The following is a 212,664-nucleotide window of genomic DNA, read 5'->3' on the forward strand; positions in this document are numbered from 1 at the left end:
AGGCCGGAATGCCTGGGTCCCCCGGGAGCCGGCAGGCATGAGAGAAGGGCGAGAGAATTCACTTTTGTCAAACGCCGACCGCGTACCACCAGGCACTCTCCAGGCTCTCACCCACCCAGAGGTGTGGGCATTACTGTCAGTAATAATAATAATGATCATTTATTGAGTGCCTGATGTATGCCAGGAGCTGTGCTAAGCGCTTTACCTGCATGATCTCATTTAATCCTTACAACTACCCCCTTGGAATTAGTGCTGTTAAGATCTTCATCTTCCAGATGAGGTAAACCGAAGCTTAGAAAGAGGATGTCTAACTGCTGGAAGTCATAGAGCTGGCAAGCGGCAGACCAAGGACTCGGATCCTGCCAAATCTGACGCTAGAACTTGCGCTTTTAACCACCAGGCTACACCCAGACGTTGGTTAATGCTTCCCAAATTATAGATGGGAAAACAGAGGCTCAGGAGAGAGGTAGGCACCTTCCCAAGGTCACAAAGTGAAGGCTCCTCTGAACCCTGAGGTGGTGCCCACTTCTGGAGCTAGCATGTTGCTGGTGAGCCGTGCACCACTGGTCTCTGACCTGTGTCCCAATTTTACAGGTGTACACTGAGACTTCAGGAAGGGTGAGCAGCTAGGCTTGAGAAGGGGGAGGGGAGGCTGGACTACACAGGACTCAAGTCCCAGACAGCCTGCCAACCTGTCTCCACTGCTCAACAGCTGTGGGGGCTTGAACCTGTTGCTGGCCTTTTTTTTTGACATTTTGACATTATTTCTGCGTCCGTCAAATGGAGAGGATGGCCCCTCTGCCCCCACCTTCACCACCCCTCCCCCCACAGCCTATTGCCAATGGGATCCTGTCAAACTTTGTCCAGACTGCACCCCTCCTCATCTCAGAACCTTTCATGGCTCCTTGTCAGAGTAAAAACCAAAGTCCTCATTGTGACCCACAAGACCCTGCATGATGTGGTCCCAGGGGGCCCCTGTGTGAGATCAACTCTCCTTCATTCAGCTCCAGTGATACAGGCTTTCCGGCTGTTCCTCAACTCCTCAAACACTCCCGAGGCATGGTTCTGCCTCAGGGCCTTTGCACTGGCTGTTTCTTCCCACAGATTTTGCATGGCTGCCCCACCTCACATCATCAGGTCAGATCCAATGTCACCTCCTCCAGAAAAGTGTAAGTGATAGTTGCTCAGTCGTGTCTGACTCTTTGCAACCCCATGGACTGTAGCCCACCAGGTTCCTCTGCCTATGGGATTCTCCAGGCAAGAATACTGGAGTGGGTTGCCATTCCTTTTGCCAAGGGATCTTCCCGACCCAGGGATGGAACACGTGGCTCCTGCATTGCAGGAGAATTCTTTACCATCTGAGTCACCAGGGAAGCACACACCTCCTCCAGAAGGCCTTTCCCAACCATCCTATAGAAAACATTTCACTTTCTTCCTTTGACTTCCTTGGCTTTTTTCCCCCATAGCACTAGAAGAGGTGTTTTTTGTTTGTTTGTTTACCTTTTTATCTTCTGTCTCTCCACTAGAACGTGAGTCCCACGAGGGCGAGGATCTTTCTTTTGCTCCGAGCTGGATTCTCAGGGTCTGGCACACAGGAGGCACTCCGTAAGTGTTTGTTGAACCAACAGTAACAAGTCTTTGTGTGAATTAAATGAGTTAATATATGCAAAGAGCTGTCCTAGTATGGGGGAAAGATTAAATACGCAAATTATGATTGCTATCACTATTTATTGCTCTACAAACAGTCTTCTGATAGCATGCAGGAGAGAAACAAGAGAGAAAGAAAAAGTCTAGAACAAGGGAAAGAAGCCAGAGAAAGGGGAAAGTTGACAGTTAAGAGATGGGGAGTGAGGAGACAGAAGGAAAGAGCTGGAGCTGGGCTGAGGGCAGACACGGGTGGGAGCATCCATCTCCCAACACCTACACTCAGCGATAGCAAAGGTGAGTCCTTATAGGCAAGAAGCTTTGAGATTGCCACAGTCGCTGCCCATTTCTTTGCAGGTGGGCAAACGGTTCCAAGGAGGGGAGGACCTTTGCAAGGACATCCTCAGTGATTATACGGTTCACGTGTACGAAGGCTGAGTGCTGGGAGCATGGTCGTCATCATGTTGATGCCTCCTCGTGCCAGTCCTGTAAGCTGGCACTGTCATTATTCCCACTTTCAGGCCTGCAACGTGCCCATGGTCTCCTGGCTGCCTTTGAAGGCAGATCTGGGCTCAGACTGCAGTGGGTCTGTGCTCTTAGCCAAGACTCCCAGAGACAGAGGAGAGCACCTGTTACCCTAGCCAGCGTGTCCACCGTGGAGTCCTCTTGCTATGAGGCTAACGGGAGCTGCTGTTGATTGAGTGCCAGCTGTGCGCGGGACACTGTGGCCTTTGTCTGTATCTAACTCATTGGATTCTCTCAACAATCCTAGGAGACTGATACTTTTATTATCTGCGTTTGATTGATAGAAAACTGAGACGCAAATAGGTGATAATCCCATGTGCCCCAGAGAAGAGTGTGGACTGGGACACAACAGAAATTCAAGTGGGAATGAAACCTCTGGCGAGTACATTCTAACCATTTTCTACCTGGTAACTGGTGATGTCATCATTCCCACCCAGGGTCTAAACTGAAGATGTCGTTCTTTCTGCTCAATCTATAGGATAATTGATAACATCACTAAATGATAATAGGATGCCTGTTGCTAAGCACTTTTAATAGTTGCTGATATTTACTGAGTGCCTACTCTGCGCCGGGTGGGCTTCCCTGGTGGCTCAGCGGTAAAGAATCTGCCTTCAGTGTAGGAGATGTGGGTTCGATCCAGGGCTTGGGAAGATCTCCTGGAGAAGGAAATGGCAACCCACTCCAGTATTCTTGCCTGGGAAATCCCATGGACAGAGGAGCCCATGGAGAGAGGAGCCTGGTGGGCTATATATAGTTCATGGGTTCATGAAAGTATGGGACACGACTTAGCGACTAAACAACAACAATTGTGTGCCAGGCACAGTTCCAGGTTCTTTGTATGTATTAATCCCATGATCCTCCCAATAACTCTAAGTGGTAGGTATTAGTCATACCCATTTTACAGTAAGGACACTGAGGGAAACCTACCCAAGACTACATAGTTAGAAAGCATGAGAGCCTCTGGATTTGAACCCAAGCAATCTGGCCCCAGTGTCTAGGGTGTAGATACCTATGTGAAATCACCAGAATGTACACCAGGTCAGAAGGAGGCACCCTGCTCCCTCAGAGCCCTCCAACTGGCCTCCATCCAAGTCTGCCAGAGAGGGTCCTCAGCATAAAACTTCAAACTCATTCCCTTGACAGTCAAGTCATCCCCACCATGGATGGTGGGTGGATGCATCCCAGCGTGCATCCATCTCTTCACCCCCAGCACTGGGATTGTCTCCATTAAACTGTGAGTTCCCAGCTCTCAGGGACTGGCTCTGATTGCTCTGTGGATCCTGAGGGTACAGGACAAACTGCAGTAAAGGAGAAACTTGGAAAGTGAGGACAGATAGAATACTGTGATCGATGTGTGTAAGAAGAAAAGGAAATTGGAGTGTGGGAGCTTTCTCAGTTCCCAGAGATATTCTGCCAGCTGGCACAGTCCCATTATTCTTAACTCATAACTGCCTCATTATGCAGAATCTGAGTAATGGTCATCGGAAGCATGGGAAAAAAAAAAACAAAACAGCTGGGACCTAAGTCATGTACAAAAACAAAATGTTGGAGTTGACAGGAGAGGAGACAGGAAAGTCAGGGAGGGGGGGCTTCTCTATGGAAGAGGGTTTGGGGGATTTTTTTAAGTGAGAAAAAAATGGGGGGAGCAGTTTCCACACCTGGCAGGGGTAAAGGAGCCCCGAGTCTTAACGAAGAAAAATAAAAGGACGAAGAGTATGCTGAGTTTCTCTGTGGGTCCTGACTATATTCCTGCCTGAGCAGTTCCTCCGTGGCAGAGATGTGAATGGTTCCAGTATTTTATTTTTGGTCCCTGGGCTGTTGTTTTCCCACATGTGACTGGAACTGGCTCTGAGACAAGAGCAAGCTGGCAGCCTCGTGTGGGTCACAGATGAGAGACCGGCTCAGTTATGTGACAACAAATATTTACTGAGTGCCTACTATGTGCCAGGCCTTGTTCCTGACCAGGGGTCAGCACAGTTTTTCTGTAAAAGGCAAAACAGTAAATATTTTCAGGTTTGAGAGCCAGATGGTCTCTGCTGTAACTATTCTATTTAGCAGGAAAGCAGCCATAGATAATATGTAAACAAATGGGTGTGGGTTTGTTTCAATAAAACTTTATTTATACAAACAGAAAATCCGAGGATTTAGCCTGTGGGCCATAGTTTGCAGACCCTTGTACCAGAAGCCAAGGAGACAGAAGGGACAAAGATGTAGTTCCAGCCCTTAGAGAGCTCACATCGATCTACTCCTACATGGCAGGCAGAGGGAACCAGTTCACACCTAAGTTAGATCTTGTCCCTCCTCTGCTCAGCGTCCACCCCTGGCTCCAGTCTCAAAGTTAAAGCAAGGTCCTACCCCATCTGGCCCCCCTTGTCCCCTCTCTACTCACAGCTTCCTCCCTCTTCCCCTTGATTACTTTGCTCCAGCCACGCTGGCCTCCTCAATGAATCGCCAACACACCAAGCTCAGCCCTGCCTTAGGACTTCTGTACACATCATTCTCTCTGTCCTGGAATGCAATTCCCTTAGAAAACCACTTGGCTCCCTCATCTCCTTTCAGTCTTTGCTCAGAGACCCACTTCCTCCACGACGACTTATCTGAGCAACCTCTCCTCTGAATCACTAATACCTCTCACTGGTTCTGTGTTTTCTTTGACCACAGCACTCATGGGTGCAGGCTAAGTCGCTTCAGTCATGTCCGACTCTTTGTCACCCCATCAGGCTTCTTTGTCCATGGGATTCTCCAGGCAAGAATAGTGGAGTGGGTTGCCATGCCCTCTTCCAGGGGATCTTCCCGATCCAGGGATCAAACCGTTGTCTCTTACATCTCCTGCATTGGCAGGCAGGTTCTTTACCACTAGTGCCGCCTGGGAAGTCCACAGCACTCAGCATTCTCCAACTTGCCAGTAATTTACTTAGTACACTTATTACCTATTGTCCAATGCCTCCCATTATAACATCAGCTCTGCACAGGTGAGGATTTTTGTCTGTCTTCCCAGTGCCTACAACAGAGCCTGGCACTCAGTCAATCCTCAACAAATACTTGCCGAATGAATGAATGTGTTCTGGTGGTGGACACAGACACCAAACAAACAGACATATAATTAGAGAGCACAGTGACAAGTTGGGGTAAGTGCTACAAAGAAAAAGTACAAAGTGGAGGGTCAAAGAGGGAAGGTCTTGGGGGGTTCTTCAGAAAGAGAGTCAGGGAAGGCTCCCTGAGGAGGTGACATTTGGAGTGAAAAGATCATATGACTTTGGATCTCTGAGATGAGTGAGTCATTCAGTCAAGTCCGACTCTTTGTGATCCCATGGGCTATACAGTCCGTAGAATTCTCCAGGCCAGAATACTGGAATGGGTAGCCTTTCCCTTCTCCAGGGGATCTTCCCAACCCAGGGATCGAACCCAGATCTCCCACATTGCAGGCGGATTCTTTACCAGCTGAGCCACCAGGGAAGCCCAAGAATACAGGACTGGGTAGCCTATCCCTTCTCCAGCAGATCTTCCTGACCCAGAAATCAAACCAGGGTCTGCTGCGTTGACTTTGGATACTGATGAATAAATACATGAATGAGTGGATGTGTAACTGCTGGAATAAGTGGATGAATGCGGGCATAGATGACTGAACAGATGGATGGATGGATGGATGGATGAAGAGTATACACAATGAATAAGTGGATAGATGGTTGAAATAATCACTTACTGCATAAATGGAGGAAAAGCTGGACAAATGGAGGCAAGGATGGATGGACGGATGGATAAATGATCTTTCATGCCTCCATACCTTTGCACATGCTGTGCCTCCTACTCGTTACGCCCCTCTATCTCTTCACCCAGGAAACTCCAGATCAACTTCTCAAGGCCCGCTCTGTGCTCAGAGTGTGTTGAGGGCTTCCTGGTCTCACTCCACCCTATGCCCCACAGGAGTTTGCTCGCTCTCCTGTTGATGCTCTGATCACACTGGACTGGAATAATCTGTCTGTGAATAGCTTACAGACAGGCATCCTCCACCTCATTTCCCTAACCAGATGTACCCCCCAGTAATATCTGATGTGTATTCTCCACAAAAAGTTTACTATGTAATATTATGAGGTTCCTGACCCATTGAAACTGTAAAATAATAAATATGTGTTGTTTTGAGTCACTAATTTTTTTTTTCCATTATGCAGCAACAGGCTTGGGTAGTAGGCTCAGAGAGGTAAAGCAACTTGTCCCAGATTACACAGCCAGAAAGTGACAGAGCTGGAAATTGAACCCAGGCAGTCTGACTCCAGAGTCTACGCATTTAGCCATTCTGCCATGCTCCTTTTAAGCCTTGAACTTGCTGGAACATTCTTGGCACCTCCACCTTTACAAATGTCCACAGCATTGTCCTGCTGGGCACTGTATCTGCCTAGAATACTTCTTTTCCCATCACTGTCAGATCACTGTCAGTTCGTGCTCCTACTCTGGGCTCCCATAGCCCTGCCCCTCCTCTAACATACTCTGACCTCCCTGGGTCCTGCCTGTTTGAGCCCGGCATTTCCTTGCCCACCAGACGGAGGTCTCTGAAAGATGAGAAGAGGGTCTAACTTAGCACCTTGTCCCTGTATTCGTTGACACGGGGCCAGGTTCACTGGAGTCTGCAGGAAACCATGACTTCTTGGTGATCAGTTTGGCTCTTCGCCTGGTCTTTATCATCTTTGGAAGAGGGTGCTAATTATAGCTGCCCTTTATTGGGAGCTCGTGTGTGCCAACACCAGTTTAAATATTTTATACACAGGAACTCACTCAAATCATACATCAGCTCTAGGAGGCAGGTGCTGTCACAGTCCCCTCTCACAGATGAAGAAATCTGTGGCTGGGAGATGTCACCCCAGCTTGCACAGCTAGGAAGTGACAGGGCAGGACTCCAATCTGGGAACCCGCTCAGCCAGCCGATGTCCTGTCCCTGAGTGAACCCCCAGAGGGGCCATCATGGTTACCTTGGGGTCTGCAGTCCCCAGCCTTCACTCGAGGAACTAACTCAAAAAGTGGGTTCCTGCACCCTACCCTAGAGGTGCTGGTTAAGTAGACCTGAGTGGGCCCCAGGCACCTGCATTTCTATAAGTTCCCAGGTGATCTCGTGGCACGTGGTTCTTGGTCATACCTGGGTCAAAGAGCCTGGCATCATCCTTGATTCCTATTTGCTCCTTACCTCCAACATCCAACCCACATATTGTCAACTTGACTTTCAAAAAGTCTCCAGGATCTGATCCCATGTTGCCCCAACCCCACTGTGACCACTCAGGTCACATCCACCATGATCTCCTGCTTGGACCATGGCAGTCACCTTCTCTCTGGTCCCCCTGCTTCTGCTCGTTGCCTCTCTCAGCCCATTACCCTCAGTCAGCTCACATCCCTCTGCTCAAAGTCTTCCTATGGTTCCCATCTCACTCAGAATAAAAGCAAAGTCCTCACTGGGGCCCCAAGCCCTTCTGGATCTGACCTGCTGTCTCACCCCCCACCCTTTCCCCATCACCCACTCCATCCGTACCACCCTGCCCACCATTCCTTGAACACACTCGTGCTCCCACCTCAGGGCCTTTGCATGGGTTGCTCCCTCTGCCTGGAAAGCTCTCTCCCAGATAGCACCATGACTCTCTCCCTTTGTTCACTCAGGTCTTTGCTCAAACGTCACCTCGGCAATGAGGCCTTCTCTGACCAATCTCTACCATCGCAACCGGCCCCCAGGCACCCCGACCCCAGTCGCTTGTTCTCCTGTCTGTTTTCCTGTAGCGCTTTGAACTGTCCAGCATATTATGTCATTTACTTATTTACCGTGCTTGGTATTTCCTGTCTGTCTCTCCTTGATCACAGAATATTCAGCCATATAGAGGATGGGGGCTGTGCTTTATTCAAAACTCTCTCCCAGCAAATAGAACAGTTCCTTGTACCTACTCAGTGCTCCATAAATATCTATGGCATGAATGAAATAAATCCTTTAAGAAATTCTGCTTGGCCTTCCCTGGCAGTACAGTGGATAAGAATCCATCTGCAAGTGCGGGAGACACAGGTTCAATCCCTGGTCCAGGAAGATTCTGTATGTCTCCAGGCAGCTAAGCCCATGCACTGCAATAACTGAGCCAGCGCTCTAGAGCCCGAGACTGCAACTACTGAGCTGAGGTGCTGCAGCTCCCGAAGCCTGCATGCCCTAGAGCCTGTGCCCCTCAACAAGAGAAGCCTGAGCACTGTGACAAAGAATAGCCCCTGCCCACCACAACTAGAGATAACCAGTGCCCAGCAACCAAGACCCTGGCAACCAAAACCAAAATAAATAAATAAAAAAGAAATTCTGTTCAAGCTGGTGGGATGATGGGGAACTTTTAGTTCCTGGTTATTTTTACAGGCTGCTGCTATTTTGCAAAACGACGACCATTACCTTATAATCCGGGGGGAGGAAAGGTCACCAAGCTACTTTTAAAGCATTTCTTCCCTTTCAAATTCAAATTTTTCATTACACAAGGTGGAAAAAATTCAAATAAGAGGGTAATATTTCCTTTGACCAGCACCTTCCTTCTCACTTCCCCTTTTGTACATACCCATGATAATATCTTGGTGAGGAATCTTCTAAAAACATGTGCTATTTATTTACATCGGGGGTCTACAGCCTGTGTCTGTAAATAAAGTTTTATTGGCACACATTGGTTTATGTATCATCTATGACTACTTTCACACTACAAGGGCAGAGCTGAATTATGATAGAGATGGTGTGATGTTCAAAGCCGAAAATATTTACTCTTTGAGACTTTACAGAAAAATTTTGCCAACCTCTAATGAATACATAGAAACAAGTATTTAAGGAAATATTCCCACTAATTTCTTATGTTCAGGCAATTGAATTATACTTGATATATTGAACTGTGACTTATTTTTCTAGCTTATAATATGTCTTGGGAGACCTGATGCTCCTACATTTCACCTTAATCTTTTTTGCACCTGCATAGTATTCCACACAGAGAAGGCAATGGCACCCCACTCCAGTACTCTTGCCTGGAAAATCCCATGGATGGAGGAGCCTGGTGGGCCACAGTCCATGGGGTCGCTAAGAGTCAGACAAGACTCAGCGACTTCACTTTCACTTTTCACTTTCCTACATTGGAGAAGGCAATGGCAACCCCACTCCAGTGTTCTTGCCTGGAGAATCCCAGGGACGGGGGAGCCTGGTGGGCTGCCGTCTATGGGGTCGCACAGAGTCGGACACGACTGAAGCAATTTAGCAGCAGCAGCAGTATTCCACAGTCACAGTCTAATTCCTTTGACTTCTCTCCAACTGGTGGAGCTTTCAGTGACTTTCCAGGTTTCATCCTTACAAAAGAAAACCCAGCGAACGCCATTCTTCCTCCTTCCTTATGAACATGTAGAGATACTGCTGGGTCAAAGAGTATAATGCAGTTAAGATTTTCATAGAAGTTGTCAAACTGACATCCACAAAAATACTAGTTTCCTTTTTAGGAAAGAAAATGAAAAAGAAACCAATCCGGTCAAGTATTTATTCCCCGGCTGTTCTGTGGGAGTATCTCCCTGTAGGGGAGGTGTTCCCCTATAGTTTCCTGACCCCTGGACACGCTGTGGACTTTCCCAGTCCTGTGCACTGGCTGCTCCCTTGCCCACCCTTCTCTGCCCAGCTTGAAATGCTTCTAGGACCTCCAGATCCACCTTAGATGACTGGACAGAATTTTGTGACATCAGCTAGGTGCTTATCCTCTGTGTAGCAACCCTGTTTCTAAGTAGGTACCCACAGGAAAGCATGCACAGTGACATAAGAGGATATATCCAAAGATGCCCAAGGCAGCGAGGTGGGTGGGAGTCAGGACAGACAGGACAGTGGGTGGCTGTCAGAACAGATAGCCACGGCGTCTGTTCCTTTGGGAATGGGCAGGTAAAAGGGAGTGGATTGCCTCACGGTGTTCAAGAAGCAATAAATCAGAGTTACATATGGAAAGAGGGAGAGATCCTAAGAACATATCGAGTGGAAAGAGTGAGACCCAAAACCGGGTCTATAGCACCATTTAAAAGATATAATTTCTCTTCCATATCAATTTAGAAGATAGAGTTATACCAAGTCAGGCTGCCCAGTGTGCAAGCGCTTATACCTAAAGGATGCATGGATGTTAAATCTGTTGGCTTTGTTAAAAGGATACTGAGGAGGAGACAGGAGTGAGCCAAAGAATTAGAGAGAAAAAGAAAAAATGAAAGCAAAATAGGGTCTAGAGAAATGAGAGAGAGACCAGGACTGAAATTATGATGCAATTCTCTGCATTTAACTCCATCCTCCATCTCAGGAGGTCATCTCTTCTCGGGGTTGGGGTCTCCCCAAACCCTCCACTCCTCTGCCCCTTGGTTCCCACCTCTTACCCCCATTAGAACCCAGGTTCACTAGACTGAGACTCTGTCCATGTCTCCCCAGCCAAAGTAGGGGCATTTGGAAGTGGGGAACCAATTTTGTGCCTCAGTTTTCCTCATCTGTAGAAGGGGGATAATGGTAATGGTCACTATCTTATAGAGTTGTTGGGAGGTTAAATTAACTGATTCCTGTCCTGTGCTTGGCACAGTGAATTTGGCACATTTCAAACATCAAGGTTGGGGGCTGTTATCATATTATTAGTATCAATATTTGGATTGAGATTGGCCTCAGGACATTGGGAAAGGCCTCTCCCTTAAGGAAGTCTTCCATGATTTCTAGCAGGGAGCTCTGCCAGTGCCTGGGGTCCTTTCAGTATAGCCTCTTCCCCAGGTAGGGGCACTCACCTGTCGCTCTCCCCCACTGGGCAGAGAACTCCTCAAGGGCGGGGACCAGGGTTGGCTCCCCTTGGGTTCCTCAGAGCCCGACATAGTGGCCGGTGTCCCTCCGGCCTCCAGGACTGTCTTCCCACCTGAATGAAGTGCAGGCTGGGAGGGCAGATAAGGCAGGTGTATCATTAACGAATATACAGCAGGCTGTACATGATAATAGCCTGGTGACAAGGTAGAAACCATATATGGCAAGAGTCCCTATCTGGTTTCTACCTGCCTCCTCTCCTCCCCACTCCCCTGGATCATCCCTGCGTTCCATCCTCCTGGGCGCACCTGGCCTGAGACCCAGCTCTGAGCCCCAGCCTGAGCCCATGCAAGGACCTCTCCTTGGAACGCCCTTCCTTTCCCTTCTTTCATTCTCACTGTGACAGGTGATTCAGACAATGCCCACAATTCACCCATGTGAACTCACCTTTCCACTCCAGATGATCCTTGCCTTTGTCATGAATCCCTTCAGCATCTGATAAAGCCTACAGACTCTTTCTCAGAATAGTCACGTTGGGTTCATGGAGGTATAATTTGTAGACGAACAGATAATCACATCATCAATATGAGCTTTCCTGGTGGCTTAGACAGTAAAGAATCTGCCTACAGTGCAGGCTTCCCTCATAGCTCTCAGTCGGTAAAGAATCCACCTGTGATGCAGGAGACCCCAGTTTGATTCCCGGTTGGGAAGATCCCCTGGAGAAGGGATAGGCTACCCATTCCAGTATTCTTGGGCTTCCCTTGTGACTCAGCTTGTAAAGAATCCGCCTGCAATATGGGAGACCTGGGTTGGATCCCTGGGTTGGGAAGATCCCCTGGAGGAGGGAAAGGTTACCCACTCCTATAGTCCATGGGGCTGCAAAGAGTCAGACACGACTGAACGACTTTCACTTCCACTTTTCACAATGCCAGAGGCCCCAGGTTCGATTCCTGGGTGGGGAAGATCCCCCGGAGAAGGAAATGGCAACCCACTCTGGTATTCTTGCCTGGAGAATCTCATGGACGGGGAGCTTGGTGGGCTACAGTTCATGGTCGCAAAGAGCTGGACATGACTGAGCACACAGCACACACACAGCATCAGTATGTGCACAAGTTTCTGAGGTAGAATTCATTCTTTCTAGTGTGCAGTCCTGTGGGTTTGGACAAAGGCTGACAGCTGTGCAGCCACCACCAAGATCAGGATACAGGGCAGATCCATCACTCCCGCAGTCCCCTTGTCCGGATCTACAAGCAGTGCCGCACTCAGTCGACTATATAGCCTCAAGATTTCTTTGTGTTAGTACATTCATGTCTTTCTCATTAAAAAAAAAAAAAAAAGGCAGCACAGAATTCCATAGCATAAACGCACCACAGTTTATTTTAGACAATCCCCAGTTGATAGGGGTGGATGGTCATTTAGATTAATAGACCGCCTGAGACTGTTTCCAGTGTTTCACTATTATAAACAAGGAAGTGGGGAGAACGAGGAGGTCCTAATAGGTGCCTTTCTGTGAACAAGGACCAGTTGTTTCTCTCTGTTGTTGTTTAATCGCTAAGTGGTGTCCGACTATTTTGGGGTGGATTCTAATAAATGGTACTGCCGGATGGTAGGGCACATGCATTGTTCTCTATGCTTGTGAAACATATCAAGCATATGGAAACATTGGGGGAAAAGTATGCGATGAACACACAGTAACACTAATTAGATCCTATAGATGTTACCCTTTTACTGTATTTGCTTTATTACACTTCCTTCCTTCTTTCTCAGTGGTTCTGAACCAGGAACAAATTTGCCCCCAGGGAAGACATTTGGCCACCTCTGGAAGCATTTTTTGATTGTCACAACCTGTGTGTGTGGGAGAGACTCTCATTAGTATACTGAAACCCCCAGGACTGGCCCCTCATCGTCTGGCCCCAAATGCTAATGGCGCTGAAGTTGAGAAACATTGTCGTCTGTCCACTCACTTAAATAATCAGTCCAGTTCATCCTACACACTTCATCACACACATGATCAGCTGGAGTTTGCTGTTTCTTCAGTGGATCTTTCTATGAGCAAATTTCTTTATATACAGCAAAATGCCCAAGTCCTAAGAACACCATTCAATGCGTTTTGACAAACACACACCCAACTATAAAAATACAGAGAACGATGGCATGCCCCAGAAAGTCACCTCATGTTCCCTCCCAGTCAATCCCTGTCTCCACCCCACCCCAGGCAACTACTGTTCTGATTTTTATCACCTTAGATTAAGTTTTATCTGTTCTAGACCTTTTTATAAACAGAAACCTACAGTAGGTGTTATTTTGTATCTGCTTGCCTTCACTCCACATCAAGCTTTTGATATTCATCCATGATGTTGTATGAATGGGTAGTCTCTTCCTTTTTTAAAAAAATTATTTTTATTATTTATTTGGCATCATTGCATCATGTGGGAACTTTCTGTGTGGCACCAGAGCTTAGTTGCAATGCAGCGTGTGGGATCTCAGTTCCCTGACCAGGAATCGGACTCAGGTCCCCTGTATTGCAAGGCAGATCCCTAACCACTGGGCCACCAGGGAGGTCCCTGTAGTTGCTTCCTTTTTACCACTGTTTGGTAAAGCATAAGCTGGAATCAAGATTGCCGGGAGAAATATCAATAACCTCAGATATGCAGATGACACCACCCTTATGGCCGAAAGTGAAGAGGAACTAAAAAGCCTCTTGATGAAAGTGAAAGAGGAGAGTGAAAAGGTTGGGTTAAAGCTCAACATTCAGAAAACTAAGATCATGGCATCTGGTCCCATCACTTCATGGCAAATAGATGGGGAAACAGTGGAAACAGTGTCAGATTTTTATTTTGGGGGGGGCTCCAAAATCACTGCAGATGGTGGCTGCAGCCATGAAATTAAAAGACGCTTGCTCCTTGGAAGGAAAGTTATGACCAACCTAGACAGCATATTGAAAAGCGGAGACATTACTTGGCCAACAAAAGTCCATCTAGTCAAGGCTATGGTTTTTCCAGTGGTCATGTATGGATGTGAGAGTTGGACTGTGAAGAAAGCTGAGCACCAAAGAACTGACACTTTTGAACTGTGGTGTTGGAGAAGACTCTTGAGAGTCCCTTGGACTGCAAGGAGATCCAACCAGTCCATCCTAAAGGAGATCAGTCCTGGGTGTTCTTTGGAAGGAATGATGCTAAAGCTGAAACTCCAGTACTTTGGCCACCTCATGCGAAGAGTTGACTCATTGGAAAAGACTCTGATGCTGGGAGGGATTAGGGGCAGGAGGAAAAGGGGATGACAGAGGATGAGATGGCTGGATGGCATCACCGACTCGATGGACGTGAGTTTGAGTGAACTCCAGGAGATGGTGATGGACAGGGAGGCCTGGCGTGCTGTGATTCGTGGGGTTGCAGAGTTGGACATGACTGAGCGACTGCATTGAACTGAACTGAACTGAACTGTATGCATATACCCATTTGCTCATCCCTTCCCTTATGGATGGACACATATTTACAGTTTTGGGTTATTATGAATAAAGCTGCTGTCAATATTCTTCTACTGGTCTTTTCCATGGATACAAGTTTTTATTTCTCTAGAGTGGAATTTCTTGGTCACAGAGTAGATGTGAATTTAATGTCTAAGAAAATGCCACACCTTTTCCGGAGGTGACTGTACTAGCTTCCTATTGCTCCTATAAAAAAAATTGCCTATAAAAAAACCTGCATTGCAGGCAGTTTCTTTACCACTGAGGTACCAAGGAAGCCCATAGCCCTTGAGGAAGAACTAAAGACCCTTGACTATGCTTAATGACTACATTATTACTATTTAGTCTCCTTTGACTGTTTTCCTTTGCTTCTGCATTTCTTATTTCTCTCATTAAACTTATTCTTTGACTAAAGCTTTCCAGAGACAAAAGGCAGGCACAAGACATGGGGCTGGGGAGGTGAGTGAGGGGCAGTGGGCAGGGATCGTAGGGGTTCTGCTCCATGTCAAATCCAGAAGAATCTGCCCAACTCAAGATTCTGAATCTAACCATATCTGCCAAGTCTCTTTTGTCACACAAGGTAATAGTCACAGGTTCTGGGGATTAGGACATGGACATCTTTAGGGGATATTACTCTGCCTACCATTTACCTTCCTTCCAGCAATAAATGGGTGTTCATGCCGCTCCACCTCTTCATCCACATTTATCACTGTCAGTCATGTTAATATTAACCATCATGGTTGCCACTAGTCACATAATTCTAAGTTGAAATGAATTAAAGTTAAATAAGATTGAATATCTGGTTCCATAGTCCTGCTAGCCATATTTCAAATGCTCAATAGCTACTGTGTTGGCAGCACAGACGTGCAACAGTTCCCTTTCCAGAAAGTTCTAGAAGTATCTACCAGGGAAATCAACCTGTCTCTTGCAGAACTGACTGCCTTTCTTAAGATTACACAAATGTGTTATTATGCCAGACAACTGCCTTCCCACTAGGGTGAGAAGAGGAAGAAATAAAGAAGAGGTGAGAATGAGAAAAAAATCCAACCATAATAATAATTGTCTGGCACTTTATAAGCATTCATTACATTAAAAAAAATACACACTCAATTACCATCTAATGAGTATTTACTGAGTGCCAGGTATTTTCTTGACTAAGTTATCTGATGTGTGTTTATTCCCAGAGACATAAAGGAAAAGAGAGAAAGACACTTTTGTTGTTGTTCAGTCACTGAGTCGTGTCCTACTCTTTGCAACCCCATGGGCTGCAGCACTGCGAGGCTTCCCTGTCCTTCACTAGCTTCCTAAGTCTGCTCAAACTCATGTCCACTGAGCCGGTGATGTTATCCAACCATCTCCTCCTCTGCTACGCCCTCTCTCCTTCTGCCTTCAATCTTGCCCAGCCTCAGGTTCTGTTCCAATGAGTCTGCTCTTGCCATTGGGTGGCCAAAGTATTGGAACTTCAGCTTCAGCAACAGTCTTTCCAATGAATATTCAGGGTTGATTTCCTTTAGGATTGACTGGTTTCATCTCCTTGCTGTCCAAGGGAGTCTCAAGAGTCTTCTCTTCGAGAAGCATCAGTTCTTCAATGCTCAGCCCTCTTTATGATCCAGCTGTCACATCTGTACATGACTACTGGAAAAACCATGAAAGTGAAAAGTGAAAGTTGCTCAGTCTTATCCAACTATTTGCGGTCCCATGGACTGTATAGCTCGACCCCATGAATTCTCCAGGCCAGAATCCTGGAATGGGTAGCCATTCCCTTCTCCAGGGGATCTTCCCAACCCAGGGATCAAACCCAGGTCTCCCACATTGCAGCGGACCCAGGTCTCCCACATTGCAGGTGGATTCTTTACTAGCTGAGCCACCAGGGAAGCCCAAGAATACTAGAGTGGGTAGCCTATTCCTTCTCCAGGGGATCTTCCCATCCCAGGAATCAAACCCAGGTCTCCTGCATCACAGGCAGATTCTTTACCAGCTGAGCTACTAGGGAAGCCCACAGCTACTAGGTAAACCATAGCTTCACATGGAAAAACCATAGCTTCCATGTGGAAAAACCATGGCTTTGACTATACCAGCCTTTAAACAAGCCCTTTCTTTTCCAAATAGCAGAGGAATTAACTCTTTAAATTCCACATTACTTGGGGCCAGTCATCCTGGAAGAAATTCTCTCATGGGTGTGCCTTGCACTTACCCTAAAACAGGGCTCATTATCTTCCCTGCCAAACCTCCTCTAATACCTCTACTTTCTCTCCTGGTAAATGGCCTCTCCACACATCCAGTCATCTAGGTTGGCTAACAGGGACACCATCATCACTGCCTCTCATTGCCTACCCCCCACAACTGGACCATCTTGTCCCTGTCTGTGCCCAAGCCCATCTCTCCATCCCCAGGGCCACAGCCTCAATTCATACCCTTACCTTATCCTCCTTCCAGGCCTCCAGGTTTCCCCTGTGGCCTGTCCCCCATATGGTTCCAGGTCTTTCTACGCCCAGAATTCATCCCTTGCTCAGTCCTCCCAGGGCTCCCAGTGCTTCTAGAACAATATGTCAGCCCTTCAATTTTCATCTCTGCACAAGCACTGCCCCCTTTCCCAGAATTCCTTCCCCTTCTGTCTTTGGTGAACTCCTATTCATCCTTCAACACCCAACTCAAATATCCTCTCTGCCTGTGACTGAGAAGGAGGTTAAGTGTCCTAGGGATGCAGGGTTAAGATGCCTGGGTTAAGTGTCCTAGAGATAAAGCAGCCTATAATACAGCCTGGAACAGTCTCATCAAACTAACCTGCTCTTTCTCCTCTGTGTACGCCCAGGGGGTTCCTGCCTCCTTACCTTTACGGAGTCTATTCCCTCAACTTGAATGCCCAACCTCTCTCTTCCACTTATCTGGATTTTGCCCATCTTGGTAGTTTACTAGGACTGTCATAACCAAGTTCTGCAAAAATGGGTGCCTTAAACAACAGATGTATCATCCCACAGTTTTGGAATGTAGAAGTTCAGAATCAAGGTGTAGCTTCGGTTGGTTCCTCGTGAGGGCTGTGAGAATCTTCCCAGGATCCTCGGAGATCAGGACTCCAACATCTTTGGAGGGTTGGGGACATAATTCAACTTGTCAAAGCTCAGCTCAAACCCAGATTCCTCCTTAAATGTTCCCTCATTGCCCAACCCACACTAATCTATTTCCTAAGACTTCAGAGCCTTGTCCTCCAAAACCACTTCCTTTTTTCTTTTTAAATATTTATCTATTTGGCTCTTCTGGGTCTTAGTTTTGGTAAGTAAGGTCTTAGCTGCAGCATGTGGGATCTAGTTCCCTGACCGGGGATGGAACCTGGGTGCCCTGCATCGGGAGCCCAGAGTCTCAGCCCCTGGACCTACAGGGAAGTCCTCCGACCCATTTTGTATAGATTTGTCCAGTTGTTTTTGTCTGTATTCTGTAACTGTCCCCTTAGGATGGGAGATCACCGAGGGCAGTTTCAATGCCAAGACCAGACTCTCTGTCCACACAGGGCACTGACGTATTAATACAAAGAAAGTGCTTGTACATTTTCAGGAATAATAAATTAATTCAACACACATATATTGAGGACCTATTAATGACAAGCTCTGCGTTAGTCCCTGGTGCTGTAGCAGTGGACAAGAAAGACACACTATCCTTAATTTCATGGGTTTTGCATCCCAGTGGGATGAGAATAAACAAGGTAAATAAGCCAGAAGGTGATACACACTATATCTGTTTCCTAGAGTGGCCATTAAAAAAGTACCACAGGGGACTTCCCTGGCGGTCCAGTGGTTAAGCCTCTGCACTCCCAGTGCAGGGGATATGGGTTTGATCCCTGGCCAGGGAACTAAGATGCCCCACGCTGAGTGGGGCAGCTAGATGGCTAAGAACAAAAGAAATTTTCTGTCTCAAGGTTCTAAAGGCTAGAAGCCTGAGATCAAAGTGTCTGCAAGGACGTGTTCCCTCTAAAACCTGTAGGAAAGAATTCTTCCTTGCCTCTTCCTAGCCGCTGGTGGCTGTCAGCAATCTTTAGCTTTCCTCAACTTGCAGCCGCCCCCTCCAATCTCCACTTCTGTTGTTACATGGCATTCTCCCTGTGCTGTATCTTCACAAGGTGTTCTTTTTATAAGGGCACCAATCACATTGGATTAGGGGTCCACCCTGCTCCGGTATGGGCTCATTTTAACTAATTATATGGGCAATGACTCTATTTCCAAATAAGGTCATGTTCTGAGCTATTGGAGGCTAAGATTTCAACATATCCTTTTGGAATATGTTGATGTTAGCCCCTCACACACACTAAGATAAATCACAAACAGAGAAGGGGGACAGGAAGTGGTGGGGTGAGGGGCTGCTCCCTCAGATAGAGCGGCCTGGGAAGGTCTCTCAGCCACTCAAGTCACAGCCTGAAGGAGAGGAGTTGACAGCATTCTCCTATGAGAAACATATAAATTTCATCACCTGGTGTTTATGACATTCCCCTTGGTATCTTGAATGTGTTTAATTTGTTGGTTGTTTTTTTTTTTTTCCCCTGCTCATTTCCTGGTTTGAAACCAGTGAGATTAAGAGGCAGTAGACTCACTGGGGGTGTGGTTCCTGTAAGAATCTGAGAATGTTTCCACCATGTCGAATTCACTCCCATCAGTTGTGAGAAGCCCCAACAGCTGTGAGGCTGCAAAATCCTCAGATCCTGATTCCAGCGAGAGGTCAGGGGGCCAGCTGCTGTAGTCCAGCCAACCCCCCTACCAGCTTTATTTAGACTAACAAGCACACAAAAGAAGGGCTCACACCATAGGTGCACAGCTCAATGAATTATCACAAAGCCAGTGCATCCTTGGACAGGGAGGCCTGGCGTGCTGCGATTCATGGGGTCGCAAAGAGTCGGACACGACTGAGCGACTGAACTGAACTGAACTGAACCAGTGTATCCAGGAAGCCAGATTAAAAAAGCAGGACACCCCCTCCCAAAGCCCTCCTTGTCTTCCTTCCCCCAAGGCTCACCTTTGTCCTCCCTTCTAAAGCCATAGACTAGTTCTTCCTGTTCTTCTTTTTATTCTTTTGCTCTCTTTTCTTTCAGTTCTTGTTCTTGAATTTCATATAAATGCAATAGGACAGCCTGTTCTTTCACTTAACATAATGTATCCAAGTTCTGAGGGTTGGACCACAAAGCAGGTTGAGTGCCAAAGAATTGAGGCTTTCAAATTGTGGTGCTGGAGAAGACTCTGGACAGCAAAGGGATCAATCTAGTAAATCCTAAAGGAAATCAACCCTGAATATTCATCGGAAGGACTGATGCTGAAGCTGAAGCTCCAGTACTTTGTCCACCTGCTGCAAAGAGCCAATTCATTGGAAAAGATTCTGATTCTGGAAAAGATTGAAGGCAGGAAGAGACGGGGACGATAGAGGATGAGATGGCTGGATGGCATCATCGACTCAACGGACATGAGTCTGAGCAAGCTCTGGGAGATAGTGAAGGACAGGGAAGCCTTCGTGCTGTACTCCATGGGGTTGAAAAGAGTAAGACACGGCTGAGTGACGGAACAACAATGACAATAATCCAGGTTCTATATTGTGGATTTTTTTGTATGTCTGTATTTATTCATTTGGCAGCATTGGCACTGGCGATCTTCCTCACATCAGGTGGGATCTTTCACTGTGGTGCACGGATCTCTAGCTGTGGAATGGGGGCTCAGGGATAGCCATCTCTCCCATTTAGTTGCTCTGTGGCATGTGGGATCCTAGTTTGCTGACCAGAGATCAAATTCGTGTCCCCTGCATTCCAGGGCTTATCTTAACCACTGGACCACCAGGGAAGTCACTGTTGCGGATTGCTCATTCTCATTGTTGTATGGTGGGTGTTGGCAAACTAACTACAGCTTGGAGGCCAGACCCAGTCTGTTGCCTGTTTGTTTAAATAAAGTTTTATTGGAACACAGCCACACCCATTCATCTACTATTGTCCATAGCCACTCACATGGCACAGTGGCTGAGGCAGAGATGGAAAGCTGAAAATATTTACTATCTGGTCCTTAACAGAAAAAGCTTGTCAGCCCCCACTGGATGACATTCCATTGTAGGAAGACAACACTGTTTATTCATCCAACTGTGAATGGATATTTGTGTAGTTTCCAGTGGGGGGGGGGTATTACAATCGGGCTCCTAAGAAACATTCTAGCAGGGGTTGTCAAACTTTTTCTAATCTTTTTCTAATTAGATCAGTGATTCTCTGCGGGGAGCAATTGTGTCACTCAGGGGAAGCATGACAATGTCTGGAGAGCATTTGATTGTTGCTAAGGTCTGAATGTTTATGTCCCTTAGAGATTCATCTGTTGGAATCCTCATATCAAGGTGATGGTATCAGGAGGTGGGACCTTAGAGCGGTGATTAAGTCATGAAGATGGAGCCCTCACTACTGGGATTAGTCTCCTTATAAAAGGGGCCTCAAGGGACTTCTCTGGTGGTCCAGTGGCTAAGAAGTTGAACTCCAAATGCAGGGGGCATGCCACAACAAAGACTGACCATCTCGCCTGCCGCAACGAAGACCTGGTGCAGCCAAATAAATAAAAAGAAATATTTTTAAAAGTAAAACTTAAAAAAAGGGGGGCCCACCCCTACAAGCACGTTTAGATACAATGAGAAGCCTGTGACCCTCACTCAACCAGGCTGGTACCCTGGTCCTCAACTTTCAGCCTCCAGAATTGTGAGAATAAGCGTCTATTGCTTATAAGCTACCTGTCTATGGCATTTTGTTAAAGACAGACTAAGACAGTGGTCATGACTGGGGAGGAGGGGTAGGTGGAGCCCAGGGATGGAACTCAACATCCTACAGTACATAGGAAGTCAGCCCCAAATGTCAGGAGTGTCGGGGTTGAGAAACCCCTGGGCAATTCACGGAGCAGCAGGTCAGCAGCATAGCTAATCTGAGAAGCTTGTTAGAAATGTAGAATCAGGGACTTCCCTGGGAGTCCAGTGGCTAGGACTCTGCGTTCCCAATCCAAGGGGCTCAGATTCAATCCCAGGTCCCAGAACTAGATCCCACATTCTACAAAAAAAGATGGAAGTTCCTGGGTGCCACTAAGACCCAGCACAACCAAAAACAAATTTTAAATTTAAAAAGTAAAGTTTTTTTTTTTTAAGGAGCCTTTTAGAAATGTAGAACTTCAGGCTCCACCCCAAACCTTGATCAAAATCTGCATTCAGGGGAAAAAAAAGTAATTTAGAATCTGCACTTGAACACCTCCACCCCCAGAGGAGTTAACACATTGCCAGGCTACATAAAGAAGCTGCCAGGGCTTGTATGCATAACAGTCAACACGAAAGCAACAGTTACCAACCCAGCCTGACGAGGGGACAAGTATGAAGTCAAAAACCAGGAGATGCTTTACTATTAGATGTGGGATTTTTTTTTCCCCCAAAGGGCAGTCAACTCTTGCTAATGTTCCCAGGACGGTGCAAAATCTCTCAGTACACGTACCAGCCACACCCCTGGAACAGTTGGTATAAACCCAAACTGAAAAAGAGGTAATTCAAGTTTATAGGCAAAACAGAGTTATGTTCCAGGCTCAGGTCATTATAAACAGGTTTTACATTTACCCAATTCTCTTCCCCTTGCCTGCCAGTACCCAAGAGGCTGATGTTCCTTGATTAAGACCATACAGGCAGGATTCTAACCCTCTATTCTTAACTTCAAAAGACAAGCACACTTCCTGCTTACTCCATTCCTGTATTTACTCAATATTTTACACATTCATTCATCACTCATCCTATATATCCCTCCAGACTCATCTATCGCCTCCTCAATGGGCTCCCTGCTTCCATCCACAGCCTATTCCCTCCCTGGAAGCCAGAAGGATCCTGTTAAAACTTCAAACACCCTGCTCAAAATTCTCCCAGAATGGACTGAATGCTTGTGTCCCTCCCAAATGCATCTGTTGGGACTTCCCTGGTGGTCCAGTGACTTAGACTCCCTGCTCCCAAGGCAGGGGGCCCAGGTTCAATCCCTGATCAGGGAACGAGGTCCAAGCTGCTACAACTCAGACCTGCCACAGTTAAATAAATAAATAAAGATATTTTTAAAGCTTCTGTTGAAGCCTTAACCCACAGTGTGACAATATTAGGAGGTGGGGTCTTTGGAGGTAATTGGGTTTAGCTAAGGTCATGAGGCTGAAGCCCCCAGGATGGGATTGTTATCCCCATAAGAACAGGAAGAGAAACCAGAGCTCAAGTTCTCTCTGCTGTAGGACAGAGGGAGAAACTGTCATCTGCATGCCGGGAAAACAGCTCCTACTGGGGAAAGTATCTGCTGACACCTTGATCTTGGACTTTGCAGCCTCCAGACTGTGAGAAATAAATTCCTGTTGTGTGAGCCACCCAGCCTGTGGTATTTTTTTATGGCAGCCTGAGCCAGCCAAAACACCGCCCCTGGCTCCTACCTCACTCAGAGGAAAGGCAAAGTGCTCACCATAAGGTCTATAAGGCATGCGTGACCCACCCCATCTCCCCTCTCACCCTGTTTCGGATCTTCCACTCTTTCCTGCACACACTCAGCTGTTGTCACACTGATTTCTTAGCTGTTCATTGAAAACCCCAAGCATGTTCCCACCCCAGGGCCTTTGCACATGCTGTGCCCGCTGCCCAGAAAGCCGTCCCCTGGAATACCCTCCTGCCTCACTTCCTCATTTCCATCTAGATGTCTCCTTCATCACTGAGGCCTCCTCTGGCAAAATGATGGAAATTATCAGCAGCCCCCTTTGGTCTCATTCTCTTTTCCACTTTATTTATTTCTCCTTGGTGCATAAGACCATCTAACAGTTTACATGTTTTTGTTTGGCTGGTTGGTTTTATTTTGACTGCACTGGGTGTTCATTGAAGGACACGGGCTTCTCTAGCTGTAGTGCATCGGCTCAGGTGCCCCACAGTATGTATCTGGGATCTTAATTCCCCAACCAGGGAAAGAAATTGCATCCCTTGCACTGGAAGGCAGATTTTTTTTTTTTCTTTTCAAGAGGTAAAATCCCAGTGTATTATGCCAAGAAAATAAGACCAACAAGAATAGATACAAATGAAATGACAGGTAATGGCAAAAATAAAATGGAAATTGAGAATATAGTGAATTGTGCTTTAAGCGTACAGATAAATGATAGTGAAGGCTTAAATATGATACCAAATTTATACTTTAAAAAAGATTTTTAATTATTGCCTGTAACTCCCAAATCAGTGTTGCTAGTCCTCAGCCCTCCCCTAACCACCGCACTTAGGTCCAACTAGCTGGTAGACATTTCAATCTACATGTCCCAAATATACCTCAAAGTCCTCTCCTCCCCACTGCCAAGTCCACTTCCCTTCTAATTCTCTTGATGACATCATCATGTTCTCTGTCATTCAAGTCAGAAACCTGACAATCCCAAGTCCTAATGTTTTCTCATTTCCAGTGTTCAAACTATCACAAAATTCAGAATATTCTAGTTGTTCAAATGGAGAAGGCAATGGCACCCCACTCCAGTACTCTTGCCTGGAAAATCCCATGGATGGAGGAGCCTGGTAGGCTGCAGTCCATGGGGTCGCTAAGAGTCGGACACGACCGATCGACTTCACTTTCACTTTTCACTTTCATGCATTGGAGAAGGAAATGGCAACCCACTCCAGTGTTCTTGCCTGGAGAATCTCAGGGACAGGGGAGCCTGGTGGGCTGCGGTCTATGGGGTCGCACAGAGTCGGACACGACTGAAGCGACTTAGCAGCAGCAGCAGCAGTTGTTCAAAATTTCTCTCTTTATTCCTGAATCTGGAAGGCAGATTCTTAAAGTTACACATTTAAAGTGTTCATTTGCTTTATGGTCTGTCTCTCCCTTCGGAACATAAGCTCCAGGGGTTTGAGTCTGTGTTGGTCACTGTTATAGCCTCAGTGTCTAGAACAGTGCCTGCGTGTGTTGTCTCTGTGAATCAATGTATGAAAGAATGAATTCAACCAATATTTCTGCTGTGCTCCTAGGACAGGGGTGTAGGCTGGGTTCTGGAGACCCACAGAGCTCAGATAAGGCTCGTGATTAGAGAGTTCAAGGTCTGGGCGTGGGGAGGGCTGGACCCCTAAAGGGAAAGAGAAACTGATATCATAATGCAGTCTGATAAAACCTGAGGGAAATGAGTTTGGCGGTTGGAGGGGCATAGAAAACCTTTTAAAATAAAGTTACCTCTTCTTCAATGCTAAAACAGATTTCAACTATGACCCATGGGCCAGCTGTCTGTTATGTTAAATAAAGTTTTACTGGAACACAGTCTCGTCTATTCTTTGATGCATTATCTGTGCTTCTGCCCAATAACAACAGTATTGAGTCATTGCAACAAAGACCATATAGCCAGCAAAGCAAAAAATGTTTACTAACTGACCCTTTACAGAAAAAATTTGCCAACTTCTGCCTTAAAAACTCACATTTAATATGTATATGCGTGGTTCCCTTCTCACGATTTGTTAGTAATCTTCACCTCAGTCTTTATGACGGATATCCCATTTTATAGACAAGGAAATGGGGGTTCAGACAGGTGAGGTGATTTTCCCAAGCTCACACAGCAGATGAGGAAAGGGCAGAGCACAGAGTCCACTTGATTTTGCACCTTGGTTTTCCCCTTAATAACATATCTTGAAGAAGTTTCCATCTGCAATTGTGGGCATCTATAAACTTTGTTTATTTTACAGTCTCCTCCTGAGGTTTTCCTGGCAGTCCCCTCCTGATGAACGTTTAGGGCATTTCCCCTCTAATCTGCTAGGATGCATAGGGCTATGGTGAATATTCACATGCTTAGTTCTTCAAGCTCATGCGTGAGTGTTATCTGAAGGCTGAATTCAAAGATTGGAGTCCCTGGTCAAAGGACACATGCCAGGTTGTGTCTTGGGCGTGGAGTTGAGTCCACTGGGCAAAGTGGGGAAGGAAAGAATGGGGCAGACATTCTGCGCAGAGGGACCTGCCCAGACAAGGGTCTGGAAGTGTGAGTCTAGCTATTCTTGAGCGCTTGAATCTACACAGTAAAGGGCAGGAGATGCCGGGTGTCTCCAATGAAGGGCTGGGCTCCATCCTGGGGGCACTGGGGAGCCATGGGAGGGCAGAGAGCAAAGGCGGGACTGGATTAACTCTGCGGCCCTGGAACGGGCTAGATGGTGAGACTGGGGCAGGGAGGCCAGGGAGGGGGCTAGGGGAGAGGACAGAGGCTGAGTCTTGCCAATCAGAATTTCTGAATGGATCAATGGGACACCTCTCCTGCTGCTTCCAGCTCATGTTTATGGGGGTGGCACTTGCATCCAGGAGTCACGTACAGCTGTGAGAGTTGGACCATAAAGAAGGCTGAGTGCCGAAGAAATGATGCTTTCAAACTGTGGTGCTGGAGGAGACTTTTGAGAGTCCCTTGAGCATCAGGGAGATCAAACCAATCAATCCTAAAGGAAATCAACCCTGTACATTCATTGGAAGGACTGGTGCTGAAGCTGAAGCTCCAATACTTTGGCCACCTAATTCAAAGAGCTGACACATTGGAAAAGACTCTGATGCTGGGAAAGATTGAGGGCAGGAGGAGAAGGGGACGACAGAGGAGGAGATGGTTGAGTGACATCACAGAATCAATTGTCATGAGTTTGAGCAAACTCTGGGAGATAGTGAAGGCTAGGGAAGCCTGACATGCTGCCATTCATGGGATTGCAGAGAATCAGACACAACTTAGTAACTGAAAAACAACAAATTGCATCTCAAGGGCAGAAGCCAGAGATGAGGCTAAATATCTTACGGTGCATGGGACGGCTCCCACAGAAGAATCATCCAGACTCAAAAGTCAGCAGGACCTCAGAAATTCTGATATTTATTAATAAACATAAGTTAACACTATAGAAGCCTCATAGCTCAGGGTGAGAGGTGGGGCCAGGGCCAGGTGATCTGAGTTCAATTTCTGATCCCATTACTTACTTGTTTGATTCTTGGGCAAGTCTAACCTGTAAACCCAAGTCTCTTTATCTGAAAACTGGGGGCAATGCCTTACCTCCTTCACCGGGATGCTGTGAGGGGTAAATGAGTCATCATGTCTGTAATCTTAGCCCAGGGCCAGGGGTAGAGTCACCAATGTTGGTTGTGGTCTTGATTGAGCCCCAGCTGTATACCAGGTGCCCTGAGGATATGTGGCAACTCCTTTCAGCTTCAAAGCAGCCCTGTGAGTGCCACAGTACAGATGGGAAATTAAGGCGGAGAGAGGCAAAGGCTCCTGCCCAAGGTCGTACACCGATTATGCGGCTCCCCGAACAGAGAGGAAAGGATGGGGCAGGAAGGAAGGAAGGAAAAGAAAAAGTAAACCGAGAGAAAGGAGAGCCATGGGAAGATGGAGATCCAGAGATGAAGGACAGAGACCCAGAGAGAGGGAAAGACAAAAAAGAGAGAAAAACAGAGTGAGGGGCCAAGCTTGAAGAAGAGGAGGGACCTGGGGAGGGTGTGGGCTGCCCTGGCCCCAGGAGCAGCCTCGGAGCCAAAGTCTGAACAGAAACAGGGTAGCCGCCCCGCAGCCCAGGACGGGTGACAGAGCTGAGAGGAAGCTGGCTGGAGGGTGTGACAGTATTTGGAGCCTGGAGTTTGTGGGTGTGAGGGTGCCCCACCCCATGGGTGTGAGAGTCACTGAACCGGGGGAGAAGTGCCCCAGGAGATGCCCCAGGTGACAGGCGCTAGCTCTGCCTCGGGGTAACACCCAGGCACAGGTCAGGGTGTGCGTGTGTGTGTGTGTGTGTGTGTACTATTAATTCAGCAAACGGCATTGTGCATTATTTATTTTTATTTTTTAACTGAAGCATAGTTGATTTACAAATAATAAATAAAGCTCCTCTGTCCATGGAATTCTCCAGGCATGAATACTAGAGTGGGTAACCATTCCCTTCTCCAGGGAATCTTCCTGACCCAGGAGTCAAACCTAGCTTTCCTGCATTGCAGGTGGATTCTTTACCATATGAGCCACCAGGTAAGCCCACTGTCTACTGTACTGCAAAGTAATTCAGTTTTGGACTATACAGTCCATGGAATTCTCCAGGCCAGAGTACTAGAGTGGGTAGCCGTTCCCTTCTCCAGGGGATCTTCCCAACCCAGGAATTGAACCCAGGTCTCCCGCATTGCCCAACGTTTCTCATGATGTACTCTGTATACAAGTTAAATAGGCAGGGTGACAATATACAGCCTTGATGTACTCCTTTTCCTATTTGGACCAGTCTACTGTGTGCTCCAAAATCACTGCAGATGGTGACTGCAGCCATGAAATTAAAAGACGCTTACTCCTTGGAAGGAAAGTTATGACCAACCTAGATAGCATATTCAAAAGCAGAGACGTTACTTTGCCAAGAAGGGTCCGTCTAGTCAAGGCTATGGTTTTTCCTGTGGTCATGTATGGATGTGAGAGTTGGACTGTGAAGAAGGCTGAGCACCGAAGAATTGATGCTTTTGAACTGTGGTGTTGGAGAAGACTCTTGAGAGTCCCTTGGACTGCTAGGAGATTCAACCAGTCCATTCTGAAGGAGATCAGTCCTGGGTGTTCTTTGGAAGGAATGATGCTAAAGCTGAAACTCCAGTACTTTGGCTACCTCATGCGAAGAGTTGACTCATTGGAAAAGACTCTGATGCTGGGAGGGTTTGGGGGCAGGAGGAGAAGGGACAACAGAGGATGAGATAGCTGGATGGCATCACTGACTCGATGGCTCCTCCTCCAAGGAATTCTCCCAACAAGAATACTAGAGTGGGTTGCCATGCCCTCCTCCAGGGAATCTTCCCCACCCATGGATCGAACCCAGGTCTCCTTCATTGCAGGCGATTCTTTACCATCTGAGCATTAGCAAAAACTCAATGTAAAAAGACCCCACATTTCTGCACCTGCCAATTAAAAAAATTGTGTTCTAACGGTTGAAAGGTCCAACCTTGTATTCTTGCTAATGAAGAAGTGGTAGGGAGCTTTGCTGGCAGCAGCAGCAGGGGGTTGACACCAGAGGCCCAAATGAACATCATTAGGCAAAGTGTAGGTCCACGTGGGGCTTGTGAGGAGGAGGGTCAGTAACAGTCCAAATACAGAGTTGGCAATGGGGCAACACAGAGATGTTAGCAAGGTTCATAGTTTAAAAATATTTTAAATATTTAAAAGACAATGTCAGTGAAAAAATTATAAAAATTAAAAATTTTCATTAAAAACCAAAAAAATATTTTCAAAAACCATAAAGCTGCAACACTTGTTTATTATACCTGGGTACCTGCTAAGTCGCTTCAGTCGCGTCAGACTCTTTGCCACCCATGTAGACTGTAGCTGGCCAGGCTCCTCTGTCCATGGGATTCTCCAGACAGGAATACTGGAGCTTGTTGCTATGCCTGCCTTCAGGGGATCTTCCCCACCAAGGGATCGAACCTGCTTCTCCTGCATTGGCAGGCGGGTTCTTTACCAGGAGGCCACCTGGGAAACCCCTTTTAACACCCAGTTACTGAAAAGGGAAGGAAAGCCCTGATTGGTTTAAAATGGGAAAAGGAATGCATTTTTACTAATCCACAAAAGAACACAGCGGGTTTATCCAGTGAGTCTCTTGTTGATAGACATTGGGCTGGTTTGGGGATCCTTACAGAGAATGGGGGCTGGGGGCATCCCTGCCTCCTTGGCGGCCGCGTGCACCCATTTCTCACCGGCACACGCCGAGGAGGGGACGCGCAGACTGCCAGCCCTCCCGGATCCTGCCAAACTGTCTTCCAAAGGGCTTGTCCCAATTTCTCCTCCCACGGCAGTGGGAACAGGCCACTGTTTTCTGCCACCGCACGGTGTGGACTGGGGCGTGGGGGCGGGGCACGGGCTACAGACGGTGGGAAAACAGCTCCCTGCCCCACCCCCACCCCGGGCGCTGGCACGGCCATCTCTCATTCCTCCTCCCCTCCCCACCCCCGGCCTCCCCGGCTCAAAGCCAGATCCTTTCCCTGGCATTCTTTCCCGCCTGCCTCGCGCCAACGCCAAACCGGGCCACTGGTGTTGCCCAGGGGAGCGGCTCATGGCCGGGACCGCGTCCTTGGCTGCCGGTCCCCAACCTGCTTCTGTCTCTATTTACTCGACCCAGCGCAAGTGGCTTGACCCTGCTAATCCTGAGTTTCCACCACTATCCCATGGAGATTTTTTTTAAAAGTGGCACGACCGTTAAACGTACTAAATCATGCCTTCATTCAGGCAATACACCGTTTCATGTCAATTACTTTACAAGGTTCAGAGAGCACAGTAAATCCTCTGAAAATAATGGAGCAGCGGGCACCGCTTTTTACGATCACAATGGGTGCGTGGAGCATAACGTCTTTTCTTTATCATACAGTGTTCCAGAGCCTGGATGCTGGAACCCGACTGCCTGGGTTCAAATCCCAGCCCTCCCACTCTTTTTATTATTAGCTGTGCCTCCTTAGAAGAGTTTACTTAGCCTCTCCACTCCGAAGTTTCCCTGCTTGTCAATGGAGGTCAAACTGTACCTGCCTGATCCAGTCGGTGTTGAGATTAAATGTAAAGCACTTAGGACTGTGCCTGATGCTTAGCAAGGACTCAGTAACCGTAAGGTGTTGTTCTGTGACCGAGTGATTGTCATGAGGATGACTTGAATTAAACACATGCTCAAGGGGAAATCAGATTTTGGTGGCAACTAGCAGGCTTCCCTAGTGGCTCAGTAGTAAAGAATCCACCTGCCAATGCAGGAGACACTGGTTTGATCCCTAGTTCAGGAAAATCCCCTGGAGAAGGACGTGGCAACCCACTCCAGTATTCTTGCCTGGAAAATCCCACAGACAGAGGAGCCTGGAGGGCTACAGTCCATGGGGTTGCAAAAGAGTCGGACACGACTTAGCGACTAAACAACCAGCAGTTTCGACCCCCATTTCCCTTGTGCCCCTGAGCCTATAGAAGTTTACGGCAACTTCTGATGTCCAGACACACACCCATTTCACCATATGGCTGCCAGAGGTGGTTTTAGAACATACTCACACATTCTTTGACCCTCCTCCCTTCAAAAGGTGGAGACTAATTCCCCTTCCTTTGAATGTGAGCCAGACTCACTGGCTTGCTTCTAACAGATAGAATATGCTAGAAGCCATGGTGTGTGCCTTCAGAGACGAGGTCACGAAAGACATGGCTGCTTCCTCCTGGCTTTTTTTTGGAATGTTCACTCTGGGGAAAGCCAGCTGCTATACATTGTGGACCCTTGACAAGCCTGTGGAGAGACCCACACAGCAAGGACACAACACTTTCTGCCAAGAGCCAGTGCCAGCTTGCCAGTGAGCCATTCTGGAAGCAGACTCTCCAGCCCCAGTCGGGCCTTCGGATGACTGCAGCCCAGGCTGAACGTCACAAGACCCAGTGACAGAACTATCCACCTCCTAACACCTGACCCATAGAAACTGTGAGATAACAAGCATTTATTGTTGTTTTCAGGCAGTGTGTTTGGGGGGTACTTTTTTTAAATTGGAAGATAATTGTTTTACAATGTCGTGTTGGTTCTATAAGCACACAAGTGTCCCTTTCCTCTTGAACCTCCCTTCCACCCCTCACCCCATCCCAGCCCTCCAGGTTGTCACAGAGCACTAGGCTGAGCTCCCGGTGACATGTAGCAACTTCCCATTGGCTATTTTGTACATGGTAACGTATGTTTCCGTGCCGGAGCCAGCCGGCAAAGTCGATCAGGTCCCGAGAACGTGCACGGCGGGGCTAAGAAAGAAACTAAAGCAAGAGACTACAAAGATGGGGTCGAGAGATTCAGACACGTCACCACGAAGGGACGCAGTCTGACACCAACTTTATTCAACATCTCATATTTATACAGAAAATCGTGAGAGAGACAAAACAGTTGACATTTTTTCTTGGTTAGCCTATACATCTTACAAACAGTCACAAGAAATCTTGAGAACATGGGAATGGCTCCCTGTTATTATTTCTTACACCAGATAACATTTCTCTGTGCGTGAGAAGTTTGCACAGAACTCCAGGTGCCTGCAGTAAATAAGCGCCTAATCTCTGGGGTGGCGGGACAGAGAGCTATGTTTGCAAGCAAACCCTCAAGGACTGAGGCAGCTCCCAGAGCTGTGTCCTTCGGACAAAGGACCCCGTTCTCACGGGCAGCTCCCCGCATTTCCGTGCTACTCTCTCAGTTCGTCCCATCCTCTCCTTCTGGGGGGTACTTTGTTACACAGCGGTAGGTGACTATTACACTACCCCACCATAATGGCATGAGAGAACTTTTCTGACAGGCTTGTCTTCTCTCTAAGCCAGCCCTCGACTTTCAGGGTAAGTTTTCTCAGCTCTCAGGTCCCTAAGTTTAAAGAAGGTTTCAAGCCGATCATTCAAGCTGCTCACACATATCCCAACCCTCAATCCTTCTGGACCCCTGAAAGATCATTCTTCCTCACTCTGGTAAAGTGTGATGTGGCCTTGTGACTCATTTGGCCAACAAGCAGGTGTCATTTGACAGTGAAAGCATTTAAGAACTGTGGGTTCTCTTCTTTTTTCCCCTCTGCCAGAGTTCTGACCAGCCAACCAAAATGGCATCACAAAAAAATAAGTTTGTGGTTTTAAGCCACTGAGATATTCAGCCTATTTGTTACGGAAGCATAATCCAGCCCACTCTAACTAATACAAGCATCTTACATGCCCCTTCACCCCTGCCATACTCAGAAGTCTCCATGCTCACATGCAAATCTTGTTTTCTCTCTCTCACAACTCTCTCCCCTGCCCCAGCTCAAAAGGCCTCCCTTTCCTTTCCATTTCTAATAACTTCAGGTGTATAAGATTAAGTAAATAATCTTCAGTTCCTAAAACGTATAAAAACTACTAGCTGTTAGATAGCACTTGCGATGTACTATTGTAAACTCTCTATATTGTTGTAGCTCAGTTGCTAAGTTGTGTCCGATTCTTTGGACCCCATGAACTGTAGCCTGCCAGGCTCCTCTGTCCTCCACTATCTCCCCGAGTTTGCTCAAATTCATGTCCATTGAGTCAGTGAAGCTCTCTAACCATCTCGTCCTCTGTCACCTCCTTCTCCTTTTGCCTTCAATCTTTCCCAACATCAGGGTCTTTTTCAATGAGTCTGCTCTTCACATCAGGTGGTCAGAGTATTGGAGCTTCAGTTTCCTCATCAGTCCTTCCAATGAATATTCAGGGTTGATTTCCTTTAGGATGGACTGGTTTGATCTCCTTGCAGTCCAAGGGACTCTCAAGAGTCTTCTCCAGCACAATTCAAAGGCATCAATTCTTCGACATTCAGCTTTCTCATATTTTATGTTTTTCATTCTTGGGAGAACCCTATAACTTCAGGACTCTTGTTATCCCATTTTATGGATGAGGCAGTTGAGGCACAGAGAGAATTACCTAATTTCATGGAGGGCTCCCAATGATTAAGTGGCAGAGCTTAATTTTAACTAATTAATTAAAACGGGCAGTCTGACCCCAGAAGGACCCTTAACTGCCTGGTTCACACAAAAGCCAGTGTTTTATTTATTTCTTATTCATTTACTCCAGTTTGTCCTCACCACCTGCTCTCTTTTCCTTCCCAGCCAGAGTCACTATTTCATCATGTTTATTGCGGTTCTTTTCTTTGCAGGTGTTCTTACGCATTGTGTATTTTTGCTTAGGACACATGCATTTTACATTTATATAAACAGCACTGGGTTGTTAACTATTTTTCACTCAGATGTATTCCTGGTGTGTGAGCACAGCCTAGTCGGTTGCTTCCCACCCACAGAACCCTCCGTTCTGGACACCCGTAGACACCTCCTCCTCCCCAGTGATGAACACCAACTTGCCTTTGACCACCCCCCCCCCCGACCACTAGAAACACCGCTGGGTTGAACATCTTTTTCCCTGATGGACGAGTGTGAGAACTACTTCAGCCTCTTCTCTAAAACCAGTGGGATTGCCAGACTGTGACACCTGCAGATAATCAATTTAACCAAGTTCTACCAAATGGCGCTTTAGCGTGGCTACATCATCAGAGAAACCAAACCGGTTCTGCTCCCTGATTCTTCCTGCCTCCCACCTGGACCTGAGGCTTTGGGGCTTAGAAGCAGAGGAATTTGCAGTTGTTTCCCCACCTTTGTTTTCCGTCCCCTTCTGATAACTCCTTTTCTTAGGGCAAATAGCCCCTTGCTTCCCTGCCTGCCTGAGGCATGGTAATAGGGAAAAAGGAAAGGACGGGGAAGAGCATATCTCGATTCATGTCTCAAAGTTTGATCTGCACAGCATTAGCTGTAATTTTAAGTGGCTAATTCTGGGAAAGGTAGGTGAGGGCGGCAGGAAGCCAAGAGTTGAGATTTCTCAGGTGGAAAAGAGAATTTCACTGGGGTGAGAGCACCCCCTTGTGGTCCAATCTCCCCATTACACCTTGAGTCATTATCTTTCTTCCCATTCAGTTCAGTTCAGTCACTCAGTCGTGTCCGACTCTTTGCGACCCCATGGACCGCAGGACCTGTCCATCACCAACTCCCAGAGTTTACTCAGTCTCGTGTCCATTGAGTCGGTGATGCCATCCAACCATCTCATTCTCTGTCATCCCCTTCTCCTCCTGCCTTCAGTCTTTCCCAACATCAAGGTCTTTTCAAATGAGTCAGCTCTTCGCATCAGGTGGCCAAACTATTGGAGTTTCAGCTTCAAATCAGTCCTTCCAATGAACACCCAGGACTGATTTCCTTTAGGATGGACTGGTTGGATCTCCTTGCAGTCCAAGGGACTCTCAAGAGTCTTCTCCAACACCACAGTTCAAAAACATCAATTCTTCGGCGCTCAGTTTTCTTTATAGTCCAACTCTCACACCCATGCATGACCACTGGAAAAACCATAGCTTTGACTAGATGGACCTTTATTGGCAAAATAATGTCTCTGCTTTTTATATGCTGTCTAGGTTGGTCATAACTTTCCTTCCAAGGAGCAAGCGTCTTTTAATTTCATGACTACACCATCTGCAGTGATTTTGGAGCCCAAAAAATTAGTCTGTCACTGTTTCCACTGTTTCCCCATCTATTTGCCATGAAGTGATGGGACCAGATGCCACGATCTTAGTTTTCTAAATGTTGGAGCTTTAAGCCAACTTTTTCACTCTCCTCTTTCACTTTCATCAAGAGCCTCTTTAGTTCTTCACTTTCTGCCATAAGGGTGGTGTCATCAGCATATCTTGATTCCAGCTTGTGCTTCATCCAGCCCAGCATTTCTCATGATGTACTCTGCATATAAGTTAAATAAGCAGGGTGACGATATATAGCCTTGATGTACTCCTTTTTCTATTTGGAACCAGTCTATTGTTCCATGTCCAGTTCTAACTGTTGCTTCCTGACCTGCATACAGATTTCTCAAGAGGCAGGTCAGGTGGTCTGGTATTCCCATCTCTTTCAGAATTTTCCACAGTTTATTGTGATCCACACAGTCAAATGCTTTGGCATAGTCAATAAAGCAGAAATAGATGTTTTTCTGGAACTCTCTTGCTTTTTCGATGATCCAGCAGATGTTGGCAATTTGATCTCTGGTTCCTCTGCCTTTTCTAAATCCAGCTTGAACATCTGGAAGTTCATGGTTCACATACTGCTGAAGCCTGGCTTGGAGAATTCTTCCCATTAACCCCAGATAATTCAGTTAGAATCAGAATCACATCTAATTCAATTCAAATGATACCTATTGGCACCATCTATGTGCTAGACCAGCGATGTCTAATTCAAACATAATTCAAGCCCCACATGTGATTTCAAACTTTCTGCTGGCCAAAATAAAAGGTAAAAAGAAACAGGTGACACTAATTATAGTGTTTTCTTTAGTTCAATAGATCCAAAATATTATCACTTCAACTTGCAACCAATATAAAAATTATTGAACTAGTTTACCTATTATTGTACTGAGCCTTTAAAGTGTTCTCAGGACAGCCCAGGTTAATGTGGACACTAGTTTTTTCATTAAAAACACTTGAGCTCTATTCAGACTTCATTACATTTACAGTTGAAGAGGTAGATTCCCATACTGAAATATTTTTCCAAAAACATTTAAAAGGTTTAGATAACTGAATTAAGGTTCCATTTTTTTTAAATCTAAGTTTGAATAGATTACAGGTTCCCTCCTAGGGGTTGGGGACATGCTGGTAAAGAAGATACACATGGTTCTTGGCCTCAAGGGGCTCATCAGATGATATAAAAGAAAGACAAAAAATAATGATAATTAATGTTATGGCAGAAACTAACAGGATAATGAGTTAGAGTTAATGGCAAACCACCATGACTCTTCAGCTAAAAATAGTTTTTACATCTCTAAAGGTTAGTCATGTATGGATGTGAGAGTTGGACTATAAAGAAAGCTGAGCACAGAATTGATGCTTTTGAACTGTGGTGTTGGAGAAGACTCTTGAGAGTCCCTCAGACTGCAAGGAGATCCAACCAGTCCATTCTAAAGGAAATCAGTCCTGAATATTAATTGGAAGGATTGATGTTGAAGCTGAAACTCCAATACTTTGGCCACCTGATGCGAAAAGTTGACTCATTGGAAAAAGACCCTGATGCTGGGAAAGATTGAGGGCAGGAGGAGAAGGGGATGACAGAGGATGAGATGGTTGGATGGCATCACCGACTCAATGGACAAGAGTGTGAGTAAACTCTGGGAGTTCGTGATGGACAGGGAGGTCTGGTGTGCTGCGGTCCATGGGGTCACAAAGAGTTGGACACGACTGAGCAACTGAACTGAACTGAAAGGTTTAAAAAGTCTGAATAATATTTTGTGACATGTGAAAACCATGCAATTTGAATTTCAGTGTCTATAAATAAAGTTTTATTGGCACACACCTTTTCATTTCCATATTGTCTGTGGCTGCTTTCCTATTACAGTAGCAAGAGAACTATGGATCACAAATCCTAAAATATTTACAACCTGGCCCTTTCAGGGTGTAGGCTGATCCCGAAAATAGAGGAGAACAGAAGGAGACATGCTTTACAGGCAGGAGTAATGTGGGAGGACTTCTCAGAGGAGGTGAAGCAGCAAAGCGTCACGAGGCATTTAGGAAAGTCCGAATATGGTTAAACCAATCAAACCAATGTTAAATATCCTGAGTGTGAATTTACTCTAGGTATTCTAGGTACCTTGTATAAGCAGATTTATGCAGTATGTGTCTTTTGTGACCGGCTTTATTCCACTTAGCATAGTGACCACCAAGGTTTATCTGTGCGGTCACATATATCAGAATTTCCTTCCTTTTTGACTGAATAATATCCCGTTGCATGTGTATACCGCATTTTGTTTACCCATTTGTTAGTTGATGGGTTGCTTCCACATTTCAGTTTTTGTGAATAATGGTGCTATGAAGATGGGTGTACAAAGATCTTTTTCAGTCTCTTTTCAATTCTTTTGGATAAATACCCAGAAGTCGAATTTCTGGGTCATATAGTAATTTTATTTTTAATTATTTGAGAAACATCCATACTGTTTTCCGTTGCAGTGGTGCCATTTTACATTCCCAATGACAGTCCACAAGGCTTCCATTTCTCCACATCTTTACCAAGACTTGTCATTTTCTGTTTTTTAGATGGTAGCCATCTTAATTGGTGTGAGGTGGTAGCTCATTGTGTTTTTTTATTTTATTTTTAAATTATTTCTTTTATTTATTTATGCTTGGCTGTGCTAGGTCTTTGCTGCCATACTCGGGCTTTCTTTAGTTCTGGAGAGTGGGGGCTACTCTGTAGTTGTGGTACCTGGGCTTCTCATTCTGGCGGCTTCTCTTGTTGCAGATCAGAGGCTCTAGAAGTACACGGGCTTCAGTAGTTGCAACACGTGGGCTCAGCAGTTGCAGTTCACAGGCTCCAGAACACAGGATCAGTGGTTGTGGTGCCCAAGCTTAGCTGCTCCTTGGCACGCGGGATCTTCCTGGACCAGGGACCGAACCCGCGTCCCCTGCATTGGCAGGAGGATTCTTATCCACTGCACCACCAGGAAGGTCCTCTCACTGTGGTTTTGATTTGCATTCTCCTAATGCTCAGTGACGTTGAGCATCTTTTCAAGTGCTTATTTGCCATTCTTATATCTTCTTTGGAGAAATATCTATTCAAATCCTTTGTCCATTTTTAATTGAAACTAACACTTAATCTCTACATGTTATATTTTCTTGAACAGATCTCTAGTCTTTCCTATTCTATTGTTTTCCTCTATTTCTTTGCATTGATCACTGAGGAAGGCTTTCTTATCTCTCCTTGCTGTTCTTTGGGACTCCGCATTCAGATGGGTATATCTTTCCTTTTCTCCTTTGCTTTTAGCGCCTCTTCTTTTCTCAGCTATTTGTAAGGCCTCCTCAGACAACCATTTTGCCTTTTTGCATTTCTTTTTCTTGGGGATGATCTTGGTCACTGCCTCCTGTACAATGTCATGAACACTATAATGTTAGTAGTTCTTCAGGCACTCTATCATATGTAATCCCTTGAATCTATTTGTCACTTCCACTGTATAATTGTAAGGGGTTTGATTTAGGTCATACCTGAATGGTCTAGTGGTTTTCCCTACTTTCTTCAATTTAAGTCAGAATTTTGCAATAAGGAGTTCATGATCTAAGCCACAGTCAGCTCCCAGTCTTGTTTTTGCTGACTGTATACAGCTTCTCTATCTTCAGCTGCAAAGAATACAATCCCTCTGATTTCAGTATTTACCATCTGGTAATGTCCATGTGTAGAGTTGTCTCTTGTGTTGTTGGAAGATGGTGTTTACTATGACCCTCTTAAAGTTTGCAAAACTGTTAGCCTTTGCCCTACTTCATTTTGGAGAGAGAGACATAACAGTGGATGTGAGTGTTAATAAGGTATATTCGAGTATTTATTGTGCTGCTCCTACAAATTTTCTCTAGGTTTGAAGATTAAAAAAAAAAAAAACCCGGGCAAAAACAAAGTACATTTTCCTCTTCTGTGGCCTCACTGAATTTGTTAAATATTTATCAAGCACCTAGGGCGTGCCAGACATTAGACAAGAGCAGTGAACACAACCCTGACCTCGGGGCACTAGCATACCAGGAGCTCATCATATATCACAGGGTTTCTTTGCTTCTCAGCACTTAATGCTGTGTCAGGATCTTACTTACTAATCTGTTTACTAGGTTTTACATTTCTTTTTCCAGCCGCACCTCCTTCCACCTCTGCTAGAAGAAACCCCGTGAACAGGAACTGTGACCATCTCCTTCAGTGTGTCTCCAGCGCCCAGTACATAGTGGGCTTTCCACTGACATTTCTTTAACGGTAAACTATGTGAGTAGAGACTATCTCTGTCTCCGAGCTCCTTCAGGAGCCTAGAACTGGGCCGGGCACATAGTAGGTGTTCAATAAATATCTGTTGAATTAAAGAATGTAAGTGCTGAAGAGAACAAGGAGCTCCTGCTTTTCTCAGCTCTAATCCTAATTTCTGGAGGAGCACCTGGCATATAGTAGGTGCTCAGTACACATAAGCTGAAAGAATGAATGTTAGATCCAAGAGCACAGGACAGACTTCTGGGTTTTGAAGACTGTCTCCTTAGCTCCCAGCTCCACGCCTGGCACACAGTAGGTGCTCAGCCAACCCGCCCCAGCGCGCACTCCCCCGGGCCTCCCTGACTGCTCCTCTGCCTGAGGGGCGGGGCCGACCGGGGTGCCCTCTGTGACGTCACAAAGGCCCCGCCATGCCTCTAGCCTGGGCCCTTCTGCTGCTCTTGGGCCTGAGCGCCCGCCGAGACTGGGGCTGCCTGCAGTGTGACAACTCGGTGCGGGAGGCCCTGAAGCAGCTGCGCCTCGCCCTCATCCCCAGCCGGTTCCAACAAGGGCAGCTGCAGGCCCGCGCTCAGGTCGTGCTGCGGGGCATGGAAGGGCCTTTCTTCCGGGACTACGCGCTAAACGCCTTTGTGGGCAGAGTGGGTGCGTGCTGGGGCGGGGAGAGGGCCCTGGACCTTGGAGAAAGGGACCAGTGGGCGAGCCCGAGGCTGGGCGGGGAGGCCACGCCCTCGAGAGGGGGGACGGGGCGGTCCCGAAGGGAGATGGAGTCGGTGATCCCTTGGCTTTCCCAGGGACCCACGGGAATTTCCTCCCCTCTCGTCCCCAGGGATAGACCGTCTGGACCTAGTGGCGTCCTTTGTCAAGAATCAAACAAGCAACTTAATGGCTAATTCTCTGAGAGGTAGGAGTTAAGAGGGGAAACCTTTTCCCAGCTCCCTTGCCCCTCCTCCCTTTCCACCGGTCCACTAGGCCTTCTCTTCATATAAAAATAAAAGCAATCGCATGTATAGCCTTTACTGTTCTAGAAAAGCGTTCTAGAAAAGCCTAGGACAGTTCATCAAGGTAGGCGTTGTTGTGACCTGCCCTTTACGGAGGGGAAGACTGAGACTCAGAGGGGTTAGGCAACATGCCAGCCCCATTGTTTTTTTCTTTTTGGCAAATAAAGTTTTATTGAAACACAGCCACACCCATTTATGTAGGTATTGTTTATGTTGCTCCTGCTCACCAAGGCAGAGCTGAGTAGGGACAATGACCATATGGCCCTTAACGCTGAAAATATTGACTGTCTGGACGGACCTTCACAAAAAAGCTTATAGCCGCAGGTTTCAACTCAGGCTGTAGGCTGGAATCCCCTAGGAAACTTTTAAAACAGTCTAGGAGCCCAGGCCAATTAAATCAGAATATAGGGGATGGGGCTTGAACATCAGTCATTTTTAAAGCTCTCACCTTTAAAAAAAAATGATTTTTATATTTCAAAGAACTTCTAATAGAAAAGTTTTATGAATAATACAATAAGCACCTATACACCGTTCTTTTTAAATATTTTTAATTTGGCTGTGCCAGGTCTTAGTTGCAGCATGTGGAATCTAGTTCCCCAACCCAAGGATCAAAGCAGGGCCCCCTGCTTTGGGAGCAGGAAGTCTTAGCCACTGGAAAGTGAAAGTAAAGTCACTCATTCGTGTCCAACTCTTTGCGACCCCATGGACTGGAGCCTATCAGGCTCCTTCTCCATGGGATTTTCCAGGCAAGAGTACTGGAATGGGTTGCCATTTCCTTCTCCAGAGGATCTTCCTGACCCAGGGATCAAACCTGGGTCTCCCACATTGTAGGCAGACACTTTACTGTCTGAGCCACCAGGAAAGTCACCATTCTTAACATTTCACTACATGGTAGCCTATTGCCACATTTGGTCTGTGTGTGTGTGTGTGTGTAACCATTTCAGAGTTAGTGACACTTTAAATTCTTCAGCAGGCAATCTTCTAAAAACAAAGACATTCTCTTGCACAATGAATGTAACTTGGAATTTATATTACAGTGTATACAGATTTATATTACAATTCCATACTATTATCTAGTAAGTAATCTTCATTCAAATGTTCCCAATTGTCTGAATCATGCCATTCATCGCTAGTTTTCTTTCAACTCTGGATCTGTTCTGATTCAGCTATCTTTTATAACAATGACATTTTTGAAGAGCCTGGGTCAATGATTCTACCAAGTAATATTACTGGAGGTCGGCTCCATAGGCATGGAGCACCCAAGTGGCTGATCTTAGTTATTCTGTCTCCAGCTCCCCCAGAGATCGACCTGCTACCTTGTGGCCCACAGCCACCACCAAGAATCACATCGTTAGCACAGACTACATGGTGTGGCCCAAGGCTCCCAAGTAAAGAAAGATACACTTGACAGGCAGGATATTCCAAAGGACTTAGAGGTTACCTCCCAGGAGGCAGGGAGTCAGATGAGAGCCAAAGCTTTTGTGGAATGTGCACATTTGGACAACTCAGGCCGTCTGAGTTAACCCTTTACTAGACAATATGTCAAATGGGGCCAAATGACATGGAGAAAAGAATAAAGCAGGGACCGGGGATAGGGCGTGCTGGGAATAGGGGCGCAGCTTGCAGGTGAAAACAGGGTAGCCAGGGGACTTCCCTGGTGGTCCAGTGGTTAAGACTCCGCACTTCCACTGCAGGGGGCATGGGTTCAGTCCCTGGTCTGGGAATTAAGATCCCACATGCAGCGTGGTGCAGCCAAAAATAAAAAAATAAATACATAAAAGGATTTTTTTTAAAAAATAAGGCAGCCAAGAAGGATGTCACTGAAAGATTAGCATGTGAGAAAAGATGTAGAGGAGAAGGGGAAGCAACCATGAAGGGGTAGAAGTCTAGGGTAGAAGGCTGAAGGCAGAAAGAATAACTACGGTAATACCTGAGATGGGTCAATGATTGGCATATTCACAGAACCTCGAGGAGGCCAGGGAGGCTGGAGTGGAGAGAAGAGAGAGCAAGGGAGAACTGTAGAAGATGAGATTCTAGAGGTAACGGGGTGGGCATGCATAGATTGGTACCCATTAATTAGTAGGGACTTATAATGGTAAGGACTTTTGACTTCTACTCTGGGTCACATAGGAGGATTCTGAGCAGAAGCGTGATGCTAGTGAACTGCCTGAGCTTTTAATGGGGTCCCTCTGTCTGCAGAGAACAGATTTAGCAGGGCAATGGGGAAGGCTGGGGGACCAGTGGGAAGGTTGTAGCAATCAATGGCCCAGACAAGAGACGATGATGGCTGGCACCAGGATGGCAGCGGTGGAGGGGGTAAGAAATGTTGGATTTCTGGACCTCTCTTGAATATTCACAGACAAGATTTGCTCACATGCATGTTGACAAATTGCATATGAAATGTAAGAAAAAAAGAGTCAAAGCACCAAGGATTTTGGCTTGGGTAACTAGAAACATGATGGCTCCCTCAATGAAGATGGAAAAGACATCGTCTTCATAGATGGAGTTGCAAGTGGGTTTGGAGGAGGATGTCAAGATTCAGTCTTAGATTCATTGAGTTTAAGATGCCTGTTAGACATTGAAGGTGGAGATCCTGAATGGGTAGTTGGAGATATGCCCCTGGATATCAGTGAGTGGTCTAGGTTAGTGACACCAGCTCAGGAGGCCTCAGTGTATTTAGAACAGTGCTGTCCAATGGAGATATGTGAGGCACAAATAGTCACACGGGTAATTTAAAAATTTCTGGTAGCCACATCTTTTAAAAAGGTAAACAGAAGCAGGTAAAATAAACTTTAATAGATTTTATTTAACCTAATACCTAAAATATTATCATTTGAACATGAGAGCAACACAAAAATTATTGAGACGTCATAGTTATTTTTTTCATACCCTGTCTTTGAAATCCAGCATACGTTTTATACTAACATCATCTCTCAATTCAGACTAGCCCATTTCAAGTGCTCAATCCTCATGTGTGTCTAGTGACTGCCATATTGGACAGTGTGTGTCCAGGTAATATACAAAACTATTCAGCTGGATGAAATCGTGAAGGTGTGAGTGTAGACAGAATAGAAGAAAAGAGGAGAGCAGGTCAGGGAAAAGGAGAGGAGAGGTGCTCGAGTCCACCCTTCTATTACTTACCAGATGAGGAAACTGAGGCCAAGGCAGGATGGTTTAGCCTGGGTCCCCGCAGTGGATCAGAAGGTAGACGTAGGTTCTCCAGGCCATAGATTTGCCCAGCGGATCCAGAGGAATAGACAGTCTTGCTTAGAAAAGGAGTTTCCTCATCCCTCCTCTCTTCTTTCAAATGTTTGTTTCGGCTGCATCTCAACTGGGGATAATCCTGCCCTCGGCAGTGAAAGTTCAGAGTCCTAACCAATGGACCAGCAGGGAATTCCCATCACCTGTTCTCTTTGAAGCTGCAGGTGAGGCGGCTTGCTGAGTGCCTCCCATCATATAAGGATCTGCTTCTTTCCTCAGATGAGCCTCTGCTGGATGAGCTGGTGACTCTTAGGGAGAGGGTAATCAAGGAACTCAAGAAAGTGTTAAGATCATATGAATTAAAAGGTGTGGCATCTCTCTCCACTAAGCCCCCTTCTCCCCTTCCTCATCATCACTTGATTCCCTTCTCCCACCTTGTCTTCCAGACTCCTCTCTTTACCTCCCCTATGACTCAGCCTTCTCTGCCTCTCCCCCAAATTCCCTTCTCTCCTTTTCCAATCTCACTCCTTCCTCCCTCTCCCAGTCCTTTCCCATTAAATTCTTAAATTGCTGGCCCAATCTAAGTCACCTCTGTTCTTTTCTCTTGCAGCCTGTGATCCCAAAATTTGCCGTAAGTCCTGGGTTTATTGTCTGTTCTTCCCTTTGCTACCCTCCTACCCTTTGGGGCTTCCCTGGTGGCTCAGCTGGTAAAGAATCCACCTGCAATGTGGGAGACCTGGGTTCAATCCCTGGGTTGGGAAGATCCCCTGAAGAAGGGAAAGGCTACCCACTCCAGTATTCTGGCCTGGAGAATTCCATGGACTGTATAGTTCATTGGGTTACAAAGAGTTGGACACGACTGAGCAACTTTCACTTCACTTTACCCCCTTTTGACCTTGTCCCCCCCAAATCAAGCCCTGCTATCATACCTACTCCATCTGGTATTTCCTCCACCCCAAAGCTATGGCACGAAGGGGTATCTAACTTTTGAGGGCTTATGAAAGTCATTGCAACCTGCAAAAAAGGATTTGTGGGGGAGATTTTAGGCTAGGATAGGCTATGTTGTAGTGAAAAATAAACCCCCACATCTCAGTGGTTTAACGGAAAAAGGGTTTATTTCTCTTTTGCCAAAATTCCATTGAAAGTTGAACAGATATTCCAAGTAGCTCAAGGATCCAGGCTGCACCTATATCATGGATACTAAGCTAGCTCCAGAAGGGAGAGTAAATAGAGAATCCCACAGGGCCTTTTATAACTAGGTCTGGGAGTGACATACATCCCTCTGCCCACCTTCCATTGGCCAGAACTCAGTCACATGGGTGCAACCTACTGCAAAGGAGCTTGGGAAATGTAGTCTTCCTGTGTGTCAGGAAGCAGGGAAGACAGATGAGTGAGCGGGCAGCCAATCTATGCCTCTGGGGGCAGCAGAATGAGAACAGAGAAGAAAGCACATTCTTTTGATAGGCATTTAATTTAAAATTAATTTAACATAATCACATGTCTACCAACTGAATGTTAAGTCAACTACACAACTAATTCCACCCTTCAGTGCTGCTGCTAAGTCACTTCAGTCCTGTCCGACTCTGTGCAACCCCAGAGATGGCAGCCCACCAGGCTCCCCCATCCCTGGGAGTCTCCAGGCAAGAACACTGTAGTGGGTTGCCATTTCCTTCTCCAATGCATAAAAGTGAAAGTGAAGTCGCTCAGTCGTGTCTGACTCTTAGCAACCCCATGGACTGCAGCCCACCAGGCTCCTTCGTTCGTGGGATTTTCCAGGCAAGAGTACTGGAGTAATTATGTACAAATTATTTTTAATGTGACTCATCAGTGCATTGAGCAAAATGGGACCTCCAAATTCAGGAAGGCCAAGGGACTCCCTGTCTTCTTTCCCCTTCTGCCTTCCTACCCTTTGCCAGTCCTCTGGTATCTCCCCTCATCCCACTTCTCCCTTTCCTCTTGCTCAGGCTTGCTGAAAGAAGAAGTCCTGGATTGTTTACATTGTCAGATGATCAGTCCCAAATGCATCAGAGAAAAGTACTGTTTCAGTAAGCTCCTGGAGTAGGGGAAGGCATGGGACAGGTGCATGAGAGGTGAAGTCAGCCACATCCCAGTAATACAGCTTTTTAAAAAGATGTGTATTTATTTATTTGGCTGTACCAGGTCTTAGTTGCTGCATGTGGGATCTAATTCTCTGATCAGGGATGGAACACACCGCCCCCTGTATTGGGAGTGCAGGCAGAGTCTTAGCCACCCAACCATGAGAGAACTCCTGAATATGGCTTTTGAAGTCTCCCACATACAACCTTGAACCCTTCCCTTGCCATTTGATTACTGTATGGCCCAGAAGTTGCTTCCATATTCTGAAATTCACTTTCCTCCTACTAATTGGAAGACCCCTCTGTAACTTTACAATGCTTCTAAGGCCAAAATGGCAGGTACTAGAAAAGCATTTTATTTATAGCCAGTGCCATACTTGGGGAGTATGGCAGGACGTGCTGAATTCACTCATTCAGAGGCTTTAAAAATATGTATCTTTATAGTACAAAGCGTAATACAGTGAACTGCTATAAATCCATCAAGGTTGAATAGTTATGTTCAACCTTTTCACATGCTGTTCCCACTCTCTCACTACTCCTCTTTCTCCCTTACTTCAATAAAGTCTCAGAATTCCCCTCCTCAGAGAGAACTCCCCGATCACAAACTAAAGGATCACTTCCCTGGGAGTTGTGGGTTTCCCTGGTGGCTCAGATGGTAAAGAATCTGCCTGCAATGCAGGAGACCTGGTTTAATCCCTGGGTCAAGAAGATCCCCTGAAGAAGGGAATGGCAGCCCACTCCAGTATTCTTGCCTGGAGAATTCCATGGACAGAGGAGCCTGACAGACTACAGTCCATGGGGTTGCAAAGAGTCAGAACTGAGGGACTAACATTTTCACCAAGTCCTCTCCGCCACCTCCACCTCCCATCCAATGAGATGCATTTGGTGCTGTGCTATGTTGACTGCTCCATGAGAGCAAGGATTTTGCCAAAGGAATTTCCAGCAGTATCCCAAAAGCCTAGAAAGGTGCCTGGGACACAGAATATGTGGAATGGATAAATGAAAAAGTCAGACCCAGGAAAGGGCAGGGACTAAGCAGGGAGAAGGGAGAGAGAGGCCCGACCCTAGCCAGGTTGCGGAGTGAGCAGGTGGGTGTGGGTGCATGCCCAAGAAAGGGTGATGACTTGGAGGTCGGGCTGTTTCCCCTCCCTCTCGACCGCCCACCCCTCCACCCCAGTCGACGGGCAGCCCCGCATGGACCTGCAGTATCATAAGAAAAATGAATTCCAATGGAGTCCTGGCCTGACTGGCAGCATCATTTCCGTGTGTCTTGCTGTCTTGGCCTTCGGTATCATCGTGGCTTCGTGAGTCATCCCTGCCCTCTCCTGAGGTCGCCAAATGCCCCCACTGGGCCCCTCAAGGAATGGCACTGCCCTGGATCAGTCACTGTGTCATTTGGGAATCTCCTCCGCAGTCACTTTATGCCTCTGTCTCTGTTTCCCTGTCTCTCTGCACCTCTCACTATCTCTTTTTTCTTTCTTTCATATCTCTCTGTCCATTTCTTTCTCTCCTCTCTGGGCCCAGGAGAGAGCTGGTGGGTGTGGCCCCATGCTCTCCCCCACCCCTGGGCCCCATTTTGTCTTTTCTGGGTCCTCAATCCAGAGCCTCCTGTCTTTTTCCCTTCTTTCTGTTTTCACATTTCATACCCTCTCTCCCAGTCCCAACTTTTTTCTCCTCCCTCCTCATGTAACTGATTGGCTGAGAACCCTGGAAATCTGCCCAGAGACTCATGATGTCACTGGCTGAGCCAAATAAAGCCAATGATTGGAGGGAAAGTTTTGGGTGGTCAGTAGACCTGGTGGGGTCTGAAGTTCTTTTTCTAACCGGTGGGCTTTGTCTCTCTGACCAGGGCTATTACATACAGGCGAAACCGAAAACTCCTGCTTCAGTAGGGCGCTGGTTTTGAGGTTTGTAAGGGGAAAGGAAAAGAAGTTTATTAAAGTCTGTGACAAATTCCTCAATGTCTCCATCAGTATCTGGAGGGCTCTGCCTCAGCTGGTGTAGCTCTGCACACCTGACTGAGTGCATCTCAAGGTTGGGACCATGTCTCACTCATCTGTTGATTCCAATTACCCTAATTCAAAGTGGAAGTTATTTAGATTTTCAAGAGTGATCGATAACCTACGATGAGGACTTGAAGGGGGCAACCATTCCTACTTTGGGGGGAAAAAATGCATCCAAAAGGAGAAGTACTGTGGTGTGACCATAAAGGTCAAAAGCTTGCCACCTGTTGCCAAGATACCAGTTTTAATACCTGCACAGTAGAGCTCACTTTGACTGGGGCGGTTTTGAAGAGAGATAACAGAGGAGGTGACCTTTGAAACAGAACCATCTCCAATTGAGAGGGTTTTAGAGTTGTTTCCAGCCTCTCCAAGCATAGGCATACTTCTCAGGAGGCCGCAGATGCTGGTTCCCTTGGCTACATTGCTCCTGACGCGCTCGCCATCTCCTTCACCTGCACCGCTGGCCTGTGCTTTGGGGGTACTGCAGCCCCTTCGGAGATGCTCACTTCTTAAGCTGGTGGGCAGACCAGTGCCTACCCCGGGAAAGGTTTTAGCTTGGGGGGATGAGGAGAGCCTCAGCTGGTGGCTTCAAAATGCTTTTTGTTTGGGTAGTAGTGTTGTTTTGGTTTTTAGAAATATCTTCACACTACAGGTCCAGCCACTGCCTAAGTTCCTGGGAATTTCATGGAGCAATGCACAATAGATGGGTACTTAAATTGTTCATAAATTATAGCGTGATAAAAAAATTATAGTGTGATGAGAGCTCCAGGAGAGCTCAGTCTGGGATGGGAGAGACAGTTACCTAATAATTACATTACAGCAATTATTATACTATCAAGTTAGTGGGAACCCAAGGGTGGGAGTTGCCAATTCTGGCTAGGCCAAATGGTAACGAAATGGAGCAGGACTCCATGGTCCTTCCCCTCATGTCCTCAGCCAGCCTTTCCCCACCCCAGCCCTGTGGAAAAACTTCAACCAAAGAATAAACATCATCAGAAAAATGAGAAAATGCAGAAGAAGGAAAAAAACAATCCAACAAGACTAAATAAGAGTTTAGTATTTAAGCATGGTTAAGGAACTTTAGTTCCTTCTCAGGGGTTATAGCTAATATTCTGAGCCACATCCAATGAGTTGTCTTGTAGATATTTAAATACCACCCCCATCACATGGCAGAAGTTATCTACATGATGGCCAGACTGTAGCTGTGACATAAACTGCCACAATTCTGAGAATTGGGCTCAAGGAAATAGTAACAAATCAATTTTGGAACTGAAGGTTAATTGTACTTAAAATAATCAAGATGACACTAGTCAGATGACCGATGACCAACTTCAAGATGACTGTCAGAGCTGACTGTTCTGTTTCTGCATGTAGCCCCCTCTCTCAGCCTATAAAAGCTTTGTTCACTGGTTGTGTGTTGGGGGGTGACCACTATCTCCCCAATTTCAGTTCAGTTCAGTTCAGTCTCTCAGTCACGTCCGACTCTTTGCAACCCCATGAACCGCAGCACTGTAGGCCTCCCTGTCCATCACCAACTCCCAGAGTTTATCCAAACTGATGTCCATTGAGTCAGTGATGCCATCCAACCATCTCATCCTCTGTCGTCACCTTCTCATCCTGCCCTCAATCTTTCCCAGCATCAGGGTCTTTTCCAGTGAGTCAGCTCTTCACATCAGGTGGCCAAAGTATTGGAGTTTCAGCTTCAGCATCAGTCCTTCCAATGAACACCCAGGACTGATCTCCTTTAGGATGGACTGGTTGGATCTCCTTGCAGTCCAAGGGACTCTCAAGAGCCTTCTCCAACACCACAGTTCAAAAGCATCAATTCTTCAGTGCTCAGCTTTCTTTATAGTCCAACTCTCACATCCATACATGACTACTGGAAAAATCATAGCCTTGACTAGACGGACCTTTGTTGGCAAAGTAATGTCTCTACTTTTCAATATGCTATCTAGGTTGGTCATAAATTTCTTTTCAAGGAGTAAGCATCTTTTAATTTGATGGCTGCAATCACCATCTGCAGTGATTTTGGAGCCCCAAAAGATAAAGTCAGCCACTGTTTCCACTGTCTCCCCATCTATTTGCCATGAAGAGCAATATTGCATAGGAATCTGGAATGTTAGGTCCATGAATCAAGGCAAATTGGAAGTGGTCAAACAGGAGATGACAGGAGTGAACATCGACATTCTAGGAATCAGTGAACTAAGATGGACTGGAATGGGTGAATTTAACTCAGATGGCCATTATATCTACTACTGTGGGCAGGAATCCCTTAGAAGGAATGGAGTAGCCATCATAGTCAACAAAAGTATCCGAAATGCGGTGCTTGGATGCAATCTCAACAACAGAATGATCTCTGTTCATTTCCAAGCCAAACCATTAAATATCACGGTTATCCAAGTCTATGCTCTGACCAGTAACGCTGAAGAAGCTGAACAGTTCTATGAAGACCTACAAGACCTTTTAGAACTAACACTCAAAAAAGATGTCCTTTTCATTATAGGGGACTGGAATGCAAAAGTAGGAAGTCAAGAAACATCTGGAGTAACAGGCAAATTTTATCTTGGAGTACAGAATGAAGCAGGGCAAAGGCTAATAGATTTTGCCAAGAGAATTCACTGGTCATAGCAAATACCCTCTTCCAACAACACAGAAGATTCTACACGTGGACATCACCAGATGACCAACACCAAAATCAGATTGATTATATTCTTTGCAGCCAAAGATGGAGAAGCTCTATACCGTCAGCAAAAACAAGACCAGGAGCTGACTGTGGCTCAGATCATGAACTCCTTATTGTCAAATTCAGACTTAAATTGAAGAAAGTGGGGGAAACCACTAGACCATTCATGTATGACCTAAATCAAATCCCTTATGATTATACAGTGGAAGTGAGAAATAGATTTAAGGGACTAGATCTGATAGAGTGCCTGATGAACTATGGATGGAAGTTAGTGACATTGTACAGGAGGCAGGGATCAAGACCATCCCCAAGAAAAAGAAATGCAAAAAAAGCAAAATGGCTGTTTGAGGAGGCCTTACAAATAGCTTTGAAAAAAAGAGAAGCGAAAAGCAAAGGAGGAAAGGAAAGATATACCCCCATTTGAATGCAGAGTTCCCCCCAAGTTGCCAGCATCCAAAATAAAGCACATTTTCGTCTCCACCAGCCTAGTCTCTTTATTGGCCTTTGAGAAGCAAGCAGTGTGATCCCACTTTCACTTATAGAAATAGAGGAAAGTTTCCTACAGGAGGTTGTAAGAGCTTTTCCTGCAAGAAAAGTAGGAATTTTCCAAAAGTAGAAGAGAAAGGATATTGTGGGCAGAGGGAACAGAAAATACAAAGATCAAGAGATGGGAACTATTAATAACTTGACATAGATGGTGTTTTCCATCTACATCACATATTCTACTGGCATTACTTATATCAACCTATTCAAACCTCACAACCCAACGCAGAGGATATTTTTTAATCTCCCATCTGCAGTGATACTGAATCAAACAGGAAGGCAGTTGCCCAGGAAAATTGAACAATTAAGTAACAGGCTCGATTCATTCACCAGCAGTGTTAGTTGGTGTCTTGAAGACTTTTGCTTTAGTAGGAGATATTTCAGTTAGATGGGTTAACTTGCCTATGACGTCGCCTTCTGTGGAGGACAGTGAAAGACTCTGGCTATAATAGGAACACTCATTGTGCCAGCAGAGCCATGCATTTCCCAAATGCCATGATTTCACGAGCTGCAAAGCAGCTATTTACACCTGTTCTCTCTCCCGACGTTCTATTTCTGGACTCCATTTCCCAGCATTCCCGCGCTCTCAGAGACCCGAGGCCTGGAGGAGCGTGAGCCGCAATGGTTTCTGGGAAATGTGGTCCAGTTTGCGAAACCGAGTTTAAAGTACCGGGACTTGTGGTACCGCGCAGGCGCTCTCCGGGGCTCGAAGGAGGGCGGGAAGGCCCGGCCGCCGTGCACCACCCAGGGGCGCCCAGGTGAGTTCCGACCTGGCGGATCCGAGAGGTAGCAGCTGGGTGTGGGCTGGCCCAAGCAGGCAGGCTAGCACGTAGGGGGCGGGCCAGAGTCCGCTTGGGTGGGAAGGGAAGGGCGCTGTAGGCAACGCCCCGCCCCCTCCTGCCGCTCGCGAGGCGGCCCCAGAGCCGACAGCCTTCCACTCAGCGCGCAGCAATTGGGCGCCTGCTGTTTTCGAGCAGTCTATCCGAGTGCGGAAATGTTGCGATTTCTTAAAAAGGACAATGTACCAGTTCTTCACTTGGCAGGTGAAGAAAGAAGCCAAGGAGATTCCGTGGCTTCTCCCAGAACCCAGTGCTGATGAGTGGTCAACCTGGGCTCACGCCCAGGGATGTCTAGCCCCAAAGCCCTAGCCTACTCTGCACGGTCACGCCCTCGGTGCCTGTCCTGATACTGAGCGTCTGTTGCCCTCTCTTTGGGTCTCATCTTCCCTCTCTAATCTCCCACCATCACCCTAATCCCCATTCTGTCCCCCTCTCTCCCTAGGTCTCTGCTTTTTTATCTCTGAGTCTGACCCCTTCTCTCTGTCTCTGTGTGCCCCCGGCCCCCATAAGTCTCTGTGTTTTTTCTAAAAACAAAGTTTCAGTTTACTCCAAAACCATTGCATCACGATCACACGAGGAGTGAACATCCATACAATACTATTGATTAGCTACTCTGCAAGCTTTCCTTAGATTTTGATAATTGTCCTAATGTCCTAAACGGCAAAAGAAAAATCCCATATCATGCACTGCATTCGTGCTCCTGTTTAGTCTCCGTTAACCTGTAACAGTTCAGTCTTTTTTTGACCTTCATTCATCTCGGCAATCCTGAATATATAACAGACTGTGTGCTTCTCCTATGGTCCCTCAGTTTAGACATGTTGAAGTTCCCTCGTGATTAGATTTAGGTCACATGCTTTTGGCAGGAATACCTTAGGAATGATGCTGTGTCCTTAACAGACCAGCAGCCTGTGATGTCAGCTTGGCCATCATCAGTCACATTGGTCTTGATCATTTGGCTAATGTGGTGTCTGCCAAGTTTCTCCGCTTAAAAATTATCTTCATTTTATAATTACAGTAGATCCCCTTCCCCTTGGAGGATACATTCCAAGATCCCCAATGGATGGCTGAAATCTCGGAAAGTACTGAACCCTCTATATGCCATTGTTAACTAAAGAATAAAACAACCAGTTATTTTACCAGCAAAATGGGCTTATTCAGGAATAACAGAGAATTGTAATTCTGGAAAAGAAGGTTAGAGCAAAAGCCATGGGAAGTCCAACAAATGAGAGAGGAACTTTATTTTATAAAGAAAAAACAAAACAAGGAATTCGGGAAGAGTTGTTTCTAACAAAAGTCCATTGGAGAAAAGTGAGAGTTCCAGGCGATTATGGTTTCTCATTGGCCTAGTTGCTGCGGTAATTTCTTGAAGGAGGAGATGCAGTGTACATCTTTTCCAGTTTTATGCATGTCAGTCGCTAAGTCATGTCCAATTCTTTGCAACTGTAGCCTGTCAGTCTCCTCTGTCCTTGGAATTCTCCAGGCAAGAAAACTGGAGTGGGTAGCCATTCCCTTCTCCAGGGGATCTTCCTGACCCAGAGAATGAACCTGCGTCTCCTGCATTACCGGCAGATTCTTTACCATCTGAACCTCCAGGGAAGCCCCACTTTAAATGAGGTTCCCCTTTATTAATTTTCACACCATGTTTTCTTCTAAGCATTTGTACCTATGATAAAGTTTTATTGATAAATTAGGCACAGTAAGAAATTAAAAATAATAAAATAGTATAACAATACACTGTAATAAAAATTTTATGAATGTCATCTCTCAAAAAATATCATTGTACAAATTTAATGCCTCTTGCATCTTAACTAAGCACTTAGGCACTGTGACTAACTTTGCAGGTTGAATTTTTTTTTTTTTTTGGCTGTGCCACGCGACTTGCAAGATAATCCCTGACTAGGGATTGAACCCAGGGCCATGGCAGTGAATTGTCCTAACTACTGGATGCCAAAGAAGTCCTGAATTTCTTTTTCTTTCTTCACAATTTCACGGTTAGAAGATTAATTCTTACTGTAGGTCTTAGCAACCGCAGCATGATTTTTTCTTCTTTCCTTATTAAGTTGAAAACTTTCACCTTTTCACTTCAAGCTTCTTTTTGGCGTATTCAAGTGGCCAGCATCAGCATGACTACTCTTCAGCTTTGGGGCCATTATTAAGGAAAATAAGGGCTACTTGAACACAGGCAGTGTGATACTTCAAGAGTCAATCAAGACAACTAAGTGGCTATCACACGGGATGGAGCTTCCCAGGTGGCTCAGTGGTAAAGAATCCACCTGCTAGCACAGGAGACATGGGTTCGATCCCTGGGTTAGAAAGATCTCCTGGAGTAGGAAGTAGCAACCCATTCCAATACTTTTGCTTGGAGAATCCCATGGCTGGTGGGCTACAGTCCATGCAGTCGCAAAAGAGTTAAGACATGACTGAGTGACTGAACATCTGACAGGATGCAGTGGACAAGGAGATGATTCACACCAGGTGGGACAAAGCAGGACTGCACAATACTCAGAATGGTGTGTGATTTAAGACTGATGAATTGTTTCTTTATGGAATATTCCACTCTGTTTTTGGACCACACTTGACCTCAGGTAACTGAAATCACAGAAAGCGAAATTGTGGATAAGGGGAAACTCTGCAGTAATGAGTGACTTGTGAGGAGAGAGTTAAGACTGTGTAAGACCTTCATGAAAATTCCACCCACTGGTTTCAGCCCTCAGGTGCATGCGTTCCCGTGGAGCCAAGTGTGTACGTGTGGCTGTTCGCCACCTGTGAGGCTCTGAGTCTGTTTCTGGACTGTGTTAGTTTCCCATTTCTGCTGTAACAAATTACCAGAAACTTACTGGCTTAAAACAACAGAGCTGTAGTGTTCTCCTACAGTTCTGGAGCCCAGAAGTCTGAACTCGGTTTCAGTGGGCTTCTATCAAGATGTCAGCAGAGCCATGCCTCCTCCCGCCCGAGTCTCCAGGAGAGAATCCATCTCCTTGCCTTTTCCAGCTTCCAGGGGCTGCCTGCATCCCTCGGCTAGTGGCCCCTTCCTCCAGCTTCAAAGCATGGTGCCTTGTCTCTCTGACTCCACTCCTCTTTACATCTGTCCCACCGCCTTCTGCTCCGTGTCAGATCGACCTCTGCCTCCCTCCTATAGGAACCCTTGTGATCATGCTTAGGGTCCAACCAGATAATCCAGGATGGCCTTCCCTTCTCAAGATGCGTGACTTACTCACATCAAAAGTTCATCCTGGGGGACTTTCCTGACGGTCCGGTGGTTGAGACTTCATCTTCCAATGTGGGAGATGTGGGTTTGATCAACCTGGTCAGGCAGCTAAGATCCCACATGTCTCGTAGCCAAAAGACCAAAACATGAAACAGAAACAGTATTATGGCAAATTCCATAAAGACTTTTTAAAATGGTCCACATAAAAAAAACATCTTTAAAATCTTATTTAAAAAAAAAGAAGAAGTTCATCTTAGGTCTTCTCTGGTGGTCTAGTGGCTAAGACTCTGATCTTCCAACGCAGGGGGCCCAAGTTTGATCCCTGGTTGGGGAACTAGATCTCACATACTGCAACTAAGGGTCCACATGCCGCAACTGAGACCCAGTGCAGCCAAATAAATAAATATTTTTTAAAAGTTCATCCTGGAGATATGTTTGGAGACCATTATTCAACCCACCACCTGGTCTATTGCTCACACCTATTTTCCCCACAGGCAGAAAGTCCCTCCAGGGCAGAATCACAGCTTACTCATCTCTCTGCCCTTAAAACCCTAAGTGGATCCTGTTACTCACATGGGGCACAGAGCATGTTTGATCAATGAATGAAGGGGACCACAGTCTGAGCACCAGCTTCTCTGTCTCTCTTTCTTTTTTCTTTTGGCCGTGCCACGCAACATATGGGATCCTAGTTCCCTGATTAGGGATAAGATCCATACCCCATGCAGTGGAAGTGTCAAGTCCTAACAACTGAACCACCAAGAAAGTCCCTGAACACCAACTTCTCTATGTAGAGGATTCTTTAACTTGGTTTCAGTAGCTGCAGTCTTTCTTTAAATGACATCTTAAGCAGGAGTCCAGGATCCTGAAGCAGGATTTTGGGACAGGTAAAAGGAGCTCTGCAAAATGTGGTCCATCCATACAATGGAATATTACTCAGCCATTAAAAGGAATGAGGAGGGACTTCCCAGGCAGTCTAGTGGTTAGGACTTCACCTTCTGATGCAGGAGGCGGGGGTTCAATCCAGGGGTCTGGGAGCTGAGATCCCACATGCCTCGGGGCCAAAAACCAAGTATAAAACAGAAGCGATACTGTAATAAATTCAATAAAGACTTTAAAAATGGTCCAAATGCAAAAAATTTTTTAAAGGGAAACCATCACAATATTGTAATTAGCCTCCAATTAAAAATGAAATAGGAATGAGGCACTGATTGTGTGCTGTAACATGGATGAGGCTTGAACACACTGTGCTGAGTGAAAGAAGCCAGACACAAAAGGTCATATGTGGATGGCTCCATTTATGTGACATGTCCAGAATAGGCAAATGCATTGAGACAGAAAGATGAGCGATTATGGGGGGTGGGGGAGGCTGGCACGGGAGAAGAGAGAGTCAAGGGCGACTGGTTAATAGCACAAGGTTTCCCTGCAGGGCGATGATGAACGTGTCCTGGAACTAGATAGCGCTGACGGTGGCACACCATTGTGACTGCATTGTGACTGCCACCAAGTTGTATATATTCAAATGGTTAAAATGGTATATTTTCTATGTGTTTTACTACAATTTAAAAATTATAAGACACTTCTATGTATAAGCTAGATAACCAACAAGGACCTACAGTAGAGCACAAAGAAGTCTACTCAATATTCTGGGAAAACCTGTAAGAGAAAATAACCTAAAAAAAAAAAGAATGGACATATATGTGTGTGTAACTGAATCACTTTGCTGTACACCTGAAACGGACACAGCACTGCAAATCAACTCTACTCCAATATTAAAAAAATTTTAAAAGATAAATAAAAATTGTAAGACAAAAAGGAGGGGTTGTTGGGATTTCCCTGGTGGTCCAGAGGTTAAGAATCCGCCTTGCAGTGGAGGGGACACGGGTTTGATCCCTGGTCTGGGAACTAAGATCTCACATGCCGTGGAGGAACTAAGCCCGCACGCCACAACTACTGAGCTGTTGGGCCACAACTAAAGAGTCCGTGTGCCACAGTGAAAGATCTCACAAGATGCCACTAAGACCCAACACAGCGAATCTGTAAAAAAGAATTAGCTCTGAGAGCAGACTTCTGGATTTGATTCTCCCTCCAACACTTGATCTTTCTGTGACCTTGAGCAATGACCTTGGCCTCTTGGGCTCAGATTTCCTCACCTGGGGATAACTGTAGCTACTTCTCTGAGAGCTGTTGTTTGGGTGCAGTGGGCTGAACCCCTTGATTGTGAATGGTGATGGTTACAGAATGGAGGCCTCAGGCAGCCTGTCCTGAGCCTCTGCTTTGGCTCTCAGGAGAGCAGGGGCCCCTCTATCACGAGGCGTCTTTGACAAAGTGTCTGTCCAAGCCAGAACTGACACCCTCTCTGTTCTGTCTTCCTCTAGTAGCTTTGTGGACTCAGGCCTGGTCCTTCCTTTTGGAGATGCATTCCTGGGACCCTGCAATGGCCATCAGGACCCTGACGAGCAAGGGCCAAGTGAGTCTGGGCTCCCTCTTCCCGGAGATAACTTTGTGGGCCCTAGAGGGCCTCCCCGCCTGTGTGTGTGCCCTCAAGACCTGCCTCTCTCAGTACTGGGAGAGATACAATGATGGGATTTCTCTGAAACTGGGAGGTGCGGGGTGGGTCACAGGATGCTCTGAACTGGGTAGGGTGTTAGATGAGGTCTAAAAATCAGTCATCTAACGCTCAGCAGTCTTTTGGTTACCAGGTGAAGTGGGTAGTGATGGCTTTGCTTCACCCCTGAGCCTTATTATTGGAGTCAGGAGTGAGGGTTGGGATCCGAGTAGGAGTCTAGGATGGAGTGTGACTTAGGAATAGCTCTGGCACACAATGACTTGGTAGTTTTTTAAGTGTTTCTCAGGGTTGTCATGTACAGGTGTGCAGGTTACGCACTACACAAGGGCACCTCCTCTCAATGGTATGATTTGCATATCCTCCCTCATACATCGGTATATTTAGTATAGCAATTTACACGCAGATGGCAGTCAACTGTCATATGCTAGAAATAATTGGTGTAGTGTAACAGCTTTCCACCAGATGGCGGTAAAGACGGGGGGGGGGGGGTGGAAACCGTGTTCTATACGGTTGGCCAAAAAGTTCGTTCGGGTTTTTGCCACCCTAATCTGCCGAGTCAGAATTTCAGGCCAGAGAGCAAGTGGTAGGCTCTTGACCCATGACTTGTCCCACCCCAGGATTCTAGAAAGACATGCCCCTCTGTGATGTAATATTGGCCCTGGCAGGAATCAGTGACCTTCAAAGACGTGGCCGTGGACTTCACCCTGGAGGAGTGGGGCCGCCTGGGGCCTGGCCAGAGGGAGCTGTATCGGGACGTGATGCTGGAGAACTACCAGAACCTTCTCTCTTTGGGTGAGGCTCTGCCTCCTGCCGTCCTCTCATGGCCTCTATGCCCACCCACTGCTTAACTGTGGGCATTCCTTCACTGGGGTCCTCTCTGCTCCTCTCCCGGGCCCTTGCTGGGTGGCCCATTCATCTGTCTCTCCAATGGCTTCTCCCAGAATCCCAGCATACCCAGGCCCCGAGTCTTCTGCCTGTCCCACCGACCCTTCAGCCAGTGCCCCTGCCTTCTGCTTCTTTTTAAAAAAATTTTATTGTAATATAGTTGATTTACAATGTTAATTTCTGCTATGCACCAAAGTGACTCAGTTATACATATATATATATCCTTTTTCACATTCTTTTCCATTTTGGTTTGTCACAGGATGTTGAATAGAGTTCCCTGTGCTATACAATAGGACCTTGTTGTTTATCCATTCTATATGTAATAGTTTGCATCTGCTAATCCCAAACTCCCATTCCTTCCCTCCCGCCCCCCCTCAACCCTTGGCAACCACAAATCTGTTCTCTATGTCTATGAGTCTGTTTGTTTCATAGAATGAAACATCTGTTTCATTTGCCCTGTACCCGCATTACCCCAATCTCTGCCTCTATCTTCACCTGGCCTTTTTCCCTCCCAATGTGTCTGTGTGTCTCTATTCTTATAAGGACCGCAGTCACTAGAATTAGGGTCCACCCTAATCCATTAGGACCTCATCTTAATTAGTTACATCTGCAAAGCCCCTTGTTCCAAATCAGGTCACGTGCTGAGGTCCCTGGGGACTCACTTCCCCCCACTGCAGGAAGCGAGGAATTGTTTGTTTAGTTGCGAAGTCATGTTCAACTCTTTGTGACTCCATGGACTATAGCCCACCAGGCTCCTCTGTCCATGGGATTATCCAGGCAAGAATACTGGAGTGGTGTGCCATTTCCTTCTCCAGGAATGTCCCTACTCAGGAATCAAACCAGCATCTCCTGCATTGGCAGGAAGATTCTTTACAACTGAGCCACCTGGGAAACCCAAAGACAGCAGGTCTGAAAAAAAAAAAAAATCAGATGAGATGAATTTTAGTTATCTGTTTTGTGGCACCCAATCTAGCCAAAGTATGATCATGTGGGCATATGCTGACATCATAATACCCAATTAATTATTAATGAGATCATTTTCTTTTTTCTCCATGTCAAGTCTTCAGAATGTGGTGTGTATTTTGCATTCAACTTGAACACAGAGCTGGAAGCTTAAACAGTGACGTTGGGGCTCAGGCTCTCTCTGGAATGGAGTAGGCACTCAGTAATCAAGTTTTGTGTTGGCCATTAGATCATCCAATCATTAGGCATCCAACACATGCATCTCCTCTGTAGACCTAGGGCCTGGAGCCCAGCCCTGAGGCCTCCCTGTAACCATAGCCTCCATGGCCAAGTCTTGTGTCTTTTCCAGGGGCAGGGTTTCCTGGGGCCAAACCCGATGTGATCTCCCACCTGGAGCGAGGGGAAGAGCCCAGGATGGAGAGGAGAGAAACCCAGCAAGTTACCTGTCCAGGTGGGTAAGTGTGTCTAGCAGGTGTGAGACATCTTCCCACCCCATCTGTTGTGATCAGTGATGGTTATTCAAGAGTGAGGGAATGTAATATACAGGCTGTCACTTCGGGCCGTGGATTTGAATCCAAACTCCACTACTTCCTGGCTCTGTGACCTTCAGGCAAGTCATTTAGCCCTTGTGTACCTCAGTTTCCTCATCTGCAAAATGGGATCAATGATAGTACCTGGAATTGGGAAGAATAAGTGAGTTAACATGTAGAGGGCAGCCTGGTGCTTCTCACCCAGGAAACCCCATGCTCAGACTAGGCTCCAGTGGTTATCATTGTGGTACCCAGAAGTGGTGCCTGGCCTGACATGTTAGGAGACAGGAAGAAGCCAGATTTCTGCCCCTACTAGCCCACAACCTCATCAGAGGAGGGGACAGGAGCATCTCTGTTTCCATCACTGTCCGTCCTGTTGTGGGACCAGGACTTGCCCCCTCCCTCCCCTTCAATCATCACATCAGGCTCCAGTCCTGTCCCTCCTGCCCCTTCTCTTTGCCCAGTTCTGCTCCCCCTCTCCCACAGCACTGGCTCAAGGCCTCAGCGACCCTTACCTGGACCCTCACCCCAGCCTCCTCCCTGGCCTCCCAGCTTCTGGTCTTACACCCTATGGTTCATCTCACAAACAGCCCCAGAGCCCATCCCTCCCCTGCCCACAGCCCTCCTGTGACTCCCCAGTGCCCTGAGTCAGAGTCCTAGCCCAAACCTGGTACTCGAGGCCCTACATGGTCCAGCCTGTTCTGTCTCTGGCCTCATCTCTCATCACCATCCACCTGTGGTGATACCCTACACCCTACCTCACTCACCAAAGCCCCTGTCCCTCCCTGAACTTGAACATGTGTTCCCACTTTGGGTCTTTTCATATGTTGTTCCCTCTGCCTGGAACACCCTTCCCTGCTTTGTCTGCCTGGCAAACCCCTTTCATGTTCCTCAAGGATACAGGTCTCCTCTTCCAGGAGGCCTTCCCTGACTTCCAGGCTGAGTGACCTGCCCCTTCTTGGTGCTTTCACGGCTGCTTGCTTGAGCTACTATTACTGCACTGGTTCATGCGGCAGTGAGACTGTGGGCCCTAGAGCCAGACTCTCTGAGTTCGAACTGAGCTCTGCCACTGGCAGGCCATGTGACTGTGGGCAAGTGACTTAAGCTCTGGGTGCTTATATGTAAAGTGGGACACTAATAGTACCCACTTCACTGAGTTTCTTATGAGGACTAAGAGAACTCTGGACTCTTTTGAGACTCAAGTGGGTTTCCATGGATGAGATCATCTCCCATATGTCTTTGAAGTTCACATCAGTAGAGAAAAGCACATTCACGTGACTCTTGCAGAGAGGATGACTCAGAAGCCCACATGTGATCTCTCTAGCCTTTGCATGCTAAGTCACTTCAGTTATGTCCGACTCTTTGCAACCCCATGGACTCTAGCCTACCTGGCTCCTGTAGGAGAATCCATGGGATTCTCCAGGAAAGAATACTGGCATGGATTGCCGTGCCCTCCTCCAGGGGATCTTCCCGGCCCAGGGGTCAAACCCATGTCTCTAAGGTCTCCTGCATTAGCAGGCAGGTTCTTTACCACTAGCGCCACCTGGGAAGCCCTTTACCCATACACATATTTGTTATATACTTTGCTGTAGAAACTAACTGGGCGTTCAACTTGTTGAGTCATGTAAATCCTTCCAGAAAAATCACCAAATGAGTGGATGGTGGTGGGATCACCTCCAGAGATATAACAACTAAATGCAGTGTGGGATTTTGAAAATAATCATGATGTCATTGGATTAGGCATTGGTTTCTTAGATATGACATCAAAGGAACAAGCGGCGAAAGAAAAAATAAATCAGATGACATCAAAATTTAAATTTTTTTGCTTCAAAGACACTGCAAAGAAAAGGCAACCCACAGAACACAAGACAAATTTTGTAAATTATATGTCTGGCAAGCAGCTGATAATTCATACAACTCAATAATAAAAAGACAATCTTGTTAAAAATAGGATGGCTTCCTTGGTGGTCCAGTGGCTAAGACACCACACTCCCAGTGCATGGGCTAGCTTCCCTCCTTGATCAGGAAACTAGATCTCACGTGCCACAACTAAGAGTTTGCATGCTGCAGTTAAAGATCCTGAGCACTGCAGCTAAGACCCGGTGCAGCCAAATAAATAAATACAAGGAAAAAAGTGGGCCAAGGATCTCAATAGCCATTTTCTTCAAAGACACACAAATGTTCAACAAACTCGTGAAAAGATGCTCTAACATTAGCCTATGTGTGTGCAAGCTAAGTTGCTTCAGCCCACGTCTGACTCTTTGCAACTCTACGGACTGTAGCCCAGCAGTCTCCTCTGTCCATGGGATTCTCCAGGCAAGGGTACTGGAGTGGGTTGCTGTGCCCTCCTCCAGGGAATCTTCCCAACCCAGGGATCAAACCTGTGTCTCTTACATCTCTTGCATTGGCAGGTGTGTTCTTTACCACTAGCACCACCTGGGAAGCCCAACATTAGCATATACCTGCTACACAACCAGCCATGGTGAGGTCCACAAACCAGGCGCCAGGTGGACATCATGAATCCTCCACGTACAGTAAACAGTGCTGACAGCCTAGCACATCTTGACCCACGGTTTCAAGCACACAGAAAAAGATAATTAATCTGTAGCTATGTAAACATCCCAGGAGTTCAGTGCTCAGAGCTTAGCCAAGTGTCATTGCCATGGTTACAGAGATAGATAAAAACTGAGTACAGTGGACCTTCTGTGTTAACTCTTTACAGCGATGGTATGAAAATGCTCCTACCATCCTCATTTGCCAGCACTGAATAGTTTTTAATATTTTCCAATCTAAAAAGTATCAAATGGCATCTGAGTAACTTGACTTTTTTGGAGAAGGCAATGGCAACCCACTCCAGTACTCTTGCCTGGAAAATGCCATGGACGGACAAGCCTGGTAGGCTGTAGTCCATGGGGTCGCTAAGAGTCGGACACAACTGAGCGACTTCACTTTCACTTTTCACTTTCATGCATTGGAGAAGGAAATGGCAACCCACTCCAGTGTTCTTGCCTGGAGAATCCCAGGGACGGCGGAGCCTGGTGGGCTGCTGTCTATGGGGTCGCACAGAGTCAGACACGACTAAAGTGACTTACCAGCAGCAGCAGCAGCAGCAACTTGACTTTTTAGACTACCACTAATGTTGAGCATCTTTTTACAATATATCAGCCACTTGTTTTTCTGTAGAATGTCTGTTCACATTCCTGCTTCACTATTTCATTAGACTATTTCTCTTTTTCTTATTGATTTGTGAAAACGTGTTAAATATTATGGCTAAGAAACGACTATGCACATAAACTGCTTTGCCACTCAATTTTTTGTGTGTTTAGAGTATACTGAGTCCATCCTTCTGTGTCACAACATGAGTCTACCTCATGCCTTTTGAACTAGCAATATGAACTTGGAAGTCTTTTTGAGATTACAATGCCATATCTAAATAATCAGCTTCTTTTGTCCTGGGACAGATGAAGTTGATATTTTCCATTTCTTTCAGACTTGGAGACAAGCTCTGCAACTAATCAGGAGATGCTTCTAAAAAAGAATATTTCTGAAGAGGTGGCTTCCCCAGTGGCAAAGATGGAGGGAATTTTAAGGGCAGTGCTTGGAGACGCCAAGCTGGGGGAGTCCTGGACGCGTGGCTGTCAGCTGGAAGACCAGGGCAAGCAGGAGAGGTGTTTGAGATGGTTGTTCGCTACTCCCAAGGAAGATACCCATGGGGAGAGGGGCCTTGGCTGCAATGAGCTTAGAAGCTTCAAGAGGACCTCAGCCTTCATCAGGAAGCAAAGAGTGCCTGGGGGAGACAGGCCTCAGAAGTGGACTGGGTCAAGAAAGAGCCTCAAATGCCAAAGGACCCTTGTAGAGAAGAAACCATTTAACTGCATGGAATGTGGGAAAGCCTTCGTCTACCATTCTGACTGCATTCTACACCAGAGAATTCACACTGGAGAGAAGCCCTACAAGTGTAATGATTGCGGAAAGGCATTCAGCAACAGCTTGTATTTCATCCAGCACCACATGATCCACACAGGAGAGAAGCCCTACGCCTGCAACGAGTGCGGCAAGACCTTTACCCAGAGCTCATCACTCACCGAGCACCAGAGGATCCACACTGGAGAAAAACCCTACAAATGCAAGGAGTGCGGGAAAGCCTTCACCCAGAGTTCCTCCCTCATCAAGCACCAGCGATGCCACACTGGGGAGAAGCCCTATAAATGCCACCAGTGTGGGAAGTTCTACTCCCAGGTGTCCCACCTCACCCGCCACCAGAAAATCCACACAGGAGAGAAGCCCTACAAGTGCAACGAGTGTGGCAAGGCTTTCTGTCACACCTCCTCCCTGACTCAGCACCAGACAATCCACACTGGAGAGAAACCCTACAAGTGTAACGAGTGCGGGAAGACTTTCAGCCACAACTCATCTCTGACGCAGCACCAGCGAGTTCACACTGGAGAGAAACCTTATGAGTGCCCTGAGTGTGGCAAAGCCTTCAGCCACAGTTCATCGCTGATTCAGCATCAGAGAACTCATACTGGTGAGAAGCCCTATGAGTGTCACGATTGCGGGAAGGCTTACACCCAGATCTCCCACCTCATGAGGCACCAGAGTATTCACATAGGGGAGAAACCCTATATATGTAATGAGTGTGGAAAGGCTTTTGGTCACACCTCCTCCTTTACTCAACACCAGACAGTTCACACTGGTGAAAAGCCCTACAAGTGTAACGAATGCGGGAAAACCTTCAGCCAGAACTCCTCGCTTACACGCCACCAGCGAATTCACACTGGGGAGAAGCCCTATGAGTGTAAAGTTTGCAGGAAGGCATACACCCAGATCTCCCATCTCATTCAGCACCAGAGGATTCACACTGGAGAGAAACCTTATGAGTGCTGTGAGTGTGGGAAAGCCTTTAGCCGGAGCACCCATCTTATCGAGCATCAGAAGATCCACATGGGCGAGAAACCCTATAAGTGTAAGGAGTGTGAGAAAACGTTCAGTCACAGCTCATCCCTCACTCAACACCAGAGGATTCACACTGGTGAGAAGCCCTATGCCTATAAGGAATGCGGGAAAGCCTTCAACCAGAGCATCCACCTTATTCAACACCAGAGGATTCACACTGGGGAGAAGCCCTACAAGTGTAAGAACTGTGGGAAAACGTATACCCAGATCTCACACCTCATTTAACACCAGAAAGTTCACAGGGGTGGCAAGCACTCTGCATGTAACAAATGTGGAGAGGATTTCAACTGGGGATCACACCTGGCAGAACACCAGAGACTTCATGCTATGCATGGCGTCTATGTCTGAGGTGATTTTGAAAAAGCCATTTCTTGGAGCATGCAGCTCGCTGATCAGAGAACTCATGCTGACTAGAGAGCCTGCGAGTGAAACAGATTGGTGATTCTGCTGTTGGATTCCATTCAGCCTTCATCAGCAGTTCTAACTTCCTCCCAGAGAGGAGCCCTAACACTATGTATTGAGAGAGTTGGTTCCTTTATTTTCCTAGAAGGAGGATGGCACCATTTATCACCAGCTGGGACAGCTTCTGATCATTTAAAGGGCTTCACCCTAAAACCCTGGCTTCCCCTCTATTTCTCAGCCTTTCAGTGTCTCCAGGTGGTGGTAGATATGGGGTGGTCTAAATGAGATGCATCTTCATCTGGGATCTTTAATGTCTCTCAGTTTTCTGCTGTTTCTCCCTTTCTGTTCTTATGAAGTATATGAAAACTGAAAATGTTAGTCATTCATGTCCAAGTCATCAGTCATGTCAAGAGTCAAGAGTCATGTCCAACTCTTTGCAACTTCTTGGACTATAGGCCACCAGGCTCCTCTGATGGAATTTTCCAGGCAATACTGGAGTGGGTTCCTGGGTTGGGAAGATCCCTTGGAGGAGGGCATAGCAGCCCACTCCAGTATTCTTGCTGGGAAAATCCCATGGACAGAGGAGTCTGCTGGGCTTCAGTCCATGGAGTGGCAAAGAGATACAACTGAAGTGATGAGCATGGTATGGCACGCCTAAAATATTTATTGGTATAATCACAAATATGTGATTTTATAAACAACTTTTTAACTTGATATAATGTGAATATTTTCCCATGACAATGCAAAAAAATATATATACATATTGTACAAAATTAATATATATACATGTGTATATATCTGTCATCATTTGCCATTTTTAACAGCTGCATAATATTTCATACTAGAGTTTCTTGAATTTATTCAACCAACCGCTGTTAATGGATATTTGTTTTATTTACTTTTTTTTTTAATCACTGGACATACATTATTTAACACTTGTGCAAATTATCCCCATAAGATGAATTCCTAGAAGTAAGCTCATGGGATCACAGAATGTCCATATTTAAAATTTTGATAGTTATTGCTAAATAATCCTCAGAAAAGGATGAACCAATTTACATGACTCCTGAAAGTGTATGTGAGTGCATACTTCTTTGTTCCTCCATGTTGTTCATAAATACTCAATATTAGTCTCATTATTTTTAACATTTCTAATCTAATAAATAAAACATCCTACTGATAGGGAAATTAATGATCTTTTTATACATTTATTGATATTTTGTCTTCTTCAAATTGCTTGTGTATTTTGCCCATTTTTAATTAGGCTGCATTTTTTTAATCAATTTATAGGAACAAGTCTATGTATTACACATATTAATTCTTTGGTATTTTGTTTGTTATTTCTCTTAGAGTTGCTTATAGTATATTTGGCTATATAGAGTTTTAAAATTTCTATGTATTCAATTCTATTTTCTTTTCTATTTCTTGGATAAACTGTCATGCTAAGAAAGACCTTCCTCAGGCCCAAGATTATGAAAAAAGTTCTCCTGTATTTTATTCTAGTACTTTTATGATTTTTAACAATTAAATTTGTATCCCTTCTGCATTTAGTATGTCTTATGGTATAAAGTTTCAATTTCTAGAAATCACTGGCACTGATTCCTTGGCTGGTGGCCCCTTCATCCTTAAAGTCAGCAGCGTGGCATCTTTAAATAACTCATCAGAATATACTCCACAACATATGGAACTTTCTCAGCACTTTCGGTCCACTCCCTTCTCAAAGACTCACCCCTCCTTTACTAACATACTGGTGCAGAATAATTGCATTTTAGGTCTAAGAGAACCTGATTTTGAATCTTGCCTTTGCCATTGTCTTGCTGACTGATCCAGTTTCTTTGTACTTAAAATGAGATAGTAAGCTATATTACGAATATGTCTGGGTTTCAGGTAACAGAAAACTCAAAACTACCCAAACAAGAATGACAGTTTAGGGCTTCCCTGGTGATTCAGTGGTTTAAAAAACAGAAATCTGCCCCTCAGTGTAGGAGAAACGAGTTTGATCCCTAGTCTGGGAAGATTCTACATGCCACAGAGCAACTAAGTCCATGTGCAGCAACTATTGAGCCTGTGCTCTAGGGCCTGGGAGTTGCAACTGCTGAAGCCCATGTGCCTTAGATCCTGTGCTCTACAACCAGAGCAGCCACTACAGTAAACCTGCACACTGCAAACAGATAGTAATGCATGCAACAACGAAGACCCAGCACAACCAGAAATGAAGCTGACCTACATATAGGTTTCTAAAGAGGCAGGTCAGGTGGTCTGGTATTCCCATCTCTTTCAGATTTTTCCACAGTTTATTGTGATCCACACAGTCAATAATACAAAACTGAAGCTTGTGTTACTTTTTATCTCACTCTTCATCGCAAGGGGGCTTCCCTGGAGGCTCAGACAGTAAAGAATCCTCCTGCAATTCAGGAGACCTGAATTTGACCCCTAGGTGGGGAAGATCCCCTGGAAAAGGGAATGGCTACCCTCTCCAGTATTCTTGCCTGGAGAATTCTATGGACAGAGGAGCCTGGTGGGCTACAGTCCATGGGGTTGCAGAGTTGGACACCACTGAGTGACTAACAAAAAAGTCTGAAATGCAGTACTTGGATGCAATCTCAAAAACAACAGAATGATCTCTGTTCATTTCCAAGGCAAACCATTCAATATCATGGTAATCCAAGTCTATGCCCCAACCAGTAATGCTGAAGAAGCTGAAGTTGAGCGGTTCTATGAAGACCTACAAGACCTTCTAGCACTAACATCCAAAAAGGATGTCCTTTTCATTACTGGGGACTGGAATGCAAAAGTAGGAAGTCAAGAAACACCTGGAGTAACAGGCAAATTTGGTCTTGGAGTACAGAATGAAGCAGGGCAAAGGCTAATAGAGTTTTGCCAACAGAATGCACTATGGCTCAGATCATGAACTCCTTATTGCCAAATTCAGACTTAAATTGAAGAAAGTAGGGAAAACCACTAGACCATTCAAGTATGACCTAAATCAAATCCATAATGATTATACAGTGGAAGTGAGAAATAGATTTAAGGGACTAGATCTGATAGAGTGCCTGATGAACTATGGATGGAGGTTTGTGACATTGTACAGGAGGCAGGGAGCAAGACCATCCCCAAGAAAAAGAAATGCAAAAAAGCAAAATGGCTGTTTGAGGAGGCCTTACAAATAGCTGTGAAAAGAAGAGAAGCAAAGAGCAAAGGAGAAAAGGAAAGATATACCCATCTGAATGCAGAGTTCCAAAGAATAGCAAAGAGAGATAAGAAAGCCTTCCTCAGTGATCAGTGCAAAGAAATAGAGGAAAACAATAGGATGGGAAAGACTAGAGATCTCTTCAAGAAAATTAGAAATACCAAGGGAACATTTCATGCAAAGATGGGCTCAATAAAGGGCAAAAATGGTATGGACCTAACAGAAGCAGAAGATATTAAGAAGAGATAGCAAGAATACACAGAACAACTGTATAAAAAAGACCTTCATGACCCAGATAATCATGATGGTGTGCTCACACACCTAGAGCCAGACATCCTGGAATATGAAGTCAAGTGGGCCTTAGGAAGCACCACTATGAACAAAGCTAGTGGGAGCAATGGAATTCCAGCTGAGCTATTTCAAATCCTAAAAGATGATGCTGTGAAAGTGCTGCACTCAATATGCCAGCAAATTTGGAAAACTCAGCAGTGGCCACAGGACTGGAAAAGGTCAGTTTTCATTCCAATCCTAAAGAAAGGCAATGTTAAAGAGTGCTCAAACTACAGTACAATTGTACTCATCTCATACATTAGCAAAGTAATGCTCAAAATTCTCCAAGCCAGGCTTCAACAGTACGTGAACTGTGAACTTCCAGATGTTCAAGCTGGATTTAGAAAAGGCAGAGGAACCAGAGATCAAATTGCCGACATCCATTGGATCATAGAAAAAGCAAGGGAGTTCCAGAAAAACATCCATTTCTCCTTTATTGACTACGCCAAAGCCTTTGACTGTGTGGATCTCAATAAACTGTGGAAAATTCTTAAACAGATGGGAGTACCAGACCACCTGACCTGCCTCTTGAGAAATCTGTATGCAGGTTAGGAAGCAACAGTTAGAACTGGACATGGAACAACAGACTGGTTCCAAATTGGGAAAGGAGTACATCAAGGCTGTATATTGTCACCCTGCTTATTTAACTTATATATATGCAGAGTGCATAATGAGAAACGCTGGGCTGGAAGAAGCACAAGCTGGAATCAAGATTGCTGGGAGAAATATCAATAATCTCAGATATGCTGATGACACCACCGTTATGGCAGAAAATGAAGAACTTGAGGCTCTTGATGAAAGTGAAAGAGGAGAGTGAAAAAGTTGGCTTAAAGCTCAACATTCAGAAAACGAAGATCATGGCATCTGGTCCCATCACTTCATGGGAAATAGATGGAGAAACAGTGAAAACAGTGACAGACTTTATTTGAGGGGGCTCCAAAATCCCTGTAGATGGTGATTGCAGCCCTGAAATTAAAAGATGCTTACTCCTTGGGAGAAAAGTTATGCCCAACCTAGACAGCATATTAAAAAGCAGAGACATTACTTTACCCTAAAGGTCCATCTAGTCAAGGCTATTGTTTTTCCAATAGTCATGTATGGATATGAGAGTTGGACTTCAAAGAAAGCTGAGCACCAAAGAATTGATGCTTTTGAACTGTGGTGTTGGAGAAGACTCTTGAGAGTCCCTTGGACTGCAGAGATCTAACCAGTCCATCCTAAAGGAAATCAGTCCTGAATATTCATTGGAAGGACAGATGTTGAAACTGAAACTCCAATATTTTGGCCACCTGATGCGAAGAGCTGACTCATTGGGAAAGACCCTGATGCTGGGAAAGATTGAAGGCAGGAGAAGGGGACGACAGAGGATGAGATGGTTGGATGGCATCACTGACTCAGTGGACATGAGTTTGCGTAACTTGAGTAACTCATGTTACTCCGGGAGTTGCTGATGGACAGAGAAGCCTGGCGTGCTGCAGTCCATGGGGTCGCAAGGAGTCGGACCCGACTGAGTGACTGAACTGAACTGAGTGACGAACACTTTCACTTTGTCATACCAGGTGTAAATAATCTCTCAGGAATGGAATGGCCCAAGCCTTGTGATGCTATTTTCCTGGTGAGTTTATCAGTTCTTTTCTGTTTCTCTGTAACAGCTGATATTTACCAAACAAGGATGTCTTCTGACTCAGCAGGGATTTGCTTTTATACAGCTTCTGATACAAAGGGAACAATTCGTTTCTATCTTGTTGGGACTTTCTTTACCAACAGAGAGGTAAGTCTACCCATAAGTTTAAAAACCAAGCAATTAAATGCTATAAGCCCCCCCCCCCCCAAAAAAAGGAAATCTTCATGTAATAATCGCTTTTTTTTTTTTTTTAACTGTACCACGCGGCTTTTGAGATCTTAGTTCCTCAACCTGGATTGAACCCTGGGACCAGGGCAGTGTTAGTGCCATGTCCTAACCACTCAACCACCAGGGAATTGACTTTTTTTCCCCTTAGTTATAGCCATCCTAGTGGGTAGCATCTCATTGTGGTTTGGATGTGCATCTTGCTAATGATGTTCAACATCTTTCATGTGCTTCTTGGCCATTTGTGCATCTTCCTTGAGGAAATCTATATTCAGATCCTTTGCCCATTACTAAGTGGGCATTTTGTAAAATTGCCTTTTTCCCCAGCTCCTTGAAACCACTGTTTCTATTAATAGGTATGATTTTCCCAGACCAGTAACTTCTCAGTGTTAGGTATCCACATGCCACCTCCTTGGTTTATGCAGAATGGCTAACTTCCATCCTCCTAAGATGCCACTGCCTGTCTGAAGATTCTACTAATTTCAGTCTTTGTCCTTAAAAACTTTCAACCACAACTGTGATTGAATGATCAGTATCACTTGCCATGAATGGAAATTTGCACATTTTCAATGGACAGCAATGCCCACCCAAAGGGCAGAGTTTGGAGTCCTGGAGTGAGGCGGTGTTAAAGGTACTTTCAGCCACTTAAGGTGGATAGAGCAGATACAGCCCCACCCCTGCCAACCCACAGTGAACATGAAGCACTAGTGAGGGGAATGAACAGTTGCTGTGATCTGACACACAGTGATCAGATCTGGCAACTGGACTGCCATAGCATAATCTAGTTTATCCATTGGCAGGATGCAAGGCTTTAGCTGAATGTTCCCCAACCTCAGTGATAACACTGCCATCAAATTTTTTAGCTGCAGATGTGTGCCATACATTTTCCTTCAGATCAGCTTAAAAAAAAAAAAAAACTTAAAATTGATTTATTTTTCAAGAGGACTTACTACCTTTCCAGGAGTGGGAAACTGGTATCTCTCATCAGTAGAGGATAAAGGGGGAGAAGGAAAGTAAAATAAGTACCAGGAGAGCAAAATAATGTTAAATTCTAGCAACAACTCTTGCCTGAGCCCAACTGTATCTTTGTAACCAGAAAATAAACAACATGCAGTCCACACTTCCTCCTTGATTAGGCAGAACTAATGAGGATGGAAAATTGCTGGTTGATGATGTGCTGACGAACAACTGAAAATGAGTGGCTCCCTAGTTGTCCTTGACCCTCCCGGGCTTTGGAAAAACAGAATTAACCATCTCATCATGGGATGGTTTTCACCATCAGGAGCCCTCCCCTCCCAGAACTGTGAGCACTCGACAGTTAGTGACTGTACATGCCCAGCCCCTGGCTGGGTGTGTGGCACTGAGCTGAGAAAAGCAATCAACCCTTAGAAATTAAAAAACTTTTAATCAGAGAACAAACACTCAAACATGAGGGTAGGCGTTTCTACCCTGGTCCACAGAACACAGATCATTAGTTACACAGATACCACAAACACACACACACACACACACAAATGGCTGCCAACTTTCCACAGGGCCTCTGACTTCTACCTTTGGTGTCAAAACTCTTGCTTGAATACACTTAGCAATTTGAGTTCCCACCCCTACCCCACCCCTTGGGTATATATCAGGCCCCTTGCTCAGATACAAATAAGGCAGAAGTTGGACGTTTTCAGCCATTTGAAAACCAGTACACTCCCCACTGTGGTGTGGTCAGCTGGTAAGTTCCCATTTTCAACAAACCAACTGGTGCAACTCAAGGTGCAAGGTTTTAAATATCCCAGGGGCCCAGAGCATAGACTCTTGAACATTTTTTAGCACCAAATAAATTTATATTTAAAAAAAAGAAACAAAAATATGAAAGTATTAAAAGTGCCAGAGTCCAGTATCTTTGTAAGATTGTTTGTGCTTCAGGAAACAGGTGACTGGATCATGTAGCAAGTGGAACACAAAAGCTCAGAGCTGAGGAGGTGCCATCAAAAGAGCTGGTCAAGTGGTTCCCTGAAGTGAGACTCAGTTGTAGAACAGGCCTGGCCATGGTGAGCAGTGAATGCAAGGGCTCTAACTCCAAGGAATCACCTGGCAACGAATAGCACTCCTCTATGAAATGAGGCCATTCATTTCCCCGATTCCAGAAGCTTCAAGGCAAGGGCAGCACTTTAAAGTATTGGTGTTCCCCAACTTGGAGCCTATAGTAAAGTGCTTGTGAGTGGCCAGGTTGGACAAATGATGGAGGAGGAACATTCCAGAAGTCATTTCTGTGCATCACTATTTTTGCACCAAGCACATCTTCTGCATAGATCGTGTGAACCATGTGGAGACAATGATAATCCACTGCAGCTTTCATAACTGAATCCAGCTGTTTACAGCTTTAACTTTCATGATAAATTTGGTCTCGTCATTTAACCAACCATTTGAAATGGGAGACTATGGGAAGGGGTAGCATGTGGATGTGGGAGGGATCCTTTTGAGTGAGAGGTTTGGGAAACTAGGAGTGGAAAGTTCTTTCTGTGAGATGTTAGATGTTACAGATTCTTCTTGGCTTTTTGTGGGTTAGCTAAGAAAGTACTAGGACAGACCTGAGATGAAGGGAAGGAAAAGGCTAGACTTTTTTTTCGTTTCAATAAAGAACAAAGTGCTGATATTTTGCAAACAATTAAACCAAGGGTATACTGAAGGAAAACTTTGAAAATTAAAGCCATGAGTAATATTAGTAACAGTAACTGCAATTGAATACAAATAGAGGGTTACTGAATCATCTCTTTGTTTTAATGTAAAAGAGTGTATTTGTTATATCTGATGCGTATTTGTAGCTCACACTTGGTGAGTACTCACTATCTGATAGGTACTTGGTTCTAAGTGTTTTGCATCTATTTATGTTCACAGTAGTCTTTTGAGGTAGTAACTAGGATTGTGCCCATCTTACAGATGAGGATACTGAATCCCTGAGAGGTTCCATGACTCTCTGTAGATCACCTGGCAGATGGCAGAACTGGGATTGAAGTCAGTAAACAGGGTCCAGTCTATCTGACGTCCAAAGCTCCAGTTTTCATTGTTTTAATGAAACGTGTGTAAATTTTCTAATCAATCTTTATTACCAGAGATTAATTACTCACTGCAGGGAGGGGCTTACACTGGGATGGTTTCAACTCTGGGCCTCGGAGGAACATTCTCAGATGTCTGGGAGCCTGCTGCTACCCAGGGGTCATGGGGAGGATTGCTACCTGCTACTTTGGAGTGTGAATTCACTGCTGTCGGCTGAGACCTGAGCAGCAGCACAAGGCTTTCTGACAATGTTGACACTGATATGATTTCTCCTGGGTGTGAATTCTCTGGTGCTGACTGAGATGGGCCCTAAGGCGAAAGGCTCTCCCACACACACCACAAGCATAAGGCTTCTCCCCTGTGTGAGTTGTCTCATGCTGCATCAGATTTGTTTTCTGCGCAAAGGCTTTCCCACATTTAGCACACACATAAAGCTTCTCCCTGGTATGAACTCTCTGATGCTTAGAAAGGCATGAGCCCTGCTGGAAGGCTTCCCCGCACTCCTGACAAACGTAAGGCTTCTCTCCAGTATGAATCCTCTGGTGTTGGATGAGCGGAGTGCCCCGAATGAAAGCTTTCCCACCATTGCCACATTTATAAGACTTTTCACCTTTGTGAATTCTCTGATGCTTAGAGAAGCACGAGCTCTGGCTGAAGGTTTTCCCACATTCCTGACAAATATAAGGCTTTTCTCCGGTGTGAACTCTCTAGTGGTAAACGAGCTGAGCACGCAGGCTGAAGGTTCTCCCACAGTCACCACACATATAGGGCTTCTCATCTGTGTAAACTCCCTGGTGCTTAGAAAGGCATGAGCTCTCCTGGATAATTTCCCCACATTCATTTTGCTCAAAGGGCCTCTTTCCGGCCTGAGTTCCCTGATGCTGAATAAGGTGGTTACTGTGGGCCAAGACTTTGTCACACTTGTTAGGTATCAAGGGCTTCTTTGTAGCGTGGATTAACTGATGTTCTAAGAGACATGCACTTTGGCTGAAGATCCTTCCACATTCGTTACATTTAAAGGGGTGCTCGATCCCGTGGAGGGACTGATGTTTGATGAGGGAGGTCCTGTAGATAAAGGCCTTTCCACAGTCCCCACATCTGTATGATCTCAATCTAGAGTGGATCTTCTGGTGCCGGATGAGATGTGAACTTTGCCCAAAGGCTTTCCCACAGTGGTTACACTCAAAGGGCTTCACCCTGGCGTGAATCAACTTGTGCTGAGTCAGGTATTTTCTGCAGTGGAAGGTTTTCTCGCATTTGTTACACTTAAAGCGCTTCCCACAGATCCTTGGATGCTCTCTGTGCTCGGGTTTCTCATATAAGATCTCCTGGCTCTCACTGAGTCCTTTTTCTCTATTGTGAATGCTCTGGTGGCAAGTTAGGGTTGAGCAGCAAACAAGTTGCTCACCACACTCCTGACATTCGTTAGGGGGTTTCCACAGCATGGATTTTCTGGTGCTGAACAAGGTGTTCATTGTGGCTGAAGGTCTTCTTGCATTTGGCACAGCTGTAGAGCTTTTCTGTAGCGTGCATGGACAGGTGTCGAATCAGGTGGGAGGGCCGGCTGAAACTCTTGACACATTTGTGACATTTGTGGGGCCTGTAACCCATGTGAACCCTCTGGTGTTCACTAAGGTGACTGTTCCGGTAAAAGGCTTTCCCACATTCGTTGCATTTGTAATTCTTCTCTCCACTGTGAACCCTCTGGTGGATCTTTAGGGCCAGGCTATGGCTAAAGGTTTTCTCACACTCATCACACTTATAAGGCTTCTCTGCAGTGTGAACAGACTGCTGTTGGACAAGAAAGGAGCTCTGCTTGCAGGCCTTCCCACACTCCTGATCCTCAGGGATCATTTTTGCAGCATGAATTTTCTGATGTTGGAGGAGGTATCTGTTGGAGTTGAAGGTTGCCTTGCATTTGGCACATTCATAGCATTTCTGAGTATGGGTCTTCTGATGCACAGAGAGATGAAAGGTTTGGCTAAAACTCTGGCCACATTCTTTACAATTGTAGGTTTTACCTGGGGGTGGTTTACGACACTCAAAAGGCTGTGAGTTGTGATCTGCTGGACAGTCACCATCTTGACTCTCCCATGGTTCTTCTTCAGTGTGAACTTTCTGATGACACAGAAGGTGTGTATTCTCACTAAAAGTTTCCCCGAACTTGTTATACACATAGGATTTGTAGCCTGTGTGAGTCACTGGTTGCATGGAAAGGCAGGAACACTGGTTGACATCTTTCTCATACTCTTGAAGCACTGTGGGATGCTGCTCCCTGTTGTGAAGAATCCAGTGCTGGATCATATGGTAACTCTGGCTGAAGCTCTTCCCACACTCACTGCACTCATATGGTTTCTCCCCTCCCTGGATGGTATCCTGCTGGCTGTGGTCTGAGTAGCACCCAAAGTCATTCCCACATTCCTGAGACTTAGCTGGTGCCAGGCTCTTTTCAGGGAGATCAAGTGTCATGGAACCCGCTCCTGGGGAAAGGTGGGACTCAGGACTGAGGTCTATCTTGAGTTCATGGCTCTTGAATTTGTGGCTTTTGCATTCTGTAGGACTTTCCAGACTGATAATATCAGACCTCAGAAGACTTTCTGAATCTCCTAGCAAACTATCTAACCAGGTTTGGCCTATGGAGGCTTCTCCCAAATGGGAGTTCCAGAGATCATCCTTGGAAAAAGTCTCAGTAATCTCTTGGAAGAGTCCTTCTTCCAAGAAGTCCTGAGGCAGAGGAGAAGTCTCAGCTATGCCTGAAAGAGAGGGCAAGTGCAAATGTCTCCTGTTCCCTAGGAGTTAAAGACAGGAGCTGCAGGCTAAGAGTAAACAAGAAGGAGAACAGGTGATGCATCCTGATGTTGGCTGGGAAGAGAATGAAGGAGGCAGGGCCAGCATGGTGATCCAGTGGGTACTGGCATCACAGGAAAAAGAGCCCATTTCAAGAGGTATTAGGAGGGGGAGCTGGGAGACTTGCTTAGTGACCCAGTGGCTAAGACTCATGCTCCCAAGGCAGGGGACCCCAGTTCAATCCCTGACCAAGGAACTAGATTCCATGTGCTACAACGGAGACCTTGACATAACTAAGACCCAGCACAGCCTAATAGACATTTTTAAAAAAGGGGGGGTGGGCGTGGTGCTGGGCAGCCATGGAGGTTCCAGAGGGATACTTGCCATCATCAGCCCCATAAGCTAAGGCATACTTCCTAGAGAAGTGCACTCGGGGAAAAGAGGTATAAATGATGACAACATAATACCATGTCACCACAGGAGGACTTATTTGGATGTGGCTACACAAGCTTGGAGTCAGCCTGGATGTCAAGGTGGCAGAAAGGGAAACGCATGGTGCCTAGGTCCATGTGAAACACCTGTGTGCTCAACAGGAGGCTACAGAAGGTCCACGCTCACGAGAGGTGAACCAAAAAGAGTTGCCTGCTGACAGCTAGGGTGCAGGCTGAGACTGAGCCATGCAGCCCCCACACCATGGCCTCTGGTTCAGGGGCCCTTCTCCTTATGTGAACCGTCAGTCTAACAATGAGAAAAGCTGCTGGCACCCCAGAGAGGGCCCCTGACTCTCCCTTCAGGGATGTCTCAACCAGCACACCCGGGAATCCTGACTGCCTGACTGATCCCCCAGAGAAACTGTGGCCTGGGAGAGGGCAGAGTGAATGCTCTTAGCTGTGTTTAGGCCCAGGCTTGAGTCACTAACAGACAGGCCATCTGCTGGGCCAGAAGGAAGGATGGGCCTGCCTGAAGGCAGGTGAAATAGGCAGACCGGGAGGTCCACAGTGCTCAAGGGGCACAAGACAGAAAGGAGGAGAGACTAACTCAGAGAATGGAATGCTGAGCCCTGCTGAGTCTGGAAGGATGCAGAGGGGACAGAGGAAGGGCACCGAAACAGCCATGTGCTGAACACAGAGGTACACGGAGAAAAGGTATGCAGGGTGAGGCTCCCCAGCCTGAAGCCAGCGCATGGCAGAGTGAAGCCGAGAGGCAGGGGGTGGAGATGTGTCAGCAGACCTAGTGGGCGGGATGGAGGTCCTAAAGACAGAGGGCCTACAAAGGACCACACCCCGTGAGCTCCCTCCACCCTCCCCTGGGGGGGCCTGGCTGCCCACTCACCAGTGTCTGTTGATTCTGGGCTTTCTTTCACCAGGGCCTCCAGCTTTTCCCCACCATCTGGATGGAAGGTCAGGTTGGGTCCAGGGGGGTCTGTAAGGAGAGAAAGGCACTGTCACCAACCAGATGACATCAGGATGGGGGGCCATCGGGCTGCTGAGCAGGAACTTCCTGGGTGTCCTGATGATTATTCAGCACCTGATCCAGCTCTGCAGGGTTCCTGGCCCAGTGGAGGAGAGGGACCCGGTCACAATCCAGGGTGATCAGAGATGTGACCACTGGGGCTGGGGACACAAAGGATCTGTAACAGCTCTTGAGAGAGAAAAGAGAGTTGCCAGGGAGAGTCATGTACCTCCTCAGTCATCCGTGATTCACTCATTCTCCCATGGACTGGACATACCAGAGGCCTCCATAAGATGGGCCCCATGATGGGAGTGTGTAGGGGGTCCCAAAGACCAATCCTGCTTCCTACCCTCTGCAAACTTCCTCAAGGGCAGGAACAGAGTTGTAATCCCAGGGGATACCTGCTACAGTGGGGAGACAGCTACTGCTGACTTCAGAGATGAGAAGCCGTGAGCACAGCAAGTAGGTTTCATTTGGCTTTTAGCTGAAAGAGGACAAGGAAAGAGATTCTCCCCAACGGCCCCCAGAAGGAACCAACTATGCCCATGCCCAGATTTTAGCCCAGTCAGACCCATCTCCAGAACTGTCAGAGTCAGTGTATGTTGTTTTCAGCCACACTTGTGGCATCTGTAAAAGTAGCTACAGGAAAGGAATACACTGCTAATAAATACACACAGATGAGTGTCTGGAGGACTAGAGGAGAGCATTCTAAGTGCTGGCCTGGCACAAGACCTAGTTCTTAACACACTGACTCCCGCTGCTCCCTCTTCTATTCATTGAGCCCTCAAAGCCAGTACTGTCTGTTCCAGACACAGGGGCTCCACCAGGGAGCAGCTCAAGTTCCTGCTGCAGAAACTACGGCAGAGGGAGACAGACCATAAAATGAGCGGTGAGCAAGCCAGGCAGGGGAGAGGCAGTGAGTGCTCAAGGGGTTGCAGTTTGTCTTAAAGGAGTGAAGCCCCTGAAGTGTCAGCTGGAGGAATTCCTCTACCATGAGGAAGAGGAAAGTGCTGATGGAGCTAGAGGGCAAGCACAGGTTTCTCTTCCCAGGCAGTACTGACACGTGGGGTTGGATAGTCCCTGAAATTCTGGAGTGTGTGGCAGCACCCCTGGGCTCCACCCACTGGATTCTAGGAGTACACCCTCCACTCCTCCCAAGTGGTGACAACCAAAAAGGTCACCAGGCACTACTGATGTCGCAGAATCAGGCAACTAAGCACAGTGATCTGAGGCGCTCAGGAGCCAGGAGATCACCCCATGGGTGACAGAGAGCCATGGCTGATCCTGAGCAGGGCGGTGACTCCCCAGGGCAGGGGTGGCACTCACTCAGCAGGAAGAGGTTCCAGTAGTTGTCCAACGCCGTGTCCCAGAACAGGTCTCCCTGCCCCTGCCCCAGCTGCTCCCAGTTCTCCGAGGTGAAGTCCATGGCTATGTCCTTGAGGGTGGCAATTTCCTGGAATGCAGCGGGACTGGGGTCAGGGAGAGGCCAATGGCTCACCTCAGTAGCCTCATCCGCCACATGCGAGGCCTCTGGCAAAAATCATCTTGTGAGATGCTTCAGATGTGAGATCTCATATTTTCCAGGCAAGGACAAGGAGTCTAGAAAAGGCGACGTGCTATCCCCTCAAGGTCACAGAGGCAGGTCTGCCTCATCCTAACATCCACCTACCTACCTTGACTTTTGCTTTTTTCAGTGTTCAAGATTTTAAGTTTTTAAATTTTTTTTTTATTTTAAAAATTCAAGCATAGTTGATTTACAATGTGTTATTTTCTGCTGTACAGAAAAGTGATTCAGTTGTATATACATTCTTTTTCATATTCTTTTCCATTACAGTTTATCACAAGATATTGAATAGCTCCCCAAGTTATACAGTAGGACCTTGTTTACCCATTCTACAGTTTGCCTCTGCTCATCTCAAACTCCCAATCCATCCCTCCCCTACCCCCTCCCCTCTCTGCAACCACAAGTTGGTTCTCTACGTCTGTGGGTCTGTTTCTGTTTCATTTCCATTTTCATTCATTCATTCAACAAACACCTCAAGGCTTTCTGTGTGCCAGACTAGTAATGTCCCTAGGGACCCAGAGATGAGTCCCAATTAGTACCTGTCCCTGTGGAGTGCACAGTCTGATGGGACTGACAGATATGGGCAGAGACACCCCAACCTGGTGGATCTGTGTTACAGTGGAGGAGGCAGGGGTGACCTGGGAGACCAGAGCAGGGAGGAGCTAACGCTGCCCAGGAAAGGTGGGGAGAATAAACTGAGTCTTGAAGGCTATGGAAGATTTACCAGCTGGAGATAGTGGCTGCAGTATATTCTAGCAGAGGGAGGAGCCTGATCAAAGGCAGGAAGCTGGAAAGTATGGAGTAATATTTTCACACAAGGCCAAGAAGGGAGTAGTACAGCTTGTGTGAGGGAAATGGAAGAAGAGGAAAGAGGAGGGCAGGACCCAAGCCATGCAGGGATGGGCTGAGAAACCTGGATTTTATCCAGGGGGCAATAAGGATTTCTGGAAGGGTACTGGGCAATAAGGATTCCTGGAAGGGTACTGGGCAAGACAGTGATGGTGTGAGAGCTTTCCTTTGAGACTGATTGGGGGCGGGGGGCGGGCATCATAAGACAGTGAGCTGGAACAAGGCAGGCCAGATGTGCAGCCTCTGGGGATGACAGGTTGGGATGAGAGGGACACTTGACTCACCTCAGTTGTAGCTGATGGGGACCCAACAACCAGTTCCTCATTTAAGCTCCCCCTCCTTCCCCTCCACAATCCTGGCTGGCAGGGCGGCAGAAAGGACTAGGAAACTGGGAGAAAGTGTGCCTTCCTCCTAGAGCTGACTCTCTGGCCATGCTGGAGGAGCTCCCAAAACGTCCGGAAGTAGGAAGAGTGAGGACGTGCGTCTCCCTGCAGGAATCACACAATTCTATTTACTAAAAGCACCCAGCCCCATGCTGCAGAGCCTACACAGCCCCCCTTAGCACTTGTCAGGGTTAAGTACAGTCCGTAAATATCCATGTGGGAGATGTGGACGTTCAGATCTCTCACCTTGCTGGAACCTTCTGTCTTGCTCACCACTGTGGGCACAGTGCCTGACACACAGGAGGGACTTGTATCATCCCTAAGACTAGAGTTCAGGCAAGTCTCCAAGACTGTGCTATTTCTACAACAGCATGATTTCAACTTTTTTTTTAAACCATGACCCACAGTAACACAGATAATATATACTATGACTTCTCATTTGCATACATAACTGAACAAAAGCTTCGTGAAACAATACTTCATCTTACAAAGTAGGGTGGACTAGGATGTTTACCATTCTATTTACTTCACTTAAAAAAATATATATATATGGTCACTGCCCACTGGGTCATTCTCAACTCATAACAGGCAAAACACTGTACACTGGTGTGGCCTCTATGTACTTCCTTAAGTGGCATATATCTACGGGTGTTGAAAGCATTCCACGTCATGAAGCCACACCACAGGTCCAGAATTCTTAAGCTTCTGGGCCAAGTATGCTTTAATTCAGAAATTTTCAGATAATAAAAAGGTAATCCACCATATATGGCGTAGTTCATTAAAATCCCAGTACAGGGGGGAGGGGAGAGGAATAAGGGGAGCATTTCATAACTGAACACTTCAATATTCCAAGAGTGGAGGTAAAAATATCCACTCTAGCTAGGATAATTAAAAGTAATAAATCACAGCATTTCTAGTCAGGTTCAGGCATCAAATTCATGGAAAAAATATCTGGTTTTCAGAGCTTCTAGATTTTGTGACTGCAGATAATGGAATGTGATAGGCCTAAGAAGTGAAGTGAAGTGAAAGTTGCTCAGTCATGTCCAGCTCTTTTCAACCCCATGGACTGTCACCTGCCAGGCTCCTCTGTCCATGGGGATTCTCCAGGCAAGAATACTGGAGTGGGTTGCCATGCCCTTCTCCAGGGTATCTTTCCGACCCAGAGATCGAACCTGGGTCTCCTGCATCTCAAGCAGATTCTTTACCGCTGAGCCACCAGAGAAACCTCAGGCCTATAATAAGAGCTAATGTTTTATACAACAAGGATTTTCCTCACAAAGAGGTTAAGACTTGACTTGTGAGTGTAAGTCAATCTACAGATTTAAAAAAAATTTTTTAAGTATAGTTAATTTACAATGTTGTGTTAGTTTCTGGTATACAGCAGTGATTCAGTTATATGTATATATGTATATTCTTTTTCATATTTTTTCCATTATTATAGGATACTGAATATAGTTCCCTGTGCTATACAGTAGGATCTTCTTATCCATCTTATATATAGTAGTTTGCATCTGCTAATCCCAAACTCCCAATCCATCCCTCCCTCAGTCCCCCTCCCAATTGGCAACCACAGGTCTGTTCTATGTCTGATCCGCAGATGTTTTATCTGGCCTGAGTTGGCATAGAATGTTTGGTTTGTTTTTCTTTAAAAATTTTTATTTTGGGTTGCACTGGGTCCTCATCGCTGTGCAGGCTTTTTTCTAGTTATGGTAAGCAGGGTCTACTCTGTGCTGTGGTGTGCGGGCTTCTCATTGCAGTGGCTTCCCTTGTTATGGAGAACGGGCTCTAGGGCATGCAGGCCTCAGCAGGCCTCACAGACTCAGCCGCTTCATGGCATGTGAGCTCTTCCCAGACCAGGGATCGAACCCAGGTCGCCTACATTAGCAGGCAGATTCTTTACCAGTGAGACACAAGGAAAGGCCCGGCACAGAATGCTTTGACAGAAAATTCTTCTAAGTAATCCCAAACTCAAAAGCTGGGAGATTTCACCTAAAAATTCAATTTCCAGTTTCTGAAAAATCCTAGGATTTGGCCACATGGGGTCTGCATTCCCACAGAGCTAGTTTGTTGGAAGCCATTTCAAGCTCTCCACCCCTTAGATGGGATGATCCCTCTGAGAGGCCGCACAGTCCTCACCCAGACTCTTCTCTTCATTTCCTTATCGGCCTGGCCCTCAGACATCTGAAATTTGAGAACTCTATGGACAGTTTCCAAATCCCATTCTGTCCACATCTCATAAACTCTTAGACCTGGGAGGGAAGAAACTGGAGCCCTGAGGTGAAGCTCAAGGTCACCCACTCTGTCATAGTAACTTAAGGCAAATCATTACCAGACTGGAAAGTCTTAGGCCCTGGAGCCAGGGAGTCCTGCCTCTTCCTGGTGTGGGACCACGGCCACATCATTCACCCTTTTTGTGTGTCACTTTCTACATGTACAAAATAAAGCAGAAAAATAGCAACCCACAATCTCTTATCTACAATTCTAAAAACAAAAGGCTTAGAACCAGAACTTCATTCATAAATTGGTAGTCAAACTGAACCCAAATCGCCACAGGCTATGCATAGTCTTTATTCTCCTTCAGTGTGATTAACGCCTTTTCCAGCAGAAATATTCAATTTCCAAGAATTGCCCCAAATATCACTGGGGGTGTGGCCTAATTATGAAATACTGTTGTTTGGTTTGCGACTAGATGGACTGTAGCCCGCCAGGCTTCTCTGTCCATGGGGTTTCCCAGAAAAGAACCCTGGAGCGGGTTACCATTTCTTCCTCCTTCCCCACCCAGGGATTAAACTGGCATCTCTTGCATCCGCAGGCGGGTTCTTCACCACTGAGCCACCTGCGTGCCCCCGTGCTCAGTCGCGTCTGACTCTGCAACCCTAGGGACTGTAGCCTGCCAGGCTCCTCTGTCCATGAGATTCCCCAAGCAAGAATACCGCAGTGGCTTGCCATGCCCTCCTCCAGGGGATCTTCCCTACCCAGGGATAGAACTCGCGTCTCCTACGTCTCCTGAATTGGCAGGCAGATTCTTTACCGCTGAACCACTCACTGAGAAGCCTTGAGCCGCCTGGGAAGCCCCAGTTAAGAAATACGCACACTATTAACTTTCTAAAGTCTAGAAAATTCTGATGACGGGGTAGCTGCTGCGGAGATTACAAGAGAAAATGTGAGAACAGCACCTGGCACACAGATAGCGCTCAAATGAATGGTAAATATCTTGAATTCCTAAAGAACTCTCATTCATTCATCCCCCAAGATCCTGCCCAGCTCTGCCGAAGGCTTCAGGCAACTCACCACCTCCTTCAGTATCAGTTTTATCATCCAAATAAAATGAAATAGAATCGTTCCTCTCAGGGCGGCCGGTTAGCGTTGGAAAGCACTTTAGCAAGATGCGGTGGTGGTTTAGTCGCGTCCGATTCTTCGCGACCCCAAGAACTGAAGCCTGCCAGGGTTCTCTGTCCATGGGATTTTCCAGACAAGAATACTGGAGTGGGTTGCCATTCCCTTCTCCAGGGGATCTTCCCCATCCAGGGATCGAACCTGGGTCTCCTGCATTGTAAGCGGATTCTTTACCAACTGTGCTACCAGGGAAGCACGTTAGCAAGATCCTGATCCTTTACTCCGAACCAGCGTTCGAGGCTCCACCTAGATAACCACAGCCCAAAGCGACGCGCCCAGAGCCGAAATCGCCCCAGAAGCATTCCGTCATCCCTCGGGAAGGACCTTGCCCACAAGGCTCCAGAGTCTTCAGTGAGCCCAGCCCCGGTATATCCTCACCTCGAGACTGCAATCCACTGAATTAACAGACACGACGGGAGCCAGGCGGGAGGCGGAGACGCAACTGCTCTCACGCGCCTCCTCGTATCCACTTCCGGTGCCGGGCGAATATCTTCACGACTACTTCACCCAAGAGCCTCTGCGCCAGAGCCAGGACTGTTTCCCAGAGGGCTGTGCGAAGGCCTTCCCTTGTCTTCCCATCTCCACAGCCCCTTGTCTTTAGCCGGCCCGCTGAGCACGCTGGGAAATAGACTAGAAAAACAATCGGCCCCAGGTGGCATTTGGGTATTGTAGACAAGGTTTTGATAGGCAACCAAATCAGTCTTCTGCCTTTTCGAGAAGATTGAGAGGGTTTTCCATTTCTGAAGGAGACAGAGTGTCACCATGGAAACACATTTAGGAGGAAACAATTCCTGAGGGGACGCGCGATGGTAAGAGGAGGAGTTGAGGCGGGAGAAATGAGACTGTGACCTCTGATTGGCGGGAAAATGCCTCGGAATGCGCAATAGAACCAGAAAGCGTTCCACTAAAGGTGGAATAGGGTTGGGCGATGAGGGAATAATCCATCCCCCAGCCTTGAGTCAGCGGACTGGCCTGCCGCAAAGGTGCCTGGGAAATGGAGTTCCCAGGCAGTCACAGTCCACAGGCAGTCGGGAAGTCGGCATAGGCTGCGCGGGCGCAGTCCTCCCTCTGGCGAGAGGATGCGCGCGCAGCGCCTCCCGCCCTAGCGGAAGTTTCCGCAGGGCAACTGAGAAGGTGAGTCCCAGTTCCCCTGGAGGGTCAAGAGAGTCTGGCTGCAAATATCTGTCTGCCCACTCAGCTCGCCAAATCCAGAGGTGAGGGGAAGACGAGGCGGAGTAGGGGCCTAGCCACAGTTCGGTCGTGGTGCCTGTGACGTCAGCGCGACCCTTTGTGGGAGACTGAGCCCTCGGGAGCGGGGATCGCGGGTCAGGATGAGAGAATCTTCTGGCCTCCGAGATAACCTGTCAGCTGCAGCTGTCCGGTCTTGGTGGTGGGCGTGGATACAACGGAGACGGGCAAAGCTAATGGAGAGTGTGACGGAAGCCCCGCCTTGGTACTACGTCATCCGTGGTCCCTGCAAAGGGAGGGGCCGAGGCAAATCATTTCACTGTTACTCCTCCTGCCCGAAGGTGGAGTCTAGCCGTTAGCTCTTTTGCTGTGCTGCGTTTCAGGACCTGCCAGGAGGGATACAATACTTAACACACTCCATATGTTCAGTAAATATTGAACAAATCAATAAATAAAATGTATGAATGAATGATAAAGACTGACTTGAGTGTTGGAGCCTTGGTTTTGAGTCCTGAGCTAGCCAGATGACATTGAAATGGTGACTTCAGCCCTCGGATTCCTTTCTTCTATACATATTTATTGAGAGTTTACTATAGCTCTTTCCTTTTGTGACTTTTTAAAGTTTCTTACTTATTCGTTTATTAAGCTTGTGTTCCCCCACTAGAATGAGCTTTGTCAGGTCAGGAGCTGTTGGTTTCCTTTGCTGCTGTAGGAGTTCAGTGAAAAATTGAATAAATGAATGAACTTAGCATGTGTTGGTTGCATAGCCAATTCTCAATAAACATCAATCATTATTTTTTACTCCCACGTACAGCAAGCCTGAGTCAGCCTCTCCACGTTTATTCATTTACAGGACACAGTTAAGATGGAGTTTCCAGCCCAGTGAATCTGAGGGCCAGATCGTGACCCCATAAAGGTACCATCCCCTCGGACACATGCCCCTGAAAGCCTATTCCCCACCAGCAGCCTGTTCCTCTTCCATCTCTTGTGTGTTGCTTCTCTCAGACTTCATTCCCAGGAGGAAAGTTATCATGGGCATGGCAGTGGTTTCAAGGGCAAACACTAGAGTTTCATGAGTCTGCCCCAAGAGGAACTAGAGAGATCTGAGAGGCTCAGAGCTTAAGATATAGAAAGAGGAAAGGGAGGAATCGAAATATTAACAAATGAAAGATGATAACCAGTAACATAAAGGACTTTCCTGTTCTTTGCAGTTGATAGAAATGTATTCCACTTATGCCTCCAACCATTTTCAAATGTGAGCAGGCTCAGTAGTGTCTGACTCTTTGCAATCCCATGGACTTCAACCTGCCACGCTCCTCTGTCCATGGAATTTTCCAGGCAAGAATGCTGGAGCGGGTTACCGTTTCCTCCTCCAGGGATATTCCCAACTCTGGGAACAAACCCGCGTCTCATGTATCTCCTGCATTGGCAGGCAAATTCTTTACCACTAAGTCACCCAGGAAGCCACTCTGTCGAATAGAAACTGTTAAAAGCCCCATTTCACCATTGAGAAGACTGAGGCATAGAGAGGCTAAGTAACAGGCCCAGCAAAGAGCACATCTGGAATTCAAATCCAGGCAGCCTGGGACTAAAGCCTGGGACTGTAAGGACTCCTCTCCTTGCAATTGCAACAGAGACCAGCCTTTAAAGTGAATAAAGGAAAATGTTTTAATTGGATTGAGCCAGACACAGAAGGATAAGTACTCCATGATCCCACATATATGTGGAATCTAAAAAGAAATGTCAAACTCGTGGTAACAAAGTGGAATAGTGCTTGCCAGAAGCTGTGGGGGAAAAGGGATATTGATCAGAGGGTACAGACTTCCTATTGTAAGATGATTAAGTTCTGGAGACCTAATGTATAACATGGAAACTATAGTAAATAATAATGTGCATCAGCTGCTGCTAAGTTGCTTCAGTCGTGTCTGACTCTGTACGACCCCATAGATGGCAGCCCACCAGGCTCCCCCGTCCCTGGGATTCTCCAGGCAAGAACACTGGAGTGGGCTGCCATTTCCTTCTCCAATGCATGAAAGTGAAAAGTGAAAGTGAAGTTGCTCAGTTGTGTCCGACTCTTAGCGACCCCATGGATTGCAGCCTACCACGCTCCTCTGTCCATGGGATTTTCCAAGCAAGAGTACTGGAGTGGGGTGCCATTGCCTTCTCATATATATATATATAGGCTTCTCTGATAGCTCAGCGGGTAAAAATTTGCCTGTCAGTGCAGAAGACCCAAGAGACACAGGTTCAGTCCCTGGGGTGGGTTCAATCCCTGGGTCGGGAAGATCCCCTGGAGGAGGAGATGGCAGCCCACTCCAGTATTCTTGCCTGGGAAATCCCATGGGGAGAGGAGCCTGGTGGGCTGCAGTCTATGGACTCACAAAGAGTTGGACACAACTGAGCACACACACAGGCATATACTTATACACACAAGTTTTACACTTTAAATATAGACAGTTATTTGTCAAAGATAAATAAAAGTAAAAAGAAAAAAACCTTTGTCTTGCAAGGTTAAATGAAGTCATGAGCAAAAGTTTATTTTAACTTTGATTTTGATATCCCAGCTAATAACCCGGACTGTACACTAAGAACAAATAAAATAATTTTGCTTTTTTTCCTTTTGCTGTTTAAAATATATTCATTGAAAATGCCTGTTGTACTGTTATCCCTGTTGAGTTTCTCTACTTGTCTTATGAACTAGTTTCATCCTGCTCTCATGACCTGAGTTGTGTCCCACAAAAATTCGTTCACGGAAACCCTCAACCTGAGTATTTCAGAATGTGTCCATATTTGTAAATAGGGCCTTTAAAGAGGCAATTAAAATGAGGTCTTTAGGGTCGGCCTGCTATGGCCTAAATGTTTGTGTCCTCCCAAAGTTCATATGTTGAAATGCCCAATGTGATGGTTTTAGGAAGTGGGGCCTTTGGGAGGTAGTTAGGCCATGAAGGTGGAAAGTGAAAGTGAAGTCGCTCAGTCGTGTCCGACTCTTTGCGACCCCATGGACTGTAGCCTACCACGCTCCTCTGTCCATGGGATTTTCCAGGCAAGAGTACTGGAGTGGGGTGCCATTTCCTTCTCCAGAGGATCTTCCCACCCCAGGGATTGAACCTGGGTCTCTCACATTGTAGGCAGACGCTTTACCATCTGAGCCACCAGGGAAGTCCTGGAGAAGGTGGAGCTCTCATAAATGGAATTACTGCCCTTATAAGAGACCCAGAGAGCTTCCCAGCCCCTTCCTCCATATAAGGACACAGGGTGAAGTTGTCAGTCTGTAGCCCAGAAGAGGGCCTTTATCAGGACCTAACCACAGTGGCACCTTGATGTTGGGCTTCCCAGTCTCTAGAACTGTAAGAAGTAAGTTTCTATTGTTTGTAAGCCACCAGGCTATGGGCTTTTTTGTTTTGTTTAGTTTCGTTGGCAGTGTTGGGTCTTAGTTGAGGCATGCAGATTCTCTAGTGTGACTCATAGGCTCACTAGTTGCAGTGCTCAAGCTTGGTTGCTCCATGGCATGTGGGATCTTAGTTCCCCAACCAGGGATCAAACCCACATCCCCTTCATTGCAAGGCAGATTCTTAACCACTGGACCACCAGGGAAGTCCCATGTCTGCAATATTTATTATATTTATTACGATTATTATATTATTATAATATTGATCATAGCCATTTAAACAGACTAAGGTAGGCCCTAATCCAATATGATCAGTATCCTTATAAGAGGAGGAGATTAGAACACAGACAGAGGGACAAGCACGTGAGGACACAGTGAGAAGGTGGCCGTCAGCACGCCAAGGAGAGGTCTCCGAAGAGACCAAACGCTCATACCTCGATGTCAGGCTTCTGGCCTCCAAATTTGTGAGAAAATACATTCCTGTTGTTTAAACCATCTAGTCTGTGGGAGTGAGTTGTGGCTGCCCAAGCTAGTGAATATACGCTGTGTCCTCATTTGTCACAAGCGCTGTATGTGATTTTGGCTTTGATTTTTGTTTAAAGTATTAGGAAATACTCCAGAAATACACAAGGCTTAGAGTGTATCATAGTGACCATCCATTATCTGACTAAGTTAGTCAGGATACGGTGGACTATGCTGCAGTAACAAATAAACCCTGAAATCCTGGTGGTTTGTAGAAGAAAAGTTTATTTGCCAATCACAGGCTTGCAGTGTGGACCGGGCAGCTGCCCTTCATCTCGTACCTCTGCTGCCTCAGGGCCATCCCTGCAGAGGAAGGCTGGCAGAGGAGGTACTGGGGCCCCTAACTACCTTGGCCGGAAAATGACTTCTGCTCACACCGCATTGGCCAGAACTAGTCATGTGGCCCTAATCTCACTGTAAGGAACCCTGGGAATTGCAGGGGGAGTATGTGGCTCTCTGGTGAGCACTAACCATCTCTCCCATCCCCATCACGTGGTTCAAGAGGTGAGCGTCACAATTACAGTTGAAGACCCTCCATGCTTCCATGATTGGAGCAGTTCTCCTGCCCAATTTTATTGACCTCAGGGCGTTCTTGTACCTTTTGTGAGCTCTGTATTTTCACTCTGCATTTGTTCTACTTTGCACCTGCCCTGGGCCCTTGGGGAGAGACTGGACGCAGAGGGCAGGAACTCATTTTAGAAGTGGCCATTTTGTGGGAATTCCCTGGTGGTCCAGTTGTTATGATGCTGTGCTTCCACTGCAGGGAGCACAGGTTCGAGCCCCGGTCAGGGAACTAAGATCCAGCATGCCACAGGGTGTGGCCAGGAAAAAAAAAAAGGCTACTTTCTGAGAGGGTATTCCAGGTATGATAACTTTTCTTCCTTCTGCATTCTTGTCACCATGAGGAACTCAGGTGACTACTCGACAGCAATAGATTAAGTTTTTCAGCTTCCTGTCCCCCCCACCATTCTGTTTTGTAGCATGATCTGTCCAGACTGTGGCAAAGGTATTGAAGCAACATTCAAATTCTGCCCCTACTGCGGAAAACCTTTGCCTGCAGAGAAGCATGAGGGGTCCCAGTCCTTTGTCAAACCGTTTACATCATCCTCCCAAGGTAAGAACCGGGCCTTCGTGCTTCTCCCTGGAGGAGGGGTGATGTGTGTGTGCGCGTGCATCTAGGAAGAGGCCACAGACGCCTTTGCAGCTGGCCAGACCCCGTGTGGATACTAAAGCCCAGAGCTCAGGCTCACTCTCTCTACTCAGTCTCTCTCTACTCAGGTATCTTTAGCAGACTCACGACTCTAAACTAGACATTGACTCATTTCTGTCTCCAGCTTGACTCCTCCCCTGAAATCTATATCCATATAAATCAGACTGCCCGCTTGACATCTATTGGATGTCCCATACATGTCTCCACGTGCCCAGAACCAACCTTTTGATAGGCCTGCCGCCCCGTCTGCCCCTTCCAGAGATTTCTCCATCAAGGTAACAGCAACTCAGTTTGTCCAATTTCTCAGACCTTAGAGTCATCCTCCAGTTCTCTTTCTATCCCACCCCACAGCTGCAGCCCTCCAGCAGATCTCATCAGCTCTCCCTTTAAAAATCACGGCCGAATCAGACCACTTCCTCCCACCACCCTGGTCCATCTCACCCACACCAGTATTGTCGTAGAAGCTTTTTTCTCCCTGCTGTCCCTGCTTCTCCATCACCTGCGGTTCTCTTCAAGTGGCAGTCCAAAGGATCCTATTAAAACAAAGTCAGGGGACTTTCCTGCTGCTCCATTTCTTTCTCCAGAGGCTCTTCCTAACCCAGGGACCCAACCTGCATCTCCTGCACTTCAGACAGTCTTCTGTATCACAGGCAGATTCTTTACCGACTGAGCCACCAAGGAAGCCCTAAATATATTGTTTTACTCATTTATATTACTGTGCAGCTTTGAGCTCTGGAAGGAGAGGAGTTTATCCTGGTTTGTAAGCTCCGTTGATTGTGGTTTGTAACCCTGTTGTTTGCACAGCACCCAGGACCATGCCTGGCACAGATTTGGGTGCAGAGAAATCTTATTGATAATGAAGGAACAAAAACTAGTTAGAATTGATGAGGCAGAATTTTAAAGAACCAAATAAAATCTATGATAATAAAAATAAATATTGGGACTTCCTGGTGGTCCAGTGGCTAAGACTCTGTGTTCCCAGCACAGGGGGCCTAGATTCACTCCCTGATCAGGGAACTAGATCCCTTCTTGCAACTAAGACCCAGCACAACCAAATAAATAACATTATGGCAATCAGAAACTCATAGTATGGTTTAGGCTGTGGACTAGACACAGCTTAAGGGAGAATAGTGAATTGGAAGATAGATCTGAAGAGATTATGTAAAGGAGACCACACAGTGCTCTAGGATGTAAAAGGGGTTCCGACCCATGAAGAGAATAACTAAGAGGGAGAGTTTGCTTAGATTATTCAGGTGATGGAAGTAGAAGTTGGCTGTGAGGGTCAAAGGGAAAAGAGTGGTTGAATTTGATCTCAGGGTTTCTGGTCTAATGGTTCCTGGAAAGGACCTTTGTAACTGCAGTCTGCATTCGGGCTGCCTCTCTAGGCTCAAGGAGAAAGACGAACACCAGTTCTGAAACATCTTCCAAGAAAGTGAAATGGTGCAGCTATGCTGCCTCCCCCTCCTTACCCCTCCCCTCAGAAGGCAAGAGTTCTGGATCTGAAGACACCTTGAGTACCAGTGGGAAACCCAAAGGTGAGAGTTTCACTCAACCTGGCCTGACTCTCGGTGAGGGGAGAGGAGGGGCATCTGCCAGTGGGGCATCATGCCTCTGCTCAGGCCTGCATCCCCCTTGCTGGACCCTCCTCCCAGCATCCTCCCCCGCCGCCCTGCCTACAGGCTGCCCTTGCAGTCCATCTCTCCATGGCCGGAGCTGACCTCTCCCCTCCCTGCTCACAGCTCCCTGCCATCCCCACGGCTGCCTTTGCTTTATTCTGACCATCCTCCTGCAGGGCACCTGAGCAGATCCCCAACTCCCCGTAGCAGCCCTCAGACGACCAGACAGAGCCCTCAGACCCTGAAGCGAAGCCGGATGACCGCCTCACTGGAGGCTTTGCCAGTGGGGACGGTGCTGACAGACAAGAGTGGGCAGCACTGGAAGCTGAGATGCCTGCAGACCAGGGATGACCAGGGCATTCTCTATGAAGGTACACTGTGTGCACAGGCGGGCAGGTGCTGGGCTGGGTGGGCCGTCTTGGAGCCCAGGCAGAGGGGAGAGAACCCCTTTCTGAGAACAGAGATGAAAGTGTATCCCAGCAGCAGACCTGCCTCAAGGCAGCTTTCTCGTAGATTTGGGACTGCAGACGTAGTCACCTACAGCGTAGGTGCCTGCAGCTACCCGGCAGGTAGAGTAGGTAGGAGCAGGAGGGGGGGAGTCAGGCGACTGGGAGTGGTGGGGACTATGGCCAACCACAGAGCTTGTGCCTTGTGTAGAGGCTGCTCCTGTCCTCACACGGGAGTGCAAGCCCAGTGTGGCCGGGAGATAAGGACACTGATGACTGTTCTGTCCGCCCTGCAGAGATAGGATGGATGCATGCATGCTAAGTCGCTTCAGTTGTGTCTGACTCTTTGCAACCCTATGGAATGTAGCCCACCGACCTCCTCTGTCCATGGGCTTCTCCAGGCAAGAATACTGGAGTGGGTTGCCATGCCCTCCTCCAAGGGGTCTTTCTGACCCAGGGATTGAACTTGCGTCTCTTATGTCTCCTGCCCTGACAGGCGGATTCTTTACCACTAGCACCACCTGAGAAGCCCATCTCTGCCACCAGAGATAGGATGGACCCTGCCCCTGAACGTTGGTCGGAATCAGTGAATGAGAATATGAAGGGTTTATTGCTTGCATTATGATATGAGGTCGGGGGCAGGGAACAGCTCTACAAGAACAAGGACAAGCACCCAGCACAGGTTTTTATTGTGGTTAAGAGGTAAGGTGGGGGTGAGGAGTCTACATGAGCCAGAGCTTCGTGTGGTTTGAATTTCCACCATTAGCAAAAGAGGGAGCTCCAGGCTTTATCAGCAGAAGGGGAAGAAGCAGGGCCGAGCTTAAAAACTGTCAGTAGGTAAACAAACCCCCATGGACGGAGGAGCCTGGTGCGCTGCAGTCCATTGGAGAAGGAAATGGCAACCGACTCCAGTGTTCTTGCCTGGAGAATCCCAGGGGGAGCCTGGTGGGCTGCCGTCTATGGGGTCACACAGGGTCAGACACGATTGAAGCGACTTAGCAGCAGCAGCAGCATGTAAACAAAAAAATGCAGTCCGACACCTTGTTTCAATGAAGAAAAAAATAACTGCGCTGGAAATATTAGTCTTAATCAACCTGACATTTACCATGTACATACTCCAGACCCAGACCCTGTCTAAGTAAGAACTTTATGTGGTTTTGTGAGATTTTTTTTTTGCCTTTTAAAAAAATTGAGATAAAATTCATATAACATAAAATTCACCATTTTAAAGTCTACAATTTAGTGGGTTTTAGCAGATTCATGATGGTGTGCAACCATCACCGCCATCTAGTTCCAGAATGTTTCTGTCACCCCAAAAGGAAACCCTGTACCTCTAACAGTCACTCTCATCCCCTGGCAGCCACTAATCTACTTTATGTCTCTATGGATTTGCCTGTTCTGGACAATTCGGGCAAATGAAGTGATACACTGGGTGGCCTTTTGTGTCTGACTTCTCCTCAGCACGATGTTTTCAAGGTCCATCCCACACTGTCGCCTTTGTCAGAACTGCCTTTTGTTTTATGGCTGAATAAGATGTATCTGTGTCACATCTGGTTCTATTTATCGGTTGGTTTTAAGTGTGTCCACTTTGGGCCGTGATGAATAATGCTGCTGTGAACATGTGTGTGTATAGGTTTTCACATGGACATATGTTTGCTTCACATTAATCAGTTTAATTCTCACAACAGCTTCATGATGTCAGTATGGTCATCATCCCTGTTTTCTCGATGAGGAAAATGAAATCCAGAGGTGTTGATGACTAGCCCTGGCTCCAGAGAGCTTCCAAGTTGTCAGGAAAAGCCAGAAATTTGGATTTGGAGAGGAAACCTTGGACTTGGAAGTGCCAGGCAGACACTCGTGCAGGCAGTTCTGAGCCTCAGGTTGGTTGTCCTGCCATAGAGCCTGGGCGTTGGAGACAGACCCGGATAGAGCCGTGACTCGGCTCTGGTGCACCCAGTGAGCCTGGGCAAGCAGCTGTCCCTCAGCGTCCCCGGTGGAAAAGTGAGAGTGTCCTGCTCGCCTCCTGGGGCTGTTGACCCCAAAGCACTAGAAGGGACAGAGGCAGTGAGCTTGGAAAACTGTAAAGGGATCTTGTCAGGCAGAGGCAGAGTTAGGCGTGGAGGGACAGAAGGCACGGGCGAGAGAGAGGGGAGCGTGAAGGGACACTCGGGAGCTTGCACTCCCTGCCGGACACTGTTCTGGGCCACTTATTGCTCCTAGCCATGCTAGGGGGAGACACTCATGTTACCTCATCCTACCACTGGAGCACAGAGAGGGGAAGCCACTCACCCAAGGTCACATGGCCTCAAAGTGGCAGAACTGGGACTTGAACCTAGGTGTTCTGGCTTCATAAGCATTACACCACAAGACGGGGAGGGAGGGAGGGAAGAGGAGGGAATCTGAATGAGAAGGAGTGAGAAGAGGATAGAGGGAGTGTTACCAAAATCTTGACCCCCCTCTGTCCATCGATGCTGGATAAAAAAAATTACAGAGACAGGGTTTGAAGGAAATAGAAGAATTAGCTTTATCACAGCAGGCAAGCACTTCAAGAACTGCGCTCCCCTCTCTGGTGAATAGGGAGAGGTTTTATATCCCAGTGAAGATCTTACCTTTTTGTTTTTCTTTCTTTGCAAAATTTCAAAACGACTGCAGCTAACATCAGGCAGCTCAGCAGCCGGGCGTGGTGTCCCTGAAGTTATCAGCCCATGACCTTCTTTCTGAAATGCAGGCTGCTACAGAAAGTGTAGGAGGAGAGGGACGCTGGGTGCAGAGCGCGATCTGTGTGGGGTCAGGGTAATGAACCTCATGAAGGACAAGCCCAGCCACAGGTGTCTGTTAGTGGTGCCGCTCAACAGTAACCAAGATTGGCAGACCCGGCTGGAGGGAGAAAGATGGGGAGAGCCCCAGGGGGTGGGGAGGGAAGAGGGAGAAAGGCACACAAGGCAGGAGGCGTCTGAAGGCGGAAGCCACCCATGGCCTCACCCCAGCACCCGCAGTGGAAGGTCAGGCTCTGGGCCGCGTGTCTTCACCTTCGTGGCTCGGGTTGTTTGATGAAAAGAGCAAACCCCTTCCCAGCCTGCCAGTGTCATCATTTTCTGCAGATACCCACCTGGTGCCAGGCCCAGGTGCTGGCGTGGGCACAGTGGGGCGGGGGGCTGCGTGTGGATGTGCTTCAGGGCGGTGTTACCCCAGGATGGTGCCCCTGGCTTCAGCCAGTCTGCACCAGTCGGGAGGACGTAGTTGAAAACTGACAGTAAAACAACAGCAGCAACCAGAATGGTGATTTGTATTACAGCAGCCTCCACTCCCGGCCTCCTCTGGGTGCCCCCTGCTAAGTCCTTTATGTCTGTTAACTCACCAACTCGTCTTACTCCCGTCTTACTCCCGTAACAGCCCTGTGAGATGGCACTCTCTCTTTGTCAAACACTGAATTGTAACATCACCCTCCCTGGTCTCCCTGGCACAATTTGGGAGGACCAGTCTAGAGGCTTCTACATCCGTTTCTGCAGCTGCTCACTTCGGTGTGTGTGGAGAGCTGCTCCCTAGAAGCAGCTAGGATTCAAGTTCAGGCCCACCCTCCGGCTCTGTGCCTATACACGCCTTGTAGTCCCTTCCTGTGGCCGCTATCACAAATCACCACAATCTTAATGGCTGAAGACAGCACACATTTATTCTCTTCTGGTTGTGGAGGTCCCAAGTCTGAAATCGGTCTCACGGGGCTAAAGTTAAGACATGGGCAGAGGGACTTCCCGGTGGTCCAGGGGTTAAGACTCCAGGCTTCCATTGTCCGGGGCAGAGGTTCAGTCTCTGGTTGGGGAACTAAGATCCTGCATGCCTTGCGGCGTGGCCAAAAAAATAAAAAGATGTGGGCAGGGCTGGTCCTGCCAGAGGCTCCAGGGGAGAATCCGTTTCCTTGCCTGTTCAGCTCCTGGAGGCTGCCTGCGTTCCTCGGCTTGTGGCCCCTTCATCCTCAAAGCGCAACATCACCCCAGCCTCTGCTTCTGCCATCACATCGCCCTCTCCTCCTCTGTGGTCAGATCTCCCCTTGCCTCCCTCTAAGGACCCTTGTGATTACCCTGTGTGTGTGCGTGCTAAGTTGCTTCCGTCGTGTCCGACTCTGAGACTCCATGGACTATAGCCCGCCAGGCTCTTCTGTCCATGGGATTCTCCAGGCAAGGATACTGGAGTGGGTTGCCATCTCCTCCTCCAGGGGATCTTCCCGACCCAGGGATTGGACCCACATCTCCTGCATTGGCCAGCGGGGTCTTTACCCACTAGTGCCACCTGGAAAGCCCTTGATTACACCGGGGCCCCCCTGGATCCTCCGGGACAGCCCCACAGCACAAGGCCCTTAATTTACTCACACCTGCAAAGTGTGTGGTTCTAGAACCTCCACTTGCAGCCCCTTAACACACCCGTGTGTTTTTCCCAGCAGCATGCCTGAGCCTCTCCCTGGTCCTCAGTTTCAGCTGCTTTGGGGGGAATTGTTGCCTGTCTTTTCCATGGGTTCCCCCTGGGGTCCCTTAGAGCTCGTTTTAAGTATGCCGTTTACCCTCTTATAAATTAGGCCAGGGTTTCTAAGCCTCAGCACCCTTGGCGTTCACTGTGGGGACTGTCCTGTGCACAATAGGGTGTCTAGCAGCATCCTCGGCCTTTACCCACCAGCTGCCAGGAGCAGTAGTCCCCTGTCCTCCTCATGACAACTGGAACTGTCCCCAGACATTGACAGATGCCCACTGTGGGGGCAGAACCGCCCACCGTTGAGAACCACTGAGTCAGGCTGTCCCAGAGTACCTTCCAAAGACGGAGAGACCGTCGGCTAGTAATCCTCAGGTGGAATCACTGTTCTTTAAAAAAAAAAAACACGCACATTTGTTTATTTACTTGGGCTTCCCTGGTGGCTCAGTCAGTAAAGAATCTGCCTGCAATGCAGGAGACATGGGTTTAATCCCTGGGTCGGGCAGATCCCCTGGAGAAGGGAATGGCTGCCCACTCCAGTATTCTTGCCTGGTGAACTCCATGGACAAAGGAGCCTGGCAGGCTACAGTCCATGGGGTCGCAAAGAGTCGGACACGACTGAGCGACTTTCACTCACTCACTCACTTGGCTGCGTCAGGTCTTAGTCTTGCACATGGGCTTAGTTGCCCCACGGCATGTGGAATCCCGGTTCCCCACCCAGGTATCGAACCCGCGTCCCCTGCATTGGAAGGCGGATTCCCAACCCGGCTCACCTGCAAAATGGAGAGCTTTAATATTGACCTCACAGGGTTGTCGTTGGAGAGTTAAATGAGTAGAATAATGCAGACAGCAAGCAGCATATGAGTGCTGCCTGTTGTCATTCTGGTTTTTTTTTTGTTTTTGTTTTGGTGGGGTGGGATTGGGGGTTTTGGCCACACTGAGAGGCTTTCAAGATCTTAGTTCCACAACCAGGGATTGAATCCAGGCCCTCACAGTGGAAATACCGAGTCCTAGCCACTGGACCACCAGGGAATTCTCAGTTATTGTGGTTATGATGTATGCCAGCATGGCATTCTTGCTCCAAGTTCAAGGTCACCTGTCTCTTGGCGATCGGAGGCTCTCACCTGCCTGCCTGCCACACTCTTGTCTGCCTTTGGCACATGTAGGGACCTTCCATACATCCATCAGGGGTCTCCCAGGTCACAGCATCTGGAGCTCCAGGGGTTTACATCCAGGCTCTCCAGGGGCCTCGGCCACGTCCACTGCCCTTCCTGGGTCTCTGCTCGCTCCTGTCTGTAATGGGAGTTTCCCAGCTGGCTCTCCAGCTGTCGGCGGGAGGGATGGTTAGAAGAGTGGAGGAGAAAAGCCCTTTGTAATCTGCAGAGCAGCGCAGGGAAAATGTATTTAAATTGCCAGCTCTCCTACCTGCTTCCAAGTGTTGGGCACGTAGGATAACGCTTTCATCGAATGGTTGATTGAGTGGTACTTACCCTCAGACCTCGAGGTGACTCTGTGAGACAGATCCTGCTATTACGCCTACGAGGTGCCCCGGCCATTTCCTGGTTGCCCCTCGAAGATTCTCCCAGCCCCCTCCTCACAGGTGAGGAGGACCCCCTTTCCCCCGAGATCCAGCACCTTCCTAAGTTTCCCTCCTAAAGGCCAAGCTCAGGTCACCTTCGGCCTTGACTCAGTAAGCCCTGGTTCCCGCCCTGCTCCAGCCGGAGCTTCTTGTGGGCAAGCGTGGCTTCTCAGTCACTTTACCACCTCCCTGCCCTTTATTTCAGTGTCTTAGACGACCGCAGCCTGGGTGGTTAGGAAGGGTGGGGAAGACGAGAAAAAAGGATGATGCAGAGGGCCCCTGGGACCCTGGGCGATAGTTCAGTTCACAAACTCCAGAATGAACTGTGTCTCGGCCAAGGCCGCTCTGCCACTTACCAGCTGTGGGCCCTCAGCTGATGATATTAAAAGCTGCCACATATTGAGTGCTCCCGGCATGCCCAGACTGGTGCCGGGCTCTGAAGCTGGGAAGAGGGTCATTGAGTGGCTCATATGAAGGGTGAAGCTGGGACTTCCTTGGTGGTCCAGCGGCTAAGACTCCCAAGGCAGGGGGCCCGGGTTCCATCCCTGGTCAGAGAACTAGATCCCACGTGCTGCAGCTAAGAGCTGGCATAGCCAAATAAATAAACATTAAAAAAAAAAAAAGTGACACTGAGGGATTCCCTGGCGGCCCAGTGGTTAGGACTCTGCACTCACTGCTGAGGGCCCAGGTTCAGTCCCTGGTCGGGGAACTAAGATCTCACAAGCCATGCAGCACAGCCAGGAAGAAAGGAAGCTGGCTGCGATTCCTGCTCAGTGGCACCACTGTTGTTCCTGCCCTCTGAACCGTTGCATCCACTCTCCGGGGTGAGCTTCATTGCTCCTGCTTTACTGACGTGGAGCAGAGAGGCCCAGGGGGTGAGCCTGGGTGACACCAAGTCACACAGAGCTGACGGAGGGCCTGGGCTTGGCCCAGATCTGCCTGGCACAGAGCCTCCCGTGTCACGTGGCCTCTCTAAGCTTCAGCTGTCTGGTCTCATCCGTGAAGTGGGAACACGGAACAGTTCTCAGAGCTTTCTGAGATACTCTTCCCAGGTTGTAATCCTCAAATTTGGCTTGGATAAAATTTTTCTGTTTCTTTTTTTAAAAAAAAGAATGAGAACGTCCCCAGTGGTCCACTGGTTAAAACTGCGCTTCCAATGGATGGGACGTGGGTTCTATCCCTGGCACTAAGATCGCACATGCCGCAGAGCAGCTGAGCCTGCATACTGAAACTAAGACCCAGTGCAGCCTATATATATATATTTAATATAGCTAATGACAATCACCATAATTTTATGGTAGTAGATTCTTGTTTGATCCCTGGGCCAGAAAGATCCCCTGGAGGAGGAAATGGCAACCCGCTCCAGTATCCTTGCCTAAAAAACCCCATGGACAGAGGAGCCTGGCGGGCCACAGTCCATGGGGTCGCAGAAGAGTTGGAGGCGACTGAGCGACTGAGCACACAGACCTTCCCTGGGCTGTCACGAGCCGTAAAGGAAACAATGTGTGCAAAGTGCACACCTGGCACAGGACAGAAGCCTTGCAGGGTCTGTAATTAAGCACAAAGGGCCGAGCTCGAAGAATGTTTACGAGGAAGTGCCCCAGGGGAGATCGACACCTAAAGATGGGAAGGGAAGGAAGTGGGGACGAAGCGGGAGAAACGGGTAGGGGGGGCCTCAGCTGGAGCTCTGGGCTTTGGAGCAGAAGTGGTCCTTCAGTATGGTTCTGTGCTAGGCCACCACCACTGGGCCTTCCTATCCCATACCCACCCCCCACCCCCCCACCCCCCCCCCGCCCCCCACCCCCCCACCCCCCCCCCGCCCCCGCCATCAGCCTTTGCATACCGGCCGCCCTGGCACTTGGAGCTCAGGGGATCCCTGAGGGGCTGAAGGATGCTGCAGGAGCCCTCCCCCAAGGGGAGGGAGCTTATATAGTGGTAAAAGACAGGAATAATGAATAGTATCCCCTGACCTGAGAAGGAACCTTGAGATTTAAAAAAGAGAAAAACGAAGTGGAGGGACTTTCCTATGGGTCCAGTGGTTAAGATAGCCACCTTCCAATGCAGGGGATGCGGGTTCAATCTCTGGTCTGGGAACTAAGATCGCATAAGTTCCCACGTGCTGCGGGGCAGCTAAGCCTGCAACTTCCGAGCCCACACACCACAACTAGAGAGTGTGAGTGTGGCAACTGAGACCCAGCACCGCCAAAAAAAACAAGGAACATAAAGTACAGTTATGAAGATTATCGTGGGTAACTTACATATGGATAGGATTCAGTGGTCAGCAATCCAGAAGCATTTGCAACTGCGCTGTGTTTTGCCAGAGGGGTGCAGAGGGATTTAAAAGGGACGAAGCTAAAGATAGAATCCGGCTACTGAGGGAGAAGCACGTCTAAGCCAACAGGAACCAGGGGGTTCCTCCCCCAGGGATCTCATGACCATTATTCCTCATGAACCATTAACCATCTGTGTCAGCAGAAGGTGTTCTTCCAGTTTTCAGAGGAAGGCAACAGTTAATGAGTAACGCAGCTGGTTTGGGTACACTCCTCATAAGCAAAAGCTCAGTGGCTAAGAAAGGGGAGGGGGCAGAAGAGTGGGCCTAAGATGGCCCTGACAAGATGGAGTCAGTGTGGTTCAGCCACACACCCGTATATGCAGACACATGCATACAGCGGCTGAGTCAGGGGCTTCAGGACCACCCCCCAGGCTCAGTGATTCGCTAGGGGAACCCACAAGTGTGCACAGCTGTGTATTAGAGAAAGAGGTAGAAAGAAAGAAGCTGTTTGAAAATGAGAAGGTTCGGGTCTCTTGACCCCGTGGGAACTCATTAACCACAACTGCTGCTCATTACTCGGAGGACAGTGACCCTCATCTTCCCTGCAGATGATAACCTCGCTCATTTTGTCCATCCACAGCTGAGTCTGACTCCACCACTGGCAGCGAGTCAAGTCCCCAGAAACAAAGATTCTCACTTAAACTAGTGAGTGGGCCCAGGTGGGGTGGGCAGCCCTGAGGGGAGCGGAGGGGAGGGCTGGGCTGGGCTGGGCTGGACGGGCCAAAGAGCACAGCCTTGGCCAGCAGGGAGCAGTGGGGCCTTGGGCGGGGCACACCTTCCTCTGGCCTCGGGCTCTCCGACACGGAGCCCCCAGAGGCTGCAGTCAGGTCCCCAAGACCTGACTCGGATGTTTTCTGGCCGTGTGATCTTCACAAGCACCCAAAAACTGGGACAGCTAGTTCAGGTGCCCTCCCTTGGATCTAGATGGAGGGCCTGTGAGTGATTTGGAGTGAGGGCTCCGGAGCCAGACTCACAGATGAGTAATAGCACCTACTTGCTGAGAGCTTGTTCTGTGCCCAACCCTGGTTCATAATCAAACCTTTAGGATAGTCACCGTGTGCCCCCATTTAACAGATGAGAAAATAAAATCTTGGTCACTTGCCCAGGGGCACCAGTGGGCAAGTTGCTTTGTTCACTGCTGTATCACCAATACCCAAAAGAATACTAGGCACATAATAGGTGCTTTATAGAAAGAATGAATGAATGTCAGAGCTGGGATTTGAATTCAGCTCTCTTTGATCCTGTGCTCTTAAGAACCCAGCTTTACTAGTTGTATTTAATTAAAGTATTTGGGTTGACTGCTTGGGAAAAGTGACCCAATGTTAGTAATGGCTTACACAAAAATAATATTTTATTGCTCTTTCACTTAAAAGTCTGGGGCTGTGGCCCAGGGCTGACATGGTGGTTCCATAAACAAGGGGTTAGTTTCCTTCTCTCTTGTTGCTCCAAACTTCAACCTATAATCATCTCATGGGCTGAAATGGCTGCTCCAGCTCCTGCCATCTCATCTGCATTCCAGCCAGCTGGAACAGGAGAAGAGAAGGGAGAGCCTGCCCTAGCCCTTTAAGAGCATAACCTGAAAGTTGCCCATCTCTCTTCTGCTCACATCCCCATTGGCCAGAACTTGATTGTGTGGCCATTCCTCGCTGCAAGGGAGACTGCAAAAATGTAGTGTTTAGCTGAAGGGCCTGTATCTAGGGAAAACTTGTGGATCCTGTCGTAAAAGAAAAAGAACCTAAGCAGTAACTCAAAGTCTCTGATACGTGGTCACATGAAGCAACCTAGGGTGTTGCTGGCATTACCCTGGGATGACCCACGGCCAGTGATAATCTGGGAGCCCTTGCCTGTGAGATTCCAGCGTGACAGCCTTTTCCCCTCCCCTCCCCAACTAGGATGCCAAGGATGGGCGCTTGTTCAATGAACAGAACTTCTTCCAGCGGGCTGCCAAGCCTTTGCAAGGTATTCCTCAGGGAAGTGGGCAGGTGGGGTGAGTTTGGCGGTACCAGCTTGGTCAGAACAACTGGCTCTATAATCTGAAGGTTTGGGAAGGGTGGGGGTGAAATTCAAGGCCCGGGTTTGCTCCCGTCACCCTTCGGGCCTCAGGGGACAGGCAACAGACATGGCCTGAGGCTGGCTCATCGTCCCAGCTCTTGAGAGCCGAGTATTACATTTTCAAAAATACTGTAAGCCAGTTATTAAAACACAGCCGTCATAAACTAACTGTACCAGAGACTTCCCTCGTGGTCCAGAGGTGAAGACCACTCCCAGTGGACGGGGCCCAGGTTCAGTCCCTGGTCAGGAAGCTAGATCCCACAGGCCAGGAAGCTAGATCCCGCAGGCCACATCTAAGAGTTTGAATGCTGCACTTCAACTCAGAATTCCCATGCCGCAACTAAGACCTGGCACAGCCAAATAAATAATTAATTATATCCATTTACAATCAGGTTAAGAACAAGAGTGGGCTTCCCTGGTGACTCAGTGGTAAAGAATCCGCCTGCCAATGCAGGAGACACAGGTTTGATCCCTGACCCAGGAGGATCGCCCACGCTGCAGAGCATCTAAGCCCATGCACCACCACTGCTGAGCCTGTGCTCTACAGCCCGGGAACCGCAACTACTGAAGCCCGCACCGTAGAGCCCGTGCTCCACATCAGACAGGAGCCCCAGCTCGCCACAACTAGAGCAAAGACCTCACAGCAACCAAGATCCCACACAGCCAGAAATAAAATGTAAAAAAGAGAGGAGCAAGGGTAATAAGCACTCGAAGCTTATCGCTTCCTTATTATTTGTCTACATTTTCCATTACCTGTCATCTATAATCTGTGCTTTTTTTTGGCCAGACTGTGTGGCATGTAGGATCTTAGTTCCCTGACCGGGAATTGAACTGGACCCTGGCAGTGAATGCACGGAGCCCTAACCACTGGACCACCAGGGAAGTCCCTATTATCTATCCCTTGAAGTTGCTTCCATTCACTGTATCCGTGTGTTGGAAATACCATATAAGGGCATGCTACTGCCTCTCACCCCAACTCTCTATCTTCGGTGATACCACATTGGTAGCTTGTAACTGGCTGTACTGGGAAACATTTACACCACGAAAGTCCACAAACATAAATCAGGGCTATTTTTTTTCCTGAACAACCAATTATTAAACTTTCATCCGCACACTGCTCCATGTCTACCATCCAGCTGAGCTCCTGAAAGGTGGTCAGACATCTAGTGACACAGTGACCAGTTTACACTTTTCCCGATCTCATTAGCTCTGTGTGAGAATTCATGGGTTACACGGTCACTCTTCCCCACTCCATTCACTCCAGACTTGTCAGTGCTTTCTCAAAACCACCTTCACACCCGCCGTCATTCCCCCCTAGCCCTCACCCACCCAGAGAAACAGTGTCTCTAACCAGGAGACCCAGGGTCTGGCCGGGACTCAGGTGCGTTCTGCTTCAAGTCTCAGAATGGGCTGTGGTCTGCAGTGGGTGTGGGGCCAGGTGGGCCCTGACCTCTCTGGCCCCTACCTCCCGCAGTGAACCAGTGGAAGAAGCTGTACTCAGTCCCCCAGCTGGCCATCCCCACCTGCGTCGGTTTCGGCGTTCACCAGGACAAGTACAGGTGAGTCACTTCACCTGGCACTCGCTTTGCTGGCTGCTTCCTGTCTCTCTGTCTCATGCCCAGGTGTGGCTGGGACCCTAGAGCCACTGGCCAGTTAGTCGCTTCCTTCCTCCCTCCCGCAGCTTTGAGCCAGACCTATCCCCCACCCATCCAACCCTTCATCTCACCCTGGACTGGGACCTGGTAGTCCCCAGCCAGAGTCCCTCCTTGGTGAATGATACTCTGTCCCCGCCCCGGTCCTCTCTCCCACCTCCTGGGACGCCCGTGTCTTCCAGGTTCTTGGTGTTTCCCACCCTGGGGAGGAGCCTTCAGTCGATCCTGGATGACTTCCCAAAGCACGTGATGTCGGTGAGGTCTGTGTTCCAGATGGCCTGCCGGCTGGTAGGTACTGGAGGGTCTCAGGCTCCCATCCAGGGCATGCTGCCCTGGGTCCTAGTTTATCAGTCTGTTTGCCCTTTGACACATTCAGCCCGCATCTGCCCCTGCTGGGCACTGGGGCATGCAGGGTGACTGGCACAGCTGAACCCCAGACCATTAGAACCAGAGTGATAAGTATTGCCATGAGGGATGTTCAGGAGGCTGTGGGAGTTTGAGGAAGGGTCCCAGCCTAAATTGAGGGGTTTGGTTGTGCTTCCTGGTGGAGTTTATTTCTAAGCCAAGAGTGGAGAATAGCAAGGTGCTGGGTAGAATGGGAGTGGAAATGCATGGGGAGAGCGTTCTAGCCCAAGGAAGTAGCTTAGGCAAAGGCTCGTGTGGGGGAGAGCGCACAGGACATCTGTCATTCATTCCTTCCTCCATCCATCCTTCCATGAAATATTTATGCTGTCCCTGCTGAGTGTCAGATACCGTCCCAGGGCCTGGGAGTGCAGTGCGGGGCAGCACAGACATGGTTTCTATGTTTGCTGGGACAGGGTGAGTTTAAGCCACAGTTGCACCAATAGTGAAAGTGCTCTGGAGAGAAGTGTCCCCATGCTGTGACGGAGAAGAGGACCTAACTTAAACTGCTGGAGGGGGGACTTCCCTGGGGGTCCAGTGGCTAAGGCTCCTCCCTCCCAACGCAGGGGCCCCCCCGGGTTCAATCCCTGCTCCAGGAACTAGATCCCACATATTGCAACTAAGAGTTCGCATGCCGCAACTAAAGACCCCGCATGTGACAACGAAGATCCCATTTGCCACACGTGAGACCCGGAACAGCCAGATACACACACAGTGACTCCCCTGGTAGCACAGTGGCTAAGACGCTGTCTGCCAGCGCGGGGGACGTGAGTTCGATCCTGGTCCGGGAAGATCCCAGATGCCATGCAGGGCAGCTAAGCCCGTGCACCGAAGCTACTGAGCCCATGCTGTAGAGCCTGTGCGCCTCAACAAGAGAAGCTACCGCAGTGAGAAGCCTGGGCACTGCAGCAAGGAGTAGCCCTCAGCTGCCACAAGTAGAGAAAGCCCTCATACAGTGGTGAAGACCCAGGGCAGCCAAAGATAAATAAAAATAAATTAAATGAGAAATATAAATAAACAGCTGGCGGGATGGGTCCCAAAGGTATGACATGCAGTGTTTGCCGTGTGATGTGTCGAGGGTGAAAGGCAGGAGCTGCGGTTGGTGTGGAGGCTCAGCAGTGACCAGAGGACCCAGGGCCTTGAACACCAAGCTGAGGGGCAGGGACCCCTGTCCCGAGGGCACCGGGAACCCACGTGAGGACTGAGGACAGGGGAGGGGCAGCGTCAGTTCTGGGTGTAGAAGGACCCCGTGGGCCACGTGGGGATGGCTGGGGAGGGTACAGTGGAGGCTGAGTGAGGTGGGCAGGAGAGAGGACCAGGCCTGAGGAGGAGCTGGGCTGTGGGGACGGAGTGTTTGTGGAAGCAGCAGAATGGGTTGGGCAGTTAAGCCTTGGAGTCAAGGGGGTTGCAGTCAAGATACGGCGAGCACCTGGGGGTTCAATATATGCAATCAGAGCTCAGTGGAAAAGTCAGGGCTAGAAATAAAAATACAAAGTGCTCAACTAAATGTATTTCTGCTTCTTTGAACAAATAAGAAAACCTCTTTGGTATATATGAGTGTGAGTTGGTTTTTTTTTGCAAGGGTCAATAAGTAACCAACTGTTTCCCCTCCAGAGATTTTGATCAACTAAGAAATAATGGGTTGGTCAAAAAGTTAATTCGGGTTTTCCTGTACCAGCTTGAGGACAAACAAACTTTTGGCCAACCCAATAAATACAAGAGATTGATGGGAAATGAAATATCAGCTTTAATACGGAATTTTTCAAAACCCTAATGTCTTCTAAGACATTCTTAGGTGTGCTGTCACAGCGGGCATCCAGATGCTTCACTCAGAATTAGTCAGGCTCAATCCACCACCGGGGCTTCCCCGGTGGCTCAGTGGGTATAGAGTCCGCCTGCCAACGCAGGAGACTCAGGAGACACGGGTTCAGTCTCTGGTTGGGAAGATCCCCTGGAGGAGGGCATGGCAGCACACTCCAGTATTCTTGCCTGGGGAACCCCACAGACAGAGGAGGCTACAGTCCTGGGTGGAAAGAGTTGGAAATGACTGAAGCAACTGAGTGCACACACAGGCAATCTACCAGTGTTACCAAGCCCCTGACAAGCAGGACCTCGTGACCCCAGGCCCAACAGTGGGGTTTCCTTCCAGGGCTTCGCATCAGAGCCTCTTTGTGTTGTCAGCGCTTCTCACAGAAACACTTGCTTTCCTCCCCTAGCTGGATGCCCTGGAGTTCCTCCACGAGAATGAGTACGTCCATGGCAACGTGACAGCTGAGAATATCTTTGTGAATCCAGAGAACCTGTGCCAGGTAACTGCCAGATCCTCGCCCTCCCTGGGGGCTCTCTGGGCTCCCGGGCTCGCCTGTCTTAAAACCTGCCTTTATTTCACAACGCTTATTGCAAAGAATTGCTATCCATCATGTATAAAGTGCTTCTTCGAGTAAATGAGGAGAGAGAAGCCACTTAGTAGAAAAATGGACAAAGGATAGGAAAAGCAGTTCATAGAAAAAGGAATCCACAAGTCAGTTAAATGTGTGAAAAAATGCTCAACCTCCCGCAATTATTATTAGATTCTAGTAATCATGGAAATTAAACTTAAAATAACTACTACTTTTTACCTTTCGGGTGGACAAAATTAAAAGAAAAATAATATCTCTTGCTGATAAGTATGTGAGGAAACAGGAATTCTTTACTTATTGGAAGGGTACTTGGGCAAACTTTTTGGAAGGTAATTTCTTATAGCAATCAAAATTTTAAATGTATATGGATTTTTGTTTTGCTTTTTGCAGGATTCACATTTATTGGTTCAAGTACAGTACCTAACATTTGCTAAACCTGCATTTCACACTAATTGGTCATCATTTCCACAGGCAGTCAGTGCACAGAAGAGGGCCCCTCCCCTGCCAGTTGTCGGGGTGGGAGGTAGCAGTGGGCCTGGGTAGCAGAGCCCACCAACTGTCATTTGGTTGCGCAAGATTGATGGAGCTAACTGCATAGGTTTTTTGATCTACCGGTTCCTCTGTGAGGAATTTATCCATTCCATATATTGAAAGATATATTACAAGGACTTCCTGGTAGTCCAGTGGTTAAGAATCCACCTTCCAATGCAGGGGACACAGGTTCAGTCCCCGGCAGGGAGCAGAGATCGCACGTGCCTCAGGCCAACTGAGCCCATGCACCACAACAAAAGAGAAGCCCCAAACGAAAGATCCCGCATACCGCGATGAGGATACCGAGTGCCGCAGCTGAGACCTGATGCAGCCAAAAATAAGAGGAAAAGAAAGATACACGTACAAAGTGTTCCTGACAACACTGATTCCGACAGTAAAATGGGAAAACCTCAATATATACTCCTGATAGCGTACTGATTAGTGTTTACAGTAAATCATAATTACTCTTTCTAATGATAGAAACCAAATGTAACATGCCTTAAGCCAAAAAAAAAAAAAAAAGAGGGGGTTAGTTTAAAAACAGGGAGGTACTATTTATTGCTTCTTGGAGTGAAAAAATCCAGGACTTCACTGGCTTCAGGCGTGGCTGATTCTAAAAATTCAGAGCCTGTCATTAGGAAACTGGATCTTCGTCTCTGGGCTCTTCTTGTGTTTGCATTGCTCATTATCAGGCAGTCCCTCTTTGCTATGATGACAACCACCAGCAAATGAGGCTTAAGTCCCCTCCATTTAGCCACCCCAGTGGAGATAGATTGGGTGAGCCCCCCCTCAGTCACTTGGACTGAGTTGGAGAGGGGTGGTCTCAGAGAAAAATCCTAGAACCATATTAGGCAAAGCTAGGACTTCTCTGTTAGTCCAGTGGTTAAGACTCTGAGCTTCCAATACAGGGGTCATGGGTTTGATCCCTGGTCAGAGGACTAAGATCCCACATAGCAGGAGGCCAAAAAGAAAAAAAGAAACAGAACCAACAGAATGTGTGTGTGTGTGCATACATACACATATATATGTATCTATGTATATATACAGAGAGAGAGGGAGACTATAAGAATTTGACTCAAATTCAAAAAGCTCAGAGTCCCTAGATCTGCAGTTGGCAAGCTGGAGAACAGGAGAGCTAATGGTGTGCTTCTGGTCAGAGTCCAAAGGCCCGAAGAAACCTGTGTGAGTTCCAGTCTGAAAGGTGGCAGACTCGAGACCTGAGAAGAGTTGGTATTTCTGTTCAAACCCAAAGGCAGGAAAATGCTGGTGTTCAGCTCAAGTGGACAGGCAAGGGGCATTCCCTTTCACTTAAGCCTTTGTGTTCTGTTCTTCAACTGATGAGATGAGGCCCACACACTAGAGAGGGCAGTCTACCATCCACTCCAGTCACACCCTCACAGACATACCCAGATTAACCTTTGGCGACTCGTCTAGGCACCGTGTGGCCCAGTCAGGTTGACGCACAAAAGTAACCATCACAAACTGACCAGAAGAATGTAGGTCTCGCATGGACAAAGCCAACAGGTGTCCCCTCTCCATTCAGCAGAATAAGAGGTAGCCGTTAGAAAGCCAGTGTGGCTGACTGAGTGTCTGGTGGCTAAGTACTTTGTGTTTTAAACTCAGTTAAGCCTCCTCACAGCCCTGCAAGGTAAGGACTATGATTATCTTCATTTGACCAATAGAGAAATCAAAGCACAAAGAGTTTCATAATTTCTCCAGAGTTGTATGGGCACTAATGGGCCAAGCTGGCACTGGAGTCTGGTCTGTCTGGCTCTGCAGTTAATACACTGTTAAAGTGCAGAAAGCTGTGTGCCCAACAGGAAGTACAGTGCATCCTCCTTATCCACATGCGTTTGCTGATTATTTAAAGAAGGTGAACATATAAGAAAGCTATTAGTGGTTACTTCTGGGAACTGGGACTGAGCAGTGATAGGAATGACTGGTTTGGGTTCTTTCCACATCCTCCTGTACTGTTTGGCATTGAGTTGTTTCAAATTGCACCCACAATTGAAATCTCTGACTCCAGAATACAGATTCCTAATCTTCAAACTGTATGCCTTCTCCCACGTGCACACAGGTGACCCTGGCAGGCTACGGCTTCACCTTCCGCTATTCACCGGGTGGCAGACACGTGGCCTACACCGAAGGCAGCAGGAGCCCACATGAGGGGCACCTTGAGTTCATTAGCATGGACCTGCACAAGGGATGCGGTAAGAGGCCAGAGAAGGGGTTCAGGAGCTTGGAGACATGCTGCTCAGACGAGGGCAGCTCCCGGTTGTCACAGCCATGGACAGCAGGTGGCCAAACGCAGGAGTCACGCTGAGGCGGGGAGCCATGGTGGGGGTCAGAACCACGGACAGCATCCCCGCGCGTCAGGCGTTGTGGGGCAGCACTGACACCAGTGATCGGTGGACTACCAGGAAGCCCTGCGAGTCCCCAGGCTCGCGTTCAGGACCTGTGTGGACTTAGAAGGCGAGAGGGGCTCTGACGTCATCCAGGAGGGGGTGCTGAACACCAGTTGTAAACCATTGACTATCCGTCTCTGCAGCACACCAGTGAGGTCTAGACAGAGACCCAGATGTCAGCGCTATTTCAGAAGTTGTCAGTTGAAGCCCAGGAGTGAGATTATCCCGGGCAGGTGCACGGGGAGAGAAGAGCGCACTTTGAGGAGATGCCTTGAGGAGGTCTTGGCCTCTCTTGCCCAAACCCCTTGAAACCATGGCCATCGAAGTCCCTGCCTGCATCCTCCCATTACGCTAAGTCCCCCAGGGACGGGATGGTGCATGTGCCCCCAGCACCAGGTGGCAGAGGGTCCAACACAGTCAGCTCGCAGTGTTTGTCGAATGCTTATGTGAAGTGTTTAAATCATGTGATTGAGGAAGTGTAAGAAAACCAAACCCCGCTGTCTGCTTTGTTTGTCCTTCCCTACCAAGTGAGGCTGAGGTCAGTGGCCATCCTTCTAGGTACCTTCATGCCTTGTTACATCTCTCCACTGGACTGTCAAGGACTGTCAAGGGCTGGGACCCAACCAAACTCTTGTCTGGAATTTAAGACTATGGGAAGGAGGCCTTCCCTGGTTGTCCAGCGGCAAAGACTCTACGCTCCCAATGCAGGGGCCCCAGGTTCCATCCCTGGTCAGGGAACTAGATCCCACATGCTGCAACTAAAGAGTTCACACGCTGCAATGAAGATCAAAGATCCCACGTGCCAGTTAAGAGCCAGTGAGGCTAAATAAATAAATACGAAAAAGAATGGGGGAAGGGGCTTGTCACCTGAGGCTCTGAGGATTCACGGAACAAATAGGTTCATGAATGAAGGACAAGTAGGTGAGGGAGTGAGCTAGTGAAACCAGGGATGAAGAGATGACCAACGGAGTGAATGAGTAATTGACTCATGAAAGAGTGAGAGTAGGCAAGTGAAAAGTGGATGAACAGTTGAGAGCCAGTATATGTGGATGGTTGCGTGTGTGAGCACATGCTTGAGTTGGTGAGAGAGAGAAACGATGAGGGTGGGCGTGTCAGAACGTCTGCCTGAGTGGCCACGTTCCTTCCCTCCTCCCCAGGGCCCTCCCGCCGCAGTGACCTCCAGACCCTGGGCTACTGTTTGCTGAAGTGGCTCTATGGGACCCTGCCATGGACAAACTGCCTTCCCAACACCGAGGAGATCGTGAAGCTGAAACAGAAGTGAGTCTAGGGGTCAGCAGAGCCCAGTGCTGGTCCAGCACCCCTGCAGGTGGGGCAGAAGCTCAGAACCCAAGAGGGGACAGAAAAGAGGGGGAGGCAGCCTCTGGCCTGTGCAGTTCTCAGGCACGTGCTCTGCGTCAATTCCAGCGGACCAGAGCATGGGCTCTGGAGCCACACTGCCTGGGGTCAGACTCTGGCTCATCACTGCAGATTCCGGCCCCATCCCACCCACCACTGCAGGCTGTGGGGTGCAGCTTAACCTCCACAAGCGTCAGTGTCCTCCAGTGTCAGGGATCCTATTAGCGCCCACCTCAGGGTGGAAGGATTTGAGGGAGTTGGGTGCACAGCACTCAGCACAGAGCCTGGCCTGTAGAAAATGCTCACGGTGTGCAGGACACCATGATTCATTAACTCCCACAGGGACACACGGGCAACCTCAGCAGTTGGGCCTGGGCTTTGCCTCAGTATCTGGCAACACTGGCCTCTGGTGTCCACACTTCCCTCTCTTCTGCATGTGAAACCACCAGATCTTGCTAGTTCTGTTTTAGATGTTCAGCACCAAGGACAATGAGATAAAACCCGAAGTGTTGGGTGGTGTGGTTCAGCACCAAGGACAGAGGGCAGTGGGGGTACGTGTGGGTGGGTGCGCGGTTCAGCACCAAAGACAGAGGGGCTGTTGGCTGTAAAGGGAGGTGCTGCTGCGTGTGTGGACAGTAGACAACTAGACCCAGGGCAGCTCTGCAGGTCCAGAGCTCGGGATTCAAGCTGTGGGGTAGGCTTGGGGCAGGAGAGCTACCCCAAGAGGAGCCATTCAGGAGATGGTTGGGTATCACATCTGAAGTGCAAACTTGAAGTTCAAACGGAGACTCAGAGTTCAGCAGTGTCTCAGGAGCTGTCTGCAGAAGCCCTGGGAGAGTGGAAAGAGAGAAAACTCTCCAGTGAACAGCGTCGAGTCTGTCTGTCTTCTCAGTTCCAAGCATGCTGTGTCGATGGTTCATGTTGAGCCTCTCACTTTGCCCCCTTTATTATCCCATCTTCCTTTACTCAACCATGGATACCCACTCATACATACTGAATATATATGTGTCCTACTGATACGCTTGCTTAAATGTATTTGTATCTTAAAATTGCATGACGCTCCTGGCACTGTATGTGACTCGCATAAATGTTACTCTGCTTCGAATCTCACCCGTTTCTGGCTTTCTTCACTCAACACTTCCAGTTTAACCCCAGTTACATGTCTGTCGAGTATACTGTTTCTGACTATTGCTTTTAAATAAGGTATAGGCACATCTGTGTCCTTAAACAACAGTTTTTTTTTTTTTAAACGTGATGAGTGCGTTTGACTTGCATAAATGGTCTTGTGCTCTAAATCTCATTCTCCTTCTTTCACTTAATGCTTTATTTCTTTAACTTTTTACATTGCTAAAGAAGCTCAGTGCTTCTCAAGTAATTTTAGATGTAGCTGTGTCCTTGAAAAACACATTGTGTTTGATTTTTGCCAATCGAACACTCACCCATATGTGTGGTACCCCACCATAAGTGGTACCCCACCCCAGATCTCATCCTCCGTCATGTTTCAGCTTAGTTGTCACTCCCCAGGGAGCCCTTCCCTCACCCCCCACCGCATCGGGTCTCCTGCTTGTTCACTTCCGAGGAAGGGACACCTGTCACATTGGCCTGCCCGTAACGACCTGTTCACGGCTGACATTGCTGTATGCTTTTCTGCCCCAGGCAATGTGCCCACCGCTTCCCTGTGTCAACTCTGAGGCCAGTGCTCTCCCGATCTGAAGCACAGAGATCTTAGGTGATCGGCCTGGGTCAACAGCTGATGAGAGGCGCTCCCAGGCCCTTTGACTCCCGAGGAGGCCCTTTCACCTGGAAGCTGGTACCTCCCAAGTGTGAGAGGCTCATCTCAGGGGATTGGCGGCGTTTGGATGCAGCCACCCTCCACTCACCAGATACTCACTGAGCACTTCCCTGCACTAGGCTCTTCTAGGGCCTGGGGATACAGAAAACTAAGACAGACACCCCTGCCCTCAAGGAACTCAGGTGCTAATGGGAGAGGCTGTGAACAGATAGTGAAACACAAAGCATGTCAGAGGTCAGAGGGTGGGGCAGTCAGCTCAGAGCCCTGGGCATCAGGGTGTGGGCAAGCCTGCTCTTTTAGATTAAAGGGGCAGGTCTCGTGGCAATGGTGACAGGTGAAGTGACTCTAGAAGGTGAGTGAGGAGGTCCCACCTGGGTGCTAATACGCCCTAACATCTCTGCAGAAGGGGGAAAGAGACAGAGAGAGCAGCCCTCAGCAACCAGGCTTCTGCAGGCAACCTCTGCATTTGAAGGCAGCCTCAGTACCTGCCGTAACACAAGCCCATTGCCCTGTTTTCTTCTTTTCTTTTTGTACTTATTTTCTAGTTTTCCAGTAATTTTGTGTTTTTTGCAATGAAGCTAGGTGAAAACAATGGGTCTCAGGATTATGACACAGGTAGTCGGAGGACACAGCCCAATCGGTGACGTGTTTAGTGTGGCTGAAGTCTGAACTGCTCCTTGACGCACTCTGCTGTGTTAGCGATGAGACTGAGCTGCTCTTACGAGGAGACCCTGAGAGAATAAGTAACAGTTCCTTCCAGAACCCCAGATCCCAACCACAGCCACAGAGAGAGGGCCGGGAACATGAAGACGCTCCTCAGGGAAATGTCAGTGGTGATGCGGGACTCATTCTAGACCCCCCAGCCCAGCCTGTCAGCTGACCTGGGGGCCCACAAGGGAGCATGTTGCAATATGAACATTTTCTTCCCTGGCGGCTCAGATGGTAAAGAATTCACCTGGAACTCAGGAGACTTGAGTTTGATCCCTGGGTCAGGAAGATCCCCTGGAGGAGGGCATGGCAACCCACTCCAGTATTCTTGCCTGGAGAATCCCATTGACAGAGGAGCCTGGTGGGCTATGGTGCGTGGGGTCACAAAGAGTCGGACTCGACTGAAGCGACTGAGCATGCGCACAGGCACACACACAGGTGAAACCAGGTGATGTATTGATAAGTTGGTAAAAATGTTGCAGTTGGAAGCCTGCAAGTACTTACGCTGCGCTTCCCCTAAACGCCTTGTTTAGAATTCACTCATCCAGTGTCCACGGTGACTCTCTCGAGCCGCGGTCCCCAACCTTTCAGGCACCGGGAACTGGTTTCGTGGAAGACAGTCTTTCACAGACTGCTGGAGGGCGGGAGGATGGTTTCAGGATGACTCAAGCGCCTCACATGTATTGTGCATTTTATTTCTATGATTACGACATCACCCCCACCTTGGATCATCAGGCATTATTAGGTCCCGAAGTCTGGGGACCCCTGTTCTAGATCACAACTAATGAGAATAAGGAAAACTAGGGCAGGTCTACCAGACCTCCTGTTTCCGAAGGTGACTGTCCTTCCCTGAAAGGCCTTTCACGCGTGCCTCTGTCCCGTCAGGTTTCTTGACAACCCGGAGGGCCTCGTGGGACAGTGCAGTCGCTGGATCACCCCCTCAGGTATGTCCCAAGGGAGGGAGCAGGCGGGGGCCGAGGAGGGACCAGGGCTCGGGCCCATCCGGGGGGTGCCTGTCCTCACACCCCTCTATTTCCCTCGAGTTTTCCAAATCACATGTGTATCTGTGCCCCTCGTAGAAACAAAAATTTTCCCCCCGCCCAGATTCAGAAGTGTGTCTGAACAGTAACAACAGCAATGCACACAGACACACGTAACCACATACACATAATGTGTGGGTTTTTTTAAGAGTCATGTCGTCTATATTTGTCTCTGACTTACTTTTTCATCTAAGAAGATTCCTTGGAGATTTTCTGTGTCAATACTTATAGAATTTTACGGATATTTTTAAAATTGTGGTAAAATACACTTAATGTCAGCTGAAACTGCAGTTGTGACTCATTAGTCAGTCATGAAATCCATTTAATGGGGATTTTAAAAGTGAAAAAGGGACTTCCCTGGTGGTCCAGTGGTTAGGACTCTGGGCTCCCAATGCAGAGGATCCGGGTCCGATCCCTGGTCAGGAAACTGGATCCCACATGCTGCAACTAAAGATTCTGCATGCCGCAGCGAAGCTCAAAGATCCCACGTGCCACAACTGTAGGACCCCTTGCAGCCAAATACGTACAAATATATATATATAAACCACACATGGTCAGATCCCATTTTCATTATTAAAAGGTCTCATCAGAGAAGAAAATCTGCGAAGAAAGCATTGCAGAGGATGTGAAGCCAATGTTAACAGCAATTCTCAGGGATGGAGGGTCAGGTGGTTTTTTTTTAAAAATTAAAGGACTTCCCTGGTGGTCCAGTAGTTAAGAATCCACCTGCCAGTGCAGGAGACGTGGGTTCGATCCCTGAGCTGAGAAGATTCCACATGCCAAGGGGCAACTAAGCCCCTGTGCCACAACTGCTGAGCCTGCGTTCTAGAGCCTGGGAGCCCTAGCTGCTGAAATCACCCTAGACCTTGTGCTCTGCAACGAGAGGAGCCACTGCAGTGAGACGGCCAGGCGCCACAGCTAGAGAGCAGGCTCCCACTCGCCGCAACTAGAGAGACCCCGAGCACAGCAAAGGAGCCCCGAGACAGCCAAAAATAAACAAACAGATAAGCAAAACTTAAAAGACAGAAAAAGTATGAGTGCCTTGCAGAAGGAAATGCTTAATGAGATACTAGCTTCAGTGATACCTATTTATAGTCATATATATGTATGTGAGTAACGGGTTATAATTCGAAATACATATTTCATATGACAAAATGCCTTTCTAATTATACATCTGTTTCTGTTTTGTTTATAATTTCATTTGTATCTTTTGAAAAAACATCAAAAGAACATCATTTCGTGACACATGAACCCTGTGAGGTTCAAGCTGCAGCGTCCATCAGTAAAGCAGTCTTGGTGCACTGGCTTCCCGGCCTCCCTCTTTGGGCCTTTTGTGGGAGAACAGCCGAGTTTGGTCCTCCCCTCACAGGCTCCCTGCGTTCTGAGCCAAAAATATTTACTCTCCTGCACTTCACAGTAAAAGCTTGTTGGCCCCCATTTCAGAGATATGCACCAAATAGTTAGAGATAAAATCATATAATCAGCTGGGATTTGCTTTAAAACAATACAGGAGGGGGAAGCAGTAGGGGTTTTGCTGAAACAAGGTTGGCGTGAGTTGATAGCTGATGATAAATCCGTGCACCTCAGATTAGGCCTTGACCCCACTGTCTTTTAATTGGAATCACTCACCTGATGCCTGGACTTACCGAGGCTCAGATTCTTTTTGTCTCAGCTCAGAAGAGGCAAAATGATGGGCACGATGTAGATTTATTAATACAGGATGCTCGTGAGAGGTGCAAGCCAGCAGGCAAGTGGGCTCTGCCCCAGAATTAAGCGGGCTGTGTGTGTGTGTGTGTATGCCTGATCAGTTGTGTCCAACTCTGCGACCCCACGGACTGTAGCCCGCCAGGCTCCTCTGTCCATGGGATTTCTCAGGCGAGAGTACTGGAGTGGGTTGCCATTTCCTCCTCCAGGGGATCTTCCTAACCCAGGGATCAAACTCACATCTCCTGTGCCCCCTGCGTTGGCAGGCGGATTCTTTTACCACTGCACCACCGGGAAGCCCCAGTAGCTTTCTTGAGGCAGCATCAACTTAAAGTGGTCTCCAAAAGCTGCCTAGGTTTCCTCTCTATCTATAGTCCCCTACTGGGGCTTCTACATCGTCCTGACTGTCTGTCTTGCCATAGTTGAGCCCAGGGTAGGCCAGCTGCAAGCCAGGCACCAGATAGGAAGCTGGAAGAAGATTCGAGGAGCTGCAGACACGCTTTGTTCGCAGCAGAAAGGCAGACAGGCTTTATTCTTCTCTAATGGTTGACATCACCCCACTGCGTGGCAAGGGCTTTTCAGGTGGAGCTTCTGTAGGCATGATTCTCCTGCGCAGTGCTGTAAACGATCTCAACTGTTCCATAACCACGCAGAGTCACTATTTACACAATGTGGACCAGAGCAAGCGGACCGTGGGACGGCAGTGAGAGGGAGCCGGGCGAGAGAGCCTGACCACTGCCATCTTGACTGGCTGTTGTTTCCCTACACTGTCCTATTCTGTCCCTATCAGTGACGCTAGGCGACAGACACGCTATTGCTCTTGGTACCACTTTCCCGGTGCTCATGTTTAATGTTTTAAAAAAACTAAAATCTAAGTGGCTGCAGCAGTGCCGGGCACAGAGGAAGCACTGAGCAAAGGAGCACCATGGCTGAGACCCTCTGGGCACGGCCCCCCAGGCTCTGGGTTGGGGGGCTGCTCCCCTCAGGCCTCCCCCGTGTCTTGGCCGCAGAGACCCTGCAGGAGTACCTGAAGGTGGTGATGGCCCTCCAGTACGAGGAGAAGCCGCCCTACTCCACACTGAGGAACGAGCTGGAAGCCCTGCTGCAGGACCTGCGGGCGTCCGCCTACGACCCCTTGGACCTCCAGGTGGTACCCTAGGTGGGTTCCAGCAGGAAGAACCCGGGGGGTCTCAACCCTGTCCCTGGCTCCCATGGCTGTCTCCACTGATGCCGTATGATGGGATGGGCACAGAGCGCTCCAGAAATACCAGGTTGTTTGTTCAGGAACCTAGCACACCGTCCACCTTAACCACAGACACTCTCCAAAATTGAAGGCATGACCTCCTCCACCCAGCTTGACCGCACCCCCCTCCCCACCCAGTCTCTGTCCCCACCCCCACAGCTGTCTGAGAGACCTCTGGCTCCTCCCACACCCCTCTCTCCCGCTCCGGGCAGTTGCTAAGTTCCTTCTAGTCCACCTTCTCCAGGGCTCTGCCTCTGTCCTCTGTCCGGGATCCCCTGGAGCATGGGCACTTGTCATAGTCACCTGCTGGCGATGAGCTCCGTGAGGACCAGGTCGAGTCTGTCTCTGCATCTCTGCGTTCCCCGCGCACGTCGCTGGCCTGGCTCACAGATGCCCTACCCATATTTACCGAGTGGGCCATCCGGTCTTCCTGTCGATGCTGGCCTGTCTTACAGTACCTCCCCGTCCAACCCATATGGTGGAAATTTAAAAGCAAACCTAACGGCCCCTTTCAGGACTGTAGTGTCCGGTCTGCTCAGTCTCCGAGGACCACTCACTCAGCAGCAGGGTTGTCCCTCGGTTAGGAAGTTAGTGAGGAGATGCTCCTTAAGGAGCCTGGGGACCTTGGAGTAACTTGGGGATCCTCTTGGCTCTGCCTAGGCCTGACTGCCCGTCCTCCCCTCAGATTCCAGCCCACGCGGAGATCAGTCCCACCTCAGGACCTCAGCATGCACCATCCCCACGGCCTGTGACCATTGTCCCCTTTGTTTTTGCCACGACCAGCTCCTTCACATCACCGCCCATCAGATCCCGAGGCCTCCCCAGATCGCCCCAGTGAGGTGCCTCCTGACCACCTCCCTTATCACGTCTCCTGTTTTCTGCACACCCCTTGTCCCCTCTTGGGGGGAAGCGTGTGTTTAATCTGTCGTGTCTCCACAACTCTCCTCCAGCAAAGCCTCCTTGGTCCTCTTGTTTGTGGTGGTGTTGCCCATCCCTAGAAAGTATTGATGGAAAGCTGCTATCACACTGCTGCTGCTGCGTAGGGTCTTAAAGGGTACCCTTTGAATGAATGACACTGACAGCCATTTCTATTGTCTTCTAGAACTTTCAGCCTGGAGTTTGAAATAGAAAAAAAAAAAAAGGAGCTATGTGACTGAAGGCCTGCTGTAGAATCACAGATAAGCTTCTCAAAAGATCCCTCAAATGTGCATTCCTGCCACTTCTTCAGGTGAAACTGCTCATCATCGGTCTAGATCAGCCTCAGGGAACCCGGAAGTTAGGCCCCACATACTGTGAACTCCCTCCTTTCGACTGTCCCTCCCTTCAGCTGTTGTCTCCCGCCAGCCCCTGGGGTTTTGGGCGGAGAAGACCCCCGATTCACAGACGGGGGTTGGGCTGGTCCCCTCAGTGGGGACACTGCCATTGGCACCACTGCGCTTTGACAATAAATTGTTTCATTGGAACTTGGAGAGTCGGCTGTCTGCAAAAGAAGTTCCTTTTGGAAAAATGTAGCTCATTTTTCTTCCCCATCCATCCATCTCCTCAACCTTTCATCCAACCATCCACTCTTTTTTTTTTAATATCTATTTATTTGGCTGTGTCGGATCTTAGTTGCTGTGAGAGGGCTTAGTTGCCCCAGAGCATATGGGATCTTAGTTCCCTGATCAGGGATTGAACCCACGTCCCCTGCGTTGGAAGGCAGATTCTTAACCACTGGACCACCAGGGAATTCCCTCCACTCTTCCATATATCTGTCCACATTTTCGAGCAGACACTCATTCATCCATTCTTTCACTTATTCATCCATCGTCTATCCATCCATCTATCTCTCCATGCACCCGTCCATATGCTTGTCCATCCATCTATTCACCCTTTCATCCATCCACTCATTTACCGCTCATTCTCTCATCCACTTACCCTTCTTCTCTTCCACACATTCACCCTTCGTCTTATTCAACAAACATTCAGCAGACATGTCTTGAGTTCATGCTATATGACACCCATTGTGCTGCCCAGAGGATCCCGATGAACCAGACCTACGTGCCAAGGCCCTTGAGCTGATGGAGTCTACAGTCAAGCAGAAGGACACGACTTGGGGCTGTGATCGGCACTCTGAAGACAAAGCACGGGTTGTGATGGAGAATGAGGGTCCTCCAGACTGGAGGGCACCTTTAGGGGGAGCCTGGACACAGAGAGACCAGGGAGGAGGCCACAGGACAGAGAGAGCCTGGGGAGAGGTTTCAAAGGCAGGCTGGCCGGCAGCATGTGCAAATAATTAGGCTGGGAGGGATTGCGGAGGAGGAGCTTCAATTAAAAAGAAAAAGAAAAAAAATGGAGGAGGAGATAAACATGCCTCCTTGAATTTCGCTTTGGATATTTTAAATTATGCACCCTGCTTTGGGATGGGAAGAATCAGAAGCCAGAAGCAGGGATAAACTGCTCAGAGAAGCCTCGATTCTCCCCCTTCTCTGGAGAGGAAAGAAGAATGAGCAGACTGATGACCATTTCCTGGCTGAAAGGAAGGGTGTATAACCCTTTGCAGAAGGACGTATTCCTCAGTGAGAGAGAAAACCATCAGAAAATCTCCCACTGGCAGCCCCTCTGTGTTCACGAGTCCACAAGGGAAGAGGGACGTCAGCCACCCTTGGGGATCCCAGATCAGGCAGGAGGACTGGTCACAGTCGACGCCTGCCCCCCGACCCCGCCACCCTCCTGCCCTTGAACCACTTGGCCAAGGTCCAGCTACCCTCCTCACCCTGGTCCTCCCCTCCCCTCTCTGAGCAAGCCCAGCCAGCAGGATCAGCACTGTTCAAACAACAGGAGAAGCCCACATCCAGGCAGAGTGGCAAGAGTGTGGGCAGTGGGCAGTCTCCCTCCCTGTCTCTCAAGCAGCCTCTGTCTGTCTCCAGAGCCCAGGTGTTGACAGTTCATCCCAACTTCTGAAAGAGGAGGGTGTTGTTCTCAGCATTAATGGTCTTAGTTCTTGGAGCAGTGATCAAACCTGTATCCTCTGCGTTGGCAGGCAGATTCTTAACCACTGGACCACCAGGGAAGTCCAGACACCATTTCTAAAGGTCATTGGTCAAGAGATGCAATATAATCCTGAAAAATGGCAAGGCAAAATGTGCCAGGAAAGATGGAATTAGGACCTTCAACACCTCTAGTTTGTAGAGCAGTTCCAGCCTGAAGTTATTAACTGTATGCTAAAACATATTCCTATATTGGCTCATAACACTACTGTTGGGCGTGTTCCCTCATGAATGGAAACAATGGAAAAAGTTAAATGGACGCTCAGTGGGAAAAAGAACAAAAGCAGTTGGCCATGACCCTTGTAAAAACTATATTACAATGTAAATGGATACAGAATGGAACTGCAAGGAATTTTATAAGCAGATTCTACAAAAAAACCTCTTTAAGAACCACAATATCAAGGACACAGAATTAAAAAGAACCCTTGTCATTTATTTCAGATAATCAGTGAATGATTTTTGTGTCTGAGAAAATAGACAAGTTGGGTTTACAGGAAGCAGGCTCAGAGAAAGACCAGTTTGCAGTCTGTTCGCAGGAAGTGCCCCAGGGGTGAGTCCCAGTGGAAGGGAAGGGAGGGGCGGGCTACGGGGAGCCTAAGGATGGGATCCTGCCTAATGACAACCTCTGCTCAGCCTTGGGGGCAGGGGGAGGCACCTCTGGAGCTAGATAGCCCTGCAGAGTGGTCCCCATTTAGCCCAGCATGCCAGACCTTTATCCCAGCAGGTTGTCTTGGGAAGAGGTTTAAGCTTGGGTGAGATGCCCTTTGCACATTCATCCCCGTGGGACACTATATGCGTTAATTACTGCCTTGACGCCCCACGACAACCCTGTGAGTTAGGTTTGTGGTGTCCATTTTATGGAGCGGGAGACTGAGAAGGGAGAAGGTGACTCGCTCAAACTCACATGCATGGTTTGGTGACAGGTCTGAAACGTGAGCCCAGTTCTGCCCATCACGCCACCAGCGGGACTCGCATACGCTAGCTGGTAGCCCGTGTGCATGGAAAACTGTTCTCTCAGGCATCGTCCCGGATGTCTGTCTTCCCTGAGAAGCCCCAGGTCCCCCAGCCGCAGGTTGCAGAAGGTTGCGGGAGGCGGGGTCGTCATTTAAGGATCTTGACCTCTGCATATTCGGTGGTGCTGGTGGCAGCCTGGTCCCGAGGCTCCCGGGGCCTCAGCTTGAGGAAACTGAGGGAGGCGTAATGAAGCTCCTGATCCTCCCCCGAGAGGGGGGCGGCCACGGCTGGGGGCGGGTAGTCCAGGGGGCTGCCTGGAGGACACTCATCCTGGTAACCCTGTGTGGAGGGGAAAGAAAGGCGTCATATTAGGGTAACAGGGTCTGGGGACTTCCCTGGTGGGCCAGTGGCCAAGACTCCGCCCACTCAGTGCAGGGTCCCTGGTCAGGGAACTAAGATCCCACAAGCCACCACTAAAACATCCCACATGCCCCATGGAAGGTCAAAGATCCGCAGGCTGAAACTGAGACCCAACACAGCCACATAAAAATAAATAATTGAAAAAATTTTTAAAGGGATAAAGAGATGGAAAAGAGCAAGAAGCGTCCACAAGTGAACCAGGAAACTGAACGTTCAGTCTTTTCATCTATTCACTCCAAACATTGGCTGGGCCCCCATTCATTCGTTCATTCAATGCTTGAGAGTATTAATGCCCAGCACTTGGTAATCAGTTGCCAGTCTTTTGGATTTCTCACAACAATCTACTTGGGAGACACTGTTATCCTCATTTATCAGGTGGAGATAAATGAGGGCTGTGGCAATAAAATTGGGCTTCCCTGGTGGCTCAGACGGTAAAGAATCCGCCTGCAGTGAGGGAGACCTGGGTTTGATCCCTGGGTTGGGAAGATCCCCTGGAGGAGGGCATGGCAACTCACTCCAGTACTCTAGCCTGGAGAATCCCCATGGACAGAGGAGCCTGGTGGGCTGCAGTCCATTGGGTCTCAAAGAGTTGGACATGACTGAGTGACTAAGCACACACACATCAGGTGGAGAAATTGAAGCTAAGTGAATGTCCCCAAGCCCGACATTTAATCTTTGGTAGGGCCAAGATTTATGCTAGGTCCTTCTGACTCCAGTACTGCCTTAAGGACCTGCTCTCCTGGTGCCAGGCGCTGGATATTCAGTGAGGAACAAAGACGATGCCACCCCCTATCTCGCAGTGGCAGTGGGGGAAGCAGACACTCAAGCTGTAGTCAGTTATATTACTATCTAATAGGACCGGAATGGGATGGATGTTATAAGAAGGTCAGGGATTTGCTCAGGCCTGGACTGACCTCAGGGACCACTCATCATTACAGAGTCAGGCAAACACAATCCCCAAACTGCATTATAAGCTTTTTTGTTTGCTTGTTTTTTGTTAATATTTATCTATTTATTTGGCTACACTGGGTCTTAGTTACAGCATGCCAACTCTTAGCTGCAGCACGTAGGATCTAGTTCCCCGACCAGAAGTGGAACCCGGGCCCCCTGCGTTGGGAACGTAGAGCCTTAACCACTGGACCACCAGGGAAGCCCCCATTATGAGTGTTATAATTGAAAGATCTTATGCCGGAAAGAGTTAACCTTGCCTGAAGAAAATTTGACCTTTTGCTCCAGCACCTGGGAGGGAACCTCTAAGCCCTTGAAATGTCTTGCCTGATAAGTTTGTCTCAGAACTTGCCTGGTGGTATCTTGGGGACCCCTGAAATTGATTTTGCTGGTAGTACATAGTAGTTATTTTGGGGAGATCCTTGCGGCATCCTGTCTTGGGGAGGTGAGGTAGGAAGTGGGGGCAACGTGGGTCTGGGGTCCAGAGAGAAAGGAGGAGGGCCCAGTTGGAAATAAATGCCATCAGTAAGATGGATTAGTGGTCCTTGGCTCTCGAGAGAGGAGCCAGAGGGCAAAAGGGAGGGGCTCCCAGGTCATTGGACTGAGTAGCTGTGTTGATGGGTTGTTGTTTTAGTGTCTGACTCTTTGCAACTCCATGGACTATATCCCACCAGGCTCCTCTGTCCATGGTACTTCCCAGGCAAGAATACTGGAGTGGGTTGCCATTTTCTCCTGCAGGGGATCTTCCCAACCCAGGGATAGAACTCATGTGTCCTGCATTGGCAGGTGGATTCTTTACCAGCTGAGCCACCTGGGAAGCCCCATGCTGATGGGACCTAAGAGGAAAAGTCTGTGTGGGTCGTGATGAGCACCTGAGTCATCACGAGGACTGCGGCCATGGCAGTCAGCCAGGTGGGGAGTCAGCCAGCTGGGATCCTGAGGGACCGAGGGCTCATCACTCACCTGGGAGGTGGGACCCAGTGTGCAAGGTTCATCCTTCTCACGGGCTGCCTTCCTGCAGGTCTTCACTCTGAGAGGGGAAGCCAGGACCTCTGAGCAGCCCAGCTGGCTCAGAGCTTGCAGAGTGGCTATTGCCCCCTTCCTAACCCCCTCCCCATCCCCACTTGAGGCTAGAAGGGCTGGAACTTCCCCTGGCAGGCCAGTGGCCAGTGGTTAAGACTCGGCTCTTCCACTGCAGGCTCGATTTCTGGTTGGGGAACTAAGATCCCACTTGCTGCGTGGGGCAGCCAAAAGATAAGAAAACTTGAGAGAGAGACAGGCTAGAAGGGCTGACCAAGGCCAAGAGGTAGGGCACGCACCTCGTCTCATGACCTTCATAGCAACAATGGGCATCCTTCACCAATGGCTGGGGTGCACGGTGGGGGGGACAGATCCTGCTCTGATTCCCTGACCCATGACCCGGTTCTCCAAAGCGCCATACCGTCCAGATTCCTCCAGAGGGGGCCCTCCAGGGATTCCAAGGCCATCCCCTTCCCCACCCTGCACTCGCCCGGCCCCCAGAGACGACACTAACCTGAAGAAGATGAGGCAGGAGCAGAGACTGAGCAGGCCAGCGGCGCCAGCTCCCCCGATGGCCCCCAGAAAAAATTCCCCTCCAAGCCTGGGCTTCCCTGCAGACGAGCAAGATTTACCCACGTGCCCCCTCCTCCTGTAGAGTTTGAGCTCTCCTGTCCTCAGTCCCCAGCCAGCCGAAGAACAGTTCTCTGCCCCCACCCCTGCCTCTCAACCCTCCTGCCCAGGCCCTTCTCCACACCAAGCATCATCTTCTCTAGGATGACTCCTGTCCCCTCTAAGCTTCTCCCCCTCCAACAGACCCCTGACCTGGCAGCAGCAGGACAGACCCGCTCCGGGCCCCGTGGACGTTCAGGGCCTCGCAGCTGAGGCTGAGGCCGGAGCTGAGCCCCTCACGGAGGCTCAGGGAGCCATTGGCCCAGGGCCCGGCGGAGCTGGAGGCGACCTCGAAGGAGGCGTTGCTGGTGTTGCTGAACTCCCCCTCCAGCAGCCCCTCGCCCAGCCACCAGCGCAGGGAGGGGGCCGGCCGGGCTCTGGAGGAGCAGCTGCAGCGCAGACCCTTGTCCTCCTGGGAGCAGGAGGGGCCCAGCAGCTGCGGGGGTGCTGCAGGGAGGGAGGAGAGTCAGTGGTGTCTGTCCCCTCCCTGCACCCGAGTTTCCTCTCCCCGGGGGGTTTTCTTCCCCCCTTCCCCTGCAGCTCACTCTGCACAGAGAGATGCACGGAGATCCACAGGGAGCCCCGAGGGTGCTGAGCTCGGCAGGTGAGTTCGCCTTCGTGGCCCGACTCCACTCGGGGCAGGTACAGGACCCCAGGGCTTGAAGGATGTGAGGGGCTCAGGGTCTGGCTCCCCCGGGACCAGCTCAGTGTGGCTGGGGGGTTGCTGTCGGTGTCGCAGGCCAGGCGCAGAGAGTCTCCTTCCAGAACAGGAAGAGATGAGCCATTCCCCAGGTGTTTTAGCTCTGGAGAGAGAGAGAGACGCAGAGAGACATAGGGGCACAGACAGCTGAGCCCAGACTCTGAAGCCCTGTCTCTGTTTCTCTATCCTGTTTGTTTTTTTCAAGTTGCCAAGAGATCCCACAAGTAGCTTTAAGCAGCTTTATAGAGACATAATTCACAAACCATACAATTCCATTTACATACCACTTGAAAGTCACTCGGATAACCATCACCACAGTCAATTTTAGAACATTTTCACGACCCCCTCCGAAACACTCTGCACCCCTCAGCCATTTCCCCCAATCCTTCCATTAACCCAGCCCTATGTGACCACGACTGTCTCTCTAGATTTGTGTCTTCCAGACGTGGTGTGTAAACATCGGGCTTCTTCCCCTCAAGGTGATGTTTCTGAGGTTCATCTACGTGTATCCGGAATGAACGGGGGGTGGGGCCTTGGTGGGTGGGGCTCTCCCTTCTCTGCGATCCCTGCCATGCTGCACGGCCCTCCCTTCCTACCTGTGCCAATTCCTCCGGAGAGGCTGATGGTCAGCTTCTGGGGAGGATCTGGAGGCAGAGACGCCATGGTGAGGAAGGGAGTCCGAGCTGCCCCTGCCCCAGCCCCCTTCCCAGGGTCCCCCACACTTCCAGAAGCAAAGCAGAACAGGACCCCCCCCACCCAAGCCCCTGGCTTGGGGTCACCAGCGCCCATTCCCAGCCCCACAGGCACCCCGAGGGCCTGGCCCGGTGCTCACAGGACACATTGAGCGTGACAGTCCTCTCTGCGCTCACAGAAGCCCTGCGGAAGGTCACCCGACAGGTGAGGCTCGTCCCGTGATCCTGCGGGCGGGGGGTGAGCAGGATCTCCGAGGAGTTATAGGCCTCCGTGGAGTCCAGTCCCGGGGGTCTGAGGGCAGCCCCGGTCCAAGAGATGGTGGGGGGCTTGGCCCAGTCACAGGCCTCTGGCAGGGAGCATTTGAGGTGGCTGCTGGAGCCGGACTCCAGGGGCTCCTCGATGTGGACATTGGGGGTCCATGTTCATGCTGGAGAGGAGAGATGGAGAGGCCAGACCCCAAGGGGCACCCCTATGTGTGCCCACCCTGATCTGACTGTGGGCCACTGTCCCCCACTGCCCTCAGAGATGGAGGGGCAGGGTCCATCCTTCCCACCCTCCCTGACCTCGGTTCCTGGGGACCCTTCCATACCGATCACGTTCACAGTGAGCTGGTTATTCTTGTAACTGTGTTCTGCAGCTTCTCTTATCAGCTGAAAATAATAGTTTCCACTGTCCCTCTTGCGGGCCTCTGCGATGCCCAGGGAGCAGTTGTTGGCCCTGGGGTCCCCAAGGAGGTGGAATGGGATATTTCTCTTCTTCTTCCCACCCTGGGCTGAGTTGTCTGTGGCCACAAGAACATCCTCTTGGAGTCTATCCTCTTTCCGGAACCATGCGCCGTAAACGTGTGTGGACTTGGCCCAGCCAAGCTGGGGGTAGGAGACGTTACAGGGCACGGAGACGCACAGACCCTCCTGCACTGTCACCGATCCCTGCACTTGCAGCTGGTATAGTGATTCCTTCTCCGGGGACCCTGGAGGAACACAGAGGCTCAGCTGCAGCCCCAGAGCCAGCCCGGGACCCGCTCTCCCCATGACCCACTCACCCGCCCACAGCAGGGGCAGCAGGGGCAGCAGCAGCAGCCTCTCCATGTCCAAGGGGCCAGGAGTTCCCAGGGCAGTCCAGTTTCTGGACCTGCTTCTCTGTCCGTGAAGGAAGCTCCAACAGGACAGGGAGAGTGACCATCCACAAATGAGCAAAAGAGGAAGCTCGGAGCTGCCGAAGTCTGGTAAATATCTCTTCTGACTTCTCCTTTCCTGCTTGGACGTTGCAGGGCAGCTCTAATTCAGGATGCAGCCACCCTGGGTGAGCCTCGGGCCAGTGGGGCTCTCAAGGGAAATGGGTGGGGAGGGGCTGCAGAGGCAGGGATGCAGTCATTCATTCATTTGCCAGGCAAATGTCGACTCCATGAAGGAGCTGAGGGCAGAGGAAGGCAAGGCCTCACAAATCCTGCCTCACTGTTTTCGCGACCCCAAACCCAGGATCCCCAAAGGACACAATCTCCCTGCCTGTCCTGGGGACATGTCTGTGTCCACATAAGGCCTCCAGCTCCACAGTAGGAAGTGAACTATTTACACAGGGCCCCATGCTCCGAAGGGCTTCCCAACTGAGGTTTGATGCTCTAAGAGGGTCATCTTGAAATTGCTAATAATTTTGATCTTTGACTTTGTGTTCTATAAGTGAAATCTCATGGGATAAGGAGCACACACCTGGGGAACTGGAAGCTTGGATCACACCAGGTCGATCCAGGGACAGCCTAGATCAAGAGACAGGTTCTCAGCCCCCTTCCCACCTCCATCCCCCTACTCAGGCATAGAGAGAGTCTGGAACGTGCTGTGTTGAGTGCCTGTGAGAGTCTACACTGCTCACCCGCCCCCCAACTCCCAGTCAAACCTGAGGAATTGGCCATTAGCTAGTAAATTAAAAACACTGAAGAGGGACTTCCGAGGTGGTCCAATGGCTAAGACTCCGGGCTCCTAATGCAGGGGGTTCAATCCATAGTCTAGTTGGGGAACTAGATCCCACATGCTGCAATTAAGATTTGGTATGCTGCAATGAAGATCAAAGAACTAAGAGCTGGCTCAGCCAGATAAATGTATTAATATATATATACGTTATAATTTATTATTATTATTTATTATAATATATATATATTTGCACAGGGCCACATACTTGGAAGGGGACTACATTTTAAAGTAGACTACTGGTTGCCTGGGGCTGTGGGTGTGATTGTTGATGGGTGTGAGGTCTCCTTTTAGGAGAGATGTAAAAGTTCTGGAACCAGATGGTGGAGAGGGTGCCACACCATCGAGAATGCACTTTGTGTCATGGAATTGTATACTTTAAAATGGTTAAAATGGTAAATTCTACGTGATGGGTATTTTACAACTTTTTTTTTTTTTTAATTTGGCCACACTGCATGGCTTGTGGGATCTTAGTTCCCTGACCAGGCATTGAACCTGTGCCCCCTGCAGTGGAAGCTCTGTGTCTTAACCACAGGACTGCCAGGGAAATCCCCCATCAATTTTTTTTTTAATGCTAAAAAAAAAAGGAAAAAGTTTTTTCCTACTTTTTTTTTTTTTTTTGGTCAAAGGGGCCGCACATTTTCATTTTGTCTGGGGGCCTGCAGAAGATTTAGGCATCTCCAGTGAGAAGCTTCCAGACTGAGACCTGTGCTAGCAGGAGAGCATGGTCAGCACTGCCCAGAGGCTGAGTTGATGAGTGTCCATCCCTCTCCTGAAGGTCAGAACAAAATAGCAACGAAGGACGCGTATCTGGGGCGACTCTGTTGGCCAGCTCCAACCCAGCTCCCCAAGTGACTGGCAATGCACGTAGTCAAGAATTAACCTCGGGATTTCCCTGGCAGTCCAGGGGTTAAGACTCCATGCTTCCACTGCAGGGGGTTCGGGTTTAATCCCTGGTCTGGGAACTAAGATGGCCAGAAAAAAAAAAATTACCTTCATCCAAAGAGAGGTGTGGGCTTTGCCCAGCAACTGTGAGGGAATGCTAAGCCCTTGGCATGCGTGTCTCGGTGTCCACATTTCCTTTTTTTTTTTTTTTTAAAAAAAGAATACCTACCAGTCATATTGGATTGCATGCATGCGTGCTAAGTCGCTTCAGTTGTGTCTGATTCTTTGCAACCCTATGGACTGTAGCCCACCAGGCTCCTCTGTCTATGGGGATTCTCCAGGGAAGAATACTAGAGTGAGTTGCCATGCCATCCTCCAGGGGATCTCCCCGACCCAGGGATCAAACCAGAATCTCTTACGTCTCCTGCATTGGCAGGTGAGTTCTTTGCCACTAGCGCCACCTGGGAAGCCCTCATATTGGATTAGGGCCCCCCCCGCCCCCAACCCCGACCATGACTTCATCTAACTTGATCACATGCAAAGACCTTGTTTCCAAACAAGGTCCCATTCACAGGGATTGGGGGTTGGGACTTGAACATCTTTTGTTGGGCGGGGGGACACAAACCTATAACAGGCCCCCAGTAAGCACTAGACTCCAAGGTCTATGCTCCATCTGCATTGTCACACGTTGCCCCTGGGTGTATTGGTCAGCTCTGAGTTGCCGTAACATACCACTCAGCTGGTAAAGAATCTACCTGCAATGCAGGAGACCCTGGTTCAATTCCTGGGTTGGGAAGATCCCTGGGGAAGGGATAAGCTACCCACGCCAGTATTCTTGGGCTTCCCTGGTGGCTCAGACGGTAAAGAATCTGCCTGCAATTCAGGAGACCTGGGTTCGATCTCTGGATTGGAAAGATCCCCTGGAGGAGGGCATGGCAACCCACTCCAGTATTCTTGCCTGGAGAATCCCCATGGACAGAGGAGTCTGGTGGGCTGCAGTCCATGGGGTTGCAAAGAGTCAGACACGACTGAGTGACTAAGCACAGCGCAACATATCACACTCTGGGCAGCTTATACAACATAAATGTGGGAAAAAAAAAAAACAGAAATGTACTTTCTCACAGTTCTGGAGGCCAGAAGTCCAAGATCAAGATCAAGATCAAGGTGTCTGCCTGGAGAGGGCCTGCTTCCTGGCCGGGAGATGATTGCCTCCTCACTGTCCCCTCACGTGGCAGAGACAGAGAGAGGGAGAGACAGAGAGAGGATGCTCCTGTCTGTGTCTCTTCCTCTAAGGACACTAATCCTATTGTATAAGGATCCCACCCTTATGACTTCAATAACCTTGCTCCCTTGTCTTCCTCTCCAACTACAGTCATGTGTGGGGGTTAGGGCTTCAACTTATGAACTGGAGGGGACACAGTTGAGTCCATAGCACTGGGAAAATTAACCACTGTCCACAGTGGAAGAGGCCACCAGAAGCGTGTGCCTGGCCTCCCCTCAGTACTGCCTTGGGCAATTTTTACTTTGCAGATTCTATTCTATTTTCTATTCTCTTCTATTCTATGGACTTCCCAGGTGGCTCAGTGGTAAAGAATCCACCTGCCAATGCAGGGTACTGGCTTCTATCCCTGGGTTGGGAAGATCCCCTGGAGAAGGAAATGGCAATCCACTTCAGTACTCTTGCCTGGGAAATCCCATGAACAGAGGAGCCTGGCCAGCTATAGCCCATGGGGATCACAAAAAGAGTCAGACAGGACTTAGTGACTAAACAACAACACAACATTCTATTTTTCCCTTTGGCTGTGCCACATGGCTTGCAAGATCTTAGTTCCTCCACCAGGAATCAAAATTGGAACCTGGGCAGTAAAAGTGCAAAGTCCTAAACACTGGACCACTAGGGGATTCCCAGGTGTGCAGATTTTAATCTGTATCCTTCTGTTGTAACAAAGCATCAGTATAACAATTTCTCTGAATTCTTTAAGTCTTTCCAATGACTAATTGAACTTCAGAGTGGTTTGGGGGCATAACTAGAACAGTCTGTTTCCCTCCTCAGACTGCGGTGCAAAAAGCCATGGTTTCCCTAAGTGGGGGCGATGGTGCCCCCCTATGAGGGTCTGTCCAACCTGGGGACCAGAACTCACATTCTCGGGTGCTACCTGCCCCCCACCCCCACTGCTGCCCCACAATCATCAGCTCTCACAGAGCTCAGAGCTTGTGTAGGATGGAGAGTTGCTGACCAGGAAAACTGCTGAGTTTTATTACAGATACTAGAAGGAAACAGGGGAAATGCAGCCTGAAAATGCACAAATGCTCAGTTCCTTTTCATCTCTGGCTAGTTCCTCACTTTACTTCCCTATTGCTTGGTCTTTCAAACAGGAGGCTACATCACTTTTAACTGAATGGCCCCCGCTGGTACCAAGCTGCGGCATGTCCCTCCCCTTGCCCTTGCTACTGTGTCATCTGCACCCCGGGCTGGGGGCCATGGAGAGCAGCCCTCGGGGCACAGGCTCTCAGGAGAAGGAGCACCAGGACCTCTGTCTGTGCTTTGTCTTGTTTTGAGTCAGTTTTCCAATTTCTGCTGAGTTGCAGAATGGGCCCAGAACACTTCCCTTCTTTCAAATCAATTAGACTGTTCATTGCTTGTCCAATAGATGGCCAGAAAGACTGGGAGCGGGGAGGTCAGCCGCTGGCAGGATTCCAGGGAGACCCAGGGCCACAGGACATGGGCACTTAGTGGGTGCTCAGGACCCAGGTGTCACTCCAAGTCAGGAACTCTATTCCTTCTCTGCTGCGAGAGATGTCATTGCCTCTGGGTCTTCTTGGCCTGAAAACTACGTTCGGCTGCCTGAATATAGGGTTCCACCCCTCTCGGGAGAAATAGTAGGGTGGAGAGTGTATCCCAGATGTGTGTGTATGTAAACTCTTGCACGTGTCTGCAAGTGTGTTTGGGGCCCAGGACAGACCATCTCAAAATATGCTTCAGGACTTCCCTGGTGGTCCAGGGGTTAAGAATCCACCTTCCAGTGCAGGGGACGTGGGTTGGATCCCTGGATGGGGAACTAAGATCCCACATGCTGCGGGGCAACTAAACCCACAAGCCTCAACTATAGAGAAGCCCGTGCAACTGAGACCTGATGCAGCCAAAAATAAATGTTTTTTAAAAAAGAAGAAGAAAATGGCCAACATAAGACACTCTGACCCCCCTTTCTTTCTCCCTGAAAGCAGAAAATAAATCTCTCCTGTGAAAGGTATCCTCCCCATACCTGAAGGAGGACACCCTTATCAGCAGACATAGGGAATCAAGCCAAGAAGCCTGAGTAAACAAACCTTCCTGTGCTTAGTCATAGACGTGTCCGACTCTTTGTGACTCCATGGACTGTACTCTCCAGGCTCCTCTGTCCATCGGGATTCTCCAGGCAAGAATACTGGAGTTTGTTGCCATGCCCTCCTCTAGGGGATCTTCCCAATTCAGGGATCAAACCCAGGTCTCCCGCAATGCAGGCTGATTCTTGACTATCTGAGCCACCAGGGAAGCCCAAACAAACCTCGGGAAACCTTGGGTTACTGCCTTGATTTCCTGTCACAAGACTAAATTCTCTTTAGAGTCTCACTAATTGGGCCCCCAAAGCCTCTTTATCCTGTCAACTCCTCACAGATTTATTGTTTCTTTGCCTGAAAAGTATAAATGCTGTCCAAGTTGGCCACTTCTTAAGTCCCATCCCAGGTGGAGGATTCTAAAACACAGTGTCTGTGACCAGCTGATAGCAGCCCCCAGAGACATCCTGGTCTTAATCCCTGGAACCTGTGACTATGTTACCTTGCAGGACAAAAGGCCTTTGCAGCTGTGATCACGTTCAGGATTTGGGGATGGAGAGATTCCCCAGGTGGACTTCACTGTGATCACAGGTTTATGAGAGAGAGGCAGAGAGAGGGAACTCGGACCACAGCAGGGGGAAAGGAGTAGACGGCAACACAAGAGATTGTAGTGATACCTTCAGGGCTTCCCTGGTGGCTCCCTGAGAAATACCATGGACAGAGGGGCCTGGGGGCTGCTGTCCAGGGGGTCGCAAAAGAGTCGGACACGACTGAGCGACTAAACACGTGACGCCACCACCCAAACCTGCAAAAAGCAAGGAGGAGATTCACCTTAAGATCCTCTGGAAGAAACAACTGCTGCCAACATTTTGATTTTATCCCCCTGAGACTCCTTTTAGACTTCTGGACTCCAGAACCATATGACGATGTATTTGTGTTGTTTTAAGTTGAAATTGAAGCCCTGCTCCCCTGAGAGGCTCCAGGGGAGAACCCATCCTCCTGCCTCCGGGCCCCTTCTGCCATCTGCAAAGCCAACGGCGTCGCTTTCTCTGCCTGACTCCGCTTTTATCTGCTTTTCCATCACGCGTCCTTCTCTTCTGTGCTCAAATCTCCCTCCGCCTCCCTCTTAGGAAAATCCTTGTGGTTACATTTAGGGCCAACTCAGGGAACCCCCGATAATTGCCCCATCTCAAAATGCTTAGCTTAACCACATCAGCAGGGTCCTTTCTACCACAGAAATTACCATCCACAGGTTTCCAAAGATAAGGACCTGGATACCTTGGAGGGCTCTGTTCTTGCACATAAATATTGCATGATTCCCTTTACACGAAGTGCTCAAACTGGGCAAAGTCACAGGGGCAGAAAGCAGATTAGTGGTGTCCAGGAGCTGAGCGGAGGGCGGTTTGGGGGGTGACTGACTGTTTAACTGGTTTAGGGTTCCTGTTTGGGGGTGGGGGAAGGGATGAAAAAGTTCTGGAGTGAGATAGCAGTGATGGTTGTGCCACATTATGAATGTGCCAAATGCCACTGAATTACACACTTTAAGATGGTTAAAACCGTAAATTGTACGTTATGGATTTTTAAAAAATGGAGTACAGTTGATTTACAGTGCGTTAGTCTCAGGTGTGAAGGCAATGGCAACCCACTCGTGTTCTTGCCTGGAGAATCCCAGGGACGGGGGAGCCTGGTGGGCTGCCGTCTGTGGGGTCGCACAGAGTCAGACACGACTAAAGCGACTTAGCAGCAGCAGCAGCAGCAGTCTCAAGTGTACAGCAAAGTGATTCAGTTACATATATACATATATATGTTCTTTTTCAGATTCTTTCCCATTACAGGTTATTACAAAATATTGAGCAGAGTTCACTGTGCTGTATACAGTAGGTCCTCGTTGTTTGCCTGTTTTATATATAGTAGCTCATATCTGTTAATTCCAAACGCCTCATTTATCCCTCTCCCTGCTTTCTTCTTTGGAAGCCATAACTTTTTTTTCCTGCACTGGCAGGTGGATTTCTTTACCACTGAGCCACCTGGGTCATGTATGAGTCATGTATGGATGTGAGAGTTGGACTATAAAGAAAGCTGAGCACTGAAGAATTGGTGCTTTTGAACTGTGGTGTTGGAGAAGAATCTTGAGAGTCCCTTGGACTGCAAGGAGATCCAGCCAGTCCATCCTAAAGGACATCGTCCTGAATATTCATTGGAAGGACTAATGCTGAAGCTGAAACTCCAGTACTTTGGCCACCTGATGTGAAGAACTGACTCACTGGGAAAGACCCTGATGATGGGAAAGATTGAAGGCAGGAAGAGAAGGGATGATAGAGGATGAGATGGTTGGATGGCATCTCTGACTCTATGGACATGAGTTTGAGCAAGCTCCGGGTGTTGGTGATGGACAGGGAAGCCTGGTGTGCTGCAGTCCATGGGGTTGCAAAGAGTCAGACAAGACAGGGACTGAACTGAACTGAGCCACCTGGGAAGCCCAAGATGGTCATAGGGAACTCCAAGCGGAACTTGAACATGGTTGAACATTTAGGGCAAGACCACAGAGCAGCAGGTATGATACAGGTATCCTGGGACCTGGTCATGTAATTGGCCTGCACCTTCTGGCCCTGTTAGATCCCCTTCTCCTGAGAGGGCTAATGCCACGCCCAACCTTACTTCATAGTTTATCACAATTCAGAACTGAAGAGGCAGCTCCATGAATCTTACTGACCAGCTCACTTTCCTTTCCTTGTACATCTATACTTCAGTGTGGATGTCGTTGACAGTAAGAAAATGATTTATTTACTTGTCTGGCTATTCTGCTGACCCAGAGATAGGGCCCCAAGCTAGTTTCAGTCGTGATTCCAACACTGACTGTTGTGTTGTTGGGGCCTAGGCTCTGCTAGAGTATTTCACTGGCTTCAGCACCCACACCGCCCCCTCCTCCACCCCACCACTATGCCAAGGAAATGGGGTTTATTTCTACCCCAAATTCTATGCCAAGGAAAAGCCTCTGGGCTGGGAATTGGGGATCACTGGGCTCAACTCAAGAGTTCTCCTTAGGAGAAAAAAAATATGGCTTTGGTGATCCCTACTCTGATCCTCAGTTTTCTTTTCTGTAAAATGGGAAATTTTAGCAATTGATTTAATAAACATACCAGACCCTTCAAAATAATTTACAAATATTAACTCATTTAATATTCATGATGACCCTATGAAGCAGGTGTTATTAGACCCATTTTAGAGCAGAGGAAATTGAGGCACAGAGAGGCTATGCAAGCTGCCCAAGGTCACACAGCCGGCAGGACTCCACCCGGGGTTGTCTCATACAAGTCTAGGCGAGGAGGCCTCCCTGGACCGGCGGGGTGGTGAATTTGAGGTACTGTCCGTCCTCACCCACCAAATACGCGCTCTGGGAGATGCACGGAGGCATTTAATGAACATTGTGGAATGAAGGGATAAGTGGGTATCTTAGGATGGCCACATTCCTTCGTGACCACCTGCGCCCTCCTGCCATGCTCTGTTCGGGGAATTCTATTCGTGGTCAGGGCTTCAGTCGCAGTAAACCCGACCCTCAGGGCGAGCTGGAACCCCAAGATCAAGCGCTTGGGCTGAGTAGAGGATAGAGGATAACTCATTCACGTCGGGGCACGGGCGCCCCCTGGCGGTAGAGTCCTGCTAAGACTCTGAAGTCTTAGCTGAAGCTAAAACTCCAGTACTTTGGCCACCTGATGTGAAGAACTGACTCCTTGGAAAAGAAAAGACCCTGATGATGGGAAAGATTGAAGGCAGGAAGAGAAGGGAATGATAGAGGATGAGATGGTTGGATGGCATCTCCGACTCTATGGACATGAGTTTGAGCAAGCTCCGGGTGTTGGTGATGGACAGGGAAGCCTGGTGTGCTGCAGTCCATGGGGTTGCAAAGAGTCAGACAAGACAGGGACTGAACTGAACTGAGCCACCTGGGAAGCCCAAGATGGTCATAGGGAACTCCAAGCGGAACTTGAACATGGTTGAACATTCAGGGCAAGACCAGGAGCCTCCGGGACACAGGAAACGTTTGCTTTGGGCAGAGTGGGATCTGGCATCTCAAAGTGAGTTGATAGCGATTGTATTAGGTGGCAGTGTCTGAAAATCAGTGTATGATGCTGGCTGCCGTCTACCAGTGGCTTCCAAACTTTTCTTACCGTGATGCAAAGCTATTACATCAACATAGTCTGGCAAAATACTACTGATACATGGTATTTTCTACTGTTCTATTCGTATCTTTCAACACTGGTCAGAACCCTTTAAATTGATTCCCAACTCTGTAATGGGTGCCCATCTGCACGAATTTTTTTCCAGCTCATAAAGAAAGATTATCATGGAGAAAGTGTTAGCACCCAGATCCGACTCTCCATTACCAGGTCACCGCTCATTTACCTCCTGACTTCCCCTGGAATCTCGGCTCTGACAGCACAGCGAGATTGCTCTTCAACACCGGGTGCCCCACAACTGTGCTCCAGCCACCCGGCCCCTTTGGTGTCACCCTCTTTGGTGACAAGGACCAGGGGGAGCTGGCACCTTTGGCTATTCTTTCTTTCACTGTCTACATCCTAAATGGAAGTTAAAAACGGGTCTTGTATCTCTACCAGTTCAATCAGTCTCATCTTGGCTTTGACCCTGTGTGGAAAGTGTGTGCTTGACTGTATTATGTTATTTCCATTACTATCATTATTGCCTTTGGTCTAAGACTGCCCTCCCCCCAGCTTCTCCTTTCAAAGACCAGACACACATAATCAGAGGAAATTCTTCCTTTTATTTCCACTCATAAAGCCCCCTTCCAAAAGGATCAGTCCCTGCCCTCCCGCACCTCCCCCAACACCTTCACAAAACACTGATTTCCTTCCAGAGCTAAAACGTACACCCCCCGTCACCCATTATGGCCACTCCCCCAGACCCCCCAAATATGCACCTGCTCTGCCAAGTCGGCTACCTCTTGGTTCCACCTCCAAATGTAGTTCCCAAGGTCACTTGGCTTGTTTTGCTCATTCCTTGGGCACCTTTCTTTGAGCCCTCCCTGACTTGGTCTCCAGATGGCTTCCCTGTTCTCCTTTGCACAGACGTTCTGCAGGGCTTCCTGGGCTCACTTCCCTGCTTGAGAGATGAGGTTTCCAAGCTCTCCCCTGCCTCCCAAATTCCTCATGGGTCTCTGTTCCTCAGATGTTACTTGAAGGGTGTAAATGCTGACTTATGCCAAACGTTTCATGATTCTGGGGGGTGGGAAGGGGAGGTAAGAATAAAAGGGGAGAGGGAAGGAGGAGAGAGGGAGAGGAGGGGGAGGGAGGGTTTGGAAGGAAGCTGGAGGCAGGGGGATGACTGGGGACCCTCCCCACTCCGCCCCGGAGCCGAAGACCAGCGCCCCCTACAGCCCGAAGCCCCCGCCCGGCTAGCTGTTCCTGGTCCTCTGGCTTCGAGCTTTGTACACTTCGATGAGCAGATCCTTGACGTACTGGATCTCCCGCTCCACCGACTCCGCCCTCTCCCTCAGCTCCCGGTTCCGCGCCTCCAGCCCCTGGCACTCGCCCTCCAGGGCCTCGCCCTCTGCACGCTTCCTCTGGCGGTACCTCAGAGCCGCGGACTTGTTCTGGTCTCGCTTCTTTTGCTTGCGGTCCCCTCGGCTGGCAGCAGGACTGGGGTAGGGGGCGGGGCGGGGCGGGGGCGGGGCTTGCGGAGGTGGGGGCAGGGGCGCCAATCCCGAGTCCCCCTGCCCAGCCTCACCGCGGCAGTAGATGGCCAGCAAGTCGAGGGTGTCCAGGGAAGGGGGCTGGGGGAGGTCAAAGGTGGGCAAGGGGAGGGGGAGGGGGAGAGGGAGGGAAGGTGCCGGTGCCGGCGGCTGCGGCGGCGGCGGCAGAGGTGGGGAGGATGGTGGGAGCAGAGGGGCATCGAGGAAGTAGTCTTCCATCTGCTCCAGCTCCTTCTTGAGCAGGGAGGCCATAGCTTCCAGGTCAGGTGGGGGTGGGGAAGGTGGGGGGAGGGCACCTGAGGGCAAGGGGGGCTCCAGAGGGAGCAGGGCTGTAAAGTCGACCCGTTCGGTCATCCAGTCAGAGAAGCCGTCTCCTGGAGGATTGCAGAGGGACAGAAAGCTCCTTGATTTCCTAATCCTCCACCCAACCAGATCTCACTCATGCCCACCTCATTCATCCCATTCATTGAGTTAAACCACCAGCCAGCCAGCTAGCCAATCAACAAATCATCAAACCAGTCAACAGACCAGCCAACCAACCAATCAATAAACCAAACATCTAACCAACCCGTTAACCAACAACCATCAATGACCCAAATGAGAAAACAGTCAACCAGTCATTTCTTCAACTGTTCCAACATCCTCTTTACTGATTACCCTGCATCTCTGGTTTCTTGATTTACTCTCTAGTTTATTATAAATGGCAAACTAGATCACATGTAAACACACCCTGTTTCATCTTTAATTATTGAAACCCTACTATGTACCAAGCATTTGGGATACACTTCCCTCATAGCTCAGTTGGTAAAGAATCTGCCTGCAACGCAGGAGACCCAGGTTTGATTCCTGGGTCGGGAAGATCCCCTGGAGGAAGAAATGGCAACCTGCTCCAGTATTCTTGCCTGGAAAATGCCATGGACAGAGGAGCCTGGTGGGCTACAGTTCATGGGGTCACAAGAGTCAGACACAACTTAGCGATCAAATCACCACCAATGAATAAAATGGGCTTCCCAGGTGGTGGTAGAAGTTAAGAACCCACCTGCCAATGCAGGAAATGTAAGAGATGCAGGTTCGATTCCTGGGTCTTGAGTATCTCCTGGAGGAGGGCATGGCAACCCACTCCTGTATTCTCGCCTGGAGAATACCATGGACAGAGAGAGGAGCCTGGTGGGCTACAGTCCATAGACACGATTTGGCGACTTAGCACCCATGCACGCAATGAATAAAATAATTCCTGCTTCAGGGGCTCTGCCTGTGCTGTTTCCTGCACCTGAAAAGCTCTTCCCTTGGGTCTTTTTATGGGTCATTCCTTACCATTCCTTAGGTCTCAGCCAAAATGTTACTGACTTGGAGAGGGTTTCTTGACTCCCCCCACCAAACTTGTCCTCGTTGTCATTTTTATTTTTTTTTTCTCATTGCCATTTTTAAACTCAGCTAAGTGCTTCCCACTTATTCCCATGCATCATATAATTTGTCTCCTGCGTGTCTTCCCAGTAGAGTGTGTGCTCCAAGAAGGCAGGGATCATGTCAGTCTTGTTCCCAGCTGTGTCCCCTAAAACAGTGCCTGACATATTATGCTGTTGTTGTTGCTTAGTTGTTCAACTTTTCAAGCCATGTCCAACTTTTTGTAACCCCATATACTGTAGCCCACCAGGCTCCTCTATCCATGGGATTTTCCAGGCTGGCGTGGGTTGCCACTTCCTCCTCCAGGCTTTCTTCCCAACCCAGGGATTGAACCTATGTCTCCTGTGTCCCCCGAACTGCAGGCAGATTCTTGACCTGCTGAGCCATTGGGGAAGCCCTATTACAGGTACTCATTAAAAAAAACTTATCAAATGAATGAATTCTTCTTTCTTCTCCCTCTCCCCCTAGCTCACCCCACCTCCATTCTTCACCTACTCTTACCTGCCAGGGGCTCTCCCCCCCCTGGAAGCCCGCCCTCCAGGGCTCCCCCAAGGACCTCATAGGGGCCCAGGGGGGCAGGGGCCAGGGGGAGTTTCCCATAGTCTACGAGCCAGCCCAGCCCGCTAGCTGGGAGCAGGGTCCTGTCCAGCTCCAGCCCCAGGGTCGCCAGGAGTGACATGGCTGCAGCACGGGTGCTGGGCACCGACGGCAATGGAAGAGGCTGCACCAACAGCTGGAAGGAGGCTCTGGAGGTTGCTCAGCTGGGCGAAGACAGGCACCAAGGCAAAAATGGAGGGCCTGCAAGTGTGACACAAAAGTGAGTGGGTCAGGATCAGCCTCACCTGCTATTGCCAAAGCCACAGGGAAATCAAACCACGCCCGCAGAATCCCAGGATTCCTCATCCTTTCAGAATTCTAAACCTGTCCTTTCCCAGTATCTGAGCCCCACCCACTCCCAAGGGAATTCTCTTTACGTTTGGCTTATTTCTCAGAATTCCCAAGACCCAATCCTTCCAATACAGAAACCTAATGGTCTCCCAGGGAAATTTCCTTAAAGTCCTTCCCACTCACCCCATAATATTCCCTTTCATTAAAAAACAAAACAAAACCCACACTCAATCCCAGGGGAATTTTCTTCCAGTCACATCTCTTCCTCTAAAATATAACTTTTAGGCCCCACACCCTCCCTAGATTCCAGCTCAAATCTGTTCCCATGGGAATTCCCCCTTGTCCCGACCGGTCGTCAAAGTTATCCGTTCAAATCGCAGTTCTCCCTTTGAATTTTGGGGCTGATCTCCACTGCCTCTCGAAGTCCCGCCCCCACGATTTATTTTAGCTCCACCCCTCCCCGATGATTCCCCAGAGGCCCCGCCTCTTTCTCAGGCAGAAACCCCACCCCCCTCTGCAAAAGGTTTCGTTAGCCCCGCCCCTTTCGCAATGGGTAACCCCGCCCCAACCTCGTCCTCGGCGACGCCTCTTATCCTAGCTCCATCCCCTAAACCGGTCGTGTCTAATCCCCGCCTTCTCCCCTGTCAATCTAAACCAGTCCCCGCCCCAGCAGGTGCCTGAATGAAAGGGAGGGAAGATGAGCTCGGCGCCTGAGCAAAGTGGGAGGCGGATCTCTCGCTGAAGGCTACAGCGCATGCGCCATCTCCCAAGCCGCGCCACAGTTACCTCAGGCAACCGCCCTCCTGGAGACCAGTGCGCATGTGCGGCTGCTTAATGACCGCCCTTTGCGCAAAAAAAATACAGCCTCAGGTGGACAGCTGCGCATGAGCAATCGCTCGCAGACGGTCAGGGCGGGGATGGGGGGAAGCCACCGTGTCTGGGAACTAGTGCGCAGGCGCACACGCACGTGGCTCTCTTCTTTAAACACCAATTGTCTGGAAGAACGCACCCGCCCAAGTGCGCATGCTCGGTCGCGCGAGACCGCTCGCCTTCCCTCTTCTGCGCCTGCGCGACCGTGATTCCTCAGTCTCCCCACCCCCCCAGGCTCGGTCGCGAGGGCCGCGAGCTTCGAAAGGGCGGGAAAGGCGGTTGGAGAGGGAGGGGCGAGCGGTTACTCACTCCATGGCTGCGCAAAGGAGAGGCGGCGGCGGCCTCGGCTGAAGAGAGAGGGCAGGAGCGGAGAGCGCAGGCGCGGTGAGCGCGGAGACTGGCCGGGGGCACAGAGGGGTCGCGGCTACAGAGCCATGGCCGGGGGTACGCGGGCGGAGGCGGCGTGGCAGTAGAGTGAGGAGAGCCCGTGATCTGAGGGTGGGGAATGAGGCGGCCCCGGGGACTGGACACAGATATACCGCGGGCGGCGCAGCACGGCCTGCGCGGATCCTTCCGCGCCCCGCCCCGCGTGGCCCCAACCCGGAGGCGGGCCTGCACCCCTGCCCTGGGGGATCGGATCCTGGCTTTCGATCCCGGGGGTTCAGGCCTCTCCTTCCTTTTACCCGTGGCTATCTCTAGCCCCGCTTTTCTCCCGACTCCGGGGGTTCCGACCCTCCGTTCTCTCTGACTCTGAGGTCCGGCCCTCTGCTCCCTCTGATTCTGGTGACTCGGTTAACCCCTCTTCCCTGAGACTCGCGCCAGTTCATTTCTCCTTTGCTTTCCCCTGCTTCGCGAATTTCCGGCCAGCCACATGCTACTGTCTTCATCCTTCAACTGCCGTCCCACTCTGAGAACCTTTCCTGTGGCTTAGAACCTGGTGTGAGTCACAGAGCGCGCTCCATTCAAATCACAGGCCGGCGAAGGTGGCCTTGGGCAAATGACCTGAATTCTCTAGCAGCCTAGATAGGAGACTATCTGTAAAACGCGGAGAATAATCAACTCTACCTGGTGGGGTCATTTGTGAGAATGAAATGAGTCGATGCCTGTGAAACTTGAGAGCCCACTTCATACATGCTCTCTCAACCTCTTATTGTGAGCAGGAAGGAACCCTGGGGCCTGGTGTCACCCTTTCCGACCCCGCTGGCAGGAACCCCAGACGCTAGACCATACAGCACTTGCTAAAAGGTCATCCTTGTGTCTCCTTTACCTCCTCCAAGGTATTTCCCAGCCATCCCGGCCTTTCCCATTCACAACATGGACGCTCAGCCCCATCTTGGTGCAGGGAGTCAGTTTTCGCCCTCAGGCCCGATATCTTCTCTGTGTCTCCTGCGCACCTACCCTCAACGCTTATCCTCAGCATTCCTTTGAGGCCAGTTGGTTCCTTCTTTTTCCATAGCCCCCACCTAGGCTCCCTTTCAGACTGTCCTCTACCTCAGCTCCCCCCACCCCACCATCAGTCGTGCAGGTCTGCCAGAAATAGGAAGATCTGTAATCCATTGCTCAAAGAGATGGGACTTCCTAGCCATCCCCTCCCAGCCCAAGTGGTTGTGGGTCTTTCCTGTGCTGCAGAAACCCCTCCTCTCCCCACCTCCGTTCATCCACAGCAGGACATTACAGCTGGAGTTGAGCTTTTCCTGGTGCTTATGAGACTGAATCAAGATCCAGAGAAGACAGGGGACCTTGATCTTGAGAGTTATCTGAGAATAAAGACATCCAGGCTTTTTTTTTTTCTTCCTCTAAGTTCAGATGCTTTTTTTTTTCTTCCAGATTTACTGGGATATGATTGACATGTAGCACTGGGTAAGCTTAAGGCGTACAGCATAGTGATTTGATTGAACATACCTCATAAATTGATTAGTAAGTGTAGTGAACATTATCTCCTACAGATACAAAACTGAAGAAATAGAAAAGAATACATCCTGTTTTCCTTGTGATGAGAACTCTTAGGATTTGTAACAGCTTTCATACACAACATATGGTGGTATTAATTAGGTTTATTGTATATTGCATCCCTAATACAGGCTACTCTTGCATACCGGAAGTCCTTGGGATCTGACCACTTACTTTATCCACTCTGCCAGTATTTGAGCTCTTGCCCTATAGGGGCTATGTTTTTTACTGAGGTAACAGAGTAATGTTTAAGGGCACGGACTCTGGAGCCAAGTTGTTGGATTCAGCCCCTGACTACACCCCACTTAACTAGCTTACTGGCAATTTCCCTTCCATGTGTCTTGCTTTCCATGAATAGTTCGAGAATCAAATATGGAGTTGAGTTAATAGAAACATGCTGATGGCCAATGTATGTGGCCATCGACAGTACCTATTTCTTAGTACTGTTTTGAGGATTAAATGAATTAATCCACGTCAGGTGCCCTTGGACTAGTGCCTGGCACAGAGTAAGGTGTTACATAAGGGGTTCATTGTTATTATTAAGGTGGATATGTTTTATGTCCGGTGCCCAGCAGTAGTGCTTCTAAAGGTGTTTTAAGTAAGGACTGACTTCCACTCCTCAGTGTTGAGTACTAGCTGGTGGGATTAGGGGAAGCCACTGGACAGGCTGCTGGCAGTGAGGGGGGACAGTCATCCCCCAGCCTTCTCGTCTAGATTATAACTGGCGGATTAGGTGGAGTATTTTTCTTTAAATAAACTTTTTATTTTGGAGTAACTGTAGATTGACCACAAAGCTGCCAAGACAATACAGAGTTCCCGAGGAGCCCCTCACACAGCCTCCCCCTCCCTGTGGGCATCTTGTGTTACACTGGTGTTTGTCACAACTCGGGAGGCAATGTCAGTCTGTTTCTGTGACCTACCCCCTTGCCCACCCCATCTTCTGATTTCACCTGTTGTTCCCCAACCCCTTCTTTTCAGGATCCCCCCAGGATGCCGAGTTACACTTAGTTTTCACGTCTCCTCTGCAACCTCTGGTCTGTGGAGTCTTTTCAGACTTTTCTTGTCTCCTGTGACTTTGATGTTTCTGAAGAGTGCAGGTTGGGTATTCTGTGAACTGTTCCTCTTTAGTTTTGTCTCATAGACTGGGACTTGGAGAAGGAAATGGCAACTCCTCCATCCACAGGATTCTTGCCTAGAGAATCCTGTGGATGGAGGAGCCTGGTGGGCTGCTGTCCATAGGGTCGCACAGAGTCGGTCACGACTGAAGCGACTTAGCAGCAGCATAGACTGGGACTATGGGGTTTTGAGAGGATGGTCAGGTTAGACAGTTAATAACTTGAGAATGAACTTAGTATCTGAGAAGACCCTGGGTACGCCGCGGTCCCTGCCCCGTGTGCCTCTTTCTCTCTTCAGCTGGGTCCCACAGAACTGAGTCCTGGTGCCAATCACCCTGCCCACGCAGCCTGACTCAGTCCTGCAGAGCGGGTGCCAGCAAGCACACGGCGCTCCTAGCCCTTCCCAGCCTATTCCATCTTCTGGGCAGCGGGTCATCAGCGGTGCCTGGGAGCCCGGGTCTTGGCACGCTGCGCCCTCTCCCCACACCCACCCCTGATCTGGATCCATGGGCCCTCCGGGACTCAGATGACTCCGCCTTCCCGAGCTTGGCCAAGTATTTGGGGTCCAGCTGCCCGCCGCCCCCCCCCCCACCCCCGCCCCTCGCGCCCTTCAGCTCCTGGGCTGAGGCTGGGAGCCTGGGTGGGGCTGCTGGGGACTCTTTTTCATTGCGGAGGAGCCATGCTTGGGGAGTGAGGCGGTAGTTGCAGGCAGGTTGCGTCACCCCGGCTCTTTGATGGGGAGGGGGAGTGGGGGGCATTCTCTGGGGGCCGGTTGCACACCTGGCAACGGTTAGCGAAACCCTGGATTGGGGAGACGCCCCAGTCCAGTAAGGGAGGGGATTAGGCAGGAGGAAGGAGAGCCTGTGCAGTACCCTGGGAATCAGGCTCGATGCCAAGAAGGGGCTCAGATCACAGAGGCTGACCCGCGGGGCTTGCAGGGGGCAAGGCGGAGGCCCGGGGAGGCAAGAGGGATTGTGCAGGGCCACATTGCTGGTTAGAGCGCTGCCCCGCCACACACCTCCCAAGGGCTTGCAGGCCCCAGGGAGAGCCTGTCTCCTCTCAGACGTGTGGGGTCCCTGACCCCCAGCTTGGGACATAGCTTGCTGGGAGGCCGCCAGACCTGGACCTTCACCTCAAGTCTGCTGCTGCTTACTGCTGTCAGATTCTGTTGGTTGCCACCTGCCCCTCCCCAAGCCCCCCTGCGCCAAAGGAGACCCTCCTTGCCTGTTCTATCCCAGAACCCACTGCTTTCCCAGTCACGGTGACAGCCTGGTGTGATGGAAGAGGCACCGGGTTTCCATCAGATGGACCCAAGTTTCAGTCCCATGCCCACATCACCTGATCTTGGCCAAGGGTGCCGATGTGGCCCTGACTGTTGGGCTTCCGCTGCGTTCTTACAAGTGGCTCCGGTAGCGCCTTGGCCTTTTGATCAAGGAAAGGTGGCTCAGAGCATTGTCTCTGGAGTCAGCCTGCTAGGTTCACTCTCCAACTCCGCTTCTTCTTTGACCCTCAGCAGGTGGCATCTTCTCTGTGTGACTCAGTTTCCTCATCCATAAAATGGGGATAAGATGACCCACCTCATAGGCTTATTGTGAGGATTAAATACGTAAATGTATGCAAAATTCCTAGAACGGGGCCTGCCTGCCTAAGTGTGAGCATTATTTCTCTCCAAGACGTGGGTGCTGAGAAGATTGTGTGAAATGCTGTAGGTAAAGCCCGGCACTATGGCCAGCCTGTGGTCGTTTCTCTTCCTGTTCCTACCACACTTCGTTCTGCTTTCAGAGCCCCTCGAAAGCAGATGTCTGTGTGCCTGACTGTTTCCCTGAGCACTTAGAGGATAAGTCAGGACCTCCTCATTCCCAGGAACTGTTCCACACAGCCCCCAGCCTTCTGCTGTGGCCTCACAAGGCATCAGAACTTTTTTGCCTGGCTGCGCCTCGAAGCATGCAGGCTCTCAGTTCCCCAACCGGGGATTGAACCCGTGCTCCACCCCCCTGCGAGGGGAGCAGAGTGCCACCCACTGGACACCAGGAAAGTCCCGCGTCAGTTCTGATTTTGGCTTTGCTGGGTCTTTGTTGCTGTGCAGGCTTTTCTGTAGCTGCAGTGGCGGGGGGGTGCTCTTCGTTGCAGGACATGGGTTTCTCGTTGCGGTGGCTTCTCGTTGAGGGGCATGGGCTCTGGGGCGTGTGGGCTCAGTAATTGGGGCGAGTGGGCCAAGTTACTCCTGGGCATGTGGGATCTTCCCGGACCAGGGACTGAACCCGTGTCTCCTGCCTCTGAAGGCGGATTCTTTACTACTGAGCCACCAGGGAAGCCCTCACATCAGTTCCTTTTTAAAATGAGTTACTGAGGCACAGAAACTGGGAAATTCAATTCTGTGTTCCCTGAAGAGGCCCTCGGGCAACTGTCTCGATCATGCAGGCCAGGAGCAAGGGTTGGGAGTGGGCGTCCTGGCAAACAAGGACAGGAAGGCCAAGGCCAGTTCAGCTGGGGAAAGGGCAGTGCGGGGGCCAGACACACAGCACAGGTCTGCCACGTGGCCTGGCGGCTCAGAGTCCGCCAAAGCCCCTTCTCTTAGTGGCTTCAGACAACACACATCGATTCCTTTTCCGTTCTGGAGACCGGCAGTCTAAAAGAGTCTTCCTGAAACAGTGATCCCAGTCTTCTAGGCACCGGGGACAGGTTTCGTGGAGAACAGCCCCTCATCTCCCACTGTGCGGGCTGGTGCTAACAGGCCACGGGCTGGTACAAGACCATGGCCCGGGGGCTGGGGACTCCTGTTCTCAAGGCTCTAGGGGAGAATCCATTTCCTTGTCTTTGGGCCCTTGTGAGCACTCTGGGGCACACCCCAATAATCCAGGATAGTGTCTTCACCTCAAGATCCTGAATGTAACGTCTGTAAAGTCCCTTTGACCGTATAGGGTAACTAACATACTCACAGATGCTAAGGATTAGGATGGGGACGTATCCATCCCACCACGCCTCCCTCTCAGAGCCTCAGTTTCCTCATCTGAGAGCTGCAGGCCGCCAGCCCTGGGGTGCCCCTCCTCACATGCATGCAGAGACTGGACAGGGCAAACTGAAGGTAGTTGGCAACACAGTACCCTGGCCCTCAGGACACTCACTTCTCCCCGTGTGCCCTTAAGCAGGGCCCCGCACACCCGTGTGCTGCATCAGCGGAGCAGGGACGGGAGCAGGGCGGAGGACCCGAGAGAGTGCGGAAGGGTCTCGGATGACGCCAGCCCCGCAGGCACGCGTGCCAGCCTGGCAGTGCGGAGCTTCAAGTTTTACAGAAATGAGAAACAGACTTTTCCACAAGGTCCAAGTTTTAAAAGGTTGGTGAGTCACTCACAGAAACCCTGGTGAACTATGAGTGTGGAGAGGTGGGGGCCAAGGGCCCTCCTGACCTTTGCGTGCAGAGTCACCCCGTCACACACCCCAAAAATATGTCCTTCTCTGCCAGGGCAGAGACCAAAAGAAACTGAGAATTCTCAGGGCAGGGTCACCCGCTGGCCTGACCCAGGTTGAGAGGGTGCCAGCCTTGCTCAGACACTGCCGGGTCCTGTGTAAAGACGTGAGGGGCAGTGTTTGTGGGGAGCAGGGAAAGGGGTCTCTAAGAGTCATCTGGGAGGGTTGGGGGCCTCCGTCAGCCATCCATACCCCAACCAGATGCCACCACAGACACTTGTAGTTAAACAATTTGGGTTTCCTGCTTGTTGCAGTTGGGGGTGCCCACCCTGGGGGCCCACGGGGCATCTTAGGTAGGGGCTGGGCTGGGCTGAGTGACTGGGGAGGGTTCAGGGAGTCAAGTTTCGCTCTGGATCAGAGGCCAGCAGGGAGCAGGGGCGTCTGTGGCCAGCGTCAGTTATCCGTGGAGCCAGTGCTGTGCTGAGTGAAGAAGCGGCTGTCAGCTCTGAGTCAGGAGGGTGGTGGTTGGTCATTTTTGTGCTTTGGACAGCGTTTGTGTTCTGGTCTGTGTTGAGCTGTGCAGTGATCCAGCGGTCTGCGTGGCCTTGCCCGGTGCGTCCGTGGAGTTGTTTGTGCCCAGCAGGAGAGCACCAGGCGGCTGTCAGAGCTACTCTTCCCTCTCTCAGCAGATAGGCTTGTCCTGCCCGATGGGGGACGGGAGTGGGGGCAGCCTGTACCCCTCCCTGGGTGCATGTACCCCTGGGGTCCTCGAGCTCAGAGCAGAGGAGCAAGGCCGAGATGAAGGCAGCCAGCAGTGCTGGATGGCCGGTCACTGGGAGAGCTGGGGAAATGGGGCAGGGGTGGAGGCCGGGGCAGGGGAGCTCAGCGGGGAGACCTCCCAGGCCCCCCCACAGACCCGTGGGGACTGTCCCGTGGGGATGTTCGCGGGCCAGCAGGGCCCTGGACCTCAGCCCTGTTAGGTTTGCTCAAGAGCCCTTTGTCCCCTGCCTCCTGCCCACTCCCACCCAGAGCAGGAGCAGACTCTGGGGCGGGGAGCGGGGGGCAGGAAAGAGCGGCTGAGCCCCCCGTCCTCCAGGTCTCTAGGTGTCTAGCCTGCAGTGGGGGAAACAGGCAGCACTGAACTGGATTCTGGAGTGAAACCCGAACCACTGAACTAGTCTGGAAGGTGACGAGATGGCTTGGGATGACGTCAGGGAACAGGAAGGGGTACTGGGCGTAGCATGCAAGGGGGCGTTGTGTGGCCGTGGGAAAGGCCCCTCTGGAGAGGCTCCCGAGGCCCCGGTTCAGCTCTGGGGCCAGACGGCCTCAGTCATTGCTGCCGTCTGGGCGACTCTGGGCAAGTTACTGAAGTTCTCTCCACTCCAGTTTGCCCATCTGTGAGATGGAAACTCTGGTGGTTCCGCTCTTTGGGTTGTAGTCGGTACAGGTAAAGGTTTCCCAGGTGACTGAGTGGTAAGGAATCTACTTGCCAATGCAGGAGACGTGGGTTCAGTCCCTAAGTCAGGAAGATCCCCTGGAGGAGGAGATGGCAGCCCACTCCAGTATTCCTATCTGGGAAATCCAATGGACAAGGGAGCCTGGTGGGTACAGTCCATAGGGTTGCCAGAGGAGCAGGACACGACTTAGCACACACACTCAACAGCACAAGTAAAGCACTGCAGATGAGGCACAGGATAAATGTCCATCGGCGTTGGTGCGGTGACTGCCAGCCAGGGACAGGTAGGGGCTGTGGCTGGTTCTAATCTCAGTCATAGCCACCCCGCCCCCCACCTCTGGTGGTTTTTACTTGGTTCCCAGAGAAACCATCTCCATGGCGACTGCCTCTCCCCTGGGACGCAGGTGTCGGTTGCAGGAGAGAGGCTGGGCAGGGGGAGCACAGGGCTGTGGATTTCTGTCTAGCTGCACGCACACATGTGTCCACCTGTGGGGCCCATAAAGCCCCTGGCCCTGGCAAATCTCCCTCTCCGAGTCTTGTCTGAGTGGTCTCTCTGCTCCAGGCTGTGTTTCCACTGGAGTCCCCTGCTGGCCTCAGCTGACTGGAGCTTTTAGGCTCCAGTCTCCTCCCCAGCCTGTTCTCAACCAGCTTCACTCATCCCCAGAAAAAAGCACAGTCCCGCCTTTAGAAGCATCTCTGCCCAGCCCTTCCCTGGCGTCCTGTGCTTGGTTGGTTTGTTTAATGGCTTTATTGAAATAGTGCATAATTCACATCCATTTATTAAACTGTATAAATTCAGTGGGTTTTAGTACATTCAGAGTTGTGAACCTATTACCACAATGTAATTTTGGAACATTTTTATCACTCCAGAAAGAAACCTTATACCTCTTAGCAGGCACTCCCCATGCCCCCATCCCTAGGTAGCCTCTCCTCTGTTCTCTGTCTCTGTAGATACTCCTGTAACGGGCATTTCGTGTGAATCGGATCATACAGTAGGAGTCTAGTTTTTTAGGTTCATCCGTTTTATAGCATATATCAATAGGGTTTTTTAAAGACTGTATAATATTCCATTTTATCCACTCATCAACTGATGGTCATTTGGGTTGTTTTTACTTTTTGCTGTTACAGAATATTTGTGTGCTAGTTTTGTATGGGTGTATGTTTTCATTTCTCTTGGGAGAGGTCTAGGAATGTAATTGCTGGATCATAGGCCAACTGTATGTTTAAGGAACTGCCAGACTGTTTTCCAAAGTGGCTGCCCCGTCGTACACCCCCACTGGTGATGAATGAGGGTTCAAATTGCCCCACCCTCACCAGGCTTGCTGTTACCCACCTTCTTTATTATTGGCATCTTAGTGGCATCCGTAGAAGAAGGCAGTGGCACCCCACTCCAGTACTCTTGCCTGGAAAATCCCATGGACGGAGGAGTCTGGTAGGCTACAGTCCATGGGGTCGCTAAGAGTCGGACCTGACTGAGCGACTTCACTTTCACTTTTCACTTGCATGCACTGGAGAAGGAAATGGCAACCCGCTCCAGTGTTCTTGCCTGGAGAATCCCAGGGGCGGCAGAGCCTGGTGGACTGCCGTCTATGGGGTCGCACAGAGTCAGACACGACTGAAGCGACTTAGCAGCAGCAGCAGCAGCAGTGGCATCCGTGAGCTGGTATCTCCTGGTTTTGATTTGCATTTCCCAGTGGCTAAGGATGCTTTCCCTGTGCTTACCAGCTATTGGTATACCTTCTTTGGCATCCCGTGGTTTTGACACAGGGCATTTTCCACTGTTCCTCAAGGCAGCAGACCCTTGCCCGTCTGAGCTTTGACCTGGAATGAGCTACTGATCTAACCTCTTCTCACCCTAACTCCTCCACATCCTTCAAAACAGATTTAAACACCCTTTCCTTCTCTAGGACAGTGTCCTTGTCCCTCCCCTGAGCTACTAGTAGGTTCTCACCAAAGCCCTTGCACGGTGTCTACCATGCCATCCGATAATCTGATTCTTTGTTACCCTCAGTAAGCTCTGAATTATCTGAGGGCCGGGACCTTGTTTGACCCTGACTTTGACATTTATGTTGACGCTGAGCAGGTTTCTTAACTCTAGAAAGGAGATGCTAATGGTACGTACCCCACTGTAGGAACATTGTAGAGCTAAACCGATCATCACTACACGAAGAGCACTTGGAATGGTAGCTGGCAAAAAGCAAACTGGACCTGTTTACTCGGTAACAAGCATTTGCGGAGTGCCTGCAGGAGCCCGCAGCTGTCCCAGACGTTGGGGTACAGCAGAGGAGAGCACAGACCCAAATCCTGCCCTTCCTGCCCTCTTCTAATGGGGAGACATACATCTAACGAGATGTGTAAATGGAATGTACCTTATTTCAGGTGGCGCTGGCTTCCTCAGGACAGCCAAGGGAGACGTCGCTGAGCAGGTGACACTTTACATTTTAGCAAAAACCTGAAGGAGGCAAGGGAGGAAGCCATGGCGCCGTGGGGAGAGTGTTCCACAGAGCGAGAACAGCAGGTGCAAAGGCCCTGGGGCAGGGGTGCTCTCGGCATGTGTGAGGAGCAGCAGGAAGGCTTGTGGGACCGGAGTGGCATGACGGAGGCAAAGGGCACTTAGAGGTTGGCGCATGGGCACCTTTTGGCCATTTGGGAGTAATGCTGCTGAGAACATTTGCGCACGAGTGTTTGTGTGAATACCTGTTTTCATTTCCAGTGGCTTTTCCTTCACCACATTTATAACACTGGGGTGTTAAGGACAGGCGGCCATGCCATATTGTCTTTTGTTTGCCCAGTTCAAGGCCTGTCTTGTCCCAAGTCTCAGTGGATGTTTGTTGACTGAATGAATGAGGTATGTTTATGGATTATCCACACACGTGGCACATAAGAGCACTGAATGGCTGGTGCGTTTATCATTATTTTTTAATAAATGCAGTTGGTACATCAGATCGGCAGAACTTTGCTAACAAGGTGCTGACAGGTTGTAGGGAAATGGTTGTCTTGGGCACTGCCAGTTAGAATAAAGTGGATAGAGGCAGGTTGGAGAGTAGTTTGGTTGTCCCTAGTAAAACCAAGATGCAAATATGTGGCTAGTAGCTTCTCTTCGGGGATCTGCCCTGGAAAAGTGTCTGCGCCTGTGCCTGAGAGCGTGACTGCGCGCGCTTGTTGCAGCATTGTTTATAGTGAAGAAAAGCCAGAAGCGTCCTAAATGCCCATTGGTAGTTTGTTTCAGTTGCTCAGTTGTACCCGACTTTGTGACCCCATGGACTGCAGCACGCCAGGCCTCCCTGTCCATCACCAACTCCCAGAGTTTACTCAAACTCATGTCCGTTGAGTCGGTGATGCCATCCAACCATCTCATCCTCTGTCATCCCCTTCTCCTCCTTCCTGCCTTCAATCTTTCCCAGCATCAGTGTCTTTTCCAGTGAGTCAGTTCTTCACATCAGGTGGCCAAAGTATTGGGGTTTCAGCTTCAGCATCAGTCCTTCCAATGAATATTCAGGACTGATTTCCTTTAGGATTGACTGGTTCTCCTTGCAGTCAAGGGACTCTCAAGAGTCTTCTCTAACACCACAGTTCAAAAGCATCAATTCTTCGGCACTCACCTGTTTTATAGTCCAACTCTCACATCCATACATGACTACTGGAAAAACCATAGCTTTGACTAGACGGACCTTTGTCAACAAAGTAATGTCTTTGCTTTTTAATATGCTATCTAGGTTAGTCATAGCTTTTCTTCCAAGGAGTGAGCGTCTTTTAATTTCATGGCTGCAGTCACCATCTGCAGTGATTTTGGAGCCCAAGAAAATAAAGTCTGTCACTGTTTTCATTGTTTCCCCATCTATTTCCCATGAAGTGATGGGACCAGATGCCATGATCTTAGTTTTCTGAATGTTGAGCTTTAAGCCAACTTTTTCACTCTCCTCTTTCACTTTCATCAAGAGATTCTTTAGTTCTTCGCTTTTTGCCGTAAAGGTGCTATGTATCATCTGCATATCTGAGGTTATTGATATTTCTCCTGGCAATCTAGATTCCAGCTTGTGCTTTATCCAGCCCAGCATTTCTCATGATGTACTCTGCATATATGTTAAATAAGCAGGGTGACAATATACAGCCTTGATGTACTCTTTTCCCGATATGAAACCAGTCTGTTGTTCCATGTCCAGTTCTAACTGTTGCTTCCTGACCTGCATACAGATTTCTCAGGAGGCAGATCAGGTGGTCTGGTATTCCCATCTCTTGAAGAATTTTCCACAGTTTGTTGTGATCCACACACTCAAAGGTTTTGGCGTAGTCAATAAAGCAGAAGTAGATGTTTTTCTGGAACTCACTTGCCCATCGTTAGAGGCATGGGTGAACGTGGTCTAGTCATACCACATTTTATTTATCATTCCTTCCAGCTTACTGGTTTACAGCAGCTGTAAGGAATGAAAAGCCTGTTGAAAACTACAAATTGTGGAGTGACCCACGTAGTATGAGCCCTTGGGAGTAGAGAAAACATGTGAGTAAAAGTATTTCCTCTGGATGTGAACACGTGTGCAAGTGTATGTAGATAAAAGATATATGACAGCTTTTCACCTGAGTACCTCACAGGTGTGGGGACCAGTAGTGACAGATAGTGATCAGGGGACTCTTGGCTTTGTCAGTGATAGCCAAAACAAGATTTTAAAGAAAGGACTGGTGTATTGTTCCATTAAAATTTAAATGTTGAATGCACTTAGGTGGAGGGAGAAAAATCTTTCAGTACCAGAACAAGATCTTGTCTAGTCCTATTATATTAAGAGTGTTTCTAGAATCTTCCTTAAAATCTACCCCTCTGGCTGTCCTGACTTTTCCACACATCTAACCTGATTTGTTTTCCCTGTGGGGAAATTTGCCATTTCCCACCACCTGAGCTCCTTCGGGTGCAAGTTTGGGCCTCAGGAGTGAGAAGTGAGAAGGAGAGTGTAATTGCTCATTAGTGGTGAGGTGATTGCTTGGGGTAGAGAGGCTGTTTTCCAGGGAAGAAAGGGAGAAGCCAGATAGCTGAGAACCTCTGGGTCCAAGAAGCTTTTTTGTACCAGCTGGAGGCAGTTCAAAGGGCAGGAAGCCGAGGGGTTTCTGAGAGCGCTTCCTCCTCCATCTGGTGAGGATGATACGTGTGCGTGCTCAGTCGTGCATGACTGTTTGCGACCCCATTGGACTGCCGCCCACCAGGCTCCTCTGTCCATGGAGTTGTGCAAGAATACTGGAGTGAATAGCCATTCCCTTCTCCAGGGTATCTTCCCGACCCAGGGATCGAACCTGTGTCTCCTGCTATGGCAGGTGGATTCTTTACTACTGTGCCACCTTGGAAGCCCCGGTGAGGGTGATAAGCCTGTTTAAAATGACCTCTAAAATATTGTCAGTACAAAAAAGAGTGCTCTTGGCTCATGCAGCCTTGTGTGTACAGGGGGAGAGAGTGCAGACTGCATTTGCTTAAATGTGTCAAAAATCTTTGGAAAGAGGCCCGAAAAACCCGAAAGCTTGTCTCCAGGGAAGAGAGGTAGCTGTGGGGGTGAGGGGAGACCAAGGAGACCCCTCTTGTATCTTTTGAACATAGAACCATGTGAGCAGACTATTCACAAAAAGTATGTAATTTTTGTTTTTAAAAACACCCACGAGTAGAACACGTGTGCACAGGCCTCCTGGGGGGTTGGTGTGCGGGGGCATTTGGGGATCTGTTCATGTGAGCGGGGCATGGTGGCAGGACAGGGGCCAGGCTTCCCACAGACCCTCCTCCCCGCCCCCTGCAGGCAGGCAGGCACGCCTCCTGTTTGTCTGATGCCTGGGAGGGTGAGAGGCCTCCGGGGTGCCGTCCACACGGAGGCACAGGCCCGCAGAAATCAGGACCAGAGCCCCGGCCACCTGAGGAGGTGAGAGGGCAGCTGGAAACTGCCTCTCCCTGGTCTCTGTCCTGCCTCCCAGTGGGGACACCTCATGCTGTGGAGGAGGAAGGGCCTCTAGCTGCCTGGTAGCGGGGCTCTGTTTCCAGCCCCTGGGACTGGCTGGTCCTACCGGGCAGGGCGGTTGGGTAAGAGCCAGGCGGAGTGGCCCAGGTCCCCAGCAGCTCCTGTGCGGCCCCTGGTGCTGTCTGCCCCCGCCCCCCACAGCCTGGATGAGTCTTCCTGTCCCTTCGGAGCCTCTCCTGTGGCTTCACCCCGCGCTCTGGTTGGACCCCGCAGGCCGCCTCGCTGCTCTGGAACCTGGAACAGCTGAACTCTGCCCCAGCTGAGGTCTGGGTAGCAGGCGGCTTGCCCCGATCGGCTGATTTCCATTCTTGCAGGACAGGCTCTCTGGGCTCATCTATCCCCTGAGGTTTAGAGGGGTTTTCTTTGACTCAAGGGAGAGAGGGGATCTGTTTCAAGAGAGATTTAAGAAGCAGGAGTTCGTGGGCTTGGGCCTGGCCTGTGGTGAGACAGCCCAGGGGAGGTGTGGGGGCAGGCGGGGGTGGGGGCAGTCCCTGCACTCACACTGCAGAGGTACCGGCCCGGCTGATAACCACTGGTGTCTGATCCCCTCTCTTCTCTCCCCTCTCTCCTCCCTTCCTCTGGTCTCTCCGAGCCCATAGCTGCACTTCCTCCAAGTCTTAAATGAAGAGCTAATTCTGCAGGGAAAGCGTAGTGGGCACTGAAGCTGCCTGACCTGCCTGGGCCCGGCTGGGCTCGGCACTGTGGGCAGCGCCACCAGGTGGCTGTGGGCGGGATGCCGGGAGCGGCTGCTGGGTCACTTCCCACAGCTGCAGTATTATTAACTGCAGTGATAGGTTGTTTCCTGGGCCCCAAGAAGGCACTGGGCACAGTACTAAGCGCTTGACACAGATCGCTGACCGCTTCATTTTCCCAGGGACCATATGATTCTGGAGCCATCATCCTGTTGTTTTCAGATGAGGAAACTGAGGCCCCGGGAGATGAACTTAAAACTAAGATCCCAGGGCTGGGAGTGGAGGAGCAGGGGCTCCGAACAACAGGCTGCAGCAGCTGCTTCTCGGTGCTGGGCTATGTCCTGCTGGGCACTGACAGAAGAGCGTGGGCTGGACATGTCAAGACCGCTGCGGGCCTGCTGCCCTCCTCCCGGCCCGTTGGTAACTAGACAGCCCTGGGCATGGAGCCCATTGGCCAGACTCACTGCTGCCCCGAGTGAAGAAGAGTTAGTTACGAAGGAAGGAGGCGGCCTGTGGGGAGGCAGCTGCCCCTGCCTGGTGGAAAAGCCTTGCTTTGGGAGGGTCACTCAAGCTTCTGAGGTGACAGGTGAAGGGCTGCGGGGGTCGGGCATGAAGCAGGGTCTTCCCGGCTTTGCTGTGGGTGTGTGGCCTGGCTGCCAGTTCTCCTCCATGACTGGCCCCTGACCCCAGCCGGCGGCCTGGAGGTGCATCACTCCCTCACTCCCTGGGCCACGCGTCTGCCCGAGCACCCCACTGCCCCTCTAATACTGATTTCTGACACCTGCTCACCTCCTGCCCCAGAAGCTCAGCTCCCTTCCGGGAACTCCTGTTTGCTGCTGTGTGATCTTAGAGAAGTCGCATCACCTCTCTGAGCCTGTCTCCCATCCAGGAAGGTTCGGTGTGCTGCCCCCTAGCGCTCCTGGCCGGTCCTGCTCACACAGGTGGCGCCCAGTGAGCGACACAGGGACATCCTGCCCCGTGGGGCTGACCCTGTCACTCCACGAGCCCCCTCAGTGCTGCAGGCCACCCTGTCCCTCCCTTTGTCATACATGGCCCATTGCGGCTGGGCGTCTCACACATCCACATCCCAGGAGGTCGCCCCGCGGCAGAGGCTGTCCAGGTTCTCAGAATCACAGCGTTCTTACCCCCTCGCCCGCAGCTGCCAGGCCCAGCGGTGGCAGCACCCCGTGTCCTCAGCCAGCACCCCCTTCCTCAGCCCATGCCAGGGCGGGTTTCCCATTCACTTACTTTACCACACCCAACCCTTCTCCTTCTTCGTCCCCGACTCTCGTGTTAAGTTCCTGTTGCTGTTGTTACACATGACCGCAAACTTAGCAATTTAAGATAACACAAATATTTCCTTGCAGTTCGGGAGGTCAGAAGCCTGAGGCGGGTACCCAGGGCTGTGTTCCTTGTGTGGGCTCAGGGGAGAGTCTGGACTGTGCCTTTTCCAGCTCGTGGAGGCCACCTGCTCTGCTTGGCTCGTGGCCCCGTCCTCCAGCTCCAGAGCAGCAGTGTAGCGGCTCTCAGAACATCTTTCCAGGGTCACAGTCCCTCTGGCTCGCCTCTTCTGCCTCCCGATTCCATTCAGAGCTCTCATGATCACATCAAAAGCTCACGCAGGTAAGCCAGAGTCACCTGCCCGCTCGGGATCCTTAATCACATCCGTGATATCCTTGTTGCCACACGAGGTCCCGGGTTCTGAGATTAGGGTTAATCTTCCCTTTGGTCCAAGGCTGAGGTCTTCCCTCCCCTCGTATTCATTCCCAGACAGACACCCCTGTTCTGAGTATCTAAGGAAAGGGGAGCCCAGGGCTCAGAACAGTGCCGCCTGCCCCGGCCGCCCCCTCGCCCCTGCGCTGGCACCCCGCTGCCCCGCCCCACCCGGTCTTTCCTCCAGGACGCTGAGCCTCATCTGACACCCCGAGTACTTCCCTGCTGGGATGTGAGGGCAGACTCCTCTGTCTCGTCCACAGCCTTATTTCCGGGGCCTTGAGCAGTGTCTGTGCAGAGCAGGTGCCCGCATATCCCTGTCGTGTGCTCTCGGTGCCCCCGTCCTCCGGGGATGGACCGTGTTTTGCTGTGTTGTTGCTGTACGTAGGGTAGGGCCGAGTCAGTGCTGGAGTGAATAAAGTAGGTGCAGCTCGGGCTTGGAGAGGCTGAAGAACTAACGACAGAGGGAAGGTTGGTGGATCTGAAACTGGGGGTGGGCTGCGCCTGTGCATGGGGATCCCAGACTCTCGGGGCTGTGGAGGCACCTGGATGTGGTGTGGAAAACAAGGGCAAGTGTGCGGCTGGCGGCTCTGCCAGTCTTGCCCTCAGTGACCTCAAGGTAGCCCAATGGGCTAGAGAACCCGCTGTGGCCGTGGCTGCCCAGGCCGAGCACCCAGCCCCCGGCCACCTGCCCCTCCTCCCAAGAACAGCATCACTTCCCCTCAACAGCGTCCGCTTCTCTTTTAGGAAAGCTCACCCCTTTGGTAACAGTGGAAAAGCCCTCATAAAGGACAGAGGGTTTTTTGCATGTGTTTCACCATGTCTGTGAGAAACTCCCAGCGTTCTGGGGGTCAGTGGTAAGTGAGCAGTAACACCCAGGACGAACTGCCATCAGGTCCCTGGCATCCGAAGTGTTGGAAGGAGAGGAGGCGTTTAATAAACAGTGAACCGTTAAACCAGACAAGACACCGGGGTGGGGGCGGGTGGGGGAGATAGTCTTCTTTGTGGTTTCTTAATCATATAAAAAGTGAAAACTTTCTATAAATGCTTTTTGGAAAAATTTTAGCTGCAGCTTATTAATAGCAAAAGCTCTCTTGAGTGCGCTGTTGCGAACTGAGCCTTGTGGGAGTCCAGGCACTTCTGTCCGCTGGCTGGTAACAGACCTGGCTCGAGATGGCGCTGCAGTGAGCTGGGCTGGGGTCTCTTCATGCCCAAAACAAGGAACCCAACTTCATGTCTGAAAACAAGGAGCCGTCTTGCAGCTGCTTTTAGATGAAAAGAAACATGTGAGGGAGTCGAGTGGAAGCCCGGGTACAGAATAGTGGCCATGCACCCTGAGCGGGGCCACTGGCCCTGTGACTGAGGGCCCATGTGATGAAGTAGAAATGAGAGCTTTACAGTGCGGGGTGCGGGGGCTTGGCTAGTGCCCACCTGGGGGTGGGATTGCAGATTACTTCCGTCTGAGCCTGCCCTCCCCGATCTGTGCCCCAGGATCATCATCCGACCTCCTCGTAGGATGGGTGTGAAATTGGCTGGGGTGGGGGGCAGGGGGTGACAACGTGCTGGGCACACGGCGCTGTCGGTGCCCGAGCAAGCTGCCCCCAGACCACGCTCGTCTCAACTGGGGAATGGGTCACGTAGCCCAAGGCCCTGGTGGGCAGTGGCAGCCACCACAGTCTTTTCCTGAGAACGTCACAGCTGGGTTGGACTCACGGCCCCTCGGGGCTCCCTCCCTTCCTCCCCGGCTTCCAGAGGTGACAGTGCGGCGTGTGTCTGCGCGGGGACCGTGGCTGTGAGCACCGTGCCCTCCCGACTTGGCCACGCTCCAGGCCCACAGCAGCCACTCCACTTTCCCGACAAGGGCGCTGGGTCTCGGGGTCCTCAGGAGTCACGAGGTGCCCCCGTACCGTCAGACACTTTCTGCTCCCCAGCTGTGTTCATTTCCTGTGCTGTTCTCACAAATATCCCAAACTTAGCAGCTTGAAACGATGCACATTTATTCTTTTGAAGTTGAGATCAGGGTCCAGAATCGGTCTCACTGGGCTGAAATCAAGGAGGGCTGGTTCCTTTTGGAGACTGCAGGGGAGAACCATTCCTTGCCTTTTCCAGCTTGTAAAGGCCCCCCGCATTGCTTGGCCTGTGGCCCCGTCCTCTGTCTCCCGAGTTCAAGGCATGTTACTGCAGCCTCCGCTTCCACCTTCCAGTGGTCTCTTCTCTAGTCCGGTCTCTGCCTCCGCATTTCAAGATCCTTAGTCACATCTGAAAATCCTTTCTGCCACTTAGGGTCGTTCGCCCCAGGCTCTGGGCAGCGGGGCCTGCATGTCTCCGGAGGGCCACATTTTTGGTCCTGGTGTTGGTGTTACATCCACGTGCTGGCTCCCTTGCTGCCTTCAGCACAGCCTCTGGGATCCAGCGCCGCCCCACAACCAAGATCAGGTGTGGCTGAGTGCCAGCCTGGGGGAGGTGGTTTAATTCAGTGACCCCATCTGTCCCGTTCATACGGTGATTCTAGAACCCGGCTGCACAGGTTCGCTGGTTCTTCGGAGTGAATTTACACTCTATAATTAGAGGGTCGTTTTCAAAAACCTGTGTTTATTGTACAGGCAGGAATGAGCACTTGGAAACTACTGCAGATTAGCAGGGAGGCCATCCATGTGTAGTCCCACATCTCGGTGTATTTCTTTCCAGCCTTCCTTGTTCAGGGTAGCTGTGTTTTTCCATAGCAGAGATCACACTGCAGTAGTAAATTTGTGTTGTGCTTCTCTGTGTTGTCATTCCCAGCGTTTCTTGAGTATAGTTAAGAGGCTGTATCAGTAGGTAGGATGCAGAGCTTGCCTTATATCTGATGCCCAGTTGCCCCCTAATTGGTGCCTGTGCTGGACGAGGAGCTTGGTGGATTGGGCTTGTGGCCTGGGGTCAGCTCCTAGTAGATCACCGCAGCCCCCTGAGCCCCAGTTTCCTCATCTCAGACATGGGGACACCATCTCCGCCTCCACACAGCAGTGAGATGTCAGTTACGTGACAGCAGCCCGCCAGCAGTCAGTGCTTAGCCTGTGATCACTTCCCTGAAAACATCTCTACCCAGGACACCCTCCAACTCTCTTCTCCAAGTCACCTTTGACTCTCCAGCTACCAGATGGCTTTGCTCGGGGCTTTTTCAGATAGAAAGCAGTCACCTTTCACTGAACAGGGATGTGCTGGCTCCCGGAGCTTCTAATGAAGACCAGGCGGGGTTGGTGAGCAGGACCAGGATTTCTGGCGGCTCTCTCACTCTCTGCCCTTTCCCTCTCTCCTCTCTGCTCGCTCTGGTGGTGCTCACTGTCCCCCAGTGCTCATCCTCCGTGCCCTGCACCTGCAGGTGGGGGCGGTCTCTTGGCCAGCTCGAGTCTCCATGTCCCCTTGAAACCAGTCCCTGCGGCCAGGGGCACCAGGTGCTCTAAGCACTCGGGTCTCCTGCCCACCCCGAGTTAGGAGGGCGGGGGAGTGCGCCCGCGTGCCCTCTGTCCTCCTAAACCGGCTGGGGTGTGACCAGAGGGAGCCTTTGGCGCCCAAGGCCCTGTCGTAACTCAGCTTCCCGGGGCCTGTGTCTGAGGTCCAGAGGGGCACTCAGGGTGGTGCCAAATCAGCCTACCCCTCACCCATGTGCAGTCAGCAGGGAGACCTGGGGGCAGGTCCCAAAGGCTCCTGTGTGTGTCTAATCCCACTCGCCAGAGGCGCCTGCTCTTCAGCCCCCCCTACCCCAAGCAGTGGGCCTCTCGCTGGTACTGACCCTGCTAGACCCCCGGGGCGGGGGCTGTGTCCTTGTCCGTCTTTCCTAGTTCAGCAGGGCCCGGTTAGGTTCCACAGCAGGAAGAGGAGCGGGGGGCGCTTATCAGACTTGAGTCCCACCCCCTTGCAGACCAAGCTCCATCATGTTGCTGAGGTGGTTTTTCCAGATCTGCCGTCTGATCATGTCACTTCCTCTGCTTTGCAAATCTTCCCAAGGTTGCAGACACCGGTGGATTTGCTTTGGAGCCGGAGTAGCTGCTGCCCCCAGAGTCTGGAGCCATGAGCGGGTTTAATTTTGGAGGCACTGGGGCCTCCACAGGAGGGTTCACATTTGGCAACACAAAGACAGCAACGACCACGCCCACCACGGGCTTTTCTTTCTCCGCGTCCAGCACTGGCGGGTTTAGTTTTGGGACTCCCTCCCAGTCAGCCGCCAGCACCCCTGCCACCAGCCTGTTCTCACTCAGCACCCAGACTCCCGCGACACAGACCCCAGCCTTCAGCTTTGGGACCACGACGCCTGCAGCAGGAGCCACGGGATTTTCCTTAGGGAGCAACACCCCAAAGCTGAGCCTGGGCAGCACGGCCCCGGCCCCGGCCCAGCCCGGCGGCTTCGGGCTCGGGGGCAGCACGCTCAGCAGCGCGGTCTCCAGCGCCAGCACGTCCGCCCAGGGTGCAGCGCCTGGCGGCTTTGTGTTTGGCTCCGCCACCGCATCTGCCGCCCCACCCACCACATCCACGTCCGGGGGCTTCTCGTTCACGGGTGGGAGCACATCCCAGACTGGGACCTCTGGCTTCAACATAGGCTCCCTGGGGAGCCCGGCCCAGCCCCCAGCCCTTGGCGGGCTGCCCTTCACTGCGGCCGCTCCAGCAGCCACCGGAGCGGGAGCCGCACAGCCAGCCGCGCCCACCCCGGCCGCCACCACCACCAGCGCCGGGCCCTCGCTCTTCACCTCGCTGGCAACTGCTCCCTCCTCGTCCGCCGCCACCGGGCTCTCCCTTGGTACCCCAGCGACCACTACGGGGACAGCAGGAGCGGGGACGGTGGGCTTCAACCTGAAGGCCCCTGGAGTAGCTTCCACCACCTCCACGGCGACAACCACCACGACCACGACCGCCGCCACCACCAGCACCACCGGCTTCTCCCTTAACATAAAGCCCCTGACTCCGGCCGGGATCCCCAGCAACACGGCGGCCTCTGGGAGTGCACCCAGCGGTGCCAGCGCAGCTGCCGGGGGGTCGGGCAGTGCTGCGCTGACCTACGCCCAGCTGGAGAGTCTCATCAACAAGTGGAGCCTGGAGCTGGAAGACCAGGAGCGGCACTTCCTGCAGCAGGCCACGCAGGTCAATGCCTGGGACCGCACGCTGATCGAGAATGGTGAGAGGATCACCAGCCTCCACCGCGAGGTGGAGAAGGTGAAGCTGGACCAGAAGCGGCTGGACCAGGAGCTCGACTTCATCCTGTCGCAGCAGAAGGAGCTGGAGGACCTGCTGAGCCCGCTGGAGGAGTCGGTCAAGGAGCAGAGCGGCACGGTGCACCTGCAGCACGCCGACGAGGAGCGCGAGAAGACCTACAAGCTGGCCGAGAACATCGACGCACAGCTCAAGCGCATGGCCCAGGACCTCAAGGACATCATCGAGCACTTGAACACGTCGGGGGGCCCGGCCGACACCAGCGACCCGCTGCAGCAGATCTGCAAGATCCTCAACGCGCACATGGACTCGCTGCAGTGGATCGACCAGAACTCGGCGCTGCTGCAGAGGAAGGTGGAGGAGGTGACCAAGGTGTGCGAGGGCCGGCGCAAGGAGCAGGAGCGCAGCTTCCGCATCACCTTCGACTGAGCCCGCTGCCCGGGGCGGGGGTGGGGGGCTGTGGCGTTGTCGGGGTGCAGGGAGATATGTGTTTGTGTGCTCGTGTCTTTCAAACAGTTGTGCTGTTGATAGAACTGTTCTGTGGTTTGACTTTTCGTCTTAGTGAATAGAAAGTATTCTCAGCGATCTGGGCTAGGCCGCAGCCTTGTAGGTGTGGTTTCTCCACATCCTAGACCCTCTCCACCTGCTACAACCACCCGCCTCCAGTTGTGTTAGAGGAGGGCTGAGCTGCCAGAGAGCCGCCTGTCTCCCAGGCGGGGTGCCGGGCCACCACTCTGCCCGACAGAGTCAGAGATGCGGGGAGGAGAGCTCCATCCTCACGGAGCCAGCCGCCTGGAGTGAGTGTGAGCGGCTCAGAGAAATGGCCTGTGGGTGGAGCGGACAGTGGGACGTAGGATCTCAGAGGAGGAGAGACAGGTCAGAAGAGAAGAGAGGTCTCCTTGCCTGGCTGACACACTGCGTCGGCCACCCTGAAGCCGGGTCGGTGTCGTCCGCGGGCCACTCCACGCTGAGCCTGTGAGCGCACACCTTTGGTGACACTGGCCACACTAGACTGTGCACACTACTCGCTTCTCCGCCTCACCGTGAGGTTGTGCACCTGTGGGCGGGGCCTGTTTCCTGTCCCCCCTGTGTGCTCAGCACAGCAGTCCCTGTCACAGTATCGAACAGATGAACAGTAGAGATGAGACCGGCATAAAACGCTCGCCCACCGAATGAATGCCTGTGGAAGTGGCCAGGGTGCCAGGGGCAGCCACAGACTTGATTCTGAACCTCCCAGAGTCAAGGCCAGCCTGGTCGGTTCCAGTGAGATCCAGTGTCCAGAGCCAGCTGTGTCCCGGGTGGCTTTTGTGTTTGTCTTTATGCTCTGCTGTACTCTGAAATACCTACAGCTGTGTGTTGCTTTCCTAAATAAAACGTGGAATTTAAAAGCTGCTGTTTCTGTGGGTAATTTAGAAGGAAAAGGTTGGGAAAAGAGTAGGTTCCAGGTCATGCTTGGGGGGGAAGGTGCTCAGATCTTGCTCGTGGCACAGGGCGGGAAGTCTGCCCTCCGGCCTCCCTTGGCTCGCGCACACTAAGCTGTGTTTTGGCTCTGGAGTGCCCAGGGCTCGTTCCTGAACATACATGGTCCAGTTTCCCAAAGTCATGACCATGAGTCATTTCCTCAGGCCATCTTGGACTTCTAGAGAACACTGTCTCATCCAAGCAGAAGCCACGGAAGAGAGCGGGGGACAAACCAGAGGCGGGAGACCCCAGCAACCCCAGTTGCTTCTCCAAAGGCTCCACCCCCTGCGGCAGTGGCCCTCTGAGTAGTCTGGGAGCCATGACCCCGTCCGGTACCCATATCCCACACCCTTGAGTCCCCTTAGGAAGTAGTATTTTACCTACATGTATTCATTCAGCATCCATCTTTGGAGCATTTGCTGCACACCAGATCCCAGTCTGGCACAGGGGTTTCAAAAATGGAACCACCCATGAGGGTCCCTGCCTACCCGTGAGGTCATCCTGGCAGGGGCCACATAGTCATGATAAGAAAAACAAATTTCTTTGAGCCTGCATTTTCAGTGCATAGCATATACCTGTTACTTGGCATGTTAAACATAAGTGAAGCTTAATTGCTTTCTTAGTTTTTTAGGTTGTTTGTTTTTTTTTTTAATCAGAGTTTCCTGGCTGTCAGTGATGGAAAGATTGAAAGACTTTGCCTTTCGATACGGGGGTGTGGGTTCAGTCCATTGTGGGCAGCTAAGATGCCACACGCCTTGCAGCCTAAAAACCAAAATGTAGAACAGAAGCAACATGGTAACAAAAACTTTAAAATTGCTTCATGTCAAAAAATCTTTAAAAAGACTGTAGTTCTAATAATTTCCTCCCACACCCCGAGGGGTCTCGCGCACAAAGCTTTTGAAGAACGCAGGTGGTTGTAATAAGTTGGCACGACAGCCATGCAGGAGGGGTGGTCCTGGTACTCAGGCACCATGGGGAGAATGGCCCCCAACGGCTTCCTGGGGGACCAGGGAGTCCACAGGATTGCAACAGGGCCAGCCGCTGTGACTGGATGCCACCCTGTGATGCCGGCTTCATTGTAACTGCAGTTTCCCTTTCCAGGAAGAAAACACACAGATGCGTTTCCCTGTCAGTGCAGACACAGTGCAGGCTTCTTAAGTTCCTCTTCATTCATTAACATGAAGACAAGTGTGGTGACTAAATTTGGAGTCAGAGGCTTTTAAAAAGGTGAATCTCTCTTCTCAGTAAGTGGTTACAGCATTTCTTCCCCCTATTTAGGGAGAAGAGTAGCAGCTGGGGGTTTATGGTTATGACTGTTCATCTCCCAAGACGCCCTCAAACAGCTTACGGCCCATCCCCTTCCCCGGGAGAACGCCCCTGCCTCCTCTGGCACCGCCGGGCATCAAAAAGTCAGTGTTTGAAACATTTCCTGAGGGACAGCAGCCTTGATCTCCAGCAGGAGGTTGAAACATGATCCCCAAGCAGTGGCGTCCCGGCCAGTGTTTTAGCAGCTGGTCCTCCAGGGTCAGAGGTGGCACGTGCCCATTTCCACGGTGTGAATTCTCCCACTGTGGATGATTTCAAGCCACCAGGATGAAGTTGGCAAACACGAATTTGGGAAATGGATGCACACTGTGTAGATAGAACCAGTTTACCTGGAGAGTATATGTGTAATAGTAAAAGGTAATCAAATACTTAAGGGATGGGATTTGAGTTTTACCCTTGTTTTTAATAAGACTCATTGTAAATATTTTCATCTTTTAATAATGGTTCACAAACCAAAACTGCAAAGAGATCTGCAAATTAAATAGTTCTCGTGAAAAGGTGTGAGCTGGCTCCGGCACACCACTGCTCCCGAGGTTTTCAGTCAACCTTGAAATTGCCTGGGTGCTTTGAAAATCTGCCCTCCTGGGACTTTCTCAGATTCTGCTTCTGCTGCAGGAGCCACAGGTTCAATCCCTGGTCAGGGAAGTTGAGCTGGTGCACAACACAGCCAAAAAAAGCCTCAGTCTTCCTTCAGACCAGCGGCTCTCTGCAGAACGTCCCAGGAACGAGTTGCCTCACCCTCACAAGTCAGGTCTGCTCATGGACACCACCCAGACCTAACTGTCCCGAGCCACCCCTGGGCCTGTCTGTCCCACAGCCCTCACACACCTCAGCCCTGGTCCCTTTCTTTGGACTCCAGTGCCTCACCTGGGCACTGCCCACACCTCACCTCAGACCCATCCTGGTTCAGACGTCCAGAAATGTCCTTGAAGCAGTGATCAGATCTGGTGGGCTTCTCTCCCAGGCTCAGGCCAAGCCTGGGGTCTCATCAGATCCCCCCAACTCTCCCAGTTCTAGGAACACAGACCCCAAATCCACTAAGCTGAAAGTGACAATTAATGACAAGGATAGTATCACTCAGATGCAGTGTGGGCTCTTTGAATGTTGATTCAAACTGTTGTTTTAAAAAAAACAAACATGTTTTGAGTCAATCAGGGAAGTATAAGCATTGGTTTTATGTCATTTTTTAATGTGATGATAATACTGGAATTTTAGTAAACATTAATGCATATCTTTCAGAGCAGAGGTTGGCAAACTATGGCCCCACTTCCTGTTTCTGCAAATAAAGTTTTATTGAAACCCAACCCAGCCACACCCATCCATTTACATGTGACTGTGGAAGGATGGAGTTGAGTAGGCCAGGCAGAGACCACGGGGCCCCCAAAGCTTCAAATGTTTATAGAAAAAGTTTGCCAATCCCTGTCTTAAAGAAACACTCTCAAGCATTTACCTCCAAAGAGACAGTAATGTCAAAGTAATCCAGTGGGGGAGGGAGAGAGTGTAAATGAAATAAGACTAGGCGGTGATCAAGGCACCTGGCTTCATCATCCTAGTCTCTCTATTTTTTGAAATTTCTCATAACAAAAAGCTTTCGAGACAGGAGGGCCTACGCTCCACAGCCTCCCAGCTGCTCCAGCCCCACACCAGGACCCTGGCATCTCCAGTCTAACAGGGGAAACAGGACAGAGCCAGAGCCACTCACCCCGGTTTCACCCTCACCCGACGATGACATCCGTCCCGGGCTAACCAGAAAGGCCATGGGCACTGAGAGAGCCTGCCAGAGCCAGCCATGCAGTGAGTGCCCCCACAGTAGCCCTGGGGTTCTGGAAACCAGGGAAGGAGGGGCGGGGCGCCCTAGGGGAAGGGACCTCAGGTAAGTCTGTCTGCCTTCCACTCTATGTGCCCCCTGCCCCTCCAGGTCAGGACCCCTGACTCCCTCCTGGGGCCCTTGGCATCCCCCGAGTTGGCCCTGCCCTCCTCTGAGACATGGTGGAAGTTCTAATACTGACTGTGCAGGGTCTTGGGCTTCCCTGGTGGCTCAGTGGTAAAGAACGTACCTGCCAATGCAGAAGATGCAGGTTCAACCCCTGGTTGGGAAGATCCCCTGGAGAAGGAAATGACAACCCAGTTGAGTATTCTTGCCTGGGAAATCCCATGCACGGAGGAGCCTGGCAGGCTGTAGTCCATGTGGTCTCAGAGAGTCAGAATGACTGAGCAACTAAAGAACAACTCGGGGTCTTTGTTGACCCAGAGGAAAGAACATATGTGAGGGTCTAGCCCTGTCCCCCGCCCATCACTGTGGCCACCATCACTGTTAGCTGTCCTGAGGGGCCATGGAGGCTCCTGGGGGGCGAGAGCCAGGTCTCTGGCTGCTCTGGAGGTGACCTAAACCCGTTAGAACTGTCATCAAGGTTCCAGAAGCAAGTCAAATAAGGTAGGGCTTTCTCCCAAAAGACAATTTTTATCTGAGAGGGTTGACATTGTTTTTAGAAACACCAAAAGCACCTCCAAATCAACTGAAGCAACCGGTACTGGATTTGGTGGGCGGCCTGGTGCGTCTTGTGTCTCCTGCTCACAAGCTTTGGAAACCCAAGCTAACCTAACCCCCATTTTCCTGCCCCTAATTCTCACCCCGAAATCAACCCTAACACCGATCTCTTTGATATTATCAGGAATGACTCTGAGAGGTCCCGTTTCTACCCAAGCAATCCCCAAAAGACTCACAATCTCTTGACCCCAAAGTAACCTGTTCGATCGACTTTTCCTCCTGCCAGGTGTTTCCTGGACCACATCTGGCTGCTCTTGGGCGTTTCACCCAACATCATCCAAGCCCTAGCCCAGTGCTTCCCCCCAGCCTGGGAATGCAGACATCGGTGGGGGTTAAGCCTTGAGGGGCAAAGTGCTGCTGGCATCCAGAGGCCAGTGGTACTCCTCTCACATCCTGCAGTGCATGGGACCACCCCACAAAGATGATCCCAATGGCCGGCGCGCCCCCAGTCCACGAACCTGAGCTAATAACCAAGTGGTTAAGAACACCGCCTGGACACGCCCAGACATGCCCTGGAGCCCCTTGGCTCCACTGCCTCCACCCTTTCTGTGTCCCTGTTCTTGCCACTTCCTTTGTGGGGCCATCGCTGTGCTGTTTGGCCGTAGAGCAGAGGGGCCTCTGGGCAGGGCACGGGGACCTGAGGTCAGCTGGACTCCCAGCTCTGCGGTTCCCCACGGGGGCCCCCAGTGCAAATGCCCACCCCCGCCCTGCCGGGACAAGCCAGTTCCCTCCCTCAGAGGGCCTGACCAGGTGCCGCTCCCACCCTCCAGGCACTGAAGGGAGCTGGTGGGCTCTGCGACGGGAAGGCCTGCCAGTTCTGGGGCCTTGGGCAGGTCCGGGGGCGCTCCCCGGTCCCTCTGAGCCTCAGATTTCTCCTCTGTCCAGTGCAAAGCTCTGATCACAGACCGGCTCAGAGAGGGGAGAGTCCCTCTTGCTGCCAGTCTCTGCTGACTCGCCCTTGGCTTTGTCTCCAAGGCTCTGTCCAGTTCACTGATTCTGTTTCCTTCTTGGCCACGTCTCTCCACCCACCCGTTTCAGATGCCTTCTGACTCACTCTGCGCACTCCCCAATTCCCTACCTCCACCAGACCACATCCCTCTTTGATTTAAGGTTTGGGTTTTCCCATCAGCTGAAAGGACCCGCTGCCCTCTGCCTTTCCTCCTCACCACCCGCCCGCCTGGTGCTCTCTCCTCCAACCCCAAGAAAAGTCCCCACAATCGCCTCTCCACACCCCCCCACCCCTTCAAGGGACCCATCGTACATCCCTTGGCTAAAGCCCTGAAGCCGTGAGCCAGGTGGGGGTTCCTTGGAGGCAGGTCAGCCTCTTCTCCCTGCCTGCAGCTCACCTCTCAGGAGAAGAGCACCCACAGGCAGCGAGTGGCGATGGCCAAAGGCAGGGACAGGCAGAAGAACCCGAGCGGTTTCTCTGAGGTCGCCCCCACCCCCACGCCCTGGCCTGAGTGAAGCGTCACAGTGGTTCCCAGTGCAGGCACAGGGAGCACTCCCAGTGCAGGGCTGGGGTTTAGGGGTCTTCACTGAATCCCCCTGGGCTCCCCCTGGGCAGCACTCATTGGTATTTCCTAAGAAGCAGCTTTTAGTCCTGACCCCAGGGGCTGTTCCTGGCCCCGACCTGGATTCACTGCCTGTTCCCACCAGTGCCGCAGTGGCCTCCACTTGACAGATGCAGGCCCGAGCCACAAAGAAGGGAAGGCCTTCCCCGAGTGTCCGCTGGCAGGTGCCGGGCTCGGGACCCGGGCAGGCTTGCCCAGAGCTCTCCCTGCTGCCCACGGGTCCCCCTGCTGTGCCCATTTCACTGAGCAGGAAACTGAGGTTCAGAGCGGCCACATGGATGGGAGGGGAGCCAGTGAGGACCCTCCAGGGCACCAAGATGGCTGACACCCAGGAGGACTCAGGACAGGACTCAGCTGTCCCTGGGAGCATGCTGCCTCAAGGCCAGAAACGCACCCGCCCCCACCCCCGCTTTGAGAAGGAGGCAGAACAGAGGGCAGGCACAGGGGCCAGCTCAGGGGGACCAGGGGCTCAGAGCGGGCCGGGGGCAGCCCCCGCACTCAGCACGGTCACCTGAGCGTGTACTTGCAGCCGCCCAGCTGCCCCTGAACTATTTGGGGCAAGAGGAAGAAAACAGATTGATGTGCTCCCCCCACCCCCGACTCGCTCCAGCCTTGAGTAGATTCTGAGCATCTGACCGGCAGCCCAGGAACGGAGTTTCATTTCCCACAGCTGGGTTTCCCAAAAGGGAGGGGAGGGCGGGGTGCCGCTGGGTTTAAGGCCAGCGAGGGGGACACGGTGGCAGGCAGATGAGCAGAGGGGCCGGAGGAGAGAGGGGTGCGCCTTGGAGCCCGAGGTGGCGAGGAGGCTGCGGACAGACGGGGCCCCACAGACCCAGACGGGGGATGGGGAGACAGGGCTAGCCGGGCAGAGGCGGGAGTAGCAAGGAGACCAGAGGAGGTGAGACAGAACGCACAGAGAAGAGACAGGCAGGGCAGGAGAGCGGCGCTGGGCAGGGGCCAGGAGCCGGCCAGCCCAGGGTTAGGGGACGCACACGGCCCTAGGGGCGAGGGCTGAGGTGGGAGCCGGCAGCCCCCAGCGGGCCAGGCTTGGGGGACGCAGGCTCCTGTCACAGTGGCCTTGCTTCCCCTCCGACCCAGACACATCTCCAACCCAGACACGAGAGTCATGGACCCCTTGGGTAAGTCAGGAGGGGAGGGGGCAGAACCTGCTTTGCTCCAGCAGCCCCTGTCCACACACCTGCCGACCTGCCCACTGACCCTGTCCTCCTGCCCCCAGCCTGGCGCCTCCTCGCCCTGGTCCCCGTCTTCCTCAGCCTGGCGGCCTCCCTGGACTGGCAGACGGCCCACATCTATGACCCCTTCGAGAAATGCATGCACGACCCAGACTACGAGCAGCTGCTCAAAGTCGTGACCTTGGGCCTCAATCGGACCTTGAAGCCCCGGAGGGTGGTTGTGGTTGGTGCAGGCGTGGCCGGGTTGGTGGCCGCCAAGGTGCTCAGCGATGCTGGACACAAGGTGAGAAGTGATGCTGGAGGTCTACTTCGAGTCTTTCCTGCTGCAGCTGGGAGTCCTGGGTGGAGGGGTGGGGATGACGGGGGGAGGGGAGAGGGATTTCTGCTTTCCTTGTGGTCTGGGGGTCGGGGGCCTGGAACCCTCTGCAGTAACATGAAACCCAGAGAGACTGCGCGTGTCTGCGCTGAGACCTTTCACTTCCCCTGCCCCACTCTCATCCTAGAATGAAGTCCCTGGAAACCTCCGCCCAGCTCCTGGGGGGGATTTGTGTTGGTGGAGAGGGAGGGCAAGTCCAGACAGGGGAAGTGCCCCCTGAAGTCGCACCACTGTCCCCCTCACTGAATCCAAGAATGAGTATGGGCCGGGCCAATGGCTTTAGTCTGCACAGGGAATCTCCCTACTCCCTAAGCTGGGAAGTCCCTCTGAAATCTGCCCAGCAGCCTTCCTGCTGAGTCTGGAAACCAACCGTCACACTGTACATGTTCACTGTGACTTTCTGTTCTCCTGCCAGCCCCTCACCTCCCCATAAAAAAGGGTCCTTCTCTGGTTTCCGTCTATGCTGCTGTGGGGATGGAAGGCGGGGTGCAGGGGGGCTGCCGCAGGGTGGAGATGGGGGCCAGTGGGAAGAGCTGGAAGACCTGCTTGCCGCCTCTCCCCAGGTCACCATCCTGGAGGCAGACAGCAGGATTGGGGGCCGCATCCTCACCTACCGCGACCGGAAGACAGGCTGGATTGGGGAACTGGGGGCCATGCGGATGCCCAGCTCACACAGGTGAGGCCGGGCCTGGCAGCCAAGCAGGTGCGAGGCCACCCCAGCCCCGAGCCAAGGCTCAGTGGGATGCTCGGCTCCATCACTGCTCCAAAGCCAGCACAGACCAACCCGGACCCTAAACTTGCCGCCCTGGTCAAGTCAGGCCTAGACTCCGCCCCCAAATCTGGCCTCCCGCCTCTAGCCCCACCACCGCACCCCTGAAGCGCCCAGGCCACCGTGTCCAGCCCTTGCAGACCCCCAGCTCTGTCGTCCCCGACCCTGGTCCTTTCCCCACCCCCAGCTCCCACCCCCATCCAGCCCACTCTGTCACTATCCCACTTCACCCCCAGTGAAAGCAAGCCCTGAACTCCCGCTCCAAACCCTAACCCTCTGCCTTCCAGCCTTGTTCCCATTTCAGTCCCTGGCACCGAGGACCCCCAATCTAGCCCTGCCCCAGGCTCATGCCCATCCCTAAACCCCAAAACCAGCTGCCCCGCCTACGCCCTTCCCTTCTCCAAGCCCTGCTGGGGAGAGGGGTCCCCGCCCCCGCCCGACTCTCACAGGCACCTCCACCCCCTCAGGATCCTCCATGAGCTCTGCAAGAGCCTGGGCCTCAACCTGACCAAATTCACCCAGTACGACGAGAACACGTGGACAGAGGTGAACGAGGTGAAGCTGCGTAACTACGTGGTGGAGAAAATGCCTGAGAAGCTAGGCTACAAGCTGAACCCCAAGGAGAAGGGCCGCTCACCCGAAGAAATCTACCAGATGGCTCTCAACAGGGTAGGCGCATCCGCGAGCCCTGCAGCCCCGTTCCCCTGCCCCGTCCTCCCAGGCCCACATTCCTCCTCCTGACCTGGCTGCCGTTTCCCCATTCCTCATTCCTTCTGGTCTCCCGTCACTGGCTCTTCCGTCTTTAGGTTCCCCTTAATTACTGCTGATCCCCATCTCCCATCCCCTTCTCAGTGGCCTGGACCACCTCAAGGGTGGGCACTTAGTGGAGGTCTTTTCTGTGCCCTGGCACTGCCCAGTTTAGGGAGTCCAGGAAAACATGAGGGGAAGGGTGAGTGTGAGTGAAGGGACACCTTCGGGGAGTTCCCTGGCCACCTGGGAGAAGCCAGGTGGACAGAGAGGGCTGAAATCAGAGGGGCAGGAGGCTTCCAGGATGGGAACAGAGCGGTGAACGATGGCCACTCAGGTGCCCTGCAGAGATGATATGGGGGAGCAGGAGCAGGGGCGCGGAGGTGGGGGGCCAGAGGGCGGTCTGGGCACGGGACACTGAGCTGTAGACCAGAGCTGCCCTAAGGGATGGTGACCAAGGGCCTGGCAGCCGCCTTGAACGCCAGGCCGAGGGCTGGAACTCTGTGGCTGCAGGCGCTGGGGAGCCACGGGAAGGCTGGGCTAGGGGAGGTGCCAAGAATAACTCCCCGGGAGGAGTCATGCCCTGTCAGGGCTGATGGCTGACTCGGCTTCTGTCTGGATGCACGGCGATCCAGATGACAAATAATTACTGGGCACCAGAAGGACACAGGGCCGACTGAGACCGGCTCCATCCCTGCCTGTGAGGGGCTGAGAGCTGGACGGGCAGGCAGAATAACACCCAACCAGGGCTGTGTGACGCTGTGACTCGGAAAGACTTCCCAGGGGGAGACACTGAGTTGCAGTGGAGGGCAGAGCTGAGGGCACAGCATGGGTCACGTCCTGGGAGCTCGAATGAGAGCAGTAAATGGGCGGCCGTGGGCAAGAGAGGTGGGCAGGGCCTCCCAGGTCCTGTCCCCACAGCTCAGCAGCTTGTCCCACCACAGGCCATCAAAGACCTCCGGACACTGGGCTGCAAGAAGGCAATGATGAAGTTTGAAAGGCACACGCTCCTGGTGAGTGGGGGCCTCCGTGTCGCTATCTGAGCGGGAGTCGGACAAGGAGGGTGCTCCTGGGGCTTAGGCGCCGACGGAGTCAGAAGGCAGGAACCGGGGATGCCGGGTTTGGGCTTGCCACTACCTCCTTTCCTGACGAGGCTGGACACGCCCCTCTCTGGGCTTTGGTTTCCTTCATCTGTCACAAGAGGAGGGACCGTATCGCCAAGGTCCGGGGGACCGTATCGCCAAGGTCCAGGGAACCGACACAAAGCGAGAGGCTCCGCGGGAAGCGCCCCCCTCCCCCGCCCCCCGGGAGTAGGGACGGAGCTGGTCGGCCTGGCCTGCCTGGGCCCTGACGCGGGCCGCGCCGTCCCCAGGAATACCTCCTTGGGGAGGGGAACCTGAGCCAGCCGGCCGTGCGGCTCCTAGGAGACGTGATGTCCAAGGACGGCTTCTTCTATCTCAGCTTCGCCGAGGCCCTGCGGGCCCACAGCTGCCTCAGCGACCGGCTCCGGTGAGACTGCGGGGCGGATCCGGGCGGCCACAAGTGGGCGGGGCATGTGGATGGGGCGGGGCCGGGACAAGGGGCGGGGAGACACGCTAGGCCCCGCCTGCACTCTCCCTGCGTCCGGGGTCCTCTGGAGGAAGGAAGGTTCCCGGAGAGGGGCGTGGTCCAGAGGGGCCGAGACGGCGTGTCCGGGTCACATCGCTCTACCTCCCGGCCTCGAGGGACGTCTGGGACGGGCGAGGGGGGCGGTGGACGAGGAGGCGGGGAATTAGAGGGAACCGGCAGGTGAGACCTGAAACGTGTAGCTCCCCGGGATGGGGGCCGCTGGGGAGGGGCGGGGCCCCAGAGCCCATCACACTCGCGCCCTGCCCGCAGGTACAGCCGCATCGTGGGCGGCTGGGACCTGCTGCCGCGCGCGCTGCTGAGCTCGCTGTCGGGGCCGGTGCTGCTGCACGCGCCCGTCGTGGCGATTAAGCAGGGCACGCACGAGGTGAAAGTGCACATCAAGCCCTCGCGCCGGACCCGGAACCTGAAGTCCATGATGGCCGACGTGGTGCTGCTGACTGTGAGCGGGCCGGCACTGCAGCGCATCGCCTTCACTCCGCCGCTGACGCGCAGGCGGCAGGAGGCGGTGCGCGGGCTGCACTACGTGCCGGCCACCAAGGTGTTCCTGAGCTTCCGCCGGCCCTTCTGGCACGACGAACACATCGAGGGCGGCCACTCGAGCACCGACCGCCCGTCACGGGTGATCTTTTACCCGGCGCCGGGCGACGGCGCGCTGCTGCTTGCCTCGTACACGTGGTCGGACGCGGCGGCCCCGTTCGCCGGCCGGAGCCTGGCTGAATCGCTGCGCTTGGCGCTCGACGACGTGGCGGCGCTGCACGGGCCCATCGCGTACCGACTTTGGGACGGCACCGGTATCATCAAGCGCTGGGCGGAGGACCCGCACAGCCAGGGCGGCTTCGTGGTGCAGCCGCCGACACTCTTTCAAACCGACAAGGACGAGGGGCGGGAGTACGATTGGTCGGTGCCCTACGGCCGCATCTACTTCGCCGGGGAGCACACGGCCTACCCGCACGGTTGGGTGGAGACGGCAGTCAAGTCGGCGCTGCGGGCCGCAATCTTGATCAACAGTCGGATCTCCGGCTCTGGCTCTAGCAGCAGCCTGAAGGAGCCCCGGATTGTCAACAAGGTGGGGCATGGGCACCTGACGCCCTCCCACCACCAGCACCACCACCACCACCACAGGTGCCCCTTCGAAAGTGGGCAGGGCACCCACTCTCCAGCCTCACATGCGGTAACCGACGCGCACTCGACCCTAAAGAAGAGCCAGTATTAAAGTACTTTTGGAATCAGCCGTGTGGTCCCGCCCCTTCCCTCGCTCAGTCGTTTGTTTCCCCAGTTCGCAGGAAGGAGAACCGGAAGCCTTCGCGGTAGAAGGCGCTGCGCCTGTCCGGGAGCCCCGGAAGAGGTCCTCCTCCTTCCTGCGCCGTGGGGCTCCACTTGGGGTAGTAGGAGGTACAGGATGGACACCGCTTTGCGCCACTGGTAAATAGTGGTAATCATAGTGCCCTTCACAGTTGTAAACGACACCGATGCATCCTTATGCAAGTAAAAGCCCAGCTGACAGTGGATGAAACACGAGTTTATTTTTCTCATAACAAGAAGCTGGTAGGCAGGGCCGAGCGAGCAGCTCCGCAGGCCCTCCCATTGAGTTAGGTCCGGGATTACCCCAGTTCATCTACTACGTGGCGGCCGCACACCAGTACCCCATCCTCGCTCCTCCAAAAGCCCCAAACTCAGGCAGGTAAGGGAGCCCTGCTCCACAACCACCCATCACTCACCCACCCCCAAGGGGCTGCTTCTTACACTTCATCGACCAGATCAGGGTCACAGCAGTCAGACATCGACTCTGCAGAGCGGTCTGGGGAGACCATGAGCTGCCACCACCCGCATCCCCATCCAGGGCCAAGCCAGCGTGGTGGCCTTCCTCCTCCACCCCCTCGAGGCCACCTGGACAGGAAAGTGTCAGTTTCAAGAAATCAGCGGAGAGAAGGGAGGCGTGGGTGGAGGGCCCCGCCCCTCTGCTCCTGCGTCCCCAGACTCCAGCAGGGGCGGGGTCGTGGGGCGGGAGCTGGATAAAGTGTCTAGTCCTGTGGGGCTGCTGTGGTCACCCAGCACGGTTACGACTCGACGCCTTCCTCGTCGTCCTCCTCCTCAGGCAGGATCTCCAGGCTGCTGTCAGGCTGCGTGGCTGTGGCCGTGTCCGCCGGGGGCAGGGGAGCCGGTGGGGCCCGGGTGGGCGACAGCGGCAGTGGGGAGGCAGAGGGTGAGGGGCTTTGGGGCTCTGCGGGCGACGCCAAGCCTAGGACCTCCTGCACGTTGTGGGGTAGCTCCTGCAAGGTTGTGGGGTGGGGGGTAGGAGCGTCAAGTCAGAGGTTTCCTAGAGGTTGGGGGGAGGGTATGGGGAGGGGTCAGGGACTCACCCCGCAGGCGGTCAGCTGCCGGTAGAGGGCCTCAGCCCGTGTCAGCACGTCCTCCACGCTCAGCTTCATGGTCAGCTCGTTGATGTGCTGCGGGAGGGGTAGGTCAGGCCCGCCTGCCTGCCAGTACTCAACCACCACCACCCCAGCGCCTGCTCTGTGCCTCTTGCTGGGGACACAGTGGAGGGAAGACACAAGGGGCTGGCCCTCTTAGGGTTCACAGTGGAGCCCGGGGATCAGGACAGGTCATGCTCTCAGGCTGCTTGCCAGGCACAGCATACAAGGAGGGGAAGGGCCCGCCCCACACTAGTGCACGGGGGGAGGGGCAGGTGGCCCACTCCTGCAGGGACCACATGCTCTCTGAGGGAGCCGTCGATAAGACGGGGCAGGAGACGCACAGAGCGCCCCCAGCCGCTGTGCCCACAGCTTAGCTCACCACACTTTCAACAACCCTATTCTGAGGACCCACCACCCAAAAGGACTGTAGCACAGGGGAGGTGCCCACCTCCACAGAGCTCACACCCTGCTGATGTGCCTCCAGGGGAGGGGACTGGGAGGGAGCCAGGGTCTCACCTTGAGGATCTCATTGGAGCCGAAGCCGGAGAGCATGAGGGTGTCCCGCTCCATGTCCAGGATGGCGCAGGCCACCAGCAGATGCAGATTGGGGCCGGGGAGCCCTGTCCACAGCACCTGGCGGTGCCCGAGGAGGTGGGGGGGGTCACTGGCAAAGCCTCCACCGGCCCCACCCAGGTCGGCCCCATGCCCTGCCCACCTCCCGTCAACGTCCCCGCCCGCCCTCCAGTCTATCTGCCTCAGTTCTCCCCCTCAACCCAGCTGGCGCACCTCCCACAGCCGGAGGACATCCGGGAAGGGGAATTCCCTCTTGAACCAGATGAGCAGCCACCGGAAGCAGAAGCAGAGAGAACCAGAGTCCTGGGAGTCTGGAGCGGGGGACAGTGGCAGGATGGGCAATGCTCTCTATCAACCCCAATCCCGCTCTAATTCACAGGGCACCTGACGTTTGGATTGGGCTCTAAGAAGTCATGCTGGTGGCTAAGAACCCACACCAGTCTCGCAAGTGGATGGAGAGCTCATGGGGGTGGAGAAGGTGGTGGGGGGAGCTGCTCCAGTCAGCAGGAACCCTTCCCATCCTGCCTTCCAGGCTCCAGATGCGAGGAGGCACTCCTGGTCTCCACTCTCATGTAGGAGGGAGGCAGTAAAACCAGTCCACTCAAAGGAAGAATAACAATCTGGTCAACACCCAAAGCTGGTGGGGAGGGGTGTGAGCGACCGGGCCCTGGTGTACACTGCTAGCGAAAACGTAAGCTGGCAGACCTTTCCAGAAAAGCAGTGATGGGGATGCATGTTTCAAAAGATGTAAAAACATGTGCGGATAGAAATCATTTCTTGGAATTTAAAAGCATTACCCACAAATAAAGACTTATCATGGTGAAAAACTATAAACAACTTAAATGTCCAGCAAGTCAGGCTAAATCTACTCTTGTACATCCTTAAACGGAACAGAACACCATATAGTTGATAAAACTGATGGTTTAGAAAACTTCCAAATGACAGAGAGAGGCAGCTAACGTCCTAGTGTCCCTCGAAGTGGTGTGTGCTTTCTAAGCCGTAGTTTTCTCTTTAGTGATGGGAGGCCAGCTACGTCTCCCCTCCCCAGTGTGACCCTAAATTTCGGTGTAGAAATGTCCACCAATCAACTAGCTTATTTATCACCATCTGTGTTCAAAAAAACAGTTCTAGCAACAACAACTTCAACTTCCTTTCCCTGAATTTCCTGCATTTTTTATACTGAACAAGTAATGCAGACAAATTTTAAAGCCAAAAATGCAGCAGTCCCACCCTCAGGAGCCCAAAGAACCAGTATCCAATCCCTGGCTCAGGGGTGAGTGCAGATAAGAGCTAGATGGAGCTGGGAGTTGTGAGGAACCAGGCCCGGGTCCTTCATCTGAAAAGTATAACTGACGGGACACGGAGGAGCCACCTCACTGGGCAGCGGGGACATGGCGGGCAGGGAGGCGGGCGGGGGGTGCCCACATCTCCATTTATCGAGATTTTGCTCCACACCGTGGTCCTGCTTTTACACATCACTTCTGGGTTCTGGGGGCTTGTTTCTCCTTTGGACCACATCCACACATCCACACGTTTGGATGTCATCTGTGGCCCCACCATCCCCAGCCCCACCCGCCAAGACATGTACCCAGGAAGTCGCAGAGCGGTGGGTCCAGCACTCTGAGGAGCAGCAGGAGTTGCCCGAGCTGCCGCTTCATGGTCTCCTGACTCTCCTCGAAGTTCCCATGCTGTGGGCAGAGGGCCTCGTGAGGAGTCAGAGCCCCCGGGGCCCGTCAGGGACCTGCCTCCCACCCCTGCCCTGAGCCTCACCACGAGCTCCATGAAGCCGCAGAAACACCAGAAGGCGTCCACCTCATTCTGGGTGACGTAGAGGATCGGGGAGAGAAGGTCACTCATGCCCTGGACGTAGCCTGGGGGGACACGGGGTCAGGGCCCAGCCCAGGCCTGCAGTGCCCCCCGGCCCCCTGGAAGGCCAGCCCCAGCCCCTCCCCGGATTTGCAACGCACCGAGATCGAAGTGGTACATGCAGTAGGTTAGGAGGATGTCGTTCAGCAGGCCCAGCCCCGGGTTCTCGGGGCCCTCGTAGAATTTGTTGGTCCTATCCGTGCGGCTCACGTCCCGCTCTGCGGGGACAGAGGACAAAGTGAAGGTGTGAAAGGAGCGGGGTCCGGTCCCTGCCGGCCGCCAGCACGCCTAGGCAGCTGTGGGCCCTCCAGAGACCGTCTGGGCTGCTCCCACGGGAAGTGCTGCACCTCAACACTCAAGGGCTGGCCACGCCCTCCCAGCCTCAGTCACCAAACCAGCGACAGGTGGGGACACGGCAGCCCAGGGAGATCACATCACTTGCCGAGATCTCTCAGTGAATAGAGATTTGAACCCAGGAAGCCTGGAGCGCCCCCCGCGCCTCGCCTCGCCATCCTGGCCAGTCACCCCTGCTTGCGCCCATCTTGCCCCCCCCTCACCCCTAGACGACCTCGTTTCTGGCCTGGCACCCCCATCCCCGCCGCCACCCACCGATGAGGCTGCGGTATCCGTGTAGCAGGGAGTTCCTCCGCTCCTGCTCGGGGCTCACAGATTTCCACTGCAGCTTCATGCGGAAGTACTCGTCCCTGAGGCGGGGAGAGGGGAGCAGTAAGGACACCCCTGCCGCCTCACCAGCGGGGCTCAGCCCAGCTCACCGCCGCACTTCCCCTCTGCGGCGTCTCTCGGGGCACAGGACACCCTTGTGGGCTTTGCTCACAGTCTGTCAGCCCCAGTGGAGAGAGAGCCCCAGGGGCAGGGACCAGAATACACAGCAGAGGCACAAGATAAGCCAGGAGAGGGGGCCGCACGGTGGGGAGGAAGCCCGCTGCACATCGGTGATATGGCATGGCCCAGGGATGAAAACGGCATCAGACACCGGCCCACTGCCTCCATCCCGCTATGTGTGGGCTGATGTCCCTGATCCCTTTGATCAAGGGATATGCGGTTGATCAAAAACCTCCAGTGGACTCGGGAGGCTGGAGCAGTCAGGGGCTGAGCCCAGCAGGGCAGGGGCCGTGCCTTCTCACTCACGTTTTCTTGCGCACGTGGGCCTTGTGCTCCTCCATCGAGCCCTCCCAGCTCAGGTACCCCAGGAGGAACTTCCAGGCCTCGCGCCGCAGGCTGGGGCTCAGACCCTGGGGGCAGAGGTGGAAGGCAGCTCAGAGGGGCCTCCCCTTGGCTGCCCGCCGCCCTGCCCCTCCCTGCCCCCCCACCCAGTTCCTCACCCCTGAGAAGATGCGGGCTTTCAGCTCTGGGACCCGCTGCAGGCGGCCCTCGGGACCTACGTGGCTGGCCCACTCCTCTTCTGTGACGGGAGGCGCCCGCTCCACGGCCGGCCGCGGGCCCAGCTCCACCTGGGGGACACGAGGCGAGGCGGGTGAGCCCAGGGCCTAGGCCGCCCAGCAGTCCCCAGCCCTGCCCCCCGGCCCCCTTCAAGGCATCTCAGAGCCTCTCTCAGCTGGACAGACACACAGAACATGGAGGGCTGGAAGCATCTCCTATGTGGCTCAGTGAGAAGCCCCCCACCATTAACCACAGGCGCCAGGCGCAGCGGCCACAAGCGCCTCCCGCACAGCCCGTTAAGCAGCCCGGTGAGGGAGGTGCTGTTAGAATCCGAGCCTAGGGAGACGCAGCCCCGCGCCCACGGTGGCTGCGAGAGCAAAGGCGACCACGCGGATACTCACACAGGAGATGACCTCGAACCCGGGCTCGGGCTCGTCGTCCGGGGCCGGGGGCAGGTCAGGGGAGGTCCCCTCCAGGTGCGGCTGCAGGGCTCCCCGGAAGAAGTTGGTCACACGAGAGAAGCTGCTGAAGGTGGTGGAGTAGGGGTCCTGGAGAAAGCGCTGGGGATGGGGCGGAGGAGTGGTCACAGCCTAGCCGCCAGCACGGTCCGCCCTGCGCTGCCCATGCCCGCCAGCCTGGCCCTGCGGACTCACAGACACCACGTTGGAGCTGTCCTGGTCGAAGAGCTGGAGGTGGTGGAAGGAGCTGGAGAGCGCTGAGGAGTCGTGGGGGAACACGAGGTAGAGGCGGGAGTCCTGCGGGGAGCTGCAGGGGGCAGTGGGGCGTGTGGGCGACCCCAGGCAGCGTCCTGACGGCCCGTGGGGAACCCCCATCCCAGGCCTGAGACCACAACTGCACCCCAGGGGCGGCCCGGGTCCCAGGGCTGGCCAACAAGGCCCTCTCACCGCCTGGCTAGCGTGACCAACTCAGGCACAGGCCACAGAGGGACAGCCCCAGGAAGTGCTGGGGTGTGGCCTAGAGGCGCTTTCTGCCCCCGGGCCCCCCAGAAAGTAATACAAACTGAGGGAAAGGAGACCAACTCTTTCCGTGATCTGGGGCTCGTCCAGCCCGATGCCAAACTACCCTTTATCTCGGGGTTATACGCGCCACGCCCCTTGATTCTCTTTTTTTGCCCTGAAAATCAATCTGGGTTGTATCTCCTTCCCAGCTCCGAGGGGTCAGGCTGTGGCCCGGGACCAGGCTCACCTGGCCAGGAGCAGGTAGCGGCTGAGGACGCGGAGCAGGGCGCGGGTGCCCCCACGGTGGAAGTGCAGGGCGGGCAGGGAGCCGCCAGCCTGCGTGACCAGCACCAGGTAGGCCCAGCTGAGGCCCGGCTTGGAACGGCGGATGGACCTGAGCTCCCCCAGACTCACCGAGAAGGCCCAGGAGCCCCGGGGGGAGCTGGGCTCCGCACCTGGAGGGGACAGGTAGCGGGAGGGGCTCAGACATCTCCTGAGAGGCCTCCCCGCTCCAGCCCCGACCCCAGTCAGCCCAGGCCCTCCAGGAAAGGACTGAGGAAAACAAGGGGAGCCCGGGGGAGACACGTGCCTGTTCTAAAATCTCCCTGGGCTCCCCTCAACCCCTCAGGTCTGTCCCCTGCGCCCCGTGTCTCACCTCCCACCCCCTCTTCTCTCCGGATCCCACACTCCAGCCACAGCAAAAGGCTGCGGTTTCCCAGCACCCCACACCTCTGGCCTTGCCACGGCTGCCCTGTCTGTGGGGAGAGAAATCACTCACACGTCCCCCAGAGCCCGTCTCTTGCAACATCTCTTCCTGGAAGACTTTTCCATTCCCTGGGGGTTAGATACCTCCTCTGGTGCCCCCAGCCCCCCCGTGTGACTCCAGGATGGCCTGAATTACCCTGTCACCCTGCGACTATTGCCCCACAGCCTGGAAGACTCCAGGGGCAGGACTTACATGGGAGTGCCCACAGTCAATCAGGGAGCCTGGGGTAGGGGTGGAGCAGGATGCATACCCCAGAGACACTGGCCATGGGCTGGCGACCACCCTGAACCCCCACCCACTCTCGGGGACTGGAGGCCAGTGTGGGTGGCCATCTTGACTGAGGGCAGCAAAGCCCATGGAGCCATGACCACTGAGGGCAAGTCATGTGTCTCCACCTGCCCACCCACCCCCAAGCCCGGGCACCAGGTTAGTCTACCTCTCTTGGGCTCTGAGTGGCGGGGCCGTGGCCGCACGGTGCTGATGACAGCCCAGTCGGGTTCATAGCCGGGGTCAAAGGTCGGTTCCTCCTCAGAGGTGCAGGAGTCACCCCCACTGGTGTCCTTGGGGGAAGACAGGAAAAGAGACTGAGGGACCGTGGATTCGGAGATTCCAGATCTGAGCCTCGAGGCCACCCTGGGAGGTAGCCCCACTGAACCAAAAGAAACTGAGGCAAAAAGAGGGCACCACACTTGCCCTCAGGGTCACCCAGCTCAGGAAATTCCTGATAAAAAGGCAGCGACAGGAGTGAGCGTCCTGTTCAGGCAGGCCTCTGGGTGCCATGAGGGAGGAGCAGCACAGACAGCTGCCACAAGCTGCCAAACCAGCCCCTGGGTAGTTTCTGCCCTCCGTTTTGTGACCTCAAGAATTTTATACTTTTGCCAACATTTACACAAAACAGTGATAATTAGTAGCACTACGTGTCAAATGTTTGCAGCTGTCCGTCTCGCAGGCATACATCAGGATGGATGATAGCTCACTGAACTCTACCGGCTGAGTGGAGACAGGCACCTAGTTCTGGCCAAAGGGCTGGATATATCACTTCCAAGATGGACCATTTAACTGCCAGGGCAAGACTTCTAGAGACTTCCTTCTACCACTAGGAGTGGAGACCTTTAGGATGGTGGCTGCTCTGGCAGCATGTTTCCTTGAGTAATCACGATGAGTAGAGCACTTCTGCCCACCTGAGATACACACGTAAAGTGAACAAAAACAGTTAAAAAGGCTGGAGCTCCAGCAGCCCTTTCGGACCACAAGGATATGTTGAGGATAGATGCCATGTGCCGAGGATTACGAAGCAAAGCCGGGAGGAAGCTGAGTCACTGACACCATATAAACCTATACTGCTGCCTTCTGGGCTTGGTACAAAAAGAGAAATGAACTGCTATCTTACTTAGGCCACTGGCATTCCTGTTTCATTTACAAACACCCAAACGCAACTCCTAACCAATATAGAAGGCTTCTGGGAAATCTCTTGCTTTTCCTGATGAGAAGGATAGATGTGACTGGTACCCTACTGGCCCCCTTTTCCCTTTTTATATGCTCCTTCAAGCCCATATGGGCTGACAGCCCCTGGAACCTGAATCCACAGACTGAGTTGTCCTCTTGCACCCTGGCAGGGCTGTCCCAACAAGCAAAGGGGGTGAGGTAGCAGGCGCTGTCTCCACGGCCACAAGTCGCATGGTGTCTGCTTTCTTTCCGTGAATGGGCTTCTTCAGCCTCATTTCACAGAGAAGAGGAAACCAGGGGGGCAGAGAGAACTTAAGTCCCAACTAGGCTCATACATGCCCCAATGGTAGGTCTGGAATTCTACTCAAGTCCTTCAAATGCTTTCGACTGCTCCGACCTAGAAAAAAGCAAGCAGAGAAGGGGAAGCCAGGGAAGCCTACCTTCTTGGAGAAGAAGATTTGGGAGGAATCGCCAGCCTCCTCTATAGGAGCCCAGTGCAGGAGGACATCATTGTCCTGTGGGAAGGAAAGAGGGATTGGAAAGGCTACCCTCCAAACTCCCCAAAGCCTATTTCCAAACTTCTTCCCAGTTCTGAACTCTCAGCCTTAGAAAGCAAAGCCACCTCTCCTTCCTAAGATCCCATCGCTGACTTCCACACTGTACTCCTACAGGTGCCGCCCTCCATCCCGCTCTGGGCCTGCCCAAGCCCTGCTCTCTCCGGGCCCACCTTCTCCACAACACGGATGACGCCGGCGATGAGGGAGTCCGGGTCTTGGTGCTTCTTGGCACTGGTGTGCAGGTACACGCCTCCTTTCTCAAACACCACCTGGGAGCAGGTACCATTAAGGGGCGGGCCCAAGGGGCGGGGCCCCAAAGAGAGCCAATGGGAACAGACTCAGGGGAGGGGCTATTCACCAGGGGGCGGGGCCCCGAGGTACCTTTACCTAGGGGATGGGGGTCGGCGAGGTGAAGCCTGAATACCGACCACGCTTCTCTGGGACACTGGAAGACGGGGAAGGACTAAAGTGCATTCCAAAGAGGGCGGGGCCCAGAAGAGCGCCTCAGCAGCCCAAGGGGCAGAGCTAAACGATATGAGTCTCCCTAGGAAGTGGAAGGAAGGGGTGACAGCGCGTTTATTAAGGGAATGGTGTGCTTGTTAAGGATGTGCCGGGCTCCCAGAATCCCTGCAAGGCCTGAGAAAGAAGCAGGTCACCGGAGAGGGAAGTTTCGCATTGACAAAAAGAGAAAGAATGCGTCTCTGGTACTTACCCTGTAACCGGCTCCCTCCATAGCCGCGGCCGAAGCCCCACTGCCCCGGCCCTCTCCTTTTCCGGGTCAGCGTGCTGTCACATCCGGATTGGACACTCCCTGCAAGCCCAGACAGTGGTAGCGTCCCTATCTGTTCTAGAGCAGGAGTGGGTGTAACCATTTTCCAGAATGGGGTGATTGAGTTTGAACCACGAGGTTTTGAGTCACATGCTACAGACGCTAGAGGCGGAGCGGCCAGTGTGCAGGCGCAGTACTACATTCCTAACCACGAAGTAAACAAGGAGGCGGTCCAGGAGCTCCACCCCCTCGATCAAGCTGGCTCCGAGAGGCCTAGTCCTTTCTCCATATTGCATGCTGGCATCGAAGCCAAAAGGATGCCATTTTGCTCGAGGGCAAGGCCAAAGCCGGCGACCTGAGGCCATGTTAATGCGGGGCAGTCCCATCTCTCTGCGGGGCGCGAAAGCAGGGTCCTGGAAGAACAGGATAAAAGAAAAGGTGAGAGGAGCTGTGCATCACAACAGGCCCTGAAGGACTCGTGTTAAAGGGATGAAACCGTCGGTTTCCCCGGGAACGGAGCAATCCCGGATAAATTCCTAAGTCACCGTCGAAAGCGGCCTGAGCCGCCATATTGAAACTGGGCAAACTGAAGCAAGAGAGGCTGCCATGTTGGCTCTTTGCCAGTCTTGGTGCTGAAGGGGGATAGGCTTGGAGAGCCTATGTTTATGTTATGGACAAACGATGTCTGGCTGGTTGCCATGTCATTAATGGACATTGCTTTCCACTAGTTCTGTGGAAGAGGTTATTAGTGTGAGGGACGTCAGCTCGCTTGAGTTAGTATACTGTAGTCCTGAGTGTGCATGTAGCATTTTCCCTATATTTTGGGGGGACAAATCGAAATGTGGGTTTGTGTCTGGGAAAGTTGAAGCCTTTCTTTCACCATCTTTCTTATGGACACTCTGCCGTCGCCAATGCCCCACTGGGATCCGGCCAAACACCCGTGCCGCCATGTTGGTCTCCGGAGTCTGGTGTTAGGGAGGCGGAGTGTGCAACGTGGAGGCGGGGCAAAGACGCGGAAGTGACGTAAGATACCGCCATGTCTTTTGAGGGCGGCGACGGTGCCGGGCCGGCCATGCTGGCTACGGGCACGTGAGTGGAGGCGGCGTTGTGAACCGCGGTGTGGGGAGGATTTGGCCGTCCGGAGGAGAGGGGCGCTGGGTGGGCGAGCCGCTCGTGGGAAGGGTATAGCCTGCGTTGATCAGAGGGCAGAGATCGCCCAGTGACCTCACGCTGAGCGCTGGAAAGGTGTCGGCCGCGGGAACCGTTGTGTCTGACCCTAGGCAAAGCTTGGACAGCTTTATCCTCTGTCTCCAGACCCACTAGGATTCTTGACTTAGGCGTGGACCATGTCCACAGGGTCGGGGGGTTACTCGGTGAGGCCGCGGGGCGCCCCTCACCCGTCCAAAGGCGGGACTTCCGGTCCTGGCCCCTACCTGGGCGGGATTTCCTGTGTGCTTCCTAGAGAAGTGGGTCTTTACCTGAGCCCCTGGACCAAGTAGCGAGTTGTGTGAGCGGTAGAGAAAGACCCCGGACATTCACCTGCCCCAGGCCACAGGGTGCATCCCCGAGTTCCTCCCACCTTGGGCCGGGGAAGGGGTTTACTTCCAGTTTGACAGGTGATTGGGGGGGACTTCGCTGGCATGCCTGCATCCCTCATTCCTTGGGGGACTTTTCCTCTTTCCTCATCTCTTCCTGGAGTCGCTTTCCTCACCTCACCCCCCACCTCATCCTAAAAAGCCAGTCGCCTTACCTGTCCCTTCCTCCTATGGGGGACAGGTCTCACCTCCCTCTTTCCCTAATCTTCAGTTCAGTCGCTCAGTCGTGTCCGACTCTTCCCTAATCTTAAATACCTCTATTTGGAGGGAGAGGGGGTCTTCCATCTATCAGCTCCATGGAAGAAGATAACAGGACTTCCTCTGGAACCTGAACGGCTGGGAGACTCTCCTGGGGTGGGGGGCGATACTTGGCTTGGCTACTCTCCTTTTAGGTAACCAATGCCAGAGACGCCCGCCCCGCCAAGATCCCCAAGCCTTGGCAGAGGGGCCTACGTAAGTCACTCTCCTCCTCTTTGAGCTATGTGTGGAGCTCTTGTGACCCGCTCACTCCCACTTGACTCTTTCCAGGTATTCCCAGGCTCTTGGAGTTTGATCTGCTCTCAGATCTTCTCTAGGAGAGGAGCCATGCCTTGATGTCCCAAGGAAGAGCCCCCTGGCCTGGCATTACCAGGCTGTGCGACCTTGGGCCACTCACTTTCCTGCCCTGAGCCTCAGTTTTCTCCATCAACTGGGACCCAAGGAGTGGCTGTGAGACCCTGGGTACCTCCCAGTTTGGTTGGGCTTTGGAGTCCGTCAAGCAGACCACAGTTTCACTTCACTTCTGCCCTTTCTAGCTGTGCGCCTCTGGCCAGTGCCTTAAGTTTCTGAGCCTCACTTTTCCCTTCTGGACTATGAAGTCATAAATCTTTCCTCATAAGATAGGCAGGGTGGCATTTAGGATTAAGAACAGGTTCTGGATCCAGGATGACCAATCCAGGTCCCAGCCCTCCATCTCGGTCAAGACATTGACCCCAGTCAAGACATTGAGTCTCCCCGGGCCTCAGTTTGCAGCTGTAAAGTGGGATGATCGTAGCTCCACCCTCACAGGGTGGTGAGAGGGTGGGATGAGACTGGATGACACGATCAGGTTCCTGCCTGGCCCGTGGGAGGGGCGGTATCAACTTGCTTCAGGGTCTGTCCGGACTGGCAGTGCTTGTGCTCTGACTGCATGTGGCTTCCGGCAAGGGCTTTGTACTCCGTGAGCTTTGACTGTCTGGTTTGTGAGGTAACAGCTCCCACCTTTGTAGGTCAGGTAGCAGGGATCATGACCAGTGCAGAGTCCCTGCACAGAGCAAGTGCTCAGCAAACTCTGGCCTCTCTGATCATCAGTCCCAAAGAGGATGCGAATTGAAATCTAACTTCTCCGACCCGGGAGGGCTAGATCACAGTCCTGCTTGAATGCCTCTTTGGGGAGGCTCCTCAGCTGTCTAGCTCAACCACTGGTTTACAGGGAGAGGACAGTGAGGCACAGAGAAGGCCTCTCAGTGGTCCGAGGTCACACAGCAGTCAGGGCGGGAAGTCAGGCTCCTGGTCCCTTGTTCTTCTCCGCTTGTAAGAGGATGCATCCAAGCAGGTCATCTACTTAGGGCAAACCTGTCCTGGGGACACAGATCCCTGACCTCGGGTGGCTTATAGTCTGATGGAGGAGGCAGCCAGAGGTACAGCTATCACAAGCTTGTGTGACAAGAGCTGTAATGGAGGTAGCCGAGGGCATTTTGGGTCGAGGGGAGGCATCTGATCCATCTTGAGGGATCAGGGGAGACTATCAGAGGACCTGCTGGAAGTGCAAGGACGTTGTGGGCAGAGCCCAGGTGCAGAAAGCAGCCAGCATCCCATTTTCTGCTCAACTGCAGCTTGCTGAGACCTGCCGTGTGTCAGGCAAGGCTGGTGTCTCAGGTGAATCTGACAGGCCTGGCCTCGAGGGCCTCCCACACTGGTGAGGAAATGGATGTGGATCCATCCACGTAGGGCTCCCAGAGGGATCTGGGCTAGAATGGGGATCATTCAGACATTGCAGGAGCCTGTGGATGGGGAGGGGCCCCCCTGAGATAGGGGTGGGTGCAGAAGTGACAAGTACAGAGGACAAGTGGTCCAGGCTGGGGGTCGGGTGGGGGGTTCACCTGGACTGAAGGCCTTGGGCTTCAGGAGTCTGGAAGTATGTGAGGCCGGGGTGGGCCTTCTGGTACTGGGCTGAGGGACTGTGACCTTGTCCATGGGATGCTGGAGCAGGTCAGCTCCGGGGGTAAAAGGACCCTCCGCCCCCAGCCCGGGGCCTGGGTGCTACTGGACTGGAGGCTGGGGCCATGGTGCAGGGCAGCACAGTCCATCAGAAATATGATCTGAGCCATGTGTATAACTTCACGTTTCCTATGAGCCACATTAAAAAAGTAGAAAGAAAACAGATGAGATTGACTTTTACCCTCTTATTTTATTTAGCCAGCATAAATAAACGTCATCATTTCAACATTTAATCAACTTCAGATTGCTCATGAGATATTTTACATCCTACCTTTTTGTGCTAAGTAAGCCTTGACAGTCCGGTGTGGATTTCACCCTCTTGGCACGTCTCATTTTGGATCAGTTACATCTCAAGTGCTCCCCAGTCACGTGTGGCTGATGGCTTCTATGCTGGACAGGGCAGGGCTAAGAGGAGAGTCGGGGGCTGAGGGGACAGGGTGAGGATGGGCCGGGGGCCCAGGACAGGGCCTGGAGGTCTGGATGAAGAGGAGTCCTGCAGAAACAGAGGGCGGGGTCAGGTTGGGGGAGGGGAGTGGGAGCTGGGATCAGGTGGCGAGCAGGGCTGGGTGTGTAGTCCAGGGCCTGGTGGACACGTGGGGCTGGGTGGACAGTGAAGTCTGCTGGGCCTCAGCCTCCTCTGTCCTGCTCTGCCCCCAGGGCGCGGATGGCGTCGGGGCGGCCCGAGGAGCTGTGGGAGGCCGTGGTGGGGGCCGCCGAGCGCTTCCGGGCCCGGACGGGCACGGAGCTGGTGCTGCTGACAGCCGCGCCACCCCCGCCACCCCGCCCTGGCCCCTGCGCCTACGCGGCCCATGGCCGAGGGGCCCTGGCCGAGGCCGCCCGCCGCTGCCTCCATGACATCGCCCTGGCCCACCGGGCGGCTGCCGCGGCCCGGCCCCCCGTGCCCCCACCAGCACCTCAGCCGCCCAGCCCCGCGCGAAGCCCACCCCGGCCTGCACTTGCCAGGGAGGAAGACGAGGAGGACGAGGACGAACCCACAGAGACGGAGACCTCTGGGGAGCGACTGGGCGTCAGCGATAATGGAGGTGAGGCGGCAGGGGCCGGGGTGGCTCTTGGTCAGTCGCCTCCTCAGTGGGCTTTCCCGGAGGGGTGCAGCTTGCTTGTCCTGTGGGCTGGCCTGTAACTCACTCTGTGACCTTGAGCAAGTCATTTCTCCTCCCTGAGCCTGGGTTTCCTTTCATCATTCCCTGGGACCAGCTCTGCTGGGAGGTGCTGGGTACAGAGAAAGTCAACTCAGGGCCTTTTCTCTAGGTACTGCAGGTCTGGCCAAGGAATTAAGAGTCCTGGCATGAAGCAGTGCCCTGTGGAGGGCGTGGGGCGGGTGGGGAGGGAACCTTCTGAGCTGGGAGCGTGAGTAGGACAGGACTTGTTTGCAAACTTGAGGTGCCTAATGCCAATGAGAGCAGAGACAGGAGTTAAAGAGGGTCAGGGGCACAAGCAACGATGGAGGGTGCAACTGGCTGCAGTGGGGGAAACAAGAGCTTGGATGCTTTCTAGAGACTGGACTGTAACATTAGGGTTTTGAAGAGTGAGTAGGAGTTCTCCAGCGGCGGGTGGATGGAGGGCTTAACTAAGTAGTTGCTCGCTTGTTACTGTTATTACCAACAGCTGACTTTCTCAGTGTTGCTGGACAAACCCATGGGGTTAAGGGCTCAGACTGTGAAGCCAGGTGACGTAGGTTCAGATCCTTATTAGAGGTGAGACTAAGGGCAAGTAAGTTCATCTGTGTGCACCATCGGGTGCTGGTTGTCAAACAGGGATCATAATCATCTCATCTCCCTCTCAGCCTGTATTTTGAGTCAGTTCATCCCAAATGAACCTTACAGATTTTGTGTTCATCCAATCAGTTGTTTTCACCCAGGGAGATACCAGATAGACAGAAGCTAGATTTATTTCTGCCGAAGGCCAGCCAGATAACCAGGGGAAAGGTGTGCGAGGCCCGAGGCTTGCAAGGGCCTGGCCAGTGCAGGGGATGGGGAGGCGTTGGCAGTGGCCGCAGTCCAGAGCACTCAGAGCGCAGCAGGCACCAAGTGGCCGGGCCTCTGACACCACCCACAGGACTCTTTGTGATGGACGAGGACACCACGCTGCAGGACCTACCCCACTTCTGTGAGTCAGACCCCGAGAGCACGGACGGTGAGTGTTGCAGGCTGTCCCCATCACCAGAGTGGGGGGTGAGGGGAGCTGGGATCAAGGCGGGGACAGAGCCTGGAGTCCACACTCTCTCCCAGATGGCAGCCTGAGCGAGGAGACTCCTGCTGGCCCCCCAGCTTACTCGGTGCCCCCGGCCTCAGCCCTGCCCACACAGCAGTACGCCAAGTCCCTGCCTGTGTCCGTGCCCGTCTGGGCCTTCAAGGAGAAGAGGACAGAAGCTCGGTCGTCCGATGAGGAGAACGGGCCGGTGAGGGGCAAGTTGGGGAGGCGGGGAGGAGGGTGTGGGGAAGGGTTCAGAGGCATCTCCTCCAGGAAGCCCTCAGACATGGATGCCACGTTTCCCAGATTTGATCTGCCCCTCCTCACAAGGCTAGTTCTCGGGCGAGAGCCCTGCAGCTTTTAACTGCATCGTAGCCTTGTAGAGAGAGAGCGGCCTCTCCTTCCCCAAAACAGCTCTGTTAGTAGAATACCTGATCTGGACAGGGCGCACGTGTTTGGTGTCCCCTCCAGATGGGGAAACTGAGGCTCAGCGGGGTCAGATTGCTTTCCGCCCCCACCCCTCATATTCCTGGCCCCTCCTGGAGTCTGTGCTACCTCTCTTGTCCTCCATTCCTCCCACACCATCCTACATGGATTCCTGGGCTGGCCTGGGTGGGTCCTCATCGCCCACCACTAAAGCTCGGAAGCAGAAGGAAAGCCGATGCACTGAGAGTACACATGACTTGCTGAGACTCAGCTGGGATTGGAACCCTTTTGGAAAACAGCTCTGGAGGGAGGTGGCCTTGGGTCCTGTGGTTCCCCCTCCCTATGACACTCAGTGTCCTCCTTTACAGACTGGCAGGGTTCACTAGCTGCTGCCGTCCTTGTTTGTTGGTGGAAACATAATTAACCGAACCTCTGAGGTCCTGGGCTGGCCTCCAAGAGGGCCTGAGTCCGGCTTCTGTCTGTGGCCTCTCTCACTCCGCTGGGTGTCAGGGCCCGAAGGGAGGTAGCACTGGGTGCTGGGGCTGCAGGTAGAATGAGGACCCCTCCCTGGTGGAGACTGACAGGGAGAGGGCTCCTTTCTCTACAGCCCTGGTGACTTGGTCATTCAGCTTTCTTTAGCAATCACTATGGTGATTAGCCCACACCCTACTATCTGCCCCATTTTTCAGAGGGGAGACAGGAACCTAAAGAGATAAAATCCCTATTGACAGCTAGTGGCTGGCAGAAGCCTGATTAGAACATGACTGAGTCCCAAACCTGGTCCTCAGACATGAGACTCTGGGTGCACACAGCCTTGATGGTCAGCACCCAGGCAGCACTTCCACTCTGGAAGGACGGCGGTGAGACAGGCTGCAGTGCGTGCACAAAGGACCAGGCTGAGAATGCGGGGAGGAGAGGGGCAGGAAGGCTTCCTGGAGGACGTGGTGCCTTGAGTTGGGTAGCAGAACCCTAAATGGAGCAGGACAGGATGAACGGCCTGCCAGGCCGTAGGCGTCGCAGGGGCAAAGTGCTAGGAGAGGACCTGGAGCTCTGGGGTGCAGGCTCTGACCCCGTCCGTGTCGCCGGTCCCGCAGCCCTCTTCGCCGGACCTGGACCGTATCGCGGCGAGCATGCGCGCACTGGTGCTGCGGGAGGCCGAGGACACTCAGGTCTTCGGGGACCTGCCGCGGCCACGGCTCAACACCAGCGACTTCCAGAAGCTGAAGCGGAAATACTGAGGCCCAAGGAGCTTCCCGGCCCGGCGTCCGTCCCACCCTTACACTACACCCCTGCCCCGCCCCCGGGGCCAGCCAATCCGAGTCAGATCCGGGACCGGCCTCCCACCCCCCGGGCCACCAGGATTGACCAGTTCCTGCAGATTCCCGCCACCCTTCCAGCCCACGATAACTCCCGCGCCGCCGAACGGGGCCTATCCAGTTTCCGGATTGGGTCTGTCTGCTCTCTGCCCAGCAACAGACTTTTTTCTAGTAAGGAATTGGCTCGCTCCGCGACCGGGGCGTGGCTAATTCGCAAGGCTTTGGCTCCATTCCCGAAAGTCAAGCTCCAGGATTGGGGGTAATGGTCCTCCCCTTCAGCATAGCGAATGGACAGCTCCTTCATTTGATTGACTTGAACACTGTAAAGGGCTTGACCAATCTCCCGAGAGGCTGAGTTCCCCCATTTGATTGGCTCTAGCCTCCTGGGGGCGTAGCCAACTCCTCCTGTGCCCAGGATTGGCCTGTGGCGTTAAATTTACGTTCTTTACACTACTGGGGCTGGGGTTGGTTTTCGCCGAAGTCCTGACAATTGTCCCTCTGGCACCCTCAGGGATGGCCTGATCCGGTTCTTGCGTCTGACACCCTCTCATTGGTTACATCCCACAACTGCCTGCCAATCAAACCCGTCCTTGCATCCAGGACGTTACCAGCTCCCGCCCCTCTCCCCCCACCCCCACAGGTGCCTTAAAGGGCCCTCGTCCACCCAAGGTGGGGGGCAGGGGGCCTCACTCTCCGGCCCTGGTGTTGGGGGGAGAGAGTCGGGGGTGGGGATCGGGAGTTGGGAGGGGCGCTCTGAGATTAAAGAGTTTTACCTCTGACAAATGAATATGAAGTGTGTTCTGGGTATTCATTCAACATTTTTCGAAGCCAAATGAGCAGGTCTCATTGCTTCTCAATGTAAAGTTGGGAATTGGGACTCGTCCCGATTTCACAGATAAGAAAAGGTAGATACACAGGGTGGAAGAAAGGATTCCATTCCTGTGTGATCGTGGAATCCCAATCTTCAGGGCTGTAAATTTCGGAATAAGAGTAGTTTTGAGTCGGTCTCCTGAGCCCACATGCTGCTGCTGCTAAGTCGCTTCAGTCGTGTCCGACCCCGTGCGACCCCCATAAACGGCAGCCCACCAGGCTCCTCCATCCATGGGATTTTCCAGGCAAGAGTACTGGAGTGGGGTGCCATTGCCTTCTCCGCTGAGCCCACATAGTGCCCAGGAACCCCCAGCTGAGGCCGGGAGGTTTCGGACTAATGTAAGACAGCTGGAGGTAAAAGAACAAACGGCTCTGGTCTGAGGATGCAAACGCGGAATCCCCGTCTCCCATCAGATCACCACCGATGGAATGCTAACGACAAGACTTCAACAGGGTAAACTATTACCTAGACAACTTTACAAATTATTTACATGTACTAACTCTATCTTTCCTTCCACAAAGTGGAAACGATTATCCTCACACTAGACGAGAAAACTGCAGCATTGCTGTCCCGACGGGGTTTCGTCAACTGACAATAACCTTAAAGAGAACTTCATGCCGCTGTAACTATCTCCGGCAAAAGGAAACATTAGACTTCAACGCGGAAAGAGGAAAATCTGTGAGCATGGAATCCACTCCCCCCTACAGGCCTGAGTCTCATACTGCAGCAGAGGAGATGAAGGTCAGAGCTGCAGAGGGACCTTAGGGTGCCTGGGCCTGAGAGGGCGGGGCTTATGCCGCAGCGGCGCCAATGCCCCGCCCACCTCGGTAGGAAGAGTCATTTCCGTGGGCGGAGAGACAGCAGCCAGCCGAGTCGCCGGCACAGCGCCTCCGGCAAGCCCTCCCCGGTCGGAAGTGGCGAATGAACCAAGCGGTGGGCAGGGGTGAGCGTGGGGCCGAGGCGAGAGCGCGAATTTTTCGGCCTTTGCCCTGGAAAGCGGGGGTCCAGTCTCCGGAGGTAGAGCGGGGCGTCGTCGCCTGGGAAACCGAGCTATCCCGAGGCCGACGAGTGGGTGGGACTTCCGGAACCTTTAGCGGAAGAAAGGAATTCCTAGTGGAGAAGGCGGGAGGAGGCGGGACTTCCTGTGGCAACTGAGGGCTGCCAGTCAAACCGGTTTCCCTATTTCCCCTTAGGCCGACTCCCAAAATGGCCAGGGTGGAGACCCAGGGTCGCCTGTGGCTGGAGAGCCCCGCTGGGGGAGCGCCTCCCATCTTCCTGCCCACAGGAGGGCAAGCTCTGGTCCTGGGCCGGGGACCCTTGACGCAGGTTACCGACCGGAAGTGCTCCCGAAACCAGGGTAGGCGGGGCGGGGCCTGAGCTGGACCGGGTGGTGTGGCGTGTGCTTAAGGAGCGGGAACACAGGCAGTTGGAAAGACAGGAGGGGATATGCTTGGCCACCATGCGGAACTGCGTGGTGCGGCCAGCCCCGAAGTTAGTAGGTGCCCCCTGTGGAGAGCACAGAAAGAAGAAGGGTACTTGACCTGGATTTAGCCAGACGCCTTGGACGGGAGCGGAGGGAGTCCATCCCGAGACACTTGTCACTGGGCAGAGAAGGGTAGTCACAAGTGCCGCGAAGACTTGAATGAGGCCACGACCCTTGTTAAGCAGAGAGCCGGTTCTATGGAGAAAAGTGCATATTGCGGGTCAAGCCCGGAATCTGCATCTTGTCAAGGTCCTACATTGTCAAGGAGAAGCCATTTCTACACAGAAAAATACCTGCCGTCTCCCTAGGCGAGGACTAGTGTCCCAGGCAATTGTAAGGCCTTTATTGGCTCCTGCATGTCAAGGAGTGAGCCAGTCCTACTTAGAAAATAAACTGCTTCCTCCTGCCGAATGGCTGCTGTGGCCCCATCCTGTGGTTTGAAGCGGGGCGTGCTCCCCAGTAAGGAGGGAACCAGTCACCCAAGGATTCAGATCCTGACTCCACCCCTTCAATCTTCAGTGGAGCTGGTCGCTGACCCTGAGACTCGGACGGTGGCAGTGAAACAGGTACCGATTCCTTAACAAGAGGCAGCAGGCCTGGGGGTGAGGATGGAGGGTATGGAGAATCGTCACCCAGCGGGGAACGGGCCCAATTGGGAAAACCAGACTCTGGGAGGGGAACAGGTGTAGCCCGCTGCAACCGGGTAAACATCCATCCCCATTTAAAACGAGTAAGACTGGAGGCTGCTAATCTTCCCAGAGCCTGATTGGCGGTACACGGTGAAGAGGCGGGGCTCGAGGGTCTGATTGGCTGGTGGAGAACGGCGATTCCTTTCCCGGGTTATTTGATTGGAGGAGGTTGCCGGGGGGTGGGGCCAGCTCCAGTTACCGCCTCTCTCTACAGCTGGGAGTTAACCCCTCAACTGCCGGGACCCAGGAGCTGAGACCCGGTTTGAAGGGCGCTCTGGGGGTGGGGGACACGCTGTATTTGGTCAATGGCCTCCACCCGCTGACCCTGCGCTGGGAAGAGGCCCTCACTCCAGAATCCCAGCCAGACACTCCACCCAGTACCCCTCCCGTGACCCGAGAGGGAGAGGAGGAAAATGTTGAGCAGCAGAAAAAGCGGATAAGGAAGTCATCCCCTGGCTGGGAGACCTTCGAGAAGCTGCTGGTGTTCACAGCACCTGGTGTGAAGGCTCGGGGCAAGGTGAGGCCCAAGCTGAAGACTGAGCTCTAGCACAGTCCAGTTAACACCCAAACAAAACTTAGCTCCCATTTGGATTTTCGTGGTTATTAGTCCCCAAAAGTGAAATGGAAGGAGGCTGGGTCGGATACGAAACCCATTTTAAAGATTGAAATACTGAGGGGCTCAGGAGGAATGGGAGGTGGTAGAGAAGATTTCACTCTCTGCTGTCCGGGTGGCATCCTTGTCCTTACATAGGATGGGTAGGCCTGCTGTGACTGGGTTTCCCCATCTGTAAGGGGCGGGCGGTCATAGTCCCAGCTTGCAGAATTGATGCGAACCAGCCTGTGAGCTAGGTGGACCAGAGGTGTAACAGTGCTGCTCTTTTTTCTGGGTGACGCCAGGTGGCTGGTTTTGATCTGGATGGGACCCTCATCACCACACGTTCTGGGAAGGTCTTTCCCACTGGCCCCAGTGACTGGAGGTGATTGGAGGCAGTAGGAGGGGATGCTGAGGCGCTTCCGGGCCCCAGGTCACCTTGCGCTTCCTCGCCCGCCCTAGGATCTTGTACCTAGAGATTCCGCGGAAGCTCCGGGAACTAGCCGCTGAGGGTTACAAGGTGTGTGCCCCGTGGGGGCCGGCTCACAAGGCAGGCCTGGGCCTGATGAGGGGCCCGGGTGACACCCCGTCTCCTTCACAGCTGGTGATCTTCACCAACCAGATGGGCATCGGGCGCGGAAAGCTGCGAGCGGAGGAGTTCAAAGCTAAGGTGGAGGCTGTGGTGGAGAAGCTAGGGGTCCCCTTTCAGGTATGGCTGCACGGGAGGCTGAAGGACTATGTAGAGGGACAGAGAGGCTGAGACAGGGGCCAGAGATAGCGCGGTGGGCCGGAAAGGAGGAAACAAAGACCCGGGGAGAAGGTGTGACATGGTGAGCCAGTTGGGGAGTGGGTGGGAGCCCCAGGGGTGGTTATGCTGACAGATGCATTGTAAGTGGTGCTCACCTTGGTGAGGGTTGGCGTAGTGTCTTTGGGATTCAGGTGCCCTTGAAGGACTCTGGGTGTCGGAGCAAGAGTCAAGGATGGTGTCTGACCCCCACCCCACCCACAGGTGCTGGTGGCCACGCACGCAGGCTTGTACCGGAAGCCAGTGAGCGGCATGTGGGACCACCTGCAGGAGCAGGTGAGCCTCCGACTCCCAGGGCTCCCCGCCCGTCTGCCCACTCCAGGTCTCTGCTCCATGACCTTCCCTGTCACCCCCTCCCCAGGCCTGGCCGCCTCAGTTTTTTTGCTATCATGTCCTAGTGCTGGTGGGTGAGGCCAGTGCTTTTAAACTCGGAAAACCGGAGTGGTCTAGAGAGAAATCACCTGTGGATTCATTCATGGGTTTGTTCTTCAGAACAAACAAAGCTTCTTGAGCTGAACGTATTAGTGGACAAGACAGACCTGCCTGCGCCCGGGTGCTCCTGGACTAGGGAGGGCGCGGACGATGATAAGTGTGTTGATGGATGTGTAAACAGTGAGGGTGCAGCCAGGTGTTGATTAAAGGTGGTGAGGGAGCCGTGTGTCATCTGAGGAAAGAGCAGAGTAACAGCAAGTGCAAGAATCTTGAGGTGGATGGGGTCTGGTGTGTTCGCGGGCAGGGAGGAGGCCTGTGTGGCTACCGCTGAGCGGGTGAGGGGGGCGAGTGGGAGGTCAGACTGCGTGGGGTCCGGGGCCGCGCCCGGTGGGAGCGGGCGCCCTCTGGCGGCCGCTTGTGGAACAGACGGTGAAGCGGCTGAGAAGTGGCTGAGGTCTCAGAGGCTGGAGGGCAGGCCTAATGCGGGACACCGACGGAGCCGACCTCCTGGCAGGACCCGTTAGTGCGACAGATGTGGGCGTGGGTCCCTTATTGCCTCTCATGTGTCCCCATCCCTGCCCAGGCCAACGAGGGCGTGCCCATCTCCATCGGGGACAGCGTCTTTGTGGGAGGTAAGGGCCTTGGGCTGGGGAGGTGAGTGGGTTCTGGGCGCTGATGGGGACGGGCCGCCCCCAAGGATGCGGGTGGAGACGGGGCTCCGTGTTCCAGACGCAGCGGGACGCCCAGCCAACTGGGCCCCTGGGCGCAAGAAGAAAGACTTCTCCTGTGCAGACCGCCTGGTGAGTGCCCCACACGGTCCCGCCCCCGGAGCCCGCCCCCACCCCGCCCCATCCCACCCCACCCAACTTGCGCCCTCGCCTGCAGTTCGCCCTGAACGTGGGCCTGCCATTCACCACACCAGAGGAGTTCTTTCTCAAGTGGCCCGCGACCCGCTTCGAGCTCCCAGCCTTTGACCCGGTGAGGCCTGAAGGGCGGTGCGGGGGGCGCACAGGGATGGGGCCGGGTCTCTCTCATCTTGTCTGTCCCTCCTAGAGGAGCGTCGCCCGCTCTGGGCCTCTCTGCCTCCCCGAGTCCAGCTCCCTCTTAAGCTCAGACCCGGAGGTGGTCGTCGCCGTGGGATTTCCTGGGGGTGAGACTCCCTGACCCCCAGAAGCCCCAGCCCCTTTCCGACTCCTCAGGCCCCACTCACCCTGCACCCTTCACAGCCGGGAAGTCCACCTTCCTCCGGGAGCATCTCGTGTCAGCCGGATACGTCCACGTGAACAGGGTAGGACTTGGTCTTCATTGCCCCCCGACCCCACAAGAACTGTCCTCTTGGTCTCCACTCCCTGGACAGCTGTCCTTTCTGACTCTCCGTCACTCTGCCTCGGTGTCCCCCCCACCGGCCCTCGGTCCCTGTGCCCCTGGGTCTCCCAGGCCCCATCCCTGATCTCTCTCTGGGTCTCCAGGACACTCTGGGCTCATGGCAGCGCTGTGTGACCGCATGTGAGGCAGCCCTGAAGCAGAGGAAACCGGTCGTGATCGACAACACAAACCCCGACGTCCAGAGCCGGGCCAGGTACCGGGGTCCCAGGGAAGGTCCCTGGAGGGCGGCCCCGGGCCCTTTACCAAGCCCCCCGCCCTCCTCTCCCCAAGGTACATCAAGTGTGCCCGGGATGCGGGCGTGCCCTGCCGCTGCTTCCTCTTCAGTGCCACCGTGGAGCAGGCGCGCCACAACAACCGGGTGAGCGAGCACCCCCAGCGCCCCCAGTCCCCCCAGACCCCACCGAGCCCTGGCCTCACCGGCCCCACCTCTGCCCCTGCAGTTCCGGGAGATGACAGACTCCTCCCACGTGCCCGTGTCCGACATCGTCATTTATGGCTACAGGTGGGGGCCGCAGGGTGAGGGGGGGGGACATCGGGGTGAGCCCCAAGGTTGGGCCTCGCCTCCAGCCCGCACCCTCTGCCACCAGGAAGCAGTTCGAGGCCCCCACGCTGGCTGAAGGCTTCGCGGCCGTCCTGGAGATCCCATTTCGGCTGCATGTGGCACCGCAGCTCGAGCGGCTGTACCGCCAGTTCTCAGAGGGCTGAGCCATCCTGCACCGCACCCCCCCACCCCCCACCCGGCCCTCGCCCCTCACCACAATAAATGCTATTTTTCCTAACTCTTGGCCAGCATTTTGCTGGGAAGAAGTGTGGTTCACCCAGCCAGGCCAGCAGCACAGACCTGCTGGGCTCAGGGTCCCAGGAAGGCGCTAATGGGGACTCTGCCCCCTGGGGGGCCCCTGCCTCTCCTGGGTTGGAGAGATTTATGTTGGTGGCAGCTGGAACCTGCCTGGCCCTGCCTCGTGTCTGCTTCCAGCCGAGTGAGGCCCATGGAAGCCACAGGGCAGGGAGGGCAGCCTGGGAGCAGCTGCAGGAAGAACCCTGGAAGACTTGGAGCAGAAGGTACCGCCCAGGCTGGGCAGCTCTGTGCGCGGTGGCATCCTCTCCCAGCTCAGATGAGGGGCCCGGCCTCTCTGGAGGCGGGAGTCTGAACAGAGCCAAGTGGCCAGACGGCTTTTAAAAGACTTTATTGGGGAAACGTACAGGGTGGGGGGCTGTCCTCGGAGACATCTCAGGACGTGGTCCTCCATCTCGCCGGGCGGGCACAGTCCCCAGAGGCCCCTGCTCAGAAGCATCTGATAGGGGTGGGGGGTGGGGGGCATAGAGGAGGACTGGGTGGGGGACCCCGCACCCCGCCCCAGGCCAGAAGCCTCCCAGGGGCTCAGCGGGGGCGGGCAGGCCTCTCCCTCTCTCATCTCCTGTAAGCCAGGGTCACACCACCTCCCAACCGCAGGCGTGTCCACGGGGCCCTCCTGCCCTGGGCCGGCTGCCACTCACCAGTCTTTGCAGGGGCCTCATCTGTGACTCCTGGAGAGGCCCGGCCCCAGGGGGGCCCACTACCCTCCCATCTGTGGGGAAGGACAGTAGGGAGGAGTCAGCCGCGGGCCGGGGCGGGTTGGGGAGAAGGGGCACAGCGAGGGGGGCCCTCACCCCTCGCTGCTGCTGCTCCTGCTCCAGGTTCCGCTGCAGCACCTGCTGCTGGTTCGCGATGACGCGCCGGATGCCGTTGACGAAGTTGCTCTGATCGTGGGGGATGAGGCCAATGAAGATCTTCTTCTCCGAGGAGTACAGGAGCATGAGCACGCGGACCTCGCAGGAGGCCTTGTAGGAGAAGTGCACGCAGCCCGCCTGGCGGCGCAGAGAGCGGTCACAGCCAGCCCTCAGCGCACTCCTTCCCTTGAAAGCCCGCGTCCAGAGGACAGAGCATTCCGGGCTGTCCCCAGGCCTGTCACCACTCTCAGGAGGGGACCTGAGACAGAAGCGCCTGCCCGAGGGTCCTCCCAGCACGCTCCGGTGATCCTGTGACCCCCCACGCCGACTGGGCGAGCACCCAGGACCAGCCACAGCCGTGACGGACAGCACCGCACACAAGCCACCCCACGCTAGGGGAGAGACGGCGGGGCCCCAGGGCGGCCTCCACTGGGGAAACCCTAGAGGCAGTCAAGAGCAAGGAGGCTGGGCAGGTGACGCACCCCGTGGCTCAGCACCACAGCACCCACAGGTACCAAGCGCCTCCCGACCCATCTCACTGGATCCTCGCCCTCTGCAGGCCCGGGCGTCACCATCCCTATCTTCCAGGCTGAGAGCTTGAGGCCCCGCGGGCCCCCAGAAGAGGCTGTGCCGCCGTTGGCTGTGCGCCACCACGGGGACCAGCGGTGACAGGGCCAGGGGAAGGCGCTCCCAGCACCCACCGGAGCTGAGAGCCTGCAGGGGTGCTCACAGTAAGGTCTCCCTGAGGGAACTCTGAGCTTTTCAACTCTTATTTACCACAAAAGGCATACACAACCAGCCCCTCAAAGGCACTGAAGCACGACTATGATGCCTTCAGCTGATTTAGAAAGAAATGCTGAGCTAGGACAGCCGGACCCAGTAGAGCAAACACCCAAAAGCAGACACGGACAGCTGTGGCTTCAGGAGCCCAACACCCTTGCTTCCCAGAGGGAGAGACTGAGGCCTGCAGAGCAGAGGGACCAATTGAGACGCGCAGCAGATGAGACCCGGGGCTAAGAGCGCGGGCTGGAGGAAGACAGACCCCGACCCAGGGAAGGGCCTGGAAGCAGGGGTTAACCCAGACAGCGAGCAGGACCCAGAGGCCCAGCACGTGCGGGCACAGCCTCTGAGCCTCAGTTTCCCCATCTGTGAACCGGGGTCAGGACAAGTGATGTCCACGCAAACAGCACTGCATGCTTCCCCAGGGCTGGTTCTGGGGGAACCTCCCCTCCGTCTCCTTTCGGTTTCTGCGCCCCGAGTCGCTCTGTTTGGGGTCGTCAGCCCGGCGCGCGTCCCGCCCCACTCACAAAGCCATTGTCCATGATCCGGCACAGGCTCTTCAGCGTCTCCAGGTCCTTGGTGAAGTGGAACTGCACCAAGCGGGAGTTGCGGAAGAGCGGCACCAGCGTGGTCTGCAGGGCCCAGGGGCGGCTTCATGAGGCCCCCACCCGGTGGCCACCCGGCGACCCCGCACCTCACCCCGGCTGTGACCCCCTCGAAGCCAGGCCTGCAGCACCCCCACCCCCGCCCGGGGGTGGAGGCAGGCGCCCCTCCCCGCTCACCAGGAGCTGCTGCGGGATGAGCTGCATGTACAGCTTCCTCGGCCACTGCTCGGTCCTCCTGCGGGGACACGCCTGCAGTTCAGGAGGCGGGGCTCCCTCCAGCCCCGCCCCCGCCTTCCAGCCCCGCCCCCTGCCCACCACTCACAGGATCTCCCCTTGGTTCACATAGATGTGCGAGGGCAGCCACCGCTTAGACCGGCTGTGGGGCTCAGGCCTGGGCTTTTGGGGGTAAGAGGCTCAGGTCAGGAGTGGAAGGCGCCCTGGGTCAGTGACGAAGCACTGGTCCCAAGGTCCCCTTGGCCTCACCTCCTGCCACTCCATGACTCCGCTCCACGCCAGGAACTTGTTGTTGACAATCTGGACGGGGCCTGCCACGCCGCCAGGTCCCACTGCCTGTGGGAGGAGACAGGTGGGCTGGTGCCCCAGGCTCCCCAGAGGAGCCTGGGAACCTGGAGGCTGCCCCAAGGCCCAGCCCCGCCTCGGACCCCTGCCGGGCTTGTGTTTCCAGGCTGCCCACAGGCCTAGAGGACTCCCCAGTGCTGGCCCAGCCCCGCTGCCCCCGTGCCCTCGGCTGGGACACTTTCAGGTGAAGGGGACGCTGTGAACCGCTGATGAGGTGGGAGCATGGTGCGCACACACCCCGTCCTGCCAGACTGCTGTGCCCGCCAGCCCGTCCAGCTCCCTGTGCCCCCCGGCCCTGCAGAGCCTCAGGGTGAGCGGCAGCCCCAGGGCACACCTGTTTCCGGGTGGTGATGACCTGCCGGATGGCGTTGACGAAGCCGCTCTGGTCGTAGGGGATGAGGCCCATGAAGATCTTCTTCTTGGACGAGTACAGCAGCATGAGCACGCGCACCTCGCATGGGGAGATGTGCGGGAAGAGCATGCAGCCCGCCTGCGGGAGGGCGGGCATCAAGGGGCAGAAACCCTCCAAGGGACCAGGGCCACCGCGGCCTAAGAACCAGCACCTCGGTGTCGGCCCCACGGTGATCTGGGGTCAGGACAGGGGCCCCATGTTGGGAGGTGAGGGTCCTGAGAGGGCTCCATCTCCCACGCCCGCCCCCCACCCCAGGCCGGCCCTGTCCCGGGAGCCTGGGCCCAGCAGACAGAGGCCACCACACCGGGGGGGAGACGCCAGACCAGAGCCGGGGAGCAGACCCAGCTCTACGTCCTCCTAGCTTTGACCCAAGGCAAGTCACCTCTGCACCTCAGTTACCCGATCTGTACAATGGCATAACAACAGTGCCCACAGCAAGTGCCACGTAAACGCCTGTTGCATGAGAAGCTACTGCCTCCTCGGTGGGACTGCAGGAGAACCTGAGCCCCATAGGTGTCCCTGTCCCCACCGGGGTGGAGCAGGCGCGCTCTCAGCAAACAGTGCTGAACCAGGCAGGAGAGACCCCCCACACCTGTCAATCCCACGAAGAAAGGGAGGACCGCACAGCGCCCCCTGAAGACCACAGCCAGGAGGCAGGCTGTCCCAGAGGGGACGGAGGACTGGAGGGACCCCAGAGCAGAGCCCTCTGGGCAGCTTCCCTTGGGCAGCTGCTGGAAACGTGCCCACGCCAGCTGTGTCTGAACCCTGACTCGTAACAACCTCACCAGCTCGAGTTTACTGAGCACCCACTACTCTCAGACCACTGCCTCGGTTTTACACAAATGCCCTGGCTCCCCCTAGGGGACCGCAGATAAGAACTATTCCCTGTTCCAGCTCTTTCCCATCACCCCCACTTCCAGGTCCCTGCCAGGGGCTGTGGCCCCAACAAGCTCCTGGCTCGGCGGAGGGCGGGCCCAGGCCCCTCCCTTTGCTCCTGTGCTCCATGCCCGCCACGGCCTGGCCTGGCGGAGAGCTGGGTTCCTCTGCTGTCCCCTCTAAGCAGTGAGACCCCAGTTCACAGGGACGGGGGATGCCCCCGGAGGTCTCCCCGGACCCTGCCACCTGCCTCGATTGTCCCAGCAGAGCTCTGCCTACCACTTTACTTGGTCACCACGGTGTTCCCAGGGCCTCTGTCCCCACCCGCCCCCATCACCCCTGCCCCACTCACGAAGCCGTTGCCCATGACCCGGCAGAGCCCCTTGAGGGAGTCACAGTCTCTGTTGGTGAAGTGGAACTGCGCCAGCTGGGAGTTGCGGAACAGGGGGCCCAGGGTGGTCTGGGGGCGACATGGGGGCAGCAGGGTCAGGGCTGGGCAGGTGCTCGTGGCCGGGGCGGGTAAGGGTGGGGTCTCACCAGCAGCTGCTGCGGGATCAGTTGCATGATCAGCTTCTGCGGCCACTGGTCAGTCTCCCTGCAGGAGGAGAGGGTCAGGAGGGCGCACCCCCTCCGCCACCCACCCTCGCACCCTGCCCGCACTCACAGGTTCTCGCCCTGGTTCACGTAGGCCTGGCAGGGAAGGGCCCGCTTCAGCTTCGCGGTGGAGTCCGAGTAGGGTCTGCGCTTCTGTGGTGGGGGCAGAGGGGTCTCTGGACACAGCCCAGCTGTACGGGCTGGCTGCCTACCTGCGGGACCCCCAAATCAGCCCCCACCCTGCAGACTCGCAGGCCGCGGGTGCTCACCTCCTGCCACTCCAGGACACCGCTCCAGGCCAGCAGCTTGTTGCTGAGCCGGTGCTCACCAACGGCCAGGCCCCCGAGGGCGAGTCCAGGCGAGGAGGGCCCGATGGGGCCCAGGGCCCCAAAGACCCGAGCACCTTGCTGCGGGAGAGGGGGAGGCGATTGAGGAGCTGCCCCCACACACCCCAGAAGGGACACCCCAACCTCCAGACCCCAGGCCCCCTGCGGCAAATTGCCCCAGGCAGTCTCCAAACCCTTTCTTCCAGAGCTGACACTCAGACTGGGTGGCCCCCACGTCCTTTTCTGCCCGGCCTGCCTGTCCTCTCAACGCTGGTCCCTGAAAGCGACCAGCTGCTTCCCCTTCAGCCTTTGCTCGGGCCAGGCTCTGCCCTGGCCTGCCATGCCCTCCCCTTCAAGAGATGCGCCCCACTCATCCTCCCAGGATCATCAATTTTGGGTCCCTCTATTGAGATACGACTCTCAGAACACCCCACGACACACAGCCAGACGCACACCAGCTTGCCCCATCCCGCCCAAGCACAGAACTCTCTTCCACGGTTCCCCCGGCCCTGGAGAGAGAATCCAGGCTCTCCCCCGGCTCCCGCCAGGCGGGCTCCAGCCCTCCCTCACGCAGCCCAGTCTGCAGCCACTTCAGGCTGACCCTGGGGAGGCGGGAGGAAGCGACCGGAAGCACAGAGAACAGAACTCTGGGAACCACCGGGAGCCAGACGACAAACGGAGGGTCTCCCAAACACAGTGTCTTGAGAGCATCTGCAGCACACCACAATGTTGGCAGGACGAAGCCAAGCAGGACACATCCTACTCGTGGGGCACTATCCCGTCATCTCTAAACACACACACACCAAAAACATCTCAAAACAAACAAGGGGGAGTTTTGGACTGCGGGGCAGCAGGAAACTCTCGAAAACCTCTCTAGTAGGCGCCTCCAGGCAGCCAGAAAAAATAAAAGTGGTTATTTTCATCTTACTACTAATGAGTATTTTTTTCCAAATTTCCTATAAAGCACACAGGTGTCTTCTGCCCCAGAATATGAGACAGGAAAAACTATATTTCGCAAGAGCTTAAAAGGCAAAGAAATCTGAGCCAAGCGTGCTCTCCGTGTGGGCAGGTGGTTCTGGGATTCAGACAATCCAGTGAGATCAGGAAGAAAGGCAGAGGGCTTCCCGCTCTAAGAACATGGTGGTGTGTGTTCCTGAGATGGAGATAGACCGTCGGAGCCCTGGGTGCGTAGGCACCACGGCCAGAGCCCATAACATCCAAGAAACTAGTTAGATCACACAACTGTAGAAGCCCTTGGGATCCAGACAAACGCACTTAAGGACCTGGGTCATGTGAGCACCAGGAACACCTGTTTAAACTCCGCCGTATTTCTAGCCATCAGACTAACCACGCTTTAATCTGGGGGGTGAAGATCAGAGAAGCTTAAGCCCAGCTCTCAACGAATGCAGGATGAGCATCAAGGTGGAGGGTCACGTTTAAGGACTAGACCTAAATGCAATCCTAAAAGGAAATCTCACATCTGGACAGGTGTGCATGTAAACTGGCTGTACCTCCCACATGTGTTTTGCTAGTCACTGCATAGGAAGCCTTTTTAGTACTTGAAAAAAGATGAAAGCCTTAGGACGCACGTTTAAGGACCCAGGAGACGCTTGTGAACAAGAGGACATGAACGCTAAGAAACTGGGAAGCAATGGAGTCAAGGCTGATGTTTAAGAGCAGAGAGGTGTTCAGAGTCCGGGCATCTGACTCTTAACATCAAGAAAACCTGCTCAAGGCTGGTGTGCAGCTGCCACAGGTCCCCGCCACGTACAACGGTGAGGCAGGGTATTTATTAATTAGCCCCAGGTTAGGGTAAACGGCGCATCTGAGCAAGCGTGTCACAGTTTAGCTGTGCGTGATTTTTAACGTTGGGATGTGTGAATTTACCGCCCCAAAAACCTTAGGAAGATTTTTGAGAAGTATGTACAGGTTGTGGGTCTGGGGAAGTGTGTCTAACTTAGCGTCCCTGCGAAGCTATGTTTATGTTTAAGATCTGGGCTTGCCGTGATCAGTGGGGACATCCCACACCTGGGCAAGCGCGCAAACGAACCCCGGGCGCACACGCCACGGGCGCCCTGCTGAACGCCCCCGGGGGCAACACCTGGGCGCCCGACTGCGAGACGCGGGGCCCCTCGCCAGCGCCCCCCGCTCCTCCCCCATCTCCAGCTTCCCTGCGCGGAGAGAGAGCAACTTTCCAATTGGAAAAACAACAGTACATGCCGACCGTCCGCCCGCCCCCCACCCAGCGTTCGAATCAGGCCGCGGAGTCAGCAGTAATTTGAGCCCTTGCCACCCCCGTACCCCACCCCCGCCACCCCATCCCGAACGCGAAACAAAGGGGAGAGCCCGGCGCGTACCACCCAGGGGGTTTCACGGGGGGAGCGGGTCCCAGGCGGGACCACCCTTCGGGTCACCGGAGAAACCCCCGAGGGGGTGAGAGCCGGGGGACAAAGACACCAGCCCGGGGGAGGGGCCGGCGGGGGCGGGGCCGTGGAAAGCTCTGGAAAAAGGGCGGGGGGCTCACCATGGGAGGGGCCGAGCGAGCCCGGATCCGTGGCGGCTGCGGTCCCCGAGGGCTGGCCGGCCAGGAGCGCGAGCGGGCGGCGCGCGCCGTGAAGGGCCGCAGGGGGCGGCCTCGACCCCCGAGGGGGCCCCCAGCGCCGGAGCGGTGCGGGGCGCGGCGCGGACGGACCATGGCGAGCGCGGGCCGAGCGGGCTGGGGGGCTGCCACGGGCCGCACGGGGGGCTGCGGGCTGCGCCGACTGAGGGGCGCGGGCGCGCGGCTCCGGGGGAGACGGGCCGGGCTGTACCAAGCGCAGGGGACGCGCCTCCGGAGAGGGGTCGCCGCGGCCGAACCACTGCGGCGAGCAGGGGAGCGCGGCGCGTACCAACCGCGTCCGCGAGGGGGCGTGGCCGGGGCGTACCAAACGGGGCGGAGGGGGGTGCCAGGGAAAGGGTGTGTGGGGCGGGGAACTCGGCAATTGGACGGGGCCGTGGGCCGCACGCGCACGAAATGGAGGGGCTGAGAGGACGTGAAAGAAACCACCTCAGGGGGAGGGACTGGGAGGTCACACCGAAGGGAGACGGGGCGGGAGGCGGGGAATGAACGTAGAGGGTGATACTAAGCGGGCTCCAGGCCTGGGGGGGGCATGCCGGGCGGCGGAACCGGGAGACTACGTTGGGACGCGTCAGAAACAGAGGGAGGAAGGAATAATAGGCCTGGAGGCAAGGGAACCGACCTAGAGGTTCGGAAATACGGATCGTTCCAGAAACTCAGGAGAGGACTTAGGGTTTCAAGGCAGTGACGTGGCCAGGTGGGCGAGGGACCACAACTCCCAGCGGCCTCCGCGCGGCTTGGGCGGAGCCGGCGGTCCCATAGCTGCGTGCCCATTGGCTCCCGCGACCTAGGCTCCGCCCGCCTCCCTCTTCTCCTTGCCACTCGGCACTCAGGGCCATTCATTGATTCGCTCATTCACTGAGATTAAAGGACTGCGTATTCACATGCTGCTGCTGCTGCTGCTGCTGCTAAGTCGCTTCAGTCATGTCTGACTCTGTGCGACCCCAGAGACGGCAGCCCACCAGGCTCCCCCGTCCCTGGGATTCTCCAGGCAACAACACTGGAGTGGGTTGCTATTTCCTTCTCCAGTGCATGAAAGTGAAAAGTGAAAGTGAAGTCACTCAGTCGTGTCCGACTCTTCGCGACCCCATGGACTGCAGCCTACCAGGCTCCTCCGTCCTTGGGATTTTCCAAGCAGGAGTACTGGAGTGGGGTGCCATTGCCTTCTCCGATTCACATGCTAGTTCTTGTGTATAACATTTCTTGCTTCAGTTTCCTTGTTTCTTAAATGTGGATATTAGCTATCCCTAAAATGGCTATGAGAATCAAATGAGTTGATAAACCATTAGATCGGTATTTGGCACAGTGACGACGTAAATGATAGTTTTTCTCCTTTTAAAATCATTATTAGTGCCATTTCCAGTTCTGTGCTGGGCACCAATTGTGGTGACCAAAGAGACCAGCCCCACTGGAGAAAATAAATAATCGCATTTTTTGTGATGTGTTACAAATAGAGCAAATGCACACTATTTACGGGGGGTGGGATGATGATGACCGTGAGAACTCAGCAAAGTGACCTTTAGGCAGCCTGCAAGTCCACATAGGCTGCAAGAGTGTGCTAAGATGAGGGACCAGCCAGGGCGCAAATCCTGAGAATGCAAGGGAACCGGGGGGTGGGGGGAGGTGGGGGGCAGCACGACTGGAGCAGAGTGAGGGTGAAGGAGAGCTGAGGAAGCAGAATGGCCAGGTGCCACAAGCCGGGTCCTATAGCCTCACGATGGAATTTGGATTTTAGTCTCACTTTGCTGGGGAACCATCAAAAGGTTTTTATCAAGGAAGTGACAAAGTCTCATTTACATTTTAAACAAATCATTCACAAATGCATAGAGTCATGCCCACAGTGTCTCTACAAGTCTACAGAAGAAGCTGGATCCAGAGTCACCTCTGAGGAGAGAAGACAGCAGATGGAAGAGTCAAAGACATGAAAAGGAGACTCAGTTCGTTCTTGTAGATTATTTGCAATTCTTACCATATGCAAACTTTTGAAATAGTAACATCTTTTTTTAAAAAGATCCCTCCAGCTGCTGTGTTGAATATGAGGTAAGGACTAGTGGAGCAGGAGGGCAGATAAGAGACTATGGCAATAAGCCAGCTGAGAGTCACAGGTGGCTTAGATCGCAGGGAGTATGGCCACACTTTCACAATTTATTTTCAAGCTGAAACCCAGAGGACTTATGTGGGGAGTGAAAGTGAGAGGGAGAAGTGATTTCAAGGGTTTTGCTTGTAGAGGTGTCATTTCATGAAAGGGAAATAACTGTGGGAGGAGCAGGGTGGGGTGGGCGGAGATGGAACTCCAAATCTGACCTGGATTGTGGCCAAAGAGGGAATCACTACTCTCTGGACCCAGACTGCCAGCTAGATATCAACAGTTACCTCCAGAGGCCTGACTATGTCAGGAGACCCCACTGCTGGCAGTAGAAAGGAGAATCATAGGGACAGAAGTCCCCTTCTCTTCCTTAATGTGTTTCTGTATCTATGTGGTACATTTGCAATGTTGACTAAACAGTGTAAATGGGGGAAGGTCTAGAGATACAACTTTGAGAACCTTCAGTGTTTCATGAGAATGAATGACATCATGAGGAGGTGTGTGTGTACAGAGGCTGGGACACTCCATCCCTTTAGAGTTCAGATCTATGAGGAGCAATCAGATGGGAGGAGAAGCCCCAGGTAAGGTCATATTGGAGCCCCAACCTGAGCCCCAAATCTGACCTGGATTGTGGCCAAATAGGGAATCACTACTCTCTGGACCCAGACAGCCAGCTAGATATCAACAGTTATCTCCAAAGGCTGGACTATGTCAGGAGACCTCACTGCTGGTAGTAGGAAGGCAAATCGTAGGGACAGAAGTCTCCTCCTTCTCCTTAATCTCCCTAAATCCTCAGTTCTCACTATTCTTAGTACAAGCCATTATGATCTCTTGCATGGGTAATAGCCTTTTAGCTCTTGTCACCTTAACTTTCATTCCACTCATCAGAAGACTCCAATGAGACTTACTTGGTGGCACAGTGGATGGGAGTCCTCCTGCCAATGCAGGGGACACGGGTTTGATCCCTGTTCGGGCAAGATTTCACAATGCCGCAGAACAACTGAGCCCGTGCACCACAACTACCGAGGCTGCGTGCTGCAACAACTGAAGCCCACACCTACGGCCCGTGTTCTGCAGCGAGAAGCCACCGCAGTGAGAAGCCCGTGCACCGCAACGAAGAGCAGCCCCCGCTCACCGCAACTAAAGAAAGCCCGCACAAAGCAATGAAGACCCAGTGCAGCCGAAAATGAATAGAAATACAAAAGAAAATGTTTTTGTAAAAAAAGACTCCAATGGCTTCCGAGTGCCCTTAGAATTAACTACAAACTCTTCCTCTAAGGCCCCACATGGTGGGACCCCTGCTGCTGTCTCTAGACTGATCTCTTCTGCGTTCCACCTAGTTGATGCCTTCTCATACTTCAGATCCCATCAGGACAATGTCTTGGTATGAACCCCTAGGATTTTGTATAAGCATGGAGAAAGGTGTGCCAGGGTCCACTCCAGCATGAGCAAATGGCAACATTTCAGAGTGAGAAGTGAAAACACAGGGTGAAATTCTATTAGTAATTACTGTAACTAGTCCAATACAGCTCTCTGAAACCATCTAGCTTACCCAGTTTGCCGATTTGGAAGACATGGTTCATCGTATCTGTAAAATCTGCCCAGCCTAGCTGGCTACTATTATGACGAAGCAATTCTGCTCCCAACTGTTAAGCTGTACACTTCCTGAGGAGTAGCTGTCTGTTACCAAACTTGTTTACGCCAGTTAAGCCTCAGTTAATAACTTCACTCTATCAAATGAATCAAATATTCAAAGAGTTGTTTGTATGCAAAGCGTGTTGCCTGCATTGGAAAGAATAAAAGTGAGCTGCCTTAAAAAAATGCTGCCAGATCAATTGCAAGCAAAGTAACTGTAAATGATTAAACGGAAAAGCTCATAAAAACCTAGGAAAGTCCACCCTTCAGTTTGCTTAGTAAGTGTCTTTAGGTTCTCCTGTCACTTTTTAAAAAGAATTGGAAATGATAAATTACTTTTTATGGTTTATGGGTGCAGTTTATACAAGCATGTGACACAGAATGAGAACTGGGAGGCTGACTGGTTGTCAGAGCTGGTACCTGCCTGTAAAACTTAATTTAAAAATATATCATTCTTGGAGAAACTTCCCTGATGTGGTTAAGACTCTGGGCTTACACTGCAGGGGGTGTAGGTTCAACCCCTGGTTGGGGAACTAACATCCTGCATGCTGTGTGCGGTGCAGCCAAAAATATAAAATTTTTTTAAAAAATAAATCATCCTTGAAAAAGCAATAATAATAATAAATGTCTTAGCTCACTGAACCCTTACACACTAGGCCATGAGGGTGACCACCTTATTACCTCATTCTGCAGATGGGGAAACCAACAGTCCACAGCTGCCCCCCACACCCACTGTTTGAACACTCCCACATTGGAAAAACTCAGACTTCACCCATCTCCAAGCCCAGAGGGCTTTCTCCTTGCCTTCAGAAGCAAGGTGCCTTGAGATGGCTGTGTCCTGCCCAGCCTCTTCGATTGCAGTATCATTCACACTGGTGAACTGGCAAGAAATGAGTTGGTACAATCACTGACATGCCACATATTTTTTGGAGGGGGCAGTTTGGTCACAGTTTAAAATGGGCACCCTGCTAAAAAATAAAAATAAAATGGGCACCCCAAAAGACCAGAAACATTCTACATAACCAGTAAGAGACCGACTGAGAAAATGATGGCATTCCTTGGGGGAGTACTATGCAGCCATACAAATGGATAAGAGACTTCCCTGATGGTCCAGAGGTTAAGACCCCGTGCTTCCAACACAGCAGGTGTAGGTTTGATCCCTGGTCCAGGAGTTATTAAGATCCCGCATACCTTGCAGCCAAAAAACCAAAACATAAAACAGAAGCAATATTGTAACAAATTCAATAAAGACTTTAAAAATGGTCCATTAAAAAAAAAAAAGGATATAAGGTTTTTTGCCCTGGTATAACCTGCAAGATACATTGTCAGATAAAGTAATCTACAGAATAAGGCAGAGCAAGTTCTAGAGACCTTCTGTAGCACAAAGCACCTGTGATTACTGACACTCTACCATGCACTGACATTTAAGAGCGTAGGTCTGCTGAAGTGTCCTTACCACACACACGTAACACAGAGAAGACCAAAGGGACACAGGAAAACTTGTGGAGGCGATGAGTGCCTGCTACCTTGTCTGCAATGATTCTTTCACAAGTGTATGTGCATATCCAAACTCAATCATACCTCCATCAAGCTGCTTATAAAAGTATAAAGTAAGCTGCCACTGGCCAGAAGAGCCAGAAAACAAATATACTTGTTTGCTTCTAC

The 212,664-nt window shown here is 51.6% G+C and overlaps 13 protein-coding genes, 1 long non-coding RNA gene and 1 pseudogene across 34 annotated transcripts; 7 read left to right on the forward strand and 8 right to left on the reverse strand.

Annotated features, from left to right (window-relative positions):
• The first annotated feature begins 39,068 nt into the window (after positions 1–39,068).
• IZUMO2 (IZUMO family member 2) lies at positions 39,069–46,845 on the forward strand. The gene is made up of 7 exons (XM_005905015.3): positions 39,069–39,300; positions 39,485–39,559; positions 43,137–43,223; positions 43,468–43,488; positions 44,822–44,902; positions 46,131–46,257; positions 46,803–46,845. Exons 1-7 carry the CDS (start codon positions 39,069–39,071, stop codon positions 46,843–46,845), a joined length of 666 nt encoding a protein of 221 aa, XP_005905077.1.
• A 5,391-nt stretch (positions 46,846–52,236) lies between these two features.
• Positions 52,237–83,905, reverse strand: ZNF473 (zinc finger protein 473). 6 transcript variants are annotated; one of them, XM_070387254.1, is made up of 6 exons: positions 83,755–83,905; positions 79,882–80,085; positions 78,511–78,637; positions 77,065–77,154; positions 54,240–54,353; positions 52,237–52,684 (listed from the first exon to the last, which is right to left on the reverse strand). In XM_070387254.1, the coding sequence occupies exons 3-5, from the start codon at positions 78,608–78,610 to the stop codon at positions 54,241–54,243; spliced, it is 303 nt and encodes a 100-aa protein (XP_070243355.1). In that variant the 5' UTR covers positions 78,611–78,637; positions 79,882–80,085; positions 83,755–83,905; the 3' UTR covers positions 52,237–52,684; position 54,240. The 6 variants fall into 6 exon arrangements, with proteins under 6 accessions (XP_070243355.1, XP_070243353.1, XP_070243354.1 ...); XM_070387252.1 differs by having other exon boundaries at positions 52,237–53,610; XM_070387253.1 differs by having other exon boundaries at positions 52,237–54,353.
• On the forward strand, positions 56,410–64,829 carry LOC102266217 (zinc finger protein 135). Its single transcript, XM_070387247.1, has 4 exons — positions 56,410–56,696; positions 57,461–57,587; positions 58,993–59,094; positions 62,664–64,829. Exons 1-4 carry the CDS (start codon positions 56,451–56,453, stop codon positions 64,352–64,354), a joined length of 2,166 nt encoding a protein of 721 aa, XP_070243348.1. The 5' UTR covers positions 56,410–56,450; the 3' UTR covers positions 64,355–64,829.
• Positions 73,128–73,786, reverse strand: LOC138991781 (zinc finger protein 473-like; annotated as a pseudogene).
• Positions 83,906–84,041: 136 nt separating the features above from the next.
• VRK3 (VRK serine/threonine kinase 3) lies at positions 84,042–118,866 on the forward strand. 5 transcript variants are annotated; one of them, XM_070387258.1, is made up of 15 exons: positions 84,042–84,185; positions 85,418–85,480; positions 89,455–89,588; positions 91,046–91,219; positions 91,477–91,671; positions 100,696–100,760; positions 102,008–102,074; positions 103,642–103,726; positions 104,002–104,107; positions 106,438–106,530; positions 109,229–109,361; positions 110,714–110,834; positions 114,298–114,356; positions 117,167–117,315; positions 118,502–118,866. In XM_070387258.1, the coding sequence occupies exons 3-14, from the start codon at positions 89,456–89,458 to the stop codon at positions 117,313–117,315; spliced, it is 1,380 nt and encodes a 459-aa protein (XP_070243359.1). In that variant the 5' UTR covers positions 84,042–84,185; positions 85,418–85,480; position 89,455; the 3' UTR covers positions 118,502–118,866. The 5 variants fall into 5 exon arrangements, with proteins under 5 accessions (XP_070243359.1, XP_070243363.1, XP_070243361.1 ...); XM_070387260.1 differs by lacking the exon at positions 84,042–84,185 and adding an exon at positions 84,235–84,510; XM_070387257.1 differs by lacking the exon at positions 84,042–84,185 and adding an exon at positions 84,236–84,590.
• Positions 118,867–120,507: 1,641 nt separating this feature from the next.
• Positions 120,508–126,254, reverse strand: SIGLEC11 (sialic acid binding Ig like lectin 11; the record flags this gene model as incomplete). Its single annotated transcript, XM_005905035.3, has 7 exons — positions 120,508–121,721; positions 123,714–123,780; positions 124,285–124,381; positions 124,593–124,886; positions 124,985–125,242; positions 125,736–125,783; positions 125,972–126,254. Coding segments are annotated over 7 exons (1,239 nt in total), but the record flags the coding sequence as incomplete, so codon positions are not given.
• On the reverse strand, positions 126,122–127,015 carry LOC138991745 (myeloid cell surface antigen CD33-like). The gene is made up of 3 exons (XM_070387299.1): positions 126,875–127,015; positions 126,422–126,802; positions 126,122–126,259 (listed from the first exon to the last, which is right to left on the reverse strand). Exons 1-3 carry the CDS (start codon positions 126,918–126,920, stop codon positions 126,255–126,257), a joined length of 432 nt encoding a protein of 143 aa, XP_070243400.1. The 5' UTR covers positions 126,921–127,015; the 3' UTR covers positions 126,122–126,254.
• A 9,738-nt stretch (positions 127,016–136,753) lies between these two features.
• On the reverse strand, positions 136,754–141,597 carry ATF5 (activating transcription factor 5). Of its 3 annotated transcripts, none has more exons than XM_070387305.1 (4): positions 141,172–141,597; positions 139,606–139,902; positions 137,468–138,074; positions 136,754–137,227 (listed from the first exon to the last, which is right to left on the reverse strand). In XM_070387305.1, exons 2-4 carry the CDS (start codon positions 139,781–139,783, stop codon positions 137,206–137,208), a joined length of 807 nt encoding a protein of 268 aa, XP_070243406.1. In that variant the 5' UTR covers positions 139,784–139,902; positions 141,172–141,597; the 3' UTR covers positions 136,754–137,205. The 3 variants fall into 3 exon arrangements, with proteins under 3 accessions (XP_070243406.1, XP_070243407.1, XP_070243405.1); XM_070387306.1 differs by having other exon boundaries at positions 137,582–138,074; positions 141,172–141,596; XM_070387304.1 differs by having other exon boundaries at positions 136,754–138,074; positions 141,172–141,594.
• Positions 141,090–163,750, forward strand: NUP62 (nucleoporin 62). Of its 2 annotated transcripts, XM_070387303.1 has the most exons (3): positions 141,096–141,246; positions 156,925–157,093; positions 161,168–163,750. In XM_070387303.1, exon 3 carries the CDS (start codon positions 161,231–161,233, stop codon positions 162,791–162,793), a length of 1,563 nt encoding a protein of 520 aa, XP_070243404.1. In that variant the 5' UTR covers positions 141,096–141,246; positions 156,925–157,093; positions 161,168–161,230; the 3' UTR covers positions 162,794–163,750. The 2 variants fall into 2 exon arrangements, with proteins under 2 accessions (XP_005905075.2, XP_070243404.1); XM_005905013.3 differs by lacking the exon at positions 156,925–157,093 and having other exon boundaries at positions 141,090–141,246.
• A 1,886-nt stretch (positions 163,751–165,636) lies between these two features.
• LOC138991748 (uncharacterized) lies at positions 165,637–173,852 on the reverse strand. Its single transcript, XR_011467608.1, has 4 exons — positions 173,734–173,852; positions 167,209–167,255; positions 166,041–166,193; positions 165,637–165,802 (listed from the first exon to the last, which is right to left on the reverse strand). It is a non-coding gene; the product is annotated as an uncharacterized lncRNA (long non-coding RNA).
• IL4I1 (interleukin 4 induced 1) lies at positions 169,761–175,213 on the forward strand. 2 transcript variants are annotated; one of them, XM_070387310.1, is made up of 8 exons: positions 169,761–170,168; positions 170,369–170,409; positions 170,508–170,746; positions 171,403–171,515; positions 172,076–172,277; positions 173,300–173,368; positions 173,728–173,864; positions 174,234–175,213. In XM_070387310.1, the coding sequence occupies exons 2-8, from the start codon at positions 170,397–170,399 to the stop codon at positions 175,195–175,197; spliced, it is 1,737 nt and encodes a 578-aa protein (XP_070243411.1). In that variant the 5' UTR covers positions 169,761–170,168; positions 170,369–170,396; the 3' UTR covers positions 175,198–175,213. The 2 variants fall into 2 exon arrangements, with proteins under 2 accessions (XP_070243411.1, XP_070243410.1); XM_070387309.1 differs by having other exon boundaries at positions 169,762–170,409.
• Positions 175,214–175,482: 269 nt separating this feature from the next.
• On the reverse strand, positions 175,483–184,849 carry TBC1D17 (TBC1 domain family member 17). The gene is made up of 17 exons (XM_005905011.2): positions 184,679–184,849; positions 184,137–184,235; positions 183,850–183,924; positions 182,400–182,523; positions 181,445–181,652; positions 180,892–181,003; positions 180,640–180,798; positions 180,181–180,309; positions 179,987–180,090; positions 179,447–179,541; positions 178,939–179,055; positions 178,742–178,842; positions 178,560–178,659; positions 177,185–177,282; positions 176,915–177,031; positions 176,345–176,431; positions 175,483–176,254 (listed from the first exon to the last, which is right to left on the reverse strand). The coding sequence occupies exons 1-17, from the start codon at positions 184,697–184,699 to the stop codon at positions 176,042–176,044; spliced, it is 1,959 nt and encodes a 652-aa protein (XP_005905073.2). The 5' UTR covers positions 184,700–184,849; the 3' UTR covers positions 175,483–176,041.
• Positions 184,850–185,016: 167 nt separating this feature from the next.
• On the forward strand, positions 185,017–193,309 carry AKT1S1 (AKT1 substrate 1). Of its 6 annotated transcripts, none has more exons than XM_070387316.1 (5): positions 185,017–185,173; positions 189,226–189,611; positions 190,645–190,722; positions 190,818–190,987; positions 192,300–193,309. In XM_070387316.1, the coding sequence occupies exons 2-5, from the start codon at positions 189,233–189,235 to the stop codon at positions 192,441–192,443; spliced, it is 771 nt and encodes a 256-aa protein (XP_070243417.1). In that variant the 5' UTR covers positions 185,017–185,173; positions 189,226–189,232; the 3' UTR covers positions 192,444–193,309. The 6 variants fall into 6 exon arrangements, with proteins under 6 accessions (XP_070243417.1, XP_070243416.1, XP_070243420.1 ...); XM_070387315.1 differs by lacking the exon at positions 185,017–185,173 and adding an exon at positions 185,672–185,824; XM_070387319.1 differs by lacking the exon at positions 185,017–185,173 and adding an exon at positions 185,816–185,852.
• Positions 193,310–194,187: 878 nt separating this feature from the next.
• Positions 194,188–199,502, forward strand: PNKP (polynucleotide kinase 3'-phosphatase). 2 transcript variants are annotated; one of them, XM_070387311.1, is made up of 17 exons: positions 194,188–194,335; positions 194,586–194,749; positions 195,395–195,441; positions 195,779–196,081; positions 196,462–196,541; positions 196,619–196,676; positions 196,758–196,865; positions 197,166–197,237; positions 197,977–198,025; positions 198,123–198,193; positions 198,279–198,371; positions 198,447–198,543; positions 198,620–198,681; positions 198,863–198,972; positions 199,050–199,137; positions 199,220–199,281; positions 199,367–199,502. In XM_070387311.1, exons 2-17 carry the CDS (start codon positions 194,599–194,601, stop codon positions 199,482–199,484), a joined length of 1,569 nt encoding a protein of 522 aa, XP_070243412.1. In that variant the 5' UTR covers positions 194,188–194,335; positions 194,586–194,598; the 3' UTR covers positions 199,485–199,502. The 2 variants fall into 2 exon arrangements, with proteins under 2 accessions (XP_070243412.1, XP_070243413.1); XM_070387312.1 differs by lacking the exon at positions 194,188–194,335 and adding an exon at positions 194,386–194,409.
• Positions 199,503–199,950: 448 nt separating this feature from the next.
• Positions 199,951–207,565, reverse strand: PTOV1 (PTOV1 extended AT-hook containing adaptor protein). Of its 2 annotated transcripts, XM_070387313.1 has the most exons (13): positions 207,186–207,559; positions 204,605–204,742; positions 204,406–204,488; positions 204,279–204,336; positions 204,094–204,201; positions 202,788–202,943; positions 202,358–202,444; positions 202,197–202,270; positions 202,052–202,109; positions 201,797–201,901; positions 200,430–200,627; positions 200,277–200,347; positions 199,951–200,074 (listed from the first exon to the last, which is right to left on the reverse strand). In XM_070387313.1, the coding sequence occupies exons 1-12, from the start codon at positions 207,354–207,356 to the stop codon at positions 200,336–200,338; spliced, it is 1,248 nt and encodes a 415-aa protein (XP_070243414.1). In that variant the 5' UTR covers positions 207,357–207,559; the 3' UTR covers positions 199,951–200,074; positions 200,277–200,335. The 2 variants fall into 2 exon arrangements, with proteins under 2 accessions (XP_070243414.1, XP_070243415.1); XM_070387314.1 differs by lacking the exon at positions 201,797–201,901 and having other exon boundaries at positions 207,186–207,565.
• Positions 207,566–212,664: the final 5,099 nt, after the last annotated feature.

Source organism: Bos mutus, chromosome 18 (genome assembly GCF_027580195.1).
Source record: "Bos mutus isolate GX-2022 chromosome 18, NWIPB_WYAK_1.1, whole genome shotgun sequence".
NCBI classification, from domain to species: Eukaryota; Metazoa; Chordata; class Mammalia; order Artiodactyla; family Bovidae; genus Bos; species Bos mutus.

Bases quoted from the DNA above. Each gene is read 5' to 3' on its own strand.
- VRK3 (XM_070387258.1), top strand. From the start codon at position 89,456: ATGATCTGTCCAGACTGTGGCAAAGGTATTGAAGCAACATTCAAATTC. The intron at 91,220-91,476 runs GTGAGAGTTTCA...ATCCTCCTGCAG, and splicing joins TACCAGTGGGAAACCCAAAG to GGCACCTGAGCAGATCCCCA. The intron at 104,108-106,437 runs GTAGGTACTGGA...TTCCTCCCCTAG, and splicing joins TCCAGATGGCCTGCCGGCTG to CTGGATGCCCTGGAGTTCCT.
- LOC138991745 (XM_070387299.1), bottom strand. From the start codon at position 126,920: ATGGAGAGGCTGCTGCTGCTGCCCCTGCTGCCCCTGCTGTGGGCGG. The intron at 126,803-126,874 runs GTGAGTGGGTCA...GTGTTCCTCCAG, and splicing joins GCTGCCCCTGCTGTGGGCGG to GGTCCCCGGAGAAGGAATCA.
- LOC102266217 (XM_070387247.1), top strand. From the start codon at position 56,451: ATGGTGATGGTTACAGAATGGAGGCCTCAGGCAGCCTGTCCTGAGCCT. The intron at 56,697-57,460 runs GTGAGTCTGGGC...TGGCCCTGGCAG, and splicing joins CCCTGACGAGCAAGGGCCAA to GAATCAGTGACCTTCAAAGA. The intron at 59,095-62,663 runs GTGGGTAAGTGT...CATTTCTTTCAG, and splicing joins CCAGCAAGTTACCTGTCCAG to ACTTGGAGACAAGCTCTGCA.
- ATF5 (XM_070387304.1), bottom strand. From the start codon at position 139,783: ATGTCACTCCTGGCGACCCTGGGGCTGGAGCTGGACAGGACCCTGCTC. The intron at 138,075-139,605 runs GTAAGAGTAGGT...GCAATCCTCCAG, and splicing joins GGGGGGAGAGCCCCTGGCAG to GAGACGGCTTCTCTGACTGG.
- AKT1S1 (XM_070387315.1), top strand. From the start codon at position 185,772: ATGTCTTTTGAGGGCGGCGACGGTGCCGGGCCGGCCATGCTGGCTACG. The intron at 189,612-190,644 runs GTGAGGCGGCAG...CACCACCCACAG, and splicing joins GGGCGTCAGCGATAATGGAG to GACTCTTTGTGATGGACGAG. The intron at 190,988-192,299 runs GTGAGGGGCAAG...CCGGTCCCGCAG, and splicing joins CCGATGAGGAGAACGGGCCG to CCCTCTTCGCCGGACCTGGA.
- IL4I1 (XM_070387310.1), top strand. The intron at 172,278-173,299 runs GTAGGCGCATCC...GTCCCACCACAG, and splicing joins ACCAGATGGCTCTCAACAGG to GCCATCAAAGACCTCCGGAC. The intron at 173,369-173,727 runs GTGAGTGGGGGC...CGCCGTCCCCAG, and splicing joins TTGAAAGGCACACGCTCCTG to GAATACCTCCTTGGGGAGGG.
- NUP62 (XM_005905013.3), top strand. From the start codon at position 161,231: ATGAGCGGGTTTAATTTTGGAGGCACTGGGGCCTCCACAGGAGGGTTC.
- PNKP (XM_070387311.1), top strand. From the start codon at position 194,599: ATGGCCAGGGTGGAGACCCAGGGTCGCCTGTGGCTGGAGAGCCCCGCT. The intron at 198,026-198,122 runs GTAAGGGCCTTG...TCCGTGTTCCAG, and splicing joins GGACAGCGTCTTTGTGGGAG to ACGCAGCGGGACGCCCAGCC. The intron at 198,194-198,278 runs GTGAGTGCCCCA...CCTCGCCTGCAG, and splicing joins TCTCCTGTGCAGACCGCCTG to TTCGCCCTGAACGTGGGCCT.
- TBC1D17 (XM_005905011.2), bottom strand. From the start codon at position 184,699: ATGGAGGGAGCCGGTTACAGG. The intron at 180,310-180,639 runs GTGAGTATCCGC...CGTGTCCCCCAG, and splicing joins GGTTCGAGGTCATCTCCTGT to GTGGAGCTGGGCCCGCGGCC. The intron at 179,542-179,986 runs GTGAGTGAGAAG...TCCCCGCCTCAG, and splicing joins GCCCACGTGCGCAAGAAAAC to GGACGAGTACTTCCGCATGA.
- PTOV1 (XM_070387313.1), bottom strand. From the start codon at position 207,356: ATGGTCCGTCCGCGCCGCGCCCCGCACCGCTCCGGCGCTGGGGGCCCC. The intron at 202,271-202,357 runs GTGAGGCCAAGG...TACCCCCAAAAG, and splicing joins GAGTCATGGAGTGGCAGGAG to CCCAGGCCTGAGCCCCACAG. The intron at 202,110-202,196 runs GTGAGTGGTGGG...GTGTCCCCGCAG, and splicing joins GTGAACCAAGGGGAGATCCT to GAGGACCGAGCAGTGGCCGA.
- ZNF473 (XM_070387251.1), bottom strand. From the start codon at position 78,610: ATGGACTTCACCTCGGAGAACTGGGAGCAGCTGGGGCAGGGGCAGGGA. The intron at 77,155-78,510 runs GTGAGTGCCACC...CTCTCCTTACAG, and splicing joins CTGGAACCTCTTCCTGCTGA to ACCCCCCTGGACCCAACCTG. The intron at 75,699-77,064 runs GTGAGTGGGCAG...CCTCTCTTTCAG, and splicing joins CCCAGAATCAACAGACACTG to GCATAGCTGAGACTTCTCCT.
- IZUMO2 (XM_005905015.3), top strand. From the start codon at position 39,069: ATGCCTCTAGCCTGGGCCCTTCTGCTGCTCTTGGGCCTGAGCGCCCGC. The intron at 39,560-43,136 runs GTAGGAGTTAAG...TTCTTTCCTCAG, and splicing joins AATGGCTAATTCTCTGAGAG to ATGAGCCTCTGCTGGATGAG. The intron at 43,489-44,821 runs GTAAGTCCTGGG...CCTCTTGCTCAG, and splicing joins CTGTGATCCCAAAATTTGCC to GCTTGCTGAAAGAAGAAGTC.